Here is a 288,358-nt window from a genome sequence, read left to right as displayed (position 1 = left end):
AAACCTCATCAGTAATTTTCCATGCTCTATCATGTAATCTTTGGTTACCTTATCTCTGTTTGGCTTTAGAGAGTAAAATTACAAGGGCAAGGTCATGTTTATCTGTCTTATTTCTAACAGTCTCCCAAAACTACACTTAGGTTACAGCACATATTAAATATTCAGTAAATAAATATTAAATAAGTCACTGAAGAAATGATAAATGTAATTTACATTTTAAAATGATAGTGAAAAACAACATGTATATTGAACATATACATTAATTGGGAGACGAATGTTGGCATTAGATAACCTGTAAAGTCCCAATGAATTCTAAATGAACCAATGATTTTTGTAATAAATGAAAAGTATCTTAAAAAAATCATCTTAATAAACTATATAAGGTTTATTGTTTACTAAAACTAGTCTTTTGTCTCTTAAAACTCTAAGTAGAAACAATTCTATTAGGAAGTTTGGACTGAAAAAAAGTATAATAATCCATTTGGAGAATTAACATGGAAAATCATAGCTTCACACTGATTATTTCATCACATTCATTGGTTCCTATATCCATGGATGACTGAAATAATATTTCTTTCTGAAAATTTGTTCTGCCCCATGGGGCTTCTAAATGAAGGTGCAGATGGATGGAGCAGATATAGTGCTTTACAGTAAATGGATGCAGCCAGTTATGTTTTTCAAGTTCTTGAGCTTACTCTTTACAGTTTGCCATAAAATGGCTCTATCGGCTATGAGAAGGTAATGCCATTAGTCACATTTATTAGATCTGTATATAATTAAAGCTAATAGTCTTCAGAGCTCTTCAATGAGGAAAGGGCATGAGATTTTAAAGCTTAGACTTGATACAATTTCTTTGATTGCTCAAACACAGTTTGTACTTTTTGTCCCATGTTAAATTTGAGGATATTTTACTAAATAAAGTGTTACTGTAAATAAACCTTTACATTTCTTTTTTTACTGCCATGATATATGCCTTGTTAAAATTTCTTTTTAAATCCTCAAGTTATAGCTAATGCGTGTAGAGAATATGGGATTTTATTATGCAAAATAATATTTAATTCATTAAGAATGATAAATTTAATATTGAGTAATATTATGAATTGAAATACCTAAAATTTTAAAGCATAGTTTAAGACATACACTTTTAGGACATGTACTCCCGAGGTATTCAAAATTTGCTAAAATTAGGAGTTCTTGGGTGGCTCAGTTGGCTGAGTGGCTGACTCTTGATCTCGGTTTGGGTATTGATCTCAGGGTCCTGGGATCCAGCCTCATGTCAGCCTCCCTGCTGAGCAGGGAGTCTGCTATAGGATTCTTTCCATCTCCCTCTGCCCCTACCCCTGTTCATATGCTCTGTTTCTCTAAAATAAATAATCTTTTTAAAAAATGTAAAAAAAAATGCTAAAATTATATTCACCCCATTTTTAAAAATTAAGAATGAATGAATACTGACTATTTTATACCAATAAGAATAGATGGGATTTCTCATGCAAGAGTGGTTCCTCACTTTATAAACTACATTGAGAAATTTCAAACTCCATCCTGTGAGGTTGCCAGGAAGCATTAACTTCAGACTTTTCAGCCCTATCCCATGCATGTATCTTCATCACATATAGGGCTAGATTCTGGGAGATGCATATAGTACCAGTTAATTATTTGAAAGTGTCTCTGGTATTAGATTACTAGGTTATAGCAATATTAAGATAGAATTCCCCTGCTTCCGAGCCATGCTTGAGCCAGGGAATGATATATATATAGCCCTTCACCATGTTCTGGGGACCATAGACATTCCCACTTCATTCCCATACCTGTGGTATGGGAAATTCTATGAGGCTGTCAATAGCAATATCTGTCTAAATGCATTATTTAAGATTTGACTATTAGAAAAACTTTTAGAAAAAAATGACTAATTTAATATTTCACTATTAGAAAATTCTGCATGGGGCAATGATGACAGATATTGTTCTACCATTTCTCACACCACACTCTTATCTCTTCTGCTTTTCATCCTCCTCTCTGACCAGCAAATCTTTATGATGAGATTTGAGGTAGAGTGGCAAAGCTATCACTTTCTCTTGCTTCTTCCAAATATTTTTGTTTTCCAGAAATTGAATCCTCTTAGTTCCAATAAAAACTTATGAAAACAAAGTCATAGAAATCAACTTTATTTGTTTGATTTTTTCCATACGGTATGCCTTCCCATTGGCAAGAACAAAACACCCGTTCTAATTATCTACCTGTATCAGAATAGGAAAAGGAGACACCATGGGGAAGGAGACTGTAGACCATGAAGGTGACACATTGAAAGTAAGAGAGAGCAGAATAAATCGATACTCAGAAATGTTTTGTCAAAATAAAAGTGGGCTTAAATATATGTTTAGGTGGAGCATGTACTTTCTGATTCAACACAACCCTCTAAACCCTTATTTTCTTAAACAGAATTTCTTCTATTTATTTCACATGTTTGTTCTTGTGTTTTTGTAGGTATTTGGGTTTAAAATATTATACTGTGACATAACTATCACCAGAGAAAATAATATGTAGGAAACTCAGCAAGTATAAGGATTGTTATGATCATATTTGGCTCCATTCGTTTAGAAGCAGAATCTCTAAATCAGCGATTCTCATTTGGTGGAGTTTCACCCCACCATAGTATATCAGAATTGCCAGAGTTCATGTTCAGAAAAGTATGCAGTAATAAAACATCATTGGGCTTCATGGAGGTACTTTTACCATCACAGCATTATTTTTCATTTCCTTAAACTCCTCTTTTGAGAATTCCGTAGGATCAAATGTAATAATTAGAAATGACCTCTGCTTATATATCTCCCTGCCTATCTTTAAAAAGAAAGCATTAGATGACCTGAGATAATCTGTGATTTTAATAGGTAGAAAGTTACTGAACAACAGCTGTAAGGTAAAGTGGTTCTAAAAGATGAGAGAGCAGAAATGGCTGGTCTTACCGTGATGGAAAGAGTGATACTAACAAAAATTCCCCAGACCTAGATGTAAAAAAAAAAATCCTGCTTATTCATTCTCATTCCTCTTTCAAATCACCTTCTGAAACTAAAGAGGGAAAACCACCAGCTATAATAGTTTACTCATTAGCAATAGAGCCAGTTTGGCTTCTGATTGAATTCAAATTAATAAATTCTCCCTAGGCAGGTTCCCTGCACACACACACTCATTTATATTAAATATTTGAAATTAAGGTCTGTGAGACCTTTATTTACTAGTTTACTGATCTCCAAAGCCCAAAATGGTGTGTGGCACATAGTATGCATTCAGTAAATATTTATTGAATAAATATATACATGCATTCTGTTGTGAACATATGGAATACTGTGACACTGTAGGTAGGGATGCAGATGTATTTTAAAAATGTAGTTCATGTATGTATGTGTAGACATGCACATGTGTGCATGTGTGTCTATGAAGGGGTGCAGAGTTGATTTAAAGTTTTTGTGTTTTAATTATACAAGTAAAATATGAAAGCACTATTTCTTCTGTAAACATTAAAACATTATATTATATAAGTGATTGGCTCTAATTCCTTTTTAAGTGGTCATGATATCATTTTGGTATCATTACTTTCAGTTTTTATTCATTTAGAAACTTTGAGATGTTTATTTTTTTATTTTTTTTGAAACTTTGAGATGTTTAAATAGCACATGTATCATATACAGATCATATACCATACATACACTTTTGTAGAAATGTGGGAGGTATTTGTTTTACACTAACGTGTCAGAATATTTTTTTATCAAACTGCAGCTTCCTTCTGCTCTCAACAACATATTTCAGAGATCCGTCAATGATGCTACATATATCTACCTTATTTTTAAATCCCACATGACATGCATATGCTGCTCTTTGTATAGTCCTTCTGTAATATAGATGCACATTGATATTATATCTAACATGTCATTGCAAACAGAATAATGAATCCAAATTTCTATTGACTGATGAATGGATAAAGAGGTGATATGGTCATATACAATGAAATATTCCTCAGCCATTCAAAAGAATGAAATCTTACCATTTGCAACAACATGGATAGAGCTAAAGTATATTACACTAAGTGAGATAAGTCAGTCAGAGAAAACCAAATACCACATGATTTCACTCACATGTGGAATTTAAAGAACAAAATAGATGAACATATGGGAAGGGGAAAAAGAAAGAGAGAGAGAGGGAAGCAATCCTAAGAGAGTCTTAGTGATACAGAACAAACTAAAGGTTAATAGAGGGAAGTGTGTGGGGGTTGGACTAGATGGGTGATGGCTACTAATGAGGGCACTTGTGATAAGCACTGGGTGTTGTATGGAAGTGATGAATCACTGAATTCTACTCCTGAAACCAATATTGTACTACATGTTAACTAGAATTTAACTAAAAAGCTAAAAAAGAAGAAAAAAAATTAGGCCAAAAATATTTTTAAAATAAAGTCTAATTTAGCCACTTTAAAAAAATAATGGATCCAGTTTTATACAACTTCATGTGCATAATTTTTTTCTAGGAAAAGTCCAGAAAATTATTATTCTTAGAGTCTATGTATTTTCATTTGTAATTATACAAATTGTTCTCCAAAATGTCTGCACCACTTTACTTTCTTACTCTGTAAGAGTAATACTTGCCCCACCCTTGCTAACTATTACTTTATTTATTTATTTTTTTTAATTTTTTATTTATTTATGATAGTCACAGAGAGAGAGAAAGAGAGAGAGGCAGAGACACAGGCAGAGGGAGAACCAGGCTCCATGCACCGGGAGCCCGACGTGGGATTCGATCCCGGGTCTCCAGGATCGCGCCCTGGGCCAAAGGCAGGCGCCAAACCGCTGCCACCCAGGGATCCCTACTTTATTTATTTTTTAAAGATTTATTTATTTATTTTAGAAAGGTAGGGGGGCAGAGGGAGAGAAAGTCCCAAGTGCTGAGTGCAGAACCTGATGCAGAGCTCTATCCCACAATCCTTAGATCACGACCTGAGATGAAACCAAGAGTCAGATTTTCAACCAACTGTGACAGCCAGGCACACCCCTTGCAAACCGTTATTTTAAGTGAAAATTTAGATTCATTAAACTTGTACCAATATAACAGGTTATCTCATTTTAATTCCTTAATTACCAATAAAGTTAAAGATTTGCTTAAATTATTTAAAATGCATATTGACTGTTCTTAAGCTATTAATAATCTATATTATATGTCTATTTCTTTCTTGTGGATTTGTAGTGTGTTGCACATTAAAGATGTTCTTTCTCTAACCATTATCTGTCAAAATTATTTTCAAACAGTCTGCTTCTTTTTCTTTTAAACTTACTTATGGTGACTTTAAAATTTAAAGGTTAAAAAATAAAAAAATAAAAAAATAAAATAAAATAAAATTTAAAGGTTAACTTAAATTTTATAAATTTTTCATGTCTTTTTTTTTATCTTGTTGAATATGAACTCTCTTGTTCCAAAGTTAAAAACATAACCTCTCAGTACTATGCTAATATATGATATCTGTGCATAAAATATAACGTACATACATTCATGTGTACATACATAATTTAGAATTAAATCCAATAAAATATTTTTATATTTATTTTATTATTTTGTCCTTTGATATATTCGATTTGATCATACTGTATTCATGGTTCTTGCATTATAAGTGAAATGGCTCTATTTTTATTTTCCTAAAAAAAATTCTTATCTAATTTAGATACTAAGAAAACACTAGCCATGTAAAATTAATTGAGTCACCTCCATTAATTCTAATAACAAATTGTATAACGTGGAATTGATCTGCCCCTGGTGATGTGAAATTTGACTTTAAAACTGTTTGTGCCATGTCTTATTTGCTCAATTTATAAATGTTTGGCTCAGGAACAGGCAATTTTACATTTTGATTTAATTTCTTCAAATAACTTTATAAAATCTTCTACTTATTCTGGTAATTTGAAGATTTATAACATTTACTGAGTTTTCATATACATTATTCAAACTTATTCTATGAATAAGTTTGTTGAGAGAGAGAAAGAGAGAGAGAGTGCACACAAGCAGGAGCAGAGGGCAGAGGGAAAGAGAGAAAGAATCTTTAAGCAGTCTCCATGCCCAGGCAGAGGTCATGACTCTGACATCATGACCTAAGCCAAAATTGAGTCAGAAGCTTTTTTTTTTTTTTTTTAGGATTTTATTTATTTATTCATGAGAGACGCAGAGAGAGGCAGAGACTTAGGCACAGAGAGAAGCAGGCTCCATGCAGGGAGCCTGATGCGGGACTCGATCCTGGGACTCCGGGACCATGCCTTGGGTGGAAGGCAGGCTCTAAACCATTGAGCTACTGAGGTGTCCCTAGGTTTCCCTACTGATGTGTCCCTAGTCAGAAGCTTAATTGACTGAGCCATCCAGGTTTCCCTCAATTGTAATTTTTAAATCAACAGTGTATTTACAGTTATGTTCCTTTTTTAAAATTATAATGCCCCACCCTCTGCTTCATTATGGACTTTAAGCAGTATTTCTGAAGGTTTAAATTATAAAACTTTTCAAGGAACCAACTGTTAGTTTTATTTGTAATAACTAGGCTTTTTATTTTTCAATATTTTGTTAAATATGTTACAGTAAAGTACATGTATAATAATTTTGCAATATAATTAATATGAATATAAATATGTCAATGTCATCTTGTCATTTAGTCTGATTTTACTTGCTCTAGTCAGAAGTGTATTGGTAGCTGAATTTTCTATCTAAAAAATGTGGCTGAGTTTATTGTAATGTTTTCCTTTCTTATTAAATTTAAGATCATTGAAGGCAGGTATTAAATATTTATATGCTTGGTGTTTAGCACAGTACCTGAATGTCTTAATTAATATGTTTCTTGAATGATGTGAATGAATTACCTTAATTAAAAATTGTGTAAATTTTATGCAAAAACACTTTTTCTTTGAAATTTTAAACAAATTAGCTTGCATCTCTATCTCACATGTAGTGGGTATTCCAAAACCTTCCTCCAGATATCTTTAAATTATGAAAAGTTTAGATTAGCATAGTCAATTCCAGCTCTGGAGTTTTTGACTAATGAATTGTTCCTATTCAAGTTTCAGTGTTTCTGTCCTATTTTGTCTGACAGAAAGCCAGTCAAGTCATGTTACATAGCTCCTCTTTTGGTTCCCTACTTCCACCTCAATTATTCGCACAATTCACGTTTGTGGCAGATTTTACCAAAAGGTTAGGGGTAATATATGGCTTTTACCTGCAGCAATAGCCAACAGTTTTAAATAAATAAAAGCAAACAAACAAAAATAGTAAACCCAACTCATAGGATGTCTACTATGCATCAGCTCAAGTGATTCATACATTTTAGTTCATTTGATTCTCACAACAATTGCATCAGGTAAAAAAAAAAAAATACTTTTTTTTTTTCATGTGAAGAATTGAGCACACAGGAGTTAAAGCAGGAGTTGTACAGCTAACAGTTGTCCTAAGATATAATGATGATAATAATAATAATAATAACTATAACAATAAATAATAATACATGCTTTTCATTAAAAAGCTCTTTGAATCCACTCCTGGATTTTGCCACCATTTAGAATTTTTCACCAGTTGACTTTTCTGTGGCAGCCTCCTGCTATGTTTTATTATCTACTCTCTCCATTATTCTCCAACTACCTGCCTACTCTCTTCTCTCCACATCCCTATACAGTTCTATTAACTAATAGAGAACTTAGCCATCTCTTTTTTTTCTAACTCTTTCATACATCAGAGGTTAAGTCCACAGACTCAACACTGCTTAAAAATTTATTTCCTATACAAAGATAGTTCCAAACCTATGAAGAATTCAAGCGTTAGCTGTTGAATAGCAATATTTTTTTCTTCCACCTACAATATGTGGATGTAATTACATTGTTTTATTCAATATACAGTTAACTATACTGCTTTGCATTAGCACAATATAGCTGTCTGAAAAACTCCTTTTTTTTAAAAAAAAAAAATTCCTGGGAACTTGGGATATATGGTTGGCCATGCAATAGGACAGGTCTTTTGTTTCTTAGATGTCCAATATCACACAAAACATTGAAATTAGTTAAGGTATTATCCAAGTCCATTCATATTGAATAGCCCTAATGAATATGAGCATCCTTTGCATTTCAGCTGGAAGTATCCTTATAATTTTTATCCACAAATTCTAAGGCATATATTGCCTAGCAATTTCCAATAAAATGAAGCAAGAAAAACAGCTCTATGTGGGAATAAAAGAATTGGAGTTTATGATACTGACACAAATTTGTAGTTTATTGACCTGTGTGAAAGAAATTTTAGGTTTTTATCTCTGTGAAGGGATAGATAGTTAGGATTTATGAAAAACACTGATGAGATTCCACACGGAGGCAAAAAAATAAACCAAGTTTGTTTACAGAATATTTCACAGTAAATAGCCCTAAGCCATATGTGGTTGTTTCTAGATGCTAAGTAGAAATTAACTTCATTTGATCAAGAAATGAAAACAAAACAAAACAAAAAGGTGAAAATAAAACAAGGGCAGTGATCAAAAATCAGAGAATAATATGAAACTGAGCAAAACTTGGATATGTACTTAATATTTCACACTGCTACTCTGTGATATGCACTTGACATAAATGTTGGCATTATCCTCAAAATGACTAGATAAGACTATATGAAACGATGGCTAACCTGACACTCTCTTCACCTGAATGATAATAATCTCAACTCCCCCAGACAACCCAGGTTAATAACTTAGTGAGTTTCCTCTTTTAGTTTCCCCCATGTCCATTAAATACAGATTAAAAATAAATACAGATAATATAGATATAGAACTTTGAGTCACAATTTTTTTTTCAAAATAGTTATTTTATACATACTTTTCTACATTTGATTTTTTCTTTTCAAAATTTTTGTTTATTTTTTATTGAGGTATAATTGACATATCACATTGTATGAATTCAGGTATACATTTCAATATTGTATATTGAATATTCAATATTTCTGTGTTTTGCAAAATGATCATCACAGTAAGTCTCGTTAACATCCTTCACCACACATAGTTACACATTTTTTTGTGATAAGGACTTTTAAGATCTATTCCCATAGCAATTTTCAAATATGCAGTATTATTAACTATAGTCACCATGCTGTACATTATGTCCCCATGACTTAACTATTTTATAACTGGAAGTTTGTCCTTTTTGACCCTATATACCCATTTCTGCCAAACCCTAGCCCCCACACCCTTGCACCATTAGTCTGTTCTCTGTATCTATGAGGTCATATTTTTTCTTTGCTGTTGTTTTTGTTATTGTTATCATAATTCTACATATGAGTGAGTCATACAGTGTTTGTCTTTCTCTGGCTGACTACTTTCTCACTTAGCATAATACCCTCAAGTTCCATCCGTGTTGTTACACATGGCAAGATTTCATTATTTTTATTGCTGAATAGTATTACAGTGAATGTGTAGATCACATCTTCTTTATCCTTTCATCCATCCATGAACACTAAGGTTGCAAATATCTTTTTAAATTAGTGTTTTATTTTCTTCAGATAAATACCCAGAAGTTGAATTGCTGGGACCTGTGATAGTTCTATTTTTTTTAATTTTTTGAGAAATCTCCATACTATTTTCCATTGTGGCTGCTCCAACTTATGTTCCTGCCAACAGTGCATGAGAGTCCCCTATTCTCCACATCCTCACCGACACTTGTTTTTTGTTCTTTTTGATACTATCATTCTGACAGGTGTGAGCTAATATCTCATTTGGTTTTTATTTACCTTTTCCTGATTATTTGTGATGTAGAGCATCTTTTCATGAACCTGTTGGCTGTCTTTATGGCTTTGGGAAAACCTGTGCTTAGATTCTCTGCCCATTTCTTTTAATCACATCGTTTTATTTGTTTGTTTTTGCTGTTGAGTTGTATGAATTCTTTATACATATTGAGCACATAGTGTGCGAGCACTTTATACATATTATCTCTTTATCAGATATATGATTTACAAATATTTTCTCCCATTCAGTAGGTTGCCCTTTCATTTTGTGGATGAACATTTTGTTTTTCTTAATAAGTTCCTACAAAATCTAACCCACCTCCAGTCCCTGGTAATAACCACCACACTACTCCCTGCTTCTAGAAGTTCAGTATTTTAGATTCTGCATATAAGTGAGATCATGCAATATTTGGCTTTTCCTCTCTGACATATTTCACGTAGTGAAATGTCTTCAAGGTCCATCACTATCCAGGTTGTCACAAATCACAAATGGCATTATTTCCTTTTCTCTTAGGCTGAATAACGCTTAAAAGCATACAATTTATATATGTACAAATATATAATATACAAATAGATAAAATATATAAAAATAAATATACATATATATATACATATATACATAAAATCCCGGGGTCAAATTAATAATAAAAGAGGAGAAATGTTGGTTATTTAAAAAACTTTTTTCTATGTGATGCCTATGAAGTACATATATGTATCTTCTTTTATCTTTATGTCATTTTAGGAACCTCTGTGGGTTATTTTCCTATTTTAGGAACAACTAAAGGCGTACTTCAGTAGTGTGAGATTAGTTTTTAATTTGTGCCATAAAAATATAACAAAGTTTATATGGTGAAGAATTCCATGGGTCCATGGACACTGTTAACCATTGTGATTTTAATAAAATGAAAGTATTTAATTGCAAAAAAATAATTTTATATATATAAATATATATATATAATTGTATATATATGTGTATATATATATAAAATCTTCTTTATATGTTCATCTGTAGATGACCACATAGGTTGTTTCCCCATCTTGGCTAGTGTATATAATGCTGCGATGAACATGAGAGTGCATACATCTCTTTGATATATTGTTTTCATTTGCTTTGCATAATATACCCAGAAGTGAGATTGCTGGATCATATGATAATTCTATTTATGGAGTCTGTGTCTTGATTTTTCTCTCTCTTATTTGATTTCCTTTGCTTGTTTTCTTAAATTCCACATATGATTGAAATCTTGTGTTATTTTGATCTCTCTTACAGACTTATTTTGCTTAGCATTATACTTCTAACTCCATCCATGTTGTTAGAAATGGCAAGATTTCATTTTATTTAAGATTTCATTTATTTATATATGAGAGACTCAGAGAGAGAGGCAGAGACATAGGTAGAGGGAAAAGTGGGCCCCTTGTAGGGACCCCAATGTGGGACTCGAACCCGGGACCCCAGGATCATGCTCTGAGCTGAAGGCAGACACTCAGCCACTGAGCCACCCAGGTGCCCTGATTTCATTCTTTTTTATGCTGGAACCATATTTCATATATATGTGTATTTATGCCGTATCTTTTTCCATTCATCAACTGATGGACACTTGGGCTGCCTCCATAGCTTGGTTATAATAAATAATGCAGCTATAAACGAGGGGAGGAGTGTGTGCACAAACCCCTTTAGACTAGTGTTCTTGCATTCTTTGGGTAAATACCTAGTAGTGCAATTGCTGGATCATAAGGTAGTTTTCTTTTAACTTTTTTGAGGAAACTCCATATTGTTTTCCACAGTGGAAGCACAAGTTTGCATTCCCACCAACACTGCATGACTGTTCCTTTTTCTTCATATCCTTGCCAACACCTACTGTTACTTGTATTGTTGATTTTAGCCATTTTGACAGGTGTGAAGGGATATCTTATTGTAGTTTTAATTTGAATTTCCCTGATGAGAAGTGATGATAAGCATCTTTTCATGTGTCTATTGTCCATCTGGATGTCTTCTTTGGAGAAATGTCTGTTTATGTCTTCCGCCCATTTTTAAATTGGATTATTTGTTTTTTGAGTGTTGAGTATTTAGTTCCTTATATATTTTAGACAGCAATCCCTTATCAGCTAGATAATTTGCAAATATTTTAACTCACTCCATTGGTTTTCATTTTGTTGATTGTTTCTTTAGCTGTACAGAAACTTTCTAGTTTGATATAGACCGACTTATTTATTTTTTGTTTTGTTGTTTGTCCTTTTGAGATCATATTCAAAGACAATTGTTGGCAAGACCTATGTCAAGGCAATTTTCCTGATGTTTTCCTCAGAGAGTTTTGCGATTTCAGGTCTATGTTTATTTTTTAATACACTTCAAGTCCATTTTTGTGAATAGTGGAAAGTAGGAGTCCAATTTTATTTTTTTGCACCTGAATATGCAGTTTTCCCAACACCATTTATTGAAGAGACTATTTTTTCCCCATTGAGTATTTTGGCTGCCTTGTCAAATATTAGTTGAGCTTATTTCTGAGCTCTCAGTTCAATTCCATTGACCTATTTGTTTGCTTTTATGGCAATACCATACTGTTGTGATTACTATATCTTTATAGTATAGTTTGATATAAGGAAGTGGGATGCCTCACATTGTGCTCTTCATTCTCATGATTGTTTTGGTTATTTGTTTTTTTTGTGTGTGTTTTTTTTGGGGGGGGTCCATATATATATTTTAGGATTGTTTTCTTTCTATTTCTGTGAAAAATGTCATTGGACTTTTGTTATCTATAGACTTTTGTTGAGGTACCATTTTTTTTTTTTTTTGGTACCATTCTTTTGTACTCAGTTTGTTGAGAATTTTTATCAGGAAAGGATGTTGAATTTGGCCAATGTTTTTTATGCATCTATTGAGATGATGATATGATTTTTGTCTTTCATTCTATTAATGAGGTATGATGCATTTATTGATTTGCATCAGTTGAACTATCCTTGCTTCCTAGGATAAATGCCACTTGATCATGATGTATGATGCTGTTAATATGCTGTTGAATTTGATTTGCTAATGTTTTCTTGAGAATTTTTGCATCTATATTCATCAGGAATTTTGGTCCATAGTTTTCTTTTCTTGTAGTGTCTTTATCTGGCTTTGGTATCAGGGTAATGCTGGTCTTGTAAGATCAGTTTGGGAGTTTTCCCTCCTCTTCGATTTTTTAAAGAGTTTCAGGAGAATTGTTATTAATTCTTCTTTAATGTCTTGCAGAGTTCACCAGTGAAACCATTTGTCCTGGCTTTTTGTTGTTGGTAGGATTTTTATTAATGATTCAATCTACCTTTTCGTAATTAGTCTGTTCAGATTTTCTATTTCTTTATTATTCAGTCTCAGTAGATTATACATTTCTAGGAATTTATCTATTTCTTCTTTTTGTTAGCATATAATTTTTCATTATAGACTGTTATTATCCTTTTTATTTTTGTGATATCGATCATAATATTTCCTCTTTGGTTTCTGATTTTGAGTCTTCTCTCTGTTTTTCTTAGTCTAGCCAAAGTTTTGCAATTTTGTTTATCCTTTACAAAAACTAGCTTCTAGTTTTGTTGATTGTTTCCATTGTTTTTCTGGTCTCTATTTCATTATTTCTGTTCTGATCTTTATTTGGTTTCTTCTGCTAACTTTGAGCTTAGTTTGTTCTTTTTCTAGTTACTTGAGGAATAAGCTAGTTTATTTCAGACTATTCCTTTGTCTTCTGTAGGTGTTTATTACTTTAAACTTCCCTGTTAGAACCATTTTTTCTTCATCCCAGTAGTTTTGATGTGCTGTGTTTCCATTTTTGTTTCTTTCAAAATATTTTAATTTTTTTTATTTCTTCCTTGACCCATTGGTTGTTCAGGAGAACATTCTAAACTCCTCTAATAGATCACCGTTATTTAATTGTGGTGTATTTCACCTCATAAATATTAAATAGTGTGACAATACTGGACACATGTACCTTGATAGCAGGGAAACTCATATTTTTTTCTATCAAATACAAGGTCTACTTTTGACATTATATGAATTTTTTAATTAAAAAACTACTCATTGATTATAATTAATGATGTATGTTGAATTTCTTCAATGTTTTTTTAACATTCCTTAGATCAGGTATATATTTTTTCTCCATAAATTAACATGACATTTGGCAGATTTCTTAACATCAGATCATGCTTATTTTTCTGGAGGAATGTCACATGATCACAATACATTATTTTAAAGGAGATATTTGATTGTATTTGAAATTGTTGCAATAATATTTATAAGTGGGAGTATAATCTTTTGTGAATATTTACCCATTTTCTGCATTAATGTTTTACTTGTCTCATAGGAAAAAAAAAATGTGGTTTTCTATCTTACTCTATGTTCTGGGGGATTTTTTTGTTCGTTTTGTTTTGTTTTGTTTTGTATTTTGGGGGGATCCCTGGGTGGCTCAGCGGTTTGGAGCCTGCCTTTGGCCTAGGGTATGATCCTGGAGTCCGGGGATCAAGTCCATATCAGGCTCCCTGAATGGAGCCTGCTTCTCTCTCTGCCTGTGTCTCTGCCTCTCTCTGTGTCTCTCATGAATAAATAAATAAAATCTTTAAAAAAAAAAAAGTACTGATTAAATGTTCTGGGTTTTTTTTAAGAATATTGGGTTTATCTTTTTATAATTTTGGTCAAATTTAACTCTGAAACTACCAAGGTCTAATACTGATAAAACTCTATTTCTTGACAATTTTGTTTTGACTTTCTATCTCCACTGGGTCCATATAGCAAACTATTTTTTCCTAGAAAAGTTCCCATTTTATCTAAAGTTCAACTATATTCACATAGCAATGCAGAAATATTTTTTGTTTATTTTTAATTTTTTTTCATGTTGGAGGTTTACTTCTCCCTTGCATTTTTCATTTTCCGTATTTGTGCTTTCTCCTTCTCTTTAATTAGGCTGAAATAGTTTTTTTGTTGTTGTTGATTTTAATTTTGTCAATACCATAGGTTTTCAAAGTATTTATTAGTTTTATAATTTTCATTTGTTTTCTAACACAAGACTATCTACTTTCTTAATTCCTTACTTTGGTTTTGCCCCCATCCAAGAGAGGAACCTGTTGTGTGTTTTGTTTGTTTGTTTGTTTTGCTTTCTCTCTCTCTCTCTCTTTCTTTCACTTGCTTTTTCTTTCTTTCCTTTTTAAAAATTTTAATAATTTCCAATTTTGTCATGGGGCAGGGAATCATAGATACATATCACTGCTAACAATACAGATGGAGACTAAGGCATATTGGGAGAAAACATACAAGCAAAGAAGTAGCAGAGCACACTGTGAACTCTCACTTCAGAGCATACACTAAGCATAGCTGTACTGAATGCACTGTGAACAAGGATGCATCCACCTGGGCACCTGACTCAGAGGCTGCTGAAATCAAATATGAGCTCGATTCAACATTATGTTTGTGGCTTAACATAAAAAGGACTGGGGGACCCCTAGTTTCTCTAAGTAACAAAGACAAGATCAAGGAATCTTCAGACTCAAAAGTGATACTAGTGATTCTACTTTCTAAAGACTGTGGTCTTCATTCTAAGGTTCTAGGGAAATAAACTTGCATGCTAGAAATGATGACAAAACCTGATGGTGTTATCTTTGTATAAGTATCTTCAGTCAAATTGACCAACTGTCTCCTAAGCCACTAAAAGAAGGAAGGAAATAAGTTTCTGATGTCATTCAGTTATGTCTCTTATTAGTTGCACTGCAGTCACAGAAAGCTTTTTGTAATATTCACACGTTTTGCAATTTATTGAAGTTTTCTTGGTCCCCTAACGTGTGGTCAAATATGTTCATGATGAGATTTATTCCTCATATTGATGTAAAAAGCTTGATACATACCTACAATATCTACCTAATTATTTATATCTACTTGTAAAAGAAGTGCATTAAAATTTGTCTTTTGTCTATATACCTACTTTTATTTCCTTATTTTTTCATAAAGTATATTGTTAGTTTAGCTGATACACTAATACTAATAATTGTTATACTTCATTGGGAATTACAGACTTTAGTAGTACTTTGACTTGTCTTATTTAATACTTTTGTTCCAATTAATGTTTTTTAATCTTGTGCGGGTATGGTTCTCTAGTAAGAGAACCACTAGGGGGGATCCCTGGGTGGTGCAGCGGTTTAGCGCTTGCCTTTGGCCCAGGGCGCGATCCTGGAGACCCGGGATCGAATCCCACGTCGGGCTCCTGGTGCATGGGGCCTGCTTCTCCCTCTGCCTATGTCTCTGCCTCTCTCTCTCTTTCTCTCTCTCTCACTGTGTGCCTATCATTAAAAAAAAAAAAGAGAGAGAGAGAGAGAACCACTAGGGGAGGATGCCTGTGCAGAGGTGGGAGTACAGAGAAGATTTTACAACTTTCCAGATTTACATCTTCTCTGAGATTGTCACAGATAGGAACACAAAACATTAAATCTTTTTGTGACCTTTTTGTTTCACAGTTAAGTCACATCAGGAATGTTTCCCTGCCTCCAGATTGGTGATTCTCAGAGTCATTCAGGCCTTGTTTTCAAATCAGTTCTCCTACTTTCAAATATTTTATTTTGCTGTTAGAATAATTTCTGGACTTTCACTCTCCTGGACTCCTCATCCCTTCAAGTCTGAATCCACTCTCTCTCCTAAGTATAGTGTTTTTGCTCCGCCCAACTTGGTTCTTCTTTTAATTCTCCCTCCACATTAATCTCTGTCCTTATGGGATGGATTATTTTTTGGAATATTTTTGGAAACCACAGCACTATTTGATCTTCCTATGTTAAATAGTTAAGTTATTTAGTTTGTTTGTTTGTCTTTACTTACAACTTGCAGTTTATGACAAGATAACCCAGATTTACCTAATTGCCCTTGCACTCCATCAGATTTCTACTCAAGTTGATTTTTTTTTTCCATTGGGGGTTTTATTTTATTTTTGGCAATTAAAATTCCACAGCTCAGAATGCAGATCATCTCCCCTTTCATTCCTACTACTCCTTACAACAGATTGCTTATTTTGCGCTTGTCTTGCTATTGGTGGTTTGTTCAAACAGCCTCCCTCTCCACATCCTGAGGTTCATGGAGATATGTTGTTTCATAGATATCATCTGTGGAATCTTTCTTTTGCTAGCTGGATTGAACTCTTTGGTCTTTAGGAGTTTTGGCGAGATTCCAGAATAATGTTGCCATTGTGATCCCACCACCCATGATACCATTTTGTTTTGTTTTTGTTTTTGTAACTATTAAAGACTTAGAACTCAAAAAATTAGATTATTTTATCCATACAATAGTGAAAGTTTTTGGCTCTGTCTCGTGTAGTAATTCATAAACTACTTTTCTCATCTTCTTTAAGTTGTTCAATATCATTAAAAGGAGCCACGGTCCTCACATTTTTTATGGCATTCATAGTGTTCCATATTCAGAGTCTCATCCCTTAATACTAACTAGCTATTTACTTTCTATCTCCAACCAAGTGGAAATTCCCTCAATCCCTGATGATTAGTTGTTGTAATCACCACCAGTAGCAATTTTTGAATCAGTGAGGTTTTTTCATGTAAAAGCAAATGAAAGCAACCCAGTTGTAAGCAAGATTTTTGTTTATTAAAATGATAGTGAGAAAGCCACTTAATTTCTTAAAAGACTAGAAAACCAGGCTTGGAAGCCATGTAGCCAGGAGCTATGCCCAAAATCATTCAAACTTGTTCAGTGAGGATCTTTCTGCCAATGCACCTGGGGAGAGTTATTATAGCTTGCCCTGGTAATATCACTAACATTGGCACTAGAAGCTGCTCCTAGAAACAATGTCACTGGTGCCTCTGAAAACTAATTATATATGGAAGTACTGCTGCTACCCGTTGCCTAAATGGATCTTCATGGTCTTCTGATCCAGTTTCTGGGGTAGGCAATCAGATTGAGGAGCTTATTACATATACTGACTTTCTAGCTACAAAACTAAAAATAAATGAATAAATAAAATCTTACATTTTTAGCCTTAGTGGGAGTTAGTAACTGCCTTTTAAGTTAGGGATTATCTCAATATTATCAGCGTATTCACTTGCTAAGCAGAGAGGAATGAAGAATGCCACTACAATTACAACACTAATTTGCTTTCTCATTTTCTGATTCATTAAAAGAAACATGCACTCTATATGGTCATTCTCTTTAGCGTGGTTTTGAAAGAAAACTATATGTGTCTATATATGTGTATATACATATGTATGTGCGTATACACATTTATTAATCAGATTTATGATAAAAGGATGTTAAAAAGAATGTAACAAGATTACAAGTAAATAAATTTAAAATTGCTTTGGAATACAAAGCAGTAGTAACTCAAAGTACTGTAAAAAATTTAAATGTGTAAGATTTAACTGTAACCCAAAATGTAACTATTCATATTTTCATTTTGGCATTTAGTTAGCACCACAAATAATGGAAATAAAATGACAAAACATAAAATGCTATGCCTGTGAAATGTAAAGAATATTAGCAGACAAGATAGTTATAAAATTTAATACTAGCATGCTATAAGTACACTCCTTTCTAAAACATAAAGTAGATATTTTCAAAGTCAATTTATTTCTAGAAATTTTCTTTCTAAATAGGATAACACCCTTTTATTGTAAAAGGCTCAATATTTTTTAGTAGTGAAATATATTTCAAAATATATTGTCCTAACTGTAATAAATTTAAGCTCAAAATAAAATAAGGCAGCATTCATTGTGTTTGTGGTTGTGATTGTTTAGATAATATTTGGCTTCAGTAGTCCAATTATTACATAGTCTCTCTTTGCTGATGTTATGTTTAATTATGCACACTAAGATACACAGTGTCACCTTCAAAAAATCAGTCATAGTTTATTCCTTTTGCCATTATCTTTTTCTTGATTTAAATTCAATTAACCAACATATAGTACATTATTAGTTTCAGATCTAGAGTTCAGTGATGCAGCAGTTGCATAACACCCAGTGCTCTTCACATCCTGTGACCCCCTTAATGCCTATCACCCTGTTATCCCATCCCCCAACTCACCTCCCCTCCAGCAACCTTCAGTTTGTTTCCTGTAGTTAAGAGTCTCTCATGGTTTGTCTGCCTCTCTCATTTCTTCCCAGTTTTCCCTCTCTCTATCCCTATGATCCTCTGCTCTGTTTCTTATATTTCTCATATGAGTGAAACCATATGAAAATTGTCTTTCTCTGATAGACTTATTTCACTGAGCATAATACCCCCGGTTCCATCCACATCAATGTAAATGGTAAGATTTCATCCTTTCTGATGGCTGAGTAACATTCCATTGTATGTATATGCCACATCTTCTTTATCTATTTATCTGTCAAAGATATCTTGGCTTTTTCCACAGTTTGGCTATTGTGGACACTGCTGCTATAAACATTGGGGTGCGGGTGCTCCATTGCAGCACTACATTTGTATCTTTGCGATAAATACCTAGTAGTGCAATTGCTGGGTCATAGAGTAGCTCTATTTTTAACTTCTTGAGGGACCTCCATACTGTTTTCCAGAGTGGCTATACCAGCTTGCTTTCCCAGTGTAAGCAGTGTAAGTGCTGCATTCAACAGTGTAAGAGGGTTCCCCTTTCTCTGCATTCTTACCAACATTTGTATTTCCTGACTTGTTAATTTTAGCCATTCTGATTAGTGTGAGGTGATATCTCACTGTGGTTTTGATTTGTATTTCCCTGATGCAAAAATGTCTGTTCATGTCTTCTGCCCATTTCTTGACTGGATTATTTTGTTTTTGGGTGTTGAGTTTGATAAGTTCTTTAATGATCTTGGATACTAGCCCTTTATGTGATTAGCCATTTGCAAATATCTTCTCCCATTCCATAGGCTGCCTTATAATTGTATTGACTGTTTCCTTTTCTGTGCAGAAGCTTTTTATCTTGATGAAGCCTCAGTTGTAGTGTTTTTGTTTGTTTGTTTTGTTTTGTTTTGTTTTGTTTTTGCTTGCCTTTGAGGATGTTTCTAGGAGGATGTCGCTGCGGCTGAGGTTGAAGTGGCTGCTGCCTCTGTTCTCCTTTAGCATTTTGATTGATTCTTGTCTCACACTTAGATATTTCATCCATTTTGAACTTATCTTTGTGTATAGTGTAAGAAAATGGCCCAGTTTCAATCTTCTTTGTGTGGCTATCCAATTTTGCCAGCGCCATTTATTGAAGAGACTGTCCTTTTTCCATTGGATATTCTTTCCTGTTCTATTGAAGATTTGTTGGCCATAGAGTTGAGAGTCCATTTCTGGATTTTCCATTCTATTCCACTGATCTATGTTTCTGTATTTGTGCCAGTACTATACCATCTTAATGATTACAGCTTTGTACTATAGCCTGAAGTCAGGCATTGTGATGCCACCAGCTTTGATTTCCCTTTTGATATTCCCCTGGCTATTCCGAGCTTTTTCTGGTTCCATACAAATTTTAGAATTATTTTTTCCAGGTCTGTGAAAAAATGTCAATAGTATTTTGATAGGGATTGCATTGAATGCATAGATTGCCCTGAATAGCCTAGATATTGTAACAATATTCATTCTTCCAATCCAAGAGCATGGAATGTTTTTCCATTTCTTTGGGTCTCCCTAATACTTTCATAAATGTTCTGTAGTTTTAGAGTACAGATCCTCTACCTCTTTGGTTAGATTTATTCCTAGGTATCTTGTGGGTTTTGGTGCAATTATAAATGGGATCAATTCCTTAATTTCTCTTTCTTCTGTCTCATTATTAGTGTAGAGAAAACCAACTGATTTCTGTGTGTTGATTTTATATCCTGCCATGTTGCTGAATTCCTGTATGAGTTCCAGCAATTTTGAAGTGGAGTCTTTTGGGTTTTCCACATAAAGTATCATGTCATCTATGAAGAGTGAGAGTTTGATGTCTTTGTCAATTTGAATCTCTTTGATTTCCTCTTGTTGTCTGACTGCTGAGGCTAGGACTTCTATTACTATGTTGAACAAGAGTAATGAGCGTGAGTAGCGTGAGCAGCGTGTCCCTGACTTTAGGGGAAAATCTTTCATTGCCTTAATGGGGTCATCCTCACTCTCATGCCAACTCAGGAAAAGATGGAAATAGAGGCTCATCAGGGGTTTCACTTAAAACATGAGTGTGGGGCAGCCCAGTTGGCTCAGCAGTTTAGCGCCACCTTCAGCCCAGGGATCAAGTCCTGGGATCAAGTCCCACGTCAGGCTCGCTGCATGGAGCCTGCTTCTCCCTCTGCCTCTCATTCTCTCTCTCTCTCTCTCTCTCTCTCTGTGTGTGTGTGTGTGTCTCTCATGAATAAATAAATAAAATCTTAAAAAAATAAATAAAATAAAACACGAGTGTCATAAACTGATTGTTATTAAATACCATTTCCTTCATTCATTTCTTTCACTTTCTTTTTTAAAATATTTTATTTATTTATTTGAGAGAGAGAGAGATTGTGCACATGAATGGGGGTAAGGAGGGTGCAGAGGGAAAGGGAGAAGCAAATTCTCTACTGTGCAGGGAGCCCCCTCTGTGGCCTTGATCCCAGGACCAGGGGATCATGACTTGAGCCAAAGGCAGACACTTAATTGACTGAGTCACTCAGGCACCCCTTTCACTTTGTTTCTGTTGTAGTAGAGATTATGGAACAAATTGCCCTTGGATCAGAACCAGGCAAAGGGAAATGAAATGGGTCACTGGGTTAAGAAAACTTATCAAAATCTGATTGCTTTTATTATACATGAAGACATAATTTATTCTCAGTAAGCAAAATGAGACTAAATGACAATTTAGAGTTTGTAAGATCTGGTTAGGCACGTGTGTGTATGTGTGTGTGTGTGCACATACATGTTATTTCCAGCACTAGAAATGGCACTCTTGTCTTCAGAAAGGTTGCCCTTAGTAATGTCACAGTACCACAGGCCTTATACACTAGGTTTAAATGTTTGTGTGTGAGTGCGTAAATTACATACCAAAATTCGAATGCATTATTAGATAATGGTATTTTTAATCCACATTTTATCTCCTAGCCATAAATTGTGTATTTATACAATTCCCAGTAGATTTTGGAAAGACAGCTTACAATAAATCTCAAAGTATTTAATATGGAGGAAATTTATCTACAATGTGTTATACTTTATTGTGCTTTGTTGTACATTTTCAACATTGAAGTGAAAACATTACTTATTCCCGTAACTAATAAGATATGTAACCTTATAATAAAATACATTTATTAATTATTATTTTGTATGCATATGATCCTGATTGTAGATGCATGTGCTTAAATTCAAATACATATAAATTTATGAATGAATTATATTTTACGATTTCACAAATCATTAGCCATTAAACACAATTTATATAAAATGATCTCTATGAGCACATCTTTAAAGTCAAAAAGGCATCAGTAACTAAATATCAACTTATTTTACTTACTAGAATATAAGAAACTTTCTCATTTTGGGATGCATACAATCAGTACTGATGCCAAACATCATTTCACTTGCCTTAATAAATGGCTTCACTTTACAGTCATCCCTACGATATAAAACCAACAGGACATACCAGCTTGGATGTTTTAATATCCACTATGAATGCATATATTGGATATAACTATAAATATACATATGTAGACATAGAAATATGCATCAAAAATCACCAGGTCAGAGAACAATCTCTTCTCACTCTCTTAATAGCTATGGGAAGATCTTGGTTGCAGGCAAATGTAAAAACTAATATTTTATTGTTATGATATAACCAGATGACTCTACTGAGTGATAACGTGTAGTTATATATAATATTTTTTATGTGTAGGAAAATTCAGAAGCTTTTTTCAATAACAATTTACCTCTTAGTGTTGCTGCTGACAGGACTTACTTGCTACTTGACAGCATGTGAGCTGGGTGAAAGATATCAGAAATCCTCTTTGGTATCCCAATTTTATTTCCCAACACAGGTTAGCATGCTATACTTTACCCTTTATCAAATGACAGAATGATAAAGTGAAAATAAACACCTGAGTTATTCTTAGATCTCTATTTCAAAAGAAGTTTACAAAAAAGTAAAATAGAAGCAGCTATGGGTTGTTTCATTTTTACTATATTTTTTTTTCCTGGGCAATGCCACACACAGCTAAAAGCTTGAGAGAAAACCATCCTGGCGTGATCTGTGCTCCTTGGACACCAGAGATGCCTACCATGTTTATGAAATTAATGCTTCAAGTATTAAAAGTACACTAATAGGAACTAAAGAATTAGCAAGATCTAACCTCAGGGCTGACTTCATCGGCATGTGATATGTTCAATCACATGGGGCCACTTGCTTAGAAGGGCCCCACATTTAGTCAATGCTCTGGTATTGCCATCCTGAAATCATGAAATTCCTGAAAAAATGGTTACCGTTTTTATTACAATTCCCTTGCAGATCATGTAGCTGGTCCTATCAAACTATGTAGAAAATCAGCAACCTTTACAGAGAGCCATTTATGTTAGATTGTTCTAACGGCCGACTGATGAAATTGTCACTTGATCTGTTCTTATTCGTCATTTTCTCTGTGAGCCTTTTTTTTCATCCAAAGATTTTGAGGCTTTTCTTTAGGCTGGAACATAGAAAGGAGAGTATGTCTTGTTATATCTATAACCTTAGTGCCTGACACACACATAGAAAGAAAGTGTTGATTAAATGTTTGCTTAAGTGAATTTAATTGACTTGCTGTAATGTTATAGGGCATTTATTAGAAATGATAATGTTCTTTTACAGATTTACTTTCATCACATTGAATTATGGCGTTGAAGTTTGTACAAAATACACATATTTAATGAATAGATAGCAATTTCAGTACTAACATTTACAAAATATGCATGACAAAATAACAAATATCATTTCTGCTTTTGAAAACATTTACACTAAATGAAAGCAAAAGAATGAGAAAAATAAAATTTAAAAACAAGTGGATATGACTTCTCCCATGTGGAGACTAAGAATATATATACACATCTACAAAACAATTTTGTAGAATTTACAATTTGAGGAAATTATCCCCATTCAAAATTATTGGATTGTTTCCTGTGAGTTTAAACAAGCAAAACAAATATGCATATTCCTTACAATAGTCCCATTACAACCGCCTACTTTCCGGTATTTTTGAATCCCAAATTTTTATGAGCTTCCTTCAATACATTTCTTCATAAGCAAGTAGCTTAATACTGACATCAAAAATTAGCTAATTTTGAAACAAGTTTAAATTTGATTTTGCTGGTTCCTCAAGTTTTTTACATATTTCAGAAAACTTCCTCATTTGAAGAATGCTTTATCTAATGGAAAATTTTCTTCAAATTGATCAGTAGTATTTTTTTTCAGTTTTATTGAAGTATAATGGACAATACAGTTGTCAGATATTTAAAGTATACATTGTAACAATTATATATGTGTATACACTGTGAAAAGATTTCCCCTTCAAGGTATTAACACATCCATTACTTCACATATTTATCAGGATTTTTGTTTTTGCTTTTGCTTTGTGGTGCTTTGTGGAGAATTTTTGGGGAAGTGATTGGTGAAAACTCTCAGCAAAGTTCAATGATACAACACAGTGTTATCAACTATAGTCACTACGTTATACATTAGTTCCTAAGATTTTATTCATTTTATAGCTGAAAGTTTGTACCTTTTAACCAGACTCTCCCTATTTAACCTACTCTAGCCCCTGCTAACCATTTTTCCTACTCTCTGTCTTTATGACGTTGACTTTTTTTTTAATTACACATATAAGTGATACATGTAGTACTTGTCTTTCTCTGTCTGACTTACTTCTCTTAATGCGATGCCTTCATGTTGTCAACACGCTATCCATGTTGTCACAAATGCAGGATTTCCTTCTTTCTCATGGCTGAATAATGTCTCATGCCTGAATAATTTTATATATATATAAACACATATTTATATATGTGTATATATACACACACATACCACTCCTTTTTATCCATTCATCCATAGATGAGTACAGGTTGTTTCCAAATCTTGGCTGTTGTGAAAAATGTTGCAATTATCAGGGGTTAAAAATATCTCTTCAAGACTTGATTCATTTCCCTTGGATATATACTCAGAAGTGGGGTTGCTAGATCATATGATAGTCCTATTTTTAATTTTTGAGGCACCTCCCCATGGTTTCCAAGTGGCTGTATCAATTTACATTCTCACCAACAGTGCACAGGATTCCCTTTCTCCACCTCCCCATCAGCATTTGTTCTGTCTTGCCTTTGGATATTAACAATTCTGACACGTGTGAGGTGATATCTCATTGTGGCTTTGATTAGCATTTCTCCTCTGATGAGTAGTGAGGTTGAGCATCTTTTCATGTACCTGTTGGCCATTTGTACGTCTTCTTAGAAAAATATGTCTGCTCATTTTATAATCAGGATTGGTTTTTATTTATTTATTTATTTATTGGCTATTGAGTTGTGTGAGTTCTTCATACATGTTGGATATTAACCCATCAAGTAGATTATTTCAAATATTTTCTCCCATTCTATAATTTGCTCTTTCATTTTAATGGGTTCCTTTACTGTGCAGAAGCTTTTGAATTTGATGTAGTCCTACTGCTTCATTTTTTAATATGTTGTCTTTACTTTTGATGTTAAATTCAAAAAAGTATTGCCAAGACCGACATCAAGGAATTTTTTTCCAGTGTTTCCCTTTAGGATTTTTATGATTTCAGGTTTCATGCATGGAGCCATTACTTTTTTGGCATGTTTAGTTCAGTTAATTTAAAGTTTTAATACTGTATATTAATGGGATTTAGAAGAAATCTCATGATGAACTGGGAAATATCTTCATGTAGTTTCCTAAGGATTCCTTTTATGGTTATGATTGTATGTAACAGTACTTAAGAAAATAATAATGAGGAGAGGAAGGAAGGAAAGAAGGAAGGAAGGAAGGAAAGAAGGAAGGAAGGAAGGAAGGAAGGAAGGAAATGACCAAAATCTCCACTAATTGTTATATACAAGAGTCAGAATATCATTACAGTGTTATTTATTATCTGCATGTTAATTACTAATTTTCACTTCCTTTAAGTGCATTTTTTCCCTAAAATTGGTCATTATTAGTTAGGTTATAAAATATGCTTCCTGAATGTTCCTTTATGTGAACTGATTTAGAGGGAATTATTCGCTTGAGACAAGCTATATCCTTTAATTATAATTTGTTGAATTACAAAAAGGTTTCATCATAAGCATTAATTTTAATGTGAAGTACACACATATATAATTTTATGATTTGCATATTTCTATAAAAATATTCATCTTTAAGGCTTTTCATAGATCATTTGCTGAAATCAGAAGGAAGACTAAACTGATCCTGGGCATAACCATGTTTGTCTGAGGAGCCATCTGGAACCATTCTAGTTAGGAAAATAATGGACAAATCATCTGTTTATATCTTCTTCATTCCCTGGTAAGTCTGATACATATGAGCCATAGGATATTTTCTGGATTCTGCATTTCTAGACACCAGTTTGGTTCTTGAAAAAGCATCAAAATCACTACTGACAGGAAGTAGACCTCCTTGCATTCGTGAAGAAAGAAAGATAATAGGAATGCAGATAATTATAGATTCAATTAATACATACTCTACACCCAACCATCATAAAAAATAAATGCAGATGAATTTGGAATAACACAAGCTATACACATAACTCCTGCTTCATAGAACAATCAGTTGCCAGAAGTATTACCTTAAGAAATCTATATTAGACTCCCAAATATATTTCTGACTATAATTCATGAGTGAAATGTTGAATCTTCATCTCCTTATCAAAAGCCTCTAAAATTCCTAAAACCAAACAGATCTCCATTCCCCTTAGTTACAAAAAAATGATAATTTCAAATTTCTTATCACTGAACCTCAGTGTGGGTAATGCCATTTATTCTGTATAAATCACAAAGATACGAGATATGCTACAACAAAAAGAAATATTCATATGTGTATATACATAAACAAACATATGTACATGCATATACTTACATGTGTGTAGATGGATATATAAGTAGATAGGTAGATAGATATAATTTTGTCATTTCAGACTTAAACATACTTAGCTTATCCCAATCTTAGCTCAATTCTTTCCTCTACGGTGTTAAAAAATTTCATTCATTATGTATTTTTACAGCAACTGGAGTATTTTGTATTTTTACCCTAGAAGTTAAAGCTTTGATTAGAGATACAAATATATCTTCATTCATACCCTATATCTTTTCATTTTGCTTCAGTTTTGATTTTGGTTTTTAATACCAAGTCCTTGGTGGCTTTATTTTGTTAAGCTACTCAAAAAGAAATAGAGATGAATGCATCATTAAAAGTACCAGTAAAGGGCAGCCCGGGTGACTCAGCGGTTTAGCGCCACCTTCAGCCCAGGGTGTGATCCTGGAGACCTGGGATGGAGTCCCGCCTCGGGCTCCCTGCGTGGAGCCTGCTTCTCCCTCTGCCTGTGTCTCTGCATCTCTGTGTATGTGTGTCTCTCATGAATAAATAAATAAAATCTTTAACAAAAAAAAAAATAATTAAAAGCACTAGTAAAATAATATCAGACAAAAGTGTTTAATGTATTATCAAGGAAAAAATAGTGAAGCAATACCTACAATCCAACGCTGTCATCCAAGAGACTGGAAGAATTTTCGGGAAACTTACCACAGGAAGATGTATAAATCCCTAGAATATAGATGGCAGTAATTGCAGCAAAGGAAGGTACCAAATTCTATATATGGCTTGGTAACATATGTTGTCCAAAAGTCTGTTTACAATTAGTAGCAAAGCATGGTTATCAATATCAAATAACATTGTCTACAAAGAGCCTTTACTTAGAAACAAGCATTTATTTCAGAATAAGTGAATATATTTCTCATAACATTAAAATTAACCAATTAAAACATGATATATATGGAACCAGTTGCTGCCATATATATTCATGAAGGAATCATACCTATTGAACAGAACATGTTATTAATGTTGTGAAGATGATCAATTAATTAACAACCTGCCCTGCCCTCTGAATACTGATTTATTTCTATCCCTTTTGATTAAAAAATTTCCCGAAAGAATTACATTTGATTCTAAATTCTGAATATTGAATAAAGCTGCAGTTTGAAAACATTGAAAAATATGAAAAGCTTTACTCCTTGATTGAAAAGGTTAAGATATATTTTAGTCATCTGTCACAGTCAGCTTTCTGCCCCTCACTTTGTAAAAGATTAGATATGTACAACACCTTTATTTTCCCTTAACTTATTCATATTAGAGTGATGGGATGAGGAAGGACACATAAGACTGAGAGAAAATGTAAAAACTTTATCCAAAATGCAAGTGATGAATCACTAAATTATACTCCTTAAACCAATATAACCTTATATGTTAACTAGAATTTAAATAAAAACCTGAAACAACAACAAATGCATAATGCATCCAGTGTTCTACATAGACATATGTAAAGTCCCATGTGGTTTTCTAAGGTATGGAGTAGTGCAAAGTTAATGGAGTAGACTCAGGCCACACAGAATTCAAAACAGATGAAAAGGGGCACCTCCCAATGTCTAGTCTTCAGGAGTACTCTCACACTGGATCATATGGTTTCCCTAAAACAGGGTATAGAAAGAGGTTTGTCCAACCACTCTCATTATCACAAAGGACTCATCGAAAAACCCATGGGACAAATTCTATGTCAAAAATAAATAAAAGATTCAGTTAAAAAAGAAAATAGTATTTGCAATACCCTGTAACCCAATACTACATTTTCAACTATGGAACCTCTAAAAATTTAAAAAATGAAATCATAATTCCTATATTAAAGGAGCTTAAGTCTAGATAGATCAAATAAAATAAATATAATGAGCTTAAGTAAATTAGAGGCTTAACTAATTCAGAAAATAATTTCAGAGAGGTGAATTAATGTCAATATTGAATTTGGCATCAGTTCATGATAATTATCTTTCTTAATGACAGCATTTCAAATACTTCCAAGCAAATATGACAAGTGACAAAACTTCTGAGGTTTATATTATATTATATGCTATAAGAGGGTCTGCTTTTCTTTATACATTTAAGTATGCTTGTGCCTTAGTACGTATTGATTGACAACGAGGCAGGTAAGAAAGTTGTTGTTTTCACTAACCACTTAATAAAATTAATACTAATATTAATTTATTCACAAATTTTAGTTCAGTGCTTACCATGATCTTATGTTGAAGTCGTCAGTGGAAAGATAATAATGAAAAAAGACAGGTGCAGTGTCTGTTTTGTAAGGCACACAGACAAATATCTTTTAAAGGACAATGTTTATTAAAAGGCAATAAGTACATTAACTTATATATTTATTGAAAATAATCATTTGTGTCGAGAGTTTAACTCTGAGTTACCATAAAGATGTACCTAAGAACTTGGAAATAAAGAGATTAAATCTGTCTTCTGAGCTAAAAATAAATTCAATATATTCTGGATTAGAGAAAAGATCAGCAAAGTCATCTTAAAAATAATGATTCCCACACTTTCAAGATAGACTATAATTTAGTTGAAGATATTAACGTATTAAAGAAAAGAGTCATTCAAAAGGAGATTGTCAGTCTTGGAAGCAAGGAAAAGAAAGACATTTGGAAAAGCTTTGGCAGACCTCATCCAAGTAGTCTTCTGATACAGAAGAGAGTATGTTCTTAAGCAATGCATGCTTTCTCAAAACCAGAATTAAGATATAATAGTATTAAAAGCCTGTAACTTAATAATGTGCACACCAAACAAATTTCCGCATATAATTTGCTTTCCAATGGGATCTACATTCAAGGAAAGATATGGGTCATGTGGATGAAAGTATTATACAGTCTGTGTGATGGTTTGAATTCTTATAAAACAGGACATTGGCATTCTGATTTTATGCCTCAGTCTCTGTGACTTTGGTGAATGTGAGTCTAACTCTGCAAGCAACCCATGCTCAGTATGCAGAAGAAATGAGGATTCAAAATCTGAAAACTTAAAAGTTGGATCATGAAAAATTCATTAAGAAAATAAAGGCACTCTATCAAAACACATTATTTGGCTTTCAATTTCAACTCAGTTTAATGGTGACTGGCTGGCCGTACATGACATTACAACCTTGAATTTCTACATTGTCTAATGTCTTAAGTTTCTGGGTGAAAAATAGAACCACAGCTATTAGTATTATGTGGCATTTGAGATGTATACACCTAACTAACTGAAGCCCATAGGTTATATTTCACAAATCCTACCTGAAGCTGTGAGCTGACAGTCACAATAGCAGACTAGGCAATATTTTATAAACTACAGTAGGGATCCCTGGGTGGCGCAGCGGTTTGGCGCCTGCCTTTGGCCCAGGGCGCGATCCTGGAGACCCGGGATGGAGTCCCACGTCGGGCTCCAGGTGCATGGAGCCTGCTTCTCCCTCTGCCTGTGTCTCTGCCTCTCTCTCTCTCTCTCTCTGTGACTATCATAAATAAATAAAAATTTAAAAAAAATTATAAACTACAGTATATTGGCAGAAATAAACATGGGTGGAGGACTCTGGAAAGATGACTTCAGAAAGGGAGCTCTAAATAAATATATTTTCATAGCATATAGTATATCTTAGGACCTAGTGAGTAGAATGATTGCAGTAAACCATCCCAAACAATTGTGTTTAATAACAAGTATTTGAGTGGGAAGACCTTTTTCCTCCCAAGTGAAGCCTTCTAAAAAGCTTATCTCTTATAAAGCTATTTCTCATTTAATTCTTTATTTTTAAATTCTCTGAAAAGAAATTTTACTCTGGCTGTGATTCTCAAAATTAGGTGGCAGAGAGGAAATAATGTTTTTTTAATATATATATATATTTATTTATTTATAATATATATTTATGTATATCAAGTGAAAGCAGCAGGAGCAACTTTCAGGGGCTGTCCTTGTTTTTAGTACTTCTTTTAAACATCTGTTTGTCTATTATTTAAATTTTTTTCCAAAACATTTTGAATTACCTTTCTCCCTCTGTCCTTTCTTCCCTCCCCTTCCCTCTCTCTCTTTTAATCTTCCTGATGATATTCCATCAGATTATCATGGCAAGCGCTGGTCTTCCCAGTCTTTAATCGAACATTCTGGGAGGAAGCTGTTGTCAGTGGTCATTGTATTGCTGTTTTAGCCGTGACTGCATTGGCGGAAAGCTAACTAAACCAGCAGTATCAAGCAGCTCTGGCCACAGATTAGCTCCCTCATGGGGGCAAGGGTTGAGGGGAGGGCAGACTAAAGAAGAACAGAGGCTCTAATTAAGTACAGATCCACTGGCTTTCTCCCAGTGATTGCCAGGAGGATTTTAAGGGCAGAAGGTTTTTGTTATATTCTTGGCCCACAGTAGTAGAAGTTGTATTACTAGTCGTACTAACAAATTGTGTATTGATTGAGGGCAAAAAGTGTTTTCCCATGCATTTTTATCAATGAATAAAACCAGGCCATAAAATTTAGTTAATTTGGTAGAATGTATTAGAAGCTGAGGATAATGAAAAAAAAAAAAGTGTCTCTTTGTTTTTATGCACCCTTTCTAACTCTTCAACTATTAATCTTTGAACAGTCTTTTAATGTGCATCCCTAATGGGCATGAAGAACATCAGTTTCAAAAAGGCTAAGAAATGAGTGAGCCACTGGGGCAGAGCCACCACTCCAGCCAAATGATGATGCATTCCTCAAAGAGAGAACGGAGGTCTGGACAGTGTGTAGAATCTGAGTCTGTTCTGGCTCCTTCTACCAACTGAGATGCTGGCTAGTGTCTCCAGCCTTGTCAGTTAGCCTGTCAAAGTTAAAATAAACCCCAGGAAGCTTATCTTTTATTCAGATTAATTAGCTAGTGGGTAGCACAATGAAAATTAATTAGGAAAACACTGGATAAGATAATGCGCAATGCTATCATTGAAAACTGCAAAGTCTTAATGTGTTGGACCAATAAAGCAGAACCTGTTTCCACATGTTTGGGATAAGCCTGTGTTTGTGCTTTGGAGTTATTTGCCAGAGGCATTAAGTCAAAGTCACTGATCAGTTCTGGTGATCTCCAATTTCCTATGAATAGTTGTGAGTGTGTCTTGTAAACTGTCCGCAGGCACTTCACAGAAGACATTAGGTGTGTTTGGGGTTTTGTTTTGTTTTGTTTTGTTTTGTTTTGGTCATCTTTTTATTTTTTGGTGCTTTTTTAGATAATAATTTACTAAAAGCAAAAAGAAATTTAAAATCCCTAATCTCTGGGTAAATGCTTAATGACAATAAAAATTTGGGAGTTGAGGTTCAAATCACTAAAAATGAGACCCTTTCACATTATTTTTTTTTCATAAAAAATATAAGAATGTTTCTCCATAGCCATTTTTAAAGCACACCCTATCATAAAACTTTCTTCATGTATCCCTCACTATTACAATGAAGACTGCAATGGTATATTTAGTTCATAATTATTCATTTTCAACACCTGAAAATTATCTCTGGAAATCTCTATTAGTTCTAAAACTCTCACCTAATTCTGTTTGAACACAGCTCAGTTTAACAGATTCTATTAAGTTTCCAGGATAATTATGGTTCCTAAAATATAACCACACACAGTAAACGCTGCTATACGTGGAGCAGCAGCTCTAAGCCGACTCCCCACAACACTGTTTTAAAGAGCTTCCAGCATTATTTTCCATAAGGCCCACTAGTTCAACGCAGAACCCCTGGAAGCTGCGCAAACAGCAACACATCTGTTCTCTAAGAGGCAAAATGCTGTGTCTCAGTTGAGATGTTTATTCCCTTTACCAGCAGCGTTGTGAAAGAGCAAAGCCTGGAGCTGGCTAGAAGAAATTTTCCTTCCTAGGCTTGCATATCCTTATAGGAAGGCAGAAATCTGGCAACGGCAAAGACAGTGAACCCTAGTGCTTTGATGCGTGACACTAAGAACAGTAACCTCTACTTCATATTGGCCAAATCAAAGTGCATCCAGTGTTTTGTGTGTGTGAAGTCCTAAGACTGAAGACAAGCTAAAGTCCACAGCAGGAAAGGAAACTTTTGAAGTTCATTAATTAGCTTGTTTAAACTGTTATTTCCAGAACTGATTATTTGTTTAAATGAGAGGATCGGCCTTGGGTTTTAGTGCCTGTAAGTAAATAAAAAAGTTTTTGCATTTCACAAGCATACTTGAATTTCATGCCTGGTATTTATTTATTTATTTATTTATTTATTTATTTATTTATTTTAAAGATTTTATTTATTTATTCATGAGAGACACAGAGAGACAGAGAGGCAGAGACACAGGCAGAGGGAGAAGCAGGCTCCTCACAGGGAGCCTGATGTGGGACTCGATCTGGGTCTCCAGTCACGCCCTGGGCCAAAGGTGGTGCTAAACCACTGAGCCACCCCAGCTGCCCTTCATGCCTGGTTTTTAACCAATAAACAAAGTTTAGCCAAGATTTTTGTGTAATTATACCTCTTCTGAGCTACGACTTAATCTGAAGGAATAAATAATCGCCTTTACAATAAAAGATGGGAGCTCTCTTAGAAATTCCATCATTTCAACTTTACAGATATGACCTCCAAATTAGAGACTTTCAAATTTGTCTTAACAACCTCACAATATCCTTGAGCTCTGATGCTCCATTTCCAACTCCTTCCTGAATATTTATCTATTTTCCCAGCTATTCAAAAGACAACAGGTTCAAATGCAAATTCTTTTTTTTACTATCCCCCAATAACTATTCCTTTTTTCTTCCTGTCTGCCTTGCTTTTTTTGTTTGTCTGTTTGTTTTCAAAAGTACATATTATTTTAAGAACACCCCCACTCTTGGTCATCCAGGTGAAAACACAGCATTTTCCCATATCTCCCCATCCAGTCAATCCCATTCTCTGTTACTACCTGCTAATTTAGAAGCTTCGTTTCTTATCTTCTTCCGACAAAGAGGAGTCTTCTGCATTGTGTTTCCCCACCAGCATCTGCCTTTCCAATCTACTATGAGCAATACATTCAGATTTCTGACTCCGTACTCGAAAACTCTACTGCATACCATGCAAAGCACAGAGACTTTAACTCGGTTAATCAGGACGCAACCCCCACAAAGAATCAGCCACATTTCATACATCATGTTGTTGAACAAACATGAATGTGGGGCAACTCCTCCGAGCCCCTAGTAGCCATCAGGGACCATGCTGTGCACTTGAACAGAAGGTAAGGTAAACCGAAGTGGCCTTTCTCCTTATGAAGCCTACAGCCTATTGGGAAGCTAATCTTGCGTTAGTATTATCGTTCTACTCATTCCTAGCTGGGTGCCTGAGCAATGACTTAACCTTTCTGAATTGTTTTGTGTATTAAATGGTGATTATGGAGGGGAGAATACTTAACCTTACTGAGTTGCTGTAAGAATTAAATGTTCCTGGTCCAGTCCATTTATTAGGAAGTTATTCAATGAAGGTAAATACTTCTTTCCAGGCTCCCCATTTAGCTACATACCAGATTTAGCAACTTCTCCTTTGAAAACTCATGCCAGTCGTTGTCTCAAGGCTTCCTCCAATACTGCTAGTTTCATTTTCTCTGATTTCTAAATCTTCATTTATCATGTGCCTTCCCTTATTATCATAGGCATTATTAGGATGATCATATTTATTAACACTTCTTTCACCATAATTGCTATTGCCATTTTTAAAAGCCTTACTGTGACCTAGGACTTACGTTTATTTGATCATGATTAAAGAAAATATATTATTCTCATTTTACAGATGAGAAAACTAAAATTTGCTGTTAAATGGGAAGGGGTTAAGTAGCTTACCAGCTGATATGACATTATTTAGCTAGTAAGTCATGAAATCAGGATTCAAATCTATACCTGCTTGACTCTAAAACCCACACTCTTAGCCTCTGCTATGGGTCTTGTTACAGGCTCCTACCCTGTCGTGAGCTTATCTTGGATAGTCTGTTAAAAGACACATTTATTAAATTATCACATCTCTTAATATCTTTATTAAAAGCATAAATTATGTTTTTATGTAACACCTCTGTATCATCCCCTCACCCAGGACCTGCTGTATGGTAAGTGTTGAATACATATATACTGAGTGTATGAATGTATAGCTAGAGGAATGAAGTTACATTTGTGGAACAGAAAAATCAGGGGGAATGTGTAGGGAAAGGGATTTATCAGGTTTTCTGTGTGTATCATCCTCTCTAAGCAGGATAGGCAAAAGTGAAATGGAGGAAATAAAGGAGTACAGACCATGATGAAGATGATTAAAGAGAGTACAGAGCAGCTGTCAAAGCAAATATCAAGCAACATTAATAACTTTATAGCTCACCATGAGGCTGTCTCAAATATGTCCAAGAAAACAGGATCCTTGCTGTTGCACAGAGTAAGTGAGACTAATAATCAAGTACAGATTCAAAGAATATTTTTTGTTGGATACCTTAAGCTGCAAATTTAAAAAAAAAAGACTCTTAAACTAATGGAAAAATACATGACTCAGAGGAAAATATTATTGCATTCTTGGTATTTTAATTTGATGCAGAGTTGATAAGAAACAAGATCTGCAACATTCACCACCTATTGTCTACATTGTTTGAATAGTCAGATAACATCCCCAAACTTCTGACGCTCATCCAAAAATAACTGTGTTGGGAGTCTTACCAGTGAAATGCTTCGGTACTCCCAAGAATTAGTCTTATAAGCATGTCATCCTGTCTGGTAGGTTTGAAAGATGACCTACATGGATAAAAGTGTAAATTTGAGATCAGATGCTACTAAACGTGAAGTTATTTATAATAGTTTGTATTTTTTTATGTGATAGTGACTCTACATATAAGTTTCTTGTGCACTAATAACTTATCGGTGACTCTACATATAAGTATCTTGTGCATTAATAGCCACTTACCCACATGATTTCTTGACTATAACATCTTTATTTGCTCACTGACACATTTTTCACTGAAATAAGCTTTTGTGGATTTTGTGTTATGATATCTGTATGCCCCTGGATGCAAATAATGTGAGCAACAGAAGAAGCAGTAGATTTGGTCTTTGGTCTCATTGAGCTATTTATGGTTTATAGGCATTAGGAGTAAAAAAAGCAAGCACTTTAAATTATATGCTGATTTTGGTGATGTGAAACAAATATCATTGCTCGTCTCAGCTTTTGCTGCCCTATTTGATTTTGGATTAAAAAAAAAAGGTAAGAGAATAGCAGGGGCAAAAACAAAGAGGGGTAAAAAATGGGAAAGAACAAAGGCTAAGCCAGCTGGAAGTAACATGAAAGGTAGAAGGTGTGAAGAGAGCCATGCCATACTGAATGGTGGCTTCTGTGGCTCCTCAATGGTAGTGTAGACTTGTACTATGGGTACCCTTAATCTTTGCTTGAAATACTCTCTTTTATCTGGTTATTCCTTACACTTCAAATCTGGACTTAAGTGTTGCCTTTAGTGGCCCTAACTAAACTTTCTAAAGGGGTCCCAAAACACCCAAAGCAACCATCACACAGTCAATGATTGGGCTGAGTCTTTCCCAGGAAAATATTCGTCTCATGAAGCTAATTACCTTCCTATTGTTATTCATCTCTTTGTCCTTTGGGCCTGGCACATAATAGGTGCTCCATAAATTTTTGTTGTATGAATAAATGAATGAATGAATTAGCATTTTATATACTACTTTTCAAAAGATTATGTCATATGACATCACAAGGTTTTTGTTGGTTTGGTTTGGTTTTTTTCCTCTCGTACAGTGTGGAGCGTATACTTATGTAAGGACCTGGTCCTTATTTCTTTAAAACAACTGTCTCCAACAGCCCAGATGTCTTAGGATAGAATTACATATGCAGACCATTATAAGGAAGGGCTCTCAAGTTTTTATCTACTCTCTCTATATATAGCAGAACTGTGTGTCAGTTGCACAACAGTCGCACAGCATAGTAACTTGACCTTGAGTATACTATGTGGAATCCTTTGGTTGACCCACCCCATAGGCCTTTGCTTTTAAAAAGCAATGAAAAATTTTAAAAGGAAAAAAGTCATAAATTTATAGACTAACTGTATGCTCAAAGAGAAAAATCTAGATTAGGTAAGAGAACAATATTTCAGAATTCAACTCTGAATAAAACTAGTCTTGAAAGCAATAATCATCTAAACAAATGGTAGAGCAAGAGCAAACTGTACTTTAAAAAAAAAAATTCTGAAAGGGGCATGCTTGTGTGGCTCAGTGGTGGAGCATCTGCCTTTTGCTCAGGGCTAAGTGATCTCAGGGTCCTGGGATCAAGTCCCTCATGGGCTCCCCTCAGGGAGCCTGCTTCTTCCTCTGCTTGTGTCTCTGCCTCTCTCCTCTGTCTCTCATGAATAAATAAAAAAAATCTTTAAAATTTTTAAAATAAAAATAAATAAATAACTGCAAGCACCCCATAGTTAAGAGACTGATGCAATAACTAAGAGAATTTCTGAGATTGTCAAGTTTAGGGTTCCAAACATTCTGTAGGAAAATAAAGCTCTCAAATCTTTTGCCCGTTAGTTAGGACCAAAGATTTAAGGTAAGCTGTGCCTTGCTCTCACTTAGTGAATCTTCAGGGATGTGTATCTAAAATAAAATGGTAAACTGGAACTTCTATCATAGGTGAAGACTTTTTTTCTTATATCAGTAGCATTTCTTTCAAGTTAATAAAGAATATGGTAGGAAAAAAATGTGGTAGGAAATGGTTAATAAAATGATTATTCAATTATCTCTGACTTTATAATAAAATGTTAAAATGCTAATCCCTGGATCCTTAATCCTTCTAGAATTAGATTCCCACTAGGTCAGGTCTGCTATTTATTTCCTTTTTTTTTTTTTTTTCAAGGATTGTATAATTCAAACATTTTAAACTTCTATGTATGGCCTCTAAAGCAAGAATGAAGTGAAATGCTCACTTGGTTGAAGAACAAATAGAGATGAAGAAAGTGTCTGTTTGCTAGAAATATAAAAAAGGGAATGGGAACACATTAATTTTTCTTCCCCTTTTCCAGAGACTAGGAAGGATACTTTATTTATACTTATCAGTTAGCTTTGGAATAATGTAAAAAGAGTATAGATCAGAAAGATACATAGTTTGCATGTTTAGCATGTTTCATCCATGAATATAGACCTATCTAATACATTTATGGTATACTTTAGGTAAAATTGATTAGTTGCAAGGAATAAATGGCTTTGGAAACAGTATTTTATATCATAGAGCTTCAGTGAGATTATCCTAAAATGTGTTTATGCACAGACTTGAGAAACCCAGAGATGTAATGATGTCTTGTTTTATGTCTCCATTAGAGAAAATTATGCCAGTTCAGGATGGTCCTAGTATCTCTCTTTAGTCCCAGAATAAAATAAGAATTTAGGGAGTATCCAAACTGGTACTTGGAGACCAAAAAACAAAAAACCTTCCTTTTTACAACCTCTCTGTTATCAATGAGAACTCTCTTACTGTTATCATTAGCAATCATAAAGACTGATGTTCCTTTTTCCTTCTGATGTCTTCCTCTTGAAATAGCAAAAGATACAACATTAACTTTTGTGGATAATATTTGATTTACCTCTTTCCAGATACCAAAAATTTAGGAGATTTATTTTATAAATCAATTAGAACTGCATGAAAATCCTATTCCTTCTGTTCATGTAGTGAGGGATGCCTAAAGCCACAGGATATGGGGATTATTAGATATGCTTTTCTAAGGAGGAAATAGTAAGACAAAAATGGCCTGCCTGAAGTTACAGTTTATAGATTGGAAAAAGGCACAGACAATTAAAAGATGGAGCTACTTAGGGCAAATTACTTGCAATCAAGCTGCCGCTAAATGAGCTTCTTGATGAGGAAGCCAAATTTATGTTGTTTCAAACCATGGAGAGACATTAAAGAAGTTGAAAGGTGAGCGAAATGTTAGTACAATTGGATCCAGATAGGTTGATAAGAGAAGTTATGGAGGCAGTTTGAACAATGTCTTCTGAAACACGCATATGCGAGCAAGCATACGTGTGTATGTGTGTGTGCGTGTGCGTGCACATACCTAGGCACACAGACAGAATTGTACACAAAACACCTCAAAATTGAAGATTGTATGATTACATACACTCTCAGTCTTCGTTTACATTTTACATAGATGCCCCTTCTCATCATAAAAGCCCTGTGTCTTAAGAAGCTCAATCACAGAATATAATGATTTTCCCCCAAATCTGCAATTTACTAGAGACATTTTAATTGAAAATGATGTATTGTTTAAACTCCAAACAACTGTGTTTTCACTTTGTTTCTCCCTGCCCTAAATTATCCCTTGGCAGCTCTTTGAGTTGATTTTGAAAGAATATATTTGATAATGAATTCAGAACTTACACAAAGCACAAAAGCCATGTGAAAGCTTCAAATGTGAAATACCACATTTCTTTCTTTGTTACTAGATATAAATTTTTGCATTCAGGGCTGCATGCATCATTTTTGCTGAAACCAGGGTATTGTCTACATATGTCTGTCCAAATGGAATGACTTTAAAGATTTTGTAATTTGGGGATCCCTGGGTGGCTCAGCGGTTTGGCACCTGCCTTCAGCCCAGGGCCTGATCTTGGAGACCCAGGATCGAGTCCCGCATTGGGCTCCCTGCGTGGAGCCTGCTTCTCCCTCTGCCTCTCTCTGTGTGTCTCTCATGAATAAATGGGTAAATATTTTTTTAAAAAGTAACATTTTAGTAGTTTTATTCTTTTAGTGGATGCCTTGAAATTTTTCATGTATGCTTACCATAAAACGTCCCCAGCTAATGAATGTTGCTTCCATTTCTCTGAACAATATGACACTAGATAATTCTACTTTATGAGCATTCTGGGCAGCCCCAGTGGCTCAGCAGTTTAGTGCCACCTTCAGCCCAGGACCTGACCCTGGAGACCCGGGATCGAGTCCCATGTCGAGCTCCTGGCATGGAGCCTGCTTCTCCTTCCACCTGTGTCTCTGCCTCTCTTTCTCTCTATGTCTATCATGAATAAATAAGTAAATAAATAAATTTTAAAAAAAAGATTTTGTAATTTGGAAAAGGCATTAAACTAGGCTATCCTTCATCCCATTTCTGTTGCATTGGAATGCTAGGCACAACAAGGTAGACAAAAGAAACGTATAATGCCAGTCTTTATTGGCAGTCAGCAAGCACAAGTATATGTAGAAAGAGATGCTTTCCTGCTGGCATTTTCCCTGATCTTGATTTCCTTCTTTTTTCACACATTAAGTTTTACACGAACAGAATCTGAAAAATAAAATAAAATAAAATAACAGTTCTAATCTGAAAAAGACAAAAACAAAACAACACCCTTCTCCTTCAAATGATCCACTTTAGGAAGTGAAACCTCTCCAATATTTAAGAACTGAAAAGGACAAGAAAGAAAATGCCCATATTTAGAGCAATAAATAGCATTGCAATTCTGCTGCTGGCAGGGTTTTCTTACAGATGAAGTGTACCATTGTCAGCACTGCCCTCACCAGGTCTGCCTTTGAAAAACAGGAAAATGCCCAGTGGGGCTCCAACGGGGTCCTTTCTCCATCTGACATTGTCCAGCTACATCTCTCATTTAACTAAATGTGAAGAAATAAAATAAAAAATACTCTCTAAGGCACTGAGGAGAGTTTGGTCCTGAACATGTATTTGTATCTTTTGGTTTCTTTCCAGTAAATTATACATTTTCAGTAACATATTTTAAGCACTTTTGAAAGGTGTCTCGTTACATTGAACATTGGCCAAAGGAGCATTCAACCCCTCAAGTCGTATCACTTGAAAGTGATGGGATTTCCAAATTCTCCCTGAATTAGCCTGCTAAGATCTTAAAGGAACTAGGATCATAAATATACAGGATAAAGTTTGTTATTAACTGTCTTATTAACAATTAACTGAGTGACCAACAATGGAGTGACTTTTTTTTATTAACAACATCCTTATGAGCCTAATGAGGTAGAACTGCTTTTAAAGAATATTGGGAATGACTTAATCAAGTACCCCTCAAGTTTGAGGCAGCTAAATGCCGAACTGAAGTAAATCTTGGTAAAACCATAGAACTGGAATCAAGTGACCTAGACACCATTCTGAAGGCCATGATTATCTGGCTAGCAAACTGTACAGACCAGTCTACCCTACTGGAAAATGCATCCCCGTCTACAAAATGAAAGGGTTGAACTTAATAATCAGTAAGATTCTTAGAACTTTGTGAGTCTAAAAATACTCTTATAACACTAGTTTGTTAATTTGACTAGAGGAAGAAACATAAAAAAGGTGAAAATCTTTTTATCTTTTTTTTTTTTTTAAGATTCGTTTATTTATTTGAGAGAGAGAGAGAGCTTGAGTGGCGGGAAAGGCATAGGGAGAGACTCCTCAAGCAGACTCCCTGCTGAGCGATCATCTTTATATAGAACTGGGGCTTATATCTACATTAGGAATAGTTGGCTCAGTGACTAATCCCTGAGGTCCTGGGCTACAGGCTGCAAACAAGATAATCTCATAGCACTTTGCTAAATTGCCTCTGTAAAATTCTTAGAAGTTATGGTAAATTACTTATTTCACTCAGGTCTGCATTACATTATGTCAAACTGTGTCAAATCTAGTCCTCCCATTGTGCTGCTAAAACATGCTTCTTTAGGGAAATGGCTATGCCTTTGACTCATGTCTCATAGTACACAATAAAACTCCCCTCACAACTTCACTAGCCTTATTTCTTAGCTCTTAGCCATCCAGTCATGTGTGCCTCTTTTCACTTCTTTTGATTTCTCAAATCTGTGACTTCTACTCCAGATTGTTATTTGTCCTGTTTTATTTTTTTTTTCTGTTTTAAATGATAAACTACCCTGTTAACCCCCAACTCCAACATGTACACCTTTCACCTTGTTAATTCTTCTTCATCCTTCACAACTCAACTTTGCTATCTCAGATTTTCTTGAATAAGTTCTTAATAATTCTCCTTTGTAAAAAATAAGCAATTTTAATTATCTAATTGATTATGTATATCACTTACCTATTCCTGTATAACAATCCATTACAAATTCATTGGCTTCAAAATATATAAGGAAACAACAGAATATTTTATTTCTCACATTCTATAGGTTGGTCATGTATTTCATGGGCTGGTCTCTCCCAGACTCCCTCAAATACAGGACAAAAATGGCTTTACTCATATGTGTAGAATTTGGTGCTGATGAACTTTCCTTCCCCAATATATTGAACTGGCTTTCCTATATCATGCCTGTTTTGAGACAGGATTGTAAGAGCACAAAAACAGAAATTATAAGGCATCTTAGGTTCTAAGATCCAGAATTCACAGGCTAAACTCTTAGCCAAAGCAACTTACAAGGCCAACACCCATTCAAGGACATGGGGAGAGGTTTCACTTTTTGTTGGAAGGAGCAGAAATATACTGCATAGGTTATGGACACAAAAGGCATGATTTATTGGGGGTCATTTTATAACTCTGTAACATTATGTAAAATTATTCATTTAATTTCTATATTCCCCACGGGAATATCAGTATATGTGGACAGGGACAATGATTTTTTTAATTGAAATATAATTGGCATACATTATTTTATTGGCTTCAGGTGATTCAACATTATATATTGTGAAATTGATCACAGTGAGTCATTGCTGCCTGCCTATACAATGTTGATAAATATTATTGACTGTATTTCCCATGCTATACATTATATCCCCATGACATAATTATTTTATAACTAGAAGTTTACACTTCTTTATCCCTTTCCTCCATTTCAGTCCACTCTTCCAACCTTCTGGCAACCACCCAACTGTTCTCTGTATCTATGAAACTGGGTTTTGTTTAGCTTTTTAGATTCCACATATAAGTGAAATCATGTAGTATTTGTCTTTCTCTGTCTGACTTATTCCACTTAGCATTATACCCTCCAGTTTCATCCATGTTTCCATGTTGTTTAAAATGACAAGATTTCATTCTTGTTATGGCTGAATAGTATTCCACTGAGTGTGTGTGTGTGTGTGTGTGTGAGTGTTTGTGTATGACATCTTTTCTATCCATTCATCCATTGATGGATACAGGTGGTTTCCATATCTTGTCTATTGTAAATAATACTATAATAAATGTGATTGTATATATATTTTTGAATTAGTGTTTTTGTTTTCTTTAGATAGATACCTAGAAGTAGAGATTCTGGACCATATTGTAGTTCTATTTTTATTTTTTTGAGGAACCTCCATATTGTTTTCCATAGTGGTTGCACCAGTTTACATTCTCACCAATAGTGCACAAAGCTTCTCTTTTCTACACATCCTCGCCAACACTTGTTATTTCTTGTCTTTTTGATAACTGCCATTCTGACAGGTGTAAGACATCTCATTTTAGTTTTGATTCGCATTTCCCTGATAATTAGTAATGTTGAACATCTTTTTATATGTCAGTTGGCCATCTGTATGTCTTCTTTAGAACAGTATCTGTTTAGATTCTCTGTCCATTTTTTAAATCAGATTGTTTGGGTTTTTTGTTATTATTGATTTGTATGAGTTCTTTATTTTTTATGTTATACTGTTATTAGATAAATAATTTGAAAATAACTTCCCCCATCCAGAGGTTGCCTGTTGGTTTTGTTGATCATCTCCTTCACTGTGCAGAAGCTTTTTATGTTGTCTCATTTATTTATTTTTGCTTTTGTTTCCTTTGCCTTTGGAGTCAGAATTCCCTCTCCCCCAAAAAAACCACTGCCCAGACCGATGCAAGAAGCTTACAGCTTGTGTTTTCTTCTAGGAGTTTTATAGTTTTAGGTCTTACAATCAAGTCTTTAATTTATTTTGAGTTTATTTTCATATAAGGCATAAGATAATGGGACCATGATTTTTTAAATCTCTGCCACATTACCAGCATTCAATGTAGTCTTTTGCATGTTCTAAGCATCTATAAATATTTGTTGAATGGATAATTAAATAAATGAATCAATGAATGAATGGCAAATTAATAAAAAAATAACAAACATTTCACAAACTTCTGCCTATAAGAATGAAGCCTAATCCACAAAAAGAGAGGTATTTCTCTTCTTGACCCCAGGAAAGCAAAAACCCCATAGAGCTATCTGAGTTTACTTACATTTTGTTGAATGTCAGGGTACTGCATTAGCTTTATATTGCTATTGTAACAAGAGACCACAAATTAAATTTATTAAATTAAACTAAGGCAACATAAATTTATGAGCTCACAGTCTGTTAGTCAGAAGTATTACATGGCTTCACTGGGTTCTCTGCTCAGATTCTCACAAGACAGAAATCAAAGTATCATCCGGCTGGGCTGTTATCTGTAGGAAGTGGTAAAGAATCAACTTCCAGAATCAGGAAAGTTGATTAGAATCCAGTTCCTTTCAGTTGTAGGACTAAGTCCTCCTTTCTTTCTGGCTGGTAGCTAGGAGTCATCCTCAGCTTTGCCCCCTCCATCTTCAAGTCAGTGACATTCATACAGTCCTCCTCATGTTCAAATCTCTGACTTCTGTCCTCAACCGGAAGAATACTTGCTTTTAAGGATTCACGTAATTACATTGGGCATACCTGGATAATCTATGCTAATCTCATTATTTAAAGTCAATTGGTTATTAACCTTAATTACATTTGAAAGATATTTCTGCCATGTAATATAATACATTCACAGGTATGGCACAAGGGAGTAAAGGGCTGGGGGGAAAGGTCTGAGGATCAAAATTCTATCACAAATACTAGATAGCAATAAACTTTAAGTTCTAGGAGGCAAAAGGACGATTTAGGGAATGAATTTGAAAAAAATATGATTTCATAATTTCAAGCCAATCAAGTTGTTTCTCCCTTAAGATCAACTACCATTTCATATGTCCTCTGTAATCTATCCTACTTATTGATCCCGTGATTTCTGAAAATATTTATCACACTGAATTTCACCTAAGGTTTTGTCTCTGTTAAGGATAACTGCATTCTAGCACATACAGAACATGTCGTGATTTGAAAAGACAAAATCAGATCTAGTGCTTATAAATTTGGATTTCAGAACACTGGGGCTGACTTGTATCCCTTAGAATTCATAGGTTGAAACTCTAAGCCCCAGTACCTCAGAATTTTGCAAGTAGAGTCTTTAAAGAGGGGATTAAATTAAAATGAAGCCCTTACAGTGAATCTTTATCCAATCTGATAGGTGTTTTTATAAAAAGAGGACAATAAAATGTCCAAGGATGTGCACACATAGAGGAAAGTCTTTGTGAGAACACACAAGAAGGTGACTATCTGTGAGGCAGGGAGAGAGGCCTCAGGAGAAATCAAATCTGCTGATACCTTGTCTTGGACTTCCACCCTTCAGAATTACGAGAAAATAAATTTCTGTTGTTTAAGACACCCGACCTCTGACCTTGTGTATTTTGCAATGGCAGCCCTAGCAAGCAAATACACAGATGGAGGGACATTACAAATGGACATCTTATGAATGGTCAGTGGTAAAAATCTTTTAGAAATTTTATTTAAATCATTTTATCTACAATTAGACCTTTAAAAAAAAAAAAGAGTTTAATGACCTGGAAGAAAATTTAGATTGATTAGTCATCACCTCATCATTATTTTAAATTTTCTAGTGTCAGAGAAAAGAAAGCTGGATGATTAGACAATTGTGTAATGTGATAATTGTTAAGACCTGAGAAAAGTGAAAGACCAATGTTGCTGCTCATTCATATAACATTGTCCAGAATGATAAAATGATGGGACTTTTATTAATAAAACTACAGACAGATGCTACCTGTGACACTGGTTGTCTATGTATTTAAAGCCTCTAAGTGGAAATGCCTTCATACTTAGGATTCATTCATTCATTTGTTCAAATAAATTGTTAACTATTTAATACGCTAGGCACATGTTTAGGCAACATGTTAAGCATGTAGATTAAGGCCTTCATGTATTCATGATCAAGAAGATAGAAATAAACACACAACAGGCACTCTGATGTTGTTAGTAATGATGAAGGTAAAAGAATAAAAAGAATATAGAGAGTAAATGGGTGTTATTTTATATATGGTGGCCAAGGAGGGACTCGGGTTGGTCATACCTGAGCATAGACTTTAATAGTAAAGCAACAAGTCATTTAAATATTTGGAGAGAAAACTTTTTAGATGCCAGGACCAGCCAGTATGAGAGCCTTAAACCAGAAATATTCTAGATTTGTGTAAGAGAAATAGCCAAGGCAGTGGTTACTTGAGAAAGTAAGTATAGAAGTAATAGATGAAACTGGAAAGAATCTCAGGGACCATTTCTTGTAGGGCCATGAAGCCTGTGGCAAGAACTTCAGATTTTCTGCTTATTATCACCATTGGAAGGCCATTGGAAGTTTATAAGCAGGGAGATAACATGATTTGTCCTATTTTTTAAAAGAATTTTCTCCTGTCCACTAGTTTAGAATATATTGGAAAGGAAAAAGATGGTTTAGAACAAAGTAGTGGCAGTGGTTGGACTTGGGATTTATTTTAAGTTGGAGCTATACTTAAATCAATTAGTCTTACTGGTATGGGAAAAGTCAGAAGTCAGGGCTATTATTAATTTATTTGGCCTGAGCAAGTAAGTGACTGGTGATGCCATTTAATGAAATAGGAATCAATAAAAGAAAATAAATTTGGGGAAAAAAGTTAAAAATTTTACTTGGTCATGTTAAAGTTTGAGAAAACTGTAAGATGTTTAACTATTATAAATTTGGCAGTTCAAAATAGTCTGGTGTCCAGAGAAGTGGTTTGGAGCTAAAAACAAAAAAACTGACAGTTTATTGGTATTAAAAATGTACTCATAGCTTGAGAGCTAATGTGATCACCTAGAGGTGAAAAGAAAAAGGAAGAAATGAAGTTTAAGGACAGGTCTCTAAATTTGAGGAAATTTACAATAAACTTGAATTTTTTATTTACTGTTACCCATGTTTTTGTTGGTGGTGGTGTATTTCTCAAGTGAATGTCATGCATCATTTTGGAACAGAATATTTTCATCTTCCATTTATTTAAGTCACTCTTGCTTTCAATATAGTATTTTCCTAAGAAAAGTTGGGTGGATCTGAGGGAGACTATGAAATTTTTGTATGCATGATTTTAAGGAGGAGCATTTATATCTTTCTTTAGTGGTCTCATAAACACTGAGATCATGGTAATTTTTCCCATGAAAGAAACAAAGTTATTTAATGCAATATCACCAAATCCCTAAAATGGAACTGCTGTATTCAGCAAGTGTGTTTGATCATTAACAGTAAATTGCACACACCAGTGTTTACTCTCCACATATTTTACTCTGATACAATTGAATAGGTACTTCATTCAAACAGCAAAACAGTGTATTCTTTCTTTATTCTGAGGGAAAGCAGAAATAATAATAATAAGAAGTGTTTGGGGAAAATAATTTTAATATTTAAATTCATCTTCTCAACTTGATTTGATTCATTGCATATTAAATACATTTTATAAAAAAAACAAACATCTATTTTTCTCCATTAAAAGGAGGTTGTGTAATTGTAATTGTGTATGGAAAATCTGTTATAAATTGAAAGTGAAAGACAAGAGTAAAAAGACAAGAAAATGTATTTTTAAAAGAAAGAGTAGGAGTTGGAGAATTTTTAAAAAATTGGATGGTTAATATATCTTATTGCTAAAAAATAGTTTTAGAATAATATAAAAAATACAATATAGCCGCTGGTACATTAGCATATGAGAAAATGTATTTTAAATTTGATTTAAAAACTGGTCTCTCTTAAAACATGAAGGTGGGAGCTGAATGTTTATATGCATTGTGTTCTTACTGCTTATTTTATTCTGCAAAGCTCTGAAAGGAGGTCAAAGTCACCTCTCTGAGGTTGCCCTCCAATGTATTCACTGATTTGCTAAGTGCAATTTTATAACCTAATTTCGCTTATTCCACGTTGTGATTTTTGGGAAAAGGGAGGGGTCTTTTAAACCCATTAATAGCATTTAATAAGATCCTTTAGACATGAACAATGTTTCATAGTCCATAATAATTAAAGTTATCAGTAAATGTATTTGTACTCCAACTGAAAGATGTAAATTTACTTCAACCTTCTTTTGCAATCCCATTGAATTTAGATATTTACAGAATGATATAGGTTTTATAGCTATTATGTTAAAGTAGGCCAAAGACTTATTTTATGACTTCAAAGAGTAGACACTACAACCATCATTTTGGAAGCAAGTGCATTTCTTTAGTCTAAAAATTTCCTTTACATTTGATTGTTTTTGTTTTTGTTTCTTAATGTTTCCTAGAGAAATTACTTCCAAATTATGAAATAAAACTAAGTCTATTTCAAATCTAATTCAGGACACACTCAAATTCTCTAAATCTAATATCAACAATAGTATAATTTGGTCATTATTCCATAAAATTTTGACTCCATAAAAAAAAATAAAATAAAATAAACAGAAGGAAAAGGAAGCTTCTTATCTATCAGCAAATACAGTTCCATTAAGGCATAATATTGCAAAAGTTCATGGCAGAAAGATGTAAAATAAAGGCTACTTTACCAATCCTAAAATGATATTACAAGTTCGGAGGCTCCTTTCTATTAATTTTTAAAGTAAATCCAGGTCTATTTAATATCTATATTGGACATTTATATATTAAAAATAAAAGAATTAGAATATATTTCCAACAATATCAAAGACCAAGTTTCTCTTTAAAAGATAAAACTTAATTGTCTTCAGGGCCTTCGGGTTTAGCTGCCATATTGGAGGCTGCCAGTAGGTGGCGATGTAATTTATGAAGACATTGCAAAAAAGAAATCTATGTGAAGAAAAAAAACCTCTCAAAGAAAGGCAACTTATTCTTGGTCAGAGAACCAAGGCCAAACTGCAAGTTTTTGCTTGAAGATCTTCTTAGGAAAACCTTCTTGTGTTACATTCTATTTTTGTTTTTCACTTGGATGGAACAGACTAAAATTTGTGAGCAGATCAAGAGAACATTCTGAAAAGTGCATGACTTTGCCAGCTCAGAGATTTTTAATAACTACCTGCAATTAAATAAACTTAATTGGCTTGATTTATTTCTCTAATTGAATTGATAAATTCAAATTGACTTTGCATAGACTCAACCGATAGCTAGCATTGTATCCCTCTGGTAAACCATAGACGTTGCCCTCAACCTTTACATTGTGCTTTATCCTTTAGAGGTGAAAAGCCAACAACTTCATAACTTTCTTGCTCTGACAGACTAGTTATTAATTAGTGGTGCTGTATGTAGTTTAGTATATTTGTTTTTGCTAAAATAAATAGCCATATTGACTTCTTGTAACCATGTAATCTGTTATTTAGAAGTTGTGGTAATGCTTTTAATAGTGTACTCTCACTCCCACTCTAAAAATTGTTTGCTGTTGTACTTATTTAGTAAATTAGGCCAAACTTTAAGCACTAAGTCATACTCTTTTCATTTCTACCACCATTTTTTCCTATCTTGGAGAACTATAGCTTTTCCAAAGCACATTTATATAGAAAAGGAACAGATAGGAAACAAAAATCTTACACCAGCTCTTAGACCAGCTCTGCCTTTTGTTAGTTCTATCACCTGGACGAAGTCATTTAACCTTTCAGAACCTCCCATTTCTGGAAAATGAAAGGATTGTTGTAAATAATCTCTAAGGCCTCTTCTAGTTCTGCAACATTCTGATTCTTTGTATAGCATTTCAGAGTGAGTCATTAACTTTATATTTCCTGTAATTTCTTTTTTAAATTGTTCTATGAATTGAATTGGAGATATATAGCTTCACAAGAATAAATTGGTAAGCCACTATTTGAGTGAATAACTTGGAAGAATTTTTAAAATTGTTATTAAAAAATTTATCTTTAAACTGTAATAGAGGGCAGCTTGGGTGGCTCAGCGGTTTGGTGCCGCCTTCATCCCAGGGTGTGATCCTGGAGACAGGGATAGAGTCCCACGTCGGGCTCTCTGCATGGAGCTTGCTTCTCCCTCTGCCTGTGTTTCTGCCTCTCTCTCTGTCTCTCTCTCTCTGTCTCTCTCTCTCTCTGTGTCTCTCATGGATAAATAAATAGAATCTTTAAAAATAAATAAATAAATAAACTATAATAGATGTCAAATGGTTAGTTACAGATATGAAATAATTTTCTTCTTACTATCAATCTTTTTGTTAGGAAAAGTAATCATAGTTTTTGCAATTTAAATACTTAAATATGGGCACCTAGATTTTCATGAATATTACATATTGTTATCCTTTACATTTAGTCCTTATCTGAGTCTGAAGAATTCATCTTTTGTTTTTCTCCTGCCAGTACTCATATCCAGTACTCATATTGGATAATGTTATGTGCAGATTCCTGAGCATCCTGTTTTGTTTCTCATCTGTACACCATCATTATTTCCTCTAGTTTTTAGAATCATTTTCTTCTCTCATGTAAATTTTCTTACTGATCCCTGTATGGACTAGCTTTTCCATCTGAAGCATTAATCATTTTTAATCTACTAACTCCTACAACTCCTACCTCCAACTGTCTATATATAAGGAGAATAAGAAATTATCTTGAAACTAGCATCACTATCCTTAAAAAAAGCAGCCTACCTAAACAAAAATAATGCATTCCATTTGTATGCTATGGTCTTTGGAAGTTACACATTAATTGTTTACAAATAATATGCATGCTACACATTAAGTTAGAGATATGGAATATTATTGGTTATACTTTGTCTTCTACCTACCTCTCTTGATTATGTTACTTAATCCAAAAAAGTTTATTACATTATTGGGAAAAACACTGACTTATATGAATTAAGAGGGCTTTGCTTTCCTTCCTAGTTCTTAGTATCTAGGATCTATGTGTACTTGGCCTAGTCATTTGAGATTTTTATATATAAAACAAAGACCTAAATTATCCTTAAGTTTCTTGCCGGTTATTTCTATATATAATGAAATATATTTCTGTATATAATGAAATATTACTCTTCCACTCTTCTTTCTTGGTTCAGTTTATACTATAAATCTTCCTCTTGTAGTGAAGAGAGAATCACAGAGACACTCAGAAGGCTATCTCATTTACTCCCCTACTGTGCTTCTTTAGGGATAATTTATTCACTTGCATTTCCTATATTGGATCCAAAGGCAAAGCCAAACAAAAATGTGTGCTAGTATGATTCTTATCTTAGTTAAATTTAAATAGAAATAATTAAGCATTTATAAGACACATTTACTTACCAATCAAAATAATTGTATTTGTATATTCAAGGAAAACGAAAAGCAAAACTAGAGTGAATGAGTAGTTGAATCACCACCTGTGAAGCTGTTGCCAACTTCTGACAGAGAAGAAAGCATGTTCTATAAAGTCCCCAACTAAACCAGCATCCTTAGCATTCTAGTAAACATGGAAATGTACTCAATAAAGATAATGTTTAAGAATGAATCCTTCTAGGGATGGATGGCTCAGTTGGTTAAGCACCCTACTCTTGGTTTTGGCTCAGGTCATGATCCTTAGTCCTGAGATCAAACCCACGTCAGGCTCTGCCCTCCACATGGAGTCTGCTTCAGATTTTTTTCTCCCTCTCCATCCAGCTCATTCTCTTCACTCTCTCTCTCAAGTAAATAAATAAAATCTTTTTAAAAAGAAAAAAAAAGAATGAATCCCTCTTTATGTTCCAAAAGCATTCACATTGAATTTCAAAAGATGCTAAGTGCTTTGTAATTAATCTCAATGTGTTTTTGCAACATCAGTAGCTTAAATTCAGAGAAGACATAAAGAAACCCAAGAAAAAAAAATGGACTCAATTGATACCAGGTCTTTAGAATGAAAGCTGGGATTAGAATACAACATTCCTTATTTTTCTAGATAAGAGAAGAGTGATCACATAAAAAAAAAAAAAGTCCCATTAAAAAATAGCAGAAGAATTGAATATACTTGAATATACATTTTTTCCAAGAAGGACATAGTTAGCCAACGGGAACATAAAAAGATGGTCAGCATTTTTGATCATCAGGGAAACAAATGAAAACCACAATGAGATATAACCTTACATCTGTCAGAATGACTAGTATCAAAAAGAAAGAAATAACAAAATGTTGGTGAGGATGTGGAGGAAAAAGGAACCCTGTGTGATGTTGGTAGGGATGTGAATTGGTACAGGTACTGTGGAAAGCAGTACCGAGTTTTCTCAAAAAATTAAAAATGGAAATATAAGATCTAGTAATTCCTTTTTTCTAAGATTTTACTTATTTATTCATCACACACGCACACACACACACACACACACACAGAGGCAGAGACATAGGCAGAGGGAGAAGTAGGCTCAATGCAGGGAGCCTGATGCGGGAGTTGATCCCGGGACTCCAGGATCATGTCCTGAGCCAAAGGAAGACACTCAACCGCTGAGCCACCCAAGTATCCCAAATCTACTAATTCCATTACTGGATATTTATTCAAGGAAAATGAAAACACCAATTCAAAAAGATATATGCACCCCTATGTTTATTACAACATTATTTATAATAATCAATATATGGAAAAAAGAATGAAATCTTGCCATTTTAATAAAAAAGGATGGACCTTGAAAATATTAATGCTAAATGAAAAAAAAATAAGACAGAGAAAGGCAAATACCATATGATTTCACTAAGAACAAGTGAACAAACAAAAAGCAAAAAGAGACTCATAAATGCAAAGAACACACTGCTAGTTGCCAGAGGAGAGAGTGTTGGGGAGTAGGCAAGATGGGTAAAGAGGAATGGAAGTATAGACTTCCAGTAAAAACAAAACCCAAACCAAAAAAGCTACAATAACGAAAAAAATCAGAAGAAAGCCCACATACTGAACACCTGAACACATAGCATAACAGCTAACCACACACACACACACACACACACACACAGATCACACAGAGATAAAATAAATTATCCAGAAGTCATTTTGAGTTTGACAGAATGATTTTCTTCTTTATTTAGAATAAACAAATAGGAAGAGATGTGTGATCTGTGACCACAAGACAATAAAGAATTTCAGATTTGATTTTATGTGAAATTGAGATTTTGTTAAGGTTTTGTCAACGTTATTTAAAAATGCTTCTTTTGTTTGTTTGGTTGTTTGTTTGTTTTGTTAGATATCTTAAGTTTGTAGAGCCAAAATAAATTAGAAGTATGAAGTAGTGTAACTGATCAATCAGTTTATTTGGCAGTCAATATGTTGGTAAAGAGAAAGCTCTAGATTCAGAGTTACTGGATTCTTAATTTTTAATGAGTTAGGAAAACAATTTGGTTTTTCTGAGCTGTCCCTGTTCTCTCTCCTCATCTGTTCTTTTCAAAGTCCCTACCTCAACCACAAGTTTGACAAAAGGCACAGTGTGATGTTTCTATGAAATGCGTTGTCTAGCAGAAAGCACTGGACACACACAACATAGTATTACTATCCCTGTGCCTTAGATTTTGGCATGCTCCAATGTAAAATCTGAATTCTCCATGAAGACCTATCAGTCATTGCATATGTAGATGCTTATACATAGTTCACAATTCATAAGATGTGGTGCTGATTAAACCTTCAGTTAGGTGCTTTCTAATTTTAGGCTAATGATGACTCTTCTAGCCCTTAGGTCTTTTTGCTTTCTGTTTTTGTTTTCACCAAAATCAGAACTGACTTAAAATTAATTACATGAAAATTGGTGAAATCTTTTTAGTTCATTGGAAATACAGAAGACACTGACACATGAGATTTTTTTTTAGTATAGTTTATTTTTAAGGATATTATTTATTTACTTAAGAGAGTATGTGTACAGTGAGAGAGAGAGAGAGAGAGAGAGAGACAGAGCTCACATGCAAGATCAGGGATGGGGAGGTAAAGGTGAGAAGGAGAAGCAGGCTCCCATTGAGCAAGGAGCCTGATGCAAAGCTCTATCACAGGACCTTGTGATCATGACCTGAGGCAAGACAGATGCTTAACTGACTGAGCCACCCAGGCACCACTTAATATACAGAAATTACCATTGATTTTATTGTAGCATTTTTTAAAAGTAGTGAATTGATGGATCCCTGGGTGGCTCAGCGATTTAGTGCCTGCCTTTGGCCCAGGGCGCGATCCTGGAGTCCCTCATCGGTCTCCTGCCATGGAGCCTGCTTCTCTCTCTGCCTGTGTCTCTGCCTCTCTCTCTCTCTCTCTCTCTCTCTCTCTCTGTCTATAATAAATAAATAAATAAATAAATAAATAAATAAATAAATATTTAAAAAGAAAAAAGTAGTGAATTGCCAGACTTTTTACTCTGCTTCTTATTATGTCCACAATCAGGAAATGTGCCCCAATTGATTTTGTGAGACATTTATAAGTCTAATAAATGTTAGATATTTATAAGAAATATAAGAGTTTGTCTTGTTCTAACTTTAAAATGATACAGACAACCACTGATGGAAGAGATATGATTTAGTTTTATAAAGTTTGAGAAACACTATTTGAAATATCAGATTTTAAAGAGTAAAAAGAAAAGTTTAGAATACACCAGGAACTTGCATGCTCTTGATCTCCAAGAGTCCGGCTTGGTCCTGTAAATTGTACCTTTAAAGTTTACAATATCATTAATCCGAGTGTTAAGTGATGTGAGCAGTGTATTTTTACATTGAGTAAACAAATACTTAGTTTTTATACAGGTCTCAATTTTGTAGTGCAGTTCCCAGAGCTATGAATAAATAAATCCTAACCATTTTATAAATTAATTCATTTCAGCTCATATACCACTCACCTCATTTCTACATCAAAATAGCAACTTAAAAAAAAAAAACTACCAGAATATTGATTACAGAGGAAGGAATCTATTCCAAAAGTTTTTCAGTGTATATATATATACTATACTCACACATATGTATCAGGTGTAAGGATATTCAAAATGGATAAAGACTTTTAAATTTGAAAAAAGAATACAAATTAATATTATTTGTAGGTAGTTGAGTTTTTTTCTAACTCAATATCAGGTAATTAGATTTTTATATTTATAGTATTAAAAAATTATATAGCCACAATTCTACTGTATGAGATGAGAAAAATAAAGTAAATGACAAACCATAGTGACCAGTCTACTGACACTCTTATTCTAAATGCAGAGATTTTAAAACTTTACTTCCAATACTAAAAGATTTTTTTTGGTGCTAAGTGTTAGGAATGTAGATGAAGTGATACTTCTAAAAGTTCTTTTATACTTAGTAGATTTAATTAATACACTTTTAAAAGAGAGGTAATATTATAAGCAACTATTAGCCTTTCTTGTTAATCTTGCCTCAGATTTTCTTAGTGAGTCTTTTATAATGCTTTGGGCTTTATAAGATATAATCTATAGAATGGCAACCACCTCCTGATACTGCTACCCCCAACAGTCTCATCCAAGCTAACTTTTTGCCCTATTTGGATAAGGGGACAGCATTTCCAGATCATTTTCCCATAGAGAAGCTCTCTGTAGCTGCTTATTATCTGTAGCTGCTTATCCTATGGTAATTCTTCACTATTCATGGTTCACAAGAGAGACACTCTCTGTAGTCATGTGCAGTGAAAAGGATAGTTTTATCTGCTCAAGCTGTGGCCTTACAGGACATTGCTAAACCCCAATGTAGTATAGTTCCTGTTGCCATTATAATGGACTCATTCTTCTCCTCATATCTATACAGAAGTAGATATTCTAGCTATGAAATGCATCAGTTTTGTCTGAGGAAACCTCATATAAGCTTTTATAATCATAAGGACCATAAAAGACATGGAAGCTCAAATTAAACATTTAGAAAGTGAAATGATTCATCAAGGAAAATAAAAAATGGAATTCATATCAGAAAAAAAGCTGAAATACACATATGATAAAACATGAGGGAAAACTCATGATTTACAACAAAGCAAAGAAGGGGGGAAATCCTATACATCATAAAGATGAGATATCATAGTAGTTGCAGTAAAAATTTGGCTTGCTGAGATTTACCATCTGCCTTTTTCTGCCTTTGATTGGGTATATCAAATGCTAGAGAAAAAAGAAATCTAAAACCTACTATGTAATATCTCACAAAGACTGTCTCTATGAACCATATACTGCCTGTTAAAACTCAGTATGTTCTGAAGCTAGCTGGTAGAATTATAGTCATATTGCTAGGAAAACTCTTGTGTTTTTTTTTTTTCAATAGGTAATGGAAATATCAATGAAGTCACTAGCTAATTCCCTTAAAATTTAAAAATGTGAGATGATAGTGTTCTGTGATCAGAACACCGAATTTACTAGTTTAGTGAAAGAAAACTCAATGTTACCTTAGTTCTAAATAACTATGATAAGGTTACCTATGCTTTCAAGGACACACAGCCTAAAGGTAACATGGGATTATGAAATCATTACTTCTAGCTCTGCTTGTTTTTCGTAAGAAGCTCCAAAGCCCTTCAAAATTCTCCTAAAATTTAAGGGAACTCTCATGATATCTCCTTCTCAGCTAAACAATAGTGCTAAACTATGGCATTGGACATTTTTAACTTCCTTGATTTCGATCCCATTGTGATAATATCCCCTCTTGCTACTATTACTCATGTTGTAGAGACAACACAGCTGTCAAAACCTCTGAATGAAGTTGATGCAAACTGAATTTAAAAAACTAACTTAAATAAGTTTTTTGCATATGATAAATCCATGAGCCAGGGCTAAATGTGTATGGTTAATTGCTGCAAGGAGTTTAAGGCCTATTGGAGAAAATTAATCTGAAGTAATTCTGTGAGAAGCATTAGGAAAAGGAAGGAACACTACACAAAGATAATTAACCTAACCTGAGAGTGAGGAGAGACCTCTCAAAAAGGAAGATTTAACTTAAGACAAGGAGAATAAGTAATCGTGGGCTTCTACTCCAGAAGTATGGCAAAACAAATATTTTGAATGAATCCACTTCAAAGTACAAGAATATCATATGCTACCAAAATAATTACTTTTAAAAGCTTATTGAATTTGCAAGAAAAAAATAATTAACATTTAGCTGATCCCAGAAAATTGATGTCTTCCTAGAGCCAATAACTGATATCTGGGAACAGCAACCAGGCAAACTTTAAATATAATGAATAGGGGATCCCTGAGTGGCTCAGTGGTTTAGCACCTGCCTTCGGCCCAGGGTGCAATCCTGGAGTCCTGGGATTGACTCCCACATTGGGCTCCTTGCATGGAGCCTGATTCTCCCTCTGCCTGTGTCTCTGCCTCTGTGTGTGTGTGTGTGTGTGTGTTTGTCTATGCATCTCTCATGAATAAATAAATTAAATAAATAAATAAATAAATAAATAAATAAATAAATAAATAAATACAAGCAAATAGAATTCTCGGGAAGCATAAAAGTATTGAAATTGAAAACCCCATATCAGGTTCTGTTTAAATAAAATTTTTTTCTGCCACTGGAAAATTATATATGAATCTAAAAAAAATATTACCTAAGCATCAGAGAAAGATAAAAATATTGATAAATAACATATATGTGTGCACATATGTATAATAGAATGAGAAAAATTATAACATATGTCTAATAGGCATCTTATAAAGAGATATTAGAAGAAATGGAGGAGAGATAACATTCATGCTACTTAAAAATATACCAAAACCAAAAAAAAAAAAAAAAAATACCAAAACCAATGAAAGGCATGAATCCACAGATACTGAAGCAGGTAACTATAAAAAATGATAATGAGAAGAAAAAAAAAGCATTGTAAAAGGAGAGAAGATCAAAACATGAATATATTAAATATCCAATATAAGACATAAGTAAAAATACAAAGGAATGTTTTCAAAATGGTAGAAGGAAAGACAAAATAAAGAGAAGACTACTATCAAGATTTTTACAAAGTTAGGAGAAAATCTAAACAGATATGAATATGAAATAATTCAAATTTATAATGGAATTCCTAAATAAATACATAAAGGATGAATATCCTAACAGAAAACAAAAATCATTTCATGGAAGAAAAATAAGAATGGCCATTTAGTGTGGGAAAAACTGTTTAATTTCATTAGCATTCAGAGAACCGTAAATTAAAACATATTAAGATATTTTATACCCATCAGATTGGCAAAAATTAAGAATTCTGCAAATACTGTGTGTTGATATGGATGTCAAAAAGGGGAAACATTAGACACAGCTGGTGGGAATTTAATTGGTACAATCACTGGAAAACTAGTAAATTAGGTATTATCTTGTAAAACTAAATATTCCCATTTCCTGTAAGTCAAAAATGCCCTATCTACATATACTATTTAAAGAGGGAATCTTGCATAAACATCTGCAGACATACAAATTAATATCAGAATAGCATTATTTATAATAACAACTATAACAACAGGGAAGAATAACAAAATATTCATCAATATTATAAGGCTAAATGACTTGTAGACTTACCTATAGAATATTGTATATCAGTGAAAATATGTGAATTAGAGGCAAAAGCCACAACATGGATACACCTTAGAAAGCAAGTTGCAGCATAATAACATTTATAAAATTAGGCATAAATAAAATCAAACCACACATTATTTAGGGATACCATTGCAAAAAGTAATTTAAAAAGCAAGAAATTAATAAACACAAAGTTCAGAATAGTAGTTTTCATTAATGAAGAAGGTAATGAGATATGAGAGGAACATGGCCACCATATGGGTGATATTCTATTCTATGGTGCATGATAGGCTCAGGAAAGCACTTTATTATTACATTTTATTTTTATTTTATTATATCTTATTATTCTTCCCTGCATATTTTCTTTTTCTGGATCAAATTTCATTATATAAAAAAATTGTTTGAAACTATGCATATGAAGGGAGAAAGGAATTTCATAGCAAGACAAAGAGCATTATAACAGATTAATGGTTATAAATTCAGGGCCAATATGAGGAAATACTTGATGGTGCTATGATGTCGTTGCTCATCGTAGGAACTTTTACTTTCTGAATTGCATGCAAGGCTTTCTAATATCAAGAGCAAATATATCTGAGTTAAAAGTCCTGACCACTTTTACTGCCATTGCCAATATTACTGTCATGCCTGGAGTATGCCAAATAAAATTCAATGCCCCATTAAATGTGAATTTCAGATGAAAAACAAATTTTTAAATAAGTATGCCCTAAATATTTCATGGAAATTACTTATACTGAAAAAAAGTACTCCTTATCTGAAAATCAAATTTAACAGAGCATCCTTTGTTTTTACTTGCTCAATCTGACAACTTTAGAAATGCACCTTCCTTTCATAGCTGAAAGTACTATCTCCTGTCACTGAAGAACCCACTAACTTGAATGTTGCTGACGCTTTGTCTCTCAATGTCTATATTCTTTTATTCTTCACTATATTTTGTTACAGCCTTTTTTTAAAATCATCCAGGCATTAATTCATCAGCATGATGCCAAAGAACAATGAAAATGACTGCAAGCATATTGTACATCACTTTATCCACATGATTCTCTCTGAACTAAAAACATGTGCTCCACTCTCCTGTTTGGGTGAATTCTTTCCCAGGAAGCTCCCAGCACTCCCATGTAAATAGAACCACTGAAAGACTTGGGATAGCATTTTTCAGACATACCCACACATACCTAAATCCTTGAATAAATAAAGCATGAGTTCAGTGTAGGGCCCAAGTGAAACTGAACATTCAGTTGATAAAGAGCTGCAATTATCAACAGGAGTTTTGCTGAGTAGCCTCATCTTTAAGACTTTCAGATTTGTTCTTTGTCAGGATTAAGTTATCATTCCAAGTTTTTGGTCATTTTCCTTAGTTTATCATTTATATACATAGTAAATTAGACAAAAGAACAATAAACATTTTATCATTTAAAGCTAAGTATACATTCTTATTCTACTTTGATTTTTTCTATATGTGCATAAGATTTGCTCTTCTGTAGGCCATTTACATTTTTTTCTGAAGTGTTCTAAAATCAAGATTTAAAACAAACAAACAACACCAATAAACGACTTTGAGTAAAATTAATAGCCCAGAAAATACTGAATTAAAAGACAAGATGGGGGATCCCTGGGTGATGCAGCGGTTTAGCGCCTGCCTTTGGCCCAGGGCGCGATCCTGGAGACCCGGGATCGAATCCCACGTCGGGCTCCCGGTGCATGGAGCCTGTTTCTCCCTCTGCCTGTGTCTCTGCCTCTCTCTCTCTCACTGTGTGCCTATCATAAATAAATAAAAATTAAAAAAAAAGACAAGATGTTCTTCTTCTATGGAATTCTGTTTTCAGCTTTACCATGTCGATTTTGTGTTACGTATCTATTCAAACTTCAATATATTTATTTCTCATGTCCTTTACCTAGTTATATTTGTGTCCTTCTGGTAATAATTAGTATTGCTAGGTAAAAATTCATCAAGCAAAATAGAATAGCCTCCATGTCTAGACAATGAAAGAAGCACTTTGATGGACCTGAGATTGAAAATGGTAAATTTTTTGTATAATTTAAAATATATTTCTAAAATCTGTTCATATTGTTAAGTTTCTGTGCTGTGCTTGAGAATGGGACTATTGGATAATCTCAAAAGATCTTATGACTGCTGTATCTTTCCAGGAAATGGCTATGATTTTAGGGATACCTATTTATTAAAGAATGACAAATTATTTTATATTGGACTTGTGGTTTGGGCTCAGGAAGGAGAAAAGAAAAAAATTTCAAAAATATCAACACTGCATTTATCATAGAACTTATATGAGAACTAAGCAAGGGAACTAAACCATGTTTTTCACTTTGGGTAACCACGAAAACAGATGTAAAGTGTGATCATATGGACTACTGAGAAATACAGAATTCATCTAAATCAAAACCTGAGTTGAAATTATCAGAATCTATGAACCTGATCTATTTTATTTACCCTAGTAGGAAGGCTTATAAAATGTGGGTTGAAAGAATTATTAGACTGGCTGATAAGGGAAATGCATTAAACATATTGGCATTTGACAAGCTGTTTTTATGAGATTAGAGCTCAAGGAGGGTTGGATGATATTTCAATTAGGTGGATTACAAACTGAATGATGGTGTTCAAAGAATGCTGGGTAGGAGATGAATGTCAGTCTGTAATGGAGTTTCACAGAATTCTGACCTTGAATATATTCTGTTCGCTGTCAATAACATGGACAGAGAATGGCATCAATCAAGAGAAGAATGATTGAATATATAATAGGATAAAAATCAGTCTCCAAAAGCATCTTGATAAGTAAGAATGGTGGGCCAAATTTTGCAAGTTTACATACAATATGTCCTCATACCTAAATGCAATAGAATAGTACACTAAGATAAAAAGTAAAGAAGTTCCATATGTGTTAATTTTTACAATGTTAATATAATCACATATTTCATTACATTATAATACTATAATCTCTTGATTGAAGGAGATAGATCTTCTGTTAGTTGCTCAAACACCTCCCAGATTGATGTGTTCAATTTTGGTAAGAACATAAAGGAACATATATCTAGGCAACCAGAAATGTGCTAAAAAGGATATGACAAGGATCGTGAAATTATATTAAAAAACTCTATCTGAGGAAAAGTTCATTATAAGAACTGGATATATGCAGTCAGGATTAAAAATTTTCAAGTTGAAGGATGGAGATAAAATTGTCTGTTTTTCAAATGTTTGAAACACTATAATGCAAAGAACTAGATTTTTTTTCTCTCTCTTTAACGTGTGATGTTAGTAGAATTCGGGCTCAAATGCAAATCTACATTAAGACAGATTTTCATTCAATGTAAGGAAAAGACTAAAATCTGATCAGCTAATCTGTATTTGATTACCCTTGTTTAAATAATTATTTGTTTAGGATGTGGAAATTTGATACTGAATGACAAATGGGCTAAATGACATTTAAAAGCACTCTGAATCTTGACAATTTGAGAGTCATTAGTTAACTAGATTTTAAATCCATCTTGATCTTAACTCTCAGCAATATATTTTGAGTATTTTACTTTAACATTCAATCCAACATAATAGCTATTCCAAGATATTCCTAAATCTTTGCATGGATGCAAGATCCTTAGTTGTATACGATTCTACTCTAATAAATATGTTGATAAAAGAGAAACATAATTTCTTGTCACATAAATGGTACTTTCTTTGAGGACCATGCTATATGTATATAACACAGATAATGACGGAATATTCCAGGAAACAAGAGACCCAAGACTGAAAACAGAAGACCTTCAATGGAACAGGTCATGAAAGCAAAGTAAAAAGACCAACAATGAGCCTGAAGAAGTGATAAAAGTAAAAAAATCACAGAAAATTTCATCAACAATAAAAGAAAGCCATTAAAGAAAACATTCTTGTACAGGAAAGGAAGATTGACATTGGAAAAGGAAGGAACCATCAAAAGAGGGAAAAAAATATGGCACCAAAGGTAAATTCAGCTCACATAAGGTGACTGGAACATGTCCACAAACAACTAAAAATGAGAGTGCTGAGAGGCAGTATGTACAGTGAAATTTGCATAAAAGTTAAACAGATCACCATAGAAGGAAAGAATTTTAGCAGGGAAAAGTAGCCCAGACAAAGGGCAGCCTCAGTGGGAACAGACAACAAGAGCTCCAAAGATGTGATACAGATAATGTGTCCCATATACAAAGGGAAGCTGCACAAAACATGAAAAGGAAAGGCCAGTCCACAGGCAAAGAGGAGAAACAGGATTTGGTACAAAAAGGACACTGTGAGAACAGTGATAATAAGGAAAAGAGGAAGATTAAGTTGGAAAGGAATTGAAGGAATTGATGAGATTGAAAGTGTTCATAAAGAATTCAAAGAAAAATATCTGAGCCAGTGAATCTCCTCCCCACCCCCCACTCCCCTGCACCACACACACACACACACACACACACAGCCCATTTAAACTGCATTCTACATTCTGGTTCCCTAACCTATAGACAGACAAAGCCATATTCTCATCATCACCAAGTCAAGTTCTACTATGGAAACTTAGACTTGGGAAGTGATTCCAACTCCCCACATAAGTTTAATGCTATAAATGAATATAACCTATGCATTAATTATTAGAACAAATATAAAATGACTATTCCGTTTCTGTTAATACAAGCTTCTACAGAAATACTGAAACACAGGCAAGGGTTTAGAAAATTTGTGATGAAATAATAAAAAATTTTAAAAAAATAGAAATTTGTGATGGAGTTTTCCTTTATGAGTTTTTACAATATATAATTAATGGTATTTTCTGCTTAGAACTCTGTCAGTGTTCTACATAGAATACACCATAGAATACACAATCTAAAAACTTAACACCGATCCTTTAATACTTAATTTCCCTATGAGCTAGCACACATATAAACATCAACAAGCAAAACTGTAACATACCTTAGTCATAAACTTAATAATACTGGTGAGAATGTGGGGAAAGAGGCATTTGCTCACAGTGTTGGCAGGAAGATAAATGGTATAAATATTCTAGAGGACAATTTAGCAATATGAATTTAAAGAATTAGGAATGGTTAAATTGTCCAACTCAACAATCCCCCTTTCATGGATTTACGCATAAAAAATTAAGTGTCCTGGGACACATGTAAGAGATATTCATTATAGAGCAGTTTATATTAGCAACACAATGGAAACAATCTAAATGTCAGCCAAAGGGGAATGAGTTAAATAAATCATGATAGACTTGTAAATGAAATAGCATGCAGCCTTTCAAAATGATGGAATTGAAGCAAAGTACTTGCAGTAGAGTGATGTCTGTGATAACATATTGGGAGAAAAATGCATGCTCTACAAGAGTTTTTTTACATTAGTCTTATTTTTGTGATTAAAGAGATTATACTTTATGTAAATGCAAAGGAAACATTTGAAAGACAATTCACTCAGGCTAACAGCATCCCTTTAGCTATTTTCTGAATTCTTTAAAATGATTGTCATGCTTTTGTGATCAGAAAACTTTTTTTGTCATATATACCTTATAAAATATGAAAATGCCATCGTAGTTTGGTGAGTTTTGACAAAAGGAAGTAAATAATTCGAAGAGGGATATAGGATATTTTAGATGAATTCTAAAATGTAAATTTAGGACTAACATGTGTTTTTAACTTTATGATGAGGGCTGGGAGTTGGAGTTAAAATAGGACACATTCTGAAAGCAATAATGAGACCCTATCCTCAGTAGCTTACATAAAACTGTGTTTTATAGAATGTAGCAAGGATGAACTGGGTACACATGGAGACTATTTTAACTGTGTTTCAATAAATGCTTAGAAGTAAAGCGGGGAAAACTCTGTCAGAATCTATTACTGGTTTTACTAACACAAATGTTGAAAACTTATTCCAGATGTTAGGACAGGTTTAATATATTATCAGGTTCCTTTACCCAAATTGTTGAGATATTTACTTTTTGGATTCCAATGTCCATCATCCTACATTAGCCCATGTTCTAACGGCTATTCTTCTTATTAACTTTTCAAATTATAATTCACTTTTAAATGCAATTCAAATAATTGCAACTATAATATTTGATTGTAGCTACATATATATGTAGCTATATATATATTTATACATATATATGTAGCTATATATATGTAGCTATAATATAATTTATATATGTAGCTATATATCTATATAAATATATAAATATATACTATATATATATTTAGCTATACATAGCTAGATATATATGTATTTATATACATATATAGATGTAGATTTGATGTAGTGCCATATGTAGTTAGATTAACTTTGAGTTAACTTGTGATTTATAAATGATCTCTGAAGTTTGGACTGTCATATTTTCTTTTACTCAAACTTTAGAATAGAAGATCCTCACTTAGTTGAGGTTATTGGCAAAGTAAAGGAAATGTCCTAGAGCACCTATGAAAGATTTATTTTGATTTAACTAAAATGAACCTTGTTAAATTATGAAATGATTTTCCCTTTATTGAAAATCTCTTAAAAGTTTTTATTTCAATTTCAAAAAGAAGAACTATATAATACATAATTATATTATATATTACATAATTATATTAAAAAGAGAGTGCAGATTATTTTTAAGTGAATGCATATTAGCACACAATGGAAGAATTTATGTTTTTCCTGCTTTGATAAAGATGTACTTTTCTTAAACATAGAAGTGGAAGAAATATCATGATCTTTCATTTAAGTGGCTATAAATAAACATTGAAAGTCTAGCACCAAAAATAATTGATCCTAGGCTATATGGTCCTTGGAAAATGGGATCTATAAGAAAGTGAAAATATTAGAGATTACATAACACATTAACAAATGAGTGAAAGGGTCAGAAGTAGGAAAAGAAGAGTAATTTGTTAAGACAAATAAGAAGACAGACCAGAGGAATAAGAAATAACAAGAGCATGAGAAGTCCTAATACTTGCTGAGCAGAATGAAAAGAGCCTTTCTAGAACTCCCTTCATAAGAGCTAAGGACCTGAGCCAAATCCACTCTGACTTAATATTTTTCCCCTTTAGTCTCTTTAAACAGGATGGAGCCATATAAACAAGTATTCTTTGTGATCATTAGTTCTGATACTTTCTTTACTTAACATGGAGGCTCTGTGTGGTCTCAATCTTCATCTTATTTTGCAGAGGAGGAACACTAACATCACCCTTAATACCAAAATAAAAGTTATACATAGCTCCATCTAAGTTTTCAATGTTCACTTACAGGCACTGGGCATACTGAGAAGCTGAGTCATCATAGACAAAATATAAGCCCAGGGGGCACCTGGGTGGCTCCGCAGTTGAGCATCTGCCTTTGACTTGAGGCGTGATCCTGGAGACCCAGGATGGAGTCCCACATCCAGCTCCCTGCAGGGAGCCTGCTTCTTCCTCTGCCCATGTCTCTGCCTCTCTCTCTCTCTCTCTCTACAATGAATAAATAAATAGAAATCTTAAATATATATATATATATATATATATATATATACCCAAGCTTCAAGTTCTGAACTGGAACCTAGGTACAAGTCTGTGCCAATAGGTGTGTAAGGGTGTTTGTGTCAGTGTGGTTTCCTGTGATTTGAGTTTTCACAGTACGAAACAGGGTTGTCACAGGGAAATAGTTATAATGTATTGAAATAAAAAACTTTTTCTTTCCTCATGACTTTATTATATTGTTTAAAATATTTCCTTTTACCTGAGTTTGGGCTGTTCACAAAGTTGCCCCATATTATTGGCTCTAACTTATATAAACAAACTCTCATACAATCTGTCATTCATACATCATCTTAGAACCCCAAATACCTGTGACTGCCAAAAAGAGAGGCTTTGGTGCTGTTGAAATGCCTTTTGAGCTGCGTCACTCGTCTGAGGGGAAGTGTTCTCATCTCCTCTTGTCTAGCTGGGAGGATTGGAGAGATCAAGTTGTTGCCTGAAGGAACACTCACCTGGCAAGTGGCAGAACCAGGGTGAGTGGTAGCAGAAATGGTGGGAGTTTGTGAGGATAGTCAGTATCAATTAGCCAAATTAAAAAAAAAAATAGTGCCCTGTGTACCACTACGGCCAAAGTGAATAAAGAGCCTATGGTCTGGATTTCTTAATTCTGATTAAATCAGAATCGTGTGGAAATTATTGAAGATCATCAGCTCAAGCCATTTCTTTTACTCAGAATGAATCTCTAGCCCAGAAATCTTCCATCACTCTTTAAGAAGTGATTACTTTGGCCAAAAAGTGGCAAAGATAAAAGTTTAAGTCAGACTCTCCAGGGTTTAGGCTCCCTGTGCACTTCGTGATGCCTGCTTGCCTTTCTAAACCAAAGCGATGTGATTTTTAGTCATCCAGTAGGTGGAGTCACGTCACTTAATCTCCACAAGTCACAGAGAAAATGCTGAGAGGATACTGTTCAAGTGTAACATCCAGCTGGCCTGCACAGACAGAAATGTCAATGTTTCTATATTAGGAAAATTTAAATTGTTCTGTTTCTTCTTTTATATGCTGATTGAAGATCTATAACTTTGATCATTAGCACTACATTTTTTTTTTTTTTTGGAGTCTCTAAATCAGTTCATCTCTGGCTGAGAAAGAGGGGAATTTCTTGTCTGTGGTAAGTCCTGAGCCTTTCCTTTCTTTTCTTCTTATTTTTTTTCTTTTTTCCTGAGAATCTATGGTGTATCAGCTTAGAAAATGATGTCATCATAGTTGCAGGGATATATGACTGTGAGTGGAATCATATAGCTCGTAAGACAGAACCAAATCCAAACCCTGTCACTAGTCAACATGTAGCTTCCACATTAAGTACTTAGGTTTCTATGACCAATCAGCATAAATGCCCATGCCGTGAGGGGTGTATGCCAGATGGGACAGAGGGGTAGGCACACAGTGGTACTGGTGGCTGGAGGAAACATGTTTGAAGACACAGAAAATACTGGAACCTATGTGCATTATGGAGTAAATGAGATATAGACTTCTGATAAGAGTCATGGGTCCAATTTTATAAATAAGTCTTGGATAAAAACGATAGCTCCCTAATATTCCTTAAGGAGGAAATAATAAAATCCTCATGGATTAAAGGTTTCTAATTACTGCCTCTGCTCATCTTGAGGATACTGTATAGGATGATGTATAAACTATTCATGGGACCTAAGGAGTCATCTGGTACAGGCCTGGAGAAAAAAAGAAAGAAAGAAAGAAAGAAAGAAAAGGGATTTAATTACAGAAGACAGATAATCTCAGTTTTAATGCCTCTAGCTGCATTCTTAGCAGCTGCTTTGTACGTAATAATGGCTTATCCTGTTTTTCCCACTGGGGAGGGGGAAATAAAGTTAATGTATCATCCTCCCACCAGGCACATTAAATCAAATCCTTTTATCCTGAACTCTTATTTCTCAAATGTACGGAACTGAGGGTTAGATGTAGAACAGGAGAAAGGAAACAATTGATACTGCATTATAAAAGGAATTTTTCTCACACATGTACATTTCTGTGTACATCTTGTATACTGTATGTTTGGCAAAAAAATTTATTTTTCCAACCTCATTCATTTTTCAGTCTTAAGCATTTCATCTGCCTAGTGGGAAGCCAAAGTTTCCCCCGGTTCACTAGACCAGGAGCTGGTGTCCCAGCCAGCACTCACATGAAGAAATTCAGGGAGGGGCACTAATATGACTGACTGGACAGTAACATCATCTGTGAGAAAGCTAAGTTACAGACACAACCTCAGTAGTGTGTTTTCATCCAGAAAAAAAAAAAAATCATGTAAGATCTAAAACCTAATCTTTGGCAGGGTTTAGGAGGAAGAGACAAAATTCACATGCAATACTGTCAAAGACATGAGCGATGATTTGATTGTGTTCTTTTCTATCTTTATCTTTGTACATAGGTAACCCTTACACGGTTTCATATTTATAAGCAATTCAAAGAAAGGAAGAAAACAGAATGAACATAAAGAATTGAACAGAAATAGGGGAGGTATTCACATATAGGTCAATAGTTTAAATAGAATTTAAACAAGAGTTACCAAAAAAATAAATAAAATAAAATAAACAAGAGTTACCCATAAATGTTCTTGTCGGCAGACAGCTCTGAAACCTCTTGGCACAGATTTTCCTCTTTCTCTTCCTGTTCTCACCTACTGGATAGCTTCTTTTTGTTTTTTTTTGTTGTTGTTGTTGTTTTGTTTTGTTTTGTTGTTTTTTTTTTTTGTTTTTTTGTTTTGTTTTGTTTTGTTTTTGATTTACTTTTTTTTTTGTTTTTATCCAGACAGGTATTCCCTACAGCCTCTTTCTTTCTTCTATTGCATATTGGATGGTGAGATATCTTTCCTATCCCAAGAGACTCCCTGGAAACCTTACTTTATTCACCTTCTAGGCCCAGGACATGACTTCGACCTTTAGCAGACTCTCATAATGCTTTTAGCTGTGGAAAGCCACACTCAGCAAACTAATTTATGTCTAGGAAGCAAATGGATTAACTAAGTGTCCTGCAAAGGACACTGAAGGACATTCAATGGCATTCTTCAGCAACATTAGGATGAAAATGAAAAATGCATCTTTCCATTCCAGGCAAGGTTATGATCTTAAATGAAATTTGGTACATTCTGTATCCAATGGAAGACTCCAGGATTTGGAACTGCATGGTTAGTATTAACCTTTGTTTAATGAAAATCAGCCATTGTGGAAAGTGGGAAAATAGGGGTGGCATTTTACACAATTTCATCTGTTGTGTTAGATGGTAATGTTTTCAATCAACAGGTGTGGTCTTCTTGGTCTGTTCTTACAAGAACCCCTGGCTGCTGTCCAGGTTACTCATAAGCTGCACCTGTCAGACACCAAAGCCTCCCATCTACCCCCTCAGAGAGAGAGAATAAGTAAGAATGTTTTGACTCTTTTATTCTTTATGAGTTTCAATTTAAAATGTTTGTTTTATCCACATAGAGGCCCAGACTTCTTTCAGAGAACAAACTCATTGCCAGTGTTGGAACTCGCAAAACCTGCTGCTAGGTCTGGAACACACACAAGCTTACCTATCAGCTTCCACCCCCTCCCTCCACCCACCCACTTTCAACCTGTTTCCAATGTTCACCCAACTCTCTCACAGAGATTTGGCAGGGGCTAGCTTTATATATTGCTGCAGTTCAAACAGAGCAGAACAACAAACAACTTCTTGTTTCTACAAATAACTGTCAGTAAGGAAAATCATCTCCCTCATCAATGCACACCAAAACTGTAGGTAAAAGAAAAAAAAAATGTGGAACAAGGAGAAGAGATTATTGCTTGAAAGACCACACTCTCTACCTCATTTAAACTTTTCCTTTTCTTACTGAGTAGCTTACTGAGTACATTGAAGCCTTTTCTTTCGTCAGTAAGCTTTCCCATGGCATTCCAAAGAAGTCACAATCAGACATTGAAGAGGTGATGCGATAAGGCATAAAAAAAATATAATAATAAGAGGATAATAAAAATGCATTTCTATGAGTCAAAAATCCTTAAGTCTGCCTTTGATGCATGATATCAAAGAAACCATCCACGGTTTCATAGAGAACAGATGTCCAACATATTATATAGTTCATTTTCAAATCCCAAACAGATCAGTAGGAGTGGGATTTATTCTCATGGCTCTTGAGCAGAGTTGCTCAGTACATTTTTTTCCTTCCAGAGATCCCATCTTATAAAAATTCCCTACCTTCTGACAAGTGTTCCGAATTCAACTGGAGAGCAGCTTCAGGCGAATTCATCTGTCATGGGCACTGAAAGACATTTTTGGCTCTGTCTTCAGTAAAATATGATGCCAGGGTGGTGGCACCATGTCAAGTTTTCTGGCTTTTGCCTTCCAGTCCCTACCTTTGGTCATACTCTAATCTGAGCATGTGAGTGATTTAGCAAGATTTAGGGCTACCATTTTCTTGTTGTGAGTAGATCAGGCAATAAGCCGTGCAATTATCTTCCTAGCAAACAAACTTAGTAATTATAACCAAGCACTCTAAAGGATTTAGATAACACCTTTCATCTAGAGAAGGAAAAGTCCCAAGGACTTTTTAGATGATGTCAGACCTTATATTTACCTATCTTATTAAATGAATTAAAAGCTGTAATTACAGTTGTTGCTTGTTATGAAATTAATCTGCTTCACCTAGTCTCACTCTGAAATGGCGGTACACAAGTGACCTTTATGTTGGAGATTTAGCTACATTGTGTTCATTGTGTTCCTCACCTTAGAAACAAAGCTTTTGTTAAATTCCAGGCATTGAAGCTTTTCTATATGTTGCTTGGGCATTTCAAGTCTGTGGGGTCATTGTAGACAATACCAAGTCTTTTCTGAACAGATATAGTTTCATATAAGTAAAGTGACACGAATCAAAAAGAAAAGGTAGCTGTCTGTATCTTTGAAAATATCAAAGAAAAAAACTAATCAGTTATTACTTCTGATTGGTTTAGAAGAGGGATGATCATATCATGGCCACTAAGAAATGCCTTCTAGAAACTAAAATATACCCATTTAAAGAATGAATCTGTACTTAACTAAATATGAATAGCAAAGTTACACTGAGCACATTTTTGTAATAGAATTTTAATGATCAATCTGGGGAAACATGGGAAGGTCGGGTGCTCTGGAGAGAAAAAGGAAAGCCAGGAGGGGTGGATGGACAAGAAGCTAATAAATGCATGCACAGCAACATCTCCTCTATAATATATTTATAAAATTATAATCAGCAACTTTTACGCTTTTCTGTGTTTTCATTGCACTTATTTTAAAAACATTTCATGTCTAATGAGTTACCTTTTCCAAACATAGTTCTCTATCAACAAGAAGAGATTATAGTTATGATGACATATCATCTGTGTACATTATTGTACTCTGCTTCAAATAATAAATTGGCAATAGAATGAAAACTTTTCCTGGTTTTAAAATATTGATGGTACCCAACACATTAGGCCTAATATTTTCTCTTTCAAAAGGGTGAAAAGTTTTCATCTGCTTTTCCAAACATACAAAAATATAACATTAGACAACAAGAGTCATTCATGGTATAAGGAAAAAGGAAAACTTCAATATTATAGATTATCTTTATAATTATAATTGCCTAGTGTCACCTTTCTTTTCATTGCTGAGCCTGTCAGATCATGCTCATTTGTGTAGCTGAATTATAATACATAGTCTCTTACCGTTCAACATTCTTGTCTGGCTCAGAGAGTCCTTACCTCCCTAGTGGCTCAATAAAATCTTATTTGTCTCGTCTAATGAAAGGATTTCAAGACAAAACCCTTGAGCCACGAAATGTGGATGTCTGAGCTCTGGATATTTCAGTACAATAATTCCTTTAGTAAGAATAGAAAGAAAAGGAAGCATTTTTTTCCCTATTCCTGTTTTTTTTTTCTTTACTGCTAATCAAAGATAGAAGTTGTGCGTATAGGAATGCCTTGGTAAGCTGGATTGGTCATGAGGACTTTATTATCTTTTTTGGATATGGGATTTGGAATTTGAAGTCTATAGAAGCAGCAGCAGCATATTTTACATATCATCAGTGCATAGATATATAATATGTAATATAAGATATAATCTTAAATTTTCTGGTTGAATTTGTATAAAGGTGCAAGATGGCAAATTTATCAACTTATAACCAAATGCCTTATCTCTACATTTCCCAGCATTTTCTTTAAGGCGTAACAGAATAATGTTATAGAAAGAAAGAAAAAGGGGAAAGAAAAAGAACATTTCTTCTCAGACATAATTTTAGTCCTCTTGGATTGCTTGTCACTTGTAAAATTATATAAAAAAATATATTTGTTACCAGTTGGGGGTCTGAAATACATACACTCTGTTTAATCTGGGTTTACTTCACATTAAAAATTCCTACTGAGTTCACCACTAAGGATTTTGGCCTAGATATGCTGCATGATACCAGTGAGGAGGCCAAGCACCAAAAATGGCAAAATGCTACCCATTTTTCTCCAAGAGACTGAAAGAAAAAAAGACTGACCTGGGATAACCTTTTAATCCCATCAATTTATTCTCTGAGTTTCCTTCTTTCCAAGCATAAGCCAAATCCCTTCAAGGTGAGAAGTTATTTGAGGGAAGAAGAAAGGGAATACTCCTTTTGTCCCACTCTTACATTATTTGATGAAACCCTTTGCTGTTTCATATATGGGGAGTCTTGGAAACATTTCATCTAACCTAGCAGTGGTTGTTACTAGTTCTCATGAATCTATGTGACTGTGTTGGATGTCATCAGACCTGATCTTCCTTTCTTTTATTGCCATATATTCATCATGGCCGTGACAATGAAAATTTGAACAAAACAAGACTCCTTAACCAAGCAGGTTACTAGGTTTTAAACTATATTAGTAAATTAAAGGATTGCCTATGTCATTATTCCATTAGATTAGCATTAAAGATAAATAACACTGTGAGATTAGATAAGTGGTAGATGATATACAGATAGGTAGATAGATTAGCTCTTGTGTAATATGCACACTTACTTGTCTAGGTCTGTTAGATGCTGGAGATATAAAAATATGATGAGGAGAAGGACCGCATCTTGAAGGACTTAAGTCAACTCAATGAATGATATCTTTGAACTCTTCAGGATACTGTAATTGTATCACTGACAATGCAGATGTTTTCTCAACCTTCATATTATAATAGAGCAGAAGTCAAATCAAGTTTTACATCAAATTTCCTTGCTTTTTATTTTCTATAAAAATGTTCTTTCAGTAAGACTTTCATTTGATAATTTGGCAAAGTTATGGAATCTATAAACATTGAAACAGTACTTCTCTGGCAAAAACTTGGTATTATGTAACTAGCTTTGTTTGCTGTCTCTTCATCCAGTTCTTCCCTGTGCCTCTAACACTTGTTCCTACTGCCACCTTTTTAAATAGCAGATCTCCACTTTTTTTTAAAGCTTTCATAATAAGTCTCACCCCACTTATTCCTTGAAACACTATGACAGGAAAACTATATCTTCAGCTTTTTCTAAAATAATTTGTTAAAAGAGTCACAATTTCCTCATGAAATAGTGAGGAAGCTGAAGTCATTTATCTATATCCTTACTACCGGTAAAAATAATTACAATTAATCAAATAATTTACTTTGTAAAGCTTCTAATACTTCAATTTTGTTCCATCTGCCCGATGAGTTTATGAATTGTCTAATAAGATTGAAAATATAGGGGACCCTGAGTGGCTCAGTGGTTGAGTATCTGCCTTTGGCTCAGGTCTTGATCCCTGCATCCTGGGATGGATTCCCACATCAGGCTCCCCGCAAGGAGCCTGCTTCTCCCTCTGCCTGTATCTCTGCCTCTCCATCTGTGTCTCTCATGAATAAATAAAGAAAATCTTTAAAAAAGAAAAAGAATTGAAAATATAAAGAAGAAACAATAATCAGAAAACATTAGACACCCATAATTTTTCTCCTTTATTCTTTCTATTTGATGTTTTAGAATGCTGTAGGTGTGTCTTTGATAATTGAACAGTAAGTAGATCAAAAACATTACATTTGGGTAATTCCACTAATTAGTCACCTTTTGAAAATAGTGCTGGCTACTCCTCTGAGTAAGCTTCTAAGCTTCTTTCCTGGACTTTGGGAAAAGATGGACAGAGCTCTAGAAGACCACAGATTTACTCTGAAATTTAAAATCTGATGCTCAGAGCAAGGCAGTAGCTTGAAACAAGATGAGTGAATTTGACACATAACAAAAGAAAGCAGGAAATCAAAGTGTGTGTAAAGTTTACTACTGACACAAGTGACCACAGTCATCATCCATGAGAATACAAGCCCGTTAAGCCAAAAATAAACAAAATTTAGAAAGGAGGGACTCAGAACTTGGGCAGAATCTATACTAACTTGTTTCTATTTTGTCTCTGTATTTGCCTAATCTTTGAAGCTCTACCTTGCTTAACCTCTAGCTTAATGAGAAAGAATCTAATAGTACAATGTTCACCGTAAGATCGATTGTTGCTAGTTGTGGCTCAACCATTTACCTTAGATCTCAAAGCTGAGTTTTCACTGTCATGAATCTTATTACAAGTATGAACTTTGATGTCAGTTAAGTCAGAGACTTGCATCTGTCCATATTTTGCAACCTAGACAATTTAGTCAATCTTTTGAAATCTTGGTTTCATTGTCTGTGATAGAGAAATGATAATTATAGCACCTGCCTCACAGGACTATCATAAGACCTACATCTGATAATCACTCATTTTTACATTCAATAAATACTTGTTGAGAGCCAACTTTATACAAGCCATTGTTCTAAGCACTATGCACACGGCAAGCAAAACAGGATCCTTATAATTTTTCAGTTACATTTCAGTAGGTGAAAAAGAACATGGAAGAGTAAATACAAGGAAATATAGTAAGCATAATATCAAGTCTGATAACCATAAAAAGACAAAGATTTTGATGCAAGTAGTACATTTAGGAGGCAATACCAGAGAGGATTCTTAAGCAAGTAAAGAAATGAGACTGCAAGGGTAATTAGCCAATAAAGTGTGTGTTGTCAAGAAAGTTACCACTGTGGGGAACTACAGCTTAATCCCTCTGGAAAGAACATTATGTCTCAAGTGCGACCCTTCATGGGACTCAGAGAAGCTGACCATCAATCACTGGTTGGGTGATGCTGAGGGTGGGCTAGGGAGTGAGTTAATTTTTTTTTTTTTTACCTTTTTATTGCAAAATCAAACACAAGGTACAGAAAACCACAGAAAGCAAATACATAATTTCATAAATTATAAGATAAATTAATTTTCCAGGGAGTGAGTTAACTTTGTCCATAATTTTGACCTGAGGTACCCATGAATAATTCAAAAGGACAGAGAAAGGTGATCAAGAGAAATGGGGATAACATAGGGATAGAATATTTTCAATAGGAAGAGCAGGAAAGGACTGTATAAAGAAGTAGTGGTGGAGTTAAGTGGCCTGAATAGATAACTCAGGTAAAGATCTCAAAAGAACCAGGCATAGAAAGCAAAAAATTCTAAGGCCTTGAGGTAAGATCATACTTTTTTTTTAAAGATTTTATTTATGTATATCAGAGAGAGAAAGAGAGGCAGAGACACAACAGAAGGAGAAGCAAGCTCCATGCTGGGAGCCTGATGTGGGTCTCCATCCCCAGACTCCAGGATCAGGCCCTGGGCCAAAGGCAGGTGCCAAATTGCTGAGCCACCCAAGGATCCCTGAGGTAAGATCATACTTGATATATTTGTGACACAGTAATAATGTCAGTATGGCTGGAACATAGCTGTTAGTAAAGATAAGATTGAGCAGGTAATAGGCAGTGGGACATGTAGGGTATTATAGGTTATGATGAGAGCTATTGGATTTGATCTAACTCATAGAGAGATTTTTAAATAGGAAAGTGATATAATCTGGCTAATATTTTTTTTAAATTGTTCTGATTAATAATGGAAGGTAGACCATTAAGAAGTTAGGTAGACCATTAGGAAGTTAGAATAAAAACATCAAAACCAGTTAAAAGATTCTTTTTTACAGTCGAAGAAGGGTGATCAAACTTCAAAAATTTAAACTCTTGACAATCATTTAGAACTTCAGACTGTTGTTGATATGGGCTTTGCCTTTTTACCATATTAGAAATCCCAACTAAAGAAAAATTTAAACCTTTATTCAAAATAATCTTTATTGAGATTTACTGTACATAACATAAAATGTATTCATTTAAAATACAGTCGGGTGGTTTTTGAATATTCAGAGTTGTATAATGACTACACCTAATTTTGAAATATTTTAAACACCCCCAAAATAAATTTGCATCCATTATCAGTCACTTCTTATCACTCCCACCCAACGTTAGGCAACTATCAATCTGATTTTTGTCTTTACAATTTTGGCTTTTCTAGATATCTGGATATATTATATAAACTGAATTATGTAATATATGATCTTTTGTGATTGGCTTCTTAGAATGTTTTAAGGTTCATCTATTTGTACCATGTATTAGTATCAATACTGCGTTCTTTTTATTGCTAAATAGTATTCCATTATATGGATATACCTCATTTTGTGTATCCATCTGTCATGAACATTTGAGTTTTCTCTACTTTTGACTGTCATGAATAATGCTGCTAGAACATTCATGTTCCTGCTTTTGTATTTACATATGTTTTCATTTATCTTGGGTATGAAACTGGAAATGAAGTTTCTGGATCCTATTATAACTCTATTTTTAAATTTTGAAGAAATTATCTGGCTTTTTCTACTTATTATTCAAAACTGAAATGACAAGTAGGGCATTATTATTTATTATATATTATTTAATATATTATTAAAGTATAATAATATGCAAGCACATATTCCATTAACTGTAAAAGCAAGGCTATTATATTTTCCACATACCCTCTGGAAAAGTGTACCACACAACTGCGAGAGAAAAAACACGAATAAGATAACTATCTTAGCATAATTGTGAAAATAATGTGTAGAGAGGATAGCAACTTTCTTACATGTGGAATACTGGGAACGAAATAGGATTGTAGTCAATTTAAAGGTGGAAATATTACATTCGTGATGCCTATTATATAATTAAGAAAAATGATAAGAAGAAGATGGGACTCCAGAGATGTTAAGGAAGCAGATGGATTGCAGGATTAGGAGGGTGCTTGATATGTAAATTTGGAATGTATTAGCATACATATGCAATGTAAACTATGGGGAAAAACATAATATTACCTAGGGAGTGAGTATAGATTGAGAAGATAAGAGACTGAACCTTGTAAAATTCCAAGAGGTTTGGAAATGATGAGGCTCTAACTTCTGCGAATTAAAAGCAGTAACCAATAAAATGAGAAAAAGCCGATGAAGGGGTGGAGTCCTAGAAGCCAGCTGAACAAAGAGTTTTAGTATTACCCATTATATTAAATGTAATTGAAAGTTTAACTAAGAGAATTAACTGATGATAGGTTTTTTGTTTTGGGGTTATTTTTTGTTGGTTTGGGTTTTGTTTTTGGTTTTTATTTATTTATTGATTGATTGATTGATTGATTGATTGCTGCACAGAGATCATGTGTGACCTTGGGTGGTTTCAAGGAGTGGTGATGAAAGCCAGATTGATGTGGTTTAAAGAGAAAATGGAATTTTATAGATTGGACACACCTTCCATAAGTTTTGCTCCGAAAGGAAGCAGAGAAATGGAGCATAAACTAGTAGGGAATGATCAGAAGAGTGTTTTGTTTGGGTTTTGTTGTTGTTGTTGTTTGATTAAAAAGATTAATTCATGGTTTTATAATGAAGGACATGGTAGAATAGAGTAGCAATACTTGAAAGAAATAAAACAAAGGATGATGACTAGAGCAAGTCCTGGAAAAAATACAAGGGGAAGGGATCCAGGGCCTAAGTACCAAGGTTAATGTTAAATAAGCATGTACAGACAAGTCACCTGTGGTAAAAATGAGGAAGGTATAGTGTGGACATAAGTGGAAGGAAGTAGATCTGAAGGTACACGTAAGTGGGATTTTACTTATGTTTGCTTCCCTTTTCTTAGTTTAAGGAACAAGATCTTCAGTTAAAAGTCACGGAGGAAAATATATATTAAAACTCTGTGGTCTGAGGTCTGAGGAGATGTGAAATGCTCAGAGAAGGAGAGGAAATAAAATGGTGGCGGGGTGAGCACTGGGTGTTATGCCATATGTTGGCAAAAAAAAATTAAAAAAAAGGAAATAAAATGGGTTTGCAGTCAAACAAAGTGCATGGTTATACCCAATAAATGCATGGTAGATTGCATAGACTCAGTATTTATGAATAATTTATTATTACTTATGTTCACATTTTTTGTAGCCACTTCTGGTATATAACTCTCATTTATATTAGATATCTAGATCACCACGTGCTTCTTTGGCTTTGCTTACTCATTTCTTCAAATTTGAATGGCCTTTTCTCTATTTCATTTACCTACTTAACCCTTACACTTTCTTCAAGTTGCAACTCAAATCCCTCTGCAGGGAAATGGTTTTTGTTCCCTTTTAGCAACAACTAAGTTTTATTTTATTTTCATTCTTCATTGCAGGCAAAGTGAAATTCATTAGCATAAATTGTTTCATAGCATTGGTTTGCTTAAAATCCAAAGGCTCTCTATGGAATATAAAATGAGGAACCACCTTCCTCACTGGTTATTTTTCTGTCCTCTGGACAGACAGAACTTGTTCCTGCCTTAGAATTTTTGTATTTTGTATTTTCCTTTACATGGAACACCCTCTCCCCAGGTCTTTGCGTTTGTAACACCTTCTTACTATTAAGGCTCCAGTTCAAATGTCTCTTTTTCCACCTTTTTATGAGACACTGCCCTTGACTATGCTATCAAAAGTTGCCCAGTAAGTCACTTGCTATGAAGTTACTTGTTATTTTGTAATAATTATTTGTTTATGGTCTATGCACCCTCTTAGTATATAAGTTTCATTAGGGTAGAGACCATATCTGTCTTGTTCACAGCAGTACACAACAGGAATAGAACTGTGCCTGGGACGAAAATAGGTTCTCAATAAATACTTGTTTAAAAAATGACTATTGCATGAACCTCTAATGTATTTAATTTGATTTATATACCTATATACTATAAGGAAGTTTTTGCTAGTAATAATGGGCATGATAAATCTTTATTCCTCTGTAATAGGTGTGCATTTAGCCCAATCTCTAGCAGACCAGAAGGAACATCAGGACTGAGGTTCTTTTGAAGATAACAATGAAATCTAGACTATAAGAGAAAAATTCCATTGCAAGCTTTTTTAAAAGCTCAGTTTTCAATTTGATTTTAATGTGATCCCAATGTGTATAATACAGTAGTCCTGCTACGAAAAAGCCTCAAAGAGCTCAGCAATTAATTCAAACTCCTTGACATAAACAAACTCTCTGGTAGGGGGGCCACCTTCAGGGATGCTGAGCTCCTAAACAGACATCAGGAAACTTGAAACATCTACTGGCATTTTCCATCTATCACCTTCCAGGATCAAGGTTGCCCACAGTTTTCTTTTAGAAATTCCCAGGACTGGATTTGGAAGCTGCTTCTGGTCTGACTGTCTCTGCTGGATACTGTCAACACAATAATCATAATAGGTATAAATACAAATATGCCCAGAGGCCAACCGAGTCTCTCTTAACTCCCTTGTTCCTCTCTGGCTCCATGCCCAAAGAGCTCACAGTGCTGACCTCAAACTCAGTATGTCACCTGACTTCACCTTTTTCTTCTCTGATTATCAAAGGAAAGGTCTATTTGTCTCTAAACATATTTCATTTTCATAGCCAAATCATTTGGAACACATGATTGCCTATTGCAAAATCCACAATGTGAGTTACAAGGGAGTATGTGGCTATGTCTGTTTCTCTTCCTTTCCCTTATTCCCTTTTCCTTCCTTTCTCTATAGTCATTTAGCCCCTACTATGTGTTAAGAATAGCAACAAGCATTTAGGACAGAGAGATGACATGACAGTTTTGCCTTTTAGTTTATGGTTGAAAGACAAGAGGGAAAAAAAAGAAAAGAGAAATATTAACAGACATACCATCTTTTCTCTGATAGCAATATGAATAGGGGATTATGGGAAAACTAACTTCCTTGCAAAAAGCCTGAAAGAGAAGTTTGCATTTGAGCTGGGTGTGAGCATGGTCTGGCTTTGACTTTCTTTCCTAATTGAATAGCAGTACCCATGGAACTGCTTTGAAGGACCCTCAAACTTCGACTGCATCTCAGATAAATTTCTTTTATAGAACTCCAAACAAAGTGCTTGGCACCTCTTTGTTTGAACATTAATAGGAATTGGTTTCTAAGAAATATGGCTAGTCTTTAAGCAAATGATCAAAATCCTGAAAAAGTCTATGTGACTTGAACATAGCCTTTCCTGTGATATATGACTTTGAAAAAGGTAAGGCCCAGATTCTGAGATTCCTTATAAACCATATTGAACAATTTGGAATTTTTCCTTTAAAAAGCATAAAACTAGCAAAGACCCTTAGTTAGGTTTTTTTCAGTTGTTCCTTTGATTGGATTGCAAATGTCAAAATTTATTTTGTCTCTAATTAGTAATATCAGTAGATTCTGGGCAAATACTTGCAACTCAATATGCAAATATTTGTTGAATTAATAAAAAATCGCATGGTATTTATGTATCACCTCTTTGTTAGCCAAATATTTGTAGTGTACTTTGTCTATTTCATATAAATTTGCTTTGTTCACTGCTCTAAATCAAGATTCCTAAAATTCATTTCTTTTAATATCTCCCAAGATGATATGTAATGTGAACCTCATCTTTCAAGCTCAGTAAACATTATTCAGTAATACTACTAGTAATAAATATCTTGAGTGTATATTGTGCTTCATTGTTTTCAAAATATTTTGATAGTCTTTATCTCATTTTGTCCTTACAATGATCCTATGGAATTACTATTCCCATTTTATCTGAGAGGGATTCTGAGTTTAAAAGTGGTTAAGTCATATAGCTAAGATGGGACTAGAATCACAGTCCCAACTCATAGGAATTTGTTGATTAACTTGTTGATTAAGTTTATTCTTTACCCAGAATACTTACCTTTTGTAGAGACCAAATATGATAGAAAAAGAGAGTTCATTTTGAAACAAAGATTACTTGGCATTCAGAGAGAGCTGGTCTAGGCCAGTGGATCTCAAATTAGTAGTGGCATAACAGGGGATAGAGGGACTTGGGACAGAGACATCAGAATAACTTGGATCCTATTCTAGCCACATCCAAAGGGAAATCTTTGAATGGACTCTGATATTTCTATTTTTTACATTTTCTTGATGACTCTGGTGATCAGACATGTTTTAGAATCCCTGGGCTTTTCGATGCTTGTGATTATTTAGTTCACTAAAATTCTTAGCTGTGAGTTTCTCTTCTCTTCTTGCATTGTATCGGTTCAATTTATCTGGAGAACTTTGACTAATACACCTATTAAATAAAGTTTTCAGACTGGAGTGTGTTAAAACCAAGAATCGGTAATTTTTAAATTTCCCCAGGTGATTCTAATGTGTAATCATATTGGAGTGGCTATGTTCCTTAACTAATCTCAGAACCATTTCACAAATTCTATCTAGGCCCATATTAGTCTCACCATCTGTGACACACATGGAAAGTCATATGACCTTTTCTGGGCCAAAAGCAGTATTGTCAAATTCACAGACATGTGCTCCAACATTCAGGTATTGGGGAGTCTATAAGGGGAAATAACCATCGTGCATTTACCTAAGATATTTGAACGTAAGCCAGTTACCCCAGCAATCTGACCTGGGGTCACATGAACAAAAGGGTATTCCAGTGGTGTAATGAGGTAGTACTGAAACACATGTTTTGGTTGTAGAGACAATAAGGGCAATGCAAATTATTTGTATCAGCCATCCCTGAGTCAACTCCCTCCTTCTGACTTGGACTGTATCAGACTGTCATGCCGCCAAGCACCCTCTCTCATCCCATAGGAGAACTGGAATTTACAGCAGTGAGATGTTGCAGCTGGATAAGCAGATTGATCAAATATTTCACAGGTGGTCAGCATATCTGACAAAGGTTGGAAGTTACCTCGCAGCCAAACACAAGAGCTGGCTCTGAGTCAGGTGCATTTTCTGTGAATCCAACACCTGGATATTTATTCCTGCCTGCAAGGGAATAACAACTGAACCAACTTATATTCCAAGTCAAATGCCTGTGATAGTAGAAGATAAATGGAAAATTTTAGATTTGGTTTCTAAATTAAAACTACCTTTTCCTCACAGCAAACCATCAGATAAGAGAATGTTGAGAATAAAATACTAATTAACTGCGTTAGCAACATCTAGCACATACTACTTTTATTTATTTTTTTTCTGAGAAACCCGTTCCATCAAGTGTGAGCAGATGTGTCATGAAATAATTAGATGGGAGTTGGATCTAGAGCAGTAGCTCTCAAAATGTAGTCCTTGGTCTAGTAGATAGAATGAGTATTACCTGGGTACAGATTGAAATGCAAATTAATTTCCAGCTCCACCACAGTGTTTCTCAAACATTCACATCCTTCTCAATCACTTGCAGGGTAAGATAAAAGATTACAAACCCCATCTCTAGAGTTTCTGATTTAGTAGTTTCGAAGTAAGATCCTAGAATTTGCATTTGTAACAAATTTCCAGGTGACGTTGAGGCTGGTTCCACACTTTGAGAACCAGCGTTTCAGAATAGTGGATTTCAGACTTGGCTAAGCATGAAATTTAATAGGGGAGCTTTTATAATTCTTCATGCCTAGGGTGCAGTCCAAATTAGCAGTGATGGTTAATCTTACATGTTAAATTGACTGGACCATGGAGAACCCAATGTTTACCCAGACTTTATTTGTGAGTGTGTCCTGAGGATGTTTCTAGATGATATTGGGATTTGAATAGATGCACTCCCCTGTGATGGGTGGGCATTTCCAATCCATTGAGGGCCTGAATAGAAGAAAGCAGAGGAAGGGAGGACACCTTTCCTTCCTGCCTGCTTGGTTGAGTTAGGACATCATTCTTTTCCTGCCCTTGCGTTGGGATTTGCACCATTGGTTCCCCAGGTTCTCTGGCCTTCAGACTCAGAGTGGAATTACACCACCGGGGGCTCCAGCTTGAAAACAGCAGATCATGGGACTTTTCAGTCTCCACAATCATGTGAGCCAATTCCTCATAAATCTGTGTGCGTGCACACACACACACACACACACACACACACACACACACATTACGGATGCATCCTATCGGTTCAATTTATCTGGAGAACTTCAACTAATACACCTATTAAAGTTTTCAGACTGGAGTGTTAAAACCAAGAATCGGTAATTTTTAAATCTTCCCAGGTGATTCCAATGTGTAATCATATTTGAGAACTAAACTATAGAAGAAACACAATCATGGAAATGAAAGGTGAAGAATATCAGATCTCATAAGGAGGGAAAAAATCTAGTTTTTATTGAACCAAACATTATTTGACATATATTTTGTCTTCAATTATAACTTTTATTCCTTAGTTACATGTAGCTACAAATTTTATAGTTATTAAATAAAACCCCTTGTGCCCCCAAGCCACATGATCATATGCTTTCTCTACCTCCTCCACCCCGCCACACACAAGCTCAACTTCACAAAGGGAAGCATCAAAGAAGTAAATACTCCCATTATAAATGTTTGTATGCTATAGCTAATTACATTATTATCAAAGGAGATAGAGATATCTTTAAATATATGCCACTAGAGCATGTGTTCTATTTTTGTTAACCTTTGTGTACCTCAGAATAAAGCATGAAAGATAGTAATCTTTCAGTAAATATTTTTAAACTAAAAAATGAAAAAATCTATTGGAGATGCATTAGACTTGAGTAGATGTTTCCAGACCTTTTATATGATGATTTAATGTTTTTAAAAGCAAGTTTTTGCTAGCTGTATGCTCTCCTACCTCTTCTTAAGATATCAACAATGCTTGGAATGGTACCTTTGCTAATTTATTGCCTTTCAGAAATATCTTCGCTTATATGGAATAAAAATACCCAAAAGGCTCATATTTCTCTTTCCTTTTTTTTTTATCCTGGAAAGTCATTCTTTGACTTGCTTTTTAGGCCACTATCTGTGAAAACAAATCAAACATTCATCATCTGCCATCTAACTCAAAGACATGGAACCTAAATTGCTGAAAAGGGCTCTTTATGTTATATATATTTTTTTCCTTTTGCAACAAAAACTACCCCACTCCAAGCCTTAAACACAATGCTAACCTAACATGGCTATTTGAAAACTAAATGGATAGACTACAATAGAGGAACATACTGTTACCACAGGTTCTCCCTTGAGTTAGGAATACACAATTAGAAAAATAATTCTCTAAGAGCAGCTACAGGCATTTTCCCCTACAATTTCCAGAAAGCTTTTATTATGGCACTTGCTGCCTGTTTGGTAATTTCAGTGGAGCCTCACGTTGCCACTAATGTAAAAGATTTGTCAGATTTTCCATTGTGAACTTCATTGTGTTGAGTGTTTAAACATTTCCCACTGTGTCAGCCTAAAATTCTTCCCTGTAAGTTTCCACCTGGCATGCATTTTTCAAAATATCAGAAATGGTCAACAAATCAGTTTAGCATATTTCCCTTTGAAGTTCAAGAAACAATTAAAAAACATAAACCCAGGTAAATTGTCTTATGTTTGCTTCATCCACCAATGCACACATGAATTTGTGCACTCATAGATACATACATTTATCTAAATCCAAGAGGGAAAAAAAGTAGAGAGTTTTCTTGGTAAAGAGAAAAACATTGTATAAATATTTCAGTGAGCTTGGTCATCTCTTAGATCATATGAACCATGAAAATATTTGTTTAGTGACAATAATGTTTTTATTGAGAACATAAGTCATGAAAAAGACCAATGAAATCTACTGCTCTAAATATTTATTAATGATTTGCAGTCAAATACAATGTATTTTTTTATTATTTAGTGTTCTAGCAGAGACCCTCATAGCAAAGCTCTGACAGGGCACTGTTCCTTTTTTTTTTTTTTTTAAGATTTTTTATTTATTTATTCATGGAAGACACAGAGAGAGAGGCAGAGACACAGGCAGAGGGAGAAGCAGGCTCCATTCAGGGAGCCCAATGTGGGACTCGATCCCCGGTCTCCAGGATCACGCCATGGACCGAAGGCAGCACTGAACCGCTGGGCCACCTGGGCTGCCCAGCACTGTTCCTTTAGAATAAACACAATCCTTTTTTAGAATGTTACCTAATCCCATTTTCTTCAAATCCTAACCTCTGTGTAGACCCCCTTCACTTATGGCAGGGTTAGTATTGAGCTTCCTACCTAGATGCAAACTTCATCTAAATATGACAAATTGATGTAATATGTATTGTAATATATTGAAATACATTATAAAGGCAGAAAATAAAGGAGAGATTGTTTTCATGAAAATACTTAAATTTTGTATTCTCAAGAGACAATAAAATGGAAGAGCTCTAAGACCTCCCCTTATCCTTGAGTATATGAATGAGAGCAATTTAATATACTTTCATGTGCAATAGCTTATATTCAGGACTGATTCTCCTTCCCAGGGCTAGCCAATTTATAGAAATGGTAAAGGATGTACCTACGTGTGTCCCTTTCATATACAAACCGACCCTATATCACAAGCAATTCCTTTGTTTGGTTCTCATAGGTTCCCACAATCAAGGCCACTATCCCTCTGTCCTACTCACCCTAAGTCTAGGTACCAGATAAGAAGAAACAGCCTCTATGCCCCAAAGCCTGCTATAATTATTTAAGGTAGCTAATCCTAAATCTCCTTACACTGGCTTGCCTTGCTTTCCTGTTAAAATCACAATGAAGTCTCTTACTGATGGTTTCACCCCATTTGTTCTGCCTTCCAACTGATCCTGGTGCTTTTCCATGTGGCTCCCTCTTCTTGGGAACCATAACAAACTGTCATTTCAATGATATCACCTGATCCATTGGTCTCACTATACCTGACTAATAATGACATCTACATTTAAAAACACGTGGATGGAAGAAGAAGTACAGTTTAGGGTCAGAAACATAACTAATTTTTTCAGGTCAAGTAATCTTGTACATTTACTCCTTCAGCAACCTTGTAAGGCCAAGATGTTCCTATTGGGAATAAAACAATAAATAGAGGAGATATAATCTGAGTCTTTGAAAAAGCTATACTCAATTTAGATATGCATATGAATATTAAGACAATTATAGTGTAGTGCTTAACATAAACTCCAGTGTTAAAGGAAGTCTTTCTTTCAAAAAGTTGTATTTGATCCCAAAAGATAATGTTTAGGAATTGGTTACCACCAATATTCTTTGAATATCACCTCTTTAGAGATAGTCCTTGAATATCAGTTAATTCCTGAATATCCTCTTCTTCATTTTCAGGACTAGAATACAAATGATAACTCTGGAATAGCTGTAAGGATTGCTGAAGTATTATAGTTACAGTGCAAGGGACATGATAGCCATCTACAGTTGTATCCACCAAGCCCATGTCCTTTTCTCCCTGACTTCTTTTCTATTCTTCACTTTTCTATAAGTCTAGCATTTAACAACAATCTAGCCAATATAGAACCTAGCTTCCCTTGTGCTTTTTACTGAGAATTCAATTTGGCTGATGCTATAGCTTCAGTCTGGATACCCTTGGGTTGGAGAACATGTGTTAAGTATTCTTTTAGCAGTCTGCCAAATTGATTCAATTGCATGTTTTGGAACACTAGATTTCTATTTACTTAAAGTAAAACAGATCAGCAAATCATCTCTAATCAACTTGATATGTGTGTAGCAAATACACTTAGAAACTTAACTAGATGACCGAAGTGACAGCCAACATTTATGATCAAATACAACCATTAGGGAAATTGGTAGGTAACACGTTTAGACATTTAGCCCATGCAGCATACTCCTTGAATACCACTCTGTACAAACAAAGTATTTTGCTAGAGTTTAGGAGCTCCATTCTACTGGAGAAAAGGACTTTTTTACAAGTTGGATAAACTGTTTTTCAAGGCAAGACTTCCTGAAAAACACAACCAAGATAATAATCTCCAAGTCCTTTAAATATACTTTACTTTTAAGAAAAAAAAATGATATCTTACAAATGTAATTCATTCACTAATAAATATGCATTAAGTGCCAGGTGTCAAGGACTGTGCTGGACCCCAGAGACTCAGTGGTAAAAAAAATGTCCTTTGTGCCTTAGAGCTTACAGTATAGGGGGAAAGATAGCATATAGCCATGGAAACATGAAATTGTCATCATTCTATGGTTAGTTAATAGGTAAAAAGAGCTCATCATGGAGGGCTGGAAAATTTTCCTTAGGATCAGACAATTGAAGTGAAATATTAAGAATGATTAGAAGTTACATGGGAAAAGAAGAAAATATGTTCTGGCACTAGGAAAGGACATGGCAGAAAGGCCGTGGGTTAGAGACGCTACATCTGGTGTATTTAAGAGCCGAGAGAAAGACAGGATAGCATAAGTGGACCAAATTAAGGAGAATACATTGTGAGCTGTGACATGAAGGGTAAAGCCAAAATACCACAGCTTTAAGCCCTGCTAAATAATTTATTCTCTATCTTATGGGCAATGAAAAACATTGACTAGACTTAAGCAAGCACGTGATTTAATTAGATTAGGATTTTCAAAAGATCCATTGTGTATAGATTTAATAAGAGGGCAAGAAAAGATAAAGGAGGCTATTTTGAAGGCCCAGGATTTATATGGTGGCAGCCTGGACTCAGGCAGTAGTGGGAAGGTGAGAAAGAAATGGACATACTTGAGAGAGATTTAGGAAGTAAAATTAGCACAGTTTCTTTTAGTTTGAATAAAGATTGTGAAAAAGAGGGAAGTTGGAGGGTGACTGTAAGATTTCAAGCGTGTGTAACTATGAATTCACTGAAGTAGAAATTATATTACCTGAAACTGGCAATGTTACAGATGACTAGATTTGAAGGGTGAGACAGATTGATTTGATTTTGAACATGTTGACTTGGGGGAGACTTTGAGTCATTTCAGTGAAGATATCTAGGGGGCATTTAGATCTGATGCTCAGAGGAGGTATCTGGTCTAGAGATATAAACTTGTGAGTCATCTGTACATGAGGTCATTGAAAAATAAACATCAATATGGATGTCAAACAAGAGAGTATAGAATAAGAAGTGAAGTGGGACCAGAGCCAAACCCTGAAGAACTCCAAAATTTGGTGGCTGATAAAGGAACTCAAAAGAGAAAAATGCCCAAAGAAAAAAGAAAATCACTTGGTCAATACTACTTAAAAGCCAATGGTCAAGACATCATTTCTTTCCAGGAAAGATTATGCAGCCTGTGGGATGCTGCTGACTGAATTAGTCTTACCAGCTCCCAGGTAGATTCTGTGATGCTAATGAACTCTAAGCCTAGGCGCTGCCAACTTGGGATCTATGAATCCAATAAGTTGTATGAAAATTATAACGTGGTCTAGCTTGAGAGAGCAGTCAGGTTAGAGTCCGAGATGATTATCATATGATGCCACTCATATGTGGAAACAAAACAGGATCATTGAGGGAGAGAGAGAAAAATAAAACAAGACAAAATCAGAGAGGGAGACAAATCATAAGAGACTCTTAATCATAGGAAACAAACTGAGGATTGCTGAAGGGGGGCGTATGGGAGGATGGGGTTACTCAGTGATGGACTGTAAGGAGGGCACGTGATGTAATGAGCATTGGGTGTTATATAAGACTGATGTATCACTGAACCCTACATCTGAAACTAATAATACATCTTATGTGAATTAATTGAATTTAATTAAAAATATATTAAAAAGAAAAGTTTTTAAAAAATGGAGTTTAATTTTAGAGCAGTTTTAGGTTCACACAAAATTGAGCAAAACCTACAGAGATTCTTGGTATACCCCTGCCCTCACCATTTTTTTTTTAATGCAAAAATTTTAGGAAATTTCCTAAAACATTCCCAGAAAAAATAAAGAATCGGAATCTCCAAAGGCCATGTGCTTTGTTGAGATTTCTTTTCAGGGATGCCTGGGTGGCTCAGCAGTTGAGTGTCTGCCTTCTGCTCAGGATGTGATCCTGGAGTCCTGGGATTGAGTCCCACATGTGGCTTCCTGCATGGAGCCTGCTTCTCCCTCTGCCTATGTCTCTGTCTGCCTCTTTCTCTGTGTCTCTCATGAATAAATAAATAAAATCTTCAAAAAAAAAAAAGAGAGATTTCTTTTCAAGTAAGCAATGAAGTCTTTAAATTGATTTTTTTCTATTTGGGTTTTTTTCTTAGAAAGGTCTCTGCTCACTTAAATTATATAAGCTTCATGCTAAAACCTAACTCTATGCCTACGTCAGCCCCTTCAAAGTCCCTAATATTTGGCCATGGACACAAGGCTATGCAATAACTAATTCTTTACCTGAGACAACTTCCTCCTAATAACAAATGAGGTTTTATAGAGAGCCCTATAACTCCTTGCTGCCTTGGTTCTACCCTCCTGCCCTAAGTGTTCTGGGTATATAGAAATATTAGAGTGGCATAAAGTGTAAAGATTTTGTTAAAGCCAACCGGAAGCCATTTGCCACAGAAGAGGTACTGAGCAAACAAGTAGACCAATACTCTCAGTCAGTTTATGTAAAGCAGACTTTGTCAAAACTAGCACAATGAGCAGAATGGGTAAGGTGGCAAAAAGGGAGATTATGTATGGGTGCAAGAGCATGGACTTCTACTTACCAAAGCCATTCCAGCTCTGATCCTTTCTGAATATCCAACAAATTGAACAAAGACTGATGTTTGAGCCACCGATATGGCATTATATCTTGAGAAGACCAAATGGCCACTTGGTGGCAATTTGACTGTATTGAGTCATTTTTATTCTACTCCAATGGTCCAATAGTTGTCCTTACAAGGATAGATACTTAACTTTGCTATGTGTTGTATCAGATAGCACCGTATATCCACGTCTTTCAGAATACCTGATCTACAACCATGGAATGCCACACAATACAGCATCCAGTCATGGACCCACTTGATGGCAAGAGAGGTGTGAGATTAGGCCTAAAACAATGGAATCTTAGAAAGGGAGACAGAACGTAAAGACTGCTCACTCTGGGAAACAAACTAGGGGTGGTAGAAGGGGAGGAGGGCGGGGGGTGGGAGAGAATGGGTGACGGGCACTGGGGGTTATTCTGTATGTTGGTAAATTGAACACCAATAAAAAATAAATTAAAAAAAAAGAAAAGAAAAATGGACTCAACAAGCATAAAAAAAAAAAAAAAATGGAATCCACTAGTCATACCACGTACCGTGTCATCTAATGGCAGCCAACCTCAGGAATGCAGGAATAGCCTTCTAAAGGTACAGCTGAAAGACAGCTCAGAGGAAGCTGAAAGGATGGTGTACCATCTGTCAGGATACAATACATTTATCAGGTCAGAAACCTTTATATGCTAGGCCCCAAAAGGGAAAACATACAGTCCAGGATCCAAGATACAGAAGCAAGAATGTCTCCACTTACCAGCACTGCCAGTGACTCACTGAGATTTTTTTTTTTTTTTAATTTTAATCTCCTTACATTTCTGGTTTCTAGAGAGACCCAGCCAAAATCTTAGTTTGGCTACAAGTTAAAGCTCTTTGTGCCCAAAAACCAGGAATCAACATACCTTCAGGGGTAATTGATCACAGTCAGCAGGAGATATGGCTGCTTTTACACAATGGAAACTGGAAGGAATATTTGTGTAACCCAGGTGATTTAATTGGCTGCCTCCTGATTCAACTTTCTTCCGTTGTAATTGTGAACAAGCATATGATGCAACCCCAGGCTAAGAAAGTCGTGACCATCGAGTGTTCTGTCCCCTAATTATGAAGGATTGGGTCACAAGCCACCAATACCTGAATGAGTGATAGCTGAAGGCTTGAGGAATTAAGAATGGGTAGTGAGGAAGGAAGAGTGCCGTATTGACTGCAGTGATTGGGGTTGTTTATCCTACTAACTTTTTCCAGTGTTTACTCTCACAAAGAAAGACTCACAGGGACAATGGAATAGCTGTTCCCAAACTGCGTGGGAGGAAATTGAGAATGAGCAGGGGAAGGCTCTGGAGAGATCATCAGACTGGGGTGTAGATTTGATACAAAGTCAAAGAGGAAATGAGAAAACGTTGGACGGAAGTGTCCTGTGTTATAAGGAGGTCTAAGAAAGATGCAGCAGAATTTTGGTGAGTCCTTGAGCTAAAGAAATCTGTCAGAGTAGTCTCAGATATCCAAATAATGAGTTTGCTTTTGTTTTCCTGTGGCACCAAATCATTGGCTGAGAGCAGCCTTTGGGAGGTGTTGCCTTAGAAGCAATAGATTTTAAAACGGAGTCGCTGAAACTATCAGTTAATCTTTGCTTCTTATAGCTGAATATCTGCAAGCACAGTTCCATGGTCATCATAGTCATTATTTACTTAGATCATAATGTTCATTTGAAGCATAAAATTGACCTGACTACAATGTGAGAATTACTAGGAAAAATAAGTAAAGATCATCATCTCCAATAATCTCCCCAGAAACCTTTATATCTCTTTATATATCTACTTCTGGGTTCATTCAAACATCAATTCTATCTGATTGTGGCCTACAAAATACTCTTGATTTTTTCCACTGTTTTTATCAGGTCTTGACTAAACTTCAGGAACAGACTTCTAATAAGTATTCCTAAATCTGGTCTCACCTTTCAACACATTTGGAAAATAGCTGTTGGTATAATCCCTCTGGGCAAATCCCTCTGGGCAAATCCCTAGCTGTTGGTATAATGAACAGTATGTTCTTTTAACTGGCCTGCCCCAAAATTCCTAGATGTTCCTTAACATACAATGTCTACCATTCCAGCTTCAACTCTTTATACTTTTTGCATACTGAAGTAATGATAGAATTTCCAAAACTCCCCGTACATATTTTCTCTTTCTCCAAGTTTTTTATATATGACATTCCTACTTTCTCCTTCAGAAAAGTAGAGGAGGGATGGCCTATCACATCTATCACTTCCTCTGAGGAGTTTCTCAGGAAGACTTCGCCATTCTACGTATTTGCTCCCATAATAAGTAGGTGTTCCATCCTTTAAGATATTACATTGACATTGTTTGTTTATAGGTATGTTTTGTCTTTGGCAGAAATAGTATAAATAGAGACCTAGGTTTGATTTTCAGCCTTCAGACTTACCATATACGTTTCCTGAAAGTTTTTTTCATCATTTGCCAAATGGGAAAACAATAGCTTTCATGTATGGCTGGTTTAGGATTAAATGATATAATGCCTGGGGTGCCTGGGTGGCTCATTCGATTGAGCATCTGCCTTCAACTCAGATCATGATCCCAGAGTCCTGGGATCCAGCCCCATGCTGGGCTCCCTGCTCTGTGGGGAGCCTGCTTCTCTCTCTCCCTCTCCCCTGCTTGTTCTATCTCTCTGTCAAATAAATAAATAGAATCTTTTAAAAAATTAAAATACAATCTTTTAATGCCTAAAGAGATTTGCAAACGATGATTAGATATTATTACTACTAGCTAAACATTATTGAGTGCTTTCTCAGTACCAGGAGGTATTCTAAATATCTTCTCAAGTCTTAAATTCCTAGAGGTTTTACTATCTTTATTTTAGAAATGAGGACCTGAAGCAGAAAGAGATTAAATAAATTGCTCACTTCACATTTATCAATTGTTAGTGTCAGGATTTCAACCCAATCAGTTTGACAGAAGAGCACGTGCTCATCCATTAAACTCTTAAATGTTGGCTGCTTTATATATATTTCCTTTCCTTGATTTCCATACCCTTATTTTTTCCCAATTATATAGTTTTGTTTTGTTTTAAAGACAAGAAGTGACTCTTATTTGTATGGACCATGTCTCTATTCCCAGAAACTAAAGCAATGACTACAAATAGAGCAAGTACTAAATACCTGGAAGTTAAATGAATGAATTCCCACCTGTGGGAAAGCATTGCTTAGGGAAAGCCAGTCTTCGGTGCAACATCTTCAGGCAGGTTTAGGAGGAATCTGCTATGAACTAAGTTGTGTTCCTCTAAAATTTATGCTGAAACCCCAAACTTCAGCATGTAGTATTTGGAAATGGGGCCTTCAACAGGCAGTTAGGGTTAGATGACATGGTAAAGGTGGAGCCCCCATGGTGGGACTACAAGAAGAAGAGTAAGAGTGAGAGTGGGAGAGATGGTTCTCATGCTGCCATGTCATGACACCAGTGAGAAGGTGGCCATCTGCAAGCTTACCAGAAACCAATACCTTGATCTTAGACACCAGGCAGTCTGTAGTATCCTGTTTTAGCAGTCAGAACTATTTAATACAGTGTCTAAGCCCAAGACACACTTGTAAAGCACTAATCTGTGTCAGGGCATGCTTTTAGCGGAAATTCTGTGAGTGTAATTAGACAGGCAGGGTCAGCCAGGATCATGGGCATACCTGATACCGAAGCTTATCAGCAACAAGGTACATGGCACACTGAGATAGAGTCAGAAATAGAAGGTCAAGGTCACATCAATAGAATAGGCAGGTGGATATTTAATAAATGAATGAAATCAGAACTAGTTTCTCAAACTAGGACAGCTGTGCAAGCAGGGTCAAGAAACAAACTGTTGGGACACCTGCATGGCTCAGTGGTTGAGCGTCTGCCTTTAGCTCAGAGTGTGATCCCAGGGTCCTGGGATCGAGTCCCATATCGGGCTCCCTTCTGGGAGCCTGCTTCTCCCTCTGCCTGTGTCTCTGTTGTCTCTCTGTGTCTTTCATGAATAAACAAATAAAATCTTAAAAAAAAGAAAAGAAAAGAAACAAACTGTTCCTAAGTCCTTGTGCTCTGACACTTCCTCTAAAGACGGATGTGCCTTTATTTGTGACTCATCATGTTTTCTCTTATCTTCACCTTGACAAGGGTAAAAAAGGGAAGAATAAATTGAGGGCTAGGATTTGGACCACATCTGATGTCATATGTTGGGTTAAGAAGACTGTGCTCTCACCTAGAGACTGTATGACCTCATGGGAAAGCTTTAGAGAACAAACAACACCACAGAGTTCCAATTTGAAGCAAGTTTACTATCTATGTCAGGAAGCCTTGACCTGAAGGCTACCCATAGGATGAAAGTGATGGGGAGCATAACTTCCTGGGCTGAATGGGCCTCATCAGCGTAGAGCAATATACAGAGAAGAGAGGAGGCTTTGAGCAAAGCTGCTAACACTCTGAGACTAAGAGATGCTCCAGCTGGACAAAGGGAACAGGGAGGGGAAAGAGACTGTCGCTAGGGTATTTGCCACATCTAACGTGAGACAACATGCAGTCACGCATTATCTTCCATTAGGCTCCCAAACCCCATCCAAACACATCAATAGTTATTTGTTCCACTATCCTATTCCACCTCCTTAGATTCTTGCATCTCCCTTTGTCTTAATAGCTAATTAAGACAATTAAGACAATAATTGTCTTAATAGCCAACCTTTGGCCAGGACCTAATCCTTCCTATCATGCCCATTGCAATAGGAATACTGTAGACAGAATATTATTCTAAAACACAAGAGATATTCTAGTGCCGGTGACTCTCAAGTATTCCCCATAAATTTCAAGATACTACAGTTCACAATACACATATGTCCTTCATGATTTGGCATCGTTTTTAGCTATTCCATCTCAACCTTCTACTTCACCCCACCTTGCGCTATATACACCAGCAATACCTGTGACTTTCCAAACAACTTCTTCTCTCCTACCTTTGGACTTCTGGAATTCTCTTTATCCATTTTATGCTTCTAACAGACTCTTCCTTAGATGTCATGTATCATATAGAAACTTACCTAATCTGTGTAGCTTTTTTTTATGTCCTTAGGCAAGTTTAGGAGCTTAGTCTTCTACGGTCCTACTGCATTTCATCTTCAGAACACCTGATAGCACTTAGCATGTGGTGCTGCTATTTTGCTGAGTTGTCCTCTTCACCTTTAGCCTGTGCATGTTTGTGTCTTCCCTGACCTACCAAAACTCAAATGTGAAACTGTAATCCTTAATGCGATAGTATTTGGAAATGATGCCTTTGGGAGGTAATTAGGTCATGAGAGTGGAGTCTCATGATGGGATTAGGACCCTTAGAAGAGAGAACTGAGAGATCTTGCATAATCTCTTTGCTCTCCAGCATGTGAAGATACCACAATAAGACACTAACCCACAAGTCAGGAAGCAGGCCCTCACCCAGATCTGTTAAGTGTCTTGATTTTGGGCTTCTCAGCCTCCAGAACTGTGAGAAATAATGTTTGCTGTATTTTTGTTGTAGCAGCTCACAATGACTAAGACAGACTATAAGCATTTTAGAGCAGGGACAGTGTTCTTTTGGATAAACAATGTTAGATGGTTCTTGTCACTTAAGAACTTTCCATTAACCTGTTGTTTATGAATGAACTAATAAAGGAAAGAATATTGATTTAGAGCCTTTATCACTAATTAATCTGATTCTGTCAGTCTTACTCTTCTCTCTTCATCAGATGAATTTTGTCTAGCATGGAAAGGGAATACGGTGGCATACAATTGAGGAGGTGGCCTACATGGCACCAATGGATACGGGAGGAAAGATGTTCTGAGACAAAAAAGGGGGAGGGGGGAGTGTGGTATCTCTTAAGTCATACTAAGTAGAGATTTAGAGGGTTTTGTGTTTTTTTGTGTTGTTTTTGTTTTGTTTTGTTTTCTCTCTTTCCCCATGGATTTCTCTTAGTGGGAGAGATAATCACATAAGCATTGCTCATGAGACATTACAGCTCACTGTGAGGTGGATAATATTCTTAGGCCACTAGGGGGCCACAGGTATTCGTTCAATTTTTGGCACTTTATTTTCTTAGCTACTGCTGCGTATAATAAAAAAGATAGAAAGAAATCACCAAAACACGTAAAAGGAGAAGTTTAACAGATTCTGTTCATCCTAATAAATAACATTTTTAAGCTTGAGATTAGAAGCCAAAGGAGTTTAGGAGTTTAGAGCCATGGTCCAGGGACCAAAACAATACAAATACCCTAAGATTACAAAATAGGTTCTCAGTGTGGATTGTTTTCTTTGCCCCATGTGTAAGCTTCTCAAATGATTACAATGATTAGGACCTCTTTCAACCCTGCACAGATAGCAAGGAAAGAAGAAATAAAAACAGCAACCATTCCACAAGCAGTCACAGGGAAACAGAATTCAGAAGAGATGGAGTCGACAGGGGCAGATATAAAAATGGAAAAATGGAAAGAGCAGGTTAAAGCCTGGGGGTTGCTGTAAAAGAGGAAAAGACATTATGGGGAGTCCTGCAGTTCTTGTGAATATGCAACTTATTCTGAGGTCTCACTTCTTCTCTCCATCTTCCAGTAAGTCTTGGAAAACTTTTTTTTTTTTTTTTTGAAATTCAGTGCTAGAATGATTCATACCTTAATCACTTCCTGTAGTTGGTTGGTTGGTTTTTCATCCATTCAGTTTTGAGATAGTAATGGAACAACTATTTTGGGGGGCCATATATTGATCCAAGAGATGCATCAAGACCTTTTTAATAAATATTTCATTCCTTCATGCAGTGAATGGCCAGCATACTTCATGATCTGGTACAATGTTAGAGGCTACAGATACACAGCAAAAGAGACAAGTATGGTCCCCACACATATGGAAATCATAACCTTTTAGAAAAGACAAACACTAAATGGAAAAATCTCACAAATAATCAATTATTCATTCTAGTAGGGTTGTGGAGTCAAATGGGAGAGAGCAAGAACTAATTATGAAAGAGAGAAGGTGCCACAGGCATACCTAACCCATTTCACAACTTCACCAACTGCTAATCATTGTCAACTCTAATATAAGACTCTAATTTTACTCTTAAAGCAAATTTCCCAGCATATTTCTGTGATGAACTTAGGGAAAAGACCTTGTTCCAAAAGTGCCTACTGTTGATAAAGTCTCTGGCACTCTGTGGAACAAGTGAACAGTTTTTTACATAAAAATGTGATAGGAAGTCTGTGGAGACTCCCTCCTCAAAAGAAGGGAGGTATTTTCAATTGAAGGAATTCTGAAATGTGAGAGGAGGGTTCAACACTTACCACCTAGTATAATCAGCTTACCATCATGCTCTGGCCCCCAAAGCACAAACATATTGGCGATCTACCTTAAAGTTTGTGGTTTACAAAGAGATTATTCAAGGAGATCTCACAGTAGAGTGGGTAAGACTGTAGGCACTGTTAGTGGACTGCCCGGGATTTGATTATGACTCTACAGTTTACCGACTGTGCAATCTTGGGCAAGTCACTTAAACTTTCTGTGCTCCATTTTGTAAGCACAGTAGGAAAAAAGCAGAACCTACTTCATGAGGTTGTTGTGAGGATTAAATGAAATAATACAAGTAAATACAAAAATATCCTTGTGCACATAGAAAATGCTTTGTAAACATTATGTATTTGTATGTGTGTAGTGTATTTGTATTAAGGGTAGAGAATACTTACACAACTTCCAATATTTAGGAGTATTTTTTTTATTGTGTAAGAACCCTGTAGTAGGTAAGAATTTCTACAAATAAGCTGGGTAGCTCTTCTCAAAAATAAAGATAATGATTATCACAAACATAATAACATCATTTCAGGATATAACTACAAATATTGCATTAAAATATGGGTAAAGTTTAATGATGGCTATTTTTAAAGGGCTAATTCATTAGGAAAAAAAGAAAAACAATATTTGCCCCCCTTGAATCTCATGGTTTTCTGATGACCATGGGATTTTTTAGACTTAAGCAAAGCCTACTTCTAATATGGCTGTCACAAGCCTTTCTTTCTAGAAATGAGAATATTCTGAAATCAGGTAGACACTATACATTTTTTTTTTGATGGTAGAACAGGTAATTAAGTCAGGTTTCTGAATTCTCTCAATAGTCTTTGTATACTCCATGTTGAAAATTTGAGAATGGATTAAGTACTTTTAAGATAAGCATTGCTTTTTCCTCCTCCTTCAGGTAAATGTATAAAGATTAACATTTGTAAGACAACACTGAGTAAAACACATTAACTTCCTTCCATATCCTAGCTCTGTTTTATAATCTCTTATATCTTTATAAATTATTTTTTGTTTACAAAAAGTTAAGCATTTATTATCTGCTTATCTTCCCATGACCCTGTGAGATAGACAAGCCAGATCTTGATATTCCCATTTTTCAGATAAGGAACCTGAGGTTATATAACTTTTCCAAAGTTAATAAAACCAGGGGGTTGCTTCATCACAAGTAGAATTCAGATCTCCTCATATCAACCCATTTTTTTCTTTGCATTGTTTCCTCTTTTTCCTTTCATATCATTCTCTATTATATTTTTTGATATTAACTTATATATTTAGCCCTGTCGGCATCACTCTGAGAGAAATCATAAATATTACATATTTGAGAACACGAAAAAATTTTATTAGCCATAAAATAGAACTCTGATCATAATCTTTTTCAATGTCAACCAGTAAAATCTTACTTAAAATGCCAAGGTACAGAAAGGATGTTTGGAAAACATTCCTAATTAATTGGTATTACTCATTATATATTCCACTAAGTGTCTTTTCTTAACTTCTTATATTTGTAAGCATCTGTGGAGATTTTTCTATATAGAATAACCTAAAATGCTGGTTCTCTGATTTTTATTCAAGGATATGAACTTTGAGTAGTTATATAGAACTGAAGTATACTTTGTATCCATTCATGTCAGAATACAAGATTCTCTTCATTTTACATTAAAAAAATCACAGGTTGCAATTGAGGGGGGAAAATTAGCCTTGTTCTGCCTTATGTTGAATAATATTCATTTAATGGGTCCATAAGCACAGGAGGTAGCAGGCAGGTAATACCCCAGCTGTGAATCTGGCCTCTGGACTTGCTGACTTGTGCAATCATCACCCAAGGGGCCATGTGTTTACACACTGAATCTGAGAGCTGATGATGTATATTCTTGGAAGACACTTGTTCTCTGCTTCTGCACTTATACTGTGGATGAGATTGGAGTAGGTTAAGGCAAGACAAAAGTGAATCCTTGCACTTCATAAGATTTGAGAGGCACTAAATTGAATAATCATGGGAGCCTGGGGATTTAAGAGTTACAGAAAGAAATAAGACTAAATTTAGATACAGAAACCTTCCTTCCCTGATTCTATTTGTTGCTCTTTTCTCCCAATTAATTCTTTGGTATCCTGCTCCAAACCCTAAACCACAGTACTTCCCTCTGTCCATGTTCTTTCAAATTTTCTTATCTTCCTGATAATTTGAGAATCCTTTAAATGCTATTTCTTTGCCTTTAGCCAAACAAGCTGCCCACTAGGAAGTGCATAAAGACCACCCAGAGCATTTCAGCAGATCTGCCCAACAGTGAGCTGATGTTGATAACTGCCAATCCCAATTTGCCTGGCTTCAGGGAACCTTTGTATTAAAAAGTGCTGTCACATATTTTTAATTTCCCCGGTGAGTCAGCTCCCTCTCCATGCTGCCCCATCAAAGAACTGGATAATATCGAGATATGAAAGAAGACGTGCTGTTCCGGAATTTGCAGAGTTTTTTTTTCCTTCTTGATTCAAGAGCAAATTTGTGAACATGGAGCATTGTGTTGCATGAGCAAACGAATTAGATTAACAAAGAATTAAGAACACAATATTATAGTCACAGTTAGACCACTCTCATGTAGCCTGAATTGTACATAACTATTCTAATGTGATTGAATTGGGAAGATTCAAGCACTGAGGCTAAATCTATATAATCCTTTTTGTTCTTGTTGAAGCAGTTACTTTGAATATTTGAGCATTGTCTTTTCCTCACCTACTTGATCCAAATTTATTCAAAGTCAGGGGGATTTTCTACTCCTAAAAAGATACTTTGGCATTTTAAGTTCCTGTTTTGTTTCAGAAAAAAATTAAAGTCAGTCAGCATAGTAAACTAAATATAAGACAAGTCAACCATAAATGTTTCTATGAAGAACAATAAATTAAAATGAATCAATGTTTTCAATATGTTTACACTAGTGTCAGATCAACTTCATGATTAATCCCTTCATTTGAACAGGGCGCAGTTCGTAAAATAGCTAGTTTACTAAAGAAGCAAAATATAATGGTCCATTTAGCTTCCTCTCCTTAGACTTCACCACCCAACCTTTTTAGATCTGCCTTCTCAAGCTCTGCTATAATTGAGCTATTGATCTCTTCACTAGCAAAATCTACTCTGACCCAGTTTTCAAGCCAATGTTGATTTGATGTTAAATCAGAATGAGTATACCCAATCTCATCTGCCTGCATTACCATCAATTCCCTTTCTTCCACATCAACACTAACATGTGCACAACCAGGAGGGCTTAGAATCACTGGGAGTTAATTAAGTTTGATCTTGGGACTTCTGCATTATACTCAAAGATAAAACTCACCTCTGCTTCAACTCCAATGATTGAGTTTCCAAGCACAGGTCTCCTTTATTTTTAAATATCCTGAGTCACTCAAATGGCTATCATTCTGGTTCTTGTTCTGAGTTCCTGTTTTAGAGATTCCCCTAGCTCCCAAATTCCCAGGCAGCTGGGGTACTTCCTTTGTTTTGCCAGTCATTTCCCTGCTTAATTAACTAAGGTCCTTTCTGTGAGCCCTAGTCCATTTTTTATAGTTTTGACCAAGGGTGAACCATCCAGATATTTTGCCCTCTACTTTCTGGACTTTGCCCAATTGGGATTACACAAAGGTGGAGTGATATACAGTCTTAAATGAACTATTAGTAGTCTCTAGAGGTCTACACACCTTGTTTAAATTGAGTATATTAAAAAAAAATAATAAATAAATAAATAAATAAATAAATAAATAATATGAATAAATAAATTGGGTATATTTTCTCACTCTAATAGCTGAAGATTCTACTCATTTTCAGATATCTTCACAGCTTAGTATTGTAGAAATAGTTTGCAAATCCATGGTACTGAAAATTTTAAGTTGAATGACACTCTGAAGACTAGCATATCTTTTCTTGATCTAAAAATGGGAAGACTATATATTGATTACACTATGATAAATGAATAATAAAAATGGGAGGGTGCCTGGGTGGCTCAATCAGCTAAGTGTCCAACTCTCGATTTCCACTCAGGTCATGATCCTGGATCCTGGGGTCAAGCCCTGGCTGGAGTTCCAAATTTCATATGGGAGTTTGCCTAAGATTCTCTCCCTCTCCCTCCACGCCTCACACCCACTTGTGTGCACATGAGTGCTCGCTCTCTGTAAAATAAATAAATACAGTTTTTTAAATGGGGAAATGTGAAAATTGTAGCACACAATGAATTATCAAAAGAGATTTTTTTTCAAACATGATGGACGAAAACAAAGAAAAATTATAATAAGCAAATAATTCAAGCCTCTGTTATTTAAAACAATTTCATTTTCCTTTATTCTAAAATTATTTGGCATAATAAAAATATAGTTGTTAGGGATGCCTGGATGACTCAGCGGTTGAGCGTCTGCCTTCAGCTCAGGGCATGATCTCAGGTCCTGGGATTGAATACTGCATTGGGCTCCCTGCAGGGAGCCTGCTTCTCCCTCTGACTACATCTCTGCCTCTCTCTGTGTGTCTTTCATGAAGAAATAAATAAAATCTTAAAAAAAAAAAAAAGAATACAGTTGTCAAATGGTGAAAGGAACATAAAATATTAAACAAATAAGAAATTAATAGTAGGATTACAAGTTTTAAGAATCTTTAAATAACTATTTCAATGATCCCAAAGGCAAATTATGAGAACATATTTACTGAGGTCAAAGTTATAGCTTCTTAAAAATGATCAGCATCAAATGAGCATCAAATGAGAAAAGTAATCAGGGAATTGTGTTACCACATATTATGACTTAGTAAAGGGTATAGGTTTAAAAAAAATACTGTATTAATATAGGGAATATCCAAATAGATCAATAAAATGACAAAACAGAAGTAGATCTGCATATTTTGGGGATCTTAAAGAATGACAAAGCTGCTATTTCAAATCAGTGGGAAAAGGTGGTTGATTTAATATATGGTTGTGAAATTGTATTAAACCCATCATGATTCTCCCTCTGAGGTTATAAAGGTTGTCTCCTTCCCCTGAAAATTTTGATTTTCTGAAGGAAGGTAGATACCTGACCAAAATCGTCTCCAACAATGCCAGAAAGTGGATTGAGCATGGTGAGGCAGATGTCGATAGGAAAAACTTTGTATGCAGAACAAACTGATTTCTATCAGTAAACTTTGTGACCTTAGCAAGTTACATAATCCTTCCTGGAATACTAACCATTTTGGCTAGACTTCCAAAATTGTTAATATAAATTTGATTATAGTACTCTTTTATACCTTAATATTCTCTTTGCTTAGATTTATTATCTCATCCTCATCCTTTATATGTTTTCTTCATGTGTCCTTAATTTTTTAATTACAAACTTCAAAGCTATACTGTCCTTATAGATCTTTGCAAAAAACCAGATGTTTGTTTTCTTACTCAAATCTAGTTTTGATATGTAATTTATTAATTTCATCTTTTATACATATATTGTGGTTTTAGAGATTATTTATTTATTTATTTATTTATTTATTTATTTTACAGCACAGGGTCAGGGCAGGAGCAAAGGGAGAGAGAGTCTCTCAAACAGACTTGGTGCTGAGCTCAGAGCCTGATGCCAGACTCCATCTCACCACCCTGAGATCATGATCTGAGTGGAAACCAAGAGTCAAACACTTAACCTACTGAGCCACCCAGGCACCCCATAATTGTCTTTTTTATACATAATTCATATTTGCTTCTTTTTACATCATTATAAGATAAAGTCTGATGAATTTTGCTCCCTATATTAATTTTCTCCATCGGAGTTTAAGTCATCTTTGCATTGGTTTGTGTGTGTGTGTGTTTATGTGTGTGTCTTCTTTTTATCTGTTTTTGCCCCTTATGCAGTTGGAGTTCTTAAAATATTTAGAATTTGAACAATCTATAGATATACATATAGATATATAGATATAAATAGATTTGTTATTAGTGATATTAACAGAATATGCACCTGTCACTGGTTCTGCATGCACATGTAGCATTTGATTAATGCATCCCAATGGCAGCTCTGATGAATTTATGCATTGGTGTGTAGTTAGGGATAGAAGGGATTACACATTCACTTCAGACCTGCAGTATGTTTTCCCACATGGGGATGTATTTCCCTCTCCTTTCAATAGTATTTAGTATCACTTGGAACCCATTCCAAAGTCTCGGGTACTCTGACCATTTCCAATGTCAGAACTGTTCATAGCTCTGTTTGTGGCTTTATATCTGAAAATGGCACCGATCAGCTCTCCTCAGCTTTTAAATACTAATGGGATCAACTTTCATTAGCACCTTTATTATCCTTGGCTGTCCTGCAGAGATCTTGGAATTTAGGCTTCACAGTTCTGGAAAAAAAACAAACATTTTTAAAAATTACTGTTTTAATTATATGTGGTAAAAAATTCTTCCTATCCATTGGGTTTTGGCATCATTTTGATCCTATCTATATCTTCTTTTCCAGAAATAGCTCGCGGATAAATCCAGTTGGTAACTTCCTAGAATGTTGGTATTGCTAAGTATTTATTTCCTAGTTGTTCTGTTTATAATTTTTGCTCTTAAATATTTGTCAGTTTAGTGGGATTTGGGAGAGACAAGTCAACCATTTTGCATTTGATACTTTCTGTTTTTGTTTAACTATAGAACCATATGATGCCTGAGAACACTGGTTCTCAAATTTTAGTCTGTGTTGGAATCGCCTGAGTTTCTGATTTGACTAGTAAGATCCTGGCAGTCTGCATGTCCAGCATGTTCCTGAATGATGCCAATGCTACTGGTCAGGGAGTCATATTTTGAGCATCTCTCTAAGGAGTATCCCTGCAAGTAGGTCTAGAAATATATTTTTCCTCAAACCTAACTGCTGAAATGAGGGTTTACTCCTTATTAATTATTTGAGTGAAACATTCACTTTCAGGTGAGGAAAATTAGAATCAGTAAAATTAAGGGACTAGCACAAAGCTGATTGATCGGTTGACTCAGGAAAACCTGAATAACACATTTGGTCCAGGAGATAAATGAAGTGGAGCCTGCTTTCTTCTTAAAGTATAGGATTTTGTGTTTGAACTTTCCACTTAGAAAGGCAATCTTGAAATCAGGGCTGTCCTCTAATACCTAAGTGACTGTTCTGTTCGTTGGTACATCTATTTTTTCATTTGGTCTCAGAGCACTGCTGTAAACTTGTCAGTGTTGGCAGAGTTAAACAGTAAGTTTAACATGTATCAACTAATATCAACTTCCTCTTGCTCTTTTGATCCTTTGGCTTCTTCCTTTTCCATTTCAGAAAAGATTTCCTTATAATTTCTGTGTGGGTCACAGGACTTGTCCTTTTTCACTGCTGTCACTTAATTGACAGTTTAAACTAAATTATATTTAAATATTACACAGACTACTTATCATTAAGTTATAATTGCAGTGAAATTTAAGCTAGAATCAATATTAAGTGTTCACCCAAACCATTGCATTCGACTTGATTAATGATTGCAATTGATTGATGTGAATTAAGAATGGCAGCGCATTTAAAAGCATTACAATGATCAGCTACATTTAATTTTCACAGCAATGTCCTCTTGGAATGTTTCACATGTTAATGGTCTTGGAGTTCAGAATTCTATACTAGGTTCTAGAAATAGCAATCAGAGATTTAAGACAATACTGTTCTACCCATTGTTTAAAATATCCAAATATAAGAAACTTACATTCCCTAATTTACTATAAATATTTTGACTTTTTTGACTCAATCTCACATCTACATTTAATTGAATCTCACATCTACAAATTTCTCCCTGAAGTTGTCAGGTAATAACACAAGAATATACATAGAAGAAGAGGGGCATCTGGGTGGCTCATTGGTTAAGCATCTGCCTTTGGCTCAGGTCATGATCCTGGGGTCCCGAGATTGAGCCCTGCATTGGGCTCCCTGCTACAGCAGGGCATTTGCTTCTCCCCACCCCACTGCTCGTTCTCTCTTTCTCTCTTTCTCCTATTCACAGCCTTTCTTAAATAAATAAAATCTTAAAAAAGAAGAAAAGAAGGAATACACATGGGGTATGTTAAAACTTCCATATTTCAAATGTTCAGGAGAAAAGTTCATATTTTACTAAACTTGTCCATAAAAAGATCAAAAGACAGTGATTTATAACCATGTTTGAAATTTGGGCAGCACTTAATTTATCTAAGAAATAGAGACCAAGGATGAGTGCAAGCACACTGTGCCTCAAGACTTGAAACTGGAGTCACAAACTGCTATACAGATCTGCATATATATGACGTTTGGAATTACATTTGTTCTTCCTTTCTCAAATACTAACAGAAAGGTTGCTTACTTCATTAGCGGAGGTAAATTAAATTGATTTTTGTATTTATAGTGAATTCAACAGCTTCTCAAGGCAAAAAGTAAGGATAATCCGATTTCTATCTTAAAAAGAAATGAGGTTGAAAGATTGATACAGTGAACATATAACCAAAATTTTATCCCTAGGGTCTTATTTTCTATTTCTTTCTCTCTCTTTTTCATTTTCCGCCCCCCACTTTTCCAGAGTTGAAAAGAATTCTGGTTTCTTAGCTAACTTGTTTTGGCTTTCATCATATCAAAAATGGAAAATAGCCAGTTGTGGAGAAAATGTTGATGATTTTGCAAGGTACAGGAATGTAGTTTAAGGCTTAGCTATGTATAAGTCAGCCCTTTTTTCTGCCAAAAGGAATAAACCTCTCAGTGAACCTACGAAGTTCACCTTGAAGTTCATGGTGAAGTCAACAGAACACTTAACACAAAGGGAGAACAGAGTAGAAGTAAACAGATATCTACCAATCACAAGGTACAGTGGAACATTATTAATTCTACCCCACTGAATTAAGATCTTGTCATGTCAGTTTAAATGTATTCTTGGTGGAGAAGTGGGGGAGTAGAATATGTTTGCTAGCTGAAAGTACTGCCTGTATATTTAAAATATTTATATAGCACATTTTCTGGCTTGGATCAAAGAAATCAATCTTTTTCAAATACTTAATATAAAATCAATCTGTGTTTGAGAAGTGAGGGAGTATTTTTTTTTTTTTTTTTTTTGTCAACTGCAAACAGTTGAAGATGGTTTCCTATGGATGGCTTCATCAAAGTTCCTCTCTATATTCAGAGCTTTAAAGGGGTCAATATTTTATAATTATTTATCTGTTTTCAAACACATTTTTTCAAAAAATAATTAAATCTAATGTTATTTTAATCAGGAAGCATTTATGGCAAATTATGTGTATTTTGAAATGATATCTTATTTTTATTACTGGCTTGTGTGATAAAAAAATTTTAATTTATTCTGTTCTATATAATAAGATGTATTAAAATTTGAAATGTATTTTATATATGTGAGAAGTATTATAGTAACTTGCTGGTTCTGTTATCATATTACTCCTTTTGCATGTCTACAGTTTTAGGCTGTAGAATTTTAGGAGAGAGTTATCATATAGTAATTTGCCATTAAAAGGACTTTTGTCAAAATGTGCTTATTTCTGCCCCATTAGGGAGTTACCTCAATACAAACCTTACTGACATGAGAATGAGATTCTACATTTAATCTTGAATATAGGTTGCAGTATAAATCCACTTTTAAAAAGAAGAGATTATTCATTAATTATAAAAATAAATTCAATGAGGAAAATATAAAGGTGAGAAAAATTCTTCATAATCTATCCAAAAGAGATAATTATTTTTAACAAGATAACTATTTTAACATTATTTATTACTCTCAAAAATATGTATACCCTTCAGTAGACTCTGAGCTTAAAATGGGAGTTTTTAGACATATAAATATGCACTTAATAAAATGTTGAGAAAACTTTAAAAAAATAAAATAAAACTTGACCCATAGTTACTACAACACAGCAGAAAACCTGTAAGGAAGTGAAACACTTCAATTTAAAATTGAAAACCCCAAAAGACTAATTACTGCATTTGCATTTCACACTCGTTTTGGCCAATCACATTGGTATTTCACCTGGCAATAATCTGCAAAAGGCTATAGTACCTGAATCACGTTCTCTTTCCCACAGCTTCAAGAAATGAAGATATTTAGATATAAGTACAGAGTACAGAGTATATGATAATACCACAGAAGCCAAGGGCTGTTGTGTTTGCAAAATAACTAAGCAGGGGATCGCGTGACTGAAGTGTGTACCCTCAACTAGATGTTCTCTAGTGCTTGGCAATCCTGGTGTGGTAACGCTGAACCTGAAGAGGTTGGCCTCCAGAGCCACCATGTGAGGCTTGAAATGCTGTGGGATGCTATGCTTTGCCCCTCTGCAAAGCTGTCAGTGACTGCAGAAAAATTTCACAATTGTGGGCCACATGCTAGGTGTTTCTAATGTAATTTTTTCTGAATATAAATGCCAATAAAGTTTGCAAAAATGGAGCCATTTGCAATTCTTACAATATGCGTGTACACAATTTGCTAAAATTTACTTTATGCAGTAATGTATCTTAATTTGGTAAAAAAAAAATATCTGAACATACCTAAGGTATTAATTATGACTGAAGCTATGTTTGTATTTGAAGATAAAATTCATACACCTATGCTAAACCTAATTTGGGTAACAATATTATAAGAGTCCATTCTTTTTTCAGTAACTCACTACAACTAATATAAGCATTTTAGGAGTTATTTCTTATCATTTGTTATACTCGCATTCTCCATGACAAGCACAGAGATGTTGTGCTTTGCATATAGTCATGATGAAATCTTTTCCGTAGACCAGAATATTGATTATTTGTATGTACACGAGCATTAATTTTTTCCATGATTATTATCATTTAAAATCATTTCCCTGTCTTTACTTATGGACCACAATTACTCTTGTTCATAAAAAAAGAAAATTGCTTTCTAGGACACATTAATATTTCAATGTCTCTATAGCAAGATATCTAATGGTCTCATATGAATAACAACACGTTGTGCTTTCTTTGGTTTAAATAAGAAATACAAATGTGTGGGAAATATCAGAAAGGGAGACAGAACGTAAAGACTGCTAACTCTGGGAAACGAACTAAGGGTGGTAGAAGGGGAGGAGGGCGGGGGTGGGAGTGAATGGGTGACGGGCACTGGGGGTTATTCTGTATGTTAGTAAATTGAACACCAATAAAAAATAAATTTAAAAAAAATTAAAATAAAATAAAAACCCTCGAAAAATAAATAAATAAATAAATAAATAAATAAATAAATAAATAAATAAGAAATACTTCTAGATGCAATATGTTTAGTGACTTTTTTGTTTGTTTAGTAACATGTATTCCTTTTGCATTACTTGGTTTCTGCCGTGGTATTTTACTGACTCAAATTATATTTATAAATAACATTTAAACCTTAAGAATTAGGGGTGCCTGATGGTGCAGTTGGTCAAGCCTCTGATTCTTGGTTTTGGGTCAAGTTGTGATCTTATGGGTCCTGAGATTGAGCCCTGCATCAGGCTCTGCACTCAGTGCAGTCTGCTTAAGACTTTCCTCCCTCTCCTCTTGCCCCTCCCCCATCTCTCTCTCTCTCTCTCTCTCTCTAAAATAAATAAATCAATCTTCTAAAAACATAAACTTTAAGAATTAGTGAGGGTTAAAAATTAGATTTCTTTGTGATAAGTTTTAGCAAAGTTGGAAATATTTTCCTATTCCATAGAGCAAAAAAGAAAATTTACTAGTCTCAGTAGTATTATAGGCCTCAGAGATTTTCACCCAAAAATTAAGTTTAGTTATATAATTGGCTGTATAACTCTAAATAAATTCAAATACACCAGAATGGTAGCCTAATGACATAAAGTTGTTTATTTTAGCTGCAAAATGACAATCAATAACTGAGAATTCCTTAATTACAGTGATCTGAATTTAAAAAAAAATGTCCTTTTTTCTAAAGTTAGTTGAATCTTTAAAGCATTTTTTCCTGTGAGATAAAAGCATTTTCTACTACAGCTTTTGTTTATATCACCCAAAGGAGCATCAAAATGGAATAAATGGAAATTGAGGCAATGATTGTTAAGAGACAGTAAATCATGTTCAGAAAAAGCAAGGATAGATCTATTGTTTGAGGAAGAGTGTCCTGTTAATAAGGGAAAGAAAGTAAGAAGAACTTTGTAACAAATTTTACTTCCCTTTCCTTCAGTTAAAAAAAAAGAAAGAAAGAAAACTAGAAAAAGCAGACTAAATAAAGCAGAGGTATAAATTGAGTGAGGAAAGTATAAGAACACATGTAATTGTTTAAATGGAATTAGGACACTAAACTCAGAAAATTTATCCAACAATGTCAAATGAATTCATAGATGTAATTTCAGAACACCTGTCAGTAATCCTAACAAACTCATAATAAAAGGAAAATATGCCATAAGACTAATGATGGGTAAATGCTTTCTAAATGAAGGAAAGAATAGAAGCCAAAAATGACAGGTAGATTCTGAGAAAATTCTAGAATAGATTATATGTTTCAGAAAGTTTCATTAGCATAACTTTAGAGTTGTGATTTCAGAGGAAGAAAAAAATATGAGAGATATTCAAGATTCAATGGGATGTCATTAAAATGAATATGGAATGGTTGCCTAAAGCTAAAGAAATGCAGACTCCACTGAGAAATCAATGAAGTTTGCTAAATCTGTATGGATGTGAAGATTTTCACCTAACCATATCAGATTAAAGAATACCAAGTGAATAACATGCAGACCTGGGGGACTCTTATTTATTAAAAAAAGAGGGATCGGAAAGTTTATCTATCGCTGGAGAAAACTCAAGAAGATGTATACTGTCCCTCAATCCCTTGCTTTATCTTCAATCTTGGATAATAAACTATGTCAACTCTCTGAGAAGTTGGGATTTTAACAATCACAAATTATCACCTTAATAGCCTCAATTTGCCAGAAATGAGAACATTTCCCCCAGAGTTGGCAAATTATCTTTTCAACCTCCACAATATTTTTAAGTTAAGTACAAAAATGAGGTGAATTCAAAGGACTAATTTAGTAATTTAGAGATTTTTAATTGTCAGAATTAATCCCACTAGGTAATCTTTCTGCTTTTTAATTTGAATTAAAGTATATACTTACTGGATGTGTTATTTTGTCAGCCAAAGTGTATAAGATATTTGAACGAGTTTTAGTTTTTAATTTGTGAAATTTACATGAGTTATTTAAGCATTTAGAAGGATTTTTCTTGTTAGCACGGTAAATGCAAGCACCCAGTCCAGCACTTCCAGTTACTGTTACAATATCGGGTATGTTCAGGTTTAAATGCATTAAACAATGTTTATGGATGTTTGATGAACTAAGTAAATACATTAAACTAAATCTTTTAAAAGAGAGTTTAGTTTGTTCAAAAAGTTACTTTAATATTAATATGAAATAGTAAGAATAATTGTTCCTATTTTGCTATACTTAAACATAAAATAATAAATATATAATTTAAGTTTTTTCTACCTTTTGGGGGTTACAATTTACAAATAAAATTGTAAGATATTTAAAGTGTATAATGTGATGATGTGATACACACATGCCTTGTTAAAAGATTCCCCCATGTAGGTAAATAACACATCTACCACCTCACATATTTACGTGTTTTTGTTTGTTTTTGGTCAGAACATATTTTAGAATTATCACATGATCTGGCAATTCTACTTCTGCTATATAAATCCAAAGGAAACTAATCATTATCTCATGAAGAAATCTGTATTTCCATATTATAGTAGCATTATTCATGAAGTAGCCAAAGTATAAAAATGGCATAAGTGTCTATTGGTGGATGAATAGGGTAAGAAAATCTGATGTCTATACTGATATAGATAGATGATAAAGATCTAGATATATTTAAACTCAACTTTAAAAAAGAAGGAAATCCTGTTATTTGTGACAACATCAATTAAATTTGAAAGTGAAGTAAGACAAACAGAGAAATGAAAATACCACATGGTATCACTTACAATTACAAAATCTAAAAAAAGAAGAAAAAAAGATAAACTCATAGAACTAGAGAGTAGAAAAGTGGTTACCAAGGTCTAGGCAGTGGGGAAAATAGGAAGAGGTTGGTAAAAGGATACAAACTTTCAGGTATAAGATGAATAAATTTTGAAAATCTGATGTATAATTGGTAACTATAGTTGACAATACTGTTTTGTGTAATTGAAACTTGCCAAGAGAATAAAACTAAATAAAAATATTTTTAATTTTATGATGAATCTCCATACTGTTTTCCTTAGTGGCAGTGCCAATTTATATTCCCACTAGCAGTGCACACGGGTTCCTTTATCTTCACATCTTCACCAGCATTTGCTATCTCTACTTGTTTTGATAATAGCCTTCTTAACACGTGTGAGGTTATATCTCATTATGGTTTAATCTGCATTTCCCTGCAGATCAGTGACATTGAGCACCTTCTCAAGTACCCATTAACTATCATGTGTCTCCTTTGGAAAAATGTCTATTCAGGTCCTTTTCCATTTTCTTGGTTGGGTTATTTATTTATTTGTTTATTTTACTTATTGCATTGCATGAGTTCCTTGCATATTTTGGATATTAACCACTTAGTAGACATGTAGCTTGCAATTATTTACTCTTATTCCATAGGTTGCCTTTCCATTTTGTTGATGGTTTCCTCTACTATGCAGAAACTTTTCAGTTTAATGTAATTCCACTTGGTTATTTTTGGATGTTGGCTTCCTTTTGATGTCAAATTCAAAAAGTCATTGTCAAGATCAATGTTAAGGAGCTTATCTCCTATATTTTCTTCTAAGAGTTTTATGTTTTATGGTTACAGGTCTTACATTCAAGTCTTTAATCCATTTTGAGTTGATTTTCTGTATGGTTAAGATAAAATATATAATTTGAACTTAAGAATTTAAACCATTAGATTCTGAATTTTTAACTTAATAAATTAATGCTAATTCATGACTTGGGTAGCTAATAATACTATTCTTTACTATTCCATGAAGCCATTTTTAGGCTTGCAGAAGTTCATGCAAAAAGCATACTTTAGAATTCTGCTTCAGAATTGCCCTCGTTTCATAAATAAAATATCTGACAATTGAACAGACAAAATATATGAAATAATCATTCAGACATTGAAAAACAAGTTCCATTGGGCTGTAATCCCTGAGAGAATATAAATACATGAACTGAGTCTAACAATATCCTGATTACTAGTAGGCAGTTTCCAGGAGAAAGCCTGGTAGTCTCACTGAGTTGAGGATATAGAAATTAGATTTTGGGAAGATCTAAACAGTTAGAATTTATGGAATTGAATTCAAGGGATGGAGGAACTGCACATAGACAGGATATTGAAAATTTAAGATAAATGCCCTTAAGGCATTGGTTGAGTATTGATGTATGCATGTGTTGAAGGAGACTCCCATAGTCCAAGCAAGAACTGGTGTTTAGCAATGTGACTCAAATCTCACACAAGCTGTAAATAGTTTGTGTTGCCACCAGCGAGAGTCGAAAGACCCTGTAATATAAGGAATGTTGGGTAAAGTCTTGATAGATGTCTCACACCTTAGCAGCTGGGGTTACATTAGTCCCTGAGATAAATCTATGTAGAATCTGTCCAAAGAAAGCTTATGTTGGGGTCTCACAAACTCCTTATTTATGTATCAGAACTAAATCCAACATGTTTTAAACAATTCAATTAAATCCGGAAACAAACAACAGAAAATTCAAAACTGTCCAACATTTAATAAAACATTATCAAGCATGTAAAGAAGTAGGGGATATACCAACGCAGGAGAAAAATCAGTAGTAGAAACAGACCCTCAAAATAATGAAGATGATAAAATTTATAGACAAGGTTGTTAAGACATCTATTATAAAAAACAATGAACAATATCTATAAAGTACAGAAAGAAAGAAAGAAAGAAAGAAAGAAAGAAAGAAAGAAAGAAAGAAAGAAAGAAAAGATATAGATGGGTCAACTGAAAATTCTATCCCTATCTAAATTATCTTACAAAGATGGAAGTTAAATGGAAAAATTTTTATACCAATAAAAGCAGAGGAAAAACTTAAAATTTAAAGAAAGTTCTTCACATAGAAAAGAAAATGATACCAGAAAGAAAGTTGTGTCTACAAAAAGAAATAATCTCAGAGATGAAAAAATATGAGAATCTATATAAAAGAACTCTTTTGCATTTTTAATTTATTTAAAGGCTAATTGACTGTTTAAATACATAATAACAATGTACTGATGAGTTTATGGTATATCCAGAATTTAATTATATGACAACCATGGCTGAAATTATGGGACAAGGAAATTAAGATATCGTTCTTTTAGGCTTATGCCATATAGAGAGCAGTATAGTATTATTTGAAGATAGATAGTGACAAGGTAAACAAGTATGTTATAAATTCTAAATCAATCATTAAAACTGAATAAAATGAAGAAGTATAGTTGATAAGCTAATAAGGGACATAAATGAAATCATAACAATGGTTCAATTATTCTGGAAGAAGTAGAAGAAGTTGAAAAAAATGTTGAAGAACAGATGGGACAAATAGAATAGCAAGATATCTATAATTGAGGGACACTTGAGTGGCTCAGTGGTTGAGGTTGACACTTGGGTGGCCTTTGGTTCAGATTGTGATCCTGGGGTCCTGAGATCCAGTCCCACAACAGGCTCCCTGCAAAGAGCCTGCTTCTCCTTCTGCCTGTGTCTCTGCCTTTTCTCTCTCTCTGTCTCTCTCATGAATAAGTAAAATCTTTAAAAATATATCTATAATTGCAGATACTATCAGATGGAATAAAAAAATAAGGCCTATATATATGTATCCAAAAAAAAAAAAAAAACACAAAACACGTTGGCTTGGTTATTCTGGCCCAAAACTTGATATGGAGAAGAGTACTCAGAGTACTGATGAATGGGATCAATGGCTCAATTTGTTTTCAAGAGATGGAATAGTTTTGGGTCTCATCATGGAATAGTTTTGGGTCTCATTATGTTCAAACTTAAAAAAAAAGATTTTATTTATTTATTTGAGAGAGAGAGCACAAATAGGAGCAGGATTGGGGAGGGGGAGGCAGAGGAAGAAGCAAACTTCCCATTGAGCAAGGATCCTGACACAGGCTCTATTCTAATACCCATGAGATCACAACTCGAGACAAAAGCAGCGGTTAACCAGCTGAGTCACTCAGGCACCTCATGTTCAAACTTGTTATTAATGATTTGGGTGAAGATATAAAAAACAATCCCCTCTCCCAAAAATGTGTGGTTGGTGCTACAATGCCAAGCTGCTTACCTAAACCCAGTAGGCTATAAATAATTTGTGATCGACCTTACAAAAACCAATATATACTGAATGTAACATGGTAGTTTGAATCAATCTTGGAACAGAAAAAGCATGTCAGTGGAAAATGGTGATATCTGAATGGAAATCTGTAATTTAGTTAATAGTGTTATATCAATGTTAATTTCCAAATTTTGATAAATTAATCATAGTTATGTAAGATGTTAACATTAAAAAAGTGTAGTGTGTAGGGATACCTGGGTAACTTAATTGGTTAAGCGTCTGACTCTTGATTTTTGGCTCATATCATGATTTCATGGGCTGTGACATTGAGCCCTGTGTCAGGCTTGGTGCTCAGCGGGGACTCTGCCTAAAGATTCTCTCCCTCTACCCCTCCCCCCACTAATGCACATGTGCCTTAGCTTTCTCAAATAAATAAATCAATCTTTTTTTTTTTAAAAAGTGTAGTGTAGGACATATGAGAACTCTGTATTATGTTTACCACTTGGTCATTCTAAAATTATTTCAAAATAAAAAGTTTTTTTTTTAAATTATTATGTTTCAATGAAGTATAGTGACATGTAAAGCATTTATGAGAATAGTTATTTTACAATACAGAAGTAAATTCTTCTTGAAAAAGGAGCAAATAAATGGACAAATTGGTAAAGGTAATTGAGTACTTACTATGCACTGGGTATTTACATGGATTATTACATTTTATTTTCATAATAACCATTACAGTTGACATATTACTCTCATCATTTCACAGAGGAAGTTCAGTCAATTGATCAGAGCCAGTAAATTGCAAATCTGGGATATAAAACTAAGTTCACATAACTATAAAGACTGGGATTTTTCCATAATGCTATAGTAGCCTCCAGTACTAATAATTTAACTTCCTTGTGCACTAACCTTAAGTTATATTTTCATTTTATATTAGCTTCAAGATGGATGTTAAAAAGTAGAGTGTATTAGAATAATCAGAATTATAAGGAAGTCAAGAAACAATAAGGTTTAGCCAAAATTTTTTTTAAAGTTGATATATGAATACATGATAACTATTATCAGTAAACAAGGTTTTTATTACTTCAGAAGGTATCCATACAGATTTTATGGGAAGGGTGCATATTTCATTTTAAGGGAAAAATACTTTAGCATTAGATTATTTAATTAAAAAAATGAACTTTTTTCTTAAATCTTGCTAGTAGTGCTATGTAAGATGTCTTCTCAGGAGGGGGGATCTATCATTCTAAATAATTCATGCAAAGACAGAATGATATAAAATGCACTGAATATTTGGAAAATAGAAAATATTAATAGATTGCAGGATTGAATGTCCCGGTAAAATGGAAATTGCTCAGGAATCTTGCTGTTACAATGAAAACCTGAGAAATATATTGACATTGTAACTAAATCCTGTTAGTATGACTTGGGGTGCTGTTAGATCCACTAAGTAGTCATTAAATAGTCATGAAAATAGCAAATCAAAATAATTCTAGCCAGTGACAAAATTTGGTGATAGTTGGAAAATCAAAATAAAGAATATCAGCAATTCTCTTGCAAAAGAAAAAAGAGGATTAAAAAATGCAATTAAAGTTAAGGTCTTATTATATACGAAGTATTATGCTTGATATATTTATGCAATTTATGAGTTCTGTTTAAAAAAGTAAAAATCAAGTCATAAATCTGGGTGAAACACATACATTTACTAAAACAGTTCTATACCTCACAGTTATCTTTCAATTCCATTTCACATTTGGTTCAAAGTCATACTATGATTCATTGTTGAGCTAAAATGGGTACCAAATAAAAACATTTTCTTAGGAAAACCATCCAGACTACAAGGAAGCAACACTATTTAGTTCTCTCAACACTGAATAATTTTTGGTAACTTACTCCGTTAGCTTAAGACTTTGATTTCTCATATCATTAAGGGATGCAATTCTCTAAGTATCATAATTGAACTTAGGTATAAGTGAAGGTTCAGAAGGAATGTTTTGATAAAGGATGCTAAGAAGAAAGTTGATGTTGCTTGGTGGCTGAATGGGAATCCATGGGTGGAAAGGATGGACATGGGATAGAAGAGACCTGAGAGGCATACATGTAAATTACCTTAAATAATGGTCTTGAATATTTCATTTATTACTTTTCAATTACCTGTATGACATCTGAAATTATAATCATGTGTGTTAAGTTAACATTATTCTTTTTTTTTAATTTTATTTTTATCTTATTTATTTATTTTTTATGCACCTCACTCCTTTATTATACTGATCTGGAAAAAAGATTTAGTACAGTTATGCTCACAATGAGTACGGGGCCCCAGTGGCAGGGCCAAGCAACTGGAACATGATCAGAAATAGATACAATTGAAAGACACACTTGGACATGATCAAGAGGCCTTTCACTGTCATAAAACATTTAGGCAGGAGAGGGATTCTAAAACACACAGCAGGATGAACTCCTGGGCCTCAGAAGTCAAGGAGTTTATCCCACATTGTGTGAGGAATGGCATATTTTTGGATGATCACATGTGGGAATATTTCAACCGCCACTAGAAACCCCAGATGGAGTTTTGTTTTGTATTATGTGTTGCAAAGATTTTATTTATTTATTCATGAGAGACACAGAGAGAGGCAGAGACATAGGCAGAGACAGAAGCAGGCTCCCTGCAAGGAGCCCAATGGGGGACTCGATCCCAGGACCCCAGGATCACGACCTGAGTCAAAGGCAGACGCTTAGCCACTGAGCCACCCAAGGGTCCCAAGTTAACATTATTCTTAAGGAAAATATAAATGTTGTAGCCACTAATTCTTCCCTGAGATGAATTAGATATGTGATTATAGGGTGTTCATTTAACACATACTATTCCTATAAGAGATCAATTCGGTAACTAGAAGTAATATTTTAAGTAAAGGTTAATTCTTAGTTAAGTAAAGGTTAATTCTTGACTAGTATTATTTTTAATTACACTGAAAAATGTTACAATTTCCTTCTAAAATGAATATACATATTCAAGTAATCACAGTAGTAGATGAAGATTAATAGAGGTCTAACTGTGGTCTTTATCATACCTGTGATGGTCAATTTTATGTCTCCACTTGGCTAAACTACGGTGTTTAGATGTCTAGTCAAACATCATTTTAGATGTTGCAATGGTGTTTTTAAAATGGAATAGATGTTTGTACAAGTACACTTTGAGGAAAGCCAATTATCTTTCATAATGTGGATGGGTCTCAAACACTCATCTGAAGGCCTTAAGAAAAAAAGACTGAGAGGGCGGGGAGATGGGCAAAATGGGTAGAAGGGAGTAGGAGACATAGGGTTCCAGTTGTGGAATGAATAAATCACTGGAATAAACAGTCTAGCATAAGGAGTATACTCAGTGCATTGTAAGAGAGTTGTATGGTGACAGATGGTAGCTACACTTGTGGTGATTGTAGCATAATATGTAGATTTGTCTAATCACAATATTGTATACCTTAAGCTAGTGTAACATTGAGTTAGCTAAACTCCAATTAAATGAAGAAGAAGAGAAAAAAAGAAAGAAAGAAAGAAAGAAAGAAAGAAAGAAAGAAAGAAAGAAAGAAAGAAAGAAAGAAAGAAAGAAAGAAAGAAAGAAAGAAAGAAAGAAAGAAAGAAAGAAAGAAAGAAAGAAAGAAAGAAAGAAAGAAAGAAAGAAAGAAAGAAAGAAAGAAAGAAAGAAAGAAAGAAAGAAAAGACAAAAAGACTAAGGTTCCGCTGAGAAAAAAGAATTCTGCCTTCAGTCTTCCTTTGAACTTGATACTGCAACATCACCTTCTCCCTGAATCTCCAGTCTGCGAGCCTATCCTGCAGATTTCAAGCCTGCCAGTCCCTACAGTTGCACAATCCAGTTCCTTAAAATCTGTATCTCAATAGATGATGATGATGATGATGATGATGATGATGATAGATAGACAGATGATAGAAATAGGTCAGATCAATTTGGACAAATTTGACTAATATAATACATCTACTAGAAAATGTATATTGGTCTTGTTGTACCCATTGCTTTGACCAGCCGCATGCATATTATCATTGTACAAACAGCAGGAGTACAGTGAACCTGAAACGTGCCCTGAGTGATCACAGAACACAATCTGTGGGCAACTAAAATCTTTTTATTAAGTGACAAACACAACCACCTTTGGTCTCTGTTTTTTATGGAAATGATTATTTCCAGGCTGTATGATAAAATCCTTTGTGGTTTTTGTTCTGATTCTTAATTTTTACCCTAAGGCACTGAAGCCTAAGAAAACTATTGTTTCGGGTTTATCACTAATACCAGCCTCCATAGCAGAATTTAAACAATTTGTAATCTTGAAATCTATATCTTTTATTTAAGAGACAAAAAAGAACCCCTTCCAGAATTTTAGTTTTCAACTAATAAATAAAGGGGCAAAAACAAATGTACCCCAGTCTCTTTCATATATAAAACACACCAACAACATATACACATATGTACAGTTTTAGGCTAAAACATGCCTCAGCATGAGTCTTAGGCAAATAGAAAACTTTTAAAAGTATATATTATTTTAACTGTATTTACTTATATAAAAATGTCAAGAAAATAATAAAAATGTAAGTTTCTTCATAGAGGCCTGAAAGCAAGCATAAAGTCCACTTTGCCATCCAAACCATTTCCTCAGTACTATTCCCTAGAGATATTCCCATTAGAAAATTTTAGTATCTCATTCTAAGAGAATGTATGTATGCAGATGGTCCCAAGCTTATGATGGTTCAAGTTGCAATTTTTCCACTTCCATTTACAATTTAGTGATATGTTGTAGAACACTCATGATGCTGGGCAGCAACAGTGAGCCACAGTTCCCAGGTAGCCATAAAGAAATAGTAGATGACACAAAGAAATGGAAAAACATTCCATTCTCATTGACTGGAAGAACAAATATTGTTAAAATGTCTACACTACTGAAAGCTATCTACACATTTAATGCAGTCACTATCAAAATACCACCAGCATTTCCACAGAGCTAGGACAAATAATCCTAAAATTTGTAAGGAACCACAAAAGACCTCAAATAGCCAAAAATATTTTGGAAAAGAAAAGCAAAGCTGAAGGCATCACAATTCTGGACTTCAAGCTATGTTACAAAACTGTGATCATCAAGACAGTGTGATACTGGCACAGAAAGAGACACATAGATCAATGGATCAGAATAGAGAAGCCAGAAATGGACCCATAACTATATGATCAACTAATATTCAACAAAGTAGGAAAGAATATCCAATGAAAAAAAGTCTCTTCAACAAATGGTGTTGGGAAAACTGGACAGCAACATGCAGAAATATAAAACTGGACCACTTTCTTACACCATGTATAAAAATAAATTCAAAATGGATGAAAGACCTAAATGTGAGACAGGAAACTATCAAAATCCTAGAAGAGAACACAGGCAGCAACCCTTTTGATATTGGTCTTAACAACTTCTTACTAGACACATCTCTGGGCAAAGGGAAACAAAAGCAAAAAATGAACTATTGGGACTTCTGTAAGACAAAAAGCTTCTGCACCATGAATGAAATTTAAATAAAAAAAAAAAACTAAAAGGTAAACTAGAAAACCGAAAAAGATATTTGCAAGTGACATATCTGATAAAGGGTTAGTATCTAAAATCTATACAGAACTTATCAAGCTCAACACTCCAAAAACAAATAATCCAGTTAAGAAATGGACAGACGTGGGACGCCTGGGTGGCTCAGCGGTTGAGCATCTGCCTTTGGCTAGGGAGTGATCCTGGGGTCTTGGGATCGAGTCTCACATCAGGCTCCTGCAGGAAGCCTGGTTCTCCCTCTGCCTATGTCTCTGCCTCTCTCTGTGTCTCTCATGAATAAATAAATAAAATCTTTAAAAAAGAGAGAGAGAAAAATGGACAGAGATATGAATAGACATTTTTCCATGGAAGACATCCAGATGTCCAAGAGACACATGAAAAAATGCTCAACATCACTTCATCAGGAAAAAACAAATCAAAACTCTAATGAGATATCACCTCACACCTGACAGAATGGCTAAACATAATAATACAGGAAATAACAGATATTGGGGAGGATGCAGAGAAAGGGGGAGCCCTTTTACACTACAAACTGGTGCAGCCACTTTGAAAAACAGTATAGAGTTTCCTCAAAAAGTTAAAAAATAGAATTACCGTATAATCCAGTAATTACACTACTTGGTATTTACCCAAAGGATACAAAAATACTGATTCAAAGGGACACAGGGACCCGATGTTGATAGAAGCATTATCAACAATAGTCAAATTATAGAAAGAGCCCAAAAGTCCATTGACTGATGAATTGATAAAGATATGGTATATATATGCAATGGAATATTACTCAGTGATCAAAAAGAATGAAATCTTGCCATATGCAACAACATGAATGGAGCTAGGGAATATTATGCTAAGTGAAACATGTCAGTCAGAGGAAGATAAATACTATATGATTTCACTCATATGTGGAATTTAAGAAAAGAAACAGATGAACATAGGAGAAGGGAGGAAAAAAGAGAGGGAGGCAAACCATAAAAGACTATTAAATATAGAGAATAAACTGAGTGATGCTAATGAGGAGGTAGGAAGAAGTAGGATAAATGGATGATGGGTATTAAGAAGGACACTTGTGATGAGCACTGGGTGTTGTATGTATGTAAAACATCACTAAATTCTACTTCTGAAACCAATATTACACTATATGTTAACTAACTAGAATTTGAATAAAAACTTGAAACAACAACAACAAAAAAGTCCATGTGGTTTCAGAGATATTTTTTTTTAATTTTTTTTTAAGGTATTTATTTATTTATTTATGATAGTCACAGAGAGAGAGAGGCAGAGACACAGGCAGAGGGAGAAGCAGGCTCCATGCACCGGGAGCCCGATGTGGGACTCGATCCCGGGTCTCCAGGATCGCGCCCTGGGCCAAAGGCAGGCGCCAAACCGCTGCGCCATCCAGGGATCCCTCAGAGATATTTTTAACGTAAATAATCTTTTCACAAGATATGAAACAAATATTTAGTATTGATGTCAGCATGCCAATGGCAAAGTAGTAGGAATGACTTACTAGCCAAGAAATGTATCAAGTTAGCCTTCTAACTTAGTTAAAATCTAACTTCCAATTTAGTTAAATTGTTGAGGTAAGCTCTCTCCATACACTTTATTAAAATAACTAAGTTGAAAAAAATAAATAAATAAATAAATAAATAAATAAATAAATAAATAAATAAATAAAATAACTAAGTTGGACTCGTCTTGTAAAATAGCAAGGTCTGCCTTCAATCTTTCAAGGCACACAGTTGGATGGTGGGTCAGAGCATCCATACTATTGGCTGGTGTTATTATTGTGGTTGTTGTGATTGTGGTTATCACAGTCATGTTTTCCAGCCAACATAAAACGGTTATTTCAAATTAATCCCCTTGGCAGCCTGTTATTTCCGTCCAAATGAGATCTTCAGACCCAAATCCTAGCTATGTAGTGAGAATTTATGAGTAAAGCTATTTTAGACATCAGGTTTTCTCTTCACCTGAAGGCTTTAAGGAATGACTATTTTTAGACATTCTGTCAAATACTTCGAAATCAAGTCTCAAAGTTACTCTCTCATCTCTAAAGATACTTACCATACCAATTATCTTTGTTCAGATTAAAAAAAAAAAAAAAACAGTTTACATTCCTTTTCCTCTACAAATGCGAACAAGCCAAAGTCACCTTAAAATTTACATATGGTGAGGAAAATCAAACTTTATGCAAAGTATCATGTGTATAATGATGCATATTGCTGACGCTGAGATAGTTCTCACAAAGCCAAAAGGATTCCCTAGCCTGTCCTTTCCTAGATGGAGAGGCCTACAGGCATCTCACACAGGAGCTAAGGAAACAGACCATTTTGCCAATTGCCAGTTTCCATGCTTCATTTAGGTACTGCCAGATTTAATAAAGAATTGTACTTAGTCTCCAAATTGAGATTTAAAAACAGTAATTGTACCTTATATTAAAACCCTTGATAAGTTGAATAATAAATGTATTACCCTTTCTCTGCATTCGCCAATATTTCCTTTCCTAAACACATACTACTTTCCTAATTAGAAACACCCACTACTACAGAAATACTTTGAAGTATTTTTTTTTTTTTACTTTGAAATATTTTTTAGGTGATATGCCCCTTGGCTAATAAGTAGTTCTAAGAATTCTTTCTTTGGCCAGGTAAGCAGCTATAGGAATATCTAATAAACAAAAGAATATTTTGATTTTGATAATAGATTTAGTGCACATATTCCATACACATATTTCAAAACTAGAGAAATATATGGTAATTTTGTTTTTATTTCTAAATTTTTTGTTTTTATTTCTAAATTTTATTATTCTAGAAGACTCTAGTTCCTTCTATGGGTATATATATTAACTTGCCTATTTAAGACAGTTGGATATATGTGGGAAAAAAGTAATATTTAAAAAATTTCTTACAGGTTAAGGAAACATTTAAAAAAATTTTTTTAGTAAATTAACACATAAGGCTACATTAGTTTCAGGCGTACCACAGAATGATTCCATAAGTCTGTATGTTATGCTATGCTCACTGCACGTTTAAATACCATCTGTCACCATACCACACTATTACAGTATCATTGACCGTATTCCCAATGCTGTATCTTTTATTCCCATGATTTATTCACTCCATAACCGCAAGCCTGTATCTCCTACTGCCCTTCACCCATTTTTTTTTTGTTTTGTTTTAAAGATTTATTTATTCATGAAAGACACAGAGAGAGCCTTCACCCGTTTTACCCATCCCCGACCCCACTCTCATCTGGCAATCATCAGTTTGTTCTCTGTATTTATGTCTGATTCTGCTTTTTGTTTGTTTATTCATTTGGTTTGGGTTTTAGATTCCATATATAAGTGAAACCATATAGTATTTGTCCTTCTTGGTCTGACTCATTTCACTTAGCATAATACCTTCGAGGTGTATCCATGTTGTCACAAGTGGTATGATCTCATCCTTTTATGGCTGCATAATATCCCATTGTGTATATATATATATATATATATATATATATATATATACCACATCTTCCTTATTTATTTGTCTGTTGATGGGCACGTAGCTGCTTCCATATCTTAGCTATTGTAAGCAATACTGCAGTGAACATAAAGGTGCATATATCTTTTTGAATTAGTGTTTTCAAGATTTGTTGTTGTTCTTGTTAAATACCCAATAGTGGAGTTACTAGAGAGTGTGTTATTTCTATTTTTTATTTTTTTGCAGAACCTCCAGATTGTTTTCCACCATGGCTGTACCAATTTGTATTCTCACCAACAATGTACAAGAGTTCCCTTTTCTCCATATGCTCATCGACACTTGTTATATATCAATGTTAGGAATATTGATATTAGTCTTTGTGACTGGTGTGATATCTCATTGTGTTTTTTTTTTAACTTTTATTTATTTATGATAGTCACACAGAGAGAGAGAGAGGCAGAGACATAGGCAGAGGGAGAAGCAGGCTCCATGCACTGGGAGCCCGATGTGGGATTCGATGCTGGATCCCCAGGATCGCACCCTGGGCCAAAGGCAGGCGCCAAACCGCTGCGCCACCCAGGGATCCCTCATTGTGGTTTTGATGTACACTTCCCCTGATAATTGGTGATGCTGAGTATCTTTTCAAGTGTCTGTTGGCCCTCTGTAATGTCTTTGGAGAAATATCTATTCAGGTCTTCTGTCCATTTTTAATCCAATTATTATTATTATTTTTGTGTATGTGTTGAATTGTACAAGTTCTTTATATATTTTAGATATTAACCCTTTATAGGATATATTATTTTCAAAAGAAAAAAGGATATATTATTTGCAAATATCTTCTCTCATTCAGTAGGCTGTTTTTTTGTTTTGTTGGTGGATATTCCATACTCATAAACTGGAAGATCAATATTATTAAGATGTCCATACTACCCAAAGCAATCTACAGATTCAATGAAATCCTTATCAAAACACCACCAGCATTTTTTTGTAGAAGTAGAACAAATAATACTGAAATTTGTATAGTTCCACTAAAGGCCCCATAGCCAAAGCAGTCTTGAGAGAGAAAAACAAAACTGTAGCTTTCACAATTCCAGATGTCAAGCTATACTACAAAGCTGTAGTAATCAACACAGTATGGTATTAGCACAAAGACAGACACACAGATCAAGGAGCCAAATGGTAATAGAACACTCTGAAATAAACCCACTTCATGACCAAAGAGGCAAGAATATGCAATGGGGAAAAGACAGTGTCTTTAAACAAAGTACTGGGAAAACCAGATGACTACATGCAAAAGCATAAAACTGGACCATTTTCTAACATCATAAAAAAAATAAACTCAATATTATTAGAGACCTAAACATCAGACCTGAAATCATAAAAATCCTGGAAGAAAATATAGGCAGCGATTTCTCTTACATTGACCATAGCAACATTTTTTCTAGATATATCTTCTGAGGCAAAGGAAACAGAAGCATAAATAAACCATTAGGACTATATCAAAACAGAAAGCTTTCTCACAGTGAATGAAATTACTTATCCAATTCTTAGGTGTTCTTGAACTTTCTGAATGCTATACATTTCTGTATAAAATTTAAGATAACAGATAAAATACATATTAATGGTTCACTTTCCCTTTCAAAAGACTTTATATCTGAAAGGGGAATACAAGACTTTCAAAGAAATGACATTTTACCAAAAAGCTTGATCTTTCATGACATGTCATCTAGCTCTCATATTGGGTGTAATTTACAAAATTGGTTTGAAGGCATTTCAGGAAAGTACAGGAGCCACGGTCTGCATTACTGATAGATTCATCCAAGTACTTGATAGTCCATTAGGAGAATTATTCACCTGAAAGCAAGCAGACCAATATCCACACAGTGGTCCTATCACACAACCAATTTGAAAAACAACCAGACTGCTGCTACTTACCTAGGGTCTGCCTATGACCACGTAAGTAATGCCTCAGCTTCCCACTTCTAATAAGATTATATTTTCTACTTAAAAAAATATATTTTGTTTTTGTCTTTGAATAGATGAATGCCACATATCCTATAATTAGAAAGCAGCTATGGAATATCCAATTCAGTGAAAAAGGGTATAGAGATGGGGAAGAAGAGCTCTACTGTAAGCAGGAATATCTGAACTAAAAAATCAAAATTGCCCAAAAAGTCTTAGGTGTTACTGCTATGTGTCTTAAATTGCAATATTCTAAAATCTCTGTGTCTCCTTGTTTTCTGCTCCCTTATCCTCTGATTTCTCTGGCGATTTCACATAGAGGCTCTGTCATTTGCATAATATCCCATCATTACACCCCAAGATCAGGAAGTCCTGCAAATACATTTAGGGGTTTTTATGACTTATTTCATGTTGAGTGATAATTTTTTTTTTCAGGCTCCATGGTAACTGAATCCTGAAGAAATGATGTAAGTACCTTTAAATTTTATTTTTAGCTTTTGAATTACAATTTTCAAAATAATATATCACTATCCATTTTTATATTAACAATCTAATCAGCATCCTTTGTTTACAGATTAATAATCCCTAGCTCTATGTCCTATAACCTCATGCTACAGGTATTTATTTATTTTTTGTTTTTATTTATTTATTTTGCTACAGGTATTTATGGATTCACTTCCCACAGTCCCTCCTTAAGTAATTGCAAATAGCTTAACTACTTGCTGTCAGAACCCTAGGCTTCTGGGTTGCACAATTCCAATAGATTAATTCATATAAGCTGTGTGAATGATACCCCCTGGAGTTTTGCAAGGCACAGTTGTTACCATGGACCACAATGGGAATATGCCTTCTGGAATTATGTACTGCAGTAACATGACTAGATCCATCACACTTTTTTTATTGTCTGTTCCTTTGTTTCTCCTATATGTTCTGTGCCAGTAAACCCACTCCTAACCTCAAGGCTAAAGAAAAGAGATTAAACCCTCTTTGTATTTCAATGACTGACTTTAAGGTTGTCCTGTGTGTGAACCTACCTGATGAAGTTGAAGTTAGTATGTCCTTCTCTGTGTCTCATGGATATTTGTTTTTATAAGAGGCCAGCATTACCTCTATTTCCATGTGTGTGTGGGGTGTGGGGGTGTGGGTGTGGGTGGGTGTGTTTGCCTTTCCTGCTTGATGAGATACTTAAGGACAGGGATCATGACTTGTTAATCTTTGAATAAGTATGTCATAGTGCCTGCTACATAGACAGGCTAGAAATTGTTTGCTGAAATTATTTCAATAAGCTAGAATGCATACATAACTCAAGGAAGTACTTCAAAAAACCATTTTGGTTTTAGGGTTAAGAAACAAATACCCCAAACTACCTACCTAAAATTTTGTGCTTAAAAATCATTCTAACTCTAGAAAAAGTCACTCCCTTTTATATGTCTTATTGAAGTCATACAATACCGAATACAGAATCACTGGACTCATAAACAGTTTCCCTGAAGGAATGCCTTCCTATTTCCCTGCTTGATTATTCCTCCACTGGTCACAGGGATGCAAAACTAAACCCACAAAATGTACATGTCTCTCTTTTGCAGTAATCCTTCCAAAGCCTAAGCCCGCTCCTTATAATACAAATTAAAACACATATGTAAGAAATTCAGAGCATTATCTTGAAGACTCAAAAAGTAAAGAAAAAAATTACCTTCCACTGAATACAGGTATTGATTTCTGTTTTACATAGCTGTTGTGATCAACTGTTGGGCATGCAGCTACCAGTATCCTACCTTACACAGGAATTTCACCATGATGAGAGCAAATAGATCAGGTAATGGGCCATTTTTTAAATAAATCATATACTGGAATATGCTTAGAGTAGCTCTAAGGAAAAACTATGCCAATACAAATAGCTAATTGATCTTTAATTAATAGACATCCAGGAAAATCTTAGAAGTACCATCTAAGTACCCTTTTGGCTGCCGGCTTCATAAAAGTGATGCATGGATTTTTATGTATACAGTAAAGGGAAAGCTGGCCCTGAATGGTAAGTAGACAGGTATTATTTAACAGATATTTACTGAGAATCTATTATACACCAGGCTTCATCACAGAACTACAGTTAAAAGTGAAGAAAATAGACAAAATCTTGTCCTTTGTTGGGCTTACAGTCAAGTAGGAAGAGAAATTAACCCTAGAGAAATAGGTTAGGGCTTGATTATAAGATGAGCTTTAGTTACATGACATTTTGTTCCTTCTAAGCCAACCACGGTCCCATCTTTCTAACAGAAGTTGGCATTTATGTTATTCTAAGGAGCTGTCAACAAGGACTAGTAGAGGTGCCCATGCTTCCTGGCACGACAACACTATCTGGCTATGCAGTTCCAACTGCAGCCTCCTCATATGACAGCATGTGACGGAGGCGCCAATAGACCCCGATAGTTTGTGTACACTGTGAAAGCCAATTTCAACATTTCAAAGCAGATCTGGCACAAGATCCTTCCCTAAAGACCCCTTCTAACATCTGAACATGCAGTTTTCTAGATGCCTGCACCTTTTCACACCATAAACATAAGCTTTCTGTCAAACACTGGTGTTAAATAATCAGCATCCTTCCCCAGCCAACACTTACTAGTATATCAGAATATGCCAACGAATCTACCGACACTGATTACTAGCCAAACCATTTCCAAAGAAAACAGGAATGTTAACCCTTAGAAGTCATTAACTGTCTCTTGTGCTGAATAAGCATTAAAGAGGATGAAAGAAACAGGTTACCTTGTGATTCAACTCTAAAGACACCATCACTAACGTACAGAAACCTGAACTTACAACTTAAGTTATGAGTTCAATTTGTAACAAATTTAAGAACCTTCTCAACAAAAACCATATTGAAATTGCTTCAGAATCTGTTTCTGCATATGCAAAACTAAAGAGAAAAAAAAGATTTGTTTTTCAAGAACGTGTGAGTTAAATTGATTTAACTGTTTCTGAAGACATTGAAAGACTCACTTATATGAGATACAGGAAGCAAAAGTGCTGACAAAGCACCAAACACCTGGCTAATGTCCCATAAGTTTGCATGACTGCTTGAAGTTGCTATGTCTCAGAATCCCTTGTTACCTACCTTTGGAACATAACTAGGACTAGATATATAATTATCTTGAACTTCCTAGAAAATGTTCTTATTATTGCATTTTAATCTCTCAGAGTAACACTATTAGAAATATAATGCGAGCCATAAATGAATTTTTAAATATGTGGATAGCCACAGTAGAAATAGTAACAGATAAAATTAATTTTGAAATAATTAACCCAGTCTATCCAAAATACCACCACTTCAATGACAATTCATCATAAGAAAATCATCAGTAATGAATTTCTTTTTGATCTTGCCTTTTCAAACTCTGGGGTCAGTTTTACACTAATAGCACATCTAAATTCAAACTAGCCACATTTTAAGCACTCAGTAGCCACAGGTGACTGGTGGTTACTATATTGGAGAACATAGTGTTATGGAGTGAGGCTATAGCTGTGTCACTGGTTGGCACTATGTACTGGACAAGTTTGTGTGCATCTCAGGGCCTAGAGATAATATATTATTATGGCAAGAGACGTCTGCAAACTAATACATAATTTAGAAGCACGTCATGTGGGAATGTATTACATCATCCCACCGTGTTTAAAAGTATTGATTCACATTCCAACAGTAAGCAATTGACTTCTTGTTTGTTGAGGGAGCCTAATATTCATTAACGCCAAGAGTTGTATAGGAAGAAGACATTTTAAAACATCAATACTTCTCAATTTCCTTTCCTCTTTCATGTAACTTAAAAAGAGCTGAAACAACTCATGTCAGAGTTTCAGAACCTCAATTTAAGAACTAAAAATGAAGTAGAATAACAAAGGATTAGTCAACGTTTTCAGAATTACAGTTCCTTAACATAGCTATGTCAAGTTTGGGGGCTTCCCGCCTAAAATTCAAGATTTATCCTTTCTGAAAACTTTCCTTTGGAAAAATTATCTTTACTCTCTCTTACATGCAACCCAAATGCCCTCAGTCTCATCATCCTGTGGTTCTAAATGATTAGTCATAATTAGATTTCTTGGCTCTTGCCCATGCTTGCTCATGCTAGAGTTCTGGTTTCCTGCAAATTTTCCTTTAAAAATTTATTCATGAATCACAAGATATGTCTCACTGATGCTCAAAACCAGCAAGCAGTCGCTGTTGTGCTCTTCCTCAGGTTCAGCTTCCCTATTGGGTATCTTGCTGTTTTCAGTAGACTGTTTGAAGGTGACTTGCTCCTTCAGTAACCCTTTCTATAGGATACATTTAGTGGTTTAATTTAGCGCATATTTAGTGGTGTGATTGCTGTATCCTCCAGCTATTCACTAGGGCAAAGTAACTAGGTGAAGAACTCCTCCACCATGGCTGTGTTGGTAACTTATATTGCCAAACTGCTTCTTAATAATTCAGAGAAAATTATCCTCTCCCCCATGGCTGTGGCCCGAGGGTGATGCTGACTATGCCTTGTGTCTAATACAGTTCCTATCAGAATGGCTAATTTAACTTCTCACAGCTTCTCACCAGTGGGTCAGACCACTTTCCTGGGGCCAACCAGTTATCAGAAACTCTCCTGTTTTCCATTTCCCGAGAAACCAATCTATGTCCTACCATGCACTGCTTACTCTGTCAGTGCCAACAGGGGGGCCAAATGTAGAGTAGGCAATTAATATTTTGAGTTGAATGAGTGTTTTGCTTTTCCTAATTCCATCTTTATATGGTCTGTATAATATAATATTTGAGAATTGAAGTATTTTTTAAAAATTATTTCACATAATTGGCTTGAAGATTTTTTTAATAGAAACAGTTTTATTATTTACTCTGCCTACAAAAGTAATAAAAATTCACTGTAAAAAATAAATCACACTGAGGATTTCTATAAAATTTCTTGCAAACCCTCATGGTAAAAATTTCTGCAGTAGTTTCTTTCAAATCCTTTCAAAATTCTTTGTTCCTTACAATGATCACATGATACATTTTGTGTAGCATGCCTTTTCATTTATTTATATATAGGGGTTATAATATTTATGTTGAAGTTTTTATAAGATGCATAATATTCCGTTTCATGCATATACAGTAATTAACCAACTCCAACTGGTGAATAATTTGTTTCTAAGTGTTTTTCATTAAAATCTTTTTTTTTTTTTTTTTTTTTTTTTTTTTTATTGGTGTTCAATTTACTAACATACAGAATAACACCCAGTGCCCGTCACCCATTCACTCCCACCCCCCGCCCTCCTCCCCTTCTACCACCCCTAGTTCGTTTCCCAGAGTTAGCAGTCTTTATGTTCTGTCTCCCTTTCTGATATTTCCCACACATTTCTTCTCCCTTCCCTTATTTTCCCTTTCACTATTATTTATATTCCCCAAATGAATGAGAACATATAATGTTTGTCCTTCTCCGACTGACTTACTTCACTCAGCATAATCTTATCTTAAGGTTTTATATATAAGTTGGAGTTTGTTGTCAATTATATTCTCTTGAGAATTCTTTCAAAGTGAACTCCTGTGACAAATGTTATCACATTGTATTTCTTTATTCATTCCTTTAAAATATGTTGTTTAATAAACTGTTAAGATAATACATAGATTTTTTTTCATTCAAAATGGCAAGTTTAGAATATGTGTTTATCCCTATTGATATCTTAGAAAACTAAGTCTTAAAAATAACAATAAAAAAGAAGAGTAGGGGTGTCCACAATAAATTTTAAAAATCTAAGCATTTGAATAATATTATATATATAATATATGTAAAATAATATATATATGTTTTTAATTAATACTATAGGTTGGTCATGTCTCAAAATGGACACATACAGATCTATCTAATTTTTTTCAATGACTTCATAGTATTCCATTCCATACATCTAATCTATCTCCTAAAAATTGACTTTGAAAATATTTCTAGTTTATAGTCTATTAAACACCATAAATATCTTGATTTATACATATTTATTGCTTTGGGTGAATATAGCTATAGGATATACACTTAACAATGCTATTGTTATATCAAAGACACAATGCCTTTTCATTTCTAATGTATATCACAAACATATCTTAAAAAACATAGATACTTGCCAGAAACATGACTGCCTATCTCTATACTCTGAAAATTGAGAAAAATATCATTAAAAAAAAATTTGCCAAATAGCTAAGTGGTAAATCACATCTCATTCTCACTTTGGTAAGCATTTCTGGATATGGGACTGCTATGTTGTATTTTATATTTCTTTCCCCAGTTTTTTTTAAACGATTTTATTTATTTATTATGAGAGACAGAGAGAGGGGCAGAGACACAGGCAGAGGGAGAAGCAGGCTCCCTGCAGGAAGCCCGATGTGGGACTCGATCCCAGAACTCTGGGATCACGCCCTGAGCCAAAGGCAGATGCTCAACCATCGAGCCACCCAGGGATCCCTCTTTCCCCAGTTTTTAAAACATTACATATGCCAATATTTGTATTATATAATTTTGTAAATTCTTGAAGTTCAAAAACTGATGTCACACCAAATTAATTCTTCTGTGATTTACTTTATTTGGTCAATATCTTGTTGGTGAAATTCAAACATGAAATATGCAGCATGGTAGTTTACTAATTTCCCTGTGTCATTCTGTCCCATTGTTGTGTATGCTACATTTGCCTTGATCCATCCAAATGTCTTACATTTGGATTGTTTCTAGTCTTTTAGCTATAAGGAATAACTTTGATGTCAAAATTCTGTTTCCTGGTGCAAGTATGTAAGTATTTTATCAAGTAAATATATACTTTGGAGTAAATAACTGGGTCTTGATATAAGCACATTTTTAACAATTTTTAACTGGTTAAAAAAACACAATTTTAGAGTTGGTTGAAAGGAACACAACTTCTAAACAAATTATTACTTTAATAATAATTGACATACAATGCTATATGAGTTTCAGGGGTCCAACATAGTGATTAGACAATTCCATACATTACAGACACTCGCCAAAGTAAGCACAGCTACTTTTTACCATACATTTTAACATACATTATTACAACATTAATGACTATATTTCCTATGTTGTACTTTTCATCTTTATGATTTATTTGTTTTACAACTGGAAGTTAGTACTTCTTGATACCTTTTACTTATTTCACCCATTTGCCCCCTCCCTTCTGGTAACATCAGTTTGTTCTCTGTATTTATGAGTCTGTCTCTGGTTTGTTTATGGTTGTTATCTATTCATTTGTTCATTTGTTTTGTTTTTTTTAGAATCCACATATAAGTAAATCATATGGTACTTGTTTCTCTGTCAGATTTATTTCAATTAGCATAATATCCTCTAGGTCCATCGATGTTGTTGCAAATGGCAAGATTTCATTCTTTTTTAGGGCTGTGCCATAGTCCATTGCATAATTATACTGCATCTTCTTTATACATTCATCTATCAATGGACATTTAAGTTACATCTATATTTTGGCTATTGTAAATAATGCTGCAATAAACAGAGCGGTGCATGTATCTTTTTGAATTAGTGTTTTCAGGCTTTATTTGGTTAAATACACAATGGTAAAATTACTAAATCATATGGTATTTCTATTTCTAATATTTTGAGGAAACTCCAGACTGTTTTCTACAGTGACTGTACCAATTTACATTTCCACCAACAATGTACAAGAGCTCCCTTTCCTCCACATCCTCAACAACACTTCTTTTTTTTTCTTGTTTTTTTGTTATTAGTCACTCTGACTGGTGTGAGGGATAGTACATTGTGGTTTTTATGTTCATATCCCTGATGATGAGTGATGTTGAGCATCTTTTCCCGTGTCTGTTAGCCATCTATATGTCTTCCTTGGAAAATGTTTAAGTCCTTTGTCCATTTTTAATCAGATTATTCCCCCCCCTTTTGGTGTTGAGTTGTATAGATTCTGTACATATTTTGGGTATTAACCCCTCTATTGGATAATCTTTTGCAGATATCTTCTCTTATTCAGTAAGTTGCATTTTTGTTTTGTTGATAGTTCTCTTTGTTATGCAAAAGCCTTTTATTTTGTGTAGTCACAATAGTTTATATTTACTTTTGTTCCCCTTGCCTTAGGAGACATATCTGTAAATATATTGTTAAGGCTGATGTCCAACACTGCCTGTGTTGTTTTCTTAAGCATTTTAGAGTTTCAGGTCTCATATTTAGATCTTAATCCATTTTGACTTTTTTTTTTGTATTGTGTAACAAAGTGTTCCAGTTTCATTCTTTTGTATGTAGCTGTCCAGTTTTCCAGCACCATTTCTAAAGAAACTGTCTTTCCCTCATTGTATATTCCTGCCTCCTTTGTTGTAGATTAATTATACCTATAAGCATAGGTTTATTTCTGAGCTTCCTATTCTGTTCTATTGATCTATGTGTCTATTTTTCTATAAATACCATACTGCAGGGATCCCTGGGTGGCGCAGCGGTTTGGTGCTTGCCTTTGGCCCAGGGCGTGATCCTGGAGACCTGGGATCGAATCCCACGTCGGGCTCCCGGTGCATTGGGCCTGCTTCTCCCTCTGCCTATGTCTCTGCCTCTCTCTCTCTCTCTCTCTCTCTGTGACTATCATGAATAAATAAATAAAATCTTTAAAAAAATAAAAAAAGATACCATACTTCATTGATTACTGTAGCTTTGTAGTATGTCTTGAAATCTAGGAGTGTGATGCTTCCAGCTTTATTTTTCTTTGTTAAGACTGCTTTGGCCATTTAGAAGCTTTTGTGATTGCCTACAAGTTCTAGGATTATTTGTTCTGATTCTGTGAAAAATGCTTTTGGTATTTTGAAAGGGATTGCATTGAATCTGTATATTGCTTTTGGCAGTATGGACATTTTAAAAATATTAATTCTTCCATCCCATGAGCATAGTGTATCTTTCCATTTGTTCATGCCATCTTCAATTTCTCTCATCAAAGTCTTATAATTCTTAGAGCAAAAATCTTTCACACACTTGGTTAAATTGATTACTAGGTATTTTATTCTCTCTGGTGCAATTGTAAATGAGATATAATTTATTAATTTCTCTTTCTCCTACCTCATTGTTAGTATATGGAAGTGCAACAGATTTCATATACTAATTTTGTATCCTGCAACTTAGTAATGTATTTATTAATTTTAAGGGTGTTTTGGTGGAGTCTTTAGGGTTTTCTGTATATAGCTTCATGTCACCTACAAATAGTGACAGTTTTACTTTTTCCTTACCAATTCCGTCCCTTTTCTTTCTTTCTTTTCCTTGTCTAATGGCTACATATTTTTGATGGAGGTCAGAGGGCAGCAATCACAACACATCAACTTTCCATGGGCCTTTGCAATGCTTTATTTAATTAAAGAGTTGGATGCCCCTGCTCTGCACCAGTTCTAAGTTGGCTGCTTCTAGGAAATGCCTCTTTTCATATTTTGTCAAAGTGCCTTGCATTTTTAGATTGACTTTTAAACCTTGTACGTGCTGTATATTAGTTTATTTATACTTAAATGTGGCAAATATCTTCTCCCATTAAATTACTTATCTTTCACTTATTTCTATTTGTGAAAAAAATTAATGTAATCAGTTTTGTTAATGTTTTATTTTTTGTTCTTTACTTCATCTCAAAGTATTATAATATTATTTCTCACAAAGAAGTGTTCACTTCACAAGAAGCATGTTATGTAATAGAAATTCTATTCATTATTGATGTGAGTAAGCCCTGTCCCAGTACCATTGCTGAATAGATCATATTATACTCTGGTTTCTCTTCATATTGCATAAATCTTTCACCTTTTACTAAAGATCATCTTTTGCCACTGATCCCATTGCTGTCACATATTGTGTCTCTTAATGTTTGCACTGATTTGCTGATAAAGTTCTATTTAATTCCATTATTTTTTTTCTGTTTGTTGTCACTTGCCAATACTAACACTAGATTACCTATAAATGACATTTGCCATTTGATTACTTTGTGCCAGTACCATCCCATGTTTATTTAGTTTCATTATGATTTTTATATTTGTTGGGCAATGTCATTTTAATCTTCTGCTTCGAGAATATTTTGGCTCTTATATGGCCTCTGGTAACTCCATAATTACTTTAGAATTAGTGTATCAAGAGCCATAAAATTATTTTGGAATTTTGATTAGAATTTGATAGAAACTATCAAATTATAAATCAAGTAAAAAAAACTAATATATTTACTGATGCCACATGAACATGGATATATGCCTTCATATTTTTAGCTCTTCTGTAATTTTACTCATAAACAATGTATTATTTCTTGGATTAGAATTTTACAAATTTCTATTTTACATCTTCTGTGATTATTAAACTTTATAGAAAATATTTCCTAATTTCTAAAATTATTGAAGTTTTTATTTATATTTTAACTTAACTAAATTTAATTTTTCAAATTAAATGTAAATATTTTCTTCGTGTAACCATGCATGTTTTCAGTAACCTACCTGATAACATTTGGATCATTTTTTTCTAAAATTAGGTTCTCTGGTATTTTAATGAATATAAGTGAAAAATAATTAATAATTATTGAGCATTTGCTATGTTTTGAAGAATGAATTCATAACTTGATTCATCTTGACTAAAATTCTCCAGAATAAAAGTAATTTATTTATTTAAGCGGAATGACAGGAGACAACAGAAGCAAAGTAAATTAAATAACTAGAAAAGATCAAACTAATAGTTTGTGGAATGGCTAGAATATTAAATCCAGATCAATTTGATTTCAAAATCCGTGCCCTCATCACATGCTATAATGAACACATAGCAAAGTAATAACATATAATACTAAAATTCTCTGTTTTACAAGTGATATCACCCAAAATGAATTTGGAGCTCCTTTAAATTTATAAATTCAATATTAAATTTGATGAATCATTGTGAAGTAAGAAATACTAGATAATGGACACATTATATTTTCTTGTCTGATTTCATGAAAAATTGATAATGTACATAAAACATTTCTATGTAAACTTCTAAACTGTGATATACAATGAAGGACAGTTGCTTATAGAATATTTTTGCTAAGTGTTAGAATTAAGAATTTGGAGCCTAAATATTTCATTACAACTAAAGGCTTCTGAATTTAATATAATGGGAAATCCAACTGAGAATAAAATATTATAATGCAATAACAAAGAAAGAAATCATTTTCAGTTAATCATACATGATGATAAAAAGCTGAAACAAACTCTCTATTAGATTTAATTTCATCTCATTGATTAAGTTTAAATACACTTAAAATTCTTCCTCATTTGGTAGCAACTCAAGAAAGTCACTATAAATGTTGTTAAATAAGATAAGATATACAGGATATACCACAAAGATGAATCAATGATGTTTTTTGCCATAAACTTTTCTTGGGAACCCAGTTCCTTGTTTGGCTAATGTGATTTATCATCTGTAACACTAACTTACTTGTCCTTGCTAGAGCCTATAGTCAGACATGAAAAATTACTCAAAAGATAAATGGCTGGTAAAATGTCTTATTAGGTAAATCCCAAGGGATACAATTTATTCACTGAAGTAAGTGTTTGACAGTAATAAAAATAATCCCACAAAATTTCATCACAAGTTCAAAAAAACTAGAGTGCTAAAGAATTGCATCTCACACAACAATGGTGAACAATAGAGTACACCACTTAGTACTCCATAAAGGGGGAGTTTTATTCCATTGGCACTAGAAAGCTCTGAAATAAAATGATTCTATGTGCCTTAATAATTTCTTGGCACAGGGCAGTAGTTCTTTGCCAACCAACACTGTATAAATCAAGCATCACGAGTTCAAATGCCTGTGGGTCCTGGCCTATAAAATAACAATGAGGAAGCATCCAGGTATGACACAAAGAAGGCAACTGAACCTACTCCACACATCAGAATGCCCTGTTTAAAGGGGTGCCTCTGTTCAGCCAGAGCAGATGGTTATCATGCAGAAATGTGGGTCTAGTGCTGTCAGACCTTGTCAATCTTCAGAAGTTGCAAACCTGAAACTTTTAATAAAATATTTAATTTTGAAAATGTTCTGCTCAGCAAATACAGACATCCATAGGCTATATAAGATTTATATATATGCTATATATAGTATATTCACATAGTATAATATATATAATATATACTTTATATACTATAATATGTATGTAGCCTATAAATGGATTATATTTCAAATATAAATTCTTTACATGAGAACCGGGAGTGGAAAACAAAGGATATAGGAAGAGGAGGGAGAAAAAAAAATACTTTCTGGTAGAGGAGTTGGCCCCAAGGACTTAATTGTGTGGTGAAAAATGACAAGAAAAAGCAAGAACAGAATTTTTGGTAGAAGACTTAAGTGAGCAGATAAAAATAGGATTCTTGAAATTATATTTTGGTGAATTTCATGATCTAATAATTCTGGCTTACTGGTTAATGTAATAGGATTGTTTTTTTTTTTCTTAGGCATTAGTTCAACCACTTGAGAATTTTCTTATTTGTAAAATGAGAATGATTACTACAACTTCATTGGATTTATGAGATTCTTAAAGTGAAATGTTATCAATACCTAAAAGTAACAACAAACATGTCTGCTACATAAGGAGACTTTATGGTTGTTGGTTTATCTTTCTCTTCTTTTTTCTTATTTGCTATTATTTAGAATATGACTGGGATTATGGAAAGTGGTTCAGAAGAGGAAATAATAAACAATTTAGGTTGTATTAAAGAAGAATAAGACTTTAGGAGAGTTAGCAAGCCAATATTCATATTTAATCATACTGTTATTTTTTCCTGAACAGCCATTCAAATAAGAAAGAAGAAACAGACATTCAAATGATAGACTTGTTAGTAATTACCTGAACAATAGCAGTGAGGACAGGAGATAGGAAAATTGAGTGTGAATTTTGTCTATTTCAGAAACTTATTTTGAGCTTATGGTACTATTTTCACTAAGACAAAATAAAATACATTTTAAATAGGTTTCTATTTTTTTTCTACATTCTGGAACATATGTCCTATGTTAACTACCAAAGGTTAAAGGACTATATATGAGATTACATGAGTGTTCATAACAAACATGGAATGGTCAGGACAACAAACTACAGAGTTCTACCTTCTGGCTTTGAGGCTCTTCAACCTCATACAAGATCTCATCCTCTTGCAGGTCATTGGCAGGGCCTCGCAGGATTTAGGTTTAACTTTGTATGTACTTCTATTATAATTCAATTGATGATCCCCCTTCCTTGACTGGGAGGCTCTGTGGACCAAGCGCTGTGCTTAGTTTCATGGTGCTCTTTAATGCTATGTATGGAGTTAGCAAAGTGCAGACTGAACGAATGTTGCTAAATAGATTTATATCCATAAAACCTATGAGAGTTTTATTTTTCATTGTGGAGAGAGAAAAATATGTATTGAAAAATTCAAAAGGCTGCAAATATTGAAAATTGGGTACACTGATCTTGGATTATAGAGTTATTTATTAGAGAATATTGAAGGACAGCTTTCTATATTTATGCATGTCTTGCATACAGATTCTATCATATTTCTGCAAATCTTGTGAAACACCATCTTTGTTCTGATGATATTTTCAAGAATGTTTGTATAACAAAAAAACTTTGGAAGATAGAGATAATAACTCCCTCTGGTCAAAGGGCAAGTTTGTTTACTGCCCTGTATAGTAAAGATACTGCCTCTTCTTGGAGCAAAGGTCATAGAATCTATTGCCCACTATGAAAGATTTGGGTCCACTAACTGTGTCCTTCCCATACTGTAACACACCTATTATGTGTTCATGTGTTACCTGGCCCAATTTTCCCTTCATGTATTATTAAAATAAAAAAAAAAAAGTAGTGACACATGGGTGGCTCAGTGGTTGAGCATCTGTCTCTGGCTGGGGATGTGATCCCAGTGTCCTGGGATCGAGTCCCACATCAGGCTGCTTGCATGGAGCCTGCTTTTCCTCCCTCAGCCTGTCTTTGCCTCTTTCTGTGTCTCTCATGAATATAAATAAAATCTAAAAAAAAAAAAAAAAAAAGTAGTAGAAGTGCTCTGTTTTGCTTGGGAAATTTCTACATGGATCTTTGGCCAGTAGTGCACATTCCAAATATCTCAGAGGAGGGAAATTTTAAACTGTATTTTGACAGATAAGTGAGTTTTTAGGAGGTAGAAATAGAAGCCAGAGTGGGACAAGGTACAGGCTATAGAAATAGACAAGTCATGTGGTAAGAAAAACCATGGCATGCTAAGGGATATGCAATTATTTATTATATCTAGAACACAGTATACATGTGAAAGGATCAAAAATGATTGTGGAAAAATAGGCAGAGTAGATCATGGATGACGCATCTCATTATAAGGATTCAAAATTTGTTCTAAGATACTAGGAACCAACAAGAATTTTTAAGAAAATATATTAATTTGACATTACACTAATATTTACTTGTTCCATGGAGAGGAATGCTGACTCCTTTTTCTCTATATGAATAGCACTTTATCCAGAAACATACATTTTAATAAAAGCCACAGGCAAGTTTTCTTATTCTTAAGATCTAGTCTAGGCAAGTTATAGTGAATTCTGATAACAAAGAAGGAGATTGAGAATTTTGCTTGCAGTTGTCTTTGAAAAGCTAATTCAGGGGCTCCTGGGTGGTTCAGTTGGTTAAGTGTCTGCCTTTGGTCATGATCTTAAGGTTTGGGAATCGAGCCCCCAGATTGGCTCCCTGCTGAGTGGAGAGTCTGCTTCTCCCTCTCACTCACCTTCTGCCCCTCCTCCCTGCTCTCCCTCTCTCTCTCTCAAATAAATAAATAAATACATTCTTAAAAAAAAAAAAAAAGAAACCTGATGCATTCACACATGGGCAGAAAAGGTACAGTTCTTTAGATTTCTGATAAAACAACAGCAATAACACTCTCTTGGGATGAGAGTAGGTGTAAGTCAAACAGTAGAGTCTAATTGTTTCACATGCTTTAAGAGTCTACTGGTTAGTTTCTTCTTTCTATAGGGTTATCTGCATGTATTTATGACTCTTATATTGGAGTGGTCAGGGAAGCTAGGGAAGAGCAACTTAATGGTGTCAAGAGTGAAAAGATATTTGGAGCTGCTTTACCCAAGCACATCAATGTAAACATTTAGAGTCTGAGGTTCCTCCAGGAAAGAAAAAGAAAAAAACGAAAGAACCTCACTTTTTCTTTAAAGCACACCCTTAGAAAAATACTATTTACTGTTTTATTTGAGTATATTCAATATTCCATATACTAGTATAGGAGTTTTACATGTATTAAATTTAATTATCAAAAGACTCAGCAAAGTAGGTTTGATTTTTTTTTTTACTTCTTTGTTTACAAATGAGGACACTGAGACACAGATACTAACTTCTTCAAGGTCATAAAGGGACAAAGTCAAGATTCACAAAAAGCTAGTCTGCTTCCAGAGGCCATACTCTTAAAAACAATTACATAATTACACAGACGACAATTACCCAATTGGGATTTCAAAAACAGACTTGATAGCTGTACTGCAATCAAGTTGATCAACCACTTTATTTTTAAAGTCTGTAGTCTTAAATTCTCTAGGGCAGAAGATAAGAAAAAACTTCATTTGAAAAAAAATTCATTTGAAAGTGGGTTTTGCTTGAGGATGTATAGATACCTCATTACCAAGATGAATGGGGATATAGTGAGCTACTTGACTTGGGAATGATGTTCCAGCTGTACTCGGAAGAAGGTTTGGTGGGGTAAGCAATTTTAGACACAAAAAGATTAGATGGTGCCAACTGAGTAAAAAGAATGTGTGTTTAAACAAGTCAGTGGTAATAAAAACAGAGAGGGAGGTGCCTGGGTGTCTCTGTAGGTTGAGCTTCCAACTCTTGCTTTTGGCAAAGTTCATGATCTCATGGCTCATGGGATCAGCCTTTCATTGGGCTCCTCATTCATGGGGAGTCTGCTTGCAGATTCTCTCCCTCAGCTCATCCCCCTGCTTTCTCTCTCTCAAATAAATAAATTGTAAAAAGAGAGAGAGAAAGAGAGAGAGAGAGAAAGATTATAATTGGCATTTTGGACCTAAAGCCAGAAGACTTCATGACCCATTAAGTAGTCAACTTACAAAGGGAGTAAGTTGATTGTATGATGACTGGAGTCTTCAATTTAGAGTTTATTCAAAAGACAGAGCAATCTTTAGGGAGGAAGTTTTAGTTATGCTGAATCTTATTGCCCATTGGAATCCAAGTAGAGACGTCCAGTAGGTTAAACATGTGTGGAATTTAGGAGTCAAGTCTAGGACAAGTCTGGAATAGGCAGTTGCAACCCTGTCTTGAATATTAAGAGTCATGTGAATGAAAAGATTAATAGCAAAAGGGGTGTGGCATGAAGCAAAATAGTTTTCAGGAGCCCTGGGAAATATCAAGCCGTCAGAGAAAGATGGAGAATAAACATTCAGAAGGAAGGGAATGAGGAGAGCATAGTCTCATTGAGAGTGGAGGAGGTTCCGAGGCAAGATATTCTCAACAAAGTTTGACTCTTTATCAGACAATATTTTCTACAGATTATGTCAAATAAAGGATTTGTGGTAATCTTAGCAAGAGCTATTTTAAAGGAGCAGGAAGAGATGCACTCAGGTTGTATAATTATGATTAGGTGAGTAAGAAGAAATACTATTAATTTTTTTAAGAAATAAAGCTATAATGTGAGCTAGAGAGGTAGACAACTGGTGGAACACAAGGTCAGGGAGGATTTTTTGTTAGTTTTATAGATAAATATGTCTAAAAATATTTCAGAGAGAGGGAAAGGAACTAGTAACTATCAGATGTTAGTTTCAAATAGGAAAGAGGGGGATAATTTCTGAAGCACAAAGAAGTCTGAACTAGAACACTAATACTCCATTTTTTTAAAAAAGATTGTTTACAAATTATTATTTTGGGGGTGCCTGGGTGGCTCAGTCAGTTAAGCATAGGACTCGATCTCAGTTCAGATCTCGATCTCAGAGTCAAATTATTATTTTTAATTTAAAGACAGGAAAATAGAGAAATGAAGCAAAAATTCCTAGCTAAAGAACATACAAAAAAAAAAATAAAATAAAGAACATACGAAAAGGAGAGAAAAAGAAACCAAATATGAGCTAAATTAGCAAGCTTTGTTTTTCCATTGTACAATGTGGCTTCATTAAAAAGATAGGATTTCATGAATCAAGACTTCTGTACCGCCATACTGCAGAGGCACAAATCACACTGCCAATATAAAAGTTAATTTCAGGAAAGAGTATTTTGTTCAAACCATACTTCAAGAGGAATCAATTGTTTCTCCCACAACACAACTTTTTTTTTAGCCCAGTATGCTTCAAATTTTCAATCAACCATATTCCCTCAAATTCACTCTTTTATATTTAAATATATATAAGTTTGCTTGCATCTGTAGGCTCAAGATAACATGGGTTTTTAAGTGATCACTATTTTAGTTCATTTGCAGTAGAGATATTTGTATTATAGTCATTCACCCAACAACAAAAGTATATGTAGATGTGTATAATACTATGTTAAGGAATGTAAGGGACATAAAGAGTGAAATACACCACCCTCTCCTCAAATGGCTTGCAAACTATTTTGAAAAAAAAATATCCAGCATTTGTAGGACATTCTTTTCCTCTGATTTTGCTTGCAAATAAGTTTATCTGGGCGACTTATTCAACGCCAGGTGTAAGCACTGCTGATGGATTTGCATTGATTTATTTAAAGTACCTTTCCTTGTGATCAGATGCAGATGTTTGCAAGAAGCCTAGATGGGTTGAAAAATCTATTTGTAGCCATGGAACAAAGTGAGGGAAGCCCACATCCATGAATTTGACCTTATTAGCATGATTTTCCAAACAACTCCACTAACCAGCCACAGAGAAGATACTGATATTTATGCACATCTATAAAGACAGAGTACTTAATACAATGTGTCTTATTCATACACTCAGATTCTCCTGTGAAGCTATTTGCATTTTCTAAAACACATGAATCTATTCTTTTTTTTTTTTTTTTTTTTTTTTTTTAGAGTTGGTAGAAAAGCACCTCTCTTAACTCTCTATCAAATTAATTGGAGTGCTAATGTAAAAAAAAGTACAAAATTGAGACTGAATTGTAATCTATGTTCTTTGTTTAGATGAAATTTTACCTGTATTATAAACACAAACACCAGATTTCTAGTGAATTCTTTAAATCAACTGATCAATACAAGGGTCAGAGTTTCAGATTCTATCAAGCCAAAACACCAGAGTAATAAATGACACCAACCACTGTGTAAAGGAGCAGAATGACTTGCTGCTTCTTTAGCCTCCCCCATCACTTGGTTTACATCTGCGCTAGCAAAATTTGCATGTTGCGTTATGATTTATCTGCTTACTTTGCTTCATCAGGGCATGAGTCCCTGAAAAGCAGTGTCATATATTTGTCATCTTGATATTTCTGTCATTAAACAATGTTCCTAAAAATAGTGCATTTTCAAATAATATTTATTTTATAAAGTAGTAGATTAAGTTTTTATTCTTTCTCTAACATAGTAAAGATATATTTGTAGTTCCAGTTTCAGTTACCAACCTGGTCTGATTTAGAAATTAATATTTTGGGGGGTTACTCCATTTTATTGTTTTTTATTTTCATTTTAAGATATCTAAGAATAGGTATTCTGTTTGTTTTGCCAGTTCTGATAGAGTTGTTTATTGTTTAGTGCTGTCCCCACAACAATACAAATTGATAGTTGAATATTTATCAGTTCTTTATTTTTCTTTCAACTGAAGGATTAAGATATATTACTAATGTTTCTTTTTTGTTTTTTTTATTTTATTGGAGTTTGATTTGGCAACATGTAGTATAACACCCAGTGCTCATCCCGTCAAGTGCCCCTCAGTGCCCATCACCCAGTCACCCCCACCCCCCACCCACCTCCCCTTCCACTACCCCTTATTCGTCTCCCAGAGTTAGGAGTCTCTCATGGTCTGTTACCCTCTCTGATTTTTCCCACTCATTTTCTCTCCTTTCCTCTATAATCCCTTTTACTATTTCTTATATCCCACATATGAGTGAAACCATGTGATGATGTCCTTCTCCGATTGACTTACTTCACTCAGCATGATAGCCTCCAGTTCCATCCACATCGAAGCAAATGGTGGTTATTTGTTGTTTCTAATGGCTGAGGAATATTCCATTGTATACATAGACCACATCTTTTTTATCATCTTATCACCCATCTTTCGATGGGCACCGAGGCTCCTTCCACAGTTTGGCTATTGTGGCCATTGCTGCTATAAACATTGGGGTGCAGGTGTCCTGGCGTTTCACTGCATCTGTATCTTTGGGGTAAATCCCCAGTAGTGCAATTGCTGGGTTGTGAGGTATTTCTACTTCTAACTCCTTGTTGAGATTTTTCTAATTGCTCTTTTTGTTTCTTTTTTGCCTTTCTAACTCCTTGTTAAGATTTTTCTAATTGCTCTTTTTGTTTCTTTTTTGCCTTTTTTTTTTAGTCTGATGTAGTAACATGAATCAAATACAGAAATACATAAGTATTGACATTCACCTAACTAACTAGCATAAGGAAGATTAGCGACATTAAAAAGAATACAGGTTATTTCATTTACGTTTGGTTAGGACATTAGAATTAATTTTTCATAAAGACCATAAAATCAACTATCATAAGAGGATTGTCATATTGCCCTAAAAACAGCCAGAGTAATTCTTTTCTATGCCACAAATGACAGATTTCTTAGACATATTTTAGTTTATGCACATATGATCCCTGTACTTTTAACACATGAAATACTAAAAATGAGGCATGACACTGAAGGCAAAAGGATAAAAATAAATCAGAACAATTTTTTGCATGTCCATGAAATTCCGATGTTGCTTAGTCTTACAGGGTCCCTGCAATGGACAAAGAAATTAAAGTAATTCTCTAAATAAGCTCACTTGTCAAAGAAGTCAATTTACTCTGCCCCTAGCCCAATTATCTAGCTTTGGCTTTCAAGAGCTGATGATCAGCTAATTAAATTGCCCTTGAAAGATCAACAAGAAAACAGCTTCCACCACATTTACTCACCTCTTTACAGCAGTGCTTTATGACCTAATTGTCAACACCATTGACGTAATGGAAAGATCAAAGAAAATCCCTAAAAAAGATTTCCACTCAAGGTTCATTACTATAGATTTTTTTCTCTTTTTTTACACTCCTGAAGTAAGGATAAGAATCATTTCTTTAGACTCACAAGTTGAGCGTAGGGCCAACAGGAGAAGGCTTACAAGAAAGAACGGAGCTATCCAAATTGAAATCCATTTTTGACTTGTGAGGTGGAAATTTTCACATTTCCTCACTTTAGAAATCAATGGGAAGTGGAAAAAAAGTTATTTTATTCCTTCTATATAGCTAATAATAGTGCACTAATGATGATTTAAGTCCTCTACTTGTATCAAAGATCAAGTAACTAGGGATTTATGAATTTCAACACCATAAGTCCTTTATACTGCTTGCTTTATTTCTGTTCATTTTTAGGTATTGTCATCATCAGAATTATCATCATAATCATCAATCCAGAATATCATATTTATTGAGTACTTACATGCCAAAGTATGCTAAATGATTCAAATGTACTATGACTTTATCCTTACTTTACTATTGTTTTACACCTGAAGAAAGTGACACATCTGAAGAATAAGTCATGGATCTAGAAAATGGTAGAACATGACCTTGAACTCAGATCTGTCCTAGATCTTCCTCTTAATCACCTTGCTATAAAATAGTATAAATGGTTAGGCTATATCATGAGGGGAGAAAGGAAATTGTGATTATATAGCTAGAAATACAATGTCTTCGTAATAAGAGCTTATCAGTAAGAAAAGGCACAAGAACCAAAATCCATTCTGTTTGTCTTTGCGTTAGCCTTTGTAATGGGGCTATGTATCTGTCGCTTTTGACCAATTCTAATGAGGAATTAAAATGATCTGCAATAGTAAGCAGTCACTTGTTAACACAGTTAGATTTCTCTTAACTACAGAAAATAGAACTCTCTAATACTTTACACTATTATAATGTGTATCCATTTGTTATTTTAAAGAGCTTTAAAGGATGAAAACTGATCTGCTAGGGAAAAGTATATAAAGATTGCCAAACAGGACACGCGTGCCTTGACTCTGGAAGAGAGAATTTCCCAAGATATGTTTCTGCTTTTTAGCTAAGTGCTAAATATTCTCTTCTATTCCTCCCCAAAAGGGAGATTTAAAGCAGTAATTAATGCCTATTCTAGATCACATAGTGTGGTCTATAGCTCCCAGGTGAGAGCTAGAAAGTGCAAAATTTATTTCTGCAGACCCAGAACACACTGAAAATACACTGATGACTGCAAATTTGTTTAGAGGAATGTGGCTAGTTGTTTAGACTAGAGTAGGAGTGGAAATGAAGGCATATCTGGGATGATCTTTGTAGTGGAAAAATTAAGTTCTTTCTAGAATAGAGCTGGGATCATTTTCAATAATAACCAGTAAATTTAACGGAAATTGTTAAATCTAACAGACATATGACTATGTAAAACAATGATCATGTAGGATTTTGTTCATTTGCATTTATAATAGTTTAATTCTAATTATTTATGATGCTCTTAATAATATAGTAATAGGCTCATCAGATTGTTATGTGAATTAAACAAACCCTCAAAACTAGAAGTAACTTATTTAATAATTATATGGGGAATTGAGTTAGCATCTGCTAGCAAACAATCAAACCCTTTCACATGCATTTACATGCACTACCTTGCAACAGCTTCCATATATGCACACAAACACACACACATTCTCAAACTCAGTCACATGTGCACACTCACATATTAAGACTAAAAAATGCATCTATAATTCCCATGTTTCAGATTAAGACATTAAAGCAAAGAAATGCAGATAAATAGCTTGTTATTTGGTAACAGAGACAGCACTATGACCCTAGGTATGCCCTGTTCTTTGGTCTATATGATTAAGCTGTATTTCTTTCTTTAATTGGTTTCAACTATTAAATCTTTCTAAAAGACAAGAATAAGTGGATATGTTTAGATGAGAATAATGCTGTTTTGTCTAGAAGAGTGAAGGTAGAGAGGTTTTTCATGCAGAATTAAAATAAGACAGAATTGAAACAGGGAATTAGTGAAGAGCTCTGTTTTAGATAAACTTATACTAAAAGAATGTACAGAAAAGTATTCAGAAGCTTTCTCAATATATGTAGAATATTTTCCTTTTTGTTATTTCCATCTTTGACAATTTCAATTGTTTCTAAAATCTCAAACGTTTCTAAAATCTCAAATCTCAAAAGGGGAGATTTGTAGTTATATAGTGCAGGTCTTAAGAAAAACAGTATCATTTAAAATAAGGGAACATGATAGAAATTTGACAATAAATAAAATATAGCAAATTAAGTACTTCTTAATATAGTAGCATCCACAGTCTGTAAGTCTCCCCAATTTTAGTTTTTCCCCAATGATTTATGTAGTATTAACTGAGTTATACTTGGAAAGTCATTTCCTCCATTTTAATTCTCTTCCAGAAAGTCCAGGGACATATTTGTGCATCTACAATCAGAAACATTATACTTTGCCTACCAGATGTAGCAAATTCTCATTATTTCTATAGTCGCTAGAAAAAAATTAATGAAGAAGAATGATGGCCATTGGCCTAAATATCTGTTAAACTGCAACCCTCAAGAAATGCCCAACTACCCTCTAATAGAGTTGAATTCTTAGTCCAAGGAACATGAAGGAAATCAAGGTGAATGTACAATCAAGCAAAGATTGGAGTCTGCTCTATGACCAAATGTACTCCCACAGGTATTTGTGAATCCCTAATTAGGATAAATCTTGGTTCTGAGTATTTTTCTTTAGAATTATTTGAGTCTCTTATAGACCAAAACCCTAGACAATAAATTAAAATTCACATACAATGCTTCTTATTCATAAATCAAGCTTATAGACTCTCTGACCCAGAGGATCATCAGATAAATCATCTCTCTTTTTTTTCACTTACTGTCAATTTTCTCTTACTTTTGAAAAATACATTTCCCAAACATCCCTTTCTACCCTTTCCAGTTTCCACTGATTAATTCCAAATTATCTTTCATTCAAAAGTTCTTTTACTTAAATTTATTCTAAAAAAAAAAATCACCAGGAGAATGTATAGCAATCTTTCACAGTTAGAAGGTGACCTCGAGGAACTGCTTCTGTGTGTGTACATGAGCAGGGAGAGCTAAGTTTGAACAAGTAAGAGCTGAAGCCCAAAATTTCACTTGTTATTAAAAACTACCCTTCAGGCCACTGTCATGACCCTTCCCACTTTTCATTTCTTCATAATGTTTCTTCCAGAAAAATCACAGGTGTTCAAAAAACTGTTATACTTCATGTATAATAATTGCCAAATGATTTAAAAAAAAAAGAGTGACACACTATTGATTATAGCCTGAATTCTCTACTTTTTATAAGATCCCAAAGTTTACATTTACTCCAAAAATTCCATGCCAAATAAAATGAGGAAAAGAATAGATAAATTTGACATTATTTTCAGGTTGTGGCAAATACAGAACTGGTTATGCCTGGCAAATTGACTAAGCATATTTACTCTAAGATGTTTTCCAGAGACTTTCAATTTAAGACTGTATCTTTTAATTTATATTTCATAAAGTATATCCTATGGTATTTTATTCTTTATAAACACTAGTAAGTATTATATAGCTACTCAAGGATATTCTCATCTGATGACATAATACATACATAAATGGATAAGTAGATATGGGTACCGTAAATTATTTTCGTGTATTCTCTAACACAGTTTATAAGTTATTTTTTTTAACTATAACATCAGGATGGAAAAAAGCTAGTTTGATGTTTTCCAACCAAATGCCAGTTTGAAGAGAATTTATGTTCTCCATAATAAAGAAAGAGCTGCAATGGCATTCATTCATAATTTTAAAAGTAAGTCATTAGCTTGTGAAATCAATGAGTTTCTCTCTGAAAACTAAACTGTCCTGAGCTTTAAACTATTTTATTAACAAAATAATAATAATAATAATATTGATTTATTTTACTTTTCATCATGTATTTCAAAACACTTAGTAAAAGTAAGGATGTCTCCACTATTAATAAAATATATATAAATAAATAAATAAATGTGCTGAATTATTGAGAATAAGAGACTGCCTCTGACAGAAGCAAAGATCGCTAAAATAGATTATTCCTTAACTTGATATTCAAGACTACATATTTACTTATCCATTGACCTGCTGTCTCTATGGCAATGAAAGATGTAGCTAGCATCCTGAGCAAGTATCCATTTAGAAAAATGCTTCTAGCACAAGAAATCACATCTGACACTTATACATGTCCTAATAGAAGAGACCTCAAATATTTCTGAAAATTGACTTGTTTCCACTAAATAAAACCATCCCTAAAGTATGTTTACTGAGTAAATAAGGCAACTTGTATCTCGATATGGTGTTTCTACCTTTTGGAAAGTGTATCTAGGGCTTTGTAAAAATACAGAACCATATGAAGATGTCTCAGTTTTATTTGTTTGGAAAACTAAGATTGAACTTTAATGGAAGTTGCAAAGATAACCAGCAAAAGCTTTCACTGACAGTTTGTGCTATCCTAAAGAACATACAATCTTTGAGGGGATGGATCAAATGACTGTAATCAAAACGAACACTTAGGATCAGCTCAGCTACAATCATTAAAAATACATACTCTCAGGCCTTCAAGTAAGAAGATAGCAACATGTCACGTAGAAAAATATAGAAAAGCATAGATTAACCTGTTGCCTACAGAGTAAGCTACACATTACCATAAGCATTTCTCATTATGCTTTAAATTTGAGAGCTTACTATATGGGAATTGTATTTAAAGACTGTCAAGTATTGTGTATTTTTCAAAAATCCAGCAATGTGGGGGCTTCTTGGTGGCTCAGCTGGTTAAGCATCCGATCCGATTTTGGCTCAGGTCACTATCTCAAGGTTGTGAGATGGAGCCCCATGTGAGGATCTGTGCTCCATGGGAGTCTGCTTAAGATTCTCTCCTCTCATTCCTTCTCCTTTTGCCCCTCCCCCTGCAACCCCTCACCCCTGCTCGTATGCTTTCTCTTTCTCTCAAATAAATAAAATCTTTAAAAAATCATCCAGCAACACAGCAAAATTTAATGTCGTATAAATCAAGAAAAATATATTTTGCTATTATTGTGAACTATCTGATAGTGAAACACTGTCTTACCTAAGTATATTCAAACTAATTCTTTTCTTTATTTTCTCTAAATAGTAAATGTTGTTTCAGCCAATGGGTTTAAAAGTAAAGCACACATATAATTTCAGAATTTTCTAGTGATTTTATTTTTAAATGATAATCTCATAAAAGTTAAACATGGCAACTATTAGAGAAAAAAAACTCTTAACATTTTCAAGTACATTCTAAAATTCTTAAAATTTTTATAAAAGCTTACCTAAAAAAAAAAAAAGGCATCAAAGTTGGTTTAAAGCTATTGCAGTGCCTCAGTGGGATAGGATGGATGTATAAGCTTAGTTTTAAATGACCAAGTGTATATTATATATATACACAACTATATATATATTACATATATATATATATATATCTACACACACATACATACGTACACATGACACAATCTACACATATTTGTTTGATACCTAGATCATAAAACTTGTTAGAAAAGGCTATGTGCTGATGATTTTCCATAAATTATTTGACCTACGTAAAGACTAAGCACAAGGATAATATTTTGAAATACTTTTAAAGTGCAATTCTTTGTTATGTAATTTACTTCCATGTGTTCCCACATCAACATGAAAACTGAGACCTAAATTTTTTGTGATTTTAAAAAGATTACAAAAAATTATATTAAATTAGTAAGAAGTAGATAAATAATTTTAAAAACTGGAAATTGATGAGATATTGCAGAGAGGATAGTAAATATGGTGTACTGGTATGAAATAAGCTAATTGATGGCATTTAAAATCTAAGTATGCTTTCAAATTCTAGTTATTGTTGACAGAAAAAAAAATTGTGCTATAAAAGCCCGAATTTTTTTTTTAAACTTTTAAGATTTAAAATGTTGCAAAGTAAACAGCAAGGTCTATATGAAGAGGTGGTATATGCTACCACGTGAAGTCCTACACTCTATCCTCATTCTGCACCCCCACCTCTCTTCAGATATAAATCACTGGGGAAGGGATTATAGAATAAGCAGATGTATTTGAATATCTAAATGTAAAAGATGCAAAATGTGCATCTTGCTTCTTTGGGGAAATCCATGAAATAATAGTATCCAGAATAACGTTCTCCTACAAAAAGTACCCAATAATCTAGTTAATATGCTGTAAGTATAATAGACATAGTGGCACAGAATGCCTAGATAATTAGGTCAAAACAGTCTCCTGTGAATTTAGCGTGCCAGAGTGACATAGACCAGCATTTAAAATTTTTATACCCTAGACAATGGATGGAAAGCTCGACAGAAATTAATCCCTGATATGAAAAACTAATAAAAACTAGAGTTGTTACCCTCTTCAGCTTGTGACATGAGAAATTTATATCTGTGTGTGTGTAGTGTGTGTATATTTAGAAACCTGGAAAGGCAACTGAAAGGCAAACACTGAAATATTAACAGCGGTATTCTCGGGATAAGTAATCATGTATACTTGTTATTTCTGCTTGTTTATGTATATGTATCTTCATATATTTTGTCTGTAATAATTATAAATTGATATGAAGCTATAGAGAGAGCTGCAGGGATCAACTCCTTCATGCTCCTTGTTAGCATATATTTGTTTTTGATAAATATAAATTAACAATTAAAATTAAAAGGAAAAGTTGTGACTGACATCAAGGAAAACAGAAGGAATGGCCTTCTCATCTTATAATAATATACCAGAGCCTTGGTAAGTTCATTTTTTCCTATCAGGTGGGGGGAAAAATGAAGTAAATTTTTGCAATGTGTCATTAATTAATCAGGAAAAAAGAAATAGAAAGTTCACCCAATGAACCAAGCTTTTCTTTAGAGCAATCTTAAGGAAGTTGTCAATGGATATAAAGTAACAAGTGTGGATGACAATAGGATAATATCTATATTTTAAAGATAAGGACCTAAACAAGCTTATACACTAATGCAAGGTAAAAAAACAATACATTTAACAAACATTAACTTCAGTCTAATAGTAGTGACCTAATGTGTTCCTAATTTTCAGAGTATTAGGCAACTATCTGTACCAGTAATGTCTAGGCTTTATCAAGACACTGAGTACATAAACACAGTTATCAGCATATTTTCATGTGTTTTTAAAACATGAGACATTCTTTATTCCTAACCTTTTCTGTTATCAGATGATTACCCATACATCCTTTGCACAGAAAATAAGAAATCATATTTCCTGTGACTTTATAATATTAACGTCTTTATGGTATCTATTATTCTCCTTTAAAGTCAATTATCTTTTTTGGTAATTCTTGATAAGTTCATGCTTTCTCTGAATACAAGGTTAATATTCTTGTACATTAAGCTAGAAAACATCAGAAAATCATGGAGAACACATAGTTCATATAAGGTCACTATAGAACAAAAGTGAAAGCATTAAAAATGCAGAACTCTTCAATAACAAGGTCCTGATCACATAGTACCTCTCTATGTAGTCAACATCTAAATTTAAGTGTTCATACACCTTTTGGTGGAAATAGTTCAAATGAAATTATGAAGATAAACATGGACATAAAAAATAGAGCTAATAGGATAAGTATGTAATTTAAGGCTTTGCACTTTGTCTTTATGAAAATAATTGAATTTCTGTGTCTCAAATCAGATACAATGTAAGTCATGAAAATATTGGTGACTTTAAAGATCTCCTTGGGTTTAACCCATAGAAGTAAAGGATAACATAAAAAGAAATGCACAAATTCTGACTACTAAGTGTTCTTCACTTTGAAATACATAAACCATGTGTGCAGAGACATTGAATGAAACCCTTTGAGAACCAAAAATAGAATCATCATTAGCTCTGTTTTGTTTTTATCATGCTACTCTGTTCTTGTTCTTTGCAGAAAAGACACAGAAAGCTGTTCTTTGACTATCCAAAAGTCATGAGGAAATAAGAACCAGAAATATCACCAGAATGTCTGTTTTATGGTTCTTGGTCCCAATTTTTTTTTCTCACTTGACAGCTTTGTTGTAGATAAGCTCTAAGTAATCCAACATTTTATTTGGCTGAACTAAACTTAACCCAGTCTGTAGATTGCTATGTGCTACCTGAAGTTTGTTTATCTAGTAGATAAAATTTAAGCAGAGAATATATATAGAAAAATATCAATTAAGAAGCTGGCCAGAATTACTTATCTCAAAGAAGAATGTGCACCATATGGCTGCTTTGTTCTATGCTGATATGTTAGGGTTGAATCATCCCCTTGTCTGCTGAAACAGGAAGTCAAGATGATCCTGTATATATAAAATTTAGTAAGCATTGGGCTTGTGTAGACTATTGTATGGTGGAGTGGGGGGAAAGAATAGTGAGAGTTTAAATTACACTTGTTTTCTTTCAAGAATGATGGTTGAAGCCCAACCTGAGTTTCTAAGATAAATCAATGTGGTGACTTTAATTTCAGCCCCAGGAGCACCTACTCACATTGAAAATAGCCCCCACCCAGGGAGGTGGGCAGGGGGATGGGGTGACTGGGTGACGGGCACTGAGGGGGGCACTTGGCGGGATGAGCACTGGGTGTTATGCTATATGTTGGCAAATCGAACTCCAATAAAAAAATATACAAAAAAAAGAGAAAGAAAGAAAATAGCCCCACCCAATGCAAATCATTATCTGTACAAAAGTATATATGTAATTTCAGTAAAGGAACACATGAATTGGAAGGTCAGTGCCAGAATACATGATAAAATTCAGATCAGATATCAGGTCAGATATCATAGAGAAAATTGTAATATGATTAAGTGCATTTATAGATAGTGAATAAATAGCTATCTTAACTAGAGTCATAATGGTGGTTGACATAAATTTTATTTCACAGACTCTGGCTATTGAGTACTATCATTCAAGAGCCATTATGCTTAAGGTGTATTTAAGTGAAATATGCTCTATTTTATCATGCTAAACCTGGTCGACCAATATGGAACTAGGACCATAAGTAACCTATTGTAACTACTGTTTCCTTTTTCTGCCAATTTTGTAAGCAAGACAACAACCACCTGGTAATCTGGACACTTATCTTCAAGTAAGCATACATAAAACTGATATTCCACCCAAATGTACTCATGATGGTTAATTTTATGTGTCAACTTGCCCGGCCATGGGATGCTCAGATTAAACATATTTCTGGGTGAATCTGTGGGAGGTATTTCCAGATAAGATTAGCATTTGAATTGCTTGATTCAGTAGATTATCTTCTCCATTGTTGGTTGGCATCATTCAATCCTTTGAGGGACTAAATAGAATCAAAGCCAGAGGAAGGAGGAATCTACCCTTTATGTGCCTCACTGGTTGACCTGGGACATCCCATCTCATCTTCTCTTGCCCTCAACTGGAATTTATACCTTTGATTCCCGTGGTTCCCTTGGTCCCCATCGTTCTCAGGCCTTTAGACTCGAACTGAATCCTACCACCAGTTTTCCTGAGTTTCCAGCTTGCAGATGGCAGACTGGGATTTCTCAGCCTCCATAATCACTTGAGCCAATCCCTTATAATAAAACTCCTGGGTGTATATATTGTTCCTTTTCTTGGGAGAACTCTGACTTCATATATGCATGGCTTCACTTTAAGCCTTTATCCTTCCAACTTTGTGTTGATAATCATTCCATCCTTTCAGTTGTTGAATTCAAAAAACTTAGGAGTCTTTTTTGATTTATCATTTTATCTCATGTTTTCCATCTAATCTCTCAGGCAATCCTCTTGTCCCTACTTCCAAAATATATAGAGAATCAGTTTGCTTCTAAATACTCCCATTGTTAAGTACACTTTACATGGAATCCACGGTAGCATATCCTAACAGGTCTCTCTGTTTCTATCTTCTCCTTCCAACCTACTCTCTACATAGCAGGGATCATCTAAAAACACAAAACCTATTCCTCTGTTCAAAACTTCCCACTGCTTCTCATTTAATTTAGAATAAAAATAAAGTTTTTAAAATGAACTATAGGGCCCTACATAAACCACATTTCCTACTCTAAATCTCATTTTCTACTATCTGCTCACACTGCTCCAACAATATTGATCTCTTTGCTTTCAGTCCCATGAATTTACATACATTTTTTTCTATTGGTGACACTCACATTCATAATTCAGTAATGGCTTTATCCCTTTGTTCTAGACTCCATACTTGGCTTTTTTTTTTTTCTTGCACTAATACTAGATGTCCTCAAATCTCAAATATCCAAAACAGAATTTTGATTTACTGTCTTTCTAATTTAGCTCTCCTCCCAGGTTTCTCCGTCTTCTCCCAAATTTGTCACAGCATAACACTTGGAGTCATCTTGGTTACTTTCTGTATCTTATTCCTATTGAGTCAATCCTCTTGGCATTTCTGTAACCTGCGTTTCTCCTTCCATTTCCACTATTGGCACACTACCTGGACCTACCATGTCTTCTCACCTGGATAACTGCAAAAGCTTCCTCATGGGTCTTTGCTTTTACCTTTACCTCACATAGCCATGTGACTCAGTCAAAATATGATCAGATCTCTTCTACTTAAAATCCTGAAATGACTTTCTGTTTCCTGAAAATAAAATCTGAGCTCATCTATTGTATATAGGCCTTATACATCCTTATCCTGCTGACTACTCTAATGTCACCTTCGGTCGCACTAGCTATTTAATGAATCAATTAATAAATCAGTGTCTCAAATTAAAAACTCAAACTGTCAAACTTGCTCACATCTCAGGGATAGTGTAGCCATGTTATTTGTATGAATTATACTTCCCCCAGATAATAGTATGCCTAGTTTCATTTGTACCTTAGCTCTCTGATCATTCCTACCATCTCAAAAAGGATTCCTTGACCATATATAATGTAGTTTTCTTTCCTTAATTTTTGACTTTCTTCACTCCTCTTTTCTTAGCAGTTAACCATAACTCTATTTATTTTTTTACTCTTTTCATTATTTTACCTGTCTGCACTTCTAGTTCCAAAAAGACAGGCTAAAAATATTGCTTTCTTGCTCATTGTTGTGTCTCCAACACCTAGAGCAATGCCTAGCACACAGTAGGTGCTTAGCATACGTTGCTGGCATAAAAGGGAAACTTCAAAGGATGAGTTAAATTCCATAATTTCTTAGTTTTAAACACATCTTGTTTTGGAGCAGTAAACATTGAAACAGCAACAACCAGTTGCAAACTTATTACTTGTTCTTGTAAGAAGTATTCCAACTTTGGAAGGCAAGGAATTTACATTAGGGCTGATTTATACTTAAGGGTTAATGCTCTTTTTTTTGTATTCATTTTAGGTTTAGATTAACTGATATTCATGAATACTAGATGAGACTCCATAAGCATACTCCCCCCAGTGCATGTTTTATTCCTGAAAGCTTGGGGAAGAATGCTCTGTAATTAATGATTATTTTGTCCTTCCAATTATACCATCTGTTGTAATTGATAATACAGTACATAAGAGTATGATATTGTGCAGAACACTCTGTTCATCTGGGCACTGGTTCCTACTTGGGTGAAGAATACCATCCCTTCCAGCTTTTCTCAACAGCCTATATTCCTTATATCACTTCTGTACAATTTCAATCACAGGGTAAAAAAGTAGCATGTGATATCAGCTGCTCCCAATTTATCTACTTATTTTTTAAAAAGTAATTATTTAAATGCAAGAATAAAACCCCTCTTCTGCTCCACTTACATCTTGCTTCAGACAACTGGCAAATGTTAACTTTTATGGCAATCTGATAATGTCAGAAAATTTTTTACAATTAAGAAAAACCACATGTGCAAAGTTAAATATTACCTGTTATAGATTCATAGTTGGATTGATATTGCATGGGTTTGGTAAGAATTAGGGGAAAATGTGTAACATTGCTTTTTATCCCTGTAATATATCCATGTTACAATTCCTCAGTTTTACAACTATCCAAATGAAGCTACACAAATGACATGCTGGAGAAGTAGCTCTATAACAGATACAAGTTGTTTCTGGAACAACATGGGTTTGAACTGCATGGATCTACACATAGACTGATTTTATGTCAATAAATGCAGTACAGTAATGTATTTTCTCTTCCTTATGATTTTCTTAATAACATTTTTCTTCTCTCTAGTTTACTATAACAATACAGTATATAATACATATACAAAACGTGTTAATTAATTGTGTTATCGGTAATGCCATTAGTCAATAGTTGGCTGCTAGTTAAATTTTGAGGGAGTCAAATATTATAAATCGATTGTTTACTGAGTGGAGGGTTAGTTCTCCTAACCCCTTTGTTGTTCAAGGGTCAACAGTACTTATTTTTTTTCGCAAAATATTCATATCCATAAATAGCCAACCTCATTAAAGTATAATCTTTTGGGGGCACCTGACTAATCTCAGTTGGTAAAACATGTGACTATTGATCTCTGGGTCATCAGTTCAAGTCCTACATTGGGGGTAGAGATTACTTAATAAATATAAGTTTTAAAGTATAATCTGTTGATTTTATTATCTATTAACAGCCTCAAGACTCAAAAAGTAGGCATCAGGTTCATATATTCAAGTAAACCTCACAACATGTCATTGAATATTAATATCTATCAAATTCACAGTCCATTAACTCAGAGACCATATTTCACATAGTATTATCAGCCATGTTATAATGATGGTGGTCGTCATTATCATTTTTTTAATTAAAGACTCCATTCTTAAAATTGGCATGCAATCGTGGGCTATTGAGAATAGCAGAAAAGTTGTCTTACTCAGAACTGACACCTTTAGTTTTGAATTATTTGCCCAAGAATAAGAGCTTTGGTAATGTTTTTAAAAGACAGATATTACTGAGATTTGGCTTTCAGATCAGCTCTCCAAGGTCAGAAAAAGAAGTTCTGTGATGAAGACTATCATGATTTATTTCTACATAGACTTATTTTGTAGTATCTGTAACTCTACATTTATTTCACATGCAGGGATATCTGTACCAGAATGTTCAGAACTCCCAAAACTTAAAATACAATGGAAGTAAGTTAAACTGATGATAATTAAACAGTCAGAAACTGATAAATATGTATTTGCATAGGAAGACATTTGCCCTATATTGTTAGGCCAAAGAATGAAAACAAATTGCAAAATTACCTGTAAAAAGGAGCCAATTTATGGGTTTTTTTAATTTATTTTTTATTTTTTTTAGGTTTTTTTTTTTAATTTATTCATGAAAGACAGATAGAGAGAGGCAGAGACATAAGCAGAGGGAGAAGCAGGCTCCATGCAGGAAGCCCAATGTGGGACTCGATCCCAGGACCCCAGTGTTACAACCTGAGCCAAAGGCAGACACTCAACCGCTGAGCCATCCAGGCATCCTCAATTTATGTTTTAAAAATAATATATATGAATATCTATTTGAATAGCATGCTAATAACAATTAGTTCTAAGTGGTGAGATTGCAGTTGTTAGACATGGGTAAAGTATAGATATTTTTCAGTACATCAGAATTTATCCACAATGAATATATACATGTGTGCAAAGTTTTAAAAACCAGAAATTAAAAAAAGAAAACACTTTAGAGACCCAAAGAGCTAATTCCATTCTCTATCTTCATTATCGTGCCTCTAAGAAACAAGATTGTCTTTGATGTAATGCTGAAAGGTTTTTAAAATTTGATCAACAATTTTCCTCAATCACCAGAATCAAGCAGAAGGAATCTAAGCCTAACATCATGATTGAAAGATGACACCAGTAAACCATTGAGTGCTCACTCCTGATTCTAGAAAGGTTCTGCTGTGTCAGCATAAGAATAGCAGGAAAGAATGAAAACAGAACAGGCTTGATTCACTAGTATGATCTCATGTTCTATATAGTCCTTGCCTTTATAAAATTTATTTTGTCATTGAACCCTAATATCATATAGCAAACAGGAAATATAGTGAAATCATTCCATATACTACAGTAGTTCATATATTTTATTCTGTTCATATAGAAACACATTTTTTTTCTTTGAAGCATAGAAACATTCATTCTTTGAAGCATAGAGCATTCATTCTTTGAAGCATAGAAGCATTCATTCTTTGAAGCATTTTTTTTTCTTTGAAGCATTTGTGGAATTTTGTTTTACTTAGCATGTGTTCTCATTTTTTCTTCAACATTAATATTTTCAGTAAAGACATTTTTAATTTTTAAGAAAAACTATTTATAGATTCTTCCCCTTAAATTATTTCTATAATTGTGCTGGTAAAGGATGAATTTGGAGCATCTGGTTTATAAATGTCTCTTGAAATGACCCTTAGTAGAATATGTTTCAGCACTAAAGTTCTTAGACTTTCTGGAACCACAGTTTCATTTCCTGGCAAAACTGACATAGCTCCCTAACTTTCTGAGCGATAAGGTACATTCCTTGTAGGTCAGCTTATTTGAGTCTTTGGGAAAAAATTATTTCTATTCCCAAAGGTTTGTGTTAACTTTGTAATTAATGAAGAATTCCCCCATTGGATTTTTTTCTTAAGAATTATCTTTTGTAAATTCCTAAATCTCATTAAAGCTGAACAATTAAATTTTTTTTGAAATATTTTAAATGCACAGAGAGATTTAAAATACACACTCTTAGGCACCTACCACTACCAATACAGTAATGTTAATATTTTGTTCTATTGGTCTCAATTATTTTTTCAAAGGCATAAAATACTTAAGATACAGCTTAAATCTCATACCCCTCATCAGCCTACTAAACATAGTGTATACTATTTTCAAATATGGCTTTAACTTTTACCTTATATTTATATTCCTACTCCTCACATTTATATTCCTAAATGAAAATGAAGGGCCTTTTTTCTTTTACTTTTTGTTTATATTCATAAACAATGTTTTGTATAGTTTTAAATTTATATGAATGGAGTCAACACTAGCTGTATCCTTTTGTTCCATGTGAAACTCAACAGCATGCTTTTGACATGTATCCATATTGATATTTGCTATGCCCTTTAAACTGTTCCATTGTATGCATGACCTTTTCCCTTATATCCTACTCCATACATTATTGACTATGAAGATTTACTTTATTTCATCATTTCAGTCCTTCATTCATCTCAGTCTTTATGTCTAATTATTTCTCTCCACTTCATTACTCCTATTCTCTCAATTTCCTTATTATAGAAATCTTACTTGACATTTATTAGTAATTTGTTCCTTTATTCCTTTATTCCTCAGGCCTCTTAACCTCACTTCCTTATTTGTCATTATCTTTTTGTTCTGTGGATAATTCTATCCGCTGCTCTATCTATCTTGCTGGTAAATTCATCTCTCTGTTATTATTATATACAAACTGATACAATAATGTAATGGTGTGTGTGTGTATATATATATATATAAAAATAATGCATATATAGTACATATATGTGTATTGGTATAATAATGTACTGATATCACATATATGTGCTGATATATACACAATATCAATATATTATGCATTTGTATATTCATGTATCTTTATATATAATATCTAATAAAATAAAGAAATATTATTTTTACTTTTTTCCTTGTTTTTTATATATTTTTAATGATTTTTATTCATTTTTATGCTTTTTAGGCATTTTAAACATTTTACTGTCTCTATCACCTTGAAGCCTCGTTGGTGCTTGTTTATCTCTTTGCTTCTCCAATGGAATTGTAATACTAATGATAGTAATAATATTGATAAGAGTAGTATTAATTTATTTTTATTGAGCACTTATTCTATGCTAGGCAACTTTCTAAGCACTTTAAATGCATCTCCTCTTTCAATTCTTAGAACTTTATGTGGTAGCTCTTCTTATTATCCAATATTCCAGATAAAGGAACTGAAGAGACCTACACAGCTAATTAATAGATGTGAAATACATCCTCGAAGTTCAAAGTCTTTAATCTTAATCAGTATGCAATTGTCTCTCTTCATAAATGTGTACATGTAGATTTTATTAGTTATTTTAATCGTCCTTTTCTTGACTCTTAAAACTGAATCCATTAATCCAATCACCCAAACCAGATAAAGATTCTCTTTGTTCTCCTTTCTGTCTATATATAAATCATATCATATAAGTATAAAATTATATATATACACATATTCAGAAATTATGTGTAACAAATCATGAAAACATTATGTTCCATTCCTTAGATTCTAAGTTGACTAGAGCCAGAGGAAATATCATGTACACCAAGGAATAAGGTCTAATTATTTGGTATTTCTATTTAATTTACTTTATAAAATTGTATGTAGACATCAGATACCAGACTTAAACATAATTTGAATTATAGTTCTGATGAAAATGTTCATATGTTTGTGAATGATTCTTCTTCTTTTTTTTAAAGATTTTATTTATTTATTTATTCATGAAAGACACAGAGAGAGAGAGGCAGAGACACAGGCAGGGGGAGAAGCAGATTCCCTGTATAGAGCCAGGTGTGGGACTCGATTCCAGGACCCCAGGATCATGCCCCTAGCCAAAGGCAGACACTCAACAACTGAGCTGCATAGGCATCCTGTTTCTTCATTTTTAGACAAAGTATTGGGAATAATCCAATAGAACCAGTTATCAGCCATATATAAATCATTGTTTTTGGTTGCAATGTACTTTCTACTGATGACGTTGGTCAGAATCTTAATTGTAACACACATAATTCACAAAAATTAACCCACAGAATTATATCAGTCTCAAAGAGAAAACCCTCATGAAACTAATTCATTTATTTATATCCATAATTTACTCTTTCTTCCCTCAGTGAGTATAATATAAATAGAAAAATAAATAAAATATATCTTGACCCCAGAAGAAACCAAGAAAGTATCCTTGTATATCTGAATTCATTCTTGAATAAAATCATGGTTATGTGCTTTAAATTTTTTAGAAAAAGGACTGGAAGCTGTAAACATTAAGGCCATTTGTTTTATGAGAAATTTAAAAAATATATGACTATGACTCATTTACCTACCTTTTTATTACTAAGGGAACATCTCTTGGCTGAGGTAGGCTCACAATTTGAAGTTTAAATAACTCCAAAGAAGCTTTACTTTATAGGCAGCAGAGAAGACATATGAATTGAAATCTCAGAGTGCTTTGCGAAATGAACTCAAGTTTGGTCCTATGCATGCAATAATACAGACCAGCGTCTTTAAAAACTAACCATCATGGGGATCCCTGGGTGGCGCAGTGGTTTAGCGCCTGCCTTTGGCCCAGGGCGTGATCCTGGAGACCCGGGATCGAATCCCACGTAGGGCTCCCTGCATGAGGCCTGCCTCTCCCTCTGCCTGTGTCTCTGCCTCTCTCTCTCTCTCTGTGTGACTATCATGAATAAATAAATAAAATCTTTAAAAAAAAAAAAAAAACTAACCATCATGTGTAACTGGACTTAGGCATTTTTCATAGAGATTCACTGATGGCAACTCCAAAACTCACAGGGATGACTTGAGAACTAGATGGAAAAAATGGATTCCTTAATGCTCGTGACATTTGTCCAAAGGGGAAGTTGGGAAGTTGAGGCCATGTGCTAGGAATATATATGTTATCACATTTTCATGTCACATAAACAGACTAAGGACGACATTATCACTATTTGGGATAAATTCAGTGGGGCTTTTTATGCAGCTAGGAAATATGAGAGCAGATATCCAAATACTGATCTGAGTATTTTGGAGCTCTTTGGCAGACATTGGTGGATGTCTAGCCCATATACATCCACTAATTTGTCCTTGCTGATGGGGCACCAATGGCATACAGTTGATTATCTCTCAGCCCCTAAGTCAGTGATAGTAATTACATTCTTCAAACTTATGTTTTATTTAGGTATGTTTATGTCACTAAATAGTGTCCAAAGGAAGAGACTCAAAGCGAGTCTGCTGGAGGCTTCTAGGAAGATGATTTTCTGTCTGATAGAAAGAATGTACCCACACACATCAAAAATAAAAATACTTTTCTTCATAACTGAATGTTGTATGGTCTCTACAAATTGAAATAATGAAAATCATCTTGTGACCATGTACAGAGATATCACAGACCAGTTGGGTCCTGAATGATACTATTTTGACACAAAATTATTCATTTTAGGATCCACTTAATCTCAGGTTATGTAAACTAATCCATTAGAGTCAAAGCAGTTTTCAATTGAATATTGTGTTACTAACGGTCTGAAATAGGAATCAGCAAACGTTTTCTATTAAGGACCATATGGTAAGCATTTAAGGTTTTTTGGCCCATGTAGCCTCTCCCACACCTACTACACCCTATTGTAATGAAAAAAGCAGCTATAGACAATTTGCAAATGAATGATTATTGCTGTGATCAACAAAGCTTTATTTATTTAAAAAATAGGAGGAGAGCATATTTTGCCTGGAGGCTTTTGTTGAAGTCATGTTGAACATGCTAAATGCTACACAGATTGAAAATATCTCCAAATATCTGGTTTTCCAAATAAGGAAGCTGAATTGGAGTTTAAAAGACTTTTTTCACAGATATACATGTATCTATAAATGATGTAGAAGTTATCTCTTACATTGAAGCTAATCATTGTTACCCGGGCTTGCACACGATGAGGGATTCATACCCAATATCCTTTGGAATGATCAAAAGGCCATGAGTTTTCTAACTAAATATAAACTTTTGTCATTCTCCTATTAAATTGATTGATACATAGGAATATTAAGACTTTGTATGTTTCCTTTTCTGAAGCTGATGAAAATGCCCTCATTGCACATAACAGGAAAAAAAGTATGAAAGCATTATGCATTTTTTGGTTACCAAAGGAGGACAATTTTCACAGACACCATCAACTTTGGTTCAAAAGAAGTTAGTAAGTGGAGCTTTGAATTGCTGTTTTGCCACAAGCATTTCATTGCTCTTTCCCCCATTATAAAAGTGGCAAAGTGTTCTGAAAATGAAAATTTTTCCTCAGGGACAAATTCATAGAGATTTATTATCTTGCCTCAAAGGGATGGGATTGAGCCATTTTTACAGCCAAAAGTTACTTTTATTTTCAGCATTGGAAGTATTTCTCTGTAGAATCTTACAAGGTGCAAAAAGATCATTTTGCTAAGCACTTCTGCCACTTATACAGCCACCAAGAAGCCATCAGTAGCATTAGCCAAGTGCTTCGATAGCATTCCAGTAATTCCCAGCCAGAAATATGCATTTGAAGTTTGCGTGAAATGCTTAAAAATACAGAGTCCTGGGCCTTGCTCCAGTCATACTGAGCTGCACTTTCCAGAGACAGCTTCTGGATAGAGGTACATTTTACACAATCCTTCCAGCACTGAGAAACACCGCTAAAAGAGAGAGAGAGAATAAAAAAACCACAATTTCCTTGATAACATGCAATTTAAAAAGTCAATGTCTAAACAATGGTTATTTATCAGCTCATAAATAATGCTGTGTGTCTAGAAAATATGCAAAAATGCACACCTTTATAACATTCATCAGACTCCCAAAGGCAGCATCTGAAACTGATGGCATTGGTCTTGTCAGACCTCCCATGAGATCTGCCCTTGAATCATTCCCTCAGGCTATCTAACCCAGTGCTGATTTCATCCTGTTCTGGGAAGGCTAGTGTCAGAACAGTCTTCTGTTTCCCATGCTGGGTCAGTTAGGGCTACTTTTACGAAGGGGAAATTTGAGCAGTTCCAGAAAGTACCCCCACCACACAAGTGTACACCCTAGCCAACAATAAACAAAATGCCTTGCCAACTGCCTATCATGTCTATGTTATCATTAGAATATTTTTGAATGCTGATGAGAATTTGAGCTGTAAAGATTTTCCTTTAGAAAGCAAGGATGTTCATAATATAACTGTTAATGCCCAAGGGATCCCATATAGAAGATGCTTAACTCTGGGGCGAGACTCACATGGAAGGATGTGTTATAGATTTATCAGGCACACCTAAAGTAATAGTTTATGATTAGAAGTATCGTCTACCTTGCTTCACAAATATAAGGGTACTGTGTGAACTGGTAGGCTTCAGGCGTTTAACTAGTTGCCTGTTGCCATGGCTATATGACTGAGAGCTGCTGGATGTTTTTCTAACAAATTTAGATAAAGTAGCAATTGAAATTCAAGCTGAAAGTAATCATATTAGTGCCCGTAAAACTATGTCATATACTTAAGAAATGAGGAGAGATTTTCTCTGGAAGAAGTGAATAACTCCACATTACTAACTCCATTGGCTGTCGATCAGTCCTTACATTATTTGCCCTTTCAGCACAGCATTACACTTTGAAAACTATGTTTTTGTAACATAACACTGTCCCTTTAGTTGTCCCATATTTCTCGTTTTCTTTCCTACCTCTTTTCAATTCTCAGTCTCCTTTAAAGGAAACTCTCCTCCAAACAACACTTCAACTTCCTCTATGCACAGAGCGTTCTTTTCTCCCTATACACTTTATATCCAGAGAAACTTTTCATTTTGTAGTTGTCCAGTTTTTATCAATATACTAATGATCTCCAAATACATATAGAAATCACACATCTGTTGAACCCTAGACTATTATAGGAAACTGCTTCCATTGTATCTTCACTTAGAAGTCTTTTTTTCTTTTAGATTTTATTTATTTATTCATGAGAGACAGAGAGACAGAGAGAGAGAGAGAGAGAGGCAGAGACACAGGTAGAGGGAGAAGCAGGCTCCATGCAGGGAGCCTGATGTGGGCCTCGATTCCCTGACCACAGGATCACACCCTGAGCCAAAGACAGACTCAACCGCTGAGCCACCCAGGCATCCCACTTATAAGTTTTTTAGACATCTTGAACACATATCACAAAGTGAACTTATCAACTCTTCCTCAAACTACTCCTCTTTCAGCATCTCTACACTGAATAAACACTATACCGTGGCCCACTTAGCCACTCTAGCCAGAATCCTATGAGTCACTCTCAATCACTTCCTCTTTTCATCTCTAATAATCTATTCATATCTCGTTTAACTTCTGTTGCTTCCTTTAACATTGTGTGATTGTAGTTTGAACCACCATCTTTCCTTCTTGGGCTATTGCAATAACCTAATAACCTTTCTATTCTTGTTCATCTCTAATCTCTATTCAGCAACTGGCGTGTAATTGAGTCATGTTCATCATCACTGAAAAGGTTTCAATGGACTCCCATTCTCAAAGTACTTACCATAGTTTAAAAGCAATGACATCACCTGGTTCCTGGTTTCTTCCAAAGCAGTATGGCTTGCCATTCTTCTCCAGCTGCCCTATATTCTTTCTGTACCTCCTCCACGGACTGCACTCGCTGTATTTTTCTGCCTGTATCATATATAACTGGGAGTCAGAATTTTCTACATGAGTCAAGGGACAGTGAACATTGTTTAGTCAAATATATTTCTGTGATCTCTACCCATATTTATCAATGATACCCATTGAATTCACTCCCATTTCCTCTAGCTACTCCCTGGATAATGAATATAATGATATGTTTTTAATAAATATATAACTTGTCTTACTAAAGAACATTTTAAAAATAGGCTAATTGAGAACATATCTGTTATCTGTATTTTAACAGAATTATCTAAGTTTTTACTCTGTTAATTCTAATCAACTTAATTTTAAATCGCTACTTATATCAAATTCTGCATAATTCAGTGGGATAAACTAAAACCTCAAAGCAAAAATTAGAGCAGCTCACAAACACACTGCCATCTAGATGTAAAATATGACTCTCAATAACAAATCTATCTGGAGTAATATTTTTGTGAGATCTTCTAAAAAAGAACTTTGACTTTTTATTTATCCTTAAAACTTTGGGTAAAAGGCTCATAGCTTTTTTAGCTGTTTTTGAAATGTATAGGTTTTAGATATTTCTACTATCAAATGTATTTATTTGGAGGATTTTTAAATATGTCTGTTTATACTACAATTTCTTGTCATCAAAGGACATGGGCTGTCAACACTCTGATGATCAGAACCTTGCTGTGGAAGCATTATGTGGTGCTTCTTCACTTGAGCTAAATAAAAAGATGGATTGGATGCTTTTTTGGGCACCAAGTGTTAATTGCATCCTAATAAAACTATCTAGTTAAACTGTCTGCTTTGTGGTGCAGTGCCATAGAGAAGGGATTTCTAAAGGAAACCTGCTAAGTTGATTGTGCTTCTGGATAATTAATTGAAATGAGAAAAGCAAGCAAAAAATGAGAATTCTATCATGTTGACTTTCACCGATATTCATAAAAAGTGTCTAAGACTAGTTGCAACAGAGAACTCTTCAGCTGAGTGTGGGCCATTTTATTCGACTTAACAGCTATTGCCTTTGCATTTGACAACTTTCAAGGAGTGAGGAATGAGGTTAGAAGTTATTATAACACCTTGAAAAAATTACTAATTGACTTTCACTAATTGATAACATGTCTATAAAAAACTGACTCTTATCAAGTTCAGATTGTGCTTTATTGCATCTATTTCTGTGATTGCTGCATTTTATTTTAGTTGTTGGAATCCCATTTGTATGCATCTTCCAGAGATAATTTAACTTCGTATTTATTTTTTTGGAAACAGATGATCAATGTGCTATTTTCTAAAATCAATGTTAATATGTCATCAGTGTTTTATACCCTAAATTCCTAATATTCTGATATTGATTTCTTTTTTTTTCTTTTGATCCTAGTTAAAAATTGAAATTATACTTTTCTGTCTCTTAAGATTTTTTAAATGATTTGTTCCATCAGCAATGGATCACACTCCAGGATAAGACTTTCTTCAGTCTTATAATATGCCTCTGATTTGTTTTTCTCTGATGTGCTGTAGTCTTTAAAACACTATAGTCTTTACAAACCTTGCTCTGATATGGTGTCTTTAAGGCATATGTTTTTGAAGTTAATAATCTGCTATTAATTATAATTCACCACACTTCTTACCTCACTCTAATTACACTCATCTATATTCACACAGGTATCAGTGTAAATTCAGACCATATACCTGTATATGCTTTTATTTTACAATTCATATTCTATCCCAGGTAAAAAGAGTCCTATGGACTAAACTGTGTCTCTCCAAAATATATTTGTTTATATTTGGAGGTGCTAACCTCCAGTGTAATGGCATTTGGAGATGGGAACTTTGAGAGATAATTAGGTGTAGATGAAGTTATGATGATGAGCCATCATGATGGAATTTATGCTTTAAAAGAAGAAACATCAGAGATCTTGTTCTTTCTCTCCTTCTTTGCCAGGTGAGGACACAGGAGAAAGCCTCCTATATAAACTCTCACTAGAACCCAACCATGCTAGCACAATGATCTTGAACTTTCATGCTCCAAAACTGTGAAAAAAATAAGTTTCTGACATTTAAGCCACCCAGTCTATAGTGTTTCTTATAGCACCTGAGCTGATTAATATGAAATGCATCACCCTCAATAGAATTGTTTAAACAATGAGAAAGGAAATGATATGTGAATTCCCCTCTTACTTTGCTTCTTACTTGCATCAACTATCCCAATCAGATAGATAGAGACAGGCAGGTACATAGATACATGTATGCATACATACATCCAGTATAGATAAAAATGTGATTTAAATGCTTCTATACCTAAGTGTGAATTTGACATAGGCAGGCATAGAATGCCATTATTCTGGTTGGTTGTCCACCATTTTTTACAACAAATTTTGCTATTTACTTTTGATAAAATTTCCTCTATAATCTTGTACACAGTGTTATTTTAATAGATTTTAGTTTGTTCTTCTTTAGTATGTTCTTAGTATGTTTAATAAATTTTAGTATAATCTTGCTTTATTACCTTAATTTACTTTAAGTTTTACATTATACTTCTCAATAATGCCTGTCTACTTTTTTAAAGATTTTATTTCTTTATTCATGAGAGACACAGAGAGAGAAGAGAAAGAGCCAGAGATGTAGGCAGAGGGAGAAGCAGGCTCCATGCAGGGAGCCTGATGTGGGACTTGATCCCAGGACTCCAGGATCACACCCTAGGCCGAGAGCAGACACTCAACCACGAAGCCACCCAGGTGTCACAGTAATGCCTCTCTAAAAGAGTTGTTGACATAAAACATAACCCCAGAGCTTTTAGATTTATATAAGGCAACTTTCTCAGAAACCTAGACTAACAAATATCCAAATGAGAGGCTTTGCTGGAGAGATAAGACTTACCATTCAAACTGTAACCATTGGAAAAGCATTTATCTTTTTCAGACTGTTCCACATTGCAAAAAGCACATAGATGTACTTCCCTCTCTACCCATCATCTTTCTAAAAGCTCCACATTTAATTCTACACGCAAATCAATCTTGAGAACTCATTTGGCAATCCACATGGCTATACTCCCATTGACAGAGAAGAGTAAATCTTAACTTTTTTGTATCCCCAGTCAGTCCTATAACTGGTACTCAATTACTATGTTAGGAAATACAGTCAATTTGCAATTATCTAATATAGCCTAAAATAGTTGGAGAAATAGCCAAATAAGAACTATTAAATTATGCTCCTCTGGTTCCTATTTCCTTTGTCTAATTTTAGAAAATAAAAGAGGCACATCATTCACTATGATGCCCCCCTTTTTTTTTTTAAAGATTTTATTGATTTATTCATGAGAGACACAGAGAGAGAGAGAGAGGCAGAAACATAGGCAGCGGGAGAAGCAGGCTCCATGCAAGTAGCCTCATGTGGAACTTGATCTCAGGACCCCAGGATCATGCCCTAAGTGAGCCAAAAGCAGACGCTCAACCACTGAGCCACCCAGGTGTTCCTATGATGCCTCTTTAAAGAGTTAATTGAGTTGTAGTGATTATCTATTTTAGGGCCAAGAAAACAAAGCAGTGGTACTTCAGTTTTTTAATTTGAAGATGAGAAGTTAGACATACAGTAGATAAATTATCTTTATAAAGTTGCATAGTAAATGAACAGGGATAAGGTGGCTTATGCTAACATGAAATACCATTGTCTTTCCATTAGTAATAATAATCATCATTCTTGGTTTCAATACTTCTATCACAGATATGTAAGATGTTAAAATTAGGGAAAGTCTGGTGAAGCATGTGTGAGCCATGCTGAACTATTTTGCAACTTTTCTGAATCTAAACTTATTTCAAAACAAAAAGTTAAAAAATAATAAAATGATAATAGCAAACATTTAGATAACATTGAACAGGTCTTCAGGTTGCTTTTCTAAATGCTATATCTATATTAACTAATCATATAGAGGTAAGTCTCAGATTCAAAGCTTCAGATTTCAAAGCCTAAGATAACTCATTTAAGATATCAACACTATTAAAGCATAAAATTGTGCTTTTAAACGTTCTGATATATAAAGATATCTGTGGTCAATTTGTACCAAAGGAAATGAGAAATACATATATTTACATTTATATATTTATTTTATAATAATTTTATATTTATTTACAATATGTTTATTTATATTTATATATTTATCTCACATTGTAATAAAGGAGATAGATATACACGTTTTGTGACTTTCTTAAGTGATATCACAATTATGATAATCTCACAATTATCTCATATGTCTTAATGACTTATGTCATATGTCTCATATGACTTAAGAAAGTCACAAAATTTGAAAAGATGACATATGAGATAATTATGAGATTGACAACTATATAAGGAAAAGATTAAACATCAAAACCAGCAGTTAGCATATGACAATAAAATCCGATTTTTCCTTTCTCAGGATATGAAAGGAACTTCAGGAAATGGATTAGGAGAAAGACACGTTCAATTTAAGAAATTCTTCATTGTCTTAGCATAGTCCTCTAGACAGATACTTCTTTGAATTTGGACCTTCTCCCCTTTCTCCAATTTTTTTACTTTCTTAAAATCATAGTATGGATAGGGAAAGCCTAATGAAATTTAAAGTGCCATGTACATTTCCTAGATTGATCAAATAACTGATCAAATAATAATTGATCGAATAATCAATAGATAGATTTTGTATATCATCCATGTGAAGCTTATGCAGTTATGTACAACTGTACATTGACACAGGGCACTCTGAAGCATGACTGAATTTTAAAGTATCTATTAAAGTTCTTTTCAGTTTGAGGAGATTGGATTATTGAAAGGGAAGTTGACATGATGCTGAAGCCAAGTTAGCAACTGAAGTTAATGAACGCTTAGTTGCCTAAAGAACAGTAGAGATATTTCATTCAAACAACAAAAGCACTCACCTTGGAAATTAATATTTCTACCACCTCATTGGCATACTATGCACCCACTTATACATAGCACTTTTGAATCTCATTTGACAGAGTCAAGTATGTGAGAAATAGCTATTTCTTTTCAATAATCCAGTTTAATATCTGACCACTGAAACCTTAGTCATTCTTGATTTTAATTGTTTCCTTTTCTTGGGTCATCCCAGAAATTTAGAATCCTAAACAATACTGAGGCAGATGGGAGACATAGACCAGAGGTCTGGGTGGGGCTCTCTGGATGCTGACATTAACTAGCTGTTAACATACATTACTACAAGACATCCACTGTCCCTACACCAGAAGTATTCTAGGCCTTAGTGGCTTTATTATCATGTGTGTAAAAAGAACTATGATCCAGTTTTCTTAGAACAACAATTGTGCATCCATCCCTTTTCTCCTAATCTTAGGGAACTGCACAACGCTATCTCAAATTGCCCCAGGAGTTCAAGACCTCTCTTGATTCTGCATATCCACAATAGATCTCTTTTTGGCCTTATAGAATCTTTCTCTCAGCATGCTATTTTTTATGCTAAATTTCCTCCACACATCCTACTTCACTTCTACATTCTCAACTTAACTGAAGAAATTCAACTAAGACTTCAGATTTGGGAGACGGTATGTCCAGGTGAAAAAGTATTAAGAACTTCAGGTTTTGACCATTGCTATTGGCCTTGCTTCATGTATTCTTGAGACCCTGCCACGTGTCTTTCCTGAGGAAGGAAAAATGCCAAAATATGGAGAGTAAAAATATGCAAGTTCATATTTTAAAATACTTTGGATAATATCATCCACTTGTGGGCATTTACCAAATATAAGATATTCATTTAAAATAAACTGTGCTCGGGGATCCCTGGGTGGCTCAGCAGTTTAGCGCCTGCCTTTGGCCCAGGGCGTGATCCTGGAGTACTGGGATCAAGTCCCATGTCAGGCTCCCTGCATGGAGCCTGCTTCTCCCTTCTCCTGTGTCTCTGCCTCTCTCTCTCTCTCTCTCTATGTCTATCATAAATAAATAAATAAATCTTTAAAAAAATAAAATAAAATAAACTGTGCAAAAATAAATAAATAAAAGTAAATTAAAAATAAACTCCATAAAGAAGGAAGCAAGTTAGCACTAGTATGGTAAGGGTTAACTAAGTACACCAAAGCTTGAATTACCCTTATTGCTAAACTAACTGTATTGCATATGCAGATGCCTAGGTAACTCAAATGGTGCTATTAATAATCCCTTCTTGTTCTGGAATACAACTAAGTCAGCATAGGCATCATTATGTTCTCTTGCTCTGAGCTACTTCAAAGAATTTTCAGGCAGCCTTAGCCTCCTTTTTTTTTCTCTTTTAGTTCTGCATTTTTAAATCATTCAATATACAATGGACACTTTTTCTAAAACAAAGTTATTAAAATGGTGTCAACTGTCCTGATGAAATTACCTGGGCCTGTTCTCCCCCCCTACAATATGCAACTTTATGATCCTTTTGGAATAAAAACTCATGGTTTACAAGCTTGGGGATTTGAAATGTTCAGAATAGAGTGTAAAGTGTACAGACATAGCCACTTATGTTTGTGAGAATTTCAGGGTTATTCATTCAGAAAAATCATTTATGAGCCAATGATTATGATTTTGAAAAGCTTAATGGTTAGGTAATCTCTTCCTAAAACCAGATGGCCCCCAAGACTCTGCAAAGAAAGTTAGGTACAATTAGATTACTATCACAAAATATCTGATTTTAAATTTAGGTAGAACTTTCAAGACTTGTAAATTTTGAAATAAGAATAGTCAATATACTGAAGCAAGTTCTCTTAGACTGATTCTAACTCAGAAGACAGAGAAAGAGACAGAAAGAAAAAGGGAGAGAGATCGAGAAAGAGAGAGGTCCTTTTCCCTCCAACATTTTCTTTTTGTAAGAAAGCTATAGAATTCAGAGGCAAATATTTCTTTGACACCAGTCCTCAGGCTATTCTTTTCACATAAGAAGTTGTGTGTACCAGAATAAAGGTGAAACAGTTTTGAAATATGAATTATAATTTGATTCATGGTTCAGTAGTATCAGGGTTTTTTTAATTAATTAAGGAAATAAATAATTTTTACTTCCAAGCCACTGAAATATCTGGGGACATTCCTCTCTTCCCTCTTGTATGATTATAAAATAAAATCAGTTATCCTTTGAAGCTCCTCTCACAAAAGAGTAACTGCAACAACTGGAAAAAATGCAGCTCTTGACAGACTGTTAGCTAGAGAGATGACAGAACATTGGGAAATGCCAGGACAAATATGGATGATATCAAATAAGTAAAAAATAGTGTAAAATAAGGAAAGAATTGATTGTTTGGTTCTCTTACCAGAAAGCAAAAGAAGTAGAAAAATCTCCTGAGGGCTAAAGACAGCATGTCTGCTTTAGAGAAGGCGAGGTGAAGGATTGTAAGCTATAAGGATTTGTCTGTGTCAGATCAAATAATTTTGACTTACAATGAGATAGTAAATGCTCTGGAAAAGAAAAAAAAAGTGCATGTTATTTTGTAACTGAGAATTGTGTTATAACAATAGATATGTGAATATGTGAAGACCAGGTGAGAAGGAAATCTTTATAGATTAATAATGTTTATTTCTAGACATATGACATGTAAGAACTTTTTCAGCATGTTTTTAAATATAAAAGTAATAGCTAGGATAGCAAAAATATGCAGTTACCTTATTATGAAATTAGCTTCACAGCTCAATCAATTCACACAATTAAGACAGAAAATAAAGATAAGGTAAACATAGCTTTTGAGGAAGCAGATTAGATTTCACTTTCAGCTTGGGAGATAGAAAGTTGTTATTTCCAACCTAACAATGACAATAAGTCAGTTAACTAGAAACTTGGAATTTTTGTTAAAACTCATCAAGGAATTGAGGAAAAAGAAACCTGAATGAAGTAAAATCCAAAAAGTTATAATCCCCCATTAGAAGAAAAAAGTAATAATATCCTTCATCTGTGGTGAAGCAGTGAGAGGAAGAGAAAACTGTCATAGATGAAGGGGAAGAAGAAACTAGAAGTTTTAAAGGCCAAGTGTGATATTTTAAAATTCCAAGAATTCTCATCAACAAAGATAGTCTACATCCCTTTCCAACTCTTTCCCGTGCTATTATTATGTTTTCGTGCAGAAGCCTGAGAGTAGAATGAGAGGGCTGAGAGATATTACCCAGCTGAGGCACAGATGTGCCGGAATGGCTATGAATTAAGAGCATGACAAAAGATTCTAATTGAACTATTTAAAATCTTCCTGGTTCTCAGTGAAAACTAGAGGAGATGACCGAGAGAAAGCCCTGAGACAGAAGTGCACAGAGCTAGAAGGGATCTGTGTTCAGAGCAAGAGATCTAAAAAATATATATGTATTTCTGAGCCATGTGAGGCCTAAACTGACCACCTTGCTTCAGCACCACCACCCCCAACTCTGGGGAAGGGGCAGCAGAGGGGAAATCTTCCGAGATAGAAGCCATGGTGGGACCAGAGAGCAAGATAATCCCCCACAAGCCCCCAAAGCTGGCAGCCTGACTCTAAAGCAGAGTAGGGACTCCTACAGTCCTGAAAGCTTATACTCGGTCTATAAAGCATAAAGAGATTTTTGGAGTCTTCCCAGATTCCAATCTGAAGGGAGATCCCCATCCAGTGCTAAAATTACTTGTAAATGTAATGGTGCATGGTTCTAGTTAAATTAATAACAAAGCCCAGATCCAGATAATTGCAAAACAAGACTCTGTTCCTCACACTAGAGGCCTGACAGAAAAGTGCACCCTTTCCTAGGTGAAAATATAATTTATTTCAATCCCTTTTTTCATTTTACACTGACTATTCACAGCACAAAATTACTGGACACTATTTAAAAATATGACTTAAGAAAGAAAATTGTCAAAAGAATAAAACTTGGACATGAGCCATTTGTATAAATAGCCAGAAAGGGACTTAGAAAATAACTATATGATACCCAGGGGAAAAAATGGACAATATTTATGAGTAGCTGGGAATTTTCAGTAGCAAGAAGAAATCCATTACAAAGGCCCAAATATGGGGCGCCTGGATGGATGAGTTCACTTAAGTGTCAGACTCTTGATTTCAGCTTAGGTCATTATCTCAGGGTCATGAGATTGAACCCTGCATCAGGCTCCATGCTCAGAGCAAGTCTGCTTATCCCTCTCCTTCTGCTCCTCCCACATTCTCCCTCTGCTCCACCCCCACATTCTTTCTCATTCATAAATAAACAAATAAAATCTTCAATAAAAAGACACAAATAAGAATCCTATAAATGAAAAATACAATGAGAGAAGTGAAGAATTCATTTGATGGATTAGATACTAGATATAGAGGAGGAAATAATTTGTGAACTGAGGACAGACAGCTCAATAGAAATGATCCCAGCTGAAACAGATAAAGGGTGAGGGGGGAGAAAAATGAAACAGGGTATTCGAGATCTCTGGGACACTATCAAATAATTGAACATATATTTAATTTTAGTCACAAAAGGGGAGAGTAAAGAGAATGAGGCGGAAGAAATATCTGAAAGCAGAGTTTTAAAAAATTAATGTAAGACATCAACCCACACATCGAAGAACTTAGTGAATCCCAAGCATAGTAACTGCGAAGAAAATCACATTTATGGATAGCATGGTAAAAGTGTTAAAAAACCAAGCATAACAGTCTAAAAGCAGATGGAGAGCAAAAGGTTGGCCAATTAATTACATAATTGTATATAACATTAAGAATAATGTCTGACTTCATAAACAATAGAAGTTGGAAGAAAATATGGAACATCTTTTATCCACTAAACAAAAAAGAAAAATATCAAGAACATTCTATACTGGAAAAATATCTTTCAAAAAATTAAAGATATTTACCAGTGGACAAAAGTATTGTAAACTCATATCCAGTAGATTTGTTCTAAAAGTAGTACCTAAAGAAGTTCTTTAAAACTGAAACAAAATGATCCCTGATACAAATGCAGGTCTGTATGAAAAAATGACAAGACCAGCAACAGTAGTTTGGTGAATATAAAAGCCTTTAAATTTTATTATATATTTGTGTATTAATTTTCTGTTGCTGCTGTAACAAATTACCATAAGCTCAGTAGCTTAAAATGATATAAACTTATTATGTCACATTTCTCTAGATTGTAAGGGCAACATTGGTCCTACTGGGCTAATATCAAGGTCGTGGCAAGGCTGTGTTCATTTCTGAAGGCTCCAGGGCAGAATGCATTTCCTTTCCTTTCCAGCTTCCAAAGCTGGAAAAGCATTCTTTGGTTCATGGCCTTCGCTCTGCATCTTTAAGGCCAGCAACGTTAGGTGGTCTTCCTGCATGATGCTGCTTACCTCCTCTCCTGCCTCTGTCTTCCACTTTGCAGGACACTGATGATTACATTGGGCTCATTCATAGAATCCAGGATTATCTCCCTTCTTTAAAGTTGAATGTTAGCTACCTTAATTCCCCCTATGCAGGTGACCTAACATATTCCCATGTTCTGTGGATTCATGTGTGACATCTTCTGGGGCTCTTATCCAGCCTATCACAAAAATCACATATTTTATATATATTTATAAGATGTTCATCAGATATTTTATTTGAATTCTTTTAAAGAATATTGACTGCTTAAACTAAAACTGATAAAAAATAATAACATGTCATGGGTTTTTTTTTTCATGTCATGGGTTTATTGAATATGTAGAAGCATAGTAAATGAAAACAATTAGGGATAGATTTTTTACCATTCTGTCATCCTTTATAAGGCAGGTGACAATTTTTTAAGCTAGACTGTTAAAATGTATTCTGTACTCTCTAGAGAAACCATCAGAAAGAGGCGTACCTAAAAAGGTAATAAAAGTGATAAAATAAATTCTTAGATTTACATTTTTTAAAAAGGCAGAAAAAGACACCGGAATAAATGATAGGTTGGACAAATGAAAACAGTTTAGTAAATCAATAGTTACAGAAATGTAAATGGTCTAAACATTCCTAAAAAATTCCTAAAAATTCCTAAAAAGACAAACCAATAAAAAACAAAATTCAAATAGATGCTAGTTCTAAGAACTATACTCTAAACATAAAGACAGATACAGGTAAGTAATAAAAGGAAGCTAAAGATAGTTCATAAAAACACCAAACTTGAAACACCTGTGTGGCTATTTTAATAAATAACAAAGTAGATTCAGATTAAAAAAACAAAAAGCAGAAGCACATTAGGCTACGCATTCTACACTGCACATAATCCATCTTCCAAACAATTATAAACTCTAAATTAATATATATAATAAAAATCTTATATATTTTATATTTTTTTTTCCCTATTCCTACTTGGGTATTTTAAAATCCCAGACTTTGAATAGATAACAAGTCTTTATATCAAGCCCCAAATCACCAGTAAATACACAGTTAAAAAGTAAGAGTGTGGGGCAGCCCAGGTGGCTCAGCGGTTTAGTGCTGCCTTTGGCCCAGGGCCTGATCCTGGAGAACCTGGATCGAGTCCCATGACGGGCTCCCTGCGTGGAGCCTGTTTCTCCCTCTGCCTGTGTCTCTCTGCCTCTCTCTCTCTCTCTGTCTCTTATGAATAAATAAATAAATAAATAAATAAATAAATAAATAAATAAATAAATCTTAAAAAAAAAAGTAAGAGTGTGTTATATAGGTCTTTGTACTATTCAGATAGTAAAATACTTTAGGTATTGATTTGATTATAGCCTGTCTTTCTTTTAAAGAGATCCCTTCAATCATGTTGGTGTTATCTTCAGATTAGCTTCTATTATTCAAAATGTGAAGAAAGGATTCTTCTATCACCAATATTTTTGGCTCTAAGATTTGTTAAAAATACAGTGGCTACTCAAAAATGAAATATGAAACCAGTAATAAATATTCCGTATAATTTAAATCTGTAAGAGAGGCGTATGCAATCAGAATTCTACATGGACTATTGTATTATATAAGATAAAAATATTTTTAGTAATTACTAATTATATGATACACAGGGTACCTAGAGTTCTTCTTTTTAGTTAGAATTCTTGGATGTTGTGATGTGTGTATGGATCAGTGGTGGTATTGGGGTGTGAGTCTGTGTCTGGGTATTTGGGAGCGTGTAAGTAGTTTCAGAAAGAGAGGGTTTCTAGGACTATCTACTGTTCTTTACCACATACATTTTTGCTCCAGTTATGGGATATCCTTCTGTTTTATTACTACTCACATTTGTATGAGACATATAATAAATATGTGATTACAAAGCATATTACATATAGTTTTATTATATTAGTAAACATGTAACCATATGTTTGTAAGAAGTCACAATAGGATCACATTCAAGACCGTTTGAAATATAAGGGAAATCCATCACTTTTCCAAGTTTGTAATAATTTTCAATATTTCACAAATCTCAAACTTCCACTGTGATTTTGGAAAGAATCTAGTCATATATTTACTGGCAAAGCAACACTTATATAAATTTAGCAGATTTTCCCCCAGAGGCAAAAACTTAATGAGGTCTGTCAAGACACTTGATATATACCTCTTTTACAACAATCTTCTGTAACTTCCACCACAGGGGATACTATTATAAACTGAAAGAACACCCATTATAGCATAACACAATCTTTTCCTCACCTGTGGGCATGTCCTCCTCAGGGCTAGTTACAATTAATATCTTTTAAAGGAGCACATGTATGTAAATGCACAGGTAAAAGTAAGATGTCTTTGCCCACATTATACATGAACTTGAGTAATCTCAAAAAGTTTTGAAGGAATCATTTCTCTTCTGATCTCTCTTATTTAAAAAAAAAGATTATTAAGATAATTTATTTTATTTGTATTCTTCAACATAGCATTGACTTTCTTTTGATGAGTGAGTTACCTCTACTATTTATATAATTATTGATTGGTTATATGTTACCCCATCCCCATAACTGGCAAAATTAATTTTTAAATGGCATTTCTCATTAGGCCACTAAACTTCAATATTGATGTTCATTAAAACTATTATTTAAATTTATAGATTTTTATTGTGGTAAAAATTTCTAATGTTCCCACAAGAATTCTGATTGTCTTCTCCTCCTGGGCACATGCTCTTTAAATTTGCTTTGCACCTGACTTTGAGTAATGATACACAGGCATAAGTTCTAAGTGCTACTTCTATGTGGAAGATTTACAGAACCAATACACAATTCTCCATGGTTCTTCCAGTTTATAGTGAATGGAGCAGCAGGTTTATATGGAGATAAAATCTAGCATCCTAGGATGCTGAGTCAATCACCTAGGATGAAGGTCGTCATCTGTGTGTGTGTGTGTGTGTGTGTGTGTGTTGTGGAATAGAGGGGTGTGCATGCATACATGTGTATGTTTTATTTACTCAATAAAGATTTATTGAGTCTCTACTGTGTGCTATCACTTTAGGCAAGTGGATAGTGGATAATGCCTCTCACCCTGGAATAATAGTCTTTTTATAAGCAAGAAATAAACATTTTGTGTTTTAAGCCACTGATCTTTCAAGATTATTGTTATTTCAGAATAAACTAAACTAAAATCATGGTAAAGATTTAACCAGTGACTTTTGAGATAATGTGTTCCAATAATGACTCTAGTTTTTCAGGTCTAAATAGACCAAATAGGTTTAAAAAAAATAATGTCAGACTTTTAACAGAAAAAAAAAAAAAAAAAAAAAGCAAGAATGGTTTAGGGAAAAAATAGAAATAAAAAGTAACACAAAGAAAAAAATTAACTATAATCTCACTATCAGAACAAATTACGATTCAAATTGGCATATAAACATACATATATAATATAAGTACTATAGATAACATATACTATATATAATATATACATACTAGAGATAGAAAAAATATGTATACTGTTAACTCTTCTAAAATCAAAATACAAAACTTGTATATTTGTAAGTAGTATATCATGCAAAGTTATTTTGAAATGATTGTAAGTTCCTTGACTTCCTCTTTTCTGCAAGACACTCCACCAGTTGGACATTTTGTAAAATTTATGTTTAAAAATATTTTATATCTGCCACTGTGTGGAGCATACCTTTCCCAGAATTTGACTTGAAGTATCTCCTAGATACCAAGTTATCCTACACGGATTTTGACATATGTTTTATTGCTAAAGTAACATCCATTATTCTGTCTTGAAACATGTCTTTGTGAATTGAAACATACCTGTCTACACAATGTCAATTCTATTAGACTTTCTATTCACTCATTTATTTCATCAACACCACAGTTCTCTTATTTTTTTATTAATTAAAAAAGTCACTTCTATTTTGGTTCCTATAAAAGCAGATGATCTTTGAATAATAATTTTGCATTTAATTAAAATAATCAAAATTTAAGGAGGAAAGAAAAATGTTTCTCTCAGTTTAACAGTCTAATTTACCAATAAATTGAATTATGTCAAGTAAACAAAATCTAATTGTTGGCCGTATTTCTTTCCTCCTCTAAATATGCACAGCACAGTTCTTGTTACCAAAAACTCCATTTTAAAACTACTCTCAGTTTTAAGAACTCAGTTATCAAGTCCTCCTAACTATAAAATATCAGCAAAGTTCTACAAATTTCCATACATGGCATTGAACACTCTTTTGTTCTCCAACGAATAAATAATTTAAGGTCATTGTGACCCACACTGAAGATAAAGATTTCTTCTTTTAAAAGAAAATACTTTGTTTTAAATGTTGAATAAAAAGATAGTTGAAAAAAATTCCAATTAGCTAAAATTAAATTTCCATTTACAAGGATCATGCAGGATATGCTTTGTTTTTATATCTTCACAATGTTAGTTGATGAGAAAAAGATACTTTTTCAATCTTTTTAAACTCTGGTTCAGCATTTTCTACTTCTGTAGTTGGCAAACAGCCATCAGTTGTTTTGTTTATTCTTGTTTGGAAATAGGATTCTTTATATTAACCATAATTTTTAATAATATTATTGCTCCTGAGATATATCTCAACATTTTCTGTAACATCTTCAGAAGAGAATTTTTTTTCTCATAACTTTTCCACTTTGAATATTGGATCTCCTTTTTCCATCTTGTGTTCTTCAAATTTCCTTTGTAACCTGGACAGAGGTATCTTCCTTGTCCCTGTCTAATGTGATGCGTTGCTGCACAGAAACAAATTTTGTATTCCATGCTCAGGCTCTCTATTCCTGAGAAATAAGCCATTAGCTCCTCACACTTTCCTGAATGTTCTTGAATGTATTTTCTTCTGGTAAAGCCTAGTAGCTTGGAGTTCTGTTTTTTTCTAGTGGACTCATTCTCTTGATGGTGACTTTGGGATCTTGCTTTTCTTCGTATCTTTCTTGAGACTTCAGTTTGACTTTGTACTTTTATTCTCTGACTCTGGATGGGTTCTTCACATCCTGGTGTCCAAATTTGTCTCCTCACAACTTGTTGACACAGGCAGCCTATATTCTGTCTAGAAGCCATTAGAAAACACTTTCCTACTTTGTAATTTATTTATGGTTGCTTTTAAAAAAGAGGGCATTATGAGTTATAATGTTTGTCACCTAACTTCCAATCATGAAAATTTCACTTTGGAAAGAATGATGTGTAGTATAAACAGATGACTCAATTTACATACTGTCCACATTAATGTGTGCCCTTGAATCAGGCCTTTACTTGAGCTATTTTGCATCTGTAGCATTCTCTCTGGTCACCATGCTGCCAGAGCAGACTTTATTTGGTGATCCTGCTTATCAAACTATGCCTTTTTGATGCTTGCTCATGTCATGTTTTCCCCTGTCTTTTCATGTTTTCTATTATCTTTCTGCTTTAGGTTCTACTGTCCTGCTGAGTAATCAAACAAATCTCTAGACACTGTGGTCTTGCTGCTCATCTCAGTAAAGAAAAAAAACAAATAACAGCTGCTGAAATTGTGAACTTTCCTTTCTGGCTGTCAAATTTAGTGAAAACAGATGCTTCAAGGAGTTGTTTGTAATTCAAGCAGGCACAGAAGAGAAAAAGAAACCTCTTATTTGCTGAAACTAGAGAAGTACTGCTAGGTCAACTTAGTTTCTAGCTTATACTCTGGAAGAAGCAGCACACGGATAATCTCTTTCAAGTCCCCAGCACTGCTTTTCTAAAATAAGGTCATCACTCCCACTGACAATACATAAAAAAATGCTCATGAAAGGTATGTCCTGGAAGAAAAATGATTAAAACCAATTGTAATGAAATGAATTAAATGCTTGAAAGTGTTAAGCATTCCTTGGTGAGGTAAACTACTTTGATTTCTATATGCCTGGACAAGGGCTGGAATACCTAGGCCTCGGGGAGAAGACAGCATCAGCCACTGGGAAATGTCAGATGGTTAAGTAATCTGTGACAGTCATTTTCACCTATGACCTACCTATGACCCTTGTTTTTCCTCAATAGTTAAATGAATGACATTAATTTAATGACACATATGCATCCTTGTATTATCAAGATTCCATGATTCAGTGAATTGAATGTCACTGCTAATACTTCACTAGTAAATTATTGTCAAATTAAGAGACATTCTAATCAGGCCAAAAGTTTTACTATAAGTATTAATAGAAAATGTTATTCGATTTACCAAAATGTTGCCTGTGCCCAGTTTTTCAGTAACAGATCTTTAGCATAAAGCCTACTAGGTCTATAATTATTCTTCTGACTAACTCATTCTGTCATCCTAAAGAAAAGGGAAAAAAAGCCAAACCAAAAACCAAAAACTAAAGATATCCACTACCTGATTGATCTTTTAAGGATGAGAACAGGAACCCTAAGTGTATTTGTGCCTATTATACAAGTAGAGACTTGTAAGGAACATATGAGACCTTAGCATTTGGGGAAATGGGAAAACAGAGGGGCTGGTTATGATTCCATTGGGATTTCAAGAGGAAGAAAAGGGCTGAGAAATGAAGCAATCTGAAACTGAATGGACCTGGGAGAAAACCAGGTTGGGGGTTGATGGGGAGGGATTAGAATGATGGAAAGGGAAAGAGGGGCAAATGAGAAAAGATTGGGGTTACCTCTGAACTACAGGTAAAAACCATTAGTAAGATTTCCTTAATTCATATGCATTTGTTGAGCACTGTAACCCCCATTCCAGGTCCCAAGAAGTAATAAGATTGAAATGCATAGTCATAACCAAGGACATTTACTGAATTATATTGCTAGAAATTGAAGCTTAAGTGTCATTTTAAAACCTCATGCTCCCATAGAGATGTGCTGGTGAGTGTTTTTTCATAGAATCCAGCCTCTTTGAAATTCTGGACTTTGGGGCTAATATCTTAAGCCTTTTAGCTCCTTAGTGGTTTGATGCAATTGGATGAGGTCTTAAATCGCCTTTCTTCTAGAGGAAACATCCTTCTCCATCCCACTTCCCATAAAAAAAAAACAAAAACAAAAAGAAACCAAACACACCAAAAAACCACCCCCAAAAAAACCACCAAACCCCCCCAAAAAACCCAAAAAACTAATAAAACTTGATAGGAGTCAGGATAGGCAACAGGATAAATAAACTTACATAGACTTCTATGACATAGGGAGAGATTCAATTTTCCACCAATTTTCTTTTCTATGCTTTTCTTAGTATTACCTACTGCCACTGTTTTTATTAAGCCAACTACAAAATAGCAAAAGAGGCTGCTTTCCTTACATTTGTAAAGGATTTGATTTAGCGGAGGCAAGTATTTTGCTTATATCTCCAAGGATCCTTCCTAGATCACCAAAAGATTCCTTTGGAGAGGGAGTCAACAAACAAACAAACAAAAATAAAACACAACATCTGTGGTAATAAACAGGTTTTATTTTTTTTCCTAAAGAATCACATTTGCATATTTCCTTCAGAAACTTGTGGTTGTAATAGGTAGCTATTTGAAAACTACATTCAAAGATCAGAAATGACAGCAAAATGCCATCCCTTTATAACTAACAACTTTCAAAGGAAATAAACATTTTTCACCTCAGTCTCTCCCTTAACTTAGATTTAATCCAACTCCCTGAAGACAAAAAGGCAGGTACAACTATAATCAGACTTTTGCCTACAAAACTTCATTAAAACTACCACTGTGGATCACCTACGACCACTAATTTACTAAATCGACTGGTCAATTTTCACTTCTCATATTTATACCCTATCTGCAATATTTGGTACAGTTGATTACTCTCTACTTCTGGCAACTCATTTTTCACCTGGATTCCAGGACCCCACAATTGCTGGATTTTCCTCCTACCTAACCTTACTAATACCCTTTCCTGCCTTGTTGTCTGGTTCTTACTTTCTTCCCAACCTCTTAACACAGAAGTGCCCCTTGGCTTAGTGCTAGATCTCTTCTGTAATTATACTCACCCTTTTGTTGATATTATTTAAGGCTTATAATGCCCAAATTTGTCTCTATCCCAGACATTCTGATCTCCAGACTTGTATACTCAACTGCCAACTCAGTATCACCACAGGGTATTTAGTGTGTCTCAATTTGAATCTCAGATTTAACATCTCCAAAACTGAACTCCTGATCCTAATTCTCAAACCTGTTCTACCTGTAGACTTTCACATCTCACTTAAAATCAATTCCATCCTTCCCACTGCCCAGCCCAGAAAACCTAAGAGTCATCATTGATTCATATTATTCTCTCACGTACCACATCCAGTCTGTTAAGAATACCTATGGGTTTTACATTCAAAATGCATTCATATAATGATCCTTTGTCAGCACCTCACTCCTATCATTTTGGACCGAACCACATTATCTCTTCCGTGGATTATTGCAGTAGTATCTTAAGTGGTCTCTGTGTCTATCCTTTCTCCCATCTGGAATCTATTCTAAACATAGCATTCAAAGTAATCTTTTTAAAACATTTATCATATTCTGCTCTCCTCTGCTCAGAATCCTTCAGTGTTTTTCTTATCTCATTCAAAATGAATGGCAAATCCTTACAATGGCATGTGGGGTACTACACTATTTACTAGGTTAGTATTTCTCTGACCTTATCTCTTCTACCTATTTTCTTAATTTTTCTGTGTGGACTCATCTTCTATACATCTGCATGACAATCTCCTTTGTCTACTTTAAAATCCTGCCTACCTTCTTAGTGAGAACAACCTTGACCAACTTATTTACAGTTGCAGTCCTTTTGATGCACCCTTGGCTTATTCTTCTCCAAAGACCAAATCAAGTCATCTTCTAAATTACATAAATAGTTTACATATTGATTATGTTTATTGTCTGACAGTATGAGGGCAGAGATTATTTAAGGCTGCAGTGCCCGGCACAAAGTAAGCACTCAAAAAATATTTAGGGAATAAATGAATAAAGAAATAAAACAGTTCTACAGAGGAACTAACCAAATATCTGGTACAGCAATACTGCCTTCAGGAATAACTGCAATGGGAGTGGCCCATTAAAATCCCAACGTGTCCCATCAAATTCAACAAGTGGTAGGATCCATAAAATTATTCTTAGCTAGTTAGTTACTCTGTTTTTCTGGATGCAGTCTGCTTTTCATCATTCACACATTCATCTCACCATTCATTTTTTTTCCTTGGTATAAATTTGGCTAACATCCATTTCCCTGCATTCCAGTCTATCTTGAACTTGCACTTTGCTGTTTTCCTTAGTTCATTTCCCTAATTGCATCAGTCTCAGCTTGGGATTTCATCCCTTACTTTTCATTTACTTCTGATCACTTTCAGCTTAGAAACCCCTTCTTTAACTTTCCATGGCTCTATTTAGTACATCGAGATCTTAAAACCTCTACAATCTACTGAGGAAGTTATGGAACTGAGAAAAAAACAAAGAGTAATAAACATTGATTTTTAAAGTGACATCTGCACTATGGGTTGGGTAATATTATTGACATATTCTATATGAACAAACTGAGATCCAGTTTTGATTGACTTTCCTAATCTCAGTTAGCTTGTATATAGCGTAGCCAGCCTTCAAATCCAGGTGTGTGTGCCTTCGATATCACCGCTCATTGTTCAGTGTTACATTACCTCTTTAATCCAGATATCCCAACTCACAGTCCAGTGTTTTTCCTGTTACATATGCAATCTTTCCCTCATGTCTTAGAAATATACTGTTTGTTGCCTCTTCACCCTTAGGCATTTAATAATCATTTATTCCTAACACTTCACTTCAAAACTCTATTTCATATACAATGCATTCATTATGCATACTGAAATCACACCCAAAGTGGGAAAACATCCAAATAACTGCCAATAAAAATATATGAATATTTGCTAATGTTAAGAACAGTTGCTCTTCCTTGGAAAACTTTTTTTTAAAATAGTTTACTGATCAACTTAAACATTATTTCATTAATAATGAAAGAGCTTTAGACTCCTCTTAAAACTATTTTTTTGTAATCTTTTTGTAAGTTAAAATAACCATCCAGTTGTCAGTAAATATAACACAGACGCTCAAATCAAGATAATATTTGAGTCCTCTATATTTAGATTATTCCCAAATGAGAAGACATGTATCTTCTTCCTTTGACCTCAAAAGCAAAGGAAGAAAACCTCAAAGCTGAAGATATTCAAACTGTTCTTACAGAAAGTGGATAATCTGAATGGGGACCAAAGCCATAGTTTCCCTTTCATCTAAAATAAGGGAAAGAGGCTCTCTGGATATCTTTTAATCTTGTACTGAAAAAAGTATAGTCAATTGTCACTTTGAATTTTTGCAATGACTAATTGCTTGCTCCTTAGAGCTTCTGATTCTTAAGAAGGTGAAGTAGAGAAGGGCTAAAAACTTGACCTTTTATACCTACTCCTCCACTCCACTGCCACATGATGAATCCAAACTTAAACGATTCGCTTATAGTAAATCTAATTAAATCTAGAACTTTCTGAAATTTTGAAAATTTTTCAGTTTCTCTAAAGGTTTCATTTTAAAGCCAACACTCCTCTATAACTTTTGATTTTCAAATTAGAAATTCTATTATCCTGATTATCCACCTGGCAGCTTAACTAACATAATTAATATGCTGATTTTTAAAAGCAATCAATAAATATATTTTGTTGTCTATATGTTTAGTTTTACTTGACTCTGAAGGGAAACTAAAATAAAATATATGACCCCCCCCTTCACAAAGAAAGCAATCAACATAGATTCACAAGGATGGAGTAGTTAGAAATCATTCTATTAAAGAAATAGATCTCATGAGAGAAATGAGGAAAATTCACATTAGGAATGAGAAAAGCAAAAATTACTGGAAACAAGAATGAGCATAGATTAATTTCATTGTTCTAACCAAACACATAGGATAAAAGTGGTGGTTGAGGCAGGTGAATTAATAATATGATCTAGAGAAAGTGCAATTTGCTGAATCAGAAGAAATTGTCATAGAATGAGAAATTCAAGATTGGAGTTATAGTAATGGGAACAAGATTTAATTTGAAGGAGAAAATCTATAAAACTTGATTAGAAATATAAAGAATAAATGTAAGTCAAAGAGTCTGAAATAGACTTTTACTGAAGAGTCTAGGATCCAGACCCAGGCTAACAGTCCATGAGTTTGGTTTAAGCACAAGAATGGAATAAGATTTATGGTCAGGGTGGATACAAGGAAGATCTGAAAGGGGGCACTGAAGGGCAAAGCCAGAGCACAGAATGGGATGCACAAGACTGGAGCATCCACCAAAAGAATTCAAGCTTCAGATTTACATCACTTTTTCTGAAACTTGATAATGATTGTGATTCTTTTTATTTTATTCTTAAAAGATATATATGTATGTATGTATGTATGTATGAGAGCACCAGCATGGGGAGCAGCAGAGGCAGAGCCACAAGCAGGCTCCCCTCTGAGCAGGGAGCCTTACAGTGGGGCTCCATCCTAGGACCCTGGGATCATGACCTGAGCTGAAGGCAGACACTTATCTGACTGAGCCACTCAGGTGTCCTGTGATTCTTATTTTAAAATGTTCTGTGTGTGCCTAAAAACTATGATCTTAAAATACATGTCAGTAGTTAGAGACAGAACAGAAAATTATTTTTTTTAAGTAAAAAGAAGAAAATAACAAAAGAAGAAATTAATAAAAAATAAAATAAAATAAACATTATGGAGCAAATGAAAAAAGCCAAAACTTGTTTTTTATCTGATAAAAAGAAAGAGGAACAAGACACAAAGATCAAGATGAAAAATGGGGCATTTTGATAGACTCTATAAACATTATATAGATAACATAAGGATGCTATAAACAACTTAATGATAATAATTTGAAAAATCAGATAAAATGAACACTTTCTGAAAAAACACAAGAAAAAGTAGAAGATCTGAGTAATAATATATCTATTTAAGAAATTATTCTCATTATAAAAGAGCACTTCATTGGTTAATTCCAAAAAAAAAATCATAAAAGAAATATCATCAATCTTATACAAAATGTCTTAGGGTTAGAAAAAGCAGAAAGTGTCTCAAAACATGCTATGAAGCCAGTATATTGGTATTATTGATATCAAAACATGACAAATTATAATAAGAGAAGAATATTACTATGTTCATGAGATGAGAAAAATTCAAAATATCTTATGAATTTAAATCTATCAGAATACAAAAAATATAATTAATCTCAAGTGAGGTGTGTGTATTGTAGGAATGCCAATTTGGCTTAATCGATTAAAAAAAATTCTGTGTAACTCACCACAAGAAAGGTTAAAAAAAATAATATGATCATGTCCTTAGACATATTAAGCACTTGAGAAAATTAAGGCAAAATTCTGAAATGATTCTTATCTTTCTGTAATCTCTTCCTGTAGAATGTGAAGTAAGTCTGTGAATATGATGAGATATTACTCCCATGATTTTGTTACTTTATGGGGCAAGAGGGATTTTGCAGTTATTATCAATGTCACAAGTCAGTTGACCCTAAAACGGAGAGATTAACTGTATAGTCCTTGCCAAATCACATGAACCTTTTAAATCTGAGTTTAGAGGTCAGAGACTGGTGAAGTTGGAGTCAAAATACAAGGATGAGAGATGCTAGGTGGCTGCCTGCTTACAGATGGAGGGGGCAATGGGGGTAGAAATGCAGGTAGCCTCTCAGGGAGTTGCCTTAGCTGATAGCAGGCAGGCACTGGATTCTACAACCACAAGAGTGGGCTTTGGAGCAGATTTTTTCTAAGAGCTTCCAGATGGGAATTCAGCTCAGGTAACACCTTGATTTTAACTTTGTGATAACCTTAGCAGAAAACTCAGGGACTTCTGACCTATAGAACTGTTAGCTAACAAATCGATGTTATTTTAAGCCACTAAGTTTGTGGTAATTCATTATGCTACAAGAGAAAACTAATACAAATAGCTAGGGATAAGTAAATATTATCTATAAAAAAAACTACAAACATCCATAATAATGATTAATCAAAGATATTTGTCCTGAAATTGGAAATGAGACAGGGATGCTGTTATCACTGCTCTTCGTCATTTTACTAGAGGCCTAGCCAGTGTAATAAGCAAGAGAAGCAATTAAGATGTGTAAGAAATTGAAAGGAAAAAATCAAACTGGCTTTTTTTTGCAGATGACATAATTGTGCAAATTTGTGTGTAACAAACTTATGTGTGTGTGTGTAAAAATAATTTACAGATAAATTATTAAGGTCAATAAGTGAATTTAAATAGCAGCTGGATTAAGGTCAACACAACACCTACAATTATATATGCCAGCAAAAAAATTAGAAAATGAAAATTCTCACATTATTTCTAAAGCATAAAAACGTTAAACACCTAGGAAGAAATTGAATATATTTTTTTTTCAGAGAATTTAAAGAAGGTAAGTAAATGGGGGCTATAACTTGTTCAAGGATCATTGGAACACAGTATTTTAAAGATATTCTCCAAATTGACCTATGTATTCATTTCAAACACAATAAAAAATTTTAAAGTCTTTTTTTTTTTTTTTTAGGGTGGACATTGATGAATTGAATTTGGAACACAAAGCACACAGGAACAAAAATATCTAAGAAAATACTGAGAAGGAACAAAGTGAGAGGCTTTATACAAATGAGAAGTTTAAATTGTTAAGACAGACTGCTGTTAGTACAATAGTAGACAAATGTGCCATTGATGTAAGAAACAGTCTCCAGAAACAAACCCAGTCATATACAAACTTTTAACTTATGGATAAGTTGTCAGTGACAAGAAAAACAGTAGAAAAGAAGTCTTAATGGTGAATGGTGTTGGTTTGTCAGATAATCCACAGGGGAAAAAAAAGTAATACCTTACACCATTCACCAAAAGGAAGTGTAGATGGACCTTAAATCTGTTATGAGTTGAATTGTATCCTCTCAAAATTGTTAAAGTCCTAACTCCTAGTACCTTAGAAGAATTTGACCTTGTTTCAAAATAGAGATATTGCAGATGTAATTAGTTCAGATGAGGTCATACCGGAGTAAGGTGGCCCCTAATCCAATACCACTGTTGTCCTTATAAAAAGATGATACTTAGATATGAATCTGCACACAGGAAAAACACCATGTAAAGATGAAGACAAATGTGAGTGAAATGCTTCTACATGCTGAGGAATGTCAAAGATTGCCAGGAAACCATCAGAAGCTATAGAAAAAGGCCTGGAATGGATTTTTCCTAACAGACTTAAGAAGGAACTAATCTTGCAGACATCTTGATCTCTGACTTTTAGCCTCCAGAAATGGAAGACAATAAATTTCTGTGTTTAAGCCATCCAGTTTATGATACTTTGTTATGGCAGCCCCAACAAACTAATATAAAATCCAAACATAAAACATAAACTAATAAAGTGTCTGAAAGTACACAGAAGAAAATTATGGCTTCTACTTTGGAGAAAGAATTCTTAAAAAGGACACAGATAGGGATGCCTGAGTGGCTTAGCAGTTGGGCAATCTGCCTTTGGCTCGGGGAGTGATCCGGGATCGAGTCCCATATCGGGCTCCTTGCATGGAGCCTGCTTCTCCCTCTGCCTGTGTCTCTGCCTCTCTTTCTGTGTCTCTCATGAATGAATAAATACAATCTTAAAAAAAAAAAAAAGGACACAGGTGTCACTAACCACAAAGGAAAAAACGTGTACAAACAACATTAAGAATTCTCAATTGCAGAGGGAAAGTCAAGCTACAATGAGGAAGAAGAGATTTACAATATATAAAAATGAAAAGAAACATATAAAGATTTCCTAAAAATCAGTTAGAGACAGATAAACAGCACAACAGAAAAATAATGGAGTTTAAACTAAAAGAAACTTTAAATGAGTACTTCAAATAAAATAATTTCCTAATGATCAAAGAATATTTTTTAAAGTTCTCAACTTCTGACTCATCACAGAAATTTAAAAATAAAAACATAATGAAGTATCAACACACAGTGACCAAAATGGTTAAAATGAAAAGGAATCCATTATCCATGGCTTGGGTCAATATTTGCAGCAATTGTATCTCTCACGCTACTGGTTGGGGTAACATTCATTAGTTGGGGTAACATTCCATAGAAACATTATCTACTAATTGATTTTACACATTCCCTATGTACAGTAATTCCACCCCTAGGAATACATCTGCATGTGGTGGGTGCTCTAACAAAACATATACAAGGATGTTTCTACCTGCATGATACAGAATGGCCAAAATTTGGAAACAATTTAAATGCCCACCAATAGTAGCATGAATGAATGCATTGTTATGTATTCATATAAAAAATGCTATGCAGCAATGAAAATGAATAAACTACAAGGGTATTTAACAATATGTGTGACTCTCAGACCAAAATTTTGAGCAAAGGAATCCAGACATGAAATAAACATACTATTGGGTCTCATTTGTAAATATTTCTAAAAAGGATAAAATTAATATGTAGAGAAGTGATTCAGGAAAGCATAGGGTTGAGATGGGTCATAAGAAGATTCTAGGTGCTGGTAATGCTGTCTTCTTGATGAAGCTGGTGATTATACAAGTGTGCTCATTTGAGAAAATTCATTAACCATTCATGCAGTCAATGAGTGTAATTTCTGTATCTCTAATGTGCTTTGGTATAAAAGGTTACTTTAAAAGAGACTCTGGAAAATAATATTAGTTTTTAATAATAGTGCGTAATTAAACCAGATAGGTAGAGTAATAACCAAATAATTATTAATATTTACTAAAATAATACTTTAAAATAATTGCTGATATGATTGTAATTTTAAATATATATTATGAATCTAAAAAAAATCTTAGTGGCAAAAGCTTTGTCGTCACCACTTGCAAATATGATTTGAATTAATACAGCAGAATCGCATTCTACATTCTGAAAAATTTCCTAATTATGTTTATATTCAACAACAAAGTTTTAGCATGTCACTAGGATAATTCCTAACTTGAACTCAGTGAAAATATCATGAGGAGAACTTTCTTAGCTAGGGACGGGAAATTTAACATATGACAGCCAAATGTTCATATTAGCCCAGATAAAATTTAGTATTTCTTTTTCAAAATGTCATAATTAGGAGCACCTGGGTGGCTTAGTGGTTGAGCGTCTGCCTGCAGCTTCATGATTCTGGGGTCCTGGGATCAAGTCCTGCATCGGGCTCCCCACAGGGAGCCTGCTTCTCCCTCTGCCCGTGTCTCTGCCTCTCTTTCTGTGTCTCTCATAAATAAATAAATAAAATCTTAAAAAAAAGTGTCATAATTGGGCCTTGGTTGGCCTACAGCTCACTTAAAAGTAACAGAGGAAAGACTAGTGAGCTGATTTTGTATATAATATAAATCTTAATATTTTATATTACATAATATTTATAATGTTTGCATATGTAATATATAATTTTAATGTATACATATGTGTTGTGTATGTATGTACGCATATATATATATATACCTGTATATAAAATTTGAAGTGCAACATTAATTATAAACTTCAAAGAAATCATAATTGAGTCCTAGAATCCAAAAATAATTTTAATGATGATGCATTATCTGTAAAAAGTATGGGAAATTTCTATGCTGTCTCCAAGAAATCCACACTAATCAAAAAACAAACAAAAAACTGGAATAACTATATTAATATCAAGTAAAACATATTTTAGAGCAAAAAAAGAATTACCGAGGATGAAAAGGGCCATCTCATAATGATAGAGGGGTAAATTCATCAAGAAGACATAAAAATTATAACTGTACGCCTAGTAACGACGTCTCAAAATATATGAAGCAAAATCTAATAGCACTTCAGTGAGAAATGGATAAATCCATGATTACAGTTGGTGATTTCAACACCCTTCTTGCAATAATTAGCAGAATAAGCAGAAAGAAATAAGAATGAGTATAAAATACTTTTTCATATTGCTGAGGGCTGAATTGTACACCCCATCATCCAAATTTACATGTTGAGCTCCAAACTCCCAGTACCTCAGAGTGTAACTGTATTAGGAGACCTTGTTAAAGGGATCATTGAGTTAAAATGAGGTCATTAAGTTTGTCCCTAATCCAATATGGCCAGTGTCTTTATAAAAACTGGAGATAAGGACACAGACATGCACAGAAACAAACTTTGTGAGGGCACAGGGAGGAGAGAGCCATCTACAAGAGAAGAAAAGAGTCTTCAGAAGAAAACAATCCTGATGACACCTTGTTCATAATTGTGAGAAAATATATTTTAATTGTTTAAGCACCTGTTGTGTGCTTTGCTTTGCCATCTCTACAAAACTGATACACGGACTATCAATCAGCACTAATCGATAGTCATAGAATACACCACTAAACAACCAGAGACTTTCTACTATTGTCAACTTGTCCATGGGAACATTTACACAGAGAAATCATATCAGAACCATAAAATTAGTCTTAATATTTAAAAGGGATTCAAGTTATACGAAGTGTATTCTCTGGCTAGAGTGGAATTAAATTTGAAGTCAATGATAGAAAAATTTCCAAAATAAGTTGAAAATAAATGCAGTTCTAAATAATCCATATATAAGGGGTGCCCGGGTGGCTCAGCAGTTTAGCGCCTGCCTTCAGCTCACTCAGGGCGTGATCCTGGGGTCGTGGGATGGAGTCCCACATCAGACTCCGTGCATGGAGCCTGCTTCTCCCTATGTCTGTGTCTCTGCCTCTCTCTCTATATATATATCTCTCATAAATAAATAAATTTTAAAAATAAATAAATAAATAATCCATAAATCAAAGAAGAAATCAACAAGGAAATTATAACTTCTTTTCAATTGAATGAAAATAAAAACAATATCAAAATTGAGGAGACACTGATAAAGCAATATTTAGGTAAAATTTTTTACCACAAAATGCTCATACTGGGAAAGAAGAAATGTATCAGATCAATGACCTCAACTTCTACTTTAAGAAACTATAAAGAGAAGAGCAAATAAAGGGGGCCTAGGTGGTGCAGTTGATTGGGTCTTGGACCCTTGGTTTGGGTCGTGGGATCAAGCCCTGCATCCAGCTCCGCACTCAGTGCAGGGTCTGCTTGTGAGTCTCTCTTCCTCTGCCTTTCTCCCCCCACCTTACACCCACTTTCTCTATATCTCAAATAAATAAATAAATCTTAAAAAGAGAGAGAGAGAGAAGAGCAAATAAAGTTAGGAATAGTAAAAAAAAAATATGTAGTGATCAGAGAAGAAACCAAAGATAGAGGAAAGAGAAAGACAATAAAATGTTTATATTCATTTAAGTTTATTTGTGGATTTTGTATTTTGTTCAGTTGGCTTCCTCTTATATACCAAAAATGCACTGTATATAGAGACTCATCATAATTTTTAATAACCAGTAGTACAAATCTTGAATTTTCATTATACTTTCCAGGAGATTATTTATTATTTCATGTGAACTTTAATTCAAACCTAATGACATTCTTTTGGGATCACTTTGACTTATATGTTAACTTAGAAAGAACATATATATTCATGATAGTCCATGTTGTGATGCATTTACAATATTCCTTTCCATTCTGCAAGGTCATTTTTGTGTATTTCTATAGTTTTTTTTTTTAATTTTACTTATATAGGTCTTGCAAATTTCTTGTAAGGTATATATCCAGATATTTTACCTTTTTAAATGTTAGGTTAAATGAAGTCTTATATTTTATTATATGTGATAGCTGTTATGTTTATAACATATAGTAAGGGAAATGATTTCCAATGTTAATTTTACATTTTGAAATCTTTTTATTTGTATGGTTTTAAGACTTCTTCTTCTTTTTCTCATTACTTTTATAAAATATCTACACATAGTTTTCTTTTTATGTACCTTATTTAACTTCCGAGCATTGTGTGAATTTGTCAGTATCTTCAAGGAAAACTGGCTCATAGAATATTTGCTCTCATTTTGTGTATCAGGTCCATATAATTTTTCCTGAACTCAGATTTCCTAGAATACCATTTCACATCTATAACTTGCAAAATTAATTTCCATAGATTTGTCTCCCTATTTGACTCTGAAACGAAGAGTGGAATTTAAACATTTTGCATGTCCTACATCGAGTTCTCTGCCTGGATCTCTTCAGGAATTTAGTAATGCATAGAGATGTACAAAAAATAAAGAAACAAAGATAATTGGTTGATGTGCTGATTCAGTGATGCTTGCCCATGCCTTCCCTCACCCCTTCTTGTTATCTGCAGTTGCAAACCTATGCCAGGTTAGCATTTGGAGAGGAAATAATTATTATTTTAGAGGAACAGTAAAATCATCACAGACACATTCCCTTGTTCTTAATGGAGTTGGAACACCCCCCCCCTTTTTTTCTTGCCTAGAAATGGGAACTTTTGCTAAATTTAGAACTGCTTTAGAAAGAGAATAGAAAGAAGGAAGAAGGTGGTAGGTTGGCAGTGTTTCTTCTTCTACCAAAATAAGAAAGAAGCTCACAACTTAGGAACTAAAGGGAATCCTACCCTTGCTTCTTTCCCAGGCTCAGCTTCCTCTGGGAAAATGGCTCTTTGGGAGAAACCCTCAGTGGCAGCTACCCAAGCTCACTGCTCTGTAGACTAAAGGAATGGGCAAAGTGCCCTAGTAGAACTACCCAGAGAAAAAGATGCCTTATAGAAGAAACTCTCCCCCTCCCCATTCGGCAAAAGCACAGGCCCTCAGGGAAATATGCCTGCGAGGGCCAAATGCCAGGGCTAAAGAACTGGAAACTCCTGCTTAAAATTCAACTGAAAGTAATGTTCCATTCAAATATGTCGGCATGTGTAAAAATGGAAAAGGCAAGTGTATTGGAATGTGAAGGAAGGGGAGAAAAACATTGAGGCAGGCAGATAACACAGTGACACACAAGATTTATTAAAACAAGATTTATAAAAACTTTCTGTAATGACTAATAGTATTGTAAGGAGCTGCAGGCAGTTAGAGAATTGTGATTCTTCAGAGAGGGGGAAAAAAGATTTCTATTTTACGGCATTTCCTGTGTATCTGAAAGTATTTTCCCTTTTTCACATTCCAACAAGGAGGTTTTGTTTTTCATTCATATTTTTGTCTTTCAAGTCAGTTATATTTGGAAACTACACTTTAAAACATGATTTATTTATGTAATAGAGCCTTGAGACACTCCTTATTATCAAGGGTTGGTTCTAATTTTCTGAAAGAATCCAGAAATAGATGATTGGAATAGATAAGTGAATGTTCTATGTACTCCAAGCCCCTTCCCCAACACACACAGGAACATACCACACTTCACTCCTCTTGGTGGCCACATTGCAGCCCTTTAAGAAAAAAGAGGCATTTTGTTAGAATGGCCTGAAATGTTTAGTGGGTTGATGATAGGAATTTATTGAGGTGAGTCCCAGAGAAAAGAATCTGAATCTCCAGTTCTTCGGAAAGGCAAAATGTTTATTTTAGTCCCCTTTCTATTCTAATAATGTCCAGTTTGCTTTCAGCTATTGTAGCTTTATTGCAAAATATTCTAACAGCAAAAGAGGGAGGCAAGTAAGAGAGATGAAGCTGAGTGAATGCCTAGTTACTGATGGGAGCTTATATCATCAAGAAAATCTGCCTGGCCCCTTCACTTAAAAGATAATGGAAAGCGTATATTGCATTCAAATTCTCTTGAGTCTGATACTAAGTTATATCCTCTGACTTTAAAAGATCAGTCACACCTTTATCTGACCATACATGGAGTCTCAGAGCCAGATGAGAAATCGTCTTATGGAGAAAAGGTAGTTCCCAAGGGATTTATTGCATAAAACGTGTAAAAATAATGTTTGCAATTGTGGGCACCTGAAGAGGCTTAGAACTTGATGCTTGTTTTTCTTCTCAATATTTCAGATTTTTTTCCTAACCTTAATAATACTGTGGCGTTGCACCTACTTAAAGAGAATAGAAAAGGAATAAATGACAACTTCAGATAAATAAATTGATGGCAGAAGCAGCATATGATCCAGCAAGTGTTAGGCACCAGGCCATCTCATGAATCCAGAATCTGTCCTTTGTTATTATACTCCAGTGACCATGTACAGAAATGCTTATGATCGGGTATAAGGTTCTGTTGTAACATCGGAAGGCATTATCTTATTTATTTTTAATTACTTTATGCAATATTATTTCAGCTTTGTGCTCTGATGGCTTCTGCTCAAATGAGATTTTTTTTTTTTGTAAAATCCCCTTGGGAATTATAGCAATAGTGAGGAATGGTACACAGATAACAATACTTAGAGTGATAAGAGTTTCAAGTACAGTAGTTATAATTAGCAATGAGGTTAATGACATTAAAAAAAAAATCAGAGGACATGTGAGCATGAATTTACCAGGGTATGCTGTGCCCAAATGTTCTTCCAATAATCACTGTAAAACTATAGCTCTGGAACTTTTGCTTCTGAGATTCAAATCACTTACAATTATGCAAAACCAAGTCACTGCAAAAAGACATTTGCAGGGCAAAAAGATTGTTTGTGTGAGCATCATGCGAAGAGTGGAAAGGTCCACAGAAAGAGCTCTGGGGCTCACAATACCTCCTATTACCCATGCTATTGTTTGCCAGCCCCCTAAATTCTACTTCATTCTTGAAATATTTATACTATCGTTAACGATAATGATTCCAGAGTTTCTCCATAGAAGAGGCTTAAGAACTACAAATTGCTTGGAAGGGGGATTGCATATGGTGATGAAAGATGCTGCCTGAAAGGACACTAACTTTTCTTGATTTGTATGATATAAATAAATACCATGTTAGTAAGAATAGGAAGTACAAAAGTGATTTCAAAAAACTGTAAAAATTACTCTTTACCTGTTTGAGTAGCTGATTAAACAAAAGAGGGAAATGATTATTTTTGAAAATTATAATGTATTTACTTAAATGTTCTATTGGTCAAAATCAAAATACAAGAACTTTCCTTCCTAATGATCAACTAATTATTCTAGTGACCAGTTAAGTAGTTCCTTCCTTGCTCACATTAAGCTGTAAAATCAATTAGTCTAAGGACTTTGTATGAACAATTTGGCAGTTCTTAAGTCAATTATTACTGTCATTATTCTCATTATTTTACTTTCATTTGAAATGGCTTGGGTCCTTCACTACATGCAAAATTATCTCCTATAGCTATAAATTATGTTAGTCTTTATTATCAACAAAGGACCATTTCTGATCTGAGTATGTCTATAAAATAGAATGCTGGCCATCCTTGTGGCCAAATGATCAAATCAACTGACTGAAAGAACTGTTTTTGCTCTAATGCTGGAAACGTTGGGCTAGAAAGAGGTTCAGCCTTGAGAAAAAGAATCTATAAGTCATCACTAAAAAAAAGAGACTAAAAGAAGATGTGGGATAGTGGGGGAAACTGGTAAGGTCCACTCCTAAGGGAATTAAAGACAAGGGCTACATTGGGTGGCTCAGTGGTTGAGTGTCTGCTTTTGGCTCAGGTCGTGATCCTGGGGTCCTGGGATCAAGTCCCACAGCGGGCTCCCTGCAGGGAGCTTGCTTCTCCCTCTGTCTATGCCTCTGCCTCTCTCTCTGTATCTCTCATGAATGGATGGATAAAATCTTAAAAAAAAAAAAAAAGACAAGGGCTGCAAACTATATCATCTTACCAACTTAAGTCAGAAAGAGAGTCCACAACTATAATAATTTTATAAGTATGTAATGTTGTAATGTTTGTTTTTTATTATTAACATCCATTTTCCTGCTGAAATTCATATTAAAATGCTCAGAATGGAATTGTGATACATTTACTTTTAAAGGAAGCAAGAAAAAATATATTTTCTTACAGATATGCTACATCCATTAAAGAAGGAATCTTAATGCTAGCATAGGAGGAATAGCCATGGAAAAATTGGAAAGTTTGCTCTTTGGTGGTGCAAAAATTGGGGTTTGCTCTTTGATGGTGTTAAGTATGATTTGAGCATTGCTATTGGGGTGGGAGTATAAGTTCTCCCACCCAACAATTTCAAGGCAGTTGTTATGTTTTTATAGAAAATGCAAATAAAAGTTCTTCTTTTTCTTGGCTTATTCTGAAAATCTTCTTTTAAATATCTTGACAGTGGAGTAATTTTTAAAAATATGTTGATATTGAGCATTAGCTGCACGTAGCTAGATGCTTACAATTTTATATTTCATTTTATCTCAGAAAAACATGGAAAAGTCACAATTATCCTCTATATACAAATGAAAAAATAGAAAAGGAGAACTGAGTTATTGCCAAGATTACACAGTATGGTAGAATTTGGATGCACACCTGTGGTCACTGATTGCAAAGTCTTCTCCAAAGCCCCAATAATCATCCTGAATCAAGGGCAAGTGTCATAGGAAAATTAATAAATCCAAGAAGTATAAGATGTAGGGGATGAGATTTGTTTTATGACTTAGCGATTTATTTATTTACTTATTTGCTCATTCAGATATTTATTCATTCATTTATCCATTCATGGCACAAAGGTGTATTGAATTTGAATTAAAAACATAGAAACAAAAACTTTCTAAATTTTTATTTAAATTCCAAGTAGTAAACAAATAGTATAATATTAATTTCAGGTGTACAATACAGTGACTCAACACTTCCATACAATATCCAGTCCAGTGTGTTCATCACAAACACATTCCTTAATCCCCATCACCTATTTCACCCATCCCCACTCACTTCCATTCTGGTAATCATCAATTTTTTCTCTATAGTTTTTAGTCTGTTTTTTGGTTTTCTTTCTCTCTCTCTCTCCTTTTCCTTGTTCATTTGTCTTGTTTCTTAAATACCACATCGTATGGTATTTGTCTTTTCTTGACTGACTTATTTCACTAGCATAATACTCCCTAGGCCCATCCACATTGCTGCAAATGGGAAGATTTCATTATTTTTACACTGAGTAATATTCCCCATCTTCCTTATCCATTCATCAGTTGATAAACATTTAGCCTGTTTCCATAGTTTGGCTATTGTAGATAATGATGTTATAAACTCAGGGAGCGTGTATCCTTTAAATTAGTATTTTTGTATTCTTTGGGTAAATACTCAGGAGTGCAATTGCTGAATCATAAGGCAGTTCTGTTTTTAACTTTTTTGAGGAACCTCCATCCTGTTTTCCAGAGTGGCTGCACCATATTGCATACCCACCAACAGTATAAGAGGGTTCCCCTTTCTCTGCACCCTTGCCAACAACTGTTGTTTCTTGTGTTGTTGATTTTACCATTCAGACAGGCATGAGGCTATATCTCATTCTAGTTTTTATTTGCATTCCTGACGATGAGTGATGTTCAGCATCTTTTCATGTGTCTGTTAGCCATCTGTAAGTCTTCTTTGGGAAATTGTTTCTTCATGTCATCCACCCATCTTTTAATTGGATTGTTCGTTTTTTGAGTGTTGAGTTTTATAAGTCCTTTATAGACTTTAGATATGAACCCTTTATCAGATATGTCATTTGCGAATATCTTCTCCCATTCTGTTGGTTCCCTTTTAATTTCGTTGATTGAGAAACAAAATATTTTAATTGTGTGCTTCCTAGGAGCAAAGTTAAAGTTAAAACTCTCAGTATCGGTCTCCATATGCACTGCTAGTCGAGATTGACATTCTGTAGCTTTATCAATCTGAGAGATGAGCATTTTCTGAATTCTAAGCAACAAGCTGCATAGATCAGAGAAAAAAATATTTTCCAACCTAAAGAATTTGCATGTTTGTGCAAGTACCATTTAAAAAGGGAAAAAATAAATAAAAAGGGAAAGAAAACATAGAATATATATATATCCATTTGACATCCCTATCACAGACTGTATTTTCTTATAATTCCTTGTTTGTTTTACTGACTATAACATACAGTGCTTTAACAAAACAGTTTCTTAACTTATGACGTATAGTAGAATGGGAAGAGAAGAAAGGAGTTTTAAAATCAAGAAGATTCTTGTTTCTTCCACTGAAGGCACATGTTCTGTAGTATACTCAAGAAACTACAAAATCTCTCAAACGTTGTACTTTGTGAAACCCTGTGAGCCTACATTAATGCCACCTTATAATCTATAAATATTTTTTGAAGCCAAAAGACCTAAAATTTGATTATTCTATTATTAAGATGAAATATAGCTTTATTTCCTTTAAAGTTGTTTCGTCTTCATGTTTCCTTCACTAGAAACACATGAAAAGACTTTCTACAGGCACTACAATGTATATTAGTGGATTGTAGTACTTTATTCATAGACTGCTAATTTCAAAGTCTGAATACGTGGCATGTCCATCATCTTGTGGGTGGTTAAGAGTCACTACACCTACCAGATTCAGTGACATCTCTGCAGCCCAGCCATGGAATACTCCTAACAGGATGTGACATTGGCATCCACCATCAATAGGCATTAGAAGCCCTTTGCAGAAATTTTGTTATGACCATTTCCAAAGAGAAATATCCATGTTTACTATTAGTCTATCACCTTATAAAGCTAATATTTTCTCCCAGATTTTAGAGAACATTTTACTACTTAAAAATTTAATAGAGTATCTCGCCTGATTTGCACAACTCTGTAGGGAAGAAAAATGGTAAGTGTTATCTCCATTTAAAAAATGGGAAAAAATGAGATAATGCACTCAAAGTGATCAAGTGACTTGTCTATAGTCACTGCTGATATGAACCCACAGGCCAGTGCAAAGCTTGGGCATGCTAAGAAGATGGTATATCTGAGCAATGAACCTGCAAAATTGACCTCAGTCAGCCCACAGGAGCATGTTGGGGCAACTTGATGGAGGGAAAGCACCTAAGCAGAATTTCCATAATTGCAGAAAGGAACGGAGAGGAGAAGAAAAATAAAACCTGTGAGGATGTCAAAAATAATTTTTTGACAGACTTTAGTGAAGCAGTTTCAGCAACAGCTAGAACATTTGTGGGGAGCTGAAGTACAGAGAAACTTGCCCCATGTGTACGAAAGGGTGTTCAAATTGTAAGCCAACCATCATTCTCCTCCAAAACAAAGACTGAGACATACATTACAGATTTAGGAAATGTAAGGAGGAGGTAAGGGAAATCAGAGTAAGGATCAGAGTGGAAACAGGTCTATTTGTTTTGTCTTTTTATTTTATGGATGAAGAAAATAAGATATAAGAGCATAAGTAGTAAGCAAAATTGATAAAGCAAGTTCATGGAGGAGCTCTGACTGGAGCTGATTCTCTGAGTGTTAGTCCAGGGCTCTTCCTACCACAAAACCCTAACGTCCTGCTGTCTTCATGAAGGCAGTTAGGACTTCTAGAAATTCCTCTTGTGTCCAAAATCTTACATTTTTAGAGATACTCCGGGGTGGTCTTTTCTTTCTGCCTCTCTCAAGACTATACTGCTTTGGCCTGTTTTATTTTGTTTTATATTTTTAGAAAATGTAGAGAAGGCTTGCATTGATGTGCAAAATAGTCATTATTCCCATATATGTGAGATGATATCAAACTCAGATCTCTGTTTAATTCATGGCTTAGATCAAAAGAATAAAGTTCTTACAAAGCCTCTTCATAAGAGGTAGTACTCGTCCAAAAAAATGATCTCTTCTGCTCACTGGCTAATCAGATAGAGTGTCTCTGAGTACATGCTTCAGGGAGGTGTTTTTCTTTGTGTGCTGGCACAAATGCAGTGGATTTGGCAGCCTTATGGAATTTCAGGGGTTTTCCCAGTACCAAAATGAATGGTTCCTTTCTTAGTAGAAAAAGAGGAATGGCAGGTATTTTTCTGATTTTCCCCTAATTTATTTAGTACTTTTCATGAGAGGATCTAAAAGACAAACTGAGGTGCCACAAAAATTGCTGTTGGCAATCACTTAGTAAGTGTGCTTTGGTAGCACAGAGACACATAAACATTATAGAAAATATATAGTTTAAATGTTCTATGTTCTTCCTGAGGGGGGGAAAATGGCAATTTAACTTAATTGATGCCCTGAGAACATAGCTGGAATGTAAAATGAGAGCCAAGGACCCACCACCAACAAAACAACTCAGAAATGTATCTCATAAAAAGAACCTTTGAAATCAGAACTAAAAAAATAATAATCTATGGAGGTAAGTTATGCTACATGATTAGAAAGTAGGTACGATTAGGTGTAAAAGGTATTTTTAACTTGTGACTTGATGCTAAGCACTTGCTGGGTGCTCAGTAAACATTTGTTAAAGAAGCTGAATGAATTTGCTACGATGAAAATACAGTTGACCCTTGAACAAAGCAGTGTTTAGGGGCACCTCTCCCCTGGGTAGCCAAAATCCATGTGTAATTTGTGACTCCTTTAAGTTTTGGCCAGAAGCCTTACCAATAACATAAATAGTCAAATAATACATATTTTTTTATGTTTTTATATTACATTCTGTATTCTTACAGTAAAGTAAGGTAGAAAAAAAGAAAATTTTATTAAGAAAATCATAAAAAAGAGAAAACACATTTGCAATATTATACTGTATCTATAAAAAAAAATTCACGTGAAAGTGGACCCATGCAGTTCAAATCCTTGCTGTTCAGGAGTTATCTGTATGTATAGATGGATAGATAGGTAAATAGATAGATGGACACATTTGTTACACGTACTGAGTGCTTATTCTGTGCCAGTTACAGTGCTAAATGTTTTAAGTGCACTATTCCATTGTAACTTCATGAGGTAGATACTGATTATTTAACTGATTTTATATCTGAAGAAATGGTTCCGAGGGAGTACATAACTTTGCCAAAGTTTGCCTGAATAGTCAGGCAAATCGTGTTAAAAATGAAAAACAAATTCCGGTCTCCTAATTCCAGAGACCAAAGAAATAACCACTAAACTGTACTGGCTGGCTTCCTTTATTCTCCATACCTAGGTAAACAATATTCAATCAATGCTTTTTGCTTACAAACATCAGAGGAAAGAATTCTTGCCATTTCTCTTTTAATAGCATATGCAAACAATTGTCCTTTGCTTTTACAGCCTATCTTCCGGGCATACTCACATTCAAATTCATCAGGGATAAGGGCTGAAAAAAAATAATCTAAGGGAGAGAAAGCTGTGCACAGTCAAACCATTCTATGGTTTCTCAAATACATAAAACTGTATAATTCATTATGTCTGACTATCCCATTATTAGACATATTAAAAAGATGGATAGTCCAAGTTAAGTGTCTGCTCCAGGGTATGTTGTCTCTTGTTCAGTCTCAAGCTAGCATGTCTATAGTGCACCAAATGATTCATAATGTAGACCTTTAGAGAAGCTGAATGTAAGTAAAACATGAAATAGGTCTGGCATATTAAACTAATCAGCTTTGGTAAATGCCTTTTCTCTAGCCAACAAGCAACCATTCTGCGGGTGCCCTCATGACGTCTTGATGGACTTCCATCACATAGTTTTATCTTCAGCTCCTGCAGGGATCAGTTCCCTCTTGGAATAATGTGCTCTACAGTTATGTAAATCATAGTGAAATACTCTCTGGGTTCCCTAGTGGTTCTGTTTCTGTTGCCAAGGTTTGAACAGAATTGTTCCTTTAGCGCATTATTACATGTTGACAAAAATTTAAAGTAAATTTAAGGAACAAAAATCGGTGTTTTGAATCAGATACAAAGAATAGTACTATAAGAAAACATCTAAAGCTTCTTTGGTTTTGAGAAACATCTGGGAATGTACGTTACATTCATTCATTAAAAAAAATTCTACCCTCGACTTACTGTTTCCAGCTATGTGCAAAACACTAAGCAGGATTTTACAAGTGTTTTCTTCTACTGACCCCTTTGTTGTATTTTTTTTTACCCTTAGGTATCAGAATTAAAATAATTCATTATTAAAATATTTGAACTATATAGAAACATCTAGGAAAATAATTTTAAAATCACCTTTTACCTCATAGTTCAAAATAGCAATATTTATCATTTTGTTGATATTCACCAAGACATTTTTAACACGCACGTTTAAGTGTGGGCATGGTTGTATTTATGCCTAAATTTAGATGATGCTTCACCTCGTTATTATTTAGGTCATGTTTTTTTCTCATTCATTTATATAGCAAGATTATGTTTGCATGTTTATTGGGTTTATCTATTGCTGCATATAAAATTACTCCAGAATTTAGCAATGGGGCTAATCCTGGGATTAGCCCCCATTTATTACCTCGTGACATTTGTGGATCAGAAATCTGGGTATGGCTAGCTGAATTCTCCAGAGCGTGAGGAGAGGCAGAGAGGGAGAGAAACCTTAGCAGACTCCTCACTGATCGGGGAACCCAACTCGGGGCTCCATCTCACCACTCTGAGATCAGGACCTGAGCTGAAACCAAGAGCTGGATTCTTCACCAACTCCACCACCCAGGGGCCCCTGTTTCTTCCATTTCAAATTGCTCTTATTGTTTATATATTTTGCTATTGGGCTGTTTTTTTATTGAAAAAGTTAACTGTCTTTAACTTTTGATTTCAAGTTTCTTATTTGCCTTTTATGTAAATGAAAGTCTTATATATTAACGTATATACATATTTTCCTCATTGAACTATAAGCCAGAGAGTTACCCACTAGCATTCGAATGATACTGTTTATTGCAATAACAATAAAACGAACAAACAAAAAACACATTTGGAACTGGAAGCATTCAGTGCTTTTCAAGGGCCTATGGAAACAGAAAGGCTTAACTATATAGAATGTTGTCGCCAAAAACAGGTTAGCCTGAGAGGTAGGAATTTGTGGAAAGAGAAGAGTGGTTTGTACAAGTGCCGCATGATATAAAGTTTTGGGAAGAGAAAGAAAAAAGACAAGTAAAATTGTCTCCAGGACCATCAATCTAAATAAAACCTATAGTAGCCTTCTACATCATTTAGATTTTTGAGACTTCATTGTGATTTCTGAGTTTCTTTTTGATACAAAACTAAATTAAGATGGCCATAAGTGGTACAATGTTTTTCAGTTTAAAGGAGATGTTAAATGAGAACACCAAAATTTGTTTATTATATTTGTGACAAATATTGACTCAATTATACTAGACAATGTTAGAGGATACTATTTATTTTTATAGAAATTAAAGTTCTAAAGTTCTAATTAATTTATTCATTAATTGAATTTCATTAATGGACTACAATAGGAACTGAACAAACTGGCCAACTCTTTTTCCTTTAAATGTTGTAGGGATACCTGGGTGGCTCAGTGGTTGAGCGCCTGCCTTTGGCTCAGGTGGTGATCCCGGGGTCCCGGGATCAAGTCTCACATCAGACTCCCCACAGGGAGCCTGCTTCTCCCTCTGCCTATATCTTTGCCTCTCTCTGTGTGTTTCTTATGAATAAATAAATAAAAATATTTAAAAACTTATTTAAAAAATGTTGTAAACTCATTGGTAAATATGCATCATTCCTCTCATTATTTCCACCGCTTAACGAGAGCCTCCACTCTTTACACATGTTAGTGAAGCAGATTTAAGTACCATCGTACTAGCACAATTGTTCCTATTCTTATACTCCTGGGTCAGAACAGTCTCATATTCAAGACGTTCATTTCTTGTTCATTCTAATTCAGATTAGGTTGTTATTTTTAATAATTTTATTACTGTTTAAAACGATCCTTATTTAGGAATGAAATTATATTTTCAAACTTATTTAATACGCTTTGGGAGCCACTGAAGCAAAGAATTGCAACCATTGCTTAAAACAATGTGACACAACCAGTTGAAGATTATAAACTCAATACATGTTTTCACTTTTACTCTCTTCCAAACTGATGGGATCAACTGCCGTATAACCACACAGTGGAGTGCTAACTATCTGTCAAAAGAAAGAAGCAGGAACGCCTGGGTGGCTCGGTGGTTAAGCGCCTCCCTTTGGCCCAGGTCATGATCCTGGGGTCCCAGGATCGAGTCTCACATAGGGCTTCCTGCATGGAGCCTGCTTCTCCCTCTACCTGTGTCTCTGCCTCTCTCTCTGTGTCTCTCATGAACAAATAAATAAAATGTTAAAAAAAAAAAAAGGAAGAAGCCAAAGGAAAAAAAAAGGAAGCCTATTTTATATAAATATAAAGATATCTTATTTCTATGGAACAATTTCTGGGTCTATTAAGTGATAAAAAGCAAAGGAGAAAGAAGTATGAATTGTAAACACCTAAAAACTCAAACATTGAATAAATGGGTCTCCAAATACACTCTTTTTTAGACATCAACTGAAGAAAGTGTCCATCAAAATGATAATATAAAGGTATGAAACGGCAGAGACAATGGTATGGGGACACCAAAACTGACGCATTTTTTTTGTTCTTAACACATAGAAACATTGTTCAGCCTTCTTACAGTTTGCTGTGGCCATGTGACTGAGTTCTGGTCAATGTTTGCAGGCAGAAGTAGAGGGTGGCACTGCCGGGACTGGTGTTCAGTCCTCCTGCAGCTTTCTCTACTCACCTTTTCCTTCAACCATCAAATGCAGAAGATGCTGGGAAAGGAATACAAATGTCTGCAGAGCCACCCAACGCAGGGAGCTGCTTTCTGCAGGACTTTGGACCTGAGTCCCCACCATGATCCAAATCAGACATGGAGTGAGTGTGAAGTAGCCCTTTATTATGTAAAGCCACTAAAAATGTTCAGTGGTTTATTTTAGCAGTTAGCATATCACAGCTGATAGACTTAAGATTCAAATCACAAGATCTGGGGCACCTGGGTGGCTCCATCAGTTAAGCATCTGCCTTCTGCTCAGGTCATGATCCCAGAATCCTGGTATCAAGCCCTGCATCAGGCTCCCTATGCACTCTTGCTATCTCTCTCTCTCAGATAAATAAATAAATAAAACCTAAAACAAAACAATAATAACAAGATCCTACACAGAGAAAAGCTGAAAGGAAGTCCAAGAATGAATGCAGTTAAATAGGCCTAAAAAGCAACCAATCCACCTAAACAAGCTGGGAGGGGAGGGCTTTGGGTGGAGGGTGAAATGGCTAACTGGTAGGTTTGTGTGGAAATTTGTTTTGAAACGTTGCTGAAGAGACTAGGAAGAAATTCAGAATTCTTTTCTTTTAACGAAGAAGTGACTCCAGGAAAAACATGCAGAAGAGAAAACAAAATCATAGTCTACTACTTGGATTGGCAAAGACTCACATAAATGTAGTCATAAACTTATGATTGAGGGGTTCTTGGGTGGCTCAGTGGTTGAGCATCTGCCTTTGGCTTAGATCGTGATCCCAGGGTCCTGAGACCAAGTCCTGCTTCAGGCTCCCTGTGAGCAGCCTGCTTCTTCCTCTGCCTATGTCTCTGCCTCTCTGTCTGTGTCTCTCATGAATAAATAAACTCTTTAAAACAAAATTACAATTGAGAAGAGGAAGCCCATAGGTGATTTTAGACTATGTAAATAAAAATAATACAGGCATATTAATTGGAAATATGTGTGTAATTAACAAAAGAAACAGTGAAAATAATTCAAAGTGGCTACTGTAAGAGAGCAGGTTAGTGTGATGGATAAGAAAAAGGCAGAGGCAGTGTGTTTCTCTTTACACACTTTAGTATCCCTTAGTCTATGCGTGTGTATGCATACCTTTATATGTATACATATGAATGCACATATACACATATATGCATTTTTATTAAATTATTGAATTTATTTTATATCCATAAAATTAATTTTGAAAAGACAGAATAAAGTTTGGAGCAATATTTATTAGATAAAGTAGAGTAAAAGCAGCCACTTTTGTACTCAAAACCCAGTCGAATTTATTGTTCTATCTTCTGTCAACTGAGCACATCTGGATGATGCCTCTTATTGTCTTATTAATGTATTTTGCATACTTGCCCCTTTATTCACACCGATAAACTTTTCTGGGAATGTCCTCTTTTTCCCTCTCTCCTATTAAATTGTATTTGTTTGTAAAATACATTCCCAACTCCTACAAAAACCAAATTTCCCCATGTCTAAAAGCTGATATAGTTAGTGTCACTCCCTGGATATTTTATTTCATACATTTTGGCATCTGACTATAAAATATTTGGGAAAAAAGTTTATCATGAAATCTTTATTCCTCAATAAGAATTATTTTCCCCAATAAGAATTTAAGCCACATCCCAGCGGGGCCTCCAGAAAAAAAAAAAAAAAAAAAAAAAGAATTTAAGCCACATAGGATATAGGATACCACGTTGCCACACAATAGACACTCAATGAATGTTGGAATTATATTAAATCAGATGGGGGGAGGGAAGGGGCTGAAGGAAAAACAAGAGTATATTTGTGTCACACTCAGCATCCAGCACATTATTAGGCACACACCTCGTTTAAAAATATTGAAAATTAAACATGAACTCAAACGAACTAGGAGCAGAGTATACAGAGACAAAGATGAACAACTCTTAGAAATCTGAAAATCCCCCTATATAGTTAGAATCTAACTGATGTGGAATGGCACTGATGGTTGTCTTTCATGACATTGCCCTGTGATTGCTTTCCTATTTGTCTACTATTTTCAAAGAGGTTAAAAATTTAAACAGATTGTAAAGAAAAAGAGTCAATATGGGTTTAAAAAAATGAAGTAACCTTTCCAGAAGTCAATTTTTTTGTCTTTGGCAAAATACCCTTAATAACGAACAACTACCAACACGCAGTAATAAGTATTATCACTTTTAACTTATATTAGGAAATTCTGTTTTTCAATGTGTTAACTCTCGCAAAAGTATTCTCGAATGGGGCTTCCTCACCAGTGCACATTGTATCCAATACTGAGGACCAAACAATAAGTTCTCTTTCACTGAAGTTTGTGGTCTTTCACTAATTTCAAACAAAGTTAGATCGCTAATATTAGTGCCAGGAGACAGGCACTTTACCCACTTCAGTGGTGGGGTTGGGGGGATGAGCTGTCAACATCAATTTCAGTTTTAAAATAGGAAGTCTGTTCTGTGTTTGAATACAGATGTTGAGCCTCCAAACACAGAAATACTTTTCTCATAGCTCAGGCTTTATTTTTCCTAAGAAGGACAAGTATGTTAGCAGCTTGTTTATAAGGAAAAAAAGAAAGTGAGTGTAGAAACGCATAAGGGCATGTGGGCTAAATCTGACAGCTACATAAGGGAACAATTACAAAACTTAATAAATGTGCCACATCTCATATAAGAAATGGAAACCATTTCTCAGTTTCTTTTCAGTTATAGCATCCTTAGAGCTATCTACCCAGGGACGGAGGGACTGCAAGTATCTAACTGTTGCAGTACATCCACTCGGTGGATACCAAAGCATGGTTTAAAAGGACATCCCTGCGGCACCTGGGTGGCTCAGTGGGTTAAGCATCTGGATCAGCTCAGGTCACAATCCCAGGGTCCTGCTCAGCAGGGAGCCTGCTTCTGCCTCTCCCTACACTGTTCCTGCTGCTTGTCCTCTCTGGTTCTCTCTCTCTCTCTCATTCACTATCTCTCTCTCTGTCAAATAAATAAATAAAATCTTTAAAAAAAATAAAAAATAAATAAGAGCACATTCCTGTCACTCACAAAAGGTGAGTAGGAAAACAATTAAAATGCTTTTATTAAATGATTAAAGGCTAAAACCCCCAAAATTTAAGAATCAGTTTTATGTCCTTACCCTAAGGCGGAACTCAGTGTGGTATGCTCGTTGGAAATTATTGTATCACTAAGAAACCCAACATTACAAAATCAAGATAAGCTCAGAATCAGTCACTAGGGTGCAGGCACATTCCTATTGATTACTCAATCCGTATCTTGATCTATGCTTAGCACTCTACATAAGTTATGACTGCCTGGTAATTAATTTCCAACAAATTTCAAATGTCAACAGCCAAAAATGTTGAAGCAACGAGGCCAGTGATTGCTTGCTCTGTAACCAGAGGAGAGCACCGAAGTCACAAGTCCGTTTCCATGCAACAAGAGAGAGAGGCCTGGTAAAGGAGCAGTTATATCCTTGGAAAATGAAACGAGGAAATGGAAGTGTAAATGCAGGACCACTGATTATACAGATGTCTTTGGAATGTCACTAAGCAATCATTTTCCTCCTGTGTAGGGATTTTGAGCTTGTTTAAGTGGTTTCAGCAAGTACAGGTGCAGTGCAAGTCTCCCCCCCGTAACTATTCTACTAGGTAGTATCCAGTTCCCTTATAGACATCTCAGGGAAAATTGTCCACGTGGACAACTGCAGAGTCTACTCTACCTGAGTTGGCCACACAGGACAGACATTGCAGGGTCTGTCATTTCTTCCTTTCAGCTGATAGATAACTCGGAGCATAGGAAAGAGCTCTCCTACATATGACTGAGGAGCCCTTGAGCTGAGACAAGATGCAGGGGTGAGAGGTTCCTGTGTGAGTGAAGCCGGGTGGTCTGGGACACTCCTCCATTTCCCTGCTCCTCCAAGACATTCAAGTCAGGCCTCTCGCAGTGTTTCCTTCTCTGGGTCAAAACACAGAACTCGCTCTGGGAAATAACATTAGTTCCCAGCCTTTGAAAGTGCTTTTGTTTGCTCTTCTTTCCCTACTCATTCCCGCAGTTTCTCACAAAAATGTGTTATTCTTGCACATCCAGCTCTTCCTCGGTGTCCAACAAATACCCCAAACCTTACTTTCCTCAATAGGGTTTCCTTGTTCATTTTCAAATTAAACTTTAGAGCCCATTAAAACAAGAGTAGGTAGGAGATTAGTCTTCAAATAGTCCCAGGAGATAAAATAAGAGTATTTGTTTCATCTCTCAAGCACATCATAGAACACAAAGTGAAACTGAATAGTTGTTTTTTTACTAAAATCGGTTGTCCCTTTATAACCTATCATGATTATAACAGCTTCAATAAGTTCTAGGTTCTTGTATATCTTCTCTGTAATTCTGATGATAATGATGATGATGACCTGTAGACATTATTACCTATAGCCCAGAGATTGGGAAGCAGGGGCTTAGTGGAGTTAACAGGCCAAGGCTCAGGGTCAGAAAAAAAGACCAACTTGACACAATCAGTAGGTTCTAAATTTCTGATCTTTTCATGAAATGTAGCGGTCTTGGAATATGAAAAAGAACAGGAAGGAAATCAAGCCATATAGCTTCAAAAATACAAAGATTCTAATGGCAGAAATAGAGGCAGTCCTCTTTTAGAAAATGATCTTTTTTAGAATGTACCAAAAACTTATATAATTCTTATCAAATACTGAGAAAATGTGGTGCTGGGCTAAAAGCCTCCAAGAAATGAATGAGAACTGCAGAAGCCCTACTCAATCCATGCCTCATCAGAGCCAGAGAGGTTCTGATAGCTTCTATGCAAGAATTGGCCATTTAGAGACACACACATATGCAAATATTGCTTTGTGAAGAAGCTATAACGATTTACTCAGTTACTTTCAATGCTGTCTCCTCAAGCATATGTTATAGTTATTCTCAAGTCCTAAGTTAAAGAATGTACTATTATAGCTTGAATATGGGAAAGCCATAAGAATTTTAACCCTTTAAGCTATACAGAGGATGACTGCTAAGGTGATCACGGTCAAGACACTGTTACACCATCAGCTCATGAGTTGAAGTGATTCTTCAAATGGCATGAAACTGGAATCATGTAGCTTTCCAGAAAAAAAAGATCAGCACCAGTACAATAATGTCTGAAATGAGTTGTCCTTCACTAGAAACAGCCTCTGATTTAAGGGAATCAACAAAATAATTATTTAAAATTTAAAATAAATACTCAAGTCCACTTTTCACCTCATTGTTATTCCTTAAACTTTAGATCGGACACCATTTCATTTTATTTAATTGGTCATTTTCAGAGGGACAAGAATAGTCTTTATCAAATAAGAGTTAATATGATGGCTGATGAGATTATCTCCACAGTGACCTCAAGAAGATTGTTTCCTAAACAGTCATTAAAATTAACATGTCCATCATACCAAAGATACAAAACAATTGCTTGTAGCTAAAAACTTTATATATTAAAGGAATGATTTGGTAAATAATTTGAAAACTGGAGGGCTATTTTCACCGTCATCCATTATCTAATTGAGAATATTGGGTAGAGAGCCAAAATTACACTTTGCTGAGTTCACACATAGTTTCAATTTTTCTCAGAAGACTTTTGTAAAAGCAGGAGATTGACAGTGACAGAATTATCATTTATTCACACAACAAAACGGTCATCTGAATATTTTCTTATGCTCCTGAAATAGTGAGAATGACGCACAGAAAGAAATGTAGTCACTTTCCTATTTTCCACATATCTAGCCAAGTTACTATTACTACTTTTTGTAACTCAGATTGCTCTTATGACACCTGTACATTGAGTGGCATGTCTTCTTGCAAGATACAATTTGATAGCATTCTAAAATCAATAGGGTTTTAGTGCTCCAGTGAGTGGGGATATCAGTTGTTATTAATTGTTACATATGGCAAGGTTTTTAAATTAAAAAGAATGTGTTATCCTTAAAAAGATATAAAACATGTTTTAATTATGCACTCAATAGGTGAGTATTGTCAATGAATATATTCAAATGAAGTCCATTTGATACATATACACATCACACATGCACACAAGTGTAATCAGAGTGGGAAAACAAAGTTATGTTATCAAAATAGAATGATAGTTTCCAGGGGAAAAAAAATTATAAGACCAAAAGATTTTTGACAATAGTTTCTCTGAGGAAAAAAATACATAAATTTATAAGCCGTCATATCCTTTCTCCTAAAAAAGTATGAACACACATTGTTTCTAGGACAAAAGGCTATTTAATCCCCAACGTTTATACTTATTATCATTTAAAGCTTGGAAATACACAATGGGATGAAATATGACAATAACCAAAGCAAAAACTATACTTTAAGATTATGGCTATTAATGAATACTAGACTCCTTCTGAGAGTTCTTAATAATGAAAAAGTCATATATATATATATTTAATTGAGATATAAAATTTAAGACAGCATCAGGAAATGTGCTATTAATCAGCAACATATGAATATGAAATATCCATAGAGTGCACCTATACCTTTATTTTGGGCATATTTGAGTCTCCAAGCGAACCTGACAGCCTCTGCTTATGAGAGACAGTCCTGGTTTTTGTTTACATTCATCTTCTTCCCTCCTTAATTGGCATTCTGTATCACTAAATATTCAGATAGGTCAAATGGAAGATCACTGTTAAGTTCAGAGCACTAGTGGAACCTGATTATATAATTACCTATTCATTTCAAAGAATTTTCATCTACATACTTAAAGGACTTCACTGATAGCCAGCTCCATAGGCATTGACCCAGATTTTCTTAGTTTCTAAAGCTTACGAAAAAGGTTTCTTAATATCATGAGCTAGGAGCTCTCTCCCTAGGAAAAAGTTGGAAGCATGTTCTGCATGTTCTCTCTGAAGGCAAAACCAATTTCCAATTATTGTATGTATATAATTATATAATTATACATATATTATTTGGAATAAGAGGGAGAGAAAAAGCACATGTGCTTACTGTAGAATGACTACGTTGGTGTATTAAGAAGAAACATGCTCCCTCCCACCAAAGGATACACAAGTCAAATCCCTGAGACCAGTGAAAGTTACCTTATTTGGAAAAGGATTTTTTCAGATGGGATTAAGTTAAGGATTTTGAGAGGAGATCATCCTGTATTACCAGAGTAGGCCATAAAAATAACAACAAAATGAAAAAAAATAACAACAAAATAGAATATGAGTGTCTCTCTGGGGTACAGGATACTGGTGGTAGAAGCCTATGAGTTCTTGAAGTCACCCATTCATGAATTTTGTTTATGTGTGTATTATTTTCTACAATACTCAGTGACCACAGACAAATAATTCTGGGACCTCAGGAGTTTGAGTTACCAAACCAAAATTTTACTTTCTATTCAGCCATGAACACTTTCAGTAAGGGCCATCATATGACAGTAATAATGCTACTCTATTCTCCATTACCTTTAAATGCAGTCCTTTCCAAAATCTGGTATAAACTGAGATCATACCTAACTTGTACAGAGCTACAAGGCAGTGGTATGAATTAGTCACTTTATCATGTACCAGTAGCTTTAAGAGTCTAAGGCCAAGAAATAGATTGGAAAAATCAGGGGCTATAGACTGTGCTATAAATACACCAAATATCTCTCCTAACCATTGTTTCCTCACTTGTGAAATAAGCTGATGGAGGACAGTTAGAAATTAACAATTACTTGTTGGTGAATTAAAACAAAAATTCAAAGTAATAGATGATTCCATTTTATCAATCCTAAAATAAGCTAGAAATACATACAAAATGCTAAAATGTGTTGACTGTTTATTTTATCATGAAATAAGTAGTGTCCAAAGACCCCAAATTCAAAATGAAATATTAAGGGTTTGAACACAGGCATTACCCTTTCCGGAGAGCCAACTGAGATAAGGACAATGACAGCTACTGTCTCTCCCACAAGTCAGAATATCAGAGCAGCTTTTGTGTCTGCCTCAGTTGAAGGAAGAGGAAGTTGGGAGCACATGTTGAAAGTTATGTGATTAAAGGTCATTTAGTGCAAGATTTTGGAGGGAGAATTTATTTTCATGACACAGGAGCTGGTTGATTTCAAAAATGGACAATAATTTTTATTGAATCTCTGTTGATGAATTCAGTCCCATTTGAAAGTTGCATGTATATTGGGCACTAATTCATGCATATTAGTGTTCAGTACACATGCCACAAAAAATGACAATAGCTGTATCACAGACCTGGGATTTTATTAGTATTTAGCAGGCTACAGATTTCAATACACGATAAAGGAATGAGAGCCAGTTTGGAAATTGGCCAGAAAAAAATAGTAAGACAGAAGTTCTCCCTCATTTTCATTGAGTAGCTGAGTTTTTTTTTTTTTAATATGCTGAATAAAGAGATAGTCTACAATTTTTTTTAGCTATTTAAGCATCCAAATATTTTTATTCAAATGAATTATAAGAGATCTAGAATTTAAAGACATCAGAAAAAAAAAATTATTTGCAATGAAGGACTTCCTGGGTGAAAATGTTTCATGGCACATAGGATAAATTTAAAAACCAAAATTTAATTAATCTTCTTGGGTGGCCAAATGAACAGAGATTTATGCTTGGAATGTGACATGTGTTTTTTAAGGTATAGTGTGATAACCATTTACACTGGTGATACATTCAAATGTTGTTTAACAAATTAAACATTCCACAGTGAAAAATTTTTTGCAAGTGTACAGGAGAATGGAGAAACAGACATGAAATAGAATTCCAGATCTCTGTTTAAAAAAAAATAGCATGGAAAACGAGGCTCACAAAACTTTCCACATTATTATAAAAATACCATTCAAAAAATGTAAAGCTTGTACTGAAGAAAACATATTTTAATATATCAGACAACTTGCTCTGAAAGCAAATTCTTGTTAAAATAGTAACAAATATTTAAAAAGTAAAATTATATTTAAAGAGGAATACAACTAGTTAAAATGGTTACAACTTTTTTAAAAAAGATTTTCTTTATCTATTTGAGACAGAGAGCACAAGTGAGGAAAGGGGAGGGGAGGGGAAGACAGAAGAGGAAAAGAGCAGAAGGAAAAGCTTGGGCTTCTGAGCAGAGAACCAGACAGAGCTTGATCCCAATACCCTGAGATCATGACAGGAGCGGAAGGCAGGAAGGCAGATGCTTAACTGACTGAGCCACCTCAAGAGTTAGAACATTTCAAATACATAAGTCAGTGTCCTGAGTAAGAAGTAACCACCCTCTGATTTTTCTGCATGTCTTCAGCAGAATAAAAGTTCTCAATTACTTTAAAATGTATAGGACATCTAAATACATACATCTTAACCACATTCCCTAAAATCTTATAACCATAACTGGTATTTAGTCATTGACCAGTGTACCAACCTATATTCATATTACATGGGGTTACAGATCATAAAAAGACATAAAGTACACTTAAAAGAAATTTCCTGAGAAGTGAAATTATGTCTCACAGGATAATAAGCTGGAATCAAAAAGAGAGTGCTTTGAGTCAAATACGATAGTTGTACTAGGTTCAGGAAACAAATGCATTTGATTGCACTCAGATTCAGCATTTCCGTCAACCCCATCCCCAATTCCACACACAGACACTATACAATTTGGAAAAAATGGGAGATCCACAGTTGAACAGGAAGAGATCATAAAGCATTGCAATCGGGACCAACAATATCTGGAGACATTCAAGGTCATAGGTATTCAATGCCACCACCTGTGTTACATTAGTAAGGCCTAAAAGAGCAGCAATAGCTATAGTAATTAATAACCGCAACTGCATGCTGGAGGTGCAGACGCTGATGGGTCTGAAGAAAACAGCACAGCAGAGAGATGTGGAGGTGCTGATAGTTGCTGAGAGAAGGGAAGTAACGAGGCCTAGGATACACCACTTGATTCTTAGGACTTTCGGATGAAGAATCGAAAGTGGCCTTTCTAGAACATACTCTCGTATGTTAGTGTGGTCAAAGGATATTCAGCTTTTATGTGTTCTGAATTGAAGGCATAAGTCTGACTGTTACTCCTATATCTTCAATCTTGTTTCTTGAAACTGTGTCAAAACCAGATCAATGAAACCCAAGTAAGGACAATAGGAATTTATAATTCAAATAGGCAATTCATAAATATATTCATAAAATGTATACAATATCCAAGGCATAATTCTAAGTGCTATGGGAAATTCAAAGAAGAAATAAAAACTAACATTTATTAAACACCTATTTTGGGACTGCCTTGGTGGCTCAGTGGTTCAGCGCCTGCCTTCAGCCCAGGGCATGATCCCAGCGACCCGGATCAATCCCATGTCAGACTCCCTGCCTGTATGAAGCTTGCTTCTCCCTCTGCCTGTGCCTGTGTGTGTGTGTGTGTGTCTCTCTCTGTGTATCTCTCATGAATAAATAAATAAAAATCTTAAAAAAAAAAAAAAAGACACACCTATTTTGTGCCAAGATATCTTCCTCCCTCCCTCCCTCCCTCTCTCTCTCTCTCTCTCTCTCTCTCTCTTGGTGGTATTGGTAGTGGTAGGGGTAGATGAGTAAGTGAAGATGAAGACAAGTAAACTAGAGAAAATACTTGAGCTCCATGATGCAGGTTTTAGGTTTACTGCTCAGATACCACACTAACCTATCTCTTTGATTACACACTACACACATACATAGCAAAGGGTATCATTAATCCTCTTTATAGGGAAAAGTTTATCCTACCTGTAAAAAAAAAAAAAAAAAACCACACAGAAAAAGTGATTTCCCTAAAGCATTTTTTAAATATGCTGTTGAAAAGTAAATATCCTATTAGTGGTAACAGACTATAATGTATTCGCATCTATAAGACAGGTGGGAGAGGGCAGACAGATACAAACTATGGACATAGTCAAGGGAGAAAGAAATTAAAAAGAGGAGGTGGGGCTGATAGATTCAGCCATAAATACAGAGCCTCGGTTCACTTGTACAACACTAATTACCCAACTTTATTACTCTCTTATTTTTAATACATATATATAGGATATTAACATTAATCATAATAACAGTAAATCTTTCAAACTATTCGAGGTATGTCTTGGTTTGCTATTTACTATGTTGCAAATTACCATGAATTTAGCTTAAAACAACGTTCATTACCTCACACTTTCATAGTTCATTTTAAATAAGTTCAGCTGGTTCCGTGCTCAAGGTAAAAATCAAAGTCTCGGCCAGGCAGGGCTCTTACCTAGAAGTGCTAGAAAGAATCTAGAAAGAATCTGATTCTGAGTCCATTCCAGTTTTTGACAGAATCAATTTCCTTGAAATGGTAGGCCTGAGATCTCTGTCTCTTGACAGTTGTGAGGGGCCTGTCTCTGCTCCCTACTGCTACTGGTGTTTCTTCTCTTGTGCCTTTCTCCTCATCTAACAAGCAAGGGTACGTAGAGTCCTTCTCAGACTTCCCAGCTCTCTGACATTTTCTTCTGCCCTCAGCCAAAGAAAGTTCTCTCTTTTTATGGATTCCTGTGATTAAACAGGGCTCACATAGATAATTCAGGAAAACCTCCCTACTTTACAGTCAATCATGCCATATGACACAACAATCATGAGCATCATATCTTATCTTCAGGTTCTTGGAAATATGACATGTTTGGAAGGACATTGAAAAATTTCTTTACTGCCATGCTTATGACATTACATTCCAAGAAGTACAAAACCCAATGACAATGACCAAACAATACAGATTCATTCTTCCCTACTGGGAAAAAAAAAAAAAAAGAAAGAAAGAAACAAGGAATTTCAATCATCGTGGTGGAATACAGAAGCCATCCATGTAGCTGTTGCTTTCTTCAGAAATGAAGAATGAAAACGTAATTGTGATTGTCTGGCCCTGGAACATCTTATGGCTGCCTCCACAGGAGCGTTACCAAGATCAATGACTCTTTCCTTCATGTCTTCCACATTCAGATTCATAATCCTTCTAAATCATTGGGATTTCTAATATGTTGCTTGGGTACATGGATTTAAACTTCCACATTTAATGGACTTAAGAGATCAATATAGAGATGTCTTGTGATCATGAAGGGTTCATTTCACTCTGTAATTACAGTTCTTTACTGAAATCGAGAGGCAGATAGAAGGCTTCTGAAAATGAATTCATTAAACCTCAGCCCAGTCCCTATGCCCATACATTTCAAAATGTGATCTTCATACTCCTAGAAAAAACCTTTGAGACAGACACTAGGAACTTATGTTTTTAAAAACTAAAGTTTGCTGAGTGGACTCTTTAAAAACATATACATATATAGCATATATACGTTATTGTAACAATCATCACATTCTCTAATTCACATTTTTTATTTGCATAATTATATGAAGAAGCATTCACTCAGAAATATTTAGGCAACCAATTATGGGTTCCCAAAAGATACTTAATTTTTCTGACTGTATATTTTAAAAATTCATTGTTTGTAAACACGTAACAATAGATAGGGTAAATGGCATGTGCCTATTTCAGACAGCTTATTAATTAAAATGACATGTTGAAATAATTGCATATCACTAAAAATAATTTTCTAAAAAGTAAAGATATTACCTATAAGCATTTCCACAATAATCTTTGCATGTCATCATTTATCTATGTGTACTTGCATACATAACTTCATTTATTTCAAATATTATTCAAATAACATTATACCAATAGATACTGCTCATGTTTCTTCACAATTTTCAAGGATGACGTACCTGTCATTAGTTCCCTAAACCAGGCCTTTTTTCATGAGATATTTAAGTGATTTCCAGTTTGGGTTCATTTTTTGTGTGTATTCCAGCAAAGTCTTCTCACTTCTAGAACACAGAAAGCACACAGTTACTTGGATGGGGTTTCTGAAAGTGTTGTCCATGCTTGCTGAAATAGAAGAAACCCTGGCCTCACCACAGAATTAATTATCCAATTAGAATCTCTTTGGTGGGGGTGGGGGTTTCATAACCCTGCAATCTTTATTTTAAGACATTTTTCCAAGGTTTCTCTCCTTTACATATTATGAAAGCATTTTTATTTTTCCTTTTTGCTTCTTCTATCCATTCTAATTTATTGATACTTTTTTTTAGGAATTAATTTTTGAAAACCATCTACTCAAAGATCATTCATTATCTATTGTTCACTGCAGGGTGCATTTTGTAAAATGATCTTTTATGAAATCTCCCTCTATATTTAGAGCTATTATTTATAAAATCATCACAGTGAAACCAGTCTACATTTTCCCTCTAATGCTGGGTTTGCGTGATAATTTTCTTTGTTTTTAAGTGCAAAACTGACTCTCAAGGGGGCTTTTCTCAATGTTTCAACATCTGCTGTAGCTGAATCTGGAATAGCATTTGAGATGCACTTGGTTTCAAATTTATTAAATTGTGCTACCTTCCACAACAACATCTATAAACCAGTTTTTTGTTTGTTAAAAAAAAAAAAAAAAAACTTGCCTTTAAAAAATACAAGATACTTACAGTTTGTCTTAAAGGGGCCATCTCTACTAAACAATTGTCCTAATCCAGACTCCCCCATCAAAGTAGATCTTAACTGCTGGCTATAAAGTTGTATAGCGTGTGAGTTCAGGAGGCTTCCACAGTCTCACTCAAGAACCATCAGAATTATAACAATAAAAATTAATATTACAAATACATATTTTGCCAGTCACAGTTCTAATTGCTTTTCAAAAGTTTATTCATAAGATTCAAAACAATGTTACTATAAAGACAATTAACCTCATCGTCCCTATGATTCAGGTGAAAAGAGTGAAGCATAGAGAGGTTGAGAAATTGCTCAAGGTAGGTCCCAGAGCTCATTAGCTGCGTAACCAGGATTTGATTTCTGCAGTAGGAATCTAGTCAGTACTCTTAACCTTTAAGATAAGCAACAAACAGCTGCAAAAACTGGGTTGTGTTGGTAGCCAGTACATTTTCCTAAATGTGATACGGATTTCCCTAAATATTAAACATTATTATTTATTCCACCCCATTCCAAAAGTTAGTTGAATTTTGAAATTTCATGGATAACAAACAGCAATTATATTCTGCTACCTATGTCATTTGTAGGCAATAATTAAAAAGATATATTTAATTTGTATTTTTTGTTCATTTATGTTTCATATATGATTGATCCTGGAGGTTAAAACTATAGGTTTTACTATTTTAATCTCTCACACAGTGACTAGCCCAGTGTTTTATTCATGGTAAATAAATATTAGGAAAATAATGTCACTCAGGTAGCAGTTACTAATTTTACCAAAACCTTGGAATTTTTGAGAAATGCACCATAAAATGTACATTTTGTGATTCTGGTCAAGTAACTTAAAATTATATTCTTTATATTAACAATTTTTATTTCAATTAAATTTTCTATGTCAAAGTAACTTGCACTGGTTAAGCATTTACTGCAAAAAAAAAAAAAAGTTTCTGCTATCCTTGATGCCACATTTACTACATAAATTCAATTAAGGGACACCTTGGTGGCTCACGGTTTGAGCCCCTCTCTTTGGCCCAGGAAGTGATCCTGGAATCCTGGGATCAAGTCCCACATTGGGCTCCCTGCATGAAGCCTGCGTCTCTCTCTGCCTATGTCTTTGCCTCTCTCTCTCTCTCTCTCTCTCTCTCTCTCTCTTTGTCTCTAATGAATAAATAAATAAAATCTTTATTAAAAAAAAAAACTTTAAAAAATAAATTCAATTAAAATTTTGGGAAAAGTTTCTTCATTGTACAGAAAAATGAATCTAAGTTTACTATAAAAATTTATACAAAATATAAAAGTATAAATAAACAAAGGAGGATTTATCCATAAAACAGCTATTCAAATTTAAATATATTCAACACATCAGAATATTCATTTAAATTTCCTGTTTTAGAAGTCCCAGGCTATTTATTTTTATACTTCTGCGGATAATCTCATTTTGTTTTGTTTTGTTTTGTTTTTTTTAAGATTTTATTTATTTATGAGAGACACAGAGAGAGATGCAGAGACACAGAGGGAGAAGCAGGCTCCAGGCAGGGAGCCTGACATGGGACTTGATCCCAGGACTCTAGGATCAGGCCCCAGGCTGAAGGCGGCACTAAACCACTGAGCCACCTGGGTTGCCCTTGTTTTGTTTTCCTAAAGCAATATGAACTGTAATTTTTTTTTTTTCAGAATTCTCTGATATGTTTTTATTTGTTTGTTTAGTTTTTCTGTCATACCATGTCAATTATTCTTGAGTTTATAGGACATGTGTATGCTCTGTTGAGAGCAGCAAAGCTAAATATGAATATGCATATTATTAATTTGTCTTCCATTATTTGAACCAATTGAAAAAAAAAAGAAAAAAACTATTTTACTCATAATAACAACCAAAATATAGACTCTATACCTATTCCAAATGAGGACAAATATATAAAATAGAAAATTAGGGTGGCCTGGGTGGCTCAGAGGTTGAGCATGTCTTTGGCTCAAGCCATGATCCCGGGGTTCTGGAATCACGTCCCACATTGGGCTCCCCGAGGGAAGCCTGCTTCTCTGCCTCTCTTTCTGTGTCTCTTATAAATAAATAAATAAAATCTTTTTAAAAAATAGAATATATAATTAATATATTTATTGTATGTTTATAGTACATATGTTTAATACATAGTTAATGTATAACATAGTAAGTATAGCATATACAAAATCTACTAAGATAAAACCTAATTTTACTACAGGTAAAATTTTTAATAAATAAAGAGACTAAATATAATAAATGCTATTTGTCTTCAAACTAACTTATAGTGTTTATGTAATCTCAGTGCTTCATTTACTTATTTATTTTACTTTAATTTGACAGGGTAATTCAAAAGTATCTCTGGGGATAAAAATAAGGTGATTATTGCAATGAAAATTCTGAAAATAAGAGTAATGAAAATTGGATATAAAATTTATTATAAAGTCTAATAATTAAACTATGACATCACAAGAGAAATAGAAAATATATGCAGCATCAAGAAACATTCTAGCTTGAAAAGAATTTTTATGTGAATAAAAATTACATTAAAAATCCATATTTTATCTTCAAACCATCACTTCTGAACTCTGTACAGAAATAAATTTCACTTTTTATATACCCTACCTCTAGTTAGATGCTTTTTCTTTTTCCTTTTATTTTCCAGAATTTAATTGTGTTTTCTCTGTGCATAATATATGATCATTTTTATAACAGCTTCATTTGTCCTGGAAACAGATTATATTATCAGTAAGGTAAAAGCAGCAAAATGGAACAATAAAGGCATATTTTCAGTTGCTTTAACATACATTTTGTCCTTTATGTTTGAATTTCTGATCTGGTAAAGCTAAGAGAATTTCATACGTACTTAATGTATTTTGGTGCCATGCTGTTCAGTACAAAATGATTTTTAACATTTATCTCTTTAATATGATGTGTGTATTGCAGTGATCTAAGTCCCTTAGTCCTGAGCAGGGTGCATTCAGTTTGTTTGTTTGGCTATCTTTTACTTGAATAGAAGGTTTAGGTGACCTTACATGACACTTGGCCTTTGGCATTCAGGAGACTCTGAAGTAAGATTCCTGATGGCCTTTGACTAAATGTTGTCAGTTTTGTACAAGAGTAGGTCATATAGCTGTGTCCACTCACCCACCCTCACACTCAACCCCTCCGTGTCTCTCACACAACAGGGCAGCATGACAGAAGGCAGGGGAGCTTGACATGTTTTCCCTACTCAGGCTACCATTTAAATAGTTTGTCAAAGATCTCCGATAGGTCACTTTATTTTAGATCTTCCTGAGTGTACGTTTTTGCTCAAACCCAAAGAATGCTCTTGGTATGGGAGGTAATACATTTATGAATGTGAAGTGAGTAGGAATTTAGTTGTGAAATTTTTATTCTCCTATTGAGTTGATTCTCTTTTGGGTGAAAGTAGAAATTCTGAGCTGTTTCAATGAGATCATCTCACTCTGTCCCACAGAAGGAACAGATTATATACATTGTTGTAACGGAAATACTTTAAGGCATATTTGCCAAACTGTTCTATGATGATTTCTGTTCTATATGCCTCTTTGTTGTTTCCTGCCTTTATTATGATAAACATGTGTTAGTGGTAAACCGGGACAGATAATACGAGAATTTGCTAACTGGATGATATTTTGAGATGAAAATATTTAACATTATTTTTATATGATTACCAATGTTAAAAATGAAATTGCTGGCTGTCTTATCTTTATAATAAGAAAACATTTTAATTTCATTATTTTCCTCCTTCCTTCCTCTATTTCATATTTCCAGAATAATGAAGAATTCAATTTAGAAATTTGTAACCACATGCTTATTGTTATTACAATTTTAAATTTATACATCCACCTCAATATTTTTGATATTTCTGTTATTACCTTTGCCTTTAACTATTTCATGGGTCTTCATTAGTCTTCCAAATTTGGCTTCCCCAGATGAGAGTAGGGATGGTTAGGGAAGACAGGAACAGATTGGCATTGTGTGTGTTCTAATTACTAGTTGTGTGACCTTCACTCTCCAAGATTAAATTCCCCTTTGTATAAAATGAGATTAAAAATAACTACCTCCTAAGGTTGTTTAGAGATTATATTAGACAGTGCATCTAGAACAATCATCAAATGCCCGGGACATAAGAAATGGCACTTAACAAGTAGCTATCATGTTTTTTATTTATACTCATCTTTCCTACTTTTGACTAAATGTTTAAGTAATTTTTGCAGAAGTTTCTAAGACAAAGAATGTCCAAAAATATTTCCCTTTCGCCTTTGCCAGTGAGTGATGACTTCTTGATATAGAAGGACTTATTTTCTATTGCTGCCATCACAAATTACCACCCATTGAGGGGTTTAAAACAACATAGATTTATTATCTTACAGTCTGTAGGTTAGAAATATGACACAGGTCTCAGTAGACTAAAATCAAAGTGACTGCAGGACTATGCTCCTTTTTGGAGGCTCTAAGGAAGAAAGTTTCCTTCCATTTTGCAGTTTCTAAAAGTTGACCACATAATTGACTTGCAACCCCTTCCTCCATCTTCAAAGCCAGCAATGACACATTTTACTGACTCTTCTTCCATTGTAACATCTCTCTCTTTGACCATAACCTAAACAAGTTTCTTACTTTTAAGAACTTGTGTGATTATATTGCTCCCACCTGAATAATCCAGGATAATCTATCAATATCAAAATCCATAATCTTAATCACATCTGCAAAGTCCCTTTTGTCATGTATAGTAATATATTCACAGATTCCAGGGATCCATAATATAGACATCTTTGGACCACCATTTTTCTGCTTCCAAAATAGTATTACTTACTAATAATATTTTATCTTCATAATTTTGTAACAGCATCTTTCATATCGTATCTGTTTCTACAGAGGAGATGTCTGAGGCTAGTCAGATTTTTGGTTATTTGCACTTCAATTGATGAGGATGATGATGTGCTTTTTATTAAGATTGTATAGAAATGTTTGATTTTCCAGGACCTTTAGAACATTTATAAAACTTATTGCTTATGATTTATTTGTATTCTTTCTTGTCTCATTCTTGGTATATAAATTGGATTCCCCATCTGTGAAACTGTCTCCTCTCCTACAAATATTTTCATTTTTGCATTCCTTTCCTATAGTTCCTACTAACTTGAATATCTCACCTTTGCTTTCTCCATCACTAATAAAACTCTTTCTTAAAAAAATATATATTTTATTTATTTATTCATGAGAGACACAGAGAGAGAGAAAGAGAGAGAGACATAGGCAGAGGGAAGAGCAGGCTCCATGCAGGAAGCCCGATGTGGGACTCCATCCTGGGACTCTGGGATCACACCCTGAGCCAAAGGCAGATGCTCAACCACGGAGCCACGCAAGCATCCCACTAATAATACTCTTTTTAAAACAGCTGGTTAAGGACTGCATATATCCTAGAAATTTATGCAGACCTGTCCACACAAGGAATTCCAGAAAAAAATGGAGCATGGTTTGAAGACTGCTCAGGTTTTGAGTATCCTCTCAACTCTACGAACTCTGTGCTCCATCGGAAGAGGAGAGACACAGGGATGCTCCTTACAGTGTGATAACTAACATAAGAGGGCCCTATTGCCCAGGTCTAAGCAAGGAGGTGGGATTTTCTAGCAATGAGAAAAGAAATGATTTTGAGGACCAGGAGAACACAGAGTGAATATTGGGATAACTGGTTCTCCCTTTCATTGGATGCTCAATTTTCAGTATCAGGAACAAATGAAGTATATGTCTTCATAAGAATAGGATTGTCTATGCTGAATAACTGGGTGTCCTTAGGGGTTCCTGGGTGTCTCAGTTGGTTAAGCACCTGCCTTTGGCTCAGGTCATGATCTCAGGGTCTGGGATCCAGCCCTGCACTGGGCCCCCTGCTCATCCAGAAGCTACTACTCCTTTTCCCTCTGCCTCCTTCTTCCTCTCCCTCCACCTTCTGCTCCACCTTCTTGTGATCTTTCTCTGTCAAACAAATAAATACAATCTAAAAAACAAAAAACAAACAAACAAAAAAAGGTGTCCTTAATTTGACTGGTTCCATGAAACTGCCTCCGACTCACAAGTTTTGTGAGGTATTTAATTCATATCCTTCAATCCATGGAAAATAGAATACCATTCTCCCTGGCCAGTGGGGACTAGTGTAAAGGAGATGTAAGACAAGGGCTAATTGCATTTTCTCTACCAGTTGGCTGGGTAGCTGTCAAACAACAGTAATGGTTCTATGAAAGCCAATTATTTATCCACAATTAGCCTGCCCTGCTATATTATACACGTAATCATTCTACCTGGTGTCATTCCTTTGCTGTTACATTTGGGAGCACATATAGACAGCAATCAGTTACAGGTTACTCATTCCATACTGCCTCTAAATAATATTAAATTCTAAGTATTGAAAAGTAGCCAAAACCCAACGCAAGACTCAAATACTACCAGTTTGGTAAGGCATGAAGTTTTGTCCAACCTAGCTGATTTATTAAGCAAGACATCTCAAAGAATGACAAAAATTGTGTTTAGTTATTGCTGCTGCAGGTTGAACTCAATGTACAATGTATCAACTTATTAGCCTTTCCCCTTGATAGAGTTATTGATTAATTTTTTTTCCTATGCCTGATGGGTAGACTATTAAATATTCCACTTTGGGCCATATGCAGTCCTAATATGCCTCTTCGGAACAGAAAATTAAAAGTAGGGTGGGGCAAATTGTTACATTTAAAACATTAAAAATTCAATGACACAACTGGTCCTAAATAGCTCATCTTTCTTTAGCAATTATTTTGGCCTAATAAAGACTAATCGCCCGGGTGGGGGTGGGGGGATTGCCCAGGGGTAAATCCCACTTGCTACAACCCTGCATTATTGACTTGATAAATTGCAGCAATGCAAAAATAAAATTGCTTACTATCATGTTAGCCTAGGGGGCCTCTAAAAGTTACAGCCTGACTTCTGATTTCAAAGTTCAGTGATTCACAAAATTCCTGAGGCCAGAAGTTAAAACTTCAGAAGAAAAATTATTTTTAAAATGTTTATCAGGTTGTTTTCAATGATTTATCATTTTTTTACACATGTATTGGATCAGTTTGTTTGCTCTCTACAATTTATCAAATCAGTTTCTGAAACACAAATGCCCTTATTCTTAATAATGTAGCTGGCTTTGTTTCAGTGGCTGTCTTATTGATGGGCACAGTAATCAATACTACATAGTTTTATTTGAGCAGAGTAAAGAAAGCTCTCTACTGAAAAGTACTTTTTTCACCTATTGCCAAAGAGATGAAATTCTATCACTCAAGACTAATTTTGTTGGGTAGAGCAGTGCCCTTTCTAGTTATATTCTTCAAAAGAAAATAATGTCTTACTGGCAACCATATCAGGTCACTAACACTTTAGTGTAACGTATTTTTCTCTTTTCTTCTCACATTGGTAGCAGAGCTCAGCATCATCAGAATCCTGAGCATGGATGTAAAAGAAAGGAAAATTAAAAAACAAAACAAAAACCCTAAGGGGTAGCTGATGGGAAATTTTTATGGAGATTAATTAGTTCTTCAAATGTATTTAACCCTAGATCCTCTGCAGCTATTAATGACCCCAGTCTCCTTTAATCTCCCCTACTGGAGAGTGGGTCACAACTTTTTGTAGAATTTCCCGTAGCCCTATGGATAGTAGGCTGTACCATTTTACCAAAATTTTACTTATCATTCTCATTTTATGGAAGGAAATTAAGCATAAGAACTAACCTCATAGCTCTTATGGCCAGATATACTGTATTCTCAGTAGCCTGTGGGCCCATCTCATCTTCTTGAATCTTGAAATCTTGAATGTGCTTATAATTCTGGAAGTTACAAACTTTTAACATTCTTCTATGTGACTATCACTGACTACACAGTTAATGGGTAGAGAAATCTTGGATGTTATTATTTAGCTGAGTTGTCCATGCCAGTACATTTGTTAAGAAGCAGTTTTTAGGAGAACATTTAGGAGAGTGTCCTGTATCTTATATTTCTCTGTGTAGCAAAACTGAAATGATAATTAAAAACAATTATATAGCACTAACACAGCTAATGGAAATGTACTCAGAGTCAAGGTAAATATTACAGAAACAGAGATCAGTGAAGATGATAGAAATATTCTGGAGCAGAGAGTACCTTTTTCTTGTCTTAATAGCGTAGTTTGATCATGGATTTCTAAGACCAAAAACATGCTTCTTTAAAGGGATTGTAATTTTCATCCACCTGAAATACAGATCTTTGGATATGTGGGGGCGAATGAAACTCAGCTATGGTAACATCTGCAAAATACAGATCCTTGGTGATTTCCAATTTCCAGGCTGGTATCAATTCTAAAAAATCAGTAAATAAAACAAGAAACTAAGTAAATATTTAAAGGAAGTTTCCCTTGACTTCGTTCTATTTGGCTTCAGTTTTAAAACCATTGCTTTTCTTCTCTCTTTCCACTTAGCTTCTGATGACTTTGTATTTCAGAGCTTTTTGATGAGAGCTATTTCTATCTGCTTTTAAAAAGAATGAAGCATTCAGTGAAGTGTTTAAATGTGTTGGGGCTTTTCTTATTCCATCAGTGCTTGATTGAAGCCACAGGTTGGAATTGGAAGAAAGGAGTGAACTCATTCATTCTGGATTCAGGAATCCAGCTGTGTTTGCTGCACTCTAGATGTTAATCAAGTACCAATTTGACCTCCCCAGTAAGAGATCAAAAATTACGGAAGCCATAAAAAAGCCCTTATTGTTCATTTAGCCAAAAGTGATACACAAACCAATCAATCCTTTTGTTATGTTAGTTTATTTCTTCCTTATCACTTATCTGTAATGCTAATTTGTAGTTTGGATCTAAGATTTACATTTTGGCCAAGTTCATTACAAATATGAAATTTCTAGTATTAATAATATATGAAATGTGATATGCTAGGCTCTTATTTCCAAATGGAAAAACTGGGACATGGGAAGAGAGTTCACATAACAAACAATATAATTATAGAATATGAAGAAAGAAAAAGAATAAAAAATAAAAGAAGGAAGGAGGGGAGAAAGGAAGACAGCTATGCCATTAAGATTGGCTCCTGAAATAATTTCAAGACTGAAGTAAATGTATTTTTAATAAAATTTAACTATAAATTATGAACTATAATAAACTTCTTAAGTTTTATCTTTAAAAAATGATATGACTTTGCTAGAAAACGTCTTTAAAACAGTTCGCTCATTTTCTGGAAAGACCATGACTTATTCTAACAGCTCTTTACTCATTTCTCTTAGGACTCTCCGTAATGACACCTTTCACTCCATTCCATAGCTGACCATATTTGAGTTTGAAAAAGAGAAAGAAAAGATTGAAAAAAAATTGAAATGAAGGGTAGGCAATTGAAACTATCTAGGATATCTATATAGAGCCAATGGGCAGATATTCAAGTCTCAGTTGTTCTAATTACTGATTATATGATCATTAACTTGAAAGGTATTTTGCTTTGCTGAATATCAAATGTTTATCTGTAACATTAGTATAATAATGAGACATATTACCACTCTTTTATAAATATTTTTGAATGTTGTCCCTGTGCTAGGCTCTGTGTTTGGCTGCTGGGATACACTGGCAGGCAAAATGGTCAATTGCTCAGCCCTCCAGGAATTTATAATAGAGTACAGGAGTAAATAATCACAATATTCTAATACTAAAACAGATACGTGCCACAATAATCGGTGCATCATGCTACAAATTTTATCATAGGGACATGACTTAGGGAAACCCAGGGCAGTAGTGGATTGAATTGAGATTAGAAGGAGAGTGAGAATTAACTATATTTAACTATTTTGATTCCTAACAGGGGGAACATTGACTTAAACAATCTATCATGGAAAGGAGTGTGTTTGTTCAAACAGTGGGAAATTTATGAGCACGTTGTATAAAAAGACAAAAGAGGGAAGTAAGAGCCAAATTATCAATGGCCATTTACTTTGTATATGCCTCATTGCTATAATGCCCGAGGTCTAGTCTAGGTGTATGGAAAACATACTTTTCTATATAAATGTTTGGTGTTTTTGCAATGTTAATCCAGGGAGTTTAGTTTCACTCCAGCAAGAATGAAGTTGCAATGTAAGAACGCGGGAATTAACTTGAAATTGACTCGCCTATGAGGCTGTAGATTGGGATAACATTCATTGTGATAGGTCGTCAGTAGATCTAAAACAGTAGATATTACAGTCACATTGAAAAAATATCCTTTTCTCATTGAAGAATTGTGCAAATGATGGCCAGACCTGAGTTGGTACGTTATGTTATGCCTGAAAAGGAAAAAAATAAATTCTGAGAAATATATGCAACAATTATGATGGACATGTAATTACTATTATTTATAAAGGATACTTAATAATATATTCTTTTAAAGGTGAGCTTTCTAGGCTGACTGAGTCAGCTAAGCATCTGACTATTGATTTCAGGTCGGGTCATGATCTCAGGGTTGTGAAATTAAACCCTGAATGTGGCTTCACGTTAGACATAGAACCTACTTAAGATTGTCTCTCTCCTTCCCCCTCTCATTCTCCCTCTCAAATAAATGAATAAAATATTTAAAAAGAAAAAGATTGTCTCTCTCTCTTTCTGCCCCTCCATCCTGTGCACTCTCTCTCTCTCTAAAAAAAAATAATAATAATTAATTTAAAAGTGGGCTCTCTAATAGAAAAGTAGAATAACAAGATGTATTGTTATAATATCAAGGTTATCTTAAGAAGAAATATGAATAGGGATCCCTGGGTGGCGCAGCGGTTTGGCGCCTGCCTTTGGCCCAGGGCGTGATCCTGGAGACCCAGGATCGAATCCCACATCGGGCTCCCGGTGCATGGAGCCTGCTTCTCCCTCTGCCTGTGTCTCTGTGCCTCTCTCTCTCTCTGTGACTATCATAAATAAATAAAAATTTTGAAAAAAAAGTAAAAATAAATTAAAAAAAAGAAGAAATATGAATAGCAAATAAGTATGGAAAAGATTTCTACCTCACCAATTTTCATAAATAAGAAAATTAAAGTAAAATGTGTAATTAATATATAACATATTATAATTGCTTTTAGTAATATATTTATTATATAGAAGTATGTATTAAATAATGTATATGTAATTAAATTAACACATACCAACTAATATATTACCAAGTAATTTTTTATCCATTAAACTACCAAATTACATAAAATTAACAAAAACAGCAAAAAATAGAATAGTGATGATGGGTATGTGAGGTCCTGTTCACATACTCCTAGTAGAAGTGTAAATAGGAAAAATATTTCTTAAAGGCAGGTTTGCAATATATGTTAAAGTGATACCTTTTCTTTGTCTCAGAAATCACCATTTTAGGAATTTGCATTAAGGAAATTATAGAAAAGTAAGGAAAGACTCATACAGATATGTACACAGAAACATACATTAACAGAAAACATGTATGGATATATCATACAATATGTATATATCTTTAAAATGTTAATCATGGCAGTTTTCAGAATACCAAAATCTTGGAAATTAGCTGAATATTCTACAATAATGAGTTGTATATTTGTATATGAGACAACATACAATCATTAATTTGATATGAGTGAGCATTCTCTGCAATGTATATTATTGGATATTTCTTGAATGATGAGAGGCATTTCTTATGGAATTGTAATAAAAACTCCATCCTATCACCTCTCTTGCAGATTCATAATGCACATCAGCATATTAACAACTCCAAGTCTCACCTGTTTAATACAGCTTTTATAAAATAATTTATTTTTTTTTAATTTTTTTATTTATTTATGATAGTCACAGAGAGAGAGAGAGGCAGAGACACAGGCAGAGGGAGAAGCAGGCTCCATGCACCGGGAGCCCGACGTGGGATTCGATCCCGGGTCTCCAGGATCACGCCCTGGGCCAAAGGCAGGCCCCAAACCGCTGCGCCATCCAGGGATCCCTATAAAATAATTTAATCATAGAACACCTTTCCTACATTGCACCCACAGAACCTCTCGATTCAAATATATCTGTCAGTTGCCACCTGCTTTTTCTCTTTTAACCAAAATATTAAAAATATAATTTTTAGTAGTTACAAAGATTTAAGGATATAGAGTAATATATTTTGGATATGCATGATTCATGAAACTATAAAAATAAATTTTTTAAGTACTGGAACAAAATACATATGAGTAATGTTTGTTCCTTTCTTTATCCTAAATGTAATCCATGGAAAAATAAGTAACTCCATCCATTAAACAGTGGTGAAAATAAATATCTTGAAGGTGTTTCTAAGAATTAAGTGAGATAGTCTAACTGAACCACCTTATGAATCATAGCAGGTAAAACATTTAAATATCAATTGCCTCCTCTGAACAGACTCTATTCCACAGGAACCCTGTACTGTATCTTTGACCCATGAACAGTGCCTTCTTTTTGGTTTCTCCAAACAGGTCATTAAACATTCTTTTTTTTCTTTTTTTTTTAAGTTTCTCCCTTGTTTAAATAAACACTTCAAGGGTCAAATCATCCAACAGGAAAAAATCAGTCAAAGTTTTATGGTCTGTGGGTGAAGAGTTGTTGTTTCAAGGCTCGAAAGACTAGAAAGTAGTCTGCTCTGAAAGAGCACAGCGAAAATTTTCTTGTCCTATTTTGGGTTTAAAGGGGTTGTTTATTTCTCATTTATTCACAGTTTCAGAAAAGGACAAAGCTTTGGTGGAAAGAGTCTTAAACTCATTAGAGGAGTAATAACATAAGTTCAAGATATTTTCACATTAATGTTGTTGGAGAACAATTTAACTGGCTTAAATATCTTGTTTTATTAAAGACACCTGGACAACGGGATAGAAATAACTTGGCCAATTTCAAGCGTCAAAAAAGATCCTTGAAAAGGAGCATTTTAAATTTTAATTTAAATGCCTTATTTTAGAGTTCTTTGGTGAGGTCAAGCTATCCCTTGAAGACAAATGTATTTCCAGGCTTAGTAGAAGAGAGACTTTGAGAAAGATGTCAATCAACCAACGGAAAATATTGAATATGGACTTTAGAGATAAAGGAAAGTATATTGATGTTCTAATAACAGCTAAGGCAGAAAAAACAGAGAGCTCAAAATTATGTGGCAATACTTTTGAAAAGGAGACATATTGCTTGGACATCCAGATCTTGACTCTATCTGGTCTCTTTCTGCCTTCTGCCTGACATGCAGCCAGACAGACATTAAGAACAAATCATTCAAGCACCTTACTTCCAATCAAGTCCCCCTCTTCTCCAAATAAAGACAATAGGTTGGGCAGCCTCCAGTCTCTGGATGTATGTTATTAAGATCACCTACTCAGAACAATTCTTTGTCCAAATGTTCTAGTGCTCAAAATTCTTCAATGGCTGACCTTTGCCTACAGGATAAATCCAATTATTTAATGGTATCCAAACTCTCCTCAACTGCAGTATTATCTTCCTGTTACATGCTATAGAGGGGAAATTTAATGTTGAAGAGAAGTGTGAGCTCGAGAAAATATAAAACCATTGGAAGGTTTCAAAATGATTGCCTCAGTGCCCTGTGAGCAGTACACATTTGATAAATGTTTGCTAATTAAATTTAATTGAGCCTTCTTTCCTATTTTTTCCTGCCTAAATATTTAGTTGCTACATACATTTTAGGGTACTTTTCTTGCCCATAGCCCTTACTGTGAAACTGTCATATTCTGCACCAATTATTGTTCCCTCACCCCACCCACCACTCCAGCTGTGGAACCATCTGTGGAAGTTTTTATTCGGAGGGCCCTCTCTGTACACTTTTCTCAAAAATCTAGTCACTGATTTTCTAAAAAGGAAAATGTAGTAAGCTCAGCCTAGACTGTAGTGATTGAAAGGGAGAGGGGCAGGGGAGATAAGCAAGTTAGTTCACTTAAAGGAGGGGAAAAAACAAGCAATACTTTTAGGCTGTGCAGTCCCTTCCTAAAGTCTTTAAAATCATATCAAGTGCAGCTTTTATTGAGATGGATTAATTTCGTTCTGAAAAACCATTTTTATAACTCTAAATATAAAAAAAAAATGTGTTCTCTTATTGACTTTTGACTATTGTTTTTGTTTTGTTTGTTTTTTGTTCCCGGTTTTGAGTTTTTTGTTTTGTTTTTTTAGAGCAATTTTAGGTTTATGACAAAATTGAGAAGAATGTACAGAGATTTCCAGTATATACCATGTCCCCCACCTCCACACACATAGCCTGTCCCAATTTCAATATCAATCACAAGAGTGGTACATTTTTATGAAGGATGAACTACACTGACATAATCACACAAAGTCCATAATTTACATTAGAATTCACTCTTGCTGTTGTACATCCTATGGTTTTGGACAAAGGTATAATGATATATATCCATCATTATAATATCATACAAAGTATTTTCACTACTCTAAAGAGTAGTATTATGCCCATTCATCTCCCCCTCCCACCCAGCCACCACCCCCTCCAAGGATCTTTCTATTGTTTCCATAGAGTCATATGGTTGAAACCATAAAGTATATAACCTTCTCAGACTGGCATCTTTCACTTACTAATACGCATTCAAGTTTCACCCATGTCTTTTCCTGGCTTTATAGCTCATTTCTTTTTTAGCACTGAATAAATATTCTGTTATCTGGATGCATCACAATTTATACATTCATTCACCTACTGAAGGATATCTTGGTTGCTTCTAAGATTTGGCAATAATGAATAAAGCTGCTAGAAATACCCATGTGCAGGTTTTCATGTGGATCTAAGTATTCAATTTCTTTGGACAAATACAATAGAGCCCAATGTCTGGATTGTATGATAAAAGTGTGTTTAGTTTTGTAAGAAACCACCAAACAACTGTCTTCTGAAATGGCTCTACCATTTTGCATTCCCACTAGCTATGTATGAAAGTGTGTGTTGCTCCACATACTCACCAGCATTTGGTATTAACAGTGTTCCACGTCTTGGCTATTCTAGTAGATGTATAGTGTCATCTCCGAATTGTTTTAATTCACATTTCTTTGATAACATATGATGTGGCGTATCATTTCATATGCTTATTTGTCATTTGTATATCTTCTTTGGTAAGATGTCTTTGAGGTTTGGGCCCATGTTTTTCATAAGGCTTTTTATTTTCTTATTGTCAAGGCTTGTTAAGAACAGAGTGCTCTGGCTAATTTCAAAAAGGTATCTTTTCCCCACCCCCTGCTGAAAGCATATAGGGATTTTTTCCCCATTGTTTATTGTGGGAATCCAGTCAAGTTCCTGGAAACAAATCTCGCTCTATTGTCAAGGTTCCCCTTTACTGGGTCTCTCTGGATTTTTTAACTCTCACATTGGGCTACATCAAGCCTCCAGCAATTTGCCAATTACAGTTCAGGTCTCCTTACCTGGGAGTCACTGTTCACAGTGACGTCCACTCTTGAGTCATTGTTCCAGTAAGCCATGACTCCCTATTGACTCCCTATATTCACTTGTATTTGTCTGGGGACTGAGGTTTGTCCTGTGTCCTCCCTTCTCTTATGGATCCAAGAAATGTTGGGTTATTTTTTAGCCTGTTTAAAAGTTTTACTTGTTGTTAGGACCCAGTGGCGACCTCTAAACTCCTTATGTGTAGAACCAAAAACTGGAAAGTTCTCATTACAGTTCATAAGATCTTAACATTACTGTTGTTATACAACAAAATATTTGTCCTACTTCTTTGTTAAGTCACACATTACACACATGCACACACTCACACACACACACAGAAATTCTGGATTTACTTGATCATGAAGATATATATATATATTTCAACAAGAATCTATAGATACGTATAATGGATAGGGTGCCTCATTTCACTTCACACAAATAAATACAATGTATTGTGAGATGAGGGTCAAGTTAATGGTCCTCCCATTGTGGAAGTGATGGAGAACAACAGAAAAGAAGGAGCAGTTTGAAGAAAGCTCACTGACAGAAGAGGAGACCTCATTTCTACATGGCCTCTAAAATAAAGTGAGTCTTTTGGGTGCTGAAGATTTCTAAATCTCACTTTTCTTTTTCTGTATGTAATCGGCCTTTGCTCCTTGAACCATAGACCTCTAACAAGATTATCCTTTCATTTCCCCCTCAAAATGTTCCATATGCCTTTCCACGTCGATTCACTCGCGGGTGACTTTCGTTAGTATAAAGTTTTATTTTCCCTTCTTCCTGGCTATCATTTCAAGGATAAAATAAAGTATCACTTCCCCCAGAAAACCTTCCTCAATATTTGAAATCTTAAGTAACCAACATCTCACTAAACTCTGGTGACACTTTTGTATGTATCATTTGTTCAGCACTTTATTTCTGCTACTTCATCTTACACAGGTTTGTCGGTGAACATCCATCCATCCATTACCTAATTGTAATTTCTCAATTGCCAAGTATTAAGCATGTTTCTATATCCAATATCAACTACAATGCTCTCAAACTTCTTGATGCTTTATAAAACATAGTTGACTATGAAGATGATAAGGAGCAATAGAAGACAGGAAAACTCATAAGCATCTCAAGTGATTTTGTGGCAATATTTCTCTAAGTGTGATTTGCACAGCACCTGAATCAATAACTCCTGGAAATATATTAAAATGTGCATATTTTGGCTCTTCCATAGACCTTTTAAAACAATATCTGGAGGGGTAACATGAGATGTACAATTTTAACAAGCACTTCTGTGTGCTTCACATGTACTCACTGCTTCACTGACCAGTTAACCTACAAATGGAAAAAGCCAGAAAGGTTTTTTTTTAATTGAGTTTCTCACAAAAAAGCAAAATAAAAATGGTGAACGTGCATGCATTGTATCAATGAGGCACAGGAGAAGTAAAATTTGGTCATAAGGGACCTCCAGATATCTTACATCACACCATGTAGTGTCTTATTTCAACTCCATTAAAATTGCACATACCATACCAAAAATTCAATGCCATAATTTACAATGGAGAACATATTTTCAAGCAACTTCTTAGAAGGTGCTACAGAAGAATTTTGGAAAAGAAAAATAGATTGGTTTCCAATATCATTGTGTTTTGATTGCAAGGGAGTTTTCAGAATTATTTCACAGATTGGAAACACATGAGATCAACACAATTTTTAGGGAGTATAAGGCTTTTAAAGAAGCAACTAGAAATATTCGATTAGGCTCTTTACCAAACACAGCTAACAAAGCCACATGTTTTCACCTCAGAAACCTCATTTCAATTATTTTGCCTATTGTTATGTGGGATTTTCATTCATCAGCTACAGATGAATCAATTGCTACAATTAGACATGGTGCTGTATATCAACTGACAAGGAACAAAGAAGGGATAAAAACAAGCCCACTAGTTGGAGAAGGTGGCAGATGATGGGTGGATAACGAAGCCCATCACACCTGGCCATTAAGTTGGACAATTAACCTGTACTGCTTAAATTTTCCATTTTCACATGAACTCAAGTAAACATACACTGATCTCTCTCTCTAAATTGTCAAGGCAGATGTTGGTATAAAGCTAGCTTGACAGGTATAAAAATATGCTGAATTATCCATTAACTAATTACAAGAGTTGGCTGGAGCAGAGGTCAGCTCCAAGTAGCCAAACAGCCACACAAACAGTCTATCATTTTAAAGAAGAAAACAAAGGACAATATTGTCAACTGATTTAAAGGAAAAGTCCACTGTTGTACATACGAAAACAAAATAAATTATAAAATGTAGACAATTTGCCACACTGACAGAAGCAAAATTAAGAGATTTAGCTTCTCACACCCATTTAATTCACTAATGTCCCTACTGAAACAATTAGCAGGGTGGCATTTGCTGTAATTGTAATTTTTTTTCCCTACATGTGCTTAATTTGCAGGAAGTTTAGCATCTGTGAGGCTGCTCATCTGACAGCCCAAGAGACTAAAGTCTGTTTATTGGCAGAGGAGAAGGGCCGAGGCAGCCTAAAAGTCTGAGCTAATATTATCACCTTTGCCATGCATGTTTTTCCTCAATCTGGAGTCTAGTGAGCTGAGAGAAAGAGGTCTGTGAGAACATTAGGCAGTGATTATTCTCATCTCCTAAAGTATGCTTTTTGGGCTGGGCATGATGCAATAAATCAGGTTTTGTGTTAATTCCAAGATATTTTCTCCTGAAAAGGTCGTGTAAAGACAGAAGAGACAGAAATTGAGGGTTTGATATTTATTGCTAGGGAATATTGAATTAGATTTCTGGGTCATATGACAAAAGTTTTATGATTTTCTGTTCAAAGTTTGTTTTAAATTGAGAGGCAAAAAGTGCATCCTGGTCAAAGCCCAGGCTGTCATCAGTTCTCATGATAGAACCTTGTTTCCAACATTGACCATGATTTTGCCAAGTCATTTTCTGTTTCTGTGTTTTACTTCCTTTTTCTCTAAGCTAATAGAGAAATAGGATAATATCTAGTACCTATGCCATAAATAAGATTTTGTGAGGATTAAATGGGTTAATATACATATAGCACTTAATACAATACTTGTTTTGGAAGAAAGAAGTAGAGAAGTAAATGTCATAATAGCTATTTCTTCTACTCTCATGGAATGAAACCAGTAGTTACCCTAACAGTTACTTTACCTTAAAATTGGTCATTTTTGGTCATACAAACGTGTAATTTCTCCATGATCATCATGAATATTAGGGAGAAGTGAGTACCTTCTCATTCTTTCTTCCTCTTTTTTCCCACTTAAATCTTAATTGAAAACTATTTTTCTTTAACGTGAAATTCTCAAGTTTTGAGTCATTCTGGCCAACTCTTTTTCTCCCTCTATGTGTTGATGAAGAAGAAACAACTCCTTTATCTCACTTTGTGAGTTCATGGAATGAGGTGCACACTTGAGGCTGGGAATGGTCCCTCTGATTACTGCTGCATGTTTTCAGCTGTATTTTATATCCACGGGGGCTGTGGACATTTTCTTTCCCTTGATGCTGCTGCAGGTATCTGCATAGCATTGTTTTCTTTATCTTCACCTAGTCCTTGCTTAAAAATGTGTCTGATTAAAAAAAAAATGTGTCTGATTAATTGATTTTGGACAGAACCAACACATGATTTGTGGGGCCAAGTGGAAAATGAGAATGTGGGTTCCTTGTTAAAAATTATTAGAAATTCAGTATAGCAGAGAATTAAGCCAAGTACGGTTTCTTCTGAGTGCAAGACCTTATACGACAGCCCAGGTGACATGACCATGAAGCTGCACTTGATATGAGATATTTGTGGACTTTTTACCCACAATCTAAGCTAATAATTTGTGGTATTTGCATTAATGTTTTACCAATAAAAATTTTTGTTTTTGATTTTGTTTTCTGGGCATATGGACATAGAGTCTTAAAGGTATTTTGACAGACTTTAAATTGCAAAGTAAATATCCTTGTTTTTTTATAAGTCGTGGATTTCACTGGATTTTCAGAAGCTCCCTGAATATTTTTTTTAATTTTTTTATTTATTTATGATAGTCACACACAGAGAGAGAGAGGCAGAGACATAGGCAGAGGGAGAAGCAGGCTCCATGCACCGGGAGCCCGACGTGGGATTCGATCCCGGGTCTCCAGGATCGCGCCCTGGGCCAAAGGCAGGCGCCAAACCGCTACGCCACCCAGGGATCCCCTCCCTGAATATTTTAGAAAGAGAAAATACCAAAAAAAGAACATAGATTTCATACCCAAACATGAGTCCTTGATCTCTATTCTGAAAGGGAACTACTAGTCGATTGGTTGAGGACAAGAAAATTTACCAGAAAAAAAAAAAAAAAAAAAAAAAAAAGAAAAGAAAAGAAAAGAAAAGAAAAGAAAAGAAAAGAAAAGAAAAGAAAAACAAATTATGTGTCTGAAAATCTACAAATAGTCCTCTTATCCAGTCTCTGTTTATCTTGCAAAAATATTTTTGTAGACTGACCTAATGCTTTTATTATTTAACCTCATTTATTAATATGATATCTTAATTCTTTTGATTTTAATGACAGAACTATCAAAATATTTTTTCACATGTGACATTGCTTTAATTTTTTTGCAATTTTTCTGCTCCTTTATTTTACTTTGGGACTTTTACATAAAAACAAATTTTAAAAAGATAAGACTGTTAATGGTTTACCATTTTAAGTTAAAATACTCAGCTTGCAACATTATAATCATTTCCAAGAAAGTCAATTGAAATACTGCAAAGCAGCACATTAAGATGGGAAATAAGAAAACTAGAGAAAACTCTAATGATAACCAAAATATAAAACTAATGGCCTTAGGTCTCTACCTGCCAATTCAGCAAGTATTAGTAACACAAGTAAACTTTTGCTGGTTTTTTTTTAAAGATTTTATTTGTTTGTTTATTTGTTTATTTATTTTAGAGACAGAGAGCACACAAGAGAGTGGGGGCAGTAGAAGGGGAGGGAGAGGGAAGGAGAACTAATCTCTGCACTGAGCGCAGAGCATGACTCTGGGCTTGACCTCATGACACTGAGATAATGACCTTAACTGAAACCAACAGTTCCAAGTTTACCCGACTGAGCCATCCAGATGTCCCTTATGGTTTTAACAGAAAGACATAACTGCATCTTTCCGTTATCACTGTTCTACGATATTACAGCAGTTAATTTATGCGTATATGACCTTAAAGTTTGTAAAGGACTTTATATACATTTTACATACATAATCAACAGAATCTTGTGAGGACGTAATTATTGTGTCCACCTTATAGAAGATGAAGCTCAGAGAAGTTCAGTGATATTCTCCAATGTCATATAGTTAATAACAAAATGTCCTTCAGGATCTTGTGGGAGAGGGTATCAGAATCAAAGAGCAGATATGACATAATGGCAGTGGTTTACAATAAGTTACTTGGGGATTTGGAGGGAATGCATGATTAGTAAACAAAACATTGAAAAAAAAATACCACAAGTCTATTTACTGATTGATTCGTGTTTGTACCCATTCACACATTTATTCAAACATTCTTTCCTTTAATAAAAGCAGACTGATGGAAGCCACAACCAATGCAGGTGGTTGTCTTAGTCAACTAAAAGTAGTGACTTGAATACATTCTTGACTTTTCTTGACAATTTCTTTATTATGAGGCTCAGAAGTGATAAGAAAACTGCTGCCCTGAAAGGATTTCTGCCAAAGATGAAACATATTTGCTCAAGTGGAAATGATGGAAATCTTGTGAAGAAGGGTAATGGTGGGTACCAAGCTTTACAGAATGAAGATTTGAACATCTTTAAAATATTTTTCCTCAGCCTTGGCTGTAAATTAGACCAATAAGAAAATTTTTTTACTGTATTCATAGAAGCCTTCCCCAGAGGTTCTGCTTTAATTAGTTTAGGATGAGGCTTAGGTGACTGTGTGAATTAATATATGTATGTGTACATGTCTGTATGCATCCGTTGGTTTGCAAAAAGATATTAAGGAAAAATAAACCAGAAACTGCTGAAAACATTGCCTAAGTGGGGAAAGTAAAAAGGGGAAGAAGGAATGGTTCTATGAAACAGAATATGTTAAGAAAATGAGTTTTTATTTTTGAAACATGTAAATGTTTTATATATTTAAAAATGAAATCACATTAAAATACTGAAAAAAAACAAATATTTAAAGCAAAAGTAAACAAAAACTGGTAAGCACAGAATCTGAACTACACAGTTTGTAGGCTATTAGTCTAAGAACAAAAACAATACAAAGATACTACAACCCAACCTGTTGTATGACTTGATTACTTCCTGGAAAGGAAAGTATTTTTTTTAATTATAAAGGAAATTTGTAAGATAAATAAAATAATGGGAATATAAAATAAATTTTAGATTATATTATTTTATCAGTGCTAAATTTTTGGATGTGATAATGGCATTATGTTATGTAAAAGAACATCCTTGTTAGAATATGCTGGAATATTCACAACTGAAAATACTAAAATTTCTTTTTGTATGTATGTGCATGTGTATATGTAGAGGTTAGATGAGATAGAGAAAGAGGCAAAGTGTTTAAAATTGATGAGTCTAAGGCAAAAGGTGTACATGTGTTCATTTCGCTATTATTTAATTTTTTTCTGAAACCATGAGAGTGTTCAAAAAATGTTTGGAAAAAATCACATATGAATCTAGTAGAAAAGAAAAAAGAAAGTATGTAATCATAAGAGAATAATTGATATATTTACGACACTAAAATTGAAATCATCCTACATAAAATTTAAAGACAAATGATGTTATCAAAAGTAACTCAAATATATTTAAAGGTCCTTAGTAATCAATCTGAAAAGATAAATATCTCAAAATAAAAATAGCTTATGGAAAGGAATACAAATTTAATGTAAAGAGCAATATAATTTCTCATTTAATATAGAAAAAATCAACTTCACTAGTAATAAAAGAATCAGCAGTTAATGTCATTATAATGCCTATCATTAAAGAGGTTCAGTGAAATTGTTTTTCCTATAAAATCTTTCTGGAAGAAAACTTGGCAAATACTTGTCTAAAGCCTTAGTAATACACTTTTTTCTTTTTTAGTTTATACATGAATGTGGAAACATTTCAAGAATTAATCACAGGCAATTAGGGATACCTCTAAAGAGCAAGCGGAAAGATATTCATGATAGCATTGTTTATAATGGTGACAAATTAGAAATTAGCCCAACCAAGTAATGACTTGGCTGACTAAATTGTAGTACCTTTACACAATTGAAAATGATGTGGGCATTAAAAGGTAGGTAGTACAATTATATTGATTGATATGGAAAGAAATGTTGCAATGTGGAAGAATAAAAGGTTACATATCAGCACAAGTCCCTTTCTATTTAAAAAAGAAAATATGCTCTTCTTTCTTATTTTATTTAAATTCATTAAGCTCTTAATCCCCTTCACCTGTTGCATGAATCTCTCCCCCACTTCTTCTCTGTTAACCACCAGTTTATTCTCTGTAGTTAAAGTGGTAATTTTTTAGTTTATCTCTTTTTTTGTTCATTCGTTTTGTTTCTTAAATTCCACATATAAGTGAATTCATGTGTATCTCTTTCTCTGATGAGTTATTTCACTTAGCATTATACTCTCTATAGTGATCCATGTTGTCACAAATGGTAAGATTTTGTTCTTTTTATGGCTGAGTAATATTCCATTGTATACATATACTACATCTTCTTTATTCATTCATCTATTGATGGATACTTGGGCTACTTCCAAATTTGGCTAGTGTAAATAATGCTGTAACAAGGAGGGGTGCATACATCTTTTCAAATTAGTGTTTTCATGATAAGCACTGAGTAATGCGTAGAGTTATTTAGTCACACCATATTATATATCTGAGATTAATATAACACTGTATGTTAATTATATTGGAATTAAAATTTTAAAACCTAAAAAAAAAAAAAGAATGTGTTTCTGTAATATACATATATGCATATAAACAAATGGAAGGAAACAATAATGTATTATATGTCACTATCTTTGTAAGAATGTTAAGTGACTTTCCTGGTTATTTTACGTATTTTAAATTTGTAATGATTTTTCCAAAACTAATATATTATCTATTTGAAAAACATTTTGAAAAAAGAAGCTTATAAAATAAGTTGAGAGTGCTACAAAGAGAGCTTTAAAATTAACTAAGATTTTAAAGACTTTATTCAAATGCAATAAAGAAGCATTTTCAAAAGTATCACTAGGTAGTACTAAGTGAAATGGCACAGCAATAAGGGCACAATGAGTTTAGACTAACACAAAATAATGACAGTTAGAAGGGATGTTTTTTTCTTTTCTTTTCTTTTCTTTTCTTTTCTTTTCTTTTCTTTTCTTTTCTTTCTTTTCTTTTCTTTTCTTTTTTCTTTTCTTTTCTTTTCTTTTCTTTTTTTAAGTAGGGAGAGAGGAAGAAGGGACAAAGAAGAAAAGGGAAAGGGAATGGTAGAAAATGAGAACTGCTTACTGCATTTTCCTGTCAATAAAAATGATCTTTAGATTATTAAGGAAAGAACAAACTGTGCTAAGAGGGAATCAATATCCTTAATACGAAAAAAAATCATAAGAAGCACATAGACTCTCTAATCATGCTTGTTACTTGGCTCAGAAAAACTATTCCTGAAGGAACTGAATAGGAAAGTTGCTGGAAAACTGAGTCCAGTATATACATGTATTTTCAAGAATACAGGAGGAATATGATTTTTTTAGTCTTTGTGGAGATTGCTTTTAGGCAACTATTTGAGCAAGGGAAACCAGAGCAAGGCAAAGGGGGACCACAGTGACCACTGAGCTGAATAGGTACAGGCTCAGTAAGCGACCTGCCCTGAAAGAGCTGGCTCCAACTGACCAGTGGGCTACTTACTACCAGGCACAGTTGCAAAGATTACCAAAAAGGGGGAAATTCCATACATCCCCTTACTCCCTCACTCTGCCCTATAACTGCGGCCCCTGACCACTCTCTCCTTCGCTGTCCTGCCCACTGCTTCCCTGAAGTATAGTCAATATACTTCGATCTCCTTTGTTCTATCTTGGGTGAATTCTTTGACCACCGTGCCACTGGCCCCCATCTAATTGGGATGCCCCACAATATTGACATTTTCAAGGTGTCAATTTGCAGTTCATGGAAGTCAGTTCACCAAAAGCTTAATGTGCATAATACCTCATTCCTGTAAAACTATTCCACAAATACTTTAACAGTATCTAGGACAGTCTGCTGCAGCTGAATATCCACCTTGAGCAAAGGCACAGGTGGACTGGGTGGGCTGAAAAGGCAGGAACAACCGGAAAGGACTCAATGCAAGGGGCAGAGGCCAAGATGGGGCTGAAGCACATAGGTACCTGGGCAGACGTGTCCCGGCAGGGTCAGGGGCAAGGAGACTGGAATGGGCTGAATTGTTCTGCAAAAAAAGAGAAAACAGGGGCAGCGCTGGGGCAAGAGCCTACCATTGGCGAGCAAATGGGAATTCGGAGAATAGGAAACCCTGGGACCTTAAATCCAGCTGCTTTCCTGCAAAACAGTTTCATGGAAGTCTCAGCCCTTAAAGCCTCAAAATGATTCTCTCTAGTTGTAGAAACTAGTTATTCAACAAACTGATTTTCTGGTAGTTTGACCTTCTTCCTCTCAAGCCATCACTGGAATATCATTTGTTTTTGTTATTTTTTGAAGGGGGAAGGGGGTATCATTTGTTAAATTTTTCAGCGAACTGAAATTTTTTTTTCCCCCGGCAGTGATGGCAATTTTTAATTCACTAATACTTGGACCAACCAAAAAACACAGGGGCCCAACTTTTTTGGGAACAAGTATTATTTTAAAAATGTACTAGGCCACGTCAAGGATTTCTACTGAGAACACATAAGGAGAGGCCATCTCAACCCTGCCCATGACAGTCTCAGAAAAGTTAGGCAGTAGATCCTTCTATGGCCTTAAAACCAGACAGGTCTGCCCAAGCATCCTGCCCCTGCCAGCTCACAAAGGCAATCCTCAAACACCAACCAGGGTGCAAGCTGTCACTCGGGACCAACTCCCCCAACTCCACATTCCCTTTCCAGTTCCAGCTGCTTCTGCTGTGATAAAGTCTCCCCAGCTCTAAATTATTGGCTCTGTAACTCCAGTTATGACCCTGGTAATTTGACCTTCTTCCTCTCAAGTCATCACTGGAATATCATTTGTTAAAATGAAGATAATCCCCTGTAGGGCAAATGGCCAAGATTTGGCAGGATGAGTATTTTTGAGTTAAAAGCAATAAAAAACCCAGCAGATTCAGGAAAAGCTCTTTACCTCCCTTCACAATTTCCTAAGAGACTTTAGACAGAGTACCTGTCCAGGAAGAGAGCTATCAGCACAGATACCTACATTATGGTACGAACTAGGCGTGGCAGACAGGGAGGGACCTGGCAAGGCCTATTTAATTGAAGTCCTCTATCTCCCTTTGTTTCTGAGTGGCCCAGCAAACATGTGTTTACCAAACATTGACTTTTTCATCTTCCATCTTCAAAGGGAAGGAAAGCAAATTGTTAAAGTAAGAAGCAAAGTAAATTTCTTTCCTTCCCTTTGAAGTCTCAGATCCCTACCCCCTTCTCCTTAGTTCAGAATGATATCTATACCTCATTTTGCCTGACCTGTCTTTGGAACTTCCATTTCTATGTGGACTTCCCATAAGTAAAAACTTAAATTTGATTTTCTCTCATTAATCTGTTTCTTGCCAATTTGATTCTTAGTCCTGCTAGAAATACCTTGAAGGGCAGGGGAAAATCACCCTACCAAACAGCCCCCCAAAAAAGATAACTCTCACTTTATATCATTACCAATATGTTATGAATTGTAACATATATAGGTAATTCATAATGTATACTACCTTGGGATTATTCATAGTGAGCATTTACTGAGGGCTCATTTTATAGCCAACACTTGAGAGGTGTGCTTTTGTTTATAGTTTATAGTATAACACTGAATTTTCACAGCAGCACTATGAAGTATGTACATTTATGTTCTTCATTTTACAGATGAAAAAAAACTAAGTTTATTAGTCTAGAGAGTCCAGACATAAACATACATCGAAATGGCTCTGAAAACAGGTGCTTGATTTCCATGCCATTTTAGCATTGGGTTTTATACCTTTATATTTTTAATTTGAGAATTTGGAAATTAATGGGATAATTAGCATTTCTCGGAGTTTTTAACTGCTTCGGAATTCTTACTCTGTAAAATAGACATAAGCATTATCTATATATTTGGCAAAATTATCTAGATTGTGGGAGAGAGTTCCGCATCATTAAAGACTACAGAGAAAGAAATATTGCCAGGATTTTCTCAAGTTCTGCATTTCTCCCCTATACCCTGTTGTGGAGGATAAAGCATGGCAGAGAACAATAACTCTCCAGCTCAATGCTGGAGAAGATGAGATTGCTGGTGAAGAGGGTAAACCATGGAGGGTAAACCATGGCAGAGAACAATAAAGAGCTCTCCAGCTCAATGCTGGAGAAGGTGAGATTCACCTTCAACAGCATTGCCAGGAATTCAGGTTGTCTTGTGCTCTGATGGTGGTAACTACACATCAACTCCATCTCTCCATTTGGTTAACCAGGTAAAAACTCTCAGTGCATAGATTATTTTGTCTCGTTAGCAAACCCAACTCTATTCCAGACTGAATTCTGGCTCCTAAATCTTAACTCAGAGGCAGATCCTCCCTAGCATCCTAGAGATTTCCCAGATTCAGATTTTAATTTTCATTGACTATATTTTTAACTATTGTCTGCCCCCAGATCACTCAGTTCTGTTCATTGACTTTTGATCTGACAGTTCAACACCACAAGGAACATTTTATTGTTGATCTTATTAGTGTAAGTAAACAATCACATATAGATTCCCAATTACAGGGTAGCTACTGAGATGGTTTCAGGAGAAAATATAAAAATGATATACTACCAATACTCAGTTGATTTCTAATCTACAATAGCTTACCCCAGACAGTCTCAAATTCAGGATTATATTCTGAGTATTTCAGTTATATTCACTTACTTTCCATCACTATATAGAATATTTTTGCTTTCTATAAATATGGTATATGATATGTCAGCTTTTAAAAAAAATATGGCTCTTAAAGTGGGAAGTACTGAACAATAATATTTTTCAAAATACATCTAACCTAAGAGGTCCAAAAGAAAAATGGAGGATACAGGAGTTTCACCATACAGAAATGCAATATTTGCAGATAAATGTCAGTTTCTTCCTAAAATTTTACATATGGAGAGATATAGGTAACATATTTTTTACTGATAGTTTTCCATGCATTAATAAAGAACTAATACTTATCTTTATATATGATTCGAAAGAGCTCACCATACTCCTAAGGAAGGTTGATATGCCATTGGTTGACGGGTTATAATCTAATTGCTATGAACTTTTTAGATTGGTTCAAAGCTATAGGAGCCAGGGGACTTCTATTGGATTTCGAGAATCCTGGAACTTATTAGGAGCCATCAGTTCTTTCTCATAATGGGCCCTGATTTGTCCTCGGATATTCAGAAATCTTCCCAGGGTTCTTTCAGAGATCCCACTTAATGTGAGAAATTTTTCATAGGATTTCCAAGATCCTGAACCCATCATTTTAAAGCCAATAACAAAAGCAAGATCAAATCCTAGGCATACTAAAACAAAATCAACCAAATAAGCAATAAACAAATAATAAGGTAATCAAGTTCATAGTCTTTGTCACATTATATTTTGGCAAAGACAATCTAAATCATTTGTGAGACTCCCTAAATGCCTCTCCTTTCAGATGATGTGATGATATTTCAATTTCTTCAATGAATAATAACTTTGTACTTTTTATCTTCCTATTGGGATGTGCTAGAGTTCAAGAGTGATTTTCTTTGGTGCATAATGTAAGATGATTTTGTTTGTCCTGGCAGTTGACAAATGTTTTGTTTCTATTTGCTTAGTTTGCTTATTCTTTCTTTCTTGCTTGCTTGCTTTTTCTTTCTTTCTTTCTTTTGCTTTTTTTTTTTTTTGTCTGTTTACTCATGCTCCATTGCATAACACAATTTAATGCTCTGTTCTATTTGTTTTAGCTCACAAGAAATGTGGGATGATTTTGTTAAATAAAAACATTATAAGTAAAGATTCCTGGGGGGAAAAGTGAGTTAGAGTCAGGCCTCTGGGTATCAGTCTACTCATAGATCTGCAAATGATTTTTTTTTTTTTTTTGGTACTTCTGACTCAACCTGAAAGCACATTTCTGGTGCCCTATTTATATCTGGATCCTATGTAGAAAACAACTCATATTATTACCTAGTATTGTTGTAGGAATCAAATTGATTATAAACCAGTAAACACACTGATATGCAGGCTACATGATTAATTTTTAACTTGTAGATTCTCTCATAAGGCAGTCTGTCAGGAGATTTTCAATCAATAGCAATAATTAGGCCTCTTTTTCTAATATAAATATTCAGTGAACCATTACTCTTTCTTGACTCTGAGGTAGATAGGCAAAAAAGGAAGTGTGTCTTTCAACAAGCTGTTCTGACCTATAAGCTCAATAATGACACCATATAATAGGCAGTCAGTGTGCTTGTTAAAATTAGAAAATAAGCCTACTTGTTCATTTTTTATATTACTTTTATTCATAGATGATACTTAGAATCTTGGCACCTGACTTGAAGGAAGTAAGGTTTGCCTGATTTGGTCTTTTATAAGTGCTGGATTCTCTACCATTTCAGCTCAGGGTATATATTTACTGGAACCTAATGCTTTCCTATTCAGAGCTAGATAAAAGTGAATATTGTCATGCAGTCAGAGCTAGGGGTGAAAGTAGGGTGAGGAGCATAAGAGAGTGCTCAAAGTACTACCCCAAGAGAAATCTTAACAGAGGAAAAGTTCTACTGCAGACCCTTTTAGCTTAAAACTCTTGGTAGGGAGCCAGTGCACCCTTGGAGAATTCTCCAAACTCCGGGCATTCTACTTGTCTTATCCATTCAACATGATGTTTCACAGTGGGTGGATTTTAAGGGAGGTTTGCACAGCACTTGAAATAATTACAAGAATAATGATTGGTTTGGACAAAAGAATGCACTGCCAAGGAATATTGAATAATGGATGCTATTGAGTAATTTCCCAGTTTAAGCTATCTTCCACCCAATGTCAGAATGATTGCTTTTTTTTTGTGATACCTAAACTGCATATGAGCAACTATCCATTTACTCACAGTGGCATTAAATTATCTTTCCTACAAACCATAAAAGCTCCATTTTCCCAGCTTGCCAATTTTTATCCTACCCACCAACTATGCAATCAAAAATAGTAAAAAAAAAATGTGGGGCCAACAAATTGCTGAACTGTTCTATCAAACAATATGTCACGGTCTAGGTCTTTACTGCCTTTTAAGAAAAATTACTACTTTTCTTGTGAGTGTTGATCATCCATAGTTCATACAGATAGCAATTATACCATCCTGGTTGCCCTTCATTCAAAGAAACATTGATATTTGTGGACACATAAAATCACACGTGATGTGTTCATCTAACCAGATAAGTTCCATCATAGTATCAACTCAATTAACAGCCATGAATCTTTTTCTGAATGGTTGCAAGAATATAAGCATTCTCTTACAAATGTTCCAAGGGTAAATAGTTGAAAGTACCCCAATATATTCAGATTTGACAAGGAACTGATAACGTATTGAAATAAAAATTAAACTGTGATCAGAATGTTGAAAATGCTTTCCTTTACAGGAAAATGGGAAAAGATAGGAAATCATGAGTTATTTACTTCTTGTTATTCTATAATTTTGTATGTGTAAAGTCCACACCTGATTTCATATACCACAAAGGAAAAAAAAAGTAAACTATCTCATTTTGCATCAATTTGATCTGTTGTATATATTGAATTAAATAAGACATAATAAAATTAATTACTACCATTTTATTTTATTCTTTTACTGTGACACTCACAAAATTTTAAATTACAGATGAGCCTCTCATGCTTTAAAATATGTGGATGGTACAAATTCTCACTCTTGTTTTCTGTGTACTATAATATGTTTGTCTTTATAGATACTGTTATAAAAATCTATGTGTAAAAGTCCAGAGATAGGAGCCTTTAGCAAAGCATATATGTAATATACTAGTATATAAATAACTTTAAAATGGAAATGAAAGGCCTTTAATGTAGATTAATAATTGTTTTTTAATAGTTGTAACATGGAAGACTTGAAAAAATTAAAAGTATTCATTTAAGAGAAAAGTACGATACATATTAAGTAGAACACAGAAAAAAATCATTGTTATATGAGAAAATACTCCTTTTGTAGCTAATAAATTAAACTTGACATGATGTAAAAAAATGAAAATTTTAACAATGCAAACTAAGGCAGTGCTAGTAGTGGATGGGACCATGGTTTCGGCCTTTAGCCTTCATTGATCCTAGATTTGGGTAGTAGCCTTGTGTTCTTGTGCTTGCTACTTAGTGTCTTATTCTTGGTTCTTCCCAAAGTAGAGCCTGAGACAAAGGCTTGCTTGTCAGCAGTTTGTCTGTTACCTGGTCTGAGGGAGGAAGGCAGGTAGCACAATAGGAGTAAAAGAGAAGAATATAAGTCCTGTTCAAAAATGTCTTAACAAATTGAACATTAATTTTAGGACCTTCTGTGGAGTCTTATGAAATATATTTCAAAACTGACTGCAACAAGGTAAAATAGTGAGAGAAAGGGCACATTTCTTATTGTCTCCTGGACCCATGGGTTAGGAATAGTTGCACAGACATTTAATACCATCAGACTTCATTGGTCCATATCCTGGTAATGTGGGTCTGGGTTGTGCCTGTACGAAGGCAGAACTATGGTTGTCCCATGCTGTGGTGTAGAGGAAGCCTAGAGGCAAGAAGTGAGAAGTATGCTTAGTCCAAGGCATGCAGTGACTTCATCTTTGTGAAGCCCATTGACATCCTTTTGGAATTACTTGCTGTTACTGCAGCAGTGGCTAGAAGAAAAGAGAAGAAATAGGTTTTTAGAATGATGCAGGAGAAATGTGAAAACATTAAGTACCTATAAGTTGCAGTTTTCTCACTTTGAAATGGGAATGAGAATACTACCTTCTACACACTATTGTTATGAATATTAATCAAAATAGTAATGAAAAAGTACTTAGCACAGTGCTTGGTACAATGCCTCTTCCTAGTAGATCTTAATTATTTGTCTACTTAGGATCAGCTACAGTATGCTGTGTAACAAATAATCCCAGATTCTAATGCTTAAGAAAAAAATATATGTATGTCCATTGTGTGTTGCCAGGAGGGATCTGGTCATTATGGTCACCCATGATTCAAGGCTTATCATTGGGATGATAAGATTGATTTTTTTTTTTTAAGGAAGGATAAAGAAATACAAAACACATTTCACAAAGAATGTAAACTTTTATTTGATAATTTTATCTATGCAAGAAGCAGCTCAAAGACTGAAATGATGCCTACTGTCCAATTACCTTCTCTATGCTTGTACCCCAAAGACCCTGATTTTCGATCTTGTCTGGGACATTAAAGACTGTGTAACCAAATTATATTGAATTACTTATTTACTGATTTGTATTAAAATCAAGATCTACCATGAGGAAAAATAAGGATAAATTACAGATTTCCACAGGTAAAAATTTGTGGTAGTTTATGAATACTACAACAGTCACACTGATGAAAGGTCAGAAAACGAGGAAAGGGTTACTTGGAAAGAAGGGAAGTGCAGAGTTTGAAGGAATACACAGCTGGGTCCTTTCTCTGTGATTCAGAAAAGATAGAGCAAGCTCCAAGGCTTCAGCTGGCATCTTGTTTTCGGGGGCGGTGGGGGGGAGGGGGTGCCCCGCTGTGCTAATGAGGTGAAAAGTGACCTGCATGCTCATTTTCTGGCTCCTGACTCAGGAATGGTGCGACATGCTGAAAAGCTGACGGCGTACACTGTGTTAGAGATTAGATCATGCAATACCTAACAGATGCTCTTAGGGTCTTTGAAATAGCAAATCTAAAGTTTCAAAACTACAAGTGTTTTTCATCTAAAATGCTGAAGGAGTAACAGTGCTCCTGCTAATTTCACATACTTTCACATATGGTTCCTTCATTACAATGTGTCAAAAGCTAGTTGCCTACAAATTACTCTGTTTGCCAATCCAATCAATAATAATGAGCTATGAGGAGCCCACGAATGTCCAATTTGATTTGGATATATTTTGCACTCTGACTCTTCTATAAGGAAGTGTCTTTCTTTTGACAGCATTAATATCACCTTTTCAGGTTAGCCTTGCAAACTCAGGGGTCAAGAGGCTTTTGTTTTGTCACCAGATGAAGGGTATCTCTTTGGTTATGGCACTGAGGTTAGTATGGACAGAACATATGTGTGTCTGTGGATCTCTGCCTATTGGGGTATAAGGGAGGAGGGAAAGGAATTTACCTGGAATTGAGAGCAGCATACTTTGTAAATTACATTTCAAAAGGAATACAGTGAAATAGTTATGTTAACATAAAACAAATGCCAAGTTTGCCTAATCATACAGTAAGAGAAACATGAAAATGGCCCTGAAAAGTTTTCTCTCCTAGGTGTTATAGTGAAAAAAGTAAGTTTCCTGCATTAGAAAGGCAATGGCTTCACTATGACTGCTGAGGAAATGTGGTGTAAAGGCTGGGTCATTCAGTCTGCTAAAAAAGAGAAAAGATTATCTTTATTGTAATAGGAGTAGCAGCAAGGGGAACACCACTAATCTCTTCAGGCAATGAAACCTCATAAATAGGAATGAAGAGAGTAGAGTCTGGAAAGATAATATGCCATTTACTAGTGGGAGATCAGAATAGCATTCTAGGTTTTAAATAGAAAGAAATTCTTGAAGAGATAGCATGCGTTTAAATTCAGCGAGTAAAAGACCTGGTCTCTGAGTACAAAAGAATATAAACCTTCAGATTTCTTGAATTGGATGTTTTTTTCCCCTCCCATCCTTTGCTGTATTACAAGTATTGAAAGTAAAAGCTCTTTTTTATCATGTGGGGAAAGAATATGAAATTCCTAAAGGGATAAGATTACTTGGTTGTTTAGAGCCTAGATCTAATTAACCATCAAGTATTTTTGTAAAGAAAAAGAAAGAATGAAGAGGGTTTTACAGAAGAGGTAAAGGAAGGGGAATATAAGGACTTAGAAGACTTAGTGCTCAGAAAGAAGATTGTTCTTCCAGACCCAAAAGGAATAGCTGACATGTGATAAAAAGAGAAGAAAGAAAACAAGAAATGAGGAGAAGAAAGAAAAGGAGAATAGAATGGAAATACAGAGATTATCTGCAGCTATGATTATCTTACCTAATGGAATCTTCCTAAACACCATAAAATCTTTAAAAAAGAAAAAAGAAAGAAGGAGATTATTAAGAAGCCATTGTTCTTGTTACTGCAATTATTGAACCATCTATACAAGCTCTTCAGGATGGAATTTGATTTTGATGCAATAATTTATCAAACTGGTGGTTAATAAGATTGAGAAATTGTTTCAGGGCTCTTGGTTCTGAGAAGTGCCCTCCTTCCCAATTCTTTGATCACCAACTGGTCTCAGGTATTTTTATTTCCCCATCACATTTGGAAAATTGATAGACAAATTTCATTATAACAGAATCTTTACTTTGATGCATCTGAATTCCAAAGAAAAGACATGATCAAGGGACATCTACTACAGGATATTCTGGGCTAGGCATCAACCAGTCTGGGCAAGTCAAAAGGAGAAGAGAGAGGAACTAGGAAGCATATCTTGCTTCTCCAATCAACACTCACTGAGGAAAAAGATGCTAATTGTGTCTCAATTCACACAGCATGAGATTTACTTTAAAGTAACAATGGATCTCATGAGGGTCATTTCTGATGGGCTTTGGAACCAAAAGGGAGCTGAACCTGCACCCACAGGCTAGCTGACCTCTTAAGTACCACCCACTGCATAGAACACAAAAAGATTGGCTTTACTTGATCAGCAGCCAGATTCTTTTAGTCTACTGTTTTGAAGGAGACATGCCGAAGTGTCTAATGCCTGTCTAACTTATCCATTTAGATATACCCCATCACAACACTTCCAGGAAACACATATGCCTAAGCAAAAGATTTTTAAAAATTCCCATACCTATACTTTAGGAATGAAGAGAGAACAAAACACATTTTTGAAGTTCTCTGAGCTTATAATCTGGTTAATAAAAACATTTTATACAAACATGAAAAACCACTCGACATGAATATAAAAAATTTCTTTACTCATTTCATGTGATTATTCAAGATACTGGTATGTCAAATGAAGGACAGGATTTTGGCTGGAGATACACCTGCAAATGTGTCAACTTCTTGCAGAGAATTTGCTTGCCGCAGGTAGTAATCTGACAAAAAGGAGTATAATGCACAGAGGAATACGATGGTTATTTTATTTTATGAATTTTGAAGGTTTTTTAAGGAATTGAAGACATGTGGATATTTTCATAATCTTTAGAATTAAGAGTTTGGGTGTTGTCCTTGCCCATACCTTGTCTCCTGATCAGAGAATTTTGAAGGGCCTTGGTTCCAGTGGAGGTGGTGACAGGTCTCATTTCACAAGCCCACTAGAGCACACCTAGTTAAAACTCACCACTTTCAGGCCAGGGACCAAATACTGCCCACAGCAGGCAAGGAAAGCTTCTACAGATGGCGACTGAAGGATAGAGCAGCCACAACTTGACAGCAGAGTTGAAGAAACTCCCTGAAGTGCCAGGCCCTGAGTACTACTTGATCTCATAAAACCATTACACTCAGGAGCAAGAGACATAACTGACTTTTCTAACACAGAGAAGCTGGCAGAGACAAAATGAGAAGACAGAAAGTGAAAGAACAAGATAAGGCAATGGTAAGAGATCTAAACGAAACAAATATGTAAGTAAGTAATATGCCTGATGGAGAAGTTAAAGCAGTGATTAGAAGGTTACTCACTGAATTTGAGAAAAGAATGGAAGACACCAGTGAAACCCTTACCAACAGAGATAACAGAACTTAAAAAAGAATCAAACAGAGATGAAAAGTGCAATAAAAAGGCCTAGAAACACAACTGAAGATATGAACAGCAGGCTGGAAGAAGGAGAGGAATGAATTAATGACCTGGAAGACAAAGTAATGGAAAGCAATGAAACTGAACAAAAGAAAGAAGAATTATGCAATACTTAGGGAACTCAGTGACTCCCTCAAATATAATAAAAATCATGTTTTAGGAGTCCCAGAGGAAGAAGAAAGAAAAAGGAGGCAGGAAATTTATTTGAATAAATAATAGCTGAAAATTTCCCTAATCTGGGGAAGGAAACAGATATCCAGATCCAAGAGGCACAGAGAACTCCCATCAAAATCAACAAAAGCAGACCCACACCAAGACATATTGTAATTAAACTGACAAAATATAGTGATAAGGAAAAAAATCTTAAAATCAACAAAAGAGGACAGAAATAGAAAATAAAAGACCAAAAGTGATAGTTTAAAGATGGGAAACACAAAAGTATTAATATGAATATTTCTATAAGAACTCAATCAAGAAACTCACAAAATAGAAGGCTGTAAAATATGACAACATATACATAAAATGTGGGGAGGACAAGAGTAGGGAATGGGTTTACACTTAAGCGACCATTAACTTAATATAGACTGCTACATGCAAAGGAGCTTATGTACAAACCTAATGGTAACCATATATCAAAAAGTGCTAATAAATATTCAAAGAATGAAGAGAAAGAAATCCAAGTATATCACTAAAAACATCAGCAAAACATGAGAGAGATCAGGCAAATCTCTAGAAACAACCATAAAACAAGTAACACAATGGCAGTAAGTACATATCAATCAATAATTATTTTGAATGTAGGTGAACTAAATGCTCTAATCAAAAGACATAAGGTGTCAAAATGGATTAAAAAATAAGACCTGTCTATATGCTGCCTAGAAGAGACTCATTTTATACCTAAAGACAAAACAAAGACTGTAACAAGAGACAAAGAAGGGCACGATATAATAATGAAGAGGACTTTCCAACAAGAAGATCTAACAATTATAAATATTTATGCATCAAACATAGGATCACCCAAATACATAAAACAATAACAAATATAAAGAAACTAATCAATAGTTATACAATAATAGTGAGGGACATTAACACCCCACTTACATCAATGAATAGGTCATATAAACAGAAAATCAACAAGAAACAATGCCTCTGAATGACACACTGAACCAGATGGACTTGACAGATATATTCAGAACATTCTATCCCAAAACAACAGAATACACATTCTTTTCAGATGCACATGGAACATTCTGCAGAAGAGATCACATATTAGGCAACAAAACAAGTCTTAACAAATTTGAAAAGATCAAAGTCATACCATGTATCTTTTCTGACCACAAAGGTATGAAACTAGAAATCAACCACAAGAAAAAAAAATCTGGAAAGGCCACAAAAATGTGGAGGTTAAATAACAAGCTACTAAACAGTAAATATGTCCACTAGGAAATAAAAGAAGAGGTAAAAAAAAAAAAAAAAAAAAAAAAAAAAAGTACATGGAAACAAATGAGAAGGAAAACATAATAGTCCACAATCTTAGGGTTGTAGCAAAAGCTGTCATAAAAGGGAGGTATATAGGGGCATCTGGGTGGCTCAGTGGTTGAGCAGATGTCTGCCTTTGGCTCTGGTTGTGATCCCAGGGTCTTGGGATCAAGTCCCTCATTGGGCTCCCTGTGGGAAACCTAGTTCTTCCTCTGCCTGTGTCTCTGCCTCTCTCTCTGTGTGTGTCTCATGAATAAGTAAATAAAATCTTAAAAAAAAGAAAAAAAAGAGGGAGGTATATAGCAATACAGATATGCCTCAAGAAGCAAGAAAAATATCAAATATACAAACTAATCTTATACCTAAAGATAGAAAGAGAACCACAAATGAAGCCTAAAACCAACAGAGGGAAGGAAATAATAAAGATTAAAGTAGAGAAAACTGATATAGAAACTAAAAGAGAAAAAAAAAATAAAAAGATCAATGAAACCAGAAGCTGAATCTTTGAAAAAATTAATAAAACTGACAGACTTCTAACTAGGTTTATGAAAAAGAAAAGAGGAAGGAACCAAATAAATGAAACCACAGATGAGAGAGAAGAAATAATAACCAGTACTACAGAAATACAATTATAAGAGAATATTATGAAAAAATCAATAAATTGGACAACCTAGAAGAAATGGAAAAGTTTCTAGAAACACACATTACCAAAACTGAAACAGGAATGTGTGGGAAATATGGGAAAGGGAGACAGAACGTAAAGACTGCTAACTCTGGGAAACGAACTAGGGGTAGTAGAAGGGGAGGAGGACGGGGGGGTGGGAGTGAATGGGTGACGGGCACTGGGGGTTATTCTGTATGTTGGTAAATTGAACACCAATAAAAAATAAATTAAAAAAAAAAAGAAAATTTGAACAGACTAATAGCCAGCAAAGAAACAGAATCAGTAATCAAAAAAAAAAAAAAAAAAAAAACTTTCAACGGAAGTCCAGGGCCACATCACTTTACAGGCAAATTCTACCAAACTTTTAAATAAAAGTTAATATCTATTCTGAAACTATTCCAAAAGCTAAAAAGAGAAAGAAAACTTTCAAATTCATTCTAAGTCCAGCACTGCCCTGAGAGCAAAGGCAGATAAAAGACACCACAAATAAAGAGAACTACAGGCCAAGATCTCTGAAAAAAATAGATGCAAAAAACCTGAACAAAACACTAGTAAACCTAATCCAACCATACATTAAAAAAAAAAAACAAAAAACAAAAAAAAAAACAAATCATTCACTACAATCAAATGAGATTTAATCTTGGGTTGTAAGGCTGGTACAATATTTACAAATCAATCAACGTGATGCATCACATTAGCAAAACAAAGGATAGGAACCATATGATCATTTCAATAGGTTCAGAAAAAGCATTTGACAAAGTACATCCATTAATGATTAAAAAAAAAAAAAAAAAAAACTAAAGAAAGTAAGTGTAGAGGGAACATATCTCAACATAATAAAGTCCATATCTGAAAAACCTACAGCTAACATCATCCTAAATGGAGAAAAACTGAGAGCTTTTCCTCTGTAATCAGGAACAAGATCGGGATATCCACTCTCACCACTTTTATTCAACAAAGTACTAGAAGTCCTAGCCACAGCAATCAGACAACAAAAAGAAATAAAAGGCATCCAAATCATCAAGAAAGAAGTAAAACTCACTTTTTGCAGATGACATTATACTCTCTATAGAAAACTCTAAAAACTCCACCAAAATACTACTAGAACTGATAAACAAATTCAGTAAAGTTGCAGGATACAAAATAAACATACTAAAATCTGTTGCATTTCTATACACCAATAATGAAGCAGCAGAAAGAGAAATAAAGGAATCAATCAATCCCATTTACAATGGTACCAAACACAGTAAGATACTTAGGCTTAGATCTACCCAGAGAGGGGAAAGATATGTTCTCTGAATATTATAAAATACTGATGAAAGAAATTGAAAATGACACAAATGAAAGATTCCATGCTCACAGATTGGAAAAACAAATGTTAAAATGTCTAGATGCCCAAAGCAATCTACACAGTTAATACAACCTCTATCAAAATACCACAAGCATTTTTCACAGAGCTAGAACAAATGATCCTAAAAATTTGTAAGGAACTACAAGAGACCCTGAATAGCCAAAGCTATTCTTGAAAAAGCAAAGCAAAGCAAAGCAAAGTTGTAGGCATCACAATTCCAGACTTCTATGATACAAAGCTGTAATGGCCAAAAGAGTATGGTACTGGCACAAAAATAGACACATAGACACATAGATCAACAGAACAGAATAGAAAACCCAGAAACAAACTACATTATATGGTCAATCAATCTTCAACAAAGCAGGAAAGAATACCCAATGGGAAAAAGACTATCTCTTTAACAAGTGACATTGGGAAAACTGGACAGCAACATGCAAAAGAATGAAACTGGACCACTTTCTTATACCATAAATTCAAAATGGATTAAAGATCTAAATGTGAGACCCCAAATCAAAAGTTCTTGAAGAAAGTACTGGCAGTAATTTCTCAAACATCAATCATAGCAACTTTTTTTCTAGATAGGTCTCCTGAGGCAAGAGACACAAAAGCAAAAATAAACTTTTGGGGGAGGTTGGTTGGTATAATCGGCTACACATCTGACTCTTGGTTTCAGCTTAGGTCACGATCTCAGGATTGTGAGATCTCTCCAAAATATATAAAGAACTTGGAGATCCCTGGGTGGCTCAGCAGTTTAGCACCTGCCTTCAGCCCAGGGCATGATCCTGGAGTCCTGGGATGGAGTCCCATGATGGGCTCCCTGTGTGGAGCCTGTTTCTCCCTCTGCCTGTGTCTCTGCCTCTCTCTGTGTGTCATTCATGAATAAATAAATAAAAATCTTAAAAAAAAAAGGTTATACAACTCTACACCCCAAAAATGAACAATCCAATTAAAAACTGGACAGAAGACATGAATAGACGTTTTTCCAAAGAAGACCTACAGATGGCCAACAGATACATGAAAAGATGCTCAATATCGCTGATCATCAGTGAAGTGCAAATAAAAACTACAATAAGATATCACCTCACATCTGTTAGATGGTTAATATCAAAAAGACAAGAAAAAAGTGTTGGCAAGGATGTGAATGAAAAGGAACTTTCTTGCACTGTTGGTAGGAACACAAACTGGTGCAGCCACTGTGGAATAATGTTTGGAGGTTCCTCAAAAAGTTAAAGGTAGAACTACTTTATGATCCAATAATTGTACTACTAGGTATTTACCCACATATAAAAATACTAATTCAAAGGAATACATGCATCCCGATGTTTATAGCAGCATTATTTACAATAGCCAAATTACGGAAACAGCCCAAGTGCCCATCAATTGATGAATGGATAAAGAAGAAGTAGTGTATATATAATGAAATATTATTCAGCCATAAAACAGGATGAAGTCTGCCATTTTCAAAGACATGAATGGAGCCAGAGAATATTCACTAAGCAAAATAAGTCAGTCAAAGATAAACACCATATGATTTCACTCATATGTGGAATTTAAGAAACAAAACAAACAAGCAAAGGAAAAATAAAAGAGAGAGAGGCAAACCAAGAAACAGATTCTTAAGTATAGAGAACAAGCTGATGGTTACCAGAGGGGAGGTGTGTGAGGTGATGGGTTAATCAGGGGATGGGATTAAGGAGAGTACTTGTGATGAGCACCAGGTAATGAGTAGAATTGTTGAATCACTATGTTTGTACACCTGAAACTAATGTTACACAGTTATGTTAACTAACTGGAATTTAAATAAAACCTCGAAAAATCAGGCCTATGTGAAATCATATGATATCAGAGATTGGGGGAGGTCAAGTAAAGGGTATAGATCACATAGAATGGCCACGAATTGATAATTACTGAAACTAGGTGGTAAGTAGATGGATATCCTATACTTTGTATATTTTGAAATTTTCCATAATAAGTGATTAAAAAAGAGAATTGGGGAATTGTATGTTTTCAAGTGTGAAATTGTACAAAAAGAATTGTCAAATAGTAAGGACATGATCAAAGAGACAAAATTTGAAAGCAAACAATGCTCATGAGCAAGTACAGTCCACCATGGCCTTCTAAAAAATATATATATAAGAACTAGTATACATATGTACATATATGTCACTACATATCAACTAAATCTGAATTTCAATCCAGAACAATTTTTGGAAATATTCCAGAGTGTGAGGAATCTAGTGATATTACTGGAATAGTACAGTATGTAGATGATGTATACACAGACATACACACACACAGCTAAAATTTCATCTGTTTCTTAGATTTATTATCTGCAACTTATCTAATGCAATCTTTCTGGACACCATAAACCTTTAAAAAGAAAAAAAAAAAAAAAAGAAGACGAAGGTGAAAAACCCTAAATAGAAATCCTCAAAATCCTCAGGTCTAATTATTGCAATGATTGGACTCACCTATGCAATACCTTTAAGATGGGATTTGAGCTTGTCACAGAAAGTTACCAAACTGTGGTATCACAAGAAGGAACAATCATTTCAGGGCTCTTTACCCTGAGAAGTGCCCTCCTTCCCTTCTCTGTTATCGCTCACTTGTCTCTGTAATCCACCTACCACATTTGGTAATATGATGAACAATTTTCTTCTTTTATAAAAAAAAGATTTTATGTATTTATTCGTAAGAGACAGAGAGAGAGAGAGAGAGGCAGAGACACAGGCAGAGGGAGAAGCAGGCTCCACTCAGGGAGCCCGATGTGGGACCGCAGGATCACACCCTGAGCCAAGGGCAGATGCTCAACCGCTGAGCCACCCAGGCATCCCAACCTTTTTCTTTATAACAGAATCTTCCCCCTTGATATGATGGGGTTCAGGACATGCAACCCCAAAATATGGCACATTGGCATATTGAATACCTTAAGCTGAAGGAGTTTGAGAAAATGGCAGAAGCTGGAGGGTCACTCTGACCCACCCCCACTCACCCTTCTTCCCTGAAACAGGCCATAAAACTCTCAAGTGAGATGTGCTCTCCCTGTACCCACCAGAAAGGAGCATCCTTATTTCTGTAGATGAAGGGACACTGAGAGGAATCCTAACAAACCAGTTGCCTCATACTCTTTTAACCTATCACATTCCTCCACGATGCTGCATTCTTCACGAATCCTAGCATGAGATACTCAGGACTGTTTCTTTGGATTTTCATTTCCCCAGAAAGGCTCTCGTGTCACATAAAACTTACATTAAATAAATGTGTATGCTTTTGTCCTCTTAATCTGTCTTTGTCAGTTTAATTTTCAGACCCAGCTAGAGACTGTAAGAGGATAAAGGAAAACTTTTTCCTCCCTTACAGATGATGTAGGACATGATAAAGAAAAGGAGAGGGCATGATAAAGGAAAATATACTAGAAATGTTCATCATTTCCAGGCATCAGCCACTCTTTTGCAAAGCAAAGGGACTAGACAAAGTAAAGACTAATGTTTCTTATAGATCTAATATTTGTATCCATTCCTTTAAATTTGTAAGGGAATTTGTTTGATTTGTAACAACTGATTAAACACATTCTATCTCTCCTTTAAAGTGGGGATTCCCATCCTTTGGGGCAAGATTTTTACCCAAAAGTTATATTCTTCAGTTAACAATATCACAACAGTATTACTTCTTCGTTTTAATTTTGTATGTAGTTTAGTTTCATTTTATAAAAGGCAATGATGCACTGTATTAGTTGAACAATTCATGGAAGAAATCAGGGAGATTCATAAAGACTAAAAATGGATTGATGTCATTTAATAAGTTGGGAGAGGGAGGCTTGTTATCTAACAAATTGTCGGTTCAAGTCTTTCAACCAGACCAGATATTCAGGGACTTTTCATCCATTGATACCTAAATTGAACTCACAAAGTATATTTCCTCAAAACATAAATTTATTTACATAAATGAATATTCTATATGCAAAATGCAGGCAGAAATTTCCATTTAGGCATAAAATTACCTTTTTTTATGTGCATAGGAACATTTTGTGAGCACAGACATGGGACCTAAACTTTGAGCATCTGAAAGTAGTAAAAAGTTCACTAACTAGCTAACTAACTAATAAAAAAAAAAAAAAATGCCTATTTTCAGTGCATATTCTTTTTTTTCAGATTGGTCTTGATTTTAGTTTTAAATGATAAAATCAAGACCTAAAATTACTCATGAATTTCTTTAATCCCTCCACTAAGTAGATTTATATCTACATCAAGCCTGATGCTAGGCTGGACAGGCTTTCCAATCAAGTCTCTTCTTCATTCTTTCTATAACTACAGCTAATATCCTTCCCCACCCCCCACTTTGGTTCACCTGTATTTCAAATAGGGTATGATCAGGTGGGAATTTAAAGGGATCTTTTATTAAGTTGTTCCTTTTTCTGAGCCATCCACACTCAGTTTGATCTTGATAATTGAACAAATGTTTTCCAATGATTTTCATTATCTCTTTTGTTAGCTGCTGCACCATCAATAACTTCAGGTATATCAACCTTTTGCTGATACATCATGATCTTCCTTATTCAGAGCGATTTTTCTTAAAATAATATCCTTTATTCTAATAAGCACATTGTGCTTTTCAGATGTCACAAAGTTTGAGAAAAAAAATGTTTTGCTAAAAGGGAACAAGGTCTGTTTTCAACCACATCTTATTACACCTGTAAGTTCATTTTCTATACATTGCCTAACATATATTAGGTGCTCAATGAATATCTAATATTTTACAGATTACACTCACTTTGTGAAAACCATGTTAAAAAATATACTGCAATACTTGGATAAAAAAGGTATAGGTCTTACTGTTGTCGAAGCTATGCCCCATTTCTAAGCTAGATTACTATTTAGGCATTTTGCTATGCCTTAAATAAAGCTAAAACTAAAATATCTATACAAAAGTTATCCTGAAATTTGTTGATACGGGAGTGCTTGGTTCTTGTCTCACGGAGTTGAAGAATGAATCTTGCAGACAAAGGAGAGTGAGTAAAGAGATAGAAATTTATTAAGTAAAGATACAGAGAAAACTCAGGAGTGAGAGGGGTCCCGACATGGTTGACACTGAGGGCTTATAGGGTTGGTCTTTTATTGGAAGCCAACCAGGGAAACTAAATCCTTCTACTGGCATCACCATTGAGTAGACTAGTGATGACATATTTAATGCCTTACTTCTTTGGTGTCTGGTTATTCTTTGTTGGTCACAGATGAGTGTCATAAAAAAGACATCATCCCTGCACATACCTAGGGCAGGGTGGTGGTGCTTGTTCCCTTATCTCTAGTTTCCTTACACCTCAGTATTTTGGGGATTTTTTGAGCCTGCTTCTGTGGCCCCCTACCTAGCCCTGCCAAGTGCCATTTGTCCCTAATTCACTATCAAAGAAAGAATCAAAAGTAGAAGTGTGCTCATATCAAAAATAGCAGAGGAAAAAAAATGGAAAAAGCCACAGATTTTATTTTTAATTTCCACTACCAAGAATTTTCAGACTTTTTTGGGGGATAGGGGCTCGGAAGAATAGCAGAAACTCATAGCTACTTAAAGGATATGGGATAAATATGCATATGAAATATGCACTTTTATTGCCTTAAATGAGCAAGTTTATACCTTAAAAAATTCTCAGAATACTTCCTATAAACACTATCACGTCAAAACTATAGTTTGTTTGAACATGTTTCTGGGAAAATCCCAAAGAAATATCATTCTTTCACAGTTAGAAATAATTATGAGAAATCTTTTAATAAATGCATTTTAATATAACACCACAGACTTTACATATAATTATTATTCTATAATTAAAATAATAGAATAAATGATTCTCTGATAATAGTACTGATCTTTTTTATGTAGTTCTAAATGGCTGATGATCAAATGCAAAGCAAACCAGTAATTGACCCCAGCAAATTATACATACATTCCAAGGCACCACAATTTACTTGCTTTAACTCAAAGGAATATACTTTGATAAGATTTTAGTGGTGTTCTAATTAGAGGGCCCCTAACTCAATTCAAGTTAGCCCTCCTATTTTGGATGTTGGTAGATATATCCTGGGATTTGCCACTGGCTGGTGAGACTGCAAAGTTCTTCATTAGCATGCAGCCCAGTGGAAGAAACTCAAAAAGCCTGTGCATGAAGAAGTGGAAGGACTCCTAGTTCTGAATACTGATGTCCTTGGAGGAGTCTGTGAGCCCCAGATATCCCGGGAGCAGATCAAAAAAGCATGACATTCTGAGCCTCATCGTCTATTATTGCGCAATATATTTAATGTCCAATGGAAAAATTGACACAATCTTCCCCACCTTGTGATTTGTATAATGGTTTACAATTACCTGCCCACATAAAGGAACAATTAAAATAATGTTGGCTTATATCCAAAAACTTTGCAGAAGAACAAAAAAAGTAGCAGAAAGGTGGGGGAAGTGGATAAAGTCATGTCCTTAACTATGAGTGGTTAAAAGTTTTATCGTAAAATATAACAAGCATTTAGTTGTACATGCATCAAAATGCAAACAACTTTCCTGCTGAAAAAGTACTTTCAAGCTTTCCATTTGCATTTCTCTGTACACTTAGATTGGTCAACAAACTCAAAAATCTTAGCCCTTTCCCTCCATTGCTGACTCACTAAGCATTCCTTTATATAAAAGGCAAAGTCAGCTAGAAGCATTTAGATAAAACTGCCTTTAGAAACCTAAAATTCTCATTAGACAGAAAAATAGAAAACATTAAGATGAAATGTTAGAGTTTGTTTTTTTCAACAATTTAGGGAGAAATTTTTGTGTAGATAATTTTCTAAAAGGCCTTATAAAACAACCAGAGCTGCATCCTATAAGCAGATTTCCTCACCTTTAACCCAGATGATAATGGTGACATTTTCCTTACTTTTCTCAAGTTTGAGGAAACCTTAAAATAGATCAGAACTGAACACAGAGGACTCTGCCAAATCCCAAATCTGCAGCCCCAACGACAGTTTTTAAACATTTTACAAACAAGTAGCATGGTTACCCACTGTTTTTCAGAGCGATTTTTAAAAGCATAATAGAGGATTATCTTGGATGATGTCCTGCTCTAACACATTTCTTCTTCTTAAGACAAGTCATGTTCAGGTAAGTATTATTCTGGAATTCTAGAATATACTCTGGAATTAGGATTAAGAAGGAATTGAGCTATGCTTGACTGATACAATTTACTAAATCCTCTGGCATCCATGTCCACTAGAAAGCAAGAAAGAGAGGAAGTAAATAAATATTTTGCTCTACTTTCTATTCAACCTCTCGTTATCCCTAAAGGAATAATCTAGAACTCTGTTTCTCTCATCTTTAGTCATTTCACTGCTCATTAGAATGGTGATAACATTTGGAAGGCAAACACTATTTTCTTCAACAAATGTTTTCTGAACACTCTGTGAGCAAATGCCATTATACTAAGCACTGTTGTAAGGATGCTACATTCTCTCAAAATATTAAATTGCTTCTGCTTGAACAAGAACTGAGTGGTTGACCGCAGAGTGAAGGCTGTGGTAACAGGAAGCTCTCTTGACCACTCTAATTACCTGTATTTTAAGTCCTTTTGCTAGAGCCTTTCCTTCTCCTCTCACTCCTTCTTCTTCCCTTCTCCTTCTCTACTTCTCTACTCTTCTTGCTCCTTTTCTTCCACTATAAATGAATAATTAGAAAAAGAATTAATTTCCAACACACAGAAAAATCTGGCCCAATTAGTACCATAGGATCCATTCACATGAACTTTTCTTTACCAATCAAGAACCTGAAATTTTAAAAATTTTGAAAATTTGAAATTCATGGGTTGTTTAAATTTTATAATTTCATTACTTTTTTTCCCAGTTCTCTTTTTGAGCAAATCTGACTCGCGGTGCAAAGCTATTCTCACTAGCTTCCTCTTAAAATCTGATTAGTTAAGGAAGTCACACTTATGTCTGCCCATAATATCATTTCTAGATGACTTGTAATTTCTTCATCGTGCAACTCCCTTTAGATGCCATACCAATTATTTCTAACATTCTCTTTTACTCTTCTCAAATATCTATCAATCTTTAAGCTCACTGCTACCTAATTTAATTGTTTAACACTTGTTTTCTACATTTTTCTTTCTCCTATCCCATAGAATCAATTTCAGATTCTTCAATCTCCTCGCTAACTTTACGGTGTCTCTACATGCTTCAGAATTCTTAGTTCTAGCTCCACTATTTTCCTTTTGAGTCCTCTTATACCTTTTATCCTATGTATTAGTCTAGGATTTTTCAGTTACAATTGACATAAAGTCAACCGAAAGTTTATTTAAAAAAGATACTGTTTCATGGAATTGTGAAGTTGTCATGCCTGGATCCTGATCAACCAAGGACCTGAAGAATCTATTTTTTGTTTTGTTTTCCTCAACTTCTTGATTATGCTTTGCTCTTCTCGTTTGCAAACATGAGCTCTTCATATAATGAGAGAGATAACTTTTTTTTTTTTTTTAAATCTAGCTTTATGGGTCCTTTGTAGAAAGTGCCCAAACAGAGATATATCAACATTTATACTTCAGTGTTCATATCAGTCAATGGAAAAAAAAATTAATTGTTCTTATTTGGGTCATCAAACAAGATAAATAATTTCAAATTATTTGTTCTGATATTCTTTTGAAAAGGAGGGCTTAGTATGTTGATGAGTATATTAGTTCCCTATAGTTCTCATGACAAATATCACAAATTTAGCAGCTTTAAAAAGTATAAAATTATTCTCTTATAATTCTAGAGGTCAAAAGTCTGAAATCATTTTACTGGACTAAAATCAAGCTGTTGGTAGGCAGCTTTCTTTTTCTTCTCCTTTCTTCTGGAGGCTCTAAGGGAGAACCTGCTCCCTTGCCTTTTCCTACATTCTTTGGCTTTTGGCTCCTTTATCTTCAAACCCAACAGCACGGCATCTTCAAATCTCACTGAAGATAGCTTTCTCCATCTCTTTCTCTGATTCTTCTGTCTCCTTCTTACATAGAGCTTTTTGACTATAATGGGCCCATCCACATAATCCAAGATAATCTTCCCATTTCAAGACCCTTAATTTAATTACACATAAAATCAATGTTCTTTTTGTTATGTAAAGCAGCATTTTCATAAGGTTCCAGAAATTAGAACATGGACATCTTTTGAGGACCATTTTTCTGCCCAGCACAATAAGCAAAACTGGAAATGCATTACCCGTCCTAAAGAAGGGCAATACTCTTTGAACGGCAGCCTCACAAATGGGGATATGTTTGTGTCTCCCCAAATACATATGTTGAAAGTCTAATCTTCAATGAGATGATATTAATGAGTGGATCTTTTAAAGGTAATTAGGTTTAGATGAGGTCAAGAGGAGCCTCTATGATGAGATCAGAGTGTCCTTGCAAGAAGAGAAAAGGACTAGGGCTCTTTTTTGCTGTCTTCAGGTGAGAATGCAACAAGATAGTCATCACAAACTAGGAAGTGGATTTTCATCTGAAACTAACCATGCTGACACCTTGATCTTGGGCTTCCAGCCTCTTGATCTTGGACTATGAAAATTTTCCGTCATTTCAACTTTTCAGCCTGCAGTATTTGTTACAGGAGACTAAACGGATAAAGATGGGATAGAACACATTCTTAAGGGAAGACAGTGATTTCCAGAAGAAAACTCAGCCAGCCTCACATAACTATTTTATAATATTATTATCTGTCTTTAGTTGACTGACATCATCTGGCATATTTAGCAATCTGCCCATCTCAATATTACTCATAAACCCTCACTCTCAATGGACTTTACTTTCCAATCTCAAAAGCATATGCTATCAGTTAAAACTTAATCAACATCGCAGTGGCCCTATTCATGCACCTTCATTTTTTTAAAACATTGTCTACATTCATTTTGATTGTATCAATTAAAACTAATAAATAATTAGTAAATGATTCTCAAATCTGTATCTCTCTCCCAGATCTCTCTATCATGCTTCATTTTCAATCTTTGCCGGGCATTTCTGCCTCCTTAAATCTACATTTCAAAGTCAAATTCATTATCTTTCTTCTAAACTCTTTCATTCATGGATTTTGCTATTAATGACACCATCCTCATCAAACTTGGAACCCTGGGGTCATCTTTGTCTTCTCCCTTTTTTGTTTCATTTCTAATACATTGTTAAAATTCAATATAGTCTGCCTCCTAACTACACAAAGCTTCTCCTTATCTTTCACTTGAACCACTGCAGTAAACCTGTTGCTTTCATGTTGTTTCCAAGTTTGCCCAATAAATATTTCTAAAATGAGTTTATGGTACTTTTTGCAACTCAAAATTTTTCAAGTGCTCCCCAGTGCATTGAGAATTAAGTAATGATCCTTTACAGTTGCATGATAATGTTTTATAATTAACAAAGCACTTTGCATTCATTATCATATTTTTTGTTACAGGAATAGGTTTGTAAAATATTTTAGTTTTCATTATGATTGAGGAAACTGAGATATAGAGTTGGAATTTTGTGATGGAGTTATGTGGTAAGTAAGTAACAGAGATTCATCAGACCTATTGTACTCAAATCTACTATTTTTTTTTTTTGAGACCGAGAAACTTATTTTGCTGTTCAATGTTTTCCAATAGAAAAGCATGACCACACTCTCTAATAAAATTCTACTACTTAAACCTCTGATTTTGAGCCTTTATAATGTTATTTCTTTGTAAAATCTCCATCTCTCCCTTTTGTTATCCTATACATTTCTCCAGTTCTTCATGAAATGTAGATATTGATTCAATCTGATCTCCTTCTCGTGTTTTCATTCTGTGTATGTGTGCATTTTCCTATTTTGCTCTTAAGTATTTGAGGCAGTGATTAGCACAGAGGGAACCCTTCATATGTGGGCCACTGAGGATAGAATGTTAACATATTTTGTTCCTATCTATAGCATGTTTTAAAAATCATGAGAATTCCTACACAGGGTTTGCCTGCAGCATTCTGTCTTTAAGAGAAGAAAGATCAGATGTGTATTCTGACACTTTCAATGGCAGAGGATGAGGCCTAGTAGAAAAGAGTACTCAGGGGAGCCTGCCCAAAGTTTGGTCAAGGAGAGTCTTCTTCACATGGCATAGAGGATAGGAGAGAAATAATGGTTTTCTTCCCCTAAACAGCTTTCTTTCCCATTATAGATTAATGACTAATGATTTTTGTCTAACTTCTTTCAATCCATTTGTAATTTTATCTCAACCTGCTCTCAGGAGGTATTAACAGTTTTATGATAGATAGCCTCTCAGAAGTATTAGGAGATGTCTATTATATACTATCCTAGACTTGGAAATGCACTGTGTCCATACTTTTCTTGATATTAACTACATTCCTTTGCCAACATTTGCCTTTCACAACTGAGGAATATTCACACAATTATCTCCATATTCTTTTGTGCTGCATTGTTTTTGTAACCTTTCTTTGGACTTTTCTATTTCAATTTTAGCTATCTCATACTGTGACAATTAAAGCTGTAAACATTTTTCCAGATGGCAAAGCATCAAAATAGTTTCAAAGTTTAAGATAATATCTTATATGTTCTTTTTACTATGACATATGCTAATGTCTGATATTTTAGTTGTGTTCTTGATCAAGTCAAATTTTAAGCTTGCAAGATTGCGGTCTTAAGAGATAGTTTGGAGTTGATAATTATAATACAGGTTATCTTCTCATTCACAAGAAGTCATCTGCCATTTGTATGTGCACTCAAAAGTTGGTGAGAATGTGGTTTAGTCTACTGCAGTAAATTATTACTAATTTCATTTACCCTTATTTTCCTGATATTTTAGTCGTCTGAAAGATTTTTGCTCTCTTGAAATTCCAGGATAATATAATTGAGGAATTGCTTTTGAACTTCTCCAGTTAATACATTCTTTTAATTTAATTTATATTTTATAAATTTAAGTATATACAAAAGAACAGAGATCAATGTTCATGATATTTAACCACCATTAAGATTTTTAAAATTCCTAATATTTTGCCATTTTCTTTTAATGAGTAAAACAGTATGGATTCAGTTCACATCTCTTTGTATCTCCCTCCAAACCTATTTCCCTCATCCCTTTCTCAGAAATAACCACTTTGTTAAAATTGTTTTCCATGGATCGTAGAAAGACAGCCTTGGGAAGCTGACAAAATGCAATTTCTCCTGGTGATCATCTCTCTAGATCAGACTTTCATATTTTTATCTTTACCAAGCTTTCCCATGGTTTTCTAGAAAGACAAATGAGCCTTTTGAAATTATGGATACATAATAGTGTTTGATTTTCATGTGTCACATGATTTCACCTCTTGCTTCAGCTTTCACATTATAATTAACCAACAATCTCCAGGGTGTGCATATCTTAAGAAAATGAAATGTCATTCTAGTTCAACCTATGTGACAGCAGAAAACTTACCTCTAAATTATAATCAAGTGCAGGTCACATGCCGAGAAAATGACAGAACAAAAGCTGTGAGTATATTAGATTGTCACCTGATTTATCCATTTTCAAGCTAAATTAACTTCAGCAATAATCATTTAAAATATCAAAAATATCTTTTTAAAATGTAGTTTCAGCAATTGGTCTGACCCCCATCAAGAGTTACAGGTGTAGTAATAATGATTCATGTAAGAAAAAAAATAAATAAATTCAAATAACACAAAATGATATATCCTAATCATTATTGGTAGAAAAGATGAAACCTCCAAGTAAAAATAATATTTTTAAATCTTTAGAAATGTAAGAATTAAAGTTAATCAATGTTTATTATCTTTTTTCTCTCAATAAGGAATAACATTTCTCTCAATAAAAATAACCAGTGAAAATTAGAAACACCATGGGAAGACTAGAGTTAGCAATTACTTCTATCCAGGCACACATATCTACAATAGGATAGCTAATATTAGTCACTGTAACCACTCAGGGACCATTATAATATAAGAAGGGAAATGTAACAGAGTCCAGAAAAACAAATCTATGTCAGGAGATACTCATTACTACTAAGTGATGATTATTAACAAATAATAATATAAGCTCAAAAAATGTATCTACCAAAGCCCATCTGTAGTTACTTCTATTACATCAACAAAAACATGTGTAGTGTATAAAATGTAAAAAGGAAATATGACATGGAGCAATCCAGATCCAATTCTGGCCTTTGAACATCATCCAGTTTTATAAGTAAGTTTTGTTTTTTTTTATAAAACTTTTGTTTTAATAAGAACATACCCACTGCGAAGGGAAAACTACAATTTTTAAATTGTCAGGATTACTTCTATACTCCATTAATGAATTTACAAAGAAAAAATCTTTCCCACTGGGCCTAAAGGGTTGGTGTATGATTTTACGTTTGTCTTCATCTAGGTGATACGTAAAGTCTAGAAGTTAGCTAGATGAAGCCAAAAGAAGCTACTTGCATAAGCTTTTAGGGCAACAAATCAAGTCCTAATCTGGACTTTTCTCTCTCTTTTTAAAAAAGATTTTATTTATTTATTCATGAGACACACACACAGAGAGAGAGAGAGAGAGAGGCAGAGACACAGGCAGAGAGAGAAGCAGGCTCCATGCAGGGAGCCCAATGTGGGACTCGACCCCAGGTCTCCAGGAGCTCTGGGCTGAAGGCTGCACTAAACCACTGAGCCACTCAGGCTGCCCTGGACTTTTTTAAATTACTAATCACTTATCTGGGTTCTAAGGACACAAGAATGAATTAAAGGATATGCTATTCAACAGTTGGAAAGGAAGAAATGCATTTAAAATGAATAATAGCATTCCAGTATGTCAAAAGGCTTTAGCAGAGGAATATATTAAGTATAATGAAAACAAAGAATACTGGCCATATCCAGGAATCAGATATATTTCAGTTGGTTTTTTTTTTTTTTTTTAGATTTTATTTATTTATTCATGAGAGGCAGAGAGAGAGAGAAGGAGAGACACAGGCAGAGGGAGAAGTAGGCTCCAGGCAGGGAGCCCGACGTGGGACTGGATCCCAGGGCTCCGGAATCACACCCTGAGCCAATGGCAGATACTCAACTGATGAGCCACCCAGGTGTCCCTTATTTCAGTTTTATTTAACATATATGTGGACCTTGGGAATACAAAAGAAGGATTTTCAGATAAGGGGTAAAAAAAAAAAAGTTTAATATTCTTTCTGTATTAAACAGTGTTACTCATTTTAAGAGACTTCTACTTTTGATTACATAATGTCTCTATAAGCTTCTCAACAGCTCTATTAAAGAGTGACACAGGTCAGATCATTTTGTTACACCCACCCGCCTGAACTCTGAAACATGGATCTTTTACTTAATTTATCAGAAGTTCCACAAATCTGTACCTCTATTTATTCTTAGGAATAGCTTTCATTCTATAAACTATTGGCATGATGTGAACTAATTTCAAACAGATTGATGAGTCACTTGTGTATGTTTATTTTCTAAATAGTGAAAAACATTCTTAATTTATTCACTGTTTATAAAGTTTTAAAAGACTTTTATATATAAATCCCTTGGAAACAGTAGATGTTAATAATATTTCAGACAATTGAATGTAGGACTGAGGCTGAGTAATTTTTGTAAATTGAGTAAGAAAGTGGAAGACTAAAAATAAGAGAATTTATTTATTATCTTAAAAAGTTGTTTGGCTTTACAGTTCCATAGACCTGTTCTTCTTTTTCTTTTTTAATTCAAGCTTACTTTCCATAAATCACTGATGCAAGTTTTGTAGTTTTAAGTTGAAGTGCAACATTACACATTTGCATTTAAGTAACATTATACTGTTTTTTATTTTATTTTTCATCTTTGATATGTTATTTGCAAATCCAACAGGCAGTAAGAAACATAAAATAAAAATACTAAAAAGAGGAAAAAGGCAAACACCAAGAAATTCAAATCAGTGAAGCGAGAAAATGGGAGTAACATGGGGATGAAGGAGAAGAGGACAGAGGGGAGTTATTTATTAGGAAAAAGTAGGAAAAAAAAGACTTATTTAGAAAAAAATATAATTGCTAAAATTATGGTTACTTAAAATGTGTAAATTGTGCATCATTTTATTTTTAAGGATGTATTCCGAGGATACAATGGGGCAAATGTAAAAATATATATGAAAAGGATTTTTTTTAAAAAGTATGTTTTTAAACATACTGAAATATTGGCATAATCCGAATATCAAATTATAAGGTATGGTTTTTGAAAGTATGTTTCAATCATAAAAAGGGACAAAGATAACATAAGATAAAGTTCTTATTAACATGGAGAAATATTTATGACATATTTCTTAGGGAGAAAAGCAGATTACAAAGCATAATGTACAGCAAATCCTCAATTTCATAAAAATAATTATATACATTTGTATTACACAGTGTATGTTTGGAAGCATATAAATAAAAATTGTAACGATCTTATCTCTTGTTCATATAATTAGATGAGACTTTTCATTCTAACTTTTTGTTTATATGAATTTTCTACTTTATTTTTTACAATGAACATGTAAGATAAATTGTTCTTTAGCTTGTTCTTGATAGCACATCTGGTGAAAGAAAATGCTAATGTGGCACTGAGTCATCTAAGATTTCAAATGAGTTACAGATATAAAAATGTTAATGTATTAACTGAATGCAAATCTATTAGATATGCACTAACCAAAGTTGATATGAACAGTATAAAGTGAGAAGGAGAGTTGAAAATCTCAACTTCCTCAAATGTGAAATGAATAAAAGAGCCACTGTTTCCGTCTGTGAATGCAGGATCACACAGATGCGGTCTGTGAGGTGATCACTATGAAACACTGGGTAGTGATTCCATTTTAAAAAGGAAGTTCCAGAAAAAATAAGGACAGGGGATCCAGTAATGAGCCGGTTGTGTCTTACACTGCTTATCTGCTAACATCGACTCTTTAGAATCTCTAAACCGTGATATCCATTTCTTTGAAAAGAAATGCCACTTAGTAAGGTGAGAAAATATTGATGCCAGTAAGCTCTTTATACAGAGGGAGTATCCAACATTTTAACAACTTGTCCCAGATCATGAATATACAGTGCTGAAGAGGTCCAGACTAGACCACAGTAGCATAAAAATTATTTTGAGTGGAAAACATTTGAGAATAGGTTTTTTCCTGAGTACCTTTATCTGCCTACAAGCCCAGACTCCCTCAAAGAACTCAGTTGTGAGGGCACCTGGGTGGCTCAGTGGTTGAGCGTCTGCTTTTGGCTCAGGTCATGATTCTGGGGTCCTGGAATCGAGTCCCACAGTGGACTCCCTCCAGGGAGCCTGCTTTTCCCTCAGCTTATCTCTGCCTCTCTGTGTGGGTCTCTCATGAATAAATAAATAAAACAGAAAAATGAAAAAGGAACTCAGTTTTCATAAATCCCCTTCTCTAGAGTTTCACAACCAGGGAGACTGACTCTTACTACTGGAGAGGAGAAGTCAGCACCCCATCTAAACAGGTATGGCCTCAAACCCATCTTATCTCCCACTCATTCTCTTAAGGACTCCTTTGTCTTCCCTAAAAGTCCTTTGTTTTCCCAATAAGTTCTCTTGCTTCCTCAATCCTTCCCCAAAAAAGAAGCCATTCATTTTCCCAGAAGTGCCCTTTCACTCCTTTCTCACACTCTAATATGCTATACAAGCCCCAAATTCTAACCATCACTTTGAGTGACATTTTTTGGTGAACTTTCATACATTAATAAAAAGCACATGATTGCATTTTGGCTTTTCTTAATCTGTCCTCTGTCAGTTTAATTTGGCAGTCGCCAACCCTAAATGAACCTAAGAAGGTAGATGTATAAATGTTTTTCCTTTCAAAAAGTGCCCTTGCTAACACAGAAATGATTACTTAGAAAGGTGCCAGTAATTTTTAAGGGTATTTTAAATTTTAATTCCAGGATAATTAACATACAGTGTTGTATTAGTTCCAGGTGTACATTATAGTAGTTCAACAACTGTATACATTACTCAGTGTTTATCATGATGTGTGTATTCTTAATCCTCTTCACTATTTCACCCATCCCCTCACCCCCCTCCCCTCTGGTAATCATCAGTTTGTTCTCTATAATTAAGAGTCTGTTTTTTGCTTTGTCTCTTTTTTTTCTTCGTATATTTCTTTTGTTTCTTAAATTCCACATATAAATGAAATCATATGGTATTTGTCTTTCTATGACTGATTAATTTCACTCATTATTATATACCCTAGATGTATCCATGTTATTGCAAATGGCAAGATTTCATTCTTTTTTATGGCTGAGTAATATTCCATTGTATATACATACTACTTCATTATCCATTCATCTGTTGATGGACACTTAGACTGCTTCCATAATTCTGCTATTGTAGATAATTCTGCAATAAACATAAAAGTGCATATATCTTTTCAAAATTATGTTATCATATTCCTAGGGTAATAGCCAATAGTGGATCCCATGATAGTTCTATTTTTAAGGATTTTTTAAAAATTTTTTAAAATTTATTTAAATTTTTAATTTTTTTTTATTTTTTGAGACTGTTTGTCACAGTACCTGCACAAATTTGCATTCCCATCAACAGTGCAAAAGGGTTATTTTTTCTCCATATCTTTGCTAACACTTGTTTCTAGTGGGCCTTTTGTTTTTTTGTTTGTTTGTTTTTTTAGCCATTCTGACAGTGTGATGTGGTATCTCATTGTGATTCTGATTTGCATTTCCCTGATGATTAGTGATATTAAGATCTTTTAACGTGTCTATTGTTCATCCAGATGTCTTCTTTGGAAAAATGTCTATTCATATCTTCTGCCCATTTTAAAATTGGATTATTTGGGGTTTTGGAGTGTTGAGTTTTTATAAGTTCTTTATAGATTTTGGATACTAACCCTTTATCAAATATGTCATTTACAAATATCTTCTCTTATACTGTAGGTCGCCTTTTAGCTTTGTTGATTGTTTCCCTTGCTGTGCAAAAACTATTTATTTTGGTGTAGTCTCAATAGTTTATTTTGCTTTTGTTTCCCTTGTCTCAGGAGCCATATCTAGAGAAAAAAGTTGCTACAACCAATGTTAAAGGAATTACTGCCTGTGTTGTATTCTTGGATTATCATGGTTTCATGCCTCACATTTAGGTCCTTAATACATGTTGAGTTTATCTTTGTGTATGGTGTAAGAAAATGGTCCAATTTCATTCTTCTGCATGTGACTGTGCAGTTTCCCAACACCATTTTTTCCATTGTATATTATTGCCTCCTCTGTTGAAGATTAATTGATTATGAGTTTATTTCTGGGCACTCTATTCTGTTCTGTTGATCTGTGTGTCTCCTTTTATGCCAGTGCCATACTGTTTTGATTACTATAATTTGGATTATATCTTGAAGTCTGGGATTATAATATCTCCACTTTTGTTCTTCTTTTTCAAAATTGCTTTGGTTATTCAGGGTCTTTTGTGGTTCTATTTCAATCCTAAAATTCTTCATTCTAGTTCTTTGAAAAATAATGCTTTGGTAGTAATTGCATTAAATCTGTGGTTTGCTTTGGGACATTTTAACAGATATTTCAATGATATTTGTTCTTCCAATCCATGAGCATGGAGTTATCTTCCCATTTGATTGTTTCATCTTCAATTTCTTTAGTCAATGTTTATAGTTTTCAGAGTATAGCCCTTTTACCTCTTTGGTTAAGTTTATTCCTAAGTATTATTTTTGGTGCAATTGTAAATGAGATTGGTTTCTTAATTTCTCTTTTTTCTGCTTTATTATTAGTGTATAGAAATGCAACAGATTTGTGTAGATTGATTTTGTATCCTGAACCACACTGAATTCATTTATCAGTTTTAGTAGTTTTTTGGTGGAGTCTTTAGGGTTTACTATATAGAGTATCATGTCATCTGCAAAGAGTGAATATTTTACTGCCTCCTTAATAATTTGGATGTATTTTATTTCTTTTTCTTGTCTGATTTCTGTGGCTTTGACTTCCAATGCTACGTTGAATAAAATTGGTAAAAGTAGACATTTTTTCTTATTTCTAGTGTTAGGGGAAAAGTTTTGCATTTACCATTGAGTATGAGGTCAGCTGTGGGTTTCTCTTATACAGCTTTTATTATATTGAGGGATGTTCCCTGTAAGCTTACTTTGTTGAGGTTTTTTATCATGAATAAATGAACTTAGTCAAATGCTTTTTCTGCATCTATTGAAATGATTAGTTTGCATGCCTTTTCTTGTTGATGTGATATATTACATTGATTGATTCGTAAATACTGAAATCTCCCTTACATCCCAAGAATAAATGTCATTTGACTGCGATGACTGACTTTTTTAATGTGTAGTTAAATATAGTTTGCTAATATTTTGTTTAGGATTTTTGCATCCATGTTCATGACAGATACTGGCTTACAGTTCTTTTTTTTTTTTTTTTTTCTGTCTTTATCTGGTTTTGGTATCAGGAAAATGCTAGCCTCAGAATGAATTGGAACCTTTTCTTCCTCTTCTTTTTGTTGGAATAGTTTGAGAAGAATAGGCTTAACTCTTCTTTAAATGTTTGGTAGAATTCACCTGAGAAGCCATTTGGACTTCTGTTTGTTGGGAGTTTTTTAAAATTACTGATTTCATTTCTTTGTTGGTATTTGGTCTGTTCAAATTTTCTATTTCTTTCTGATTCAGTTTTGGCAGGTTATATGTTTCTAGGAATTTATCTATTTCTTCCAGATGGCCCAATTTATTGGCGTATAATTTCTATAATATTCTCATAATTGTATTTCTCTTGTGTTGGTTGTTATTTCTGTTTCTCTCTCTCGTTTGTGATTTTTATTTATTTGGATCCATTCTCTTTTTCTTTTTGATAAGTCTGGATTGAGTTTTTTCAATTTTATTATTCTTTCAAAGAATGAGCTCCTGGTTTCATTGAACTGTTCTACTATGGGCTTTTGTGTTTGTTTCTATATCATGTATTTCTGCTCTAATCTTTATTTCTGCTGGCTTTAGGATTCATTTGTTTTTCTTTTTTCTAGCTCTTTTAGGTGTTTGGATAGGTTGCATACTTGAGATTTTCTTTGCTTCTTGAGATATGTCTGTATTCCCATATACTTCCCTCTTAAGGTAGCTTTTGCTGCATCCCAAAGGTTTTGAAACATCATGTATTCATTTTCATTTGTTTCTATGCATTTTTTAATTTCTTCTTTAATTTTCTGGTTGACCCATTCATTCTTTAGTAGGATTTTTTTTTAAGATGTTATCTATTCACTCATAAGAGACACAGAGAGAGGCAGAGAAACAGGCAGAGGGAGAGGCAGGCTCCTCACAGGGAGCCCAATGCAGGACTTGATCCCAGGACCCTAGGATCACGACCGGAGCCAAAGGCAGATGCTCAACCACTGAGCCACTGAGGCACCCCTAGTAGAACATTCTTTAATCTCCATGTATTTGTGGTTTTTCCAGATTTTTTCTTGTGGTTGACTTCATTTCATAGGGTTGTAGCTGGAAAATATATATGGCATAATCTCAATCATTTTGTGCTCATTGAGGCCTCACTTGTGACCTAGTATGTGATCTATTCTGGAGAATATCTCACGTGCACTCGAAAAGAATGTGCTGCTTTAGGATGGAATGTTCCAAATATATATTAAGTCCATCTGGTCCAATGTGTCAAGTGAAGCTATTGTTTCCTTGTTGATTTCCTGCTTAGATAATCTGTCCATTGATATAAGTGGGGTGTTACTGTTTCTACAATTATTATAGAGGTGCTCCAAAATTGGGTGCTCCCATATTGGGGGCACAGATGTTTAAAATTGTTAGGTCTTCTTTTTGGATAGATCCCTTTACTATGATATAGTGCTCTTCTTCATCTCCTGTTACAGTTTTTGATTTAATGTCTATTTTGTCCAATATATATTATATCACAATGGTAATAATGAGTATAGCAGCTAGTGTATATTGCTGGCACACTCTGCATAGTGTTTTATGTACATCATTTTATTGATAATGTACACTTATTGTTATTCTACTTTCCAAGTGAGAAAACTCAAGTTTAGAGAGTTGATTTTTGATTCAGAGGAGGGTAGAAGCCTTGAAGTAGAGGACTAGAGATCTCCTTGACCAACTATTTTAACAGACGATACAGAATTCCAGACAGGTTTAAGAATTTAATGAAAAAAAAGAAGAATTTAATGAAGGTTGTGATGTAGTTTTTGAATGTAGATGAAGTTTGTTGGGATGAAATCTGGAGCTGACAACCAAGAAAGAATTATTGAGATGTCTTTGATGCAAAAAGCTCATTTTATTAAAGAATGGAGACAGGAACTGTGGGCAGAAAGAGCAGTTGCACAGGAGTTGTGAAGGGTGGCTGATTATAAACTTGGGAATTGAGGGAGGTAAGGAAAAGGGAGATTTTCAAAAGAACTTTCGTATGCTAAAGAGGACCTAGAGGAAATACTGGAGGCCTTGGCATTATCAAGTTAAGGTGGTTTTTCCCTCTAGTAAGGCATTAACATTAAGATAGCTGAGAGCTTCCTTGGAGGAACATTATACTCTACTTGCCTCAAGTACTTGTCAGTGGGCTGCAGATTATAAAGACATTTAATTTTATCTACATCTCGTTCTGGAAGTTAGGTTATTGATAAGAATGCTTTTTTCTTGTAAATCACTAAGACATTTGTAAACTGAGGGAGACACATGTCTTGCAGGATTCTAATCTGTATAAGTTAACCATTTGTTTTTCCTTCCTTTAGCTTGAGGGCAGCCAGGAGTGCCTTAAGAATGTGACACAATTGCACCTGGGAGTGGGGAAGTATTGTGGGGTTGTCAGCTTGTGCTTTGTTGTCAGCTTGCCTCCTGCTTTCTTATCATCTGGACCCCTAGTTAGCTGCAGTGTTAAGATTACACCCTCACTTTCACACTCTCAATTTTGAACTATTCACACTGCCAATTTATATTCATATATATGTAATACTTTTAAAAGAAAGGTATGATCTAAATTCTTACTATAATTTCTGATTATTGTATTATGGTAATATTTAATCAATGAAGCTAACCACATTTTGCTAAGATCTCCCAGTTCATTTTCAAGAGTGCTGTCAGTGTACCTAGAAGCTATGCCTTCTCCTGCCTCCATATTCCTAAAAAAGAAATCATTATTCAAAATACATGAATAATAGAATCTATGGGCTTTTTATAAAATTAGCATCTTCTTTTCTCAGAATTTTCAACAATTCATTTAAATGGTATCACATCTGCAATAACATCCAAGAAAATAAAAAGTAATGTGTGTTCAGAAAGTTGTGCTGCTTGTTTAAGTATGAGAGAGGTTGAGGTACAGTTCCAATTATGGTCAGGGTCAAGCTAATAAATTCGTTTTTGTTTTTCAATGGAGTATGCCAGGTGCTTAAATTGTTCTACAGTGACCTGTTGTCCTGACACCCCCATCTATTCTGATCCATTTTGTTTAAATGAAAAGACCATGTTTAACTTTGTAATATAAAACACAGCTGAATCATTGACACTTCAATCAACCATTATTATGCTGAAATCACAGTAGGATATCCTTTCTACCCAGAATATACTGACACTAAAGTAGAATTGATTTCAATCTGAAAATGAAAGGCAAACACATCAATATATGCCTACATCTGCATAATAATCTAGCATACTTTCATTATTATTGTGTTCACCCAATAGCAGTACTCATCATAAGATAGACCTAAATCTGGCTGTATTTATTTATAGTTCTAGAAATAAGAAAAAAAAAAAAAAGAGGTTGATAACTTTATTTATACAAGTTTAATAATTTCTATACTGGAGGAGTATGCATTGCAAAGGATGTCTTAAATTTGTAAATTAAGAGGCTTTCTCTTACCTGGAGGGTTATTTGTTGTCACAAATATTGAAAAGTTTACTGAAGGTTATTTTGACTTATCAGATAAGTACAGACTTTTACAGATGGCACAGTTAGAATAGTTCATCAGATACAGGCCAACAGTGTCAACCAAGAAAGAATTCACTGAAAATTAAGCAAAGAGCCATTTATTTGGGCAATTAGAATTGCAATTTGGGAGACATAGATTTAGGTAGAAACTTGAAGTTTCAAGGAAAGTAAAGAGTGGGCAGTTATATTTGCAAAAGGCTCCAAGTGTTGTTCTCACTCAGATCCTCTATGCAAAACAAGGATTGAAACTAGGTTAACTGGGGTAGGATGATTTATTTTACAAATGAGGGATTGAACCGTGTTATAAATTGCATTGGCTCCATTGGAAGTGAAGATGATTCAGGTGCCTTGGTAAGGAAGTTAAATCCAAGCTGAGGGCTTGCAACTGGCTGAAAGGCCTTTTTATTTTTTATTTTATTTTATTTTTTTTTTTGAAAGGCCTTTTTAAATGTTCATGGTTTCTCCAGTGAGGAACTATATAAATTTTTCCTCCTTTATGGCCTCTCAACACTGTTTTTAAAAAAGCCTTTCTTAGGTAGGCTTGTTTTCTCCACTTTGGAATCTCAGGTTCCCTGAGTTAGTCAAAAAGAGATTCCAAACCTATGACCAATAAGAGAGATGTGTGAACAAATAAATTTTATATATACATATATGTACACATATATACACAGACCATGGCAGTAGGATCAAATTTAGATCTATATGTCGATCTAGTTAAGCAAAGAAAATATAAAACAAATTACCATGATTAATTAATTTAGCAGCCTATTGTCTGGAATCAAACCCCTGCATTTCAGAGGGAAAGATTAGGAAAATGAGCAGCTTCCCAAAATTTCAGTCATGCATTTTGGCTCCTAACTAAACTAGCAAGATTCAGTGTTTTTAAAGCATATTCAAAATTCTATTTGCTTAAACTGAATGCTGCATAAAATGCCAAATAAGTCTATGAGTTTGTGAGGAATGTGCTGGCTTTTGTCCACTAATAAAGTTGAAACAAATCATGTTGTTGCCTAAAATGTTTTCCGGGCCAGATGAAAACAGGGACTCCTACATAATGCATGTGTTCTATTAATTGCAGGAAAAGAAAAAACAACAACAACAACAACAAAAAAACAAGCTCTAGGTTAGAGAGAGAACAGTATTCATAGCATAAAAATACCAGCATGAGCAAAAAACAAAACTAAAAAGAGACTTACAAATGAGTGCATTTACATGCAGAAAAAGAAGAGAATTTAAATAACCAAAGCAGGTGAACTGTTTTAACAAAGAGATCTGTATTTTATTTAACAAAAGGCATTACATCTAATTCCACAGTTAAATCCTCCTTGCAAGGTGAAGTGAAATCAGAGCAGCAACCTGGAATTGTCTATAATGGAAAGTACTCCTTATGCAGAGACATCAGATAGCATAAAACTTTAATCCATAACTTAGTTAAACACAAGAAGTCTCATTTTGAGAACATGAATCTTAAAAAATCAATGAAAAATCCATCCATAGTTTATGAAATTAGCTCAGATTTGCTAACTGATGTGAAGATTATAGGGGAGGACAGTTGGGACTGGTTATAATTCTTGCAAAGCCTCATCTTCGTCTATAAACAGTAAAAGAAGCACTAGCAGTATCTAGTTTTTAGCATAATTTAGTGTATAAGTAGTTTGGGCAGTTGGCAATAACTGATCAGAAAATTATATGAAGTCATGTTATTAAGTATGATAGCTTATTAATAAAGATATATAACAAAGATCATTTTCATCAATAAAATAACTTAATTTTTTGAAGTGAATATATATTATTCAGAGACTGTAGGCTTCAGTATGGTAATTAAATGACATTGGCTCCCCAGCTATTTACATGGCTTTCAGCCCTCCAAAGCCCGTGACCTAGTCAAATTAATGTTGGCCTCAACTTAAAAGTCATCTGTATAAATAAATAATTCACACCCTCTGCATACTCATTGCCTTAGCAATTTCAGTGCAGAATTCTGCTGAAATTATGAAAAATTTCAGTAGGAATAATGCAAATAAAATATATTTTAGACCATAGTCTACATTAGAACATCAAATTGTAAGGTCAAAGTTGTATCATAATAAAGAGTTACAACTAAACGTAAAGACTTATTTTGGTTTTACTGTCAGCCTAAGACTAAATGATTAAAATATATGAATATGGAAATTCAATGTAACAACAGCATCTATATGGCAAATGTGATTTGGATAGTAAGGTATCAAGAAAAAAAAAAAAGAAAGAAAAAATGCAAACTCCTGGATGGAAAATAAAAGCATAGTTTGAAATAGAATTTGATGCCATATTTTGTTTTCTTTCTTTTGCATTTTTAGCTCTGTGTCAGAAAATGTACTAATCATTCCAACATGGAAAATTAAATTGAACTCATCTAAGTAATTTGAATATTTGTATATGTGTATCTTATATAATCTAAACAGATTGATCATTATATCAAGCTGAGTTTCTTCAAAATACATTGGTTGACCATCATTTAGTTTATACTTTCCATGTTTTGTTTTAATGACTAATTGTATTTTAATTCTCATATGGACAGAATTTAAAAGCTGGCTGAGGTCCAAAAAGTATTTAGCTTGACTTCCATTAAAAAAAATCTACACTAACTTTACAGTGCATGCCATTTTGTTCCTCATGAGGAGACTGTACGCCCTAATCTACCTATATGAAGGAAGTCCTAACTGCTTTGTCATTTGCTTTAGCAAACACTCTTATATATATTTATATATATATACATTTTTACATATAAATATATATATATATATCATAATATTGAAAGAGAATGTCAACTACCTCTATTTTGACCTCAGTCTGTACTTTCCAAATCATTTAAATTCTTCCTTTTATCTTATCTTTTGACTCAGGGAAAAGACCCAGTGGGCAAAGAACCCATGATGGAAAACAAAATTCCTTCTCCTAAGTAATAACAACTGCCCTGAACCAGCAAGACCCCATGCAATTTACCCCAAGATAGTGATGGACCTGATATTTACTGTCTACATGTGTGTACCCACTAACCTTTGTCTTACATTTTCCTTTTATAAATCTGTAAGTATTTCAACACTTTGGGAGACAGCCTTTGAGGTGTTAGTCCACTGTCCTCCCCCTACTGACCTCACTGAGATAAATTCCTTTCTTGTTTCACCACCGCTCATCTCTCTGCCTCTGGATTTTGTCAGTGGCTAGTAGAGGACCCTGGTCTGTTTTGGACAAGGAGAGCCAGGTCCTCTTGCATCCCTGCATCCCAATTACAATATTTAAAAATTGATTCATTATTTGTCATAGATAGTAACATAATTTTTAAGGTAATTTATTTGTTTGTTCAATAGTAACAACATTGTTATTAATATTAACAATATTAATATTGTTCAATATAATAGCAACTAATAAAATGATTGATAATCTTTATCAAGTATTATTAAAATAATTGAAAATATAAAAAGGTGTATGTGTGTGTGCTTTTGGGGAAATATCATATTTGGTAATACCTCATCAGTTTCAATAAATAAAAATAAAAATTATTTAATCAGTAATTAATATAAATTCATGTATCAGACTTCTTAAAATAAGCAAAAATTACATATTTATTAGTTTTAAAAGGACATAATTTAAATATCTCCATTGATTTTAATTGGTAAGTTATAGGAGATATGTCATTTTAACAAATTTATGTAAAAAAATTAAAAATATAAATAAAATTGGACTTCCAAAATATTCTAGAAAATAGGAAGTAAAATACTCTTGTTTATTTTAAAGGATGCACATGGAAAAGTTGTTGTAGGCTTTCCATAACTATTACAATATATTGGAAATATAGATTTTAAAAAATGTTTATCTTATTTATTTGAGAGAAAGAGAGACAGCATGAGTTGGGGGAGAAGGGCAGAGGGAGAGGGAGAGAAAGTTTCCAACAGGGGCTGACAATGGGCTCCATCCCAGGACTCCCGGATCATGACCAGAGCCAGAGGCAGATGCTTAAAACACTCAGCCACCCAAGTGCCCTGAAAATATAGGTTTCAATGTAAACATCAGTTTATCCATTTGTTTCTTGACCTTCAACTTGCAGCATTTGATTAATTGTATGGAATCCTGGTTTATGTGCCACAACAGAATTTGGCAACATGTGCTATTTCATTGACTATTTGATTTGGGCCACTAGGTGCTATTTATGAAGATTAAAATTAGCTGCTGCTAGGAAGCTTTGTCATTCAATAATTGTTGTTAAGGTCTACCTCCTGAGGTATGATTGAGTTAAAGTTCTGTTAGTCAGGAATTTATGAAAAACCTCTATGCTGCACATCACTGTATAAATTCTTAAAGGGAAAAAATTTAACAATGAGACATGATCTTTTCCTTCAAAAGTCTGCAAACAAGACGAAGAGACAGCATTAATATCAAAAGATATAATTAAGGTAGTCTGGGTGTCTTAGAGGTTTAGCACCACATTCAGCCCAGGGCCTGATACTGGAGACCTGAGATCGAGTCCCACATCAGGATCCCTGCATGGAGCCTACTTCTCCCTCTGCCTGTGTCTCTGCTTCTCTCTTTCTCTGTGTCTCTCATGAATAAATAAATAAAATGTTATATATAATATATATATATATATATATTATATATAACTATATTACTTTAAAAACTTTAAAAGCGGGATCCCTGGGTGGCGCAGCGGTTTGGCGCCTGCCTTTGGCCCAGGGCACAATCCTGGAGATCCGGGATCGAATCCCACATCGGGCTCCCGGTGCATGGAGCCTGCTTCTCCCTCTGCCTGTGTCTCTGCGCCTCTCTCTCTCTCTGTGACTATCATAAATAAATAAAAATTAAAAAAAAAAAAAGAAAAAATACTTAAAAAAAAAAAAAATAATAAAAAAAAAAATAAAAAAATAAAAACTTTAAAAGCAATGATAATAAAGGACAAGTATGATGGTTAATTTTATGTATCAATTTGACTAGGCAATAGGATACCCTGACATGTGGTGAAACATTATTCAGGGTGTGTCTATGAGAGCATTTCATGATAAGATTAATTTTTGAATCAATAGAACAAGTACAGCAGATTGCTCTCCTTAAGGTGGGCATGACTCATCCAAACAAT

At 34.5% G+C, this 288,358-nt stretch overlaps 2 long non-coding RNA genes across 3 annotated transcripts; one reads left to right on the top strand and one right to left on the bottom strand.

Moving 5' to 3' along the window:
* The first annotated feature begins 95,755 nt into the window (after positions 1-95,755).
* LOC144305344 (uncharacterized) lies at positions 95,756-191,045 on the top strand. 2 transcript variants are annotated; one of them, XR_013372384.1, is made up of 4 exons: positions 95,756-95,930; positions 125,317-125,348; positions 190,097-190,176; positions 190,657-191,045. It is a non-coding gene; the product is annotated as an uncharacterized LOC144305344 (long non-coding RNA). The 2 variants fall into 2 exon arrangements; XR_013372383.1 differs by lacking the exon at positions 190,657-191,045 and having other exon boundaries at positions 190,097-190,177.
* Positions 163,998-196,129, bottom strand: LOC144305345 (uncharacterized). The gene is made up of 3 exons (XR_013372386.1): positions 196,031-196,129; positions 166,176-166,306; positions 163,998-164,331 (listed from the first exon to the last, which is right to left on the bottom strand). It is a non-coding gene; the product is annotated as an uncharacterized LOC144305345 (long non-coding RNA).
* Between the last annotated feature and the right edge of the window lie 92,229 nt (positions 196,130-288,358).

Source organism: Canis aureus, chromosome 35 (assembly GCF_053574225.1).
Source record: "Canis aureus isolate CA01 chromosome 35, VMU_Caureus_v.1.0, whole genome shotgun sequence".
Lineage (NCBI taxonomy): Eukaryota > Metazoa > Chordata > Mammalia > Carnivora > Canidae > Canis > Canis aureus.
This window is presented reverse-complemented; position numbering and strand designations above follow the sequence as displayed.